The sequence below is a fragment of the Lemur catta genome, chromosome X, assembly GCF_020740605.2.
Source record: "Lemur catta isolate mLemCat1 chromosome X, mLemCat1.pri, whole genome shotgun sequence".
In the NCBI taxonomy this organism is placed as follows: Eukaryota; Metazoa; Chordata; class Mammalia; order Primates; family Lemuridae; genus Lemur; species Lemur catta.
The window spans coordinates 26,682,886-26,971,243 of NC_059155.1; the positions used below are offsets into that span (position 1 = coordinate 26,682,886).

Sequence of the window (288,358 nt, forward strand, 5' to 3'; positions counted from 1 at the left end):
TCATTCTGAGTGTTCTTAATTGAATTCTCAAGTTTAAATGATGTAACAGATTAATGAACATAAACATATAAATTATATTTATTTTGTTTCATGTTATGATGTTATGGATTAAAATAGTTCTGTGGGTTGACTGGTACTACCTTCAAAAGGGAATAAAGCAAATCCATATCCTGAAAGTCTAAAACTTTTAGTATATGTGAATGAATTTTTAAGCAAATTTTGAAGCCCAGCAACCATACATTTAACTTAACGCTACCTCTTTGACAATCTGTTTTAGTTTGATCTAAGCTTAAAATAAAAGATTTTTTACAATTAAGAAAGATAGTCACTTTCTAACTGCTGTTCCCTAAGTATACATACGATAACTTTAGAAAGAAATGAATCATTCTGGATTACCAAGGGCTAATTCAGAAAAATACTACTTTATGATTCTAAAAATATTTCAACTTCCTTGTTAGTATATTCACTGAAGATACAATTCAGTGAGATGTGGAAACATGTCAGATCATATGCATCAGCCTACATGATTGAAATACTAAAAAAATCTAGTTATTGAATGGTTTAACCTAACTGCAGCCATCTTAATTCATTTCAATACCACTTATTTTTAATATCATTTGCCCCACTGACCTATTTACTTGACATTTGTTCCCCATTATGTTGCTGAAAACCTCATTAAATATCTAATATTTTTCTTGAGCCATTTTTTAAATTTCAAAATATTAAGGGGATATAAATGTTATTGATACATGGTTTGAGTCAGGGCTGTAAATATGCCCATCACCAGAATAGTGCTCATTTTACCCACTAGGTAGATTTTTTTTGTCCTTTCCCTCCTTCCCCCTTGCCTTGCTTGATTTCCTATGACTTTTACTTCCATCTGTGCACTTACTTGCCTGTTGATTAGTGCCAATTTATTAGACAGTACATGTGATGTTCTTTTTTTTTTTCATTCTTGAGATACTATTTTAGATTAATGGTCTCCAGTTCCTCCCAAATTGATGCAGCAGGCATTAATTCGCACTTTTTGTGGCTGATAAGTACTCCATTGTATATGTATATCACTTTGTTAATCCACTCATGAATTCATAGGCACTTGGGTTGATTCCACGTCTTTGCAATTGTGAATTGTGCTGCTGTAAACATTCTAGTGCAAATGTCTTTTTGATAAAAAATGATTTCTTTTCTTTTGGGTAGGTATCCAGTAGTGGAACTGCTGGATTAAATAGTAGGTCTACTTTAACTTCTCCATAATGTTTTCCATAGAGGTTGCATTAATTTGCAGTCCCACCGACAGTGTATAAGTGCTCCTTTCTCTCTTTATCCATGCCACCATCTATTGTTTTGGGACTGTAATAAAAGCCATTCTAACTGGGATAAGGTGATATATCATTGTGATTTTAATTTACATTTCCCTGATAATTAGTGATGTTGAGCATTTGTTCATTTGTTTGTTGGCCATCTGTCTATCCTCTTTTGAAAAACTTCTCTTCATGTCTTTTGCTCACTTTTTAATGGGTTTTTTTTTTCATTGATTTATTTGAGTTCTTTGTAGGTTCTGGCTATTACCCCTTTGTCAGATGTGTAGATTATGAATATTTTCTTCCATTCTGTGTGTTGTCTCTTTGCTCTGATGATTGTTTCCTTAGCTGTACAGATACTTTTTAATTTAATCAAATCCCATTTATTTATTTTTGTTGCTGCTGTAATTGCCATTGGGATCTTAGCCATAAAGTCTTTGCCCAGACCAATGTCTAGAAGAGTTTTCTTAATTTTTCTTCTAGGATTCTTGTGGTTTCATGCCCTACATTTCAGTATTTTATCCATCTTGAATTAATTTTTGTGAGTGGTGAGAGATAGGGGTCCTGTTTCGTTCTTCTGCATGTGGCTATCCAATTTTGACAGCGTCACTTATTGAATATCAGGGCTTCTTTTCCCCAGTGTGCATTGTTGTCTGCTTTATCAAAGATCAGTTGGCTGTAGATAGTTTTCTATCTGGGTTCTCTATGCTGTTCCATTGGTTTATGTCTCTATTTTTGTGCCATTACCATGGTGTTTTGGTTACTATAGCCTTGTAGAATAGTTTGAAGTCTGGCAATGTGATGCCTCCAGCTTTGTTCTTTTTGCTTAGGATTGCTTTGGCAATTTGGGCTTTTTTCTGGTTCCAAATGAAGGGTGGAATCATTCTTGTAGATCTGTGAAATATGCCACTGGTATTTTGATGGGGATTGCATTAAACCTGTAAATCATTTTGGATAGTACGGACATTTTATAATGTTGATTCTCCACTCCATGAGCATGATATGTTTCTCCATTTGTCTGTGTCCTCTGCAATTTCTTTCCTCAGTGTTTCATAGTTCCAATATTATGGAAGCTAGGATTTCTAGTATTAAGTTCAATAAATATGGTGAGAGTGGGCACCCTTGTTTGTTGCAGTTCTTAGTGGGAATGATTTCAGCTTAACCCCATTCAGTACGATGTTGTCTGTGGGTTTGTCATAAAAAGCTTTCATAGTTTGAGAGAAGTTCCTTCTATGCCTAGTTTGTTGAGTGTTTTTATCATGAAAGGGTGCTGGATTTTGTCAAACACTTTTTCTGCATCTATTGAGATGATCAAATGATCTTTGTTTTTGCTTCTGTTTATGTGGTGTATCACATTTATTGATTTATATATGTTGAAACTGCCTTGCATCCCTGAGATGAAGCCCACTTGGTCATGGTGGATTTTTTTGGTGATGTGTTCTTGAATTCGGTTCGCTAGTATTATCTTGAGGATACTTGCATCTATATTCATGAGGGATATTTATCTGTGGTTTTGTTTTTCTGTTGTGTCCTTTCCTGGCTTTGGTATCAAAATGACATTGGGTTTGTAGAATGAGTTGAGAATTCCCTCTTTCTCAATGTTATGAAATAATTTCTGCAGTGTGGGTACCAGCTTTTCTTTGTAATCTGGTAGAATTCAACTGTGAATCCATCTGGTCCAGGTCTTTTTTTGTTGTTGCTGGAAGATATTTTATTACTGCTTCAATCTCACTGCTTGTTATTGGTCTGTTCAGGAGTTCTACTTCTTCCAGTTTGAGTCATGGAAGGTTGTGTGTTTACAGGAATTTGTCCATTTCCTCTACATTTTCTAGTTTATGTGCATAGAGATTTTCATAGTATTTATGGATGATGTTTTGTATCTCTGTGCTGTCAGGTGTAATATTTCCTTTTCATTTCTGATTGAGCTTATTTGGGTCCTTTCTCTTCTATTCCTTGTTAATCTTGCAAGAGGTCTATCAATTTTGTTTATCTTTTCAAATAACCAACTTATGGTTTCACTGACCTTTTTTATTTTGTTTTCCATTTCATTTCCTTCTGTTTTGTCATTTGTTATTTGTTTTATTCTGCTGGCTTTGGGTTTGGTTTTCTCTTCCTTTTCTACTTCCTTGAGATGTAGTGTTAGGTTTTTAATTTGTGATCTTTCTGACTTTTTGCTGTGGACATGTAATGCTATGAATTTTCCCCTTAGATATGCTTTTGCTGAGTTCCATAGATTTTGATTGCTTGTGTCCCCATTGTAATTCAGTTCAAGGAATCTTTTGTTTTCCATCTTAATTTCATTATTGACCCAATAACCTTTCAGTAGCAAGTTGTTTATTACAGTTTCCAAGACTTTGTGTAAAATTGAGTGTTACTCTTGGAATTGATTTCTAGTTTTAATCCACTATGGTCTGAGAAGGTCCATGGTATGGTTTTGGTTTTTTAAATTTGTTAAGTCATATTTTGTGTCATAAGATGTGATCAGTCTTAGAGAATGTTCCATGTACTGATGAAAAGAATGTTCAGTAGTTTTTTGGTAGAATATACTGTAAATATCTGTTAGGTCCATTTGTTCCAGGGTTCCAATTAAGTCCAGTGTTTCTTTATTTATTTTCTTCTTTGATGATTTATCCAGCTCTGATAATGAGGTGTTGCTGTCCCCAGCAATGATAATGCTATTATTAATTTTCTTCTTTAGTTCTAGTAGAATTTGTTATATGCATTTGGGAGCTCCTGTGTTAGGTGCACATATGTTTAGGATTGTTATGTCTTCTTTTGAATTTCTCTTTTTACCACTATAAAATGACCATTTCTGTCTTTCTTTACCATTGGTGATTTAAAGTCAATTTTATCTGAGAATGGCTACACCTGCTCTCTTTTGGTTTCTATTGCATGGAATATTTTTTTCCATCCTTTCTCATTGAGCCTGTGTGTGTCCTTGTGGTTTAGATTTATCTCCTGGAGACAACAGATAATTGGGCTATGTTTTTTCATCCATTCAGCCAGCCTGTATCTTTTGAATGGCACGTTCAAACCATTAATATTAAGAGAGAATTGATATGTGGGATGCTGTTCTGTTCATTGTGTTGGGTAGTACCTTATTGTTTTGTTTCCCTTTTTACATTATTGTTTTTTAAGAGTTGTGAGCTTTAGCTTTTTTTCAGTGGTTTTACACTGGTCAGCATGTATTATGCTGATTCATGTATAATGAAGTTCTGAGTATTTCCTGCAGGGCAGGTCTGGTCATGACAAATTCCCTCAGTGTTTGCTTATCTGGAAAATACTTAATTTCTCCATCAATTGTGAAACTTAGTTTTGCAGGATACAAAATTTTAGGCTGGCAATTGTTCTGTTTAAGAAGGTTGAATATAGGCCCCCGTTCCCTTCTGGCTCGTAGGGTTTCTGCTGAGAAGTCTGCTGTTAGCCTGATGGGTTTTCCTTTGTAGATCAGTTGTTTCCTATATGTCTCCCTCCTTGTAGAATTTTCTCCTTCATTTTGACTTTGGCCAGGTTGATTATTATGTGTCTTGGAGATGTTTTATTTGTTATGAATCTTCCTGGAGTTCCATGACCATCTTGTAATATGGATGTCTGTATCTCTGCCAATACCAGGGAAGTTTACCTCAATAATTTCCTAGTATAGATTTTCCATTCTTTTAGCTCATTCTTCTCCCTTATGGATGCATATAAGTCATATGTCAGTTTACTTCTTGAACCTTTTTAAATGTCTCTGATTTAATTAAAATATGGCATTCTATTGACACTGTCACTTTTCTGGCTACATATCCAAAGAAGACTGCTGTTTCTCCTAGAACAAACAGGAAGAATTGACATTCTCCTTCTTTACAATGATACTTTCAGACCATAGTTCTGGACACTTCAGCTTCTTAAAAAGTGATTCCTGCCCTCCTATTCTCCTAAAAGTTCTTCCTGAAATGAGGGAGACAATGATATTGAATGGCCGAATCCTGGCCCATATCCTCCTGATGTCTTTGTAGTACTTAGTATTATTAACTTCCCTCCTCTTTGGCTATTTTCATCCCTTGATTTCCAGGACAGTGCACCCATATGGTTTTCCTTGCCCTCCTTTGATTCCTTCTTTGTCTTAGTCATGGCTTTCTCCATATTCCCTCCCCTTAAAAATATCTTCATCACCACTTCTACCTAAACTAATTTATTTAAGTACTATTTTCTATCTTACTCCTGGTGTATATTTCTCAACTGGTGACTTCTCCATCCTCCCAGTAACTCTGATTCAATATTAGTAACCAACATTTTTATAGAAAGTATCTGAAAAATCAGACATAATAAAAGCACTAAGGAAAACAAAAAAAGCCCCTGCCATTTAAAAAAATATTACAGATTACCACTATAGCTCATTATGCCTTTCCTTATCAAAGATCTTACTAAATTTTCCTGTAATTATTTGTTTAAACATCTTTCTCCCACACCTTACCCTCAGATCTTCAAGGTAGTCACTGAATCATATTCCTTTCTATAATCCAACAACCAGGCTTTTAGATTTTTCATCTATTAAATGCAAACTATATGTACCTCCATTGCATATTCACAGATTCCTGAAAGCAAACCATATAAGAAATAGAAAGTCTCTTTGAAAACTATAGTGCATTTCACATAAAAAAATCACATTTACTGCATTTATCAACATATATTTTGTGGGGACCTACTATGTACAAATTAGTAGGCCAGGGAGGTAGAGTGTCATGACAATTATGAAGACCTTCTCTATAGCCAGAGTGCCTCAATCAAATCCTGTTTATATCAATCAATAGCTATGATACATTGAGCAAGTTTTTTAACTTCTCTCTACTTCAGTTTTGACATTTCTTAAATAGAGCTTATAATATTAACTATCTTATAGGATCATTATGAGGATTAGTAAGTCAATAAATGTATTAATAATTATTATTATCTAGGTTCTTTTTTATTCTTCACTCTCACAACTCAATTCTGACCTGAAGGTAACAGACACACCAAACATAAAGCTCTGTCTCATTCCTCAATCCAGGTGTGCCCTACTACCAAACAAGATATTAATTTTAAATGCAATATCCTTATTGATGCAAAAGGATAAATCTGTTCATTTCAGTTTTATTCCAGGGTGGGTTATGCCGAAAGTGTCCCTCTGAGTAGAAAGAGGCCAGCAATTGTTTATGCACAATGAATGACTAGCTCATACTAACTAAATGGATCATAAAAATAAGGGGAAAAAACAAATCGCTAATTTGTTAATTTATATTTAAAACACTACAGTCTCATCTCAAAGGTCTGACAGCCAATTGCTCCATTAGGTGACTTTGCTTATCTCTATTCTGATCCATTAGGTGCTGATTTTGCAGTTTACCTTTCCAAGGGAACTCTATTTACCTTATCTCCAAATTGTTGAACGGCAATGCATTGTAGCCTCTAAGTATACAAACAACACCCTGTTAGACCTGTTATCAAAAGCATGAATGCATCAGTAAATGTGGTAGAACTCATTTTAATGCAATTGTTATGCAGTTTGGAGCAGCTTTAAACCCTTCTTTCATAAAAATTATAATAGCTGTTTTCTATATATTTTTCTTCATCCTTTCCCTCCTGCCTCCACACAAGTCTAAGGTCATGATAACATTGGAAGGACAAAGTTAAACAACGATGGGGTCAAAGAGAGGGGACTGAGATGGTTGTAATATTTTTCTTTACATATTTCACATAAAATTTTTACTGTGCTAACAGGATTCAAAAATATATGATTTTAATTTTAATCTGGACTCTAGAACCTGTTTTCAAATGACTTCACCTGTCTTCAAATGATTTCTGTCAGAAAAACACAAGAAAAACTAATAAAATTCAAACATTATATTTGCTTCCAATTTGCCTTATAAAGATCTCTTTTTCAGTAAAGCTAATTTCTTATCTTTTGTTAAAACTTTCTTAACATTTAGTTTTGAGCATCCTAAGAAGGTTTAAACAACACTTTAGTACCTGACACAATTGGTTTTAATTACTAGCCTAACTAACTGTAAATTAGAATAGCAATAACCTGAAAATGCTAATTTAAACCTGGACTTGCTTCTGAGCAGGCTTCATGTAATAATGAACAAGCAGCAGATTATCCTCAAAAGGGCAATATACTGTACCCACAAATCACAAGTTGCATTTCCTCCTTTTTTGTGTGTGTGCAAAATGTGATTCAAAAAGATGTTAAGCTATAACACCTTAGTCATTTTCAAGCTCTAGGCATTTAAAATGCTGAATTTTAGATTACTTTTTTATATTCTGCCTGTGCCTAGTTTCCTTACTGTATGTAAAGTTATTAAAGCTGTCTGCTTCAATTTTTTCTCTACTTAGGAAGGTATGACAAAAAGATGAAAGAGACTACCTTTAATTTCAAAAGGCTAGACTCAATGCAAAAATGAAACAGAAAAATACATAAAGACAATAAGAGTACTTTTCCAAAGGTAGTTTACAGTCATTGAGTGGTCACTAAAAGAGCATTAAACTGGAAGTATGTGACAACATAACAATCCTGAGGCTCAATTTCGTCTCCAGATAGTTGATGCTTTTTTTTTAGTATGCTATGTAATTGGAATATCATTTGTCATGCAATGACTTGCTTTATATGGGGCAGGGGAGGATGACATTTGTTCTGTAAACTGCACAGAAAAAATATTAAGGCATGAGTAGCAATTAGATTATGCAATGCCTTTTCAAAAAGTACCCCTAAAGGCTTCCTTAAAACCCAAAGGGAATTTTGCAGCATTGTTTTTTCCATCATAAAACTTTAAAAATGGGCTCAAGGGTCTAATGGAATAATTACCTTTCTAATTTCTAGCCATCCAAATCGGGATGTATTTTTTCAAGGATTTGTGTTAATGTTGCTTTTATACTTTTCAGGATTTATATCATGGACTTCCAACTTCTGAGATTTCTAGAGTTGGAAGCATTTGAAGTCACGTGAATCTGAGATCACAAGTTCTTGCCCTATGTTGAGGCTTTCATTATGAAATTGTATTATCTCTGAAGCCCAGTCTTTCATTAATCTTTTCTGTAATCCTCTCTGATCCATTGTCTGTATACTTACTAAAATTAAAAAAGTGGATTCAGTATTGACACTAAGAACTCTTTTACCTACATCCACCATTCCTGTCAAAAATAACTCCTCTATTAGCTGTAAATATACACATCCCCTTACTCCCCCTTTCCACCTGCCTGACACCCAATGAATGTTACTACTGTATGTGCACTTAAGTGTTGGTCAGTTAAGTAAGTTAATACCAATTTGATGGCAAATACATATGGTGCTTGTTTTTCCATTCTTGTGATGCTTCACTTAGTAGAATGGGCTCCAGATCTATCCAGGATAATACAAGAGGCGCTAATGTATACCATGGAGTTCTACTCAACTCTACCTTTATTTCAAGAAAGCAGAATAGATAACATGTAAAGTCCTAGCCACAGCAGTCAGACAAGGTAAAGAAATCAAGGGCATCCGAATGGAGGCAGAAGAAGTCAAACTATCGCTCTTTGCTGAGGACATGATATTACATCTAGAAAAACCCAAAGATTCTGCCATAAGACAATTGGAATTGATAAACAAAGTCAGCAAACTCTCAGGTTACAAAATCCATAGTACACAAATCAGTAGTATTCATATATGCCAATAGCAGTCAAACTGAGAGCCAAATCAAAGACTCAATATCGTTTACAACAGAAACAAAGAAAATAAAATATCTAGGAATATATATAACTAAGGAGGTGAAAGACCTCTACAAGGAGAACTATGAAACACTCAGGAAGGAAATAGCAGAGGATATAAACAGATGGAAAGTCAAACCATGCTCATGGTTAGGCAGAATCAACATTGTTAAAATGTCTATACTACCCAAAGTGATCACAGATTCAATGCAATCCCTATTAATATACCAATATCATTTTTTTGCAGATCTAGAAAAAATAATTCTATGGTTAAAATGGAACCAGAGAAGACCCCATATAGCAAAAGCAACCTTAAGGAAAAAGAACAAATTGTGAGGCATCAACTTACCTGACTTCAAACTATAATACAAGCTATCATAACTAAAATAGCATGTTTTGCCATTTTTGAGTCACTTCACTTAGGAGAATGGTCTCCAGATCCATCCAGATTGTTGCAAAGGTATTAATTCACTTTTTATAGTGGAGTTTTTCTCCATGGTATGCATATACCACATTTTATTAATCCGCTAATGAATTGATGGGCTCTTGCATAGATTCCACATCTTTGCAATTGTGAATTGTGCTGTAATAAATATTGTAGTGTAGGTGTCTTTTTGGTGACGAGTCTTTTTTTCCCTTCAATAAATACCAAATAGTGTCATTGCTGCATTGAATGGTAGGTCTACTTCTAGTTCTTTGAGGAATCTCCACAATGTTTTCCATAGATGTTGTACTAATTTGCAGTCCCACCAGCAATGTAAGAGTGTTCCTGTCTCTCCACATCCTCACCAGAATTTGTTGTTTTGGGATTTTTTTTTTATAGAGGCCAAAATACTCTTTAATTCTAAGGTAATGCTCAACTGTAACATAGCTGCACTTACAAAAACCACAGAGAGTACAAAATGTGACTATTTCCTATGTACAGAACTAACAGCAATTCCAGAAAAAAATTAGAAATTAAGAGTTTCTAAATTCAAATATAAAACTTAACAAGTAACATTAAATTCCCAATGTTTATATAATAAAAGAATATAAATGAACTATTTTAAAAATATTAATGGTATAATCAGATATTCTTCGTTGAGTAAGACTTTGACCTTTAAAAAAGATTCCAAGGAATGTATTAAATTTTGGCAAATTATATAAAACAAACATTAACAAATCCAAATAGTTTTATTTTGGGAAAATGTTTTCTTAGTACACATAGTTTATTTTTTCACACATTAAAAGTCATATAGAACATATCTTGTACTATCTTAATGACCCATATTTGTTATCCTATCAATATATTTGGGAAGGGGTTAGATTTACAATATATAGTTACTCCAGAAACAAACATTAGTCTACAGGAGAAGGAAAATATTCAAAAAGGAAACGCTTCCAGTTTGTTCAATCTCTTTTGCTGTTCCTCTGAGAGAAGACATAATGGCATTGTAGAGATGCCTTTCAATGTCCTGGTTGGTAGTATTAAAAAAGTGCCTCATTATTTCAAGTGAGAAAAGAAGTAATTCTTCAACATGCAAAGTGACATAAGGATATCTATAATTGTTACTTTTGAAGGGAATGAAAGAAATATTTTTACATCAGAGGTAGTTGAAGCTTCAAGATAGCTTGTGTCAAAAACATTAGGTTACAAGTACCCTATCCAAATCTTTTCTTCATGAGAAAGAACTGAAGCCATATGCACAGAACACTAGTCACCATCAAAACTGAGAAAGACGAAACAAAAATCTAGCATAACACTGTGGAAAAACATGAAGTGCTCTATAATCTAGATAAAGCTATATTAATCTAACATTCCCATTAATATGTGAAGTAGTCTTTGTGAGCAATTGGTATAACTGAATATCACAAACCAATTTTTCTTTAAATTTCAAGTAAAACTTACATAGAAATTTCTATTTGCTATGTACGGTACAACTAATTTCTCAATTCACCATGGTCATAATCAACATGATCCAGAAAGTTTGCTATAACAGTTATTAGGACAATTTGTTTGTTTAATATGATGATTGGTTTCTATTAAATCATTGCTTTAAAATATGTAAGTGTAAAAATTAAAACAAGTTGTTGCAAGTATGTCTTAAGTATTTGAATGAAAATCCATGATAGTGTATTAAACAGGAGAACTGGATTTTCAAAAACACATTTACCCTTTTGAGGTTGACATTGTGTGCAGTAATTATGCTCTCTAAAGAAACACTAAACATAAGAAACAAAAACAAAAAGTACCTCTTGGAGATCACTGGCCAGAGATAGAACACTGAACTAGAGAGATCATTGTCTTAGATGGTGCATTTATTTTAACAATATATACTTATTTAATAAGAATTTAAAAATTAGAATCATCTTAGTTGATTATGCAAAACTTGTGTACATACCCTAAGCCTCTAACATATGGTAGGTGAACAATAAAATTTTCTATATATTAATTAATCATCTATAAAAGAAAAATCTCATACTTATTCTGTAAGGATTTCACTTGCTGAATTCTCTAATGATGAAGCAATTTTCTGGGTCAAAATAGTGTTAAAAATGCCTCCACAAAGCATTTCAAAGCATTTCAACTGTAGTAGCTTTTTTTTTTTCCCTGAGGCAGTGGCTGACTTACTGTAGCAGGTGTTTGGAATTCATGTTTTTAATGTATAAAAGTGAAGACATTTGCTAAGAATTTATGGAAATCAATCAGACCCATTATTATGTTTCTGTTCCAAACAAGTGTCTACTTTAGGCATTAATTTCCACTTAACCTGGGCTTGAGTTAAACATTACACTGCCGGAACCTGGTTTCTCTTTCCATTAACCTACCTGTCTTCAGGGTGGTATAATTTATACCTCTCTGCTACTAATCTTCATACTTCTCAAGTAATTAGAAAGGACCAAGTTTTGTAATCCCTTATCTGACGAAGTTCTTCACTAAAAAAATATGTGACTACTGCAGTACCTGAAAAAATTGAGCAAAGGTGTTCCCAGCACCAGAAAAATTATTCCAAATGCCACCATTGTTCATTGCTATTACTGAAAATTTTGTCATATTATCAGTACTTCACCCTGACTGCCTAAGTGGAAAAATAAATTAGATAGGCTTTGGCATGGAAGAAGCATTGAAAAGAAGGAAATAATAGCTTTGGGAACTGAAAGACACTTTCCTTTTTCTCCTCTACTTTTCACGGTCTCCATAATAAAAAAAATGAATTTGATGCATTTACAATCATGACATAGTTCAGAAAAGTGTCTTTTATTAAATTTTGCATAGACAACCAATGAAGTGGATATCTATTGCTAGAAACTTGGTAGAGAATGGATAGAGTGTGTAAATGCTTCCTGTGTAGGCAATTGGAACTATTTTCTGTGAATAAATATTGCTCACTCCTCTTTCTTTGCTTGAGTCTACTCACTGGGAGATGTTATAACAGCCGATAAAGATAGATCTCAGAATATTTTCTAGAATTATTAAAAATTCAATTTAATAGGTACTCAATAATCATTCAGGTCTTTTGAAATGTTAATTAACTTTATCACATTTTTCTAAGTAAATGCAATATTAACTATAAGCTAAAAACAATACATAGTTCTTAGAAAATATAATCCAAAATTTCTGTTGTTGCTCTTTTGAGAAATATCACCAGCAACTTTGACCATACTGGCTTTTCATCCATACTGTTCACGAGCTTGCTTCATTCTGCTATTCTTTATAATGCAGACTTGTCCCTTCTGTTATATGAACTTATCCTTCATTTCTATTTCCATTTCATTTTTCTCATGTATGTATATGCTATTAATAATTTATATAATTAATTAATAATATATAGCTATTAATTGGTCTTATATGTGATTTTATTAAACTATAGTGCATTCTTTGATATTCCTAAAGGATTATGTTTGTATCAGTATTCAAGATTAATTCACCTTACAGAATTTAAATGATTTGCCTTTATGTTTTCTTTTATATTATCTTAAACTCTCTTCATTATGGGACTATACTGAGAATAATAATGTCAATTCTTTTCTCACCTTTATTTTTAGATTAAATTTTAAAGGATTCCGTTAAAATTAAATAGCTTAAATCCAATTGCAGAAAATGTATTTGGCTAAAATGACAGCTTCACATTTTCACCATGGAGACTCATTATTTTTATTGTAAATTGACAATTTGCAATTGTACAAATTTATGGGTTACAAAGTGCTGTTATAATTTATGAATACAATGTGGAATAATTAAATCAAGGTAGTTAACATATCCATCACTTCAAATACTTAACATTTTTTGTAGTGAGATCATTTAAAATTTATTCTCTTAGCCATTTTGAAATGTACTCTATTATTAACTATATTTACCATGCTGTGCAATAAAACTCAAAAAAAGTACAAAATATATTTCTCTTGTCTATGATTTTGTACCTTTTGACTACAATCTTTCCATCCCCCTACCCCCCTGATTCTTTAACCACCACTTTACTCCCAGCTTCTATGAATTCCATTTTGTTTCTCTCACTCACAACATTTTCCAGGAGTCCTTTTTAAAAGAACTGGACTTGAGCATTGTTTCGTATGTATCTCTCTCCATACAAATTGGAAAGGCAGTATGTAGTGAGTACCTTGGTATATGTTTGCTGGGTTTCATGTAGGTCAGGTTGCCTAATTACTGGAGTATATTTTGATGGTATCTGAAGGTGAGCAATCAGGAAAATTATTTTTGTTCCACCCAATTCACCAATCTATATTTTTCATGATATATAAATTCCGTCCAGTTTCCTTCAGAGTACAGTCACAGGTAGTACAAGCGACAAAAAATAAGGGCTATGAGTTGGGCTGAATAAGCAAACACAAGACTAGCAACATGTGATTGAAGGAAGAAATCACAAATTATCAGCAAGAGGCAGTTGGAACTAGGCTTGAGGTAAACAGAAACACAAACAACATGTCAGCCATGATAAAGAGTGTAAATTTGAACAGATGTCACTTCTAAAGCAGCAGCAGGCAGATTAAACAAAATTGGCTTTGGATAAAATCCAAGGAAGAGGAAGAAAATATGAAGCTTATAGGAGCACTCTGTCCAGCAGCTCTTCCACAGTAATTGTACCTGATCTGGGTAAAAGGAAACAAACACCTGTTGGTTAAAAAGGAAAAACAGCAAGAAAATCCATGCTGATTAAATGAACTAAAAGTGTGGGAGCTTTTTGGAAGACACAAGATCAGCTAGAGTCTTAAAGTAGTAGTATAAATAAATAGAAAGATGTAGGTGAGATGCCCATTTATCAGTCTTCACCATGTTATCATAGCATTGATTCCATTAATAGATGTGCTATTCTTGTGTTATCAGACAGATAATATTATGGGAAAGTCCCATAAATATTTATGGATTTCAAAATTAAACCTAGGATTTTAGATTAGTTTGATAACCATCTTATATCATTTTGTCCACCTAGTTGTGGTTCTGTGGTTCCAGAGTTCTAGAATAGAATGAAATATGATTTTACATTTCAAGTAGCTTACTTTTCAAACATCATCTTTTTGTATTCTTCACTTTCAATCTAATGACATGCCCCAAACTCTACATTCTCTTTTTAAATTAAATTAATTTTAAAAAAATTGACAGATAAAATTGTACATATTTGTCATGCACATGAAGTTTTGAAGCATATATACATTGTGGAATGACTAAATCTAATTAACCTATGCATTACCTCACATTGTCATCATTTTTGAAACTCAAACAACGCAATAGAAAGAAAACAAAAACCTGATTTAAAAATAACCAAAAAACCTAAATAGACATATCTCAAAGGAACATATTTAGTTAATAGTTATATAAAAAAATTCTCAACATCACTAATTGTCAGGGAAATGCAAATTAAAACTACATTCTATTAATTTCAGGTTTCCTATGTGAGTTGAATTGCCCATTTGTGACTAAATTTTCTAGCCTATAAAATATGCATACTATGCCTAACTCAAGGAGTTTTTGTAAGGATTCATTGTAAAAACATAAGGTAAAACAATTAGTAAACTGCAAAGTCCTAGACAAATGGTAGCAATAATTTTTCCAAGAACAAACATGAGGAGGATGAGTAATATTTAAGGGCCTAGTATGTATGCTATGATCAAGATATTAGGTAGTTACCTTTTCTCTCTTTTTTTTTGAGCAATTACAATGTGTTAAGGACTTAGCTAAATTTCTTACATTCATTATCTCATTAGTTTTTAAAACACCTCAAAGAGGTAGGAATTATAGCATTAATTTTTCATTTGTCAAATGAAGGAAAAAAAACATTGAGACTCAGTTGGTTAAATAACTTTTGCAATGGCAAATAGCTGGAGTAGGATTTGTTCACATGTCTATTAGGTTGGTGCAAAAGTAATTGTGGTTTTAGCATTGTTGAAATTTGTCATTTGATATTGGAATACATTCTTAAATAAATGTGGTTATGTTATACATTATTTTAATGCACATCTTTCGCTTTATGTTTTTTTGCTAATGAATTATTATTTGATGTTTATTTTATATTTATTTTAGACTATGGAAATTATGTTAGACAAAAAGCAAATTCGAGCAATTTTCTTATTCAAGTTCAAAATGGATCATAAAGCAGTGAAGACAAAACTCACAACATCAGCAATGCATTTGGCTCATGAACTGGTAACAAACATACAGAGCAGTAGTGGTTCACAAAGTTTTGCAAAAGAGACAAGAGGCTTGAAGATGAGGAGTGCAGTGAACGGCCATCAAAAGTTGACAATGACCAATTGAGAGCAATCATCAAAGCTGATCCTCTTCCACCTACATGAGAAGTTGCTGGAGAAATCAATAATGACCATTCTACAGTTGTTCAGCATTTGAAGCACATTGGAAAGGTGAAAAAGCTCAATAAGTGGGTGCCTCATGAGCTGACCGAAAATAAAAAAAAAATTGTTGTTTTGAAAAGTAGTCTTCTCTTATTGTATGCAACAATGAACCATTTCTGGATCAGATTGTGATGTGTGATGAAAAGTGGATTTATATATATGTGTATACACACACACATATATATATATTTATTTCAGCATATTACAGGGGTACAAATGTTCAGGTCACATATATTGCCTTCGCACCACCTGAGTCAGAGCTACAAGTGTGCCCATTCTCCAGATAGTACGCACAGCTCCCGTGAGGTATGAATATACTCATCCCCTGCTTCCTCCTCCAACCAGCCAGACACCCAGTGAATAATACTTGCATATGTGCATATAAGTGCTGATGAATTCGTACCAATTTGATGTTGAGTGCATGTGGTGCTTGTTTATCTTTTATTTATTTATTTTTTATTTCAGCATATTATGGGGGTAACAAATGTTTAGGTTACATATATTGCCTTTGTGGCAACCCGACTAAGAGCTTCAAGCATGTCCATCCCTCAGACGGTGCCCACCACACCAATTAGGTCTGAATATATCCATCCCTTCCTCCCTCCCACTTGCCTGACATCCTATGAATGTTACTACTATATGTACACATAAGTATTGATCAATTAATACCAATTTGATGGTGAGTACATGTGCTGTTTGTTTTTTCATTCTTGGGATACTTCACTTAGTAGAATGGGCTCCAGCTCTATCCAGGATAATACGAGAGGTGCTAGATCACCATTGTTTCTTGTGGCTGAATAGTACTCCTTAGTATACATATACCACATTTTATTAATACACTCATGTATTGATAGGCACTTGGGCTGTTTCCACATCTTTTCAATTGTGAATTGTGCTGCTATAAACATTTGAGTGCATATATCTTTTTTATAGAATGTCTTTTCTTCCTTTGGGGTAGATGCCCAGTAATGGGATTGCTGGATCAAATGGTAGTTCTACTTGTATCTCTTTGAGGTATCTCCATATTGCTTTCCAAAGAGGTTGTACTAGTTTGCAGTCCCACCAGCAGTGTATGAGTCTTCCTATCTCTCCACATCCATGCCAACATTTATTGTTTTGGGACTTTTTGATAAAAGCCATTCTCACTGGAGTTAAGTAATATCTTATTGTGGTTTTGATTTACATTTTCCTGAGGATTAGAGATGTTGAGCATTTTTTCCTATGTTTATTGGCCATTGGTCTAACTTCTTTTGAAAAGCATCTGTTCATGGCTTTTGCCCACTTTTTAATGGGGTTGATTGGTTTCTTTTTCTTGCTGATTTGCTTGAGTTCTTTGTGGATTCTGGTTATTAGCTCTTTATTTATATATAGCTTGCAAATATTTTCTCCCATTCTGCAGGTCATTTAGTTGCTTTGTTGATTATTTCCTTAGCTGTGCAGAAGTTTTTTAATTTAATCAAGTACCATTTATTTTTGTTGTTGTTGTGACTGCCATTTGGATCTTCTTCATAAATTCTTTGCCTAGCCAATATCTAGAAGAGTTTTTCCAACATTTTCCTCTAGCATTTTATGGTTTCATGTCTTACATTTTAGTCCTTTGTCCATCTTGAATTAATTTTTGTGAGTAGTACAAGATATGGATCTTCTTTCATTCTTCTTTCTGCATGTGGCTAACCAATTCTCCCAGTACCATTTACTGAATACGGCTTCTTTTCCCCAGTGTATACTGCTGTCTGCTTTGTCAAAGATCAGTTGCCTGTAAGAGGATGGTATTATAGTGAGTTCTCTATTCTGTTCCACTGGTGTATATCTCTATTTTTGTGCCATTACCATGCTGTTTTGGTAACTGTAGTATTGTAGTAAAGTTTGAAGTCTGGTAATATGATGCCTCCAGATTTGTTCTTTTTGCTTAATATTGCTTTGGCAATTCGGGCTCTTTTCTGGTTCCAAACAGAGTGTAGAATTATGTTTTTTAGATCTGTGATATATGACATTGGTATTTTGATGAGGATTGCATTGAATCTGTAAAACACTTTGGGTAGCATAAACATTTTAACAATGTTGATTCTACCAATCCATGAGCGTGATATGTTTTCACCAGTTGTTTGTATCATCTGTGATTTCTTTCTTCAATGTTTCCTAGTTATATTTGTAGAGATCTTTCACCTCCTTGGTTAAGTTTATTTCAAAGTATTTTATTTTCTTTGTGGCTATTGTGAATGATACTGAGTCTTTGGAAATATTAGCAAACCAAATTCAACAGCACATTAAAAAAATGTACCATGACCAAGTGGGCTTTATTCCAGGAATAAAATGATGACTCAACTACAGAAATCAATAAATATGATTCATCACATAAACTGAAACAAAAACAAAGACCATATGATTATCTCAATAGATGCAGAAAAATCATTTGACAAAATTAAGCACCTTTTCATGATTAAAAACCCACAACAAATTTGGCATAGAAGGAACATATCACAAAATTAGAAAAGACATATATGACAAACCCACAGCCAACATCATACTGAATGGGGAAACGTTAAAAACATTTCTCCTAAGAACTGGAACAAGACAAGGGTGAGCAGTGTCACCACTTCATTCAACATAGTACTGGAAGTCCTAGCCAGAGCAATCAGGCAAGAGGAAGAAATAAAAGGTATCCAAATTGGGAAAAGGAGGTCAAACTATCACTTTTTGCTGATGATATGATGTTATATCTAGAAAACTTCAAAGACTCCACAGCCTCCTGGAATTGATAAATAAATTCAGCAATGTCTCCAGATAACATAATCAATGTACACAAATTAGTAGCATTCCTATACACCAATAACAGTCAAGCAGAGTCAAATCAAAGATTCAATACCTTGTGACCTTCTAATTGCAATAGATCCACCAGTTCAGAAAGAAAAAAAATATATATATATATATATTCTTGGGGTTCAGTCTTAAAGACTGAGATTTGTTAGGTTAAGTATGTGACCTCACAAAGGCTGCAGTCTTTAGATGATTCCTGTGGCTCTGCTGGCTTGGATCCAGTGGACTTGGGGTACACACGAGTGAGTGAGACACCAGCACCAGTGGCCAAACCAATGCTGGGGTTGTGTCTCCCTCAACTCCAGGCAGTGTAGCTAAGGGAGTCTTCTTCCACTTGGGGAAAAGAAGGGAAGAGTTCAAAAGACTATATTTTGAAACTTCGGTACCAGCTCAGCCACAGTAAAGTACCAAGCATATTCTTGAAGCTTCTGATTCCAGCCCTTAGTTCCTGGATGGCATTTCTAGTCCCACCTGGGGCCAGAAGGAAACATGTTGTCCTGAAGGCAAGGATCCAGTCCTGGCAAGGTTCACTGTCTGCTGACTAAAAAGCCTTTGATCTTTGAATAAGCATCAGAGGTAGCCAGACAAGAGTCACCATGGGCTTTGGGTGTGGCTGGACTGGGCTGTCTTCAGGTGTGACCTGGCACAGTTCCAGCTGTGATAACCATGAGAGAGTGCCCACATCACTCCTCTCCCAACCCCAGTATCCCAGCACAGACAGTGAGGGAAGAGTGAGAGACTTTGCCAGGTAATCCCGGGAATTCTCCCATATCTTACCCAAATCCATTGAGGCAATATCACCAGGAGTCTGCAAATGTCACAGCATTACTGGGCTTCGGGGTACCCCCAGTGTTGATATAGCTGTAGTGACCAAAGACTTAGATCAGCACACTCAATTCCCTTTGACTATCTGGAAAGCCTTCTCAGAAGAATAGGTTCAAAGAAATCCATACTGTGAACATTAAAATAAATGTCTAACTCTTCAATGCCCAAACACTGGTGAACAACCACAAGCACCAAGAACTTCTGGGAAAACATGACCTCACGAAACAAACTAAATAAGGTACCAGTTACCTATCCTGGCGTGATGGAGATATGAGAACTTTCAGACAATTTCAAGACATCACAGACAAAGAATTCAGAAGCCTACCAGAGAAATTTAACAAGGAAATTGACATAAGAAAAAAAATCAAGAAAAAATTTTAGAGCTGAGATATTCAATTGACAACCTGATAAATGCATCAGAGTCTCTCAACAGCAGAATTGATTAATCAGAAGAAAGTATTAGTGAGGTTGAAGAGAGGCTATTTGAAAATATATAGAAGAGATAAAACAAAGGACAAAAAAGAATGAGGCACACCTACAAGATCTAGAAAACAGCCTAAAAAAGGGGAAATCTAAGAGTTATTTTCCTTAAAGAGGAGGTAGAGAGAGAGATTGAGGTAGAAAGATTATTCAAAGAAATAATAACAGAGAACTTTCCAAACCTAGAGGAAGACATCAATATTCATTCCTGTGCAATAAGGTCATAAAACATGGGGCAGATTCAACCCAAACAAGACTGCCTCAAGGTATGTAATAATCAAGCTCCCAAAGGTCACAAATAAAGAAAAAGTCCTTAGAAAAGCAATAAAAAAGAAAAAAAATTAACATAAAAGAGCTCCAATACATCTGGCAGCTGACTTCTTAGTGGAAAACTTGCAGGCCAGGAGAGAGTTGCATGACATATTCAAAGTGCCCAAGGAGAACAAACTTAACCCTAGAATATTATATCCTGCAAAAATATCCTTCAAACATGGAGAGATATTTTCTCAGACAAACAAAAGCTGAGGGATTTCATTAACATCAAACCTATCCCACAAGAAATGCTAAAATATTTTCTTCAATATGAAAGATTGGACGTTAATGAACAATACTATGTAAAGGTGATGTAAATAGTTGTTATACTGTATTGTTTAGGGAATAATGCCAAGAAAACAGTCTGTACAAATTCCAGGTGCAAATTATTTTGAATATTTTTGATTTGCAGCTGGTTGAATCAAGATATGGAGGGCCAACTATATAGACTGCTATGGCTCCGTGGGACCCTATTTCATAAATGAAAAAAATGACTATTTTTTGCATACACACACTCGTAATTCAGTGGTACCAAAAGAGATTGGTTTAAAGGACAAAAGGCACCCTTTCTTCAACAAATAAATTACAAAGAAAAAATTTTAAATGAAGAAAGTCTCTAGAGCAAGAGAGACTTACGGAGAGATGAAACATAACTAGTGCTTAAGCATGAACATTTAGGTGATAAAATTATAAAGAAAATAAAGGAGTGCTTACCATGAAGGTCAGGACTGTGATTACTTTTGAAAAGAGGAAAGGAGTTGTAATTAGGATTTTACTCATGGCAAAGTTCTATTTTTTAACTAGCTGTGGTTACAAGGACGTTTGTTTTGCTTTATAGAATTTCCTATATCTGTTAGATTTTACAATAAAATATATTTCCAAAATGCTAAAAAAAAGAGGTGGAAGTAGTTTCCTGGTTTAAATTTAAAAGTTTGGCCACCCCTCTTTCATCCATTGAGCTTAATAAACTTTCAATTTGTTTGGTAGATCCCTCTATCTTCAGAAAGGTCTGAAGTGGCATCAGTTTAAGTCACTGGGGGATGCATTAATGATGTATTACTGTGTATAATATGTTTAATAGTGGGTGTATCTGTTTAGGAAACACAGTTTTTATGAAGGTCAAATACGCTTATCGATTTTTTTTGACAAAAATCTCTTCAAATGCAAATACTTCCTGTCTGGAAGTAAATAATTTCCAAGACATTTGAGCAACACATAAAAATAAAGCTAACTCTTTTAAACCCCAAATGCCAGCCCAGTGGTAAAAAGGATTCTGTTGAATGTATTTAGAGAGGGAGAAAGTAATTTTTTTTCCTGAGCTATCTTTGCTACTGTGCCACTCTGTATTCTGGGGCTTGCCTCCTGGCAGATTGTTTCATTATCCACCAGTATCATTAATCTTTTTTATTAGCACCTTAAAAATAAACAAACAATGATTCTGTTATGTTTGACACAAGTAGTGCATTTTAATTTTGTAGGCTTGTATTATTGACTTGAAAAAAATCTGCAACAATTCAGATTGAAATACCACACTCAATACTTAACAAAATGAAAACACTATTCAGATGTGTAGAAATATAATGGCATCTGTTATGCATATTAAATGAAGCAAGCTATTTTTGCATCTTCCACATGGAGCTTTGGATTAACTAGGAAAGTTGGTATTAATTACCTATGAAAAATTAAAACTTGTCATTCAATTTTGTACTCTTCATGAAAACTCCCCATGAAACTGAGTCAACACTTCATGAAATGTTCCCAGAATTATTTGATGAAGACTACACAAAAAGAATGCATATGGATCGGTTTAATGATAAGATAAATTTTAAAATGAGTAAGTAAAAAATATCTGCTACCATCACACAATGTATTTTCCATCTTCTTAAGCCTGCGTTTTCCTATTATGTACATTAGGCATCAGTAAATCATTAATTATAAATAAATACAAAAAAGTAAGCATAACAGCAGCAAACGTTAGCTGCGATGTAATATTTGCTTTTATTCAATATATTCATATCTCTCATTTTACACATATGAAAGTTACAGATTTATTTATTTACTCCAATGCACAGTTTCCTAAATTTGCACACATGTGAAAATTCTCTGAGGTTTTTTTTTTTAATAAGTGAATTTTGAGGCCATATTTTGTTTTAAATTTTTTATTTTTAATTATTATGGGTACATAATAATTACATATATTTATAGGGTTCATGTGATGTTTTGATAAAGACATACAATGTGTATTAATCAAATCAGGGTAGTTGGGGTATCCATCACCCTGGGTATTTATCACTTATTTGTGTCAGGAACATTCTAAGTCTATTCTTTTAGTTATTGTAAGCCATATCCTAACTTGTTGATTATAGTCACTTTGTTGTGCTATCAAATATTGTTCATTTTATCTAACTAACTATATTTTTGCATCCATTAACCATCCCTACTTTATGCCTCACTCCCCACTACACTTCCCAGCCTCTGGTAACCATCATTATACTCTCTGTCTCCATGAAATCAATTGTTTTAATATTTAATTACTATATGTGAGTGAGAACATGTGAAATTTGTCTTTCTGTGCTTGGCTTATTTCACTTAACATAATGTTCCCAAGTTCTATCCATGTTGTTGCAAATAACAGGATTTCATTATTCTTTGTAGCTATATAATATTTCATTGTGTATATGTACCACATTTTTTATCCATTCATCTGTTGATGGGCAGTTAGGTTGATTCCAAAACTCTGCTTCAGTAAACATGGGACTGCAGATATGTTTTCATTATCCTGAATTCCCCTCATACACACACACACACACACACACACACACACACACACACACACCCATCAGTGGCTATAGGTAAGTACTTACTACTGCCTTGCTGTTATTTGATTTCTGGTTATTTTGTGGTTCTCTCTTTTCTTCTTTCTTCTTTCCTGTCTTCCTTTGTTAAAAGTGTTTTTCTCTGGTTGTGTGTTTAATTTCTTACTTTTTATTTGCTGAGTATCTATGGGAAATTTTTTTGATTTGAGGTTACCATGAGGCCATGAGGCTTGGAAACAAAACATTTTGTAATCAATTATTTTAAGCATATGCCAACTCTGCTTACAAATAATTAAAGAGAAATCGAAAAGAAATTCTATACTTTAACTCCATCAACCCCCAACTTTTTAACTTTTTATTGTTTCCATATGTATCTTTTTATACTATTTATCTCTCAAAAAGTTGTTGTAGTTATTTTTGATAGGTTTGCATCTTAGTCTTTCTACTCAAGATATAAGTGGTTTACAGCAACAGAGTATTCTGTATTTGTATACTTACTGTTACCAATGAGTTTTATTACTTCAGATGTAATTGAGGTGCTAGGCGGGGTCACAGCCTGGTGGGGGGTGGATCTGGCAGGAGGGAGGACTGGCCCATGCAGCCTACCACTGAGTGGCATGCAGTAAGGGTGACAGAAGGCCTGCCACCACTGCCATCTTGACTGCATGGGAGGGACCAAGGAGGGTGCCCCCTGAACTAACTCTTCAGTCCCATGCCCAGTAAATTGTGACTTGGGGTTCTGAATGGTCTCTTCCGGCAGCAAACTCAATTTGGCCCAGAGGGAAGTCTGTGATCCTTTACCCTTCACTCCCTTTGCTCTAGTGCTTTCTCAGTCTGAATCCTATTAGTCATTTAAGGCTCAGTTTAGATATAACCGCTTCTCAGATGACTTCTTACACCCACAGATGTGCATAAGAAAACCCTCTTGTGTGTTTGTACCAGACATTGTGCTAGGCCCTTCATTTACATGCCCTACATGGAAACATTCAGGTACTGTGGGAGCAGACTTTATTACCTATGTTCTTTATTTGCATAAGTTTCATTCTTCGTAGGTAAGATGACCATGTACTGTATCCTATGTCCTACTCTCTTTGATCATAGCTTACTGGAAATGCACCTCATGCAAAGGCAATAAATCTATGCTTGGAAAGGAACCTGCATGATAGCTTCATGGGAAACTCTTTCCCAAAAGCATGGAGATTAATGAAACTAAGCTGATTATACTATAGAGGGAGAGTTTTTGGTTGGTGGTAGGTTCCAATGAAAAATGACCTTAAATTGAAAGCACTCCACCAATAACATGAAGTGTCAAAAGCTTTGAGTAATGAATATCTTGGAAACTGGGCAGTAACAGGATGATGGTAAATGTGGTAGAAGTGGGGAAAAAAAGAGCTGAGCAACTCTCATGATAGAGGATTAGTTGATTCTTGCTTAGAAGATAACAAAGTAACTGAATCATTAGAGTTAGATGGGAGTCATCTAATTTTTCAACTCTGTTCTAAGTCCAATGACTACATTTAACTGCATGAGTTACTCCTGCATGGATATTTCTGTGAGGCCTGACGATCTGCCTAAGATATTTACACAATAAAACCATTACTAATTGAGATCAACTGAGATTTTATTCCATGTCTTCAAGAGTCAAATTTACAACAACTTTGTGAGAAACGAATTGTCACTGAAAAGTAACTGAGGAGAAGGTAAAATAGTTAATTGGCTATCTAAGAAAAAGCAGAGACAAGATTTGAACTTAGTTCTGAGTCCAAAATGTAGCTTATATTCACATAGTATGACTTCTCTTTACTTATTATGGTTGTAATTTTTATTATAAAATTGTTAAAAATAGAAGTGGCAATAGCCCCCATGAAGTTACCACCTGCTTTTACAAATACTACAACAACAGTGTTATATTTATTTCATGTCTTTTTCTTTTAAAATCATAAATACATCTGAATACCAATTAACAACAATTTCTTTGTCCTTTCTCTACCCTAAATATTGCTTCATCTTGAAGCCAATGTGTTTTATTTTCTTGAATTTATCTATACTTGTCTTAGCTCATTTTCTTCTGCTATAACAGAGTACCACAGACTGGGTAATTTACAAAGAAAAGAGATTTATTTGGCTTCCTAGTTCTAGAGACTGGGAAGTCCAAAAGCAGTGGGGCTGGCATCTGGTGACAGTCACACTGTGGTGCAAGAGCAGAAGGTGGAAGTGAATGTACAAGATAGAAGAAATTGGGCCAAACTCATCCTTTTTATCAGGAACCCACAGCTGTGATAACTAACCCACTCCCATAATGATGGCATTAATTCCTTCATGAGGGCAGAGCCTTTATGGGCTAATCATCTCTTAAAGGTCCCACTTCTTAATAAGCAATTAAGTTTCCAACACATGAACTTTTAGGGGACATATTCAAACCATAGCATTCCTTCCCTGACCACAAAAATTCATACCCTTCTCACATGCAAAATGCATCCATTTCATTCCAATAGCCCCAAAGTGGTAACTCATTTCAGTACCAACTCAAACATCCAAGGTCCAGAGTCTGATCTGATTCAAATATGAGTGAGACTCAGGGCGTGTTTCATTCTAAGGCAAATTTCCTCAAGCTGTGATCCTATGAAAAGATAACAAGTTATCTGCTTCCAAAATACAATGGTGGAACAGGCATAGGATAGACATTCCCATTCCAAATGGAAATCACAGGAAAGAAGAAAGGAAAAACAGATCTCAAGTAGGCCCAAAACCCAACAGGGAAAACAACTTAAAGTCTTAAAGCTAAAGAATAATCTTTGGCTCCATGTCCTAGGTTCTGGGCACAATGTCAGAATTAGGCCCTCAAAGCCTTGGGCAGCCCCACTTTCTTTACTATGCTAAGTTAAAACCACCCAGCAACTCTCATGGGTTGGAGCCTGCAGCTTTTCCAGGCTGGAGTTGGACACTGGTTGCCTCATAGTTATTTGTTCTCAAGGGCTTCCCCACCTACATATCTTTACTAGGCATTGGCCTCATGTGGATTCTCTGGGAGAGCCTCACCTCCACAGCCCCACTAGGCATTGCCCTAGTGGGGAATCAGTGGTAGCTCCACCCCTGTGGCAGGCTTCTGCCCAGGCTCCAAGGCTATCAGTGATGTCCTTTGAAATCTAGGTGGAGATAGTCATGCCCCCACAGCTCTTGCACTCTGCAAGCCCACAGAATTAGCACCACATGGCTGTCACCAAGGTTTATGGCTTATACCTTCTAAAGGGAGGGGTCCAGCTGCACCTGGGCCCACTTGAGCCACAGATGGGGTAGCTGAGGAGTACTGCACCAGAATGTGAGAAGTAGAGATCCCAGGCAGCTCTGGGCAGCAACCCCATCAGTGGCACTTCAGGCCTGTCTCCCAAAACCATTCTGCCCTCCTAGATCTTTGAGTCTGTAATGGTAAGGACAGTCTTGGAGACCTTTGAAATTCCCTCACCTGGCTCCCTTCTAGTCACATTAATCTTTTTAGCAAACAGTTGCTTGGTCATACCCTTAGTATTTTGTCCTGACCCAGATGCTTTATATTTTACATGGCCAGGCTATGATTTCCAAATATTTCTACTCTGCTTTCTTTTTAATGATAAATTCCATCTTTAATCATTCTTTTTATCTTGCATCTCACTGTATATAGTTAAAAGTGGCCACACAGTAGCCTGGATGCTTTTCTGCTTAGGTATTTCCTCTGTCAGATATCCTATTTTGATGCCCTTAAGTCTTGCATTCCATAAAGTCCTAGGACATGGACACAGTTCAGCCAAGTTCTTTGTGAATTTATAACAAGGATGGTCTTTACTCTAGTTTCCAATTTCTTGTTCCTTATTTCCACTTGAGATCTCATGAGAATGGCTTTTACCATCCATATTTTTACTAACATTCTGGTCACAATCACTTAAGTAATCTCTAAGAAGACCCAGACTTTCCCTACAGCTCTTCTCCTCTTCTGAGCCTTTACCACCAAAATTGCCCTTAATTTTCCATTTATGGCAATCTAGGCTTTCCCTAGCCTGTTCCTCCAAATTTTTCTAGCCTCTTCCCATTACCTAGTTCCAAATCTACTTCCACATTTTCAAGTATTAGTTATAAAAAACAACCCTACTTCTGGGGATCAATTTCCTCCCTTAGTCTATTTTCTGCTACTGTAACAGAATATCACAGATTGGTTAATTTATAATGAATAGAAGTTTTTATTTGTTTCATGGTTCTGGAACTGGGTAGTCCAAGACCATAGCACTGCAATCTGGTTAGAGTCATTCCATGGGGGAAGGGAAAAAGGTAGAAGCAAGTGCATGAGACAGAGAGAGGAAATTGGGCCTAACATGCCCAAACTCAACCTGTTTTTCAGGAACCCATTCCTGATACAACTAACCCACTCTTGTGATAACAACATTAACTTTTCACGAGGGCAGATCCCTCATGTCTTTTTAAATGCCTCACTTCTCTATACTGTTACAGTAACAATAGTTTCCAACGCATTAATTTGTGGGGGATACATTCAAACCATAGCAATACTCTTGTAATTATGTATAGAGAAACAAAAAAGGCCCAGAATGCTGAAGTGACTTATCCAATATTAGCTGTTCTCAGACTGTTCCATTTCATGAAGGAGGAACATTTTTAAATAAATGGGTAAATAAATAAATAAATAAATGATACATAGGAGTTGCCAGCTGGTGTGTGTGTGCATGTGCCAAGTGAAACCTTTTATTATAACATCTACTATCACACAAACTACACTCATTGCCATGTACTATCACCCATTTTAATACAATAATTAGGAAACACTCTCAGTAATAAGGATAGGTGTTAAAGTGAAATATTTTTAACTATTTGAATATTCCTTTATTTTTTCTTTACTTGTCACCAGTGAAAATTTTAACAGGGGCTGGTACTCTATTCAGACCATCTATGGGGAGCCGCAGAGACAACTGATGAATGGTAGAGCTAGGACTGGAACTCAGGGTTTATGACTCCCCAGTGCAGTGCTCTTTTCACTACATCATGCTATTATTAGTCACCACTTTCATAGGGTTGACCCAAGGCACAAAATAATCTACTTCATAAGACTACATAATAGTCTTCCATAACCAAATCCTTGAAGTTGGCCATTTGAATTTCCCATTTATTAATAAAAGGTCACTGAACTATGTGGATGTGATAACCAATAAATCATCATACACTTAAAATTAATTTGTCAGATTTTTAGATAAAAGTCACTCTTCATTTTAGGGCTGAAAAGTATATGACCAATGACTTTGAACTTTGAAAACCAGATGGATTAAAGGAAAGCAGAACTCATGCTTTAATAAGTGCCAAGGGATTGTCTAATGATTTCACCTAACGAAGTTCAATAATAAAGCAAACTTTAAGCAGTAAAATATATTTGGAGAAGAAATAGTTTCTTTGAAGGTTTTCTTTCCTCCTCATAAAGTTGGAAGGCTCTAAGGCTCATTTCTTAGACTTTGCTGTATTTACATTAACTCTTTTGGTGAACATATTCACTTTCAGAAGACTTTAAATGCCTTCTGTATACTGATGACTCACAAATGTGTATTCCCAGCCTAGGTCTTTTTCTTTAAAGCCAGATTTGTGTATCCAATTGCCCACTCAATATGTCCACTTAAATGTTTGATAAGCATCTCAAACTTAATATGTCCAAATCTAAACTCTTGATTACCTTCCTCAAATCTATTCTACCTGCAGCTTTTCTTGTGTTCATTGATGGTAACTCAATCTTTCTAGTTACTCAGGCAAAAACTTTGGAGTCATATTTGACTTTTTATTTTATTCATACTCAACATCATCCAATTTGCCATGAAATATTTTGGTTATGTTTTCAAAATACATCTAATATTTTGAAATATATCCCATTGTATCACCACTACCAAATCAAGCCAAGCCACCACCATTTCTCAAGTGAATTATGCAATAGTCTCATAACTGGTCTCCCTGCTTTCTTCTTCACCCTTACTATCTATTCTCAACACACCAGCCCAGATAACCCTTGAAAAGTAGAAATTAGATAATCTATTCTTTGTTTAATACTTTCCAATTGTTCCCCACTTCAAAGTAAAAGACAAAGGTTTTAAAATCACATATGAGGAACTATATAATACACTGCCATGCTCTCCAATAGAAATCTAATGTGAGCAACTTATGTAATTTAAAATATTTGAATAACCACATTAAAGAAGTAAAAAGAGTCAAAATTAATTTTAATAAATTTAAATAAACATACATAAAATAGTATCTCTTTACCCTGTAACTAATATAAAAAATGAAATATTTTACTTTTTCTTTTTCAGACTAAGTTTTCAAACTCTGATGTGTATTTTACACTGATATTTCAATTTGACCTAGTCACATTTCAAATTCTTGACAACCACATGCAACCAGAGGCTAATGTATTGGGCACCCCAGATCTAGCTCCTCATTATTTCTTTGACCTCATGTACTACTATTCTCCCCCTCAGCCACTCAGCTAAATACTATTCTAGTGCTCTCTTACTCAAACACTCTGGGAAGACACCACACTTGCTGTTTGTTCTGCCTAGATGTTCTTTTCCCAGATACCCAAATTATTTATCCCCTCCTTTCCTATAGGTCTTTAGTCAAATGCCACTTTTTCAATAAGGCCATCCCTGGCTACCCTATGTACAAGTGCAATCCTCCCTGAACTGTCAACCCTCCTTTTAGGCTCCATTTGTCTTCATGGAACTTACCAATATTTTAATACATTGTATGATTTAACTTTTTAAGATTGTTTAGCTTCCTAGATTGGTATGTAAATTCCAGAGGGCAGGGATTTTCTGGATGATTTTGTTTGTTGGTGCTTTATCCCCAGTGCTTAGAACAGTACCTGATACATAATAAACAATGAATAATTGCTAAGTAAATACATTTATATATAAGCAAAAGAAACACACAGTTTAAAACTCAATACACAGCAGTGACAACTGATTCTACTGTGACATACTCTGGAGTATCTACCAGTAATCACAATAAATCCCTTATTAAATAAATATTTAATAAATTACTACAGTGTACTAGGTGTTAGAGATACAAGGATAAATCTAAGAGAAATTATATCTGCATTAATGGAGTATGCAGTCTAGTTAGAGAGACAGTCATTAATCAAACAATCACAGAAATGATTAATTACAGACTTTGTAAAGTGCTACAAGGTTTCAAATATTACTCAGCAATAAAAAGGAACCACATTCTCCTATAGTTCCAGTTACATGGGAGGCTGAGGCAGGAAGATTTCTTGAGCACTGGAGTTTGAGGTTGCAGTGAGCTGTGATGACGCCACTGCACTCTAGCCTGTGCAACAGAGTAATACGAGCTTGGCTGAATCTCCAGGGAATTATGCTCAGTGAAAAAAAAAAATCCCCAAATTTACATATTGTATGATTGTATGATTTCATTTGCATAAAATTTTTTGAAATGACAAAATTTTATAAGTGGAAACTGATTTGTCTGCTAGGGGTTAGAGAAATAGTGAGGGTAGGAGGAAAGAGTGTGGAAATAAAAGGGCAACAGGAAGTATCCTTGTGGTGATGGAAATGTCTACCTTGACTATGTCAATGTGAATATCTTTTTTTTGTTGTTGTTGTTGAGACAGAGTCTCGCTCTTTTTGCCCTGGCTAGAGTGCCGTGGCATCAGTCTAGCTCACAGCAACCTCAAACTCCTGGGCTCAAGCAATCCTCCTGCCTCAGCCTCCCGAGTAGCTGGGACTACAGGCGTGTGCCACCATGCCCAGCTAATTTTTTTCTCTCTCTATATATATATATATATTAGCTGTCCAAATCATTTCTTTCTATTTTTAGTAGAGACAGGGTCTTGCTCTTGCTCAGGCTGGTCTTGAACTCCTGACCTCGAGCGATCCGCCTGCCTCGGCCTCCCAGAGTGCTAGGATTACAGGCGTAAGCCACTGTGCCCGGCCAATGTGAATATCTTGATTGCCATGTTGTGCTTTAGTTTTGCAAGATACCATAATTGGGAGAGACTGAGTAAAAAGAACATTAGAACTCATTCATTCATTCAACATATTGAACACTAATTATATTCCAGACTTTGAATATACAGAGGTTAAAAAGATTTGTCTTACCTAAGCTGGGGCTCTAGAGGCCTTTAGGTCTATTATTATTTATTTATTTATTACTTGGTTATTTTTATTTTTTAATTGACAGATAAAATTGTATGTATTTACCATGTATAACATGATGTTTTGAAGTATATATGTACTGTGGCAGACCTAAGTTTAAATTTCTGGCTCTGTGTTTAATATCAGCATTATATTAGATAAATTACCTTATACTCATGTTATTAGTTTCCTCATCTTTAAAAGATAATGATATTACCTACTTTATAGGACTTCCATGTTACTGCATCAAACAAACACATTTCAGTCACTATCAACCTGGCCATCTCTGCTAGTTAAGAGTTGACCTCTTTTTCTTAACACTCCTTGTTTCACTGACTTCTGTGAAACAACTATCTATGGGATCCCGTAATAATTCTTAAAGTTATTTCTCCTGCTTCTTTGTGGATCTACTTCTCCTATTCTTCTGTTAAAAATTAATTTGCCTATAGCTCTGCCCCCAGAAGATTGACTACTTTATTGTATGACATCTCCCCAGGTATTCTCATAGAAGCACATGGTTCCATCAGAGGCATATAGGCTGTGTATATCAAATCTCTACCTCTAACCCCAGTTGCTGTGCTCACACCATATTCAGGTTGAATTAAGGCTTAAGTGTTTACTGGTATTCTCATCGTAGATTCTACAAGGCCCCTCAAGACAAATATAACCAAAACTAAATTCACCATCTTGCTTCTAAACCATGCTTTACTTCATTTATACTCTTGCCTAACGTCATAAACATACCAACCAGTCATCCTAGATAGAGCTATCTTTCAATAACCTTCTCCCAAAACAACTGCTATGAAAAACTTCGGCTATACAGAAAATGTATAATATAAAAACCACTTACATATCTTTCAATCAGCTTTTTCATGACTTTAATATTTGTTATATTTGTTTCAGATCCTTGTTTTTCATAAACAAATTTATGGAGATATATATGTAGAAACACACCTCCAAAATTCCATTCTCCTCTCTCCTTTTCTAGAAGTGACCACTATTACAATTTGGTATTCATGATTTCCAAACATGTTTTATACTTTTGTAACAGATTTATGTATCCACACATGCACAAATATAATGAATATATATATACACACACATGGTTTAAACTTTATATAATTAGAATTGACCTGCACATGTACTTCTACAATTTGATGCTTTTGTTCAACCTTATAATTTTGACATTTATCCCCTTGCTTTGTTTCTGTTTATTTGTTTTTGATTTGTAGTACTCTACTGTACATTTCCTTAAAATTTAAGTTCTTTACTTTTTTTAAACTTTTATTTTAAGTGCTACAATTTTTACTCTAAAAATATCTCCATGTGTCCACATATGGGAGCTTCTCTAAGGCATGACTTGGAGTGCAATTGCTAGGTATGCTCGTTTTTTCCGTTAATAACTATTATCACCTTCCTTTCCAAAGTACTTGTATCCATTGATACACCTACCAGCATTGTGGAAGAGTCTCATTGTCTCCACAACCTTGCAAATACTTTATATTGTGGACTTTTTACTTTTTTCTTATCTGATATATATGAAATGCTGTCTCATTTGTTTTAATGTACAGTTGCCTGATTTTTAGTGTGCTTGAGCACATTTTCATACATACATTAGCAATTCAGATTCTTTCCTTGGTAAATTATCTTTACATACCTTTCCTCTTTCATTTTGAGTTTTTGTTATTCATTTGTGATTTTAAAAATTCTAGATACTAGTCTTTTGTCAGATAGATTCATTGCAAGTAATTCTTCTGATATAAAAGGTGTTTTTCTACATTTTTATACTTCCTTTGTTGTACAGGAGGCTTCATTTTAATATGACTAAATGTATTACTCTTTTCTTAAGATTTAAGTCTTTTTGTGTGTTATATATTCAAAATCTATTCCTATCCTGAAGTCAAAGAAATTATCTTTTTCTTTCTAAAATTTTTCCAGTTTTTTTCATATTTAAATCTTTACTAGATCTGAGATTTGTTTGTTTATAGTATAAAACATGACATGAATAAAAATATTTTTATAATTATAACCAATTGTCCCCATATCATTTATTGAAAAGTCTGTATTTTTCTGTACTTAATTACAGTGCCCTTTTCTTTTATATATTAAAGAATATAAAGCCTATATATAGACAGGCTTGTATTCTGTGCACTGGAGAATGTCTACCCAGTGGTATTCTTTACACAATATTTATAATATTTTGATATATTTTAGGACATGCCTCTTCTTTTTTTAAATTACGTTTTCTATTCTTAATCTCTTGTATATTCACATAAATTTGGGGGTCTATAAGATAATTTTCATTTGTGTCAATTTTCAAAATGTTTTTAGGATTTTGTGGGGAACTGCATTGATTGAATTTATAGATGAATTAAGGAATTATTGTCATATATCAATATTGTCTTCCCTTCAATGACCATAGTACATCACTCCATTTAGTTGTTTATATCTTCGGCTACATGTTTATAATTTATCCCAAAATATTTTACCCAATTTTGTTAGCTTTATTTCCTTGTACCATGTGTTTTGGCTGCTATTAGAAATGGAAACTAAAAAATTAATAAAAACTCAGATTAGTTTTGTATAAAAATTCTTGTATTCTTCAATTTGTTATGTTCTCTAAAATTTCAAATATCTTCTCATTAAGTCTCTTAGACTTTTTTATGTAGACAGTTATTTCATCTGCAAATAATGGCAGTTCTTTCTCCAATCCTTAGATTCATCCTTTCTCCTAGTTGCCACATCAACTAGGATCTCCAGTTCAATGTTGAATCAAAAATGATAGATAATAGGATTTTCTTGTTCTGAGATTTAAAGGGAAATTAATCCATTATTTCCTAGAAAATAAACTCTATCAGTTTAAAGATGTTCCCTTTTTCCATAATGTGCTATGTTTGTGTTTTAAAATAATAAATGTTTTTTGAACTTTTTGTCAATTTCTTTCACATTATTGATCTGGAAATGTGAATTATGAAAGCAGGTCATTAATGTGAAAACATCTTTGGAGTTTCAGATAAATCCAAATTATTCATATATTTGATTGATTAGTTTTGTTATTAGTTTAATAAGAATTTTTAAAATATTTATATTCCAAACTGAATTGGCCTATAATTCTTCATTCACATGTTATCCTTGTTTGGCTGGACATTGAAAGAATGCTAATCTAATAAAATAATTTATAAAGCTTTACTTGTTTTTTTCTGTCCTTTCTTCTGGTTTGCCCCCCCCTTTTTTAGCCACTAACACTTATATCACTATGTCCCTCTTTATTGGTGATCACTTGCTGCCTGATTCTCCAATAATCTGACTTGTGCATAGCCTTTCATTTTTCAGTACCACATGGGCCCAGGGAAAAGATAGAGGGTAAATACTGAAGAGTCAGTCTGGGATTTAGGGCAGGTGACCTCTAGAAATATCATAGTCCACAGGATTACAATATAATGGAAGACAACTTGATTTTTCCTAAAAGAGATTTGCGAAGGTAAAAATACGATACCAGATATAATTGCAAATTGAAAACTTTAACATAAAATTCAAAAGACAGCCATGTTATCACTATATGTTTATATTATAATGAAACCATAAATATCATCGAATTGACTTCATAAATTATATTGGGCTAATTATTGTGTTTGGGGCATTACTGTTCATTAAACAAATATTTACTTAGTGCCAATTATGTACTGAGCACTGTGCTTGATGTTGAAGGTAAAGATTTACCTCTTTATAAATCTGTAAAAATAACTATGACTATTCCAAAAAAAATTCAGAGATGAGGGAACTCTTTCAAAATTTTTCTATGAAATCATTCTTATCTGATGGCAAAACCAGATAAGGACATCATAAAACAGAAAACTACAGACTGATATCTCTCATCAATATAGACACAAAAATTATTAACATAATATTAGTATGGAGCAAAAAACTTCCTTCTACACTCTTAGGTTCTGTGGGTGGCCTAAGAATGAAGTGGCCATAAGACAGATTAACAGGGAAAAAGCATACAAATTTATTTATTATTTTGACATGTACATGGGAGTCTTCATAAAGAAAATTAAGACAGAGAAGAAGACATTAGGCCCAAAAGCTTATATGTTTTTGCACAAAGAACTATAAATTTGGGGGATGTGATAAGACAAAAGGTCTTGGGCTAGGGGCAATAAATTGTGGGACAGTGACTAGGCAACATATGGATGAAACTAATGAAAGATAAGGTTGATTTTACACTGTTTTTTGTACAGGTCTGTTCTGGTGTTGATTCCCAGTTTCCAGTTTTAATAATGTTCTCTTTCTGTTACAGGGAGGGCACCTTTCTTAGGAGAAATTTTTCTGCTGTTTCCCAAGTATATTTGCCTCAATATAATCAATATGTCAACATGGTATATTTTGAGGTGACAGGTTCTGAACCTCTTCACTAACAGCTCAAATCCAACAACATTGAAAAAAAAAGATTATACACTATGACCAAAGAATGTATATATCTATGGAATGTAAGTTTGGTTCAACAACCAAAAATCAATTAATGCAATATATTATATTAACAGAATAAAGAAAAAATCCATATGATTATTTCAATATATGCAGAAAATGTATTTGACATATATCAACACTAATTCATGATAAAAAGAAATTTAATGGACTAGGAGTAGAAAAGAACTTTATCAACCTAATAAAAGGTATCTATTAAAAATAAATACCACAGCAAACATTATACTTAATGGTTAAGAACAGAAAGCTTTCTTTTCCAACCAGGGAATAAAGGAATATACCCATTTTTACTGCATCTATCCTACATTGTACTGGAGGTTTTATGTAGGGCAGTTAGGCAAGAAATAGAAATAAAAGCCATCCACATTGCAGAAGAAGTAAAATTATTTCTGTGACATGGTCTTGTATTTAGAAATTCCTAAGGAGTCAACAACAGCAACAAAAAGCCCTTAGAGCTAGCAAATGAGTTTACCAATGTTCCAAGATACAAGATCAATGTACAAAAATCAAATGTTATACATGACCAATGAACAACAAGAAAATAAAATTAAGAATATAACTTTTATAATAATATCAAAATAATAAAGATAAGATTTAATAAAGAAGTGCAAGACTTGTATACTGAAAACTACAAAGCATCACTGAAAGAAATTGAAGAAGACCTAAATAAACATAAAGACATTCATGTTATAGGATTGGAACATTGACCATTATTAAGATGCTATATTCACCAAATTGATTTAAAAGTTCAAGACAATGTCTACCAAATCCCAGCTACCTTTTTTAAAAAATAAAAAGCTGATTCTAACTCTGCATGGGAATTCAAAGGACCAAAAATAGCCAAATCAATTTTGAAAAAGAAGAACTAAATTGGAGGATTCACACTTCCTGATTTCAAAACTTACTACAAAATTATCATAATCAAAACAGTATGGTCCTGCCTTTAGTATAGACATAAGGCCAATAGAATAGAAATGAGAATCCAGAAATAAACCCATACATCTACGGCCAATTGATTTTCAACAAGGATGTCCCACAGAGTCATACCAGTGGCACAGACAAATTGGCTTTTCCGGCTTTTCCCCACCTCCAAGGGTGGAGTCTGCCACGCCCTGCATGAAAGTCTCTGGGCTGGGGGAGTGGTGTTGCCTGATACCGCTATGCAGTCATGTCTCTGGGCTGGGGACCCCAAAGATGGAGGCCACCCATCTCTAGAGAGCTAGCGTTTGAGGCAACCACTCAAGCATTGGTAGAAACCAGTCTGGCAGGCTGAATCAACAGGCCACCAGCTGTCACATCTGCATCACAGTCCCGCAGACTCTCATCTGCCTAGCAGAGAGCTCTTTTTGTCCTGCCCTGAGCTGGCTGGATCCTGAATGGTTTCCCCTCTTTTCAGGGTTCACCTCCAGTGCTGTGATCCCACTGCCCACCAGAGGCGAAGTATCTGTCTCCAAAGTCCCTCATGTCGTCGTGGGGAAGTAACCACTCAGACCAGTCCCTCCCCCGCCCAGTGCGGTCCCAGCATAGAGCACTGGGAGTTCAAAATATTTCTTGCTATTATCTCTTCTCCACAGAGCCTATTATCCCATGCCATGACTTTGCACCTAATTCAGGCACGTCCCTGTCTGAGTGTGTATGGATGTCTGTGGGGGAGCCAGGCATCCTCTTGTGGGTCAGATTGCACAGCGCCTGACCTGGAGGGCTCAGCCCTCCCACGTTGCAGTTGCACTCTCTTCCCTATCCTATTTCTTGCACTCTCCAGTCTTTGGGAACTTATCTCCCTTTCACCTTTTTTCCTGCACGGCGTGTCTCATGCTGTTTCTCTGTGGATTCACAGCACTGTTCTGGGAGCGGGGACTGATCCACTTGTGTGTAGCCACCCTAGTTCTTCACCTCCTTCTCTGGAAGCAGTGAGCCTGGAGGCCACCACTAATCTGCCATTTTCAAAGATCTCCAAAATTACATTTCATTTGAAGGTAGTTTTTGATAACCATTATATTAGAAGACAATAAAGACAAAAATTCTGCTATGCAGAGCAAACTTAATTCTTTTCTTTATGGACTAATGATACAAAATATGATTGTGTATTTATAATAAAACTCAGTGTATATCAATAGAATCTAAATTTTCTATCAATTCTTGATTATTTGAAGATCAATTAATGAGTGTTTTGGCTATATGTGGCAGTAGTTTATCTCTGGTCTCTGGCTGCCTATCCTTAGGACTCAAAGCTAATCCTGGCACCTCATAAAATAGGCAGGATAGAATAAAACTAATGAAATTTGGCTTTTTGACAGTGTCTTTGGAAATAGTCAATTTGGAGAGGAAGATTCAAAACAGAGCATGATAAGCTACGGACATATAGCTCTCAATTGTGGTGAATACAGATATAGCAGCTCTGCTAAGTCCCAGAGGCTTGGTCAGTTGGGTGTATAGAACAGACAAACGTTCATAGACTATAAGTTATTCTGTGCTGAACTTCTAAATGATTAATGTAATTCAAAACTGTCTCTACCACAAATTATGCCTGTATTCATTATTTATTATTTAGAAATACTATATAGCAGTATAGAGTTACAGGGTATATATTTTGTTTATTTTATTATTTTTTATTTGAAAGTATTATGGGGGTACAAATGCTTTTGGTTACATGGATTGCTTTTGTTATGCTTGAGTGAGGGTTAAAAGTGTGCCTGTCATCCAGTTTTCTCAGCTACAAAATGGGGTTGATATTACTGTTTGACACTGTAAAAGGTTTTGAGTTTGGCTCATCAATTTTCAAAAAAAAAAACCACCTTTTTACATGGTCAAACAGTAATTTCAACCCCATTTTGCAGCTGAGAAAACTGAAGCAAAGGGAAATATACAGTTTTTCACCAGATACATTGGCACAGCCTTTGCTCTCAAATAGCATTTGTCAGATTAAGGCACACAGGAGTCAATCTGATGGCAAATAAAGGATAAAGAATGATCAGGGATTTTGTCAAAGGTTCATAAAACTCAACCTATACATAAATACTCATTTAAATAAAAACTACAAGAGTACCTACTGGCTGAGGGTCAAGTGTTTACTTTTTTGAGGGTTTATTCCTTGCAAAGCTCAGTTCTATATAGGCCAGTACAAAACAGAATGCAGTGTTAGCAAGAGTCCAAGAGCTAGAGAATGAGCCATGACAGCTGTCTTATTTTTCTTTCCCATTAGAAGAATATTAGCTGTAGAGCTCAAACATTAAAATAACACTCAGACATGTATTTACTTTTGGGTAACTAAATAAGAGAAATACATTTTCTAAAATCCTTTATTGGGGAACCTAGCTTTTCAGGCTAAGCTACTACACTACCAGTGTTTTAATTAATCAAGAGATGTTGGGAGCGGTCTCTGATTACGGGTGAGCACATAGCCAATAGAATCATTGCTGGGAGCCTTGTCAGGGCCCTCTACCAATCACTTCCCGCCACGACTACCTGCAATGGTATATAAGCCCACTGTCCTTCCTGTTCGGGGTCTCTCGCCATGTAACTAGACTAGATGCCTCATTAAACTGCTGTTGGAAGAACTCCAGTTTGTTGCGTCGTCCTTGCAGGCGAGTGCGGCGCGACAAGTGGTGCCGAAACCCGGGAACTTCTCGCACCTGCGGAGACGACCTCTTTGGAGGTGAGTTCAGAACCACAGCAGCTGGGGCGGCTTTATTTTGGACCCCTGCCCTCTTCTGACGCCGGCACCGGGTGCTTGTGACCTACCCCATGGGGAACTCTCCTAGTTGTCACCTGTTGCGGGCCCTGCGGGGTCTTCTGGCCGCCCAGGAGCTTCGTATCCCTGACCGTGTCCTGCGCCATTTTGTGCAGGACGTGGACCGGGTGGCCCCATGGTTTCTCCACTCGGGGTCTTTAACGATTCCGAGTTGGGATAAGCTAGAGCAGGACCTTCGCCGTGCCCGAGAGTCTGGTCCCCTTTGGGAGTGTGTTCTCCCTGTGTGGGCACTGGTGCGCTCCTGTTTAGAGGACGACCGTTGCAGCGGTCCGGTCCGGGAAGGTCAGCAAGTACTCAGTGATTATCAAGATAGTATGTCTGAGAGAGGCAAAGTGGGTCCGGCTCGGCCGGGGCGGCCGAGGAAAAGGCCGAAAAAGAAACGTAAGTCTGCGGGTAAACAGGAACGGCGGGGACGCCCGCCGCCTGAAAGGGACATGGAGGAGGTGGCTCTCAAAATGGCCTCCCTCCACATGTCGGCTTCCTCTTCTTCCTCTTCTTCCTCTTCTTCCTCTCGTCCTTCTTCTTCCTGTTCTTCTTCATCGTCTCGCTCTTCTTCCCGTTCGCATTCTCGCGAGGCGGAGGAGGGGCTGTCTCCGCAGGAGAAGGCGGAGCTGGAGGAGGCGGCGGCTAGATATGAGGCGGAGCGTAATCGCCCGCCCCCATACGCTACTGCCCCTCCTTTTCCCGTTGCGGGATCCGCCCCTCTAAATATGGAGGGCGGAACCTCGTTTGTGCCTCCCCGAGCTAGAAAGAAGATACAGAGGGAGTTTGCTTTCCCCGTCTTTGAGGACACTAATCAACATCGCTTTCACGAACACCTAGATTACAAGCAACTAAAAGCTTTGGTTGAAGCTGTCAAGGCTTATGGGTGCAATGCCGCTTACACCCGTGGCCTACTGGAACAGCTAAGTGCGCATGCCATGACCCCCAGTGATTGGGCTGGTACCGCGCGGGCCTGTCTATCCATGGGGCAATATTTAGATTGGAAATCCATATATCAAGAAGCCCGTATTAATCAAGCTCGGCAGAACGCGCAGCAGGGCCAGCCTGCCTGGGATGCCGATATGCTCTTAGGACAGGGTCGTTGGCAGAATAATCAGCTTAATTTTCCCATTCAGGTCTATGGCCAGATTAATCAATTGGCTATAAGAGCCTGGCAACAACTGCCTAATCGCGGGGAAGTTGCAGGTAATTTAACCAAGGTCATCCAAGGCCCTGCAGAACCGTTTTCTGACTTTGTGGCTCGGATGGTGGAATGCGCTGCAAGGATTTTCGGCGATGCCGACTCGTCTATGCCATTAGTGGAACAGTTGGTTTTCGAGCAGTGCACGAGAGAGTGTCGTCATGCTATTGCCCCTTGGAAGGGAAAGGGCCTCAGTGCATGGTTAAAAGCTTGCAGAGAAATTGGAGGCCCTCCCACCAATGCGGGCTTGGCGGCTGCCATCCTCGCCGCTAAGGACACTTCCGAAGTGACTTGTTTTAAGTGTGGCCAACAAGGACACATTCGGAGACAGTGCAAAAGCCAAAATACCCGCTCTATGGGACCTCCACGCTTTCGGTCGGAGTCCCAGCCTTCCATACTGGAAATCTGCCATCGGTGTGGTAAGGGCCGTCATCGAGCCTCCGAGTGTCGGTCAGTCAAGGACCTTCACGGACGCTGGCTGCAGCCTTTAACCTCCACACCTGGTGCTCGTTCTAAAACATTTAACCAGCCAAAAAATGGTAGGAGGGGCCCTCGACCCCAGGGCCCACGAATGTATGGGGTCTTCCAGCAGCCACCGGTCCAACAGCCACTGGTGCCCCCGCAGATGCAGCTGCCGTCCCTGGTGCCCCCAGGGTCCGGAGAGCCACTGCGGGTTCCGCAGGACTGGACCTCTGTGCCACCACCCACTCAGTATTAACCCCCGGGATGGGATGTCAGCCCATCCCTTCTGATTTTCGCGGTCCTCTCCCGTCGGGATCGGTGGGGTTAGTGCTAGGTCGTTCCTCCTCTACACTGCAAGGCTTAGTTATTTACCCAGGAGTTATAGATTCAGATTTCACAGGCACTGTTCAGATTTTAGCCTCGGCCCACAGAGGTGTAGTATCTATCTGCCCTGGTGACAGGATTGCTCAGCTGTTAGTATTACCCAGTCTTCATTCTCATTTTCCCAGTGCTCCCTGTCCTTGAGGGGAGGGGAGCTTTGGTTCCTCGGGGGGTATAGGGGCATATGTGACCCTTGAGTTGGGAGAGAGACCAACACTTACATTACAAGTTCAGGGCAAGTCCTTTTTAGGTATCTTGGATACTGGGGCGGATTCCAGTGTTATGTCCAGTCGATGGTGGCCTTCCTCCTGGCCCACTGTTCCCTCTACACATAGTCTGCAAGGCCTCGGATATGCCTCTGCCCCGGCCATGAGTGCATCCCGTCTCAAATGGCGGGACTCCGAGGGTAATGAGGGTTCATTTCAGCCATATGTTATGCCTATACCTGTCAACCTATGGGGACGGGAAGTGTTAAAGCAAATGTCTTTTCGGTTGACTAATGAGTTCTCTCCACAGAGTCAACAGATGATGCGTGCTATGGGCTGCGTTCCTGGAAAAGGACTGGGCCCCTGGCTACAGGGCCGAGCGGAGCCCGTTATACCTGAGCCGCGACCTCCATGACAAGGGCTGGGTTTTTCTTAGGGGTCACTGAGGAGCAAGCTATACCCATACCGTGGCTAACAGCGGAGCCGGTCTGGGTGCCTCAGTGGCCCCTGCCTTCAGTCAAACTTACTGCCGCTCGAGAGTTAGTCTCTGAGCAGCTCTGCATGGGCCATTTGGAGCCATCTCGCTCTCCCTGGAATACACCAATCTTTGTTGTCAAAAAGAAATCTGGCAAGTGGCGGCTCTTACACGATCTCCGCGCAATCAATCGCCAGATGCAGCTGATGGGGTCAGTGCAGCGCGGCCTCCCGCTTCTGTCCGCTTTGCCTAAGCATTGGCAACTTCTTATTGTTGATATTAAGGACTGTTTCTTTTCCATTCCGCTACACCCCAATGATCGGGAGCGTTTCGCTTTTACGCTTCCATCCCTTAATCATCAGGAGCCTGATCAGCGATACCAGTGGAGGGTCCTGCCTCAGGGGATGGCTAACAATCCTACCATGTGTCAGCTGTATGTGGCGGCAGCAGTTTTCCCTGTGAGGCAGGCCTTTCCCTGTGTCCAGATTCTCCATTATATGGATGATCTTTTGCTTTGCCACTCTGACCCCTCAGTGATGCACAAAGCCTATGCCGCCTTGTGTGACAGCTTATCTTCTTTTGGCCTAACTTTTGCCCCAGAAAAGGTCCAGGAAGGCGATGTAGACACCTTCTTGGGGGCTCGTATCGGTCCCTCTTCTATTCGACCCCAAAAGATTGAAATTCGAAAAGATTCTCTGCACACTCTAAATGATTTTCAAAAATTACTTGGCAACATCAATTGGATTCGCCCCTTCTTACATCTCCCAACCTCTGAGCTGCGCCCTCTGTTTCAAATATTGGAGGGTGACCCTGATATACTGTCCCCCCGTTTGTTCACCTTTGAGGCTCGGCAGGCTCTCGCTAAGGTTGAGGAAGCTCTTCAGCAAGCTCAGTTGGTCCGCATCCAACCGGACCGCCCCTTTTCCTTGTGCCTCTTGCCCTCTCCCGTGGCACCCACGGCAGTACTCTGGCAGGACGGGCCTTTGCTGTGGATTCATTCACATGCTTCTCCGCGGCGTGCTATAGAACATTATCCTACGCAGGTTGCGGATTTGGCCTTATCTGGGCTTTCGTTGTCCCTTTCCCACTTCGGTATTTACCCTACAGTTATTCATTGCCCATACACCAAGTCCCAGACTCAAGTCCTTTGCTCTTCCTTAAATTCTTGGGCAGTACTCTGTTGTATCTTCCCAGGAGACATAGATAACCATTACCCTAAACATCCCCTTCTTCAGTTTGCACTTCGCAATCAGCTTATCTTTCCTCATCTGACTTCCCCTGAGCCTCTAATTGGGGCTACCATTGTTTATACTGACGGGTCATCCACAGGCACCGGTAGCTATGTAATCAATGATCAGGTGTTTACGGCCCGCTTCGCTTACTCTTCTCCCCAGCACGTTGAATGTGCTATCGTTGAATTGGTTCTCCGAACCGTGCCAGAGCCCCTTAATATAATCTCTGATTCTGCTTATGTTGTTCAGGCTGTCCGTCACTTGGAGACAGCCCATTCTCTTAACTCTCGCAGCACGGTGTTCTCCTTATTCTGTGCTATCCGTGCTGCCATCCATTCGCGCCGGTCCCCATTTTTTATAACGCACATTCGGGCCCATTCCCTTTTGCCGGGCCCCATGGCGCGCGGCAATGCCCTGACGGATCATGCCACTCACGCTTATTGGGTTGGCTCTCCGTTGGAGACAGCTCGCCAGTTTCATTCTCTATACCATACTCCTTCACTGACGTTACGTCTCAAATTTGGCCTCTCGCGGGCAGCCGCACGCGATATTGTGCTGCAGTGCGTGGCCTGTGCACCTTTTCGTCCAGCACCTCATGTAGGTGTCAATCCTCGTGGTCTTCGGCCACTCCACTTGTGGCAAATGGACGTCACTCATTACTCCTCCTTGGGCACTCTTTCTTATGTCCATGTTTCTGTTGATACCTGCTCTGGCATAATTCATGCCACTCCCTTGACAGGTGAAAAGGTAAGTCATGTCATCACCCACTGCTTAGAGGCTTGGGCTGCCTGGGGTAAACCTCAGGTTATCAAAACTGACAATGGCCCTGCCTATACCTCACAAGCTTTTCGTCAATTCTGCACACGCCTAGGCGTGGAGCACCGCACGGGCCTTCCCTACAACCCCCAGGCCCAGGGTATCATAGAGCGTACCCATGGCACCTTAAAGGCCTATCTCAAAAAACAAAAGGGGGAGACGGGGACGAGCCCTTTGGGCTTACGTGCCCCTAAGCCTGTGCTCTCTCTCACCTTGTTCACTTTAAATTTTCTTTTGCTGGATGATCAGGGGCGCTCTGCTGCGGACCGCCACGCCAACCCCGGTTCCCCTTTATCAGAGCAGGTCTTGTGGAAGGATGTCCTGCTTAACAAATGGAAAGGCCCGGATCCGGTTGTGAGCCGGTCCAGGGGAGCTGTCTGTGTTTTCCCGCAGGACACTCCTGATCCAGTGTGGGTCCCGGCACGCTTAACGCGGCGAGTGCAGCGGTTGGCGGATGTGGAGGATGCAGATGATGGGGCGTCCGCTGCCGGGGATGCTGCTGCTCCTGACCTTTCTGCTGCTGGCCGCATCGGTGACGACGGACCGGCGCTGGGCCATCCTGTCGGTGTTCCCGAGACCGATGCCGGTGACCCATGATGCCCAGATCTTCCCCCGGCTGTTCGCTACTAATGCCTCTTTGGGCCTTGCCAATCTTACATGGAACTCCTCCTCAACATTTGAGACGTCGGTCCACGCTATTCAGCAGCGTAATCTGTCTTTCCCCTCCACACCTGTTTGCCTCTGGCCCCCTTTTATCTGGATCACTGCTACTTCCTCTGGTCCTGGTGTTCTCAATTGCTCCACGGCAAACTGCTCCTATGCCCGTTGCTGGAATGCCTCCAGCCAGTCCATGGCAATTGTTGCCCGTATGCCTCGGCATATTCCTTGGCCGGTGGAGGCTCCTAGCTTCTTGACCCTTTTCCGACAGCGAAGAGATTTTGGCGTTACTGCAGCTGTAATTTCTACATTGGCAGTGACTGCCGCACTGGCAGCCGCTACGGCTGCAGCGGTAGGCTCTGTTCAGACAGCACAGACGCTGAACAACCTATCGGCATCTGTGGCTACAGCTCTGGACACACAATTCGCCGTCAACGCGCATCTGAAGGGTGGTATCATGATACTGAACCAACGTGTGGACTTGGTCCAGGAGCAAATAGATGCCTTATGGCAGCTGGCACAGCTGGGCTGCGAATGGCGTTTCACAGGACTATGCATTACCGCGGTACCGTTTGATAATGCTTCCGCCGCGGCCAACAAGTCTCGTCAATTATCTGCTATGTTGACAGGACACTGGTCTAGTCAATTTACCGCCTTGACCCGGCAGTTGCAATTGGAGATCACCCACATTAACTCCACACGCCTGGACTTGACAGTGACCAATGGTCTCTTTCCTACATTTCAGTCAATAGTCCGAGGACTTCGGGACTGGGCTGGCCTGGGGTCCCTAGGGTTCATGGGGATCCTGGGAGCAGGTTTCGTGATCTGGGGGTTCCTGCGCGTTCGTGCACAGCGCCGCAGGGACCGAGTGGTGGTTACCCAAGCCCTAGCCGCCCTCGAGTGTGGTCAATCCCCTGGCATCTGGCTACAAATGTTACGCTCCGAAGGTCAAGACCGCCTCCCCTCTCGCACAGCGTGACATGGCCCATGCACTCTGAGGGGTTTCCCCATTGCACCAGATTGTGGCGTGTCACCCCCTTACCAGCCGTTGCACCTCCCAGAGTCTCTGCTCATTGCACGGGAGACGGTGGCCTTTGCACCTGCTTCAGGGACTCCACCCCCTGGATCCGGACCTTGAGGTTGGAGTCCCCAAAGCTTGTGTTGCAAAACAAAAGGGGGAGCTGTTGGGAGCGGTCTCTGATTACGGGTGAGCACATAGCCAATAGAATCATTGCTGGGAGCCTTGTCAGGGCCCTCTACCAATCACTTCCCGCCACGACTACCTGCAATGGTATATAAGCCCACTGTCCTTCCTGTTCGGGGTCTCTCGCCATGTAACTAGACTAGATGCCTCATTAAACTGCTGTTGGAAGAACTCCAGTTTGTTGTGTCGTCCTTGCAGGCGAGTGCGGCGCGACAAAGAGAGCCCTGTAATCCCCTTGCATTTTCTCAAGAGATTTTACACACACACACACACACACACACACACACACAGACAAATACACACATACACATGTTTCAAATCTTAACTGTAGCATGTTTATGCCAGGAGCCAAGAAGCCTGGAGAGCGAGTGGTAGTGAATTTGCGAAAGGCGTTTTCCACACCTTGTTGAGAATTGAATATTTTTCCTTGCAAGAAGTGGTCCAAAGACTGAAAGAAATGGTAGTCAGTTGGTGCAAGGTCCAGTAAATATAATGCATGACAGAGAGTTTCCAAGTCTAGCTTCTGTAGGTTGAGCAGCATTGTTTGTGTGACATGTGGTCGAGCATTGCCTTCCAAGAGAACTGGGCTGTCTCTATTGCCTAATCTCACTGCTTAATTGCAACCATCCTCATCATTTCATCCAATTGGTTGCAGTGGATATCCGCTGTAATCCACTGACCAGGTTTCATGAAGTTATAGTGGATAATACCAGCTTTTGACCACCAACAGATACCATTAGCTTTTTTTGATGAATATTTGGTTTGGAATTCTGTTTTGGCACTTCCTCTTTATCCAAACCTTGTGTCAAATACTTGTGATTGTCAGAAAGAATCAATTTGTTATCATAGGCAACAATATGGTGTAGAAATTGTACGCCTTTATGTTGTGACAGCAAAGAAAGGCAAGCTTCAAGACGATTGCTCTTCTGATGCTCATTTAATTCATGTGGAACCCATCTACCCAGCTTTTTATATTGCCAATTTGTTTCAAATGGTCCAACATTGTTTGAATAGTAACATCAAACCTTGCTGTTAATTCACATGTAGATTGAGATGGATTTGCTTCCACAGCTGCTTTCAGCTCATCATTATCCACAGTGGTCTCAGGTCACCCGCATGGCTCATTTTTAAGATTAAAATCACTAGAATGGAACTTCTCAAACCGTCGACCTACCATGTGTTCATTAGCCACATCCTTCCCAAACACTATGTTGATATTTTGAGCTGTTTGCGCTGCATTGGTACCATGACAGGACTCATATTCAAAAACAACACGAATTTTTGACTTATCAATGATTTCACAAAAATTTCTCTAAAAGAAATTTGAAAGATAATTCCAAGCCAAAATGTGTGTTTGAAAGACTGAGAATGTGCCTTCATAATAAAAATAAAACAAGAAATGTCAAAATGAAATGTAAGAGATACCAACTGTCAAACATAGTACTTAAGAAAATCGGGCATTTCATATGTAATAACTATATATATATACATATATATATATATATATGCTTTTAGAACTAAGATATGGAAAAAGGAATTGCAATCCATGTCTGGTTGAAACTTTTTAACATCCTTTACTTCTCATGTGCATTAAAAATAATTTAAGAAATGTTCTTAGAGGAAATAATTTTAATTTCTATAAAACCAAAATCTTACATCTATCAGTATGGTATATAGAACACATGCAGAATGTATTATTACATTCTTACATCCAAAGTTTTTAAAAAACATTCTTCATGCTGAATGCAGAGTTATCATGCTACGTATATTAAGCCTTTATCCCAGTTTATGTCCCTTTCTTTGCATACCTAATCAATTTGTTCACAAAGCCTAACTCATCAAAAGACTCAGGGAGCAAAACTCATTCATGTGCAAACAAAAATAAAAAGCTAAACAGTACACTTCCCTTCCTCTCCCCTGAATTATTATTAAATCATTAAAAGTAAACTCACATTTTCCAAGCCAAGTAGTCCACATTGAGCTGCTGATATCATTATAATTTCCATATCTTTTTTACTATATCACTGTCAGGACTTCTTTATAGGGTGTAATAGTGTCAAAAATTCTACTTGCTCATTATCCCTTGGGAACCGTAGCTTATCTTCTTGCTAGGCTCTATTATCCCCTTTATGTCTATGTGGGTGTATCTGTACATTGGTTGTGTGTTTGGAAGATGCTAATTAGTAAGTTTTTGCTTCAGAAACTCAAGGATGTGGCATTCCCACTATGACCCCTAGGAAAACTTTTGCCTTTCCAACAACTAACTACGCCTTCTTATAAGGAAACTTTGTTAATTGTTTGTTAGTTTTGTACTTACCAGGTGCCATATCTACAAAATATTCTTAATAGAATGATTTTAAGCTCTCTTGGTTTTTAAGACAGAGAGATTATATACAATTATTAAAAGCTTAATAAACAAAACCTAACTTGTTTTGATAATAGGAAAGCTCATTTTGAAGCAAATTTATTTTTAATGCTCATCTACAGGTTTCTTAGTACACTCACTCTTTTCCTAACCCGTTCTCCACACTGTTACCAGAATAATCTTCCTGAATCACAGTTATGATGTCATCCCCTAGTTCAAAATCTTTCATGGCTTCCAATTGCATACAATACGAAGTTAACTCATCTTAGAATCAGTTATCGAGAGCTTCCTCTGAGCTAGACACCATAGAGATACAAAGTAAAAAAATCAAAATTACTACCTTCAAGGAATTTGCTACAATTCAGGAAATAGACATTGATGAAAAAGAAATGCTTTAGGTGCCACCATGGAAATATTCTTGTTTACTATGTGACCATGGAGGACAGAGTGTTACTAGAATCTGGGCTAGGTATGGAAGGTATATAAGTTAGGGAAAGGGATAAGGTAGACCTTTATAGAGTTAATGATTCTTTAGCTAAGTCATAATAACTCAGTAGATATTTTCAACACAAATGAGAGAGTTCATTCATTACAGACAGTGGAACTACTCTGTGCAAAATAAGGCATACTTATATTAAAAGGCTTGAGGTACTTGGGGAATGCAGTTGGTTCTGTTGCCTCAGAGGACACAGGATGCAATAAAGAAGTGACTGGTGATAAATCTGGGAAAGTAAGCAAGGACTAGGCCATGAGAGACCAAGGGTTTGAGCAGGGTGCTTTTGTGCATAGATTTGTTTTTCAGATTGATATATCTTACAATGTGAAAAATAGACTAGAAAGCCTGGAGGTGCAAAAACCAGCTAGAAAGCTATTGCAGTGATTTACTTAAGAAAAAAATAAAGTCCTGAACTTTGTAAGTCATGGAATTGAATGAGAAGAGTTAGATTCATCAGAGATTTTGGAAATAAAAAATGAAATGACTTGGGGACTGATTGCAGGCAGGGTGTGAGTGAAAGGAGTCTAAGATGACCTGCTAATTTCTAATTTGGATAATTCTAACTGGGTAAGAGAGAAGGAATAGAGAAGACAGAACACATCTAGAGAAAGAGTACAAGTTGGAATTTGGACATGTGGAGTTTGTAGATGGTCATTTATTTATGTGTATAGGTTCCTCCATGATCTGACTCCCACTCTCCTTTCCAGTCTCATCTCTCACTACATGTTTTCCCAAATACTGTTCTGGCCATATCCACTATTCCCTGAAGAAAACCTGCTGTTTCCCTTATCTATGTTTTTGCTCAGAAATAGTAGTTTTATTTATTAACAATGCCCTCTAATTTATTAATTAATACAGGTATGCATTAGAAATACTTGTTGAGCACCTACTATGTGTCAGGTCTTGTTGTAGATTTTGGGAATATGTCAAGGAACGAAACAAACAAAACTCCTGTTTTTGAATTTCCCTAAATATGTCTATAACCCTCAAAACATCTTCCATGAATATTTCTTAGGTTATATCAGTTAGAATCAATTTAATTATTAAACTTTTACATAGAACTTTGCTCATCCATTAAAACAACTGCCATAGTATATGTTTAATTGTGTGCATACATTCTAGACAAATACTGTCCTATAGAACTTTCTATGATGGAAATAATCTGCACTGCACTGTCCAATATAGTCCACAGTATGACTACTATATTGAGTGGCAATTGAGCTACTATATTGGCTACTGAGCATTTGAAATGTATATGGTGTAACTAAGAAAATAAATTTTAAATTTTGTTAAATTTTAATTAATATAAATTTATATAGTCACACATGGATAGTGGTTACACATTCAACAGCATAGTAGACTACCAACTCTTGGTGGATAGGGACAAAAATTTTCATTTGAGTCAATATATCATACTGATTAACTACATGAGTTTTGCAATCATACATTGCTGAATTTGAATTATGATTTTGCCACTTGTTAGTTGGTGGCCTTAGGCAATTTGCTTAACTTTGATAAACCTGAATTTGCTTAATTATAAAATTAGAACAATAGTCTCAATCTTTGGGTTTGTTGGGAAGTTAAAATAACATTATTGGATTATTTCTGCTTCTGGAAAGATGGAGTACATATACTTTTCCATAGGTTTTGGGCTAAGTACAACTGAAAACCCTGGACATTATATATAAAACAAAAATAAAAAGACTCTGAAAAATGGACAGATGAAGGTAGATTGGCTAGGAAACTATGAGCTTGAGCAGTGACACAGCAATGAGATTTCCTGGTTCTGGAGTGGGGCCCAGAGAAATCAGTGATCCAGAAATGTCAAAAGGCATAGACAAAAACAAAAACAAAAACAAAACATAAAAAAGAAACAAACATGTTCTCTATAGCCAAAGGGCCAGGAAAGGGACAATTTATCAAGACAGAAAACTTTTAGACAGCAATCTCTCTAGTGTAGCCAAACTCTAAAGAAAAAACTATGGAATCAACCCCAGCAACACCAGCAAAGGCCATGGTGATGACCCTAGATTATCACTCTTGCTAAACTGTAACAAAGTTCTTCAATCCTCCCTGCCCTCTTTGTGGTGGTATCAAAGAACTCTGAGTAGGGAGCTGAGACTTTTGCCCTCAACTGGTGGATGCAAGCAACATCCCCACCGATGGTGTCAGTAGAGACTATGTGGGAAGGCTTAACTACTACTTCCACCGAGCAGTACCAAGGTGCCCTTCTCCTCTCCCTACTGGGGTGGTATTAGAGGAGGCCTAAGAAAGAGTCAGGATTTTCATCATTTTGTAGTGACAATGAGGCCACCATTCATTAGTACCAATGGAGGCCATATGAGGAGCAATAAGGGAGGCACTTCCATCCTTTCAATTCAGTGAGGCATCAGTGGAGGCATCTGGGTAGCTGAAACATCCACTCTGCTTGGCAGTAATGAGGATGTTATGCATATAATGTAATTCCTAGAGTAACCTCTAAAAAGATATTTAAAAAGATATACTTAAAAACACAATGAATAAATCAAAATGGAATTTGAAAAAATGTTTTAATAGCACATAGGAGGGCAAGAAAAGACAGAAACGTAAAGTAAAATAAACAGAAAATTTAAAATGACAGATTTAAATTTGTAAGATATCAATAATTACATTAAAAATAAATAGTCTAGATATCTCTTTGATATTTTGATTTCTTTCCTTTTGGATATATGCATAGCAGTGGCATTGCTGGATCATGAGATAGAGCCTTTTTTTTAGTTTTTTGAGGAACCCCCATTCTGCTTTCCCTAGTGGCTCTACTACTTTACATACCCACTAATAGTGTACTTATGTTTCTTTTCCTTTGCATCTTCACCAGCATTTGTTGTTTATTGCATTTTTCATAATAGCCATTTTAACTGTAATGAGATGACATTCCATTGTGGTTTTGATTTGCATTTTCATGATGATTAGTGACGTTGAGCATTTTTACACATACTTGTTTGCCATTTGTATGCCTTGTTTTGTGAAATGTCTATTCAGATCATTTACACATTTTCAATTGGACTATTCAGGTCTTTTGTTATTGAGTTGTTTGAGTTTCTTATAAATTCTAGTAATTAATCTCTTGTCAGATGGATAGTTTGCAAATATGTTTTTACCATTCTGTAGGCTGTTTCTTCACATTTTTTAAATTCTTTTTTCAGCATATTGTTGGGGTACAAAAGTTTAGATTACGTATACTGCCCTTGCCCCCCCCACTTCACATTGTTGATTGTTTGCTTTGAGGAAGCTTTTTAGCTTTATGTAATCTTATACTCCCATTTTTACTGCGACACTATTCATAATAGCCAAGATGTGGAAGACACTTAAGTCTCCATCAATGGATGAATGAAGAAAATGTGGTAAATGCACACAATGGAATATTACTCAGCCATAAAAAGAAGAAATTCTGTCATTTGTAGAAACATGGATGGAACTGGAGAACATCATGTTAAGTGAAATAAACCAGGCTGAGTAAAACAAATACTGCATGATCTCATTCATACGTATGAGCTAGAAAAAGTTGATCTAATGAAGATAGAGAAAATAATGGTTAGCAGAGGCTGAAAAGAATGGGATGGGGAATGAAGAGAGATTGGTTAATCAGTAAAAAAATAAAGTTAGATAGAAGGAGTAATTTATAGTGCTTAATAGCACCATAGGGTGATGATGGTTAACAATAATTTATTTTATATTTTAAAATAGCTAGAAGAGAAGATTTGGAATATTCCCAACACAAATAAATGGTAAATGTTTGAGGTTATGGATATCCTAATTACCCTCATTTGATCGTTACATGTTGTATGCATGCATCAAAATATCACATGTACCCCATAAATATGTGCAACTACTATGTATCAATAAGAAAAGAAAATATACATTAAAATAAACAAATAAATAGTCTAAATACACCAATTAAAAGACAGAGAATGGCAAAGTGGATTAAGAAACACAATCTACCTGTATTCTGTTTCCAAGAGACTTAGTGTAAATATAACAACATAGGCAGGTGAAAGTAATAGGATGCAAAAGGATTTATAATGCATATATTAATCAAAAGAAAACATGAATGGATATATAAATATTAGATGAAGCAAACTTTAGCAAACTAAAGCAAAGAAAATTACCAGAGACAGAAAGGGACATTATATAATTATAAAATTCTCCATCCAAAAAACATAGCAGTCCTAGTTGTGTATACACCAAACAACAAAACAGCTCACTATGTGAAACAAATACTAACAGAATAGAAAGAATAAATAAAAAAATCCACAATTTTAACCGGTGATTTCAATACCTTCTCTTAGCAATTGACAAAAAAACTAGACAGAAAATCTACAAGAATACAGTTGCCCTTCACTTTCTATGGGGTATTGCTTCCAGTACCCTGCACTGGTACCAAAATCTGTGGATGCTCAAATCCTGCAGTTGGCTATACAACCTGTGAATACAAAGAGCCTACTGTATAGAAGAACTAAACGACAGCATCACATAAGCAGATATAATTGATATTTGTAAAACATTCCACTATTCTCAAGGCATAAAACATTCCTTTCAGGTTCCCATGGAGAATAAACCAAGGTAGATCATATCCTGGGCCATAAACAATCCTCAAGAAATTTAAATGAACTATGATAATACAGAGTACGTTTTCTGACCTAAAGGGAATCAAACTAGAAATCAACAAGAGGATACTAGAAAAAATCTCTAAACATTTAGAAAATGATCAACATACTTCAAGATCAAATAGGTCAAATAGGAAGTCTTAAAGGAAATAAAAAATATCAAATTGAATGAAAATGAACATGCATCATATTAAAATTTGTGGTACAGTACTAAAGTTTAGAGGGAAATTTATAGCACTTAATCATAAATTAGAAAATAAAAAAATGTTTCAAAGGAATAAGATGCTCTCTTACCTTAAGAACCTAGAACAAAATGAAGAGCAAAATAAACCCAAGACAAGCAGAAGGGAGAAAATAATCAAGAGCTGAAATTAATAGAATTGAAAATAGAATAAAAACAAAGAAAATCTATAAAAGAAAGAACTATTTCCTTGAAAAGACCAATAAAATTTATAAATATATAGCAAGACTGACAAAAAAGAGAAAACACCAGCATCAAGAATTAAATGGAATATCACTAAGACCCTGCAGATATTAAAAAGAAAATAAGGGTATAATATTAACAACTCTTCAAACACAAATTTGACAGCTTGAACAAAATGGACCAATTACCTGAAAATTACAAACTATCACAATTTGCTCAATGTGAAATACATAATGTGAACATCCTTGTAACTATTAAGGAAATTGCATTTATAAGTTAAATATTCCTACAAAAGAGGTCTTCAGGCTGAGATGATTTCACTGGAGAATTTTACCATATGTTTAAAGAAAAAATAACATCAATTTCATGTAATTTATTTAAAAAATAAGAGAACATTTCATAATTCATTTAATGAAGCTACGGTTACCCTGATACTAAAACTAGACAAAAAGTATTAAAAAAAACTATACACCAGTATCTTTTATAAATAGGGATGCAATTTTTTTCAAAAAATATTAGCTGAAACCAGCAGCATATTAAAAGAATTATACACCATGGCCAAGTGGGATTTATCCCCAGAATAAAAGGGTGGTTTAACATAAGAATAGCAATGTATTTTGTGTATGTATAGTATAGAAATTATTTTCTCCAAGAACTTTTTAAAATGAAAAAATTGATAGACAAATTTATAGAATTAAAAAATAGCTCTCTGAAAGATCCTTTTAAAAAGTGAATGTGCAAGTTATATATTGGGAGAAAATATTTTCCAACCACAGTTCTGACAAATGTGCAAGTTATATATTGGGAGAAAATATTTTCCAACCACAGTTCTGACAAATGTCTAGTATCTAAGTTATATAAAAAATTCTCAAAACTCAAGAGTTAAGTAAAGGAACTAGGCAAAAGACATGAAAAGACAATTTATAAAAGAAAACACACAGATGGCAAATAAGCATATAAAGGTGTTCAACATCATTAGTTATTAGGTAAATGCAAATTAAAACTACAATGAGATATTACCAAACACCTATCAGAATGACTAAAAGAAAAAATAGTGACAATACCAAATGCTGGCAAAAATGTAGGAAAAAAAGGGATTGTTCATTCATTCATTGTGAAATGCAAAGTGATGCAGCAACTCTAGAAAACAGTTTGTCATTTTCTTAAAAAAATAAATATGCAACTACCATATAACTCAACAATTGTATTTCTGGACATTTATCTCAGAGAAATAGAAACTTATGTTCAAGCAAAAATCTGCAAATGAATATTTATAGCAGATTTATTCATAATAGTGATACAGGAAAGTGGACCCTAAAACTGCGGTCCAGCCTGAAGGCCAAGTGGGTTCTTGACTTCACACAGGAAAGAATTCTAGAGCAGGTAAACAGAATAAAGCAACAAATATTAATAAGTTTATTAAACTTACAAAGAAACAGAAGGAAGCCTTGTTTCATTAGCAGAGCCAGGGCTATCTCTCAGAGCAACAAAGAGTAGCACTCTGTAAGTTTCCAGGGTCTTGTTTTATAGCTTCTGTTTAAATTTACGTTAAGCAGGGGGAGGATTATTCATAAGATTTCTGGGAAAGAGCTAGGGAATTCCCAGAAATGAGAGTTCCTCCTCTTTTTAAACCATATAGGGTAACTTCTGGGAATAGTAATGGCATTTGTAAACTGCCATGATGCTGGTGGGAGTCTCCTTTATTATGTTAATGCATTATAAGCAGGGTGTAATGAGCAGTGAGGATAATCTGAGGTGATTTTGCTTGGCCATCTTTGTTCTAGCTGGTTTTGGCCAGCTTCTACACCTCTTTCTGTTTTATCATAGATCTTGGTTTGGGGCTTTTGATTCCTTGTTGAGCAAGGCCTGTAGGTTCCCTATCTCAATAGCAAAAACTGGAAATAACCCAAATGTCTTTCAATGGATGAGTGCTTTTAAAAAAAAACATGGCACATCCACACTATGGAATACTACTCAAAATAAAAAGGAATGGAATATAGATACAAATAAAAACCTGAATGAATCTCCAGAAAATTATGCTTAGCAAAAAGAAAAGTTGATACCAAAACATTATATACTGCATAATTCCATTTATGTAACATTCTTGAAATTATAAAGTTATACAAATGGAGAATTAATTAGTGTTTACCAGAAATTGAGGATAAGACAGAAGATTGGGGAGGGAGGTGAGTGTGGCTATAAAATGGCAAAGTGAGAGATTCCTGTGCTGATGGAAATGTTCTGTATCTTGCTGTGTTCATTTCAGTATCTTGGTTGTGATATTGTACTGTAGTTTTGCTAGATATTACTATTGTGGAAACTGTATAAAGGATACACACAAGATCTCTTTGTATTAGGTCATTAAATCTGAAATGTCCAATTCTTAATTAAAAGTTTAGTTTATTATGTCACAAATAAGAAGCAGTACAATGAATCAATGTATGAGCCTAAACTATCAACAAAGTTTGCCATCTTAACAGTAGCTTATTTATACCAGCAATGAAGAGGTCTGGAGAGCAAGTGGCAAAGAAATTGCAAAAGGTGTTTTCTACATCTTGTTTAGAATTGAATATTTTTCCTTGTAAGAAGTGGTCTAAAGCCTAAAAGAAGTGGTAGTCAGTTGGTGCAAGGTCTCATGAATACTGTGGATGACAGACAGTTTACAAGTCCAGCTTCTGCCATTTGAGCAACGTTTGTGCAATAACGTAGAAGATTGACCAGTCTCTATCAACCAATCATGGCTGCTTAATGGCAAGCATCCTCATAATTTCATCCATTTGTTTGCAGTAGGCATCCGCTGTAATTGATTGCCCAGGTTTCGTGAAGCTGTAGTGGATAATACCAGTGTTGGACCACCAGACACCATTAGATTTTCTTGATGAATATTCAGTTTTGGACTGTGTTTTGGCACTTCATTTTTATCCAACCATTGTGCCGAACTCTTGTGATTGTCAGAAAGAATCCATTTGTCATCACATGTAACAATATGATGTAGAAATGGTCCGCCTTTATGTTGTGACAGCAAAGAAAGGCAAGATTCAAGACGATTTCTCTTCTGACGCTTGTTTAATTCATATGGAATCCATCTATTCAGGTCTTTTATCTTGCCAATTTGTTTCAAATGGTCCAACATTGCTAGAGTAATAACATCAAACCTTGCTGCTAATTCATGTGTAGGTTGAGATGGCTTTGCTTCCACTGCAGCTTTCAGCTCATCATTATCCACCTTGGTCTCAGGTCACCCACATGGTTTATTTTCAAGATTAAAATCACCAGAATGGAACTCTCAAACCATCGACATACTGTGTGTTCTTTATCCACATCCTTCCCAAACACTTTGTTGATATTTCAAGATGTCTGTGCTGCATTGGTTCCAAGATGCAATTCATATTAAAAAATAACATGAATTTTTGACTTATCCATGGTTTCAAAAAAATTGTTCTAAAAAATTGAAAGATAATCGCAAGCCAAAACATGCATTTGAAAGACTGAGCGTGTACCTTCACAATAAAAAAAAAAAACACAACAAGAAGTGTCAACGTGAAATATCAGAGATATCAACTGTCAAACTTAGTACTTGAGGAAATCAGACATTTCATACATAATAATCTAATATATATTTTTTTACACTGCATGTGAATCTATTGGTGTCTCAAGATGCAAAGTTAATTAAAACATATGAATACATGCAGACTGATTAGTACCATGACTTAACAACTAGTAAGTGCTGAATAAGTGGCTTGGAATAGTATTTAACACAGTGCCTATATATATATAAAATGTTCAATATTTATTGCACAGGGAAGACACTAGAATAGTTTAGGATTTACAGTCAGCCACTCCTTTAGGAAAGTCAAAATTTAGATTCTAAGTGTTGCCCTATGAGTATTGCCAGACCAAAGTTTTTTATGGGTGGTAATAAAGAAGGCTTAAAATAGAAAAGGGGGACTCTGCAAAAGGAGGGAGAGGAAAGCAGAGAAGGGAAGCTTTTCGGGAGAAAAATGGTAGAAAGACAAACATGGAAGAGAGAATGAGAAGGAAACAGAAAAGGGAGGGAAAGGAAAAGGGGAAGGATGAAAGAGATTGAGAGTGAAAAGAGGGAGTGATCCATAAGGAAATCTGCCACACAGGCAGAATAAACGTTAGAGTATTTGATGGAAAATGAGTGAAACCATCATAAGCAGCACCACGATTGTATTCAAATACCAGTTTAGAGATTGATTAGAAACTTATTCTATTGAAATAATTAAATTCAAGGACCAGAATAAATATTTTTGGGAAATGTAACAAGTTGCTCATTTCAGTATTTAAACTCGTGTAAAGTCATCTGTCAGTCACTTACAGCATCTAGGTAGAAGGGTCCAGGAGGCAAGTAAATGAGCAAGGAAGGAGAAATTAAAAATTCATAGAATGCTTCTCTTTCTAAATTGAGAACACCTGGCAACTTTAGTCCCCATTTATGTTAGTGTAGGTATTTGGAGATGAGGATGATGTGAAAAGTGGTGCCTACAGGAAGACAGAAAGACAGCAAAGAAACTTGTGAAAATAAATAATGAGAACACATGGGCACAAAGAGATATAAAGGACATTGGAAACCAGAAAGGAGGGAAGGTGGAAGGGGAGATGTAGGTTAAAAACTTACCTATTGGGTACAATGAACACTATTTTGGGGATGGACACACAAAAAGCCCTGACTTAAGCATTATACAAAGTATCCATGTAACAAAAAACATTTGTACCCCTTTAATATTTTGGAACAGAAAAAAAAGAAAAAGAACTATTTATAAAGATTAGGAACACTTTAAATTGGTAAAAAAGTCAATGTTTGTTTGAACCATGTAAAATTGCCATTTTAATAGATCAAAAATGGGTGGATATGAACAATTTCCTACGGTTCCCCCTAGTATATGAGAAAGCACTTTAGAAACTCTAATATTTCTATATAAATATAAGACATTACTATGACACAAATGATGATCCGAAATGAGGAAAAAAAGATTTGGAATCAGGAAACCTCAATTATGGTTCTAGTTCTGCTACCTCTTAGCTGTGTTACCTTGGGCAAGTCACTTCATCACTCTAAATATTTTCTTCTGTAAATGAGAATATAATATTACCCCACTCTGTACTCAACTTCAAAGACCTCTGTGTGAGATCAAAATGAGTTAGTTAATTTAAAAGTGCAATGCAAGGTGTACTATGCTATCTAAATGCAAATGAATCTGGGCAAATGCTGCCCTATTCATATATATTAAAACATATTGTGTTGATTTTAAATATGGGTTTTGTTTTTTGTTTGTTTTATGTTTTAACTTTTACTTTTATATTTTTCTTTTAGAAGAATTTAAGAGATATATCTTAACTATAAGCAGAAGAGTTTTGTTTTTAGGTTGCAGGTTTTTTTGAGGGTTGGGGGAGAAAATAAGCATGATCCCTGCTATATGAGAAAGATGAGTTCAATGTATAAAAATAATGGCATTAATTCCACAGTCCCCTTTACTCCAAGAAAAACATCTTTATTTGTTTTCTGTTTCTTTTAAAGCTTGAAGATTCAACCAGCTTTTCTATGAAGTAAATACTTTTAAACATAAATACCTTTGGGCTTCTTGTCAGGCTGTATCATCATCTCTAACATAGAAGGGTTATTTAGTGTGTCCTTCTATTATTTGGCAAGGAACCAAATTACATGCATGTTTTTTCCACTTTTGATCATTGTCAAGATGTTTTTCTTTATGCTTGTCAAAATTAAAAGAGCCTTAAAAGTACTTAAGTGGATAAGTGAAGTATCTACAACACTTGTAAGTTGTTCTTTATCAATAAGAGTCTGTTGTGAATTTTTTCTTGTCATCTGGGCAGTTTAGAAGAAAACAGTGGCAACCTAGTTCCAGCGTGTCTTTATAATCATTGTGGGCAGAGGACAGTGGGTATCATGGCCGGTACTGCTGTCTTCAGTTAGCTGATAGAGGAATTGATATAGAGGAGCACTGTACCTGTACATAAAGAAGAAAAAAACAAAACAACAAAAGTCAACAATCCTCAAACACCAAAAAGACAGCACATGAAGAGCATCAATTGGTACAGAGTGATAAAGTAGGATTCATAATCAATACACTTAAATAAACATGCTTGTAGTAATATATATTGATCTCTCTCTCTCTCTCTCTCTCTCTCTCTCTCTCTCTCTCTCTCTCACATACACACAAAATCCCATCACATTGTAATGACTGATTTTGCCTTGCTGAAGGCTATTTTGCTGGCCATATATGACAATGACATTAGTGTTGTGTATGGATTGTTTATTTGTATTATGAAGTGAATATTGTCTTTCTAAAAACTAGAAACAAGGCTTTATGATAATTTGTGACCTCCCAGTAAGTGGATAGATTCCTAAGCCAATCTCCACCTCCACATCTAACATGTTCAATTATATTGTGAGATATTGCCATGTAGTATGAATTGCCTTGTTTTGTAGGATCAATATATCAAATATGCATATTATATATATATATATATATATATATATATACTTCAATAGTAAGGAGAAAGATATGGCACCACCTCTAATCCCTCTGATTTGATAGATAAAATGTTGGATAGAAAAAACTGTGTCTAAATTTTTTAGCTTGTCAGAGAGCCAAATATATCACCTTTAAATAAGAAATAGACAATTAACAAAATCCCTGTTATTTGTTGCTCACCACCATGTAGGTTGTATTACTTTAAATCACAGGCCAGCCCATGCACTGCATACAATCTTATTTATTCCTCACACTATTTCACACCAATGTTACTGCTATGTCTTTATTGATCCCAATATTGATTCCATTATTTTTCCACCTGCACCAATATAGCTTCATTTTTACTAACTGCTTATGAAGCACTTCCTTACTTCTTTCAAAATTTGGTTTAAATTTTACTTCTCTAGCATATATTCTTAATTTCAAAATATTAAGAGGGCACAGATGTTTGTGGCTACATGGATCTCTTTTGTATACCAAAATGAGTTCAATCACTCCTTTATTCTACATTTCCTATGAATTGTTTCTTGTTTGCCAAGCAACTGTGTTTAAGCATTCTTAAATGATGGTAAGTATCAGGGGAACTTAGCATAAGTTCCCCCTTTGAAACATTCATTTGCAAGTTAATTCAAGAAAATTCTATATACAAGTCACTTGGCTGTGGACTGTAAAGAGTAAAAAAACATAAATAAATAAAGGATGCAAGCACCATAAAAGCCAGAATTAAACAATCATTAAATAGGCTGCAAAATGCTATGAATGGGTATCAGGAAACAACTTTATTGAACTCACTGGTATAGGTTGTGTTTTCTTGGTAGAGATCTATGATGCATAAATTTTTAATTTTGATGAAATACAATTAATCGATATTTTCTTTTATTGCTTATGCTTTTGGTGTCATATTTAAAAATCCATTGTCCAGACTCAAAGCATGAGAATTTACACTGCTTAAGCTTTTTTTAAAGAATTTAATAGTTTTAACTCTAAAACTTTTAAAATTTATATATTTAATCTACTTTGAGTAATTTTTGTTTTATGGCGTGATGTAGGGAATCAATTTAATTCTTTCTCATGTACATATCCAGTTGTTCCAGCACCATTTGCTGAACAAAATATTCTTTTCCACTAAATAATCTCAGCATCTTTATTAAAAATCAATTGAACATGCATATATGGGTTTATTTCTGGACTCTCAGTTCTATTCCATGGATATGTTAATATATTATCTATTCTTATGCCAATACCAAATTGTTTTGATTACTGTAGTTTCATGGTACATATTGAAATCATTAAGTAAGGGTCCTCCAACTTTGTTCTTCTTCTTCTTCTTTTTTTTTTTTTTTTTGAGACAGAGTCTCACTCTGTTGCCCGGGCTACAGTGAGTGCCATGGCATCATCCTAGCTCACAGCAACCTCAAACTCCTGGACTCAAGCAATCCTTCTGCCTCAGCCTCCCGAGTAGCTGGGACTACAGGCATGTGCCACCATGCCCGGCTAATTTTTTCTATATATATTTTTAACTGTCCATATAATTTCTTTCTATTTTTAGTAGAGACGGGGTCTCACTCTTGCTCAGGCTGGTCTCGATCTCCTGAGCTCAAACAATCTGCACGCCTCGGCCTCCCAGAGTGCTAGGATTACAGGCGTGAGCCACTGCGCCCAGCCCTGTTCTTCTTTTTAAAGATTGTTTTGGCTGAGGTTTCTTGCAGGTCTACATATATTTAAGGATTAGTGTTTCCATATCTGTAAAAAGGGCTGTTGAAATTTTGATAGAGAATACACTGAATCTGTAGCTTGCTTTGGTTAGCAATGCAATCTTTACAATATTAAGTCTTCCTGCCTATGAATACAGGATATCTTTCCACTTATTTAAGTCTTTTTAATTTCTTTCAAAGAATGTTTTGTAGCACTCAGTGTAAAATACTTACATTTCCTTTGTTAAATTGATTCCTAAGTATTTTATTCTTTTTGATATTATAATTAATGAAATTATTTCTTTTTCTGATTGTTCATTGGTATTATATAGAAATACAACTAATTTGTTTATATTTATCTTGTATCTTGAAACTTTGCTGATTTGGTTCATTAGCTCTAACATTTTTTTGTGTAGGGATTTTCTGCATGTAAAATTGTTTCATCTATGAATAGAGAGAGTTTCACTTCTTTTTCTTGAATTTGTTTACTTGTATTTTTTTCTCTTGTCCAACTTCTCTGGCTTGAACTTTCAGTGCAATGTTGACTGTAATCTCTTGACTAGAAACAGCAACTTGTTCACTTGCCTTTCAATGTTTTTGAGTAATACTTTGTGCTAAGCGACTTTTCTGCTCTGAAGACTCCCAAGTTAGGTGACAAAAGGAAAGTGCTCTCTGTCAGTCCTTCAGGAAAACCCCAGACAAGTCATAACAGAGAAATAAAGTTCCCTGGGAACAAGGTCTGCTCTGCTATAACCAGAACAAGTTAACCACACTGGGAACATGGGCTCTTATCTTCAAAATCACTATCATGTTGATAAGAGAAGAGGGGCAAGGCTATGTTAAAATGCTACAAGGCTCTCCAACAGTGTTTAAATGTGTTGAAGTCATCTTTTTTTGATTAAGCATTCACTTGTCTGCTGTAAACTTTTGACTATTACCTGAAGTTCTGACACGCTGATTCTGATAATTTTTCCTCAGTGTTTTTTGATGTTTCTGTGGACGGATGGCCTTTGGTTTTGTCTACTCTATCCTTTTTTGCTTATGTCACTCTCCTTGAGTGTTTTGTTTTTTCTTTAATGAATGCTTTTTTAATTGAGTTTTATAGAAAAGCTACAATGGTAGTATAAAGAATTCCCTTATATTCCTCATCCAGTTTCTCCTAAGGTTAACATTTTATATACCATGGTACATTTTTCAAAACCAAGAAATTCACATTGATACAAGCTTATTAACTAAATGATACACAGTATTTGGGTTTCTCCAATCTTTTCCTACAGTCCTTTTTCTATTACAGTATTCCATCCAGGGTAAAAAATTAAATTTAGCCATCGTGTCTTCTTAGATTTTTCTTAATTGTGACAGTTCCTAAGACTTTTTCTGATTTTTGATGACCTTAACAGTTTTGAAGACTATCAGTCAAGTATTTTGTATAATATCCTCAGTTTGGTTGTGTCTGATATTTTTCTCATAACAATACCAGGGTTATAGATTTGGAGAGGAATACCACAGAAATGAATTGTCCTTCTCATGGCACCGTAAAAGGGTATATGATTTCCCTATGACATCACTGGTATTATTAACCTTGATCTCTTGCATAAAGTGGTGTCCACCAGCCTTCTCTACACCATTCAATGGAAGGAAATCACTAAGTCTAGCACATAGTCAAAGAGGCAGTTAATTTGCATCTCTTTGTAGGAGTTAATACACACATATTATTTGGAATTTTTCTGTAAGGAAGGAAGACTTGTCTTCTCTCTTTCATTTATTTATTTATTCAGTCATTTATTTATGGACTCATGCATACTTGTTTTATATTTTGAATTACAATTCAATATTTGATTACTTAATTTGTTGTTGAAATAGTTCCAGATTTGGAAATTGGGAGCTTTTTCAAGCTGTACTCATCCTTTTGTTTTTTTGCACACTTTCATACTTTCTGGTACTGAATGTTTCTGAAGAGGAAAATTTCATGTATTGATTTGTATTTTAGAAATAAATATCTGCAATTAGTTTAAAGGATAACTTTTAAAAACATCATATTTTAAGACATATTTAGGCAGGATATTAGAGAAAATGAGGAATCTTGATATATGTCACATAGATGATTGAATGAATTTATTGAATATCAGTAGTATTACATAGATTCTAGTCTGGGATTTTCTATTAGTATACATGATGACTTTTGTGAAGTCACTTCCAAGTTCTGGATGTCAGCTTCCTCACTGACAGCTAAAATAATCTTCTCAATTATTCCTACCAAAGAACCCTTAACAGATAAGGAAAATAACTATGACTACTCTGTAGATCTTGGTGTGTTGCAGCAGCCCTCTTCAAATATGATATTTCTCTGAAATTTCTTATTTTATTTGACAAATTAATGTGAATTTGCCACACCAGTTCAGTGTATAATTCTTTATTTTTTAAATTTTTTTATTGATACATAATAATTGTACATATTCATGGAGTACATGTTATTTTTTGATACAAGCATATAACATATAAAGATCAAATCGGGGTAACTGGGACAAGATTCACCTGAAACATTTATAATTGCCTTATGTTGGGAACATTTGAAAACTTCTAGCTATTCTGAAATATAATAAATTATTGTTAACTATAGTTGCCCTATTGCACTATTGAACACTGGAACTTTTTCCTTCTATTTAACAGTATTACCCCTTCACCAACACCTCTTCTTTACCCCTTCCCACCACCCTTACCAATTTCTAGTAGCCACCATTCTATTCACTACCTCCTTGAGATCAATTTTTTTAGATCCCATATATGAGTGTGAAAATGCAATATTTGTCTTACTGTGCCTGGTTTATTTCACTTAAAATAATGTCCTCCAGATCCATCCATGTTTCTGCAAATGACAAAATTTCCTTCTTTTTCATGGCTAAATAATATTCCATTGTGTACATATGCCACATCTTTTTTATCCATTTGTCCTTTGATAAACCCTTAAGCTTATTCCACATTTTAGCCATTGTGAACGATGCTGCAACAAACACAGAAGTGCAAATATCTTCTGGTTACATTTTATGTCTTTGCCTCACCCAAGCGAGGTTTAGAGGCATGCCCTTCACCTCTACAATTCTCACCGTGTCCATTAGTTGTGAGTTGACCCCCCGAACCCCCTAATCCCTGGAGAATATTACTACCTTGTGAGCACCATAGTGTTGAACAGTCAGTACCAATTTGACAGCAAGTACATGTGGAGGCTATTCCTCCGATCTTGTGATACCTCACTGCGGATAATGGGCTCAAGCTCAATCCAGGAAAATATAAGAGGTGCTAGATCACTGTCGTTTCTTATAATTGAGTAATATTCCATTGTATACATATACCAAATTTTAGTGATTCACTCATGAATTGATGGGCATTTGGGTTGTTTCCACATCCTTGCAATAGTGAATTGTGCTACCATAAACATTCGGGTGCAGATGTCTTTATTATAGAATGTCTTTTGCTCTTTATTTTAATATAAAAAATTTTCATGCAGCAATTTTTTAGTATATGCTGCAAAACTATATGGCCCTATTTATCTTATGATTTCCTTTATGCTTTTGGCACATATTTTGGTGGCTGTGTACTCTAATTTGAAAATCAATGAACTCTTTTAGTTTTGACACTATGATTTTAAGAATTGTCTTTAAATATTTCAACTTTCATCATACTAAAGAGGCTAGGCTAGTTCTCTATTGTTCAAAAGGCAAATTCAGGTAGTACTATTAATAAGAAAGGAAGTACAGAGGTAACTTACCGAGTTTGTATAAAAAGTACATTCAATCAACAGCATTTTATTGAGTATATACCATGTTCCAGGCACTACCAGGTGCTGGGGAGCTAGCATTACATTTACAGTTTAGTTTAATCTGTCTGTCAACAGACATCCTTCCCCAAATCACAAAGATATGAACCAACTCATGAGATAGTAAATTCTTTAGCTTTGAGATTATCTGTCAGAGGCTGAATTATCACCCTTAGTGATGCATTAACAAAAAATTGAGCCTATGCAAATTATTCTTCATTCTATGATCCTATCTAATTTTATATGTATGTGCATGCACCCATGTGAATCCACACATTCCAACTGGAAACTAAATTTCATGAAGGCAGGATTAATTTCTCCAATCCAGGTATTCTCCATATAGTGATGGTGGAATGATGGTTTTTGACTGGCATATGATCACAAAAATGGTCATAAATAAAATCATCAAATCATGAAATATAATTAGGAAGTAACCATTGTCCTTATATCAGGTTTGCTTTTTGAAACATTGATAATATATTGGGATAATATTTTTATTGTTGTACTGATATAATCTCTTCTCATATAGAAAGAATCACTTATAACACCATAATACCCCACCCAATACTCTGTTAACCAGGTACAAAATAAGTTTTATTTGAAAATTCAGTGGTGTATGCTCAATGTCCAAGGTTCTAACTTAGCTATATTTATTGCTCAGTGGTAGCATAGAAAAATGGCTAAAGGAATGTTAAAACTGTTAAATAATAGTCATTTATTACACCTTGCTGTCATAAGGATTTTTTACTGGAACAAGGTGGTAATGAGGTTTATAAAAAAGTTTGGAAAAGGAAAGGATATTTTAAAGAAAAATATGGAAAATAAGACAACTTATTTAAAATATATAGTTTGGATTCTTGAGAATCCTCTACAATTTACCCTGAATGATTTTCTAGAACTTGAACAAAGATCCATCACAATCGCAATATTCCAGTTAACTCAAGGGCCCTCCAGTGGGCAATTTAAGAATTTCCAAAGCAACATTGAAAGTAATTTTCAAGGCATTTCTGGAAAAACAACAACATTGTCAAACACAAAGTGGGCTTACCTTGAACAGAAGATGATTCTACAATTTAAGTGCAACCTTAGACAAAACCTTTTATTTACAAGGAGGGAAATTACCCAAGTTTGTCATAGCTTCTGATATTTTATTTTAAGCGTAGTGGTTCTCAGGCTGTAATTAACTTCAGGAACAGGGAAGGGTCTACAGAGGGGAAAATAAAAGTTGAACCTACACATTTCATTATGATGATAATTATGCATTATTTGTGGAGTGCCAAATGTATTTTGTACTAGGAGATTTGAGTTCACCATGCAAAGTTGATTTGCCCATTCTGTTTCTGTTTTAAAGTAAACAGTCTATATATGTTGACTGAGGGAGGAAGACAGTGAAAGGACAGTCCAATTATGAGGAAAACAGAGATGACAAAGCAGATTTTCATCAGAGGCGGGGGAATAATGGTGAAGTAAAATTAGGACACATTTTGTCCTTCTAACTATTTGGACTAAAAATAAAAAAAAAATATAAAAATGAAAACGTCTTCTATTTCTGATCAAATTATAATTCCCTAGTAGTCTATAAATAAGACTCCAAAATACAAGGTCATTTCAGACAAATAATCTTTTTTCCAAGTAGTCAAGCCAGTTGTGTAACATCGTATAGACAAAATAAATTTATTTATGTATTTTTATTTTTTAGCCAGGGATCTTGGCATTAGATTATGAGGCAGACATCTCTGCCTGGACTCATCTACTTCTTATAATTGGTTAGTTATCTGCTGCATATTAGACTTTATTTGCACAGTATGTAAAGTGTGGTGCCACAAGTGTCTAGGCTACAACTTGAAGTCCTGAAACAATGATTTTCTCTCCCTTTGGCTGTTATACTACAGTTTAGCTGAAAGGATTGTACGTTGTATCCTTTGAAACCAAAGCACACATTATTTTTTGAATGTGTGAAATTTTCCCAGTCCTTTTTGTTAAGCATATAGATACGTCATAGTAAATTATTTCAATAGTAGACACCTTGTTTAACATGTTTCTCTTTAAATTCAAATCACCTTTGCTGACTAATGAAGGAATAAAAGGACCTCACTGAAGAAATATTTACAGTAATACCATAATGCTTTTAAACTGTCTTTTTGCAGTGTTAGACATTGAGATTTCTGATTTCCTTAAATATAAGAGGTTTGAAGCCAAGAAATATTCAAACTTGAAATCTTCTATTTAGGGCTAATTTCAGAAGTCACAAACTCAAAAGCATAGGGTTACAAGGATATGTAGTATTTTAATGCAAATGAGAAAAACAGGCTATGTGTAAGAACAAGAGATCAGTGAGGACTATGGCAAACTGAAGCACCATGTTCTGTTTAAAAGTAGAATATCCTCTTCAGCTCCAGTCAATTTCTGTCATGTACGGAAGGGGAGCCAGTGTTTCTAGATCTTTGTATTATAAAAGAGAGCCTCTACAATCTGCAGTTAAAAAATAGTTTCCATTTTAATCTGCTGACAAATAATACAAAACTACTTTAATACTGTGTTGGTTAAACAAACATATTTGTAGCAATATTTGGCCTACAAGGTACTAATTTTCAATGTTGTCCTTAGACAAACCAAGTTGATCTTTGGCATTTCTTATGCTTTCCTTGCATTTAAACACAACATGGAACTCAATGTCTCCTGCAGGTTGGCAGGTATAGAAGAAATAGTACTGAGTTGAGATTCAGATGGCCTGAGTTTAAATCTTATTTCTATTTCTTACTCATTTTATGACTTTGGGTCTTAGTTCTCCTTTTTATAAACTGAAACCATTGGATTGCATGCTCTTTCATAGGCTTCCTCAGCTTTAAAATCCTATGATATTCAACTTCTTCTAAGTCAAATATATCTACACTTTTTTCCTTTATTAGATCATTTATACCTGGAAGATAATAAATTCATCTGGTAAATTCATTCCTAGTAATGTTTACCCTTCCCAAATAGCATACTGGCTTAATTTAATGAAAACACATGAATCCTTCAGGGTTGATGGTTGTGTTGAAAATGTCTAGCACAGTGAGAGTCTAGTCACATGTTTCTTGTTCAGATATTCTTGCAAGTGCTTTCTAACGTAAGATAAATGTTTTGTTCTATTTCAAGAAATCTTGGAGATTTACGAGGGAAAACATCATATACCAGTCAAATGAGAGTTTGATTAATTATCATAGACTGTGAATCCTTGGTGATCAGGTCCTGTGACTTGCAATTTTATCCCTTATCTGATTATATATATTAGGTTCTCAATATATATTTATTAAACTGATTTTCCGTAAGCCATCTCCAAATAAGACCATGCAAATTATTGAGGCTTCTGTTCATTTATCAAATATTTATTGTCCATCTACTATGTGCCAATTGTGACATGCTTCAATTATATCTACAATAGTAGGAACACAGTCAATACTAATATATTGATTTATTTTGTCATTTTCTTTATCACAGTAAAGAAATATAGTTTACTTTCACTATAACATGGACAACATTTTATTTTTACTATTATTTCCTGTTTTTTTTTTTTTGCATTCCAGAGCATATACCTTTTCCAGAACCAAATGAATCAGCTTTTCTCCAACTACCCTCACCTGACTTCTAGGCAGTCTAACAAATTTATACATAATTATATAGAATTGCTCATTTCTACTGAGTTCTTATGTTACTTGAAAAGTGTAGCAAACACATGAAAATGTATTACATCTACCTTTGTGACCCTGTCAGAAAAATAAAGTGCAATAAAGTTCATGGCCTGTATTTTCAAAAAAAGTGAGATGAACTTTTTCACCTCAGTTTCCAAAGCTTCTTTTTACTCTAGCTCTGATGCTTATTTAGTATGCTAGATCCGAGAGGTTAGTGAGAAATCCTGACTGACTTACAACATCAGTTTTTTCTTTCCCTACATCTTCTTAAACTCTAGCCCCCTCCCAAGATAGTGGTGAGAGCATAAACAGTTGGAGTAACTTCTTTCTCTGGGACTTGAAAGAACACAGAGACATTTTCTTTTCTGTCCCTCTTATCGGTCACATAACCACATCAATATTTCTTTAGACATGTCTAAAAGGCAGTAGCGGTTTATCAAGTGACAATTCAAATCACAAAACTCTTAAAAGTGCTCAAAGCTATAGAAGTCAAGGTTCAGAGAGGAGAAAGATAAGAACACTTTGCTTCTATCCAAGTGATCCATTAATTTAGTTACTTGTGGAGTATATGTGCTAGTAAAAACAAGGTTGCTATTATCATTGATTTTGTGTATATGTGAATTGTATTAGAAGAGTATGCATTTTGTGCTGCATTATTTACATAAAAGCACCTTGCTCTTTTCTTTTGTTATTAATCTGCCATTTATTGAGCACTTATTGAATGTGAGGTCCTGTACTAAGTACTTTAATATTAACAGAAAGTCTTTGAGTTAGTTATAATTCCTCCCATTATACAGAGGAGTAGACTGAACCTTGGAAGAGGTAAATAACTTATCTTACACCTAGTTATAGATAATGCCAAAATTTAAATTTCTTTACATTTCAGACAAAGAAGACCTGTTTACTTTTTACCACTGCATAACACTGCCTCACTGTGGTAAAGTTGAGTAAACTCAATTATAGTAAAAAAAATAAACTAGTCAAACTTTCTATTTAATGATAACTTCCCTCGAGTCTAATCATTTTGCAGTATAAAATTTCATTCTAAAGTTACCTGTTTTATATGGTAGTATGAAGCAAGGTTTCTATAAAAAAACAACCTTATTTTTTCTGGAGAAATATTGATATGCTGACCTTTTAAATTAAGACCCAACCTCTACTTTTGTTTGGAGATTCAAAATTGTTGCAATCTTTTGGAGGTGCTCTGTTGCATTCAAATCAATGTAGAAGGAGAAGAAGGACCAAACATGACCCAAGGGATGGGAGAAGTGCCATAAAAATAAAAAGATAAGATTAGTTGATGATAGCTGCATTCCTGTCAAATATAAACATTTAAAAAATAAACACTTTGGCAAACACAAAACTATATCGACACCCTTTTTCGTGGGCAAATTTAGTAGCCCAATAATTTGTTTCATCTTTGGTTTTGGGAAAGAAATTTGTGGGGACCTTATGAAGGTTTGCATAGAAACATATCTAGTCCTATACACGGGCAAAAGAGAAGGGGCCATATCTTGGTATGCTTGCTTTGAAGGGACTATATGAAAAAATACAGCCCTCTCATCTATTTGCCAAAGTGCCTGAAAAATGCCAATCTCTCCTGAGAAGCATAACATTTGAATTCATGCTCATTCCTTATCATATTTGCAAGATTAAGTGAATCTGAGCCATTCATGTAGAAATGACCCAAGTAGGAGAAAGCAAGCTCTCAGAGGAATTGAACTCTATAACTTGGAAACAATCAGAAAGAAAGGTCTGAATAAATTTCAGCTCCTTGCCATTTGAGCTATGATCCAGGACACTGTAGGGGTAGCAGCTTTGCCTACTCTTTTGACAGGAATACTGATTGACTGTGATACATATGATGGATAGAACTTAAAGTTTTGAATAAAGGGTCCTTAGAGAACAGGCTTGGCTCTCCCGACAATGCTGTAAAGTCAATCGACTGATATGCATTTGTAAAGGAGTTCTTCTTGTCCCCATCTAGATATAACTATTAGAAAACGAGCAAGGAAAGTTACCATTTCCAATTTTCTTGTTGAGGTGATGGTAGTTATTAATACCACACTTCTTGTTTATGCATTTCTGATGGGAATCTGACAGAGTCAATTTTTTTGAAGCATACTTTAAAGAGACATGAAAAGAAAGCTCAATGAGATGTAAACAAAGTGGAGATAAATAGGGAGAAGGTCAGAATGAGTACTGTAAGAAAGACCTATGCTGAGAAACAGCTTCTATTCAGTTTCTCCACCCCCCTCACCCTTGGCCGTTGCTTTACCTGGTGCAGAACTTTATATTCAGAAGGAGGAGGATTAGAAGGCTAACTCCAAAGTTACTGCAAGATGTTTTTTGTGGATAGTCTAGGATAGAAAGATGGAATGGTGGTCATTTAAACTCCAAAAATATTTGTATACAAGTGTCATAAAAGTATCTCTTAAAAAAAAACATTGTTGATTGTTTCACCTATACTAAAAATGAACTGCTAAATAGTACCTTTAAGCGTTACATATAAAATTGCAAGACATTGCTCCCTATTTTTCTTTTATAGTAGCCATGATGCCAAAGTTTCTGAATTCCCCATTGCTTCAAGAACATATAGCTCTGAAATATGCTCTTTGCAGTCTGTATTGCAAAATGCACAGTATAAATATGGAATAAAAATAAACCACTTTAATGTCATTTAGCTTTGAATAGCAAGAAATATTTGTTCCTTGATATTTGCATATGCAATTCAAAAGATGCTCTTATCAATTCAACCTTTTGTCAATAGGATGTGTTCAAATGCCTACAAACAGTTACATGGATATCAATATAATTCAACAAATGTCAGGTTATGCCATTCTTTAATGTAAAAATGTATATATGAATGCAAAGACTTATGGAAGCAATTGCCTATTACTCCTACTTTCAGGTGTGAAAATAAAAGACTGAGATATTTTTAAATGGAAGTGCATGCAGAACAAAGGGTAACATATGAGTTTCATTCTTAATAGCTTTTCATTTTCATTAACAAACATACACAGAAATTGGAAAATTCACATAAAAAGAGGTAAGTGCCTGTATTATTTCTGCACATATTCATCAAGTTTCTAGTTTATACCCAGAAATATACTAGTCACTTTAAAGAATGCATTCAAAAACAGACTTAAGTGGAGACAAATAGGTGGAGCAAGAAGGGAGCAAGAGAACAAGTGTTTCGGTAGTAAGTCACTGTGTAACTGCTAAGGGCAGCAGTGATCTGGTAGTGAAAAGAACACAAGCCTGAAACTTAGGTAAGCACTTGTATGTTCTCAGCCTAGTTTTGAACTGGCAAACTAGTAACTTTGGGCAAAACACTAGGCAAAGAATTTAAATTACTTTTAGAAGAGATGACTAGAACGAAGAAATCAAATTTTAAAAACATACTCAAGGAAATTAACCCCAAAAGCTATGATTGATCATCCTCTATAATTTCTATTTTTACATAGAAATCTTTCTGTGATATTCATGAAATACGGCCATTAGTTATTTTCTTGAACAATTGAGAAAAACAACTTGCTATCTAAAAGACAAGCCAAACCATTTGTAAAAATGCTCTGATTATTAGAAAGCAGTCCTTTATATTGAGTCCAAACATAAAATCCTTCAAGTTATTTTCTACACCATTATGTTTTGAAGTTTGCACATGTGTTTGTGTGTGAGTATAAATAGTAATAGAAAACTTTATGTTAATCCCTTATATTAATCTTCTGTTAAGGACAGTTTGAATCACAATTATATTATCTAATAAAATAACTGTGCATTTTGTTTGTGTATTACTGGCAAATTTGATAAGCTTCTATTTATGTCATTATCTAAGTCACCTATAGAATCTTGACTGACATACAAAGGGACATAGCCAAGTGAGATACCACCAGGGAAACCATCCTCCTGGTTGTTCTTTGTTCTGGAGTGGAGCCCATGTAACTGTATGTCTGTCTCTATACTTAATATGTTTTTGCAAAAGTATGCCATACATTTTATCTTCTGCAACTAATTGAACTAGGAGCAGGTTCCATAGCCAGTGGTAATTACCTACAGTAACAATCTCAATTTGGTAACTTGTGGGCCATATATAGTTTCGTTTGCTCTCACATTGGTAAGAAATGAATTAATTGTCAACATGGTGGGCCCTTGATTACCAGGAAGATTAGCAAACTCTAAGTTGGCCTTGCTTAAGGATTCTGCCTAACTGGAGTAATGCATATTCAGTTGTGACTAACCAGCAAAATATGAACATTTCCCTTGAGGCATTTTAAATGTGTGGTATTGGCTGGGACATAGGTAGAGTGAAGAACAGAGAAATGTAAGTAGCCAGAAAAAAATAAGATACAGAGGAGAAAAGTTGAATCATGAGTTCGGTAAAGTCACTAGCATAAATAGCAAGAAATACTCACTTTTCGGGTTAAAAATATGATACAATGCCACTACTATTGCCTGACTATAACTATTTATGCAATCTGAATGATGTTGGGACATTTTTCCAACTCTCCAGAAAGCCCAGTTGCAAAAATTTGATGATACTGACTATGATTTGTTTTCACTTTCCAATTCAAATACATACCCATCAACTGAAATATCCTGATAACTCTGAATCTTATAACCTGAAATGGCCTAACTAATATTAACTAATACTCCATTTGGATGAATGGCATAATTATAGTGAAAATTAATGATGATAATAATAATAATTGCTAGTTCTTAGGCCCTAGCTACGGGCTACACTATGCATTAGGAAGTTTACACTCATTTTATAACTCTAAAACAGTCCGGAAAGATGGGGCCATTCCTCTTTTTACAAAGAAATTGAAGCCCACAGATGGTAAGAAATTTACTAAGGATTACGCATAATTAAGTAAAACTAACACTTGAAATCAGGTCATCTGACCAGAAACTATATACATCTTTGCTGTGTATGTGTGTGTGTGAGTGCGTGCACATGTACGTTTTCTGTAGTTATAATTGCAGAGAACATTCATTGCTGAAAAATGAACAGTACAAAATATCATATAGAACACAAAAAATATCACTGATGATTCCAACATCCATATGGCCTCCTTAAAACAAATTTCTCAAGCTTATTGATTATATTTTTATTTTTATGATGTTTTGTATTGAAAAGGTTTCTATTTCAATGTAATGAAATGTACCATTCTTAATATGTTTAATTCATTAAAGTTTAGAAAATCCTTCCTCATATAGAACTCATACACAAATTAGCCTTTATTTTTTTAAATATGTTCATAGTTCTATTTGAAAATATTATATGTTTTAATCCAAATGTAATTTATTTTGTTGTGCAGTGTGAGGCAAGCTTCTAAATTGATTTTTGTAAAAAGTTAACTGATTTTTTTCAGCATCATTTTTTTCTTTTCATGTCTTAGTGATGCCTCCTGAGTCTGTACAATTACTACTAGGAAATATTACCTTTCAAAAGGAATTATTTTTCATTGAGCATCTTCTACATGCCAAAAAATGATAAGCACTTTACATATGTTATTTAATTTAATCAGCACAACCACTTTATAAGACAGGAATTATTGCCACCAACATATAAATGAGAAAACTGAAAGTAAGAGGGGTGAATTTACAATCCTAGAGTCACATAGCTAGTAAACTTTATTTCCAGTATTCAGTGTTTATTTTTAAATGCCTGAATGATTTATATTATCCCACGCTTTCATTCACATTGGTATCATAATAAGCTTCATTAAACACAGGTAAAAATAAAAATTTACTCTTCTTGACAGACTAATGATGTGATGACAACAATAACATTATAATCATTATAATTAACATCAAAATCATCACCATCATCATCATCTTTATCTTCATCAACATGAAATGAGGTTACTTTTGTGAAAACTAGTGATTTCAGGATGATTTTTCCAGATTACAGCTTTATTATTTTCTTTAGATTTTTAAGTTTTATTCAACTAAATCATAACAGTGACACAATCTCCAGTATTTGGAACAGGATTAGGATGCAGTTAACAGGTGTTGGATAAGTGAAGCAAATGCTCTAATAGTATTTTGAGCATAAGGTATAGAGTGGTGAAATTATTTTGTTTCATTGCAAAATTTTCTCTTTGCAAATGACATGATCTTATATATAGTATATAAAAAGACTGTTAGAACTGATAAACAAATTCAGTAAAGTTGAAGGATACAAAATCAACATACAAAAATCAGTAGGATTTTATACACTAACAATGAGCTGTGCAAAAAGAAATCAAGAAAAATATCCCATTTATTTAATCCTATTTAATTTAATAATGTCCAAAAATCCTTAGGAATAAATTTAATCAAGGAGATAAAAGATCTGTACACTGGAATTTATAAAACATTTGCAAAACAAATTGAAGAAAGCATAAATAAATGTAAAGAAATCTAGTGTTCATGTATTCTAGAATTAATATTGTTAAAATGTCCATACTACTCAAAGAAATCTACAGATTCAATATAATCCCTATCAAAATTCCAATGGGATTTTTTGGAAGAAAGAAACTTGAAATTTTCATAAGCATCATTACTTATTTAATATTCACTGAGCACCTTCTCTGTGCTAAATTTTGGGAAACAAGGTGATATAAAGTGGGGTCTCTTCTATGACAGAACTGAAAATCTGGTTGAACAAACATTTCACATGCACAAAGAGATTAATTTCATGCAAGGAACTATATGATGTGGGCCAAAAAGGGTGATGGACAATAGATGCTATTAAGAATTCAAAGAGGGAATAATTCAGGAAGTCAAAGATGTTTTGTGAATGCTTAATAGAGAAGAAAGGCTAGGATTTCAGTACAAAAAGTGTAAGAAATACTATTTTACATTTAAAAATCCAATTTTTCTGGTATCTATATTTATACAGCTTTTAATTTAACATGTGAAACTATGCTACTACTTCTATCACATTCTTCTTTTTTATTATTTTTTATTTTATTGAGATATAATTCAAAAGGCATAAAATTTATTATTTTAAAGCATATAAATCACTGTTTTAAGTTATTCACAAAGATGTGCAGCTGCCATCAGTACCTATAACATTCCATCCCTCCCACCCCCCCAAAAAAATGCCCCAGATTAGCAGTCACTCCTCACTCTCCCTTTCTGCAGCCTCTGGCAACTATTAATATACTTTTTGTCTCTATAGATTTTCCTATTCTAGACATTTCATAAAAACGGAATCATACAATATGTGGTCTTTTGTGATTGGTTTCTTTCACTTAGCATAATGTCTTTAAGGTTCATTTATGATATAACATGTATAAGAAAGTCATTCTTTTTATGGCTGAATAATATTGCATTGCATGAATATACCCCCTTTTATTTTTCCATTCATTAATTCACGGATGCTTGAGTTGTTTACAGTTTATGATAGTTATGAATAATGCTGTTATGAGCATTCATGAACCAATTTTTATGTGGATATATGTTTTCAGTTCTTTATGCTATATACCTAAAAGTGAGACATAAGGTACCTATATGTCTAACTTTCTGAGGAACTATAAAAATGTTTCTTGTAGATATTGTAAATGGGATTGACTTTTTGATTTGGTTTTTCAGCTTGATCATTATGAGTATATAAAAATGTTACTGATTTTTGTACATTGATTTTGTATCCTGAAACTTTTTTTTTTCTTTTTGAGACAGGGTCTCATTCTGTTGCCCATGCTAGAGTGCCATGGCATCAGCCTAGCTCATAGCAACCTCAAACTCCTGGGCTCAAGCAATTCTACTGCCTCAGCCTCCCAAGTAACTGGGACTACAGGCATACGCCACCGTGCCTGGCTAATTTTTTCTATATATTTTTAGTTGTCCGGTTAATTTCTTTCTATTTTTAGTAGAGACAGGGTCTCGCTCTTGCTCAGGCTGGTCTTGAACTCCTGACCTTGAGCGATCCTCCCACCTCGGCCTTCCAGAGTGCTAGGATTACAGGCCCAAGCCACTGCGCCCAGCCTGTATCCTGAAACTTTACTGAATTGATTTATCAAGTCTAGGAACTTGTTGGAGGAGTCTTTAAGGTTTTCTATGTATGGGGAACATAATATTAGCGAACAGAGATAATCTGACTTCCTCGTTACCAATTTGGATGCATTTTGTTTCTTTCTTTTGTTGATTGCTCTGGATAGGACTTCCAGTATTATGTTGAATAGGAGTGGTGAAAGTGGGCATCCTTGGATTTTTTTTTTTTTCAAATGCTTTTCTTGTGTTTATTGAGATGAGAATGTGTTCTATTAATATGATGCATTATATTGATTTATTTTTGTATGTTGAACAAATCTTACATTTTTGGGATAGATATCTTGTGTTCATGGTATATATTCCTTTTTATGTTGCTGGACTTGGTTTATTAGTATTTTCTGAGGATTGTTGTATCTATATATTCATGAAGGGTATTGGTCTATAACATTTTTTATCTTGTAATATTTTGTCTGATTTTGGTGTCTAAGTAATACTGACCTTATAGAATGAGTTGAGATGTGGTCTCACCCTTTCTATTTTCTGTAAGAATTTAGAAATTACTGGTATTCATTTTTTGCTTAATGTTTAGTAGAATTTACTAGTAAAGCCATCTGGTCCTGGACTATGCTTTTGTGGAAGTTTTTTTTTTTTTTAAATTACTATTTCAGTCTCATTACTTGTTATTTTTCTATTCAAATATTCTTTTTCTTCTTCAGTCAGTTTTGGTAGTTTGTGTTTTCCTAGGAATTTGTCCATCTCATCTAGGTTATCTAACTTCTTGGCAATAATACTTCATAATATTCCTTTATAACACTTTTTATTTACATAAGAACAGTAGAAATTCCATTTCTTTCATTTCTGATTTTATGAACTTGAGTCCTTACTTTTTTTTTCCTTTCAGTGAAGCTAAAGATTTCTCAATTTTGTTGATCTTTTCAAAGAACCATTTTTAGTTTCATTTATTTTTTTCTATTTTTCCTATTATCTAGTCTATTTATTCCTGCTCTAGCCTTTATAATTTCCTTCTTTCTTCTTGCTCTGTGTATCATTTGTTCCCCTTTCTCCAATTAAGGTGGAAGTTTACATTATTGACTTGAGATCTTTCTTCTTTTATAATATAGAAATTTACAGGTTTAAAGTTTCTACCTAACATTTCTTTAGCTGCAATCAATCCATTGGTTGATGTATATTGTTTCATTTCCATTCATCTCAAAGTATTGTCTAATTTTCCTTGTGATTTCTCTTTTGATGTATTGTTACTTAAGATTTTTTAATTTCCATAATTTGTGAATTTTATAAATTTCTCCAGTTATTGATTCTAGTTGTATTCAAGTGTAGTCCTAAAAATACTTTGTATTATTTTAATACTTCAGATTCATTGGAATTTGTTTTATGGTCCAACCTAGAAAGTGTTCCATGGGAACTTGAGAAGCACGAATATATTGCTGTTGCATAATGTACAGGTGTCTGTTAGGTCTAGTTTTTTGTAATGGTTTAAAAGTCTTCTATTTCGTTAGTTAATCTTATGTCTTAGTTGATTTTTCATTATTAAAATTAAGTATTTAAGTATCCAATTATTATTTTTATATGACTATTCTTTCAATTCTGCTAGTTTTTGTTTTGGATATTTTGAGGTTCTGTTGTTGGGTACACATATGGTTATGATTATTATAACTTCTGTATGGATTGACTAGTATTTTTTGTCTTGAAGACTACTGTGTTTGATATTAATATAGTCACTACAGCTTTCTTTAGTGTTTTTGCATGGTGTATTTTTGCATCGTTTTTATTTTTGACTTTGAATCTAATGTATGTCTATTGATGAATATATGTTTGAATCATGTTTTACATTTTTAATGTACTCTGCCTATTTCCAGTTAATCTTTTTACATTTAACATTGTTAATATAATCCTAACTCAAATTGAGCAGATATTGTTTATGTATACAGTAAAATGATAGAGAAACCAAGATGATGCATTGCACTCTCTATACTAAGAAATAAACAAACTGCACAAGAATCTAAACTTAATATTATCACTGGTATACAGACACCTAAAGATAGTGTTGGAATTTAAAGGACACATGAATTCCCAAGAAACACATAAATATAGGGAAGCAGAAAAGTATAGACAGAACATATAACAGTCATGTGTCCTTTAACAGCAGAGATATGTTATGAAAAGTGTGACATTAGGCTATTTTGTCATTGTGCGAACATCATATAGTGCACTTGATGCAAACCTAGATGAAGTAGCCTAATACACACTCAGGCTATATGGTACTGTGTATTTCTCCTAGGCTACAAACCTGTACAGCATTTTACTGTAGTGAATACTGTAGGCAATTGTATCACAATCGTATGTATTTGTATATTTTAAAATATCTAAACACAAAAGATACAATAAAAATATGGTATAAAAGATAAAAAGTGGTACACTTGTATAGGACACTTACCATTAATGGAGCTTGCAGGACTGGAAATTACTCTGGGTGAGTCAGTGAATGAGTGGTAAGTGAATGTGAAGGCCAAGGACATTACTGTACACTACTGCAAACTTTATAAACACTATACACTTAGGGCACACTAAATTTATAAATGAATATTTTTCTTTCTACCATAATAAATTAAACTTATTGTAACTTTATTTTTTACTTTTCAAACATTTTTGTTAAGAAGTAGGAGAGACACACACATTGGCCTAGGCCTATACAGGGTCAAGATCATCAATATCACTGTCTTGTACCTCCATATCTTGTCCACTGAAAGGTCTTCAGGGGCAATAACATGCATGGAGCTGTTATTTCCTATGATAACAATGCTTTCTTCTGTAATATCTGCTGAAGGATCTACCTGAGGCTGATTTACAGTTAACATTTTGTATATAAGTAGAAGGAATACCCTCTAAAAAAGGATAAAAAGTATAGAATAGTAAACACATAAACCAAGAAAATAGTTGTTTATTATAAAGTATTGTGTATTTTACATAGTTTTATATGACTGGCAGTGCAGTAGGCTTGTTTGCACCCGCATCACCACAAAGATGTGAGTATGTGTTGCATTTTGACTATAGCAACAGCTATGACATTACTAGGTGATGGGAATTTTTCAGCTCCATTATAATCTTATGGGATCACTCTTGTATATGTGGTCTGTTGTTGACTGAAACATCATTATGCAATGTATAACTGTACATTTCTTTTTTATGTATCACCCAATTCCCATTAGGCTCATCCTGATCTCTTAATTGATGCATTCCACTGGCATATAGCCTCTCAGTCCATTTCTGTCAGTAATAACCATGGTGTTGCACATACTCTTTAAGTCTTCCAAACATAGGTTTCTATTGCATTCATCTGCCACATCTTATTATCTGACAGTAGATTGATTTAGTGAAGATCTGGCACAGTGTGTGCTGACCAGACATTATTCTTTTTTCAATGCAATTTCCCTAACAGTAGCTATTATTTTATATTCATTCACTCCCAGTGTCTGCCCATGATTTTCTTTTCGTCTCAAAGTCCAAATAACTTTCTATTACCAGAAATTCTCAGTTATTTCCTTGTTTTTTTCAAGTTCTGAAAAGGCATTGAAAGAGGCATCAGAAAGGGAAAAGAGAGAAACTATTTCGGTATCTCCTCTTCCTACACACATTGTGATAATTGATAATTCAATCACAATTCAATTAGGGACAGATGGATCATGGTCACTATTCTACTGCAAATGCTGTGTCTTAAATATCATAGAAACTGTACCCTATATTATAGACTTTTAAATTTTTAAAGGAGTAGACTGAAAGGAGGAAACTGGAAGAGTCCAGTTCCCACACATCTGCCCCTTTGCCCAGAAGAAAAAAAAAGAAAAACAGTGACAGAAACAATTATTTCAGGGAAAAAAAAAGCATAGGTACTATAAGCAAAGGATTCTGGCTTTTGTAAAAGGCCAAATAGTAGGTAGTAATGGAATTTATGGAAAAACAGAATATTTTACACTATTATCTTACACTAGTGATAACATGTTTTTGATTTTTTGGCCTTTATGGTCCAGAATTTAATTTTTTCCTTTTCATTAGTTTTTATTATAAAAGGAACACATGCATTATAGAAAATATGTAATCTACAAAATTATAAAGAAGAAAAAACCTTGTCTGGGAACTTCAGTTTCCAAACCTGCAAAGGAGGGCAGTAATAACACCTCACTGGGCCCTAGGGGAAATAGTGAAATCACTGGTGTATATTGTGGCAAACACTTTAGTATTTCTACCTGGCAGCCACCTTCTTCTGTCTTATAATAAAGCCACTACCCATACAAAAAAAAAAAAAAGTCACCCATGGTTCCACCATTCATAGACAACGATTATCATTTTCATATATTTGCTTTAAGCCTCTTTTCAACCTTTTCTTTGTACATAGATTAGGTTGTGCTGTTTTCACAATTGTACTCATGTTTTGTTGAACCTCATATGCTATTTATGTACTTACACTACTTATATACCACTAACAATAATAAATTTCAAATATGTGCCAGACACTCTGATGATTGCTCTATTTGTGTTATCTTAATTAATTATCTCAATAACACCAAGAATTAGATAGTATTATTAATTATACCTATTATGCAAATGGAAAAATGGGACTTCAAGGATAAGTAAATTTGCTCAAAGCCACATTCCTATCATGTGGTAGACTCAGATTGAGCCTATAATTATTACTAGTCTGCAGTACTGTTTGATGTCATCTAAAATTTTTCATAAGATAATTTTTATTGGTCACATAATTTCCTTTATATCAATGTACCCTGTAACAGGTAACTGTTTCTGTAGCAAAGGACATTTAAGTTGTTTCCATATGAAGCCAAGCCTTTGAAAATACCTGCATAAAAGGGACTGAACCAAATTTTCAGAAGTATTTTAGGGTGGTCAACAGAAGCTTAGATTAGCTTCATATATTTTCAAATTTCTTATCTCCCTTTTCTCCCTTTTATTTTTTTGTTTTATTATCTAAATATTTATTTTATTTTATTTTAGTATATTATGGGAGTACAAATGTTTAGGTTACGTATATTACCCTTGCCCCACCCGAGTCAGAGTTTCAAGCGTGTCTATCCCCCAGACGGTGCACACTGCACCAATTAGGTGTCAAATACCCATCTCTTCCTCCCTCCTCCCACCTGCCCAACACCCGATGAATGTTACTACTATATGTGCACTTAAGTATTGATTAGTTAATACCAATTTGATGGTGAGTACATGTGGTGCTTATTTTTCCATTCTTGGGATACTTCACTTAGTAGAATGGGCTCCAGCTCTATCCAGGATAATACAAGAGGTGCTAGATCACCATTGTTTTTTGTGGCTGACTAGAACTCCATGGTATACATATATCACATTTTATTAACGCACTCATGCATTGATGGGCACTTGGGTTGTTTCCACATCTTTGCAATTGTGAATTGTGCTAAAATAAACATTCAAGTGCAGATGTCTTTTTATAGAATGTCTTTTTTTTTTTCCTTTGAGTAGATGCCCAGTAATGGGATTGCTGGATCAAATGATAGTTCTACTTGTAGCTCTTTGAGGTATCTCCATACTGCTTTCCACCAAGGTTGTACTACTTTGAAGTCCCACCAGAAGTGTATGAGTGTCCCTATCTCTCCACATCCACACCAACATTTTTTGTTTTGGGACTTTTTGATAAAAGCCACTCTCACTGGAGTTAAGTGATATCTCATTGTGGTTTTGATTTGCATTTTCCTGATGGTTAGAGATGTTGAGCATTTTTTCATATGTTTGTTGGCCATTAGTCTGTCTTCTTTTGAAAAGTTTTTGTTCATGTCCCTTGCCCACTTTTTGACAGGGTTGTTTGATTTTTTCTTTCTGATTTTCCTGAGTTCTAAATAGATTCTAGTTATCAGCCCTTTATCGGATGTGTAACATGAGAATATTTTCTCCCACTCTGTAGGCTGTCTGTTTGCTCTCGTGATACTTTCCTTGGCTGTGCAGAGCTTGTTAATTTAATCAGGTCCCATTTATTTATTTTTATTGTTGCTGTGATTGCCTTTGGGGTCTTCTTCATAAATTCTTTGCCTAGGCCAATGTCTATAAGATTTTTCCAACCTCATCTTCTAGAATTCTTATAGTTTCATGCCTTAGATTTAAGTCTGTTATCCAATGTAAGTTGATTTTTGTGAGAGGTGAAAGGTATGGATCCTTATTCAATAAATGGTGCTGGGAAAAGTGGATAGCCACATGTAGAAGATTCCCTTTTATTTTTAATGGAATTATTATCTTAAAAATTGTACACACATAAAGTAATAAACTACACAATATTATAAAATGAAACCTAAAATTCTTCTTCCCAGGCTCTACCCTATTCTCCATAAGTGAACACTTTAATACAATTGGATTTTTAGTTATTCCAGTGATGATATTCTTTATTCTAAATAAAAGACACCTCTACTCCTTATATCTCTACTTCTTAACATACCATTTTTTTCACAAATAAAGGATACCTACACCTGTAATTCTGATACGTCTACTTCTTAATTTACCTAACTTCCACAATTTCTAATATTTGTTTTGTCACTGGTATGAAATAAGAGGAATTTGGAAAAGTGAAAACTGAACTCCTTTTCTCCCCTCATCCTTCTTTCTTCTTTCTTTCCCCCCTTATTCTAAGTGATGCTATATGTGCATATATGAGTGATTGTGTATGTGTATATAACATATATGTGTTTTCATATATAGGCACACACTTATAAGTGTGTTTGTATACACACAAATACATACACATATTTAATCTTTTGGAACCAGGGGGAGAAGACAGAAAATCATATATACAAGTACACACACACACACACACACACACACACACACACGCACACGAAAATTATCCCTTACTCTTGGTAGGAATTTTCAAGTAGAATTATTTTTTTTTTTTAATTTCAGCTCGTCATGGGGGTACAACAGCTCAGGTTATATACATTGTCCATGTCCTGCCCATCCCCCTGAGTCAGAGCCTCAAGCGTGTCCATTCTCCAGACAGTGCGCCTGGCACTCACCATGTAGTCATACCACCATCCCCTCCCCCCACCCCCCACCTCCCCGAGTCAGCACCTTCAAGCATGACCATTCCCCAGACGGTGCCCAACGCACTCATCATGTAGGCATACACCCATCCACTCCCCCCACCCCTTGTCTCAGTCTGATATCCAATTGGTATCTTTCCCCGATGTGCATTTAGGTTATGATCAGGGAAACCAATTTTCTGGTGAGTACATGTGATGCTTGTTTTTCCATTCTTTGGATACTTCACTTAATAGAATGGGTTCCAACTCTCTCCAGGACAACCAAGGGGATGTCATATCACCGTTATTTCTTATAGCTGAGTAATACTCCATGGTATACATATACCACAGTTTACTAATCCATTCATAGATTGATGGGCATTTGGGTTGTTTCCACATCTTTGCAATTGTGAATTGTGCTGCTATAAACATTGAGGTACAGGTGTCTTTGTTATAGAATGACTTTTATTCCTTTGGGTATATGCCCAATAATGGGATTGCTGGATCGAATGGTAAGTCTACTTGAATCTGTTTAAGGTATCTCCATAATGCTTTCCACAGGGGTGGCACTTGTTTGCAGTCCCACCAGCAGGGTATGAGTGTTCCTGTCTCTCTGCATCCACGCCAACATGTGTTGTTTTGGGACTTTTTGATAAAGGCCATTCTCACTGGAGTTAAGTGATATCTCGTGGTTTTGATTTGCATTTCCCTGATGATTAGGGATGTTGAGCATTTTTTCATATGTTTGTTAGCCATTCTTATATCTTCTTTTGAAAAATTTCTATTCATGTTGTTTGCCCATTTTTTGATAGGGTTGTTTAATTTTTTCTTGCTGATTTTCCTGAGTTCTAAATAGATTCTTGTTATCAGTCCTTTATCTGATGTGTAGTATGTGAAAATTTTTTTCCCATTCTGTATGCTGTCTGTTTATTTTTGTGACTGTTTCTTTGGCTGTGTAGAAGCTTTTTAATTTAGTCAGGTCCCATTCATTTATTTTTGTTGTTGCTGTGATTATCTTAGGGGCTTTCTTCAAAAATTCTTTGCCTAGACCAATGTCTGTAAGAGTCTTTACAACATTTTCTTCTAGAATTCTAGTCATTTCCCATTTAAGGTTTAAATCTGTTATCCACCGTGATTTGATTTTTGTGAGAGGTGAAATCAGTGGGCCCTGTTTTAGTCTTCTACATGTGGCTATCCAGTTTTCCCAGCATCATTTATTGAATAAGGATTCTTTTCCCCAGAGTATGTTTTTGTCTATTTTGTCAAAGAATTGATGGCTATATGAGGATGGTATTATATTTGGATTTTCTGTTCTGTTCCACTGGTCTGTGTCCCTGCCCTTGTGCCAATAGCAGGCAGTTTTAAGAACCACAGCCTTGTAGTATAGGTTGAAGTCTGGCAAATTAATATCTCCCATTTTGTTTTTATTGCTTAAAATTGCTTTTGCTATATGGGGTCTTCCCTGATTCCATACAAAGTGTATAATTATTTTTTCTAAATCTGTGAAAAATGATGTTGGTAATTTAATAGGGATTGCATTGAATCTGTAGATTACCTTGGGTAGTATAGACATTTTAACAATGTTGATTCTTCTGATCGACGAGCATGGTATGGTTTTCCACCTATTTACATGTTCTGCAATTTCCTTCCTCAGTGTTTCATAGTTCTCTCTATAGATGTCCTTTACCTCTTTAGTTAAATATATTCCTAGATATTGTATTTTCTTTGTTGCTATTTTGAAAGGTATTGAGTCCTTAATTTGGTTCTCTGATTGAATGTTATTGGCATATATGAATGCCTCTGATTTGTGTGTATTGATTTTGTAACCTGAGACTTTACTGAATTCATTAATTAATTCCAGAAGTCTCTTGGTTGAGTCCTTGGGGTTTTCCAGATATAACATCATATCATCAGCGAAGAGTGAGAGTTTGATCTCTTCTTTCCCTATTTGGACACCCTTGATTCTGCTCTCTTGCCTGATAGCTCTCGCAAGGACTTCCAATACTATGTTGAAAAGTAATGGGGACAGTGGGCAGCCTTGTCTGGTTCCAGTTCTGAGTGGGAATGCTTTCAATTTTTCCCCATTTAGTATGATGTTGGCTGTGGGTTTGTCATATATGGCTTGTATCATTTTTAGGTAGGTCCTGTTTATGCCTATTTTGTTAAGCATTCTTATCATAAAAGAGTGTTGAATTTTGTCAAATGCTTTTTCTGCATCTATTAAGAGGATCATATGGTCTTTATTTTTACTTCTATTTATGTGATGAATTACATTTATACATTTTCGTATGTTGAACCACCCCTGCATCTCTGGGATGAAGCCTACTTGGTCGTGATGAATTATTTTTTTAATAAGCACTTGGATTCGATTTGCTAGGATTTTATTGAGAATTTTTGCATCTATGTTCATGAGAGAAATTAGTGTGTAGTTTTCTTTTTTTGTTGCATCCTTTCCTAGTTTTGGTATCAATGTTATATTGGCTTGGTAAAATGTGTTGGGGAGAATTCCATCCTTCTCGATATTGGAGAATAGTTTATGTAGGATGGGCACCAGTTCATCTTTGTATGTGTGGTAAAATTCGGGTTTAAACCCATGTGGACCAGGGCTTTTCTTTTTGGGAAGGCTTTTAGTTGCTGTTTCAATTTCATTGATTGATATTGGTCTATTCATGAATTCTATTTCTTCCTGATTGAGCTTGGGAAGACTATGTGTTTCTAAGAAATTGTCCATTTCCTCCACATTTTCCAGTTTGTGTGCATAAAGATTTTTGTAGAATTCATAGATGATATTGTGTGTCTCTGTGGCATCGGTTGTGATTTCTCCTTTCATGTTCCTGATGGAAGTTATTAGAGATTTTTCTTTTCTGCTCTTAGTTAGTCTAGCCAGTGGTGTGTCTATTTTGTTTATCTTTTCAAAGAACCAACTTTTTGTTTTATTAATTTCCCTTATGGTATTTTTGTTGTCCTTTTCATTTAATTCTGATTTGATCTTAATAATTTCTCGCCTTCTGCTGGGTTTGGGGTCAGTCTGTTCTTCTTTCTCCAGCTCTTTGAGTCTATTCATTAAGTTGTCTATTTGTAAGTTTTCTGTCTTTTTGAAATAGGCATTTATGGAAATGAATTTTCCTCTTAGGACTGCTTTAGCTGTGTCCCATAGATTTTGATAAGTTGTGTCTCCTTTGTCATTTAATTCAAATAATCTTTTTATTTCTGACTTGATTTCTTCCTTTATAAAATAATCATTCAGGAGAAGGTTGTTTAGCTTCCATGACTTTGAGTAGGAATGAGATTTTCTGTTAGGGTTCATTATTAGTTTTATTCCACTGTGATCTGAGAAGATTCATGGTATGATTTCTATATGTCAATAATATGCTCATTTCACTTTTTAGGAGATAATATCTAAATGCAATGCATGATTCAGGATCAAGAAAAAATTGCTGTAAGAATAGTATTGGATAATTAGAAAATCTCGAATGTGGACTGCATATTAAACAATACTATTGTGTCAATGATAACTGTCCTGAATGTAACAATTTGCCATAAGTTTGTCATCATGTAAGAGGATGATCTTTTCTTAGAAAATACATGCTGAAGTCTTTAGGGGTGAAGAGTCATAATATCTGCATGTATTTTCGTCTCAAATGGTTCAGAGAAATGTATATGTATAATTATATAGACGAAGATATAACAAACAGGGCAAAATGTTAGTAATTAGTGAAGCTAGGCAAAGGGTTACGAGAGTTGACCATATTGTTTTTGCAACTTTTGTGTAGGTTTGACATGTTTTTAAAATAAAATATTAAAAACTTAACAGCAAATTGGTTTCCCTGATCATCACCTAAATGCACATTTGGGAATGACACCAATTGGGTATCAGACTGAGGTGGGGGTATAACTACATGATGAGTGCTATGTGCACTGTCTGGGGAATGGACACGCTTGAAGCTCTGACTCGGGGGGGATGGACGGTACATGGGCAATATATATAACCTGAAATTTTGTACCCCCATAATAAGCTGAAATTAAAAAAAAAAAGATTTCTTTGTATATTTTGGATACAAGTCGTTTTTTGCAAATAATTGCAAACATTTTCTGTCAGCTTGTGGCTTGTCTTTCCATGATGTTAACAGTGACTTTGATACAACAGGCATTTTTCATGAAGTCTAACTTATAATTTTTTGTTTCATGGATCATGATTTTGGTATTATCTCTAAACACTCATCAAAGCTATGATTACCTAGATTTTCTCCTAAGTTATCTATATAAATTTTATAGTTTGGTGTTTTAGATTTAGGTGTGTGATCTATTTTTATTTAATTTTTGTGAAGGGTATAAAATTAACATCTAGATTCATTTTATTGCATATGAATATCTGCTTCTTCTAGCACCATTAGTTGAAAAGGCTCTCCTTTCTCAATTGAATTGCCTTTTTCTTTTGTCAAAATCAGTTGACTATATTTATGTGGTTCTCTTTCTGGGGTCTCTATTCTGTTACATTAATATATTTGTCAATTCTTTTGTTACCAATACCAACCATGCCATCTTGATGACTGTAGCTTTATAGGAAGTTTTTAAGTTGGACAGAGTCAGTCCTCCACCTTCATTCTTCTTTAATAATGTGTTGATAATTCCAGGTTTTTTGTCTTTCCATTTAAACTTTAGAATAAGTTTGTTGATATCCACAAAGTCAGTTGCTGGCATTTTGGTTGGAATGGAATTGGATCTATAGATCGATTTCGGAAGAATGTTAACTTAAACATTCAGTCTTCAATTCCATGAAATACAATATCTTTCTCAAGACTAATGTTTCTTTCATACGTTCTGATCTCATTTGTTGTATAGAAAAATGTGCTTTAACTTTCTTTGTGTGTGTATTAAATGCATGTTATTCTTATGAACATCTCTTTTTCTCTACTTCTATGTTTAATAAACACCACTTGGAGTTACTTTTGGCCTGCTCTTGCAGGGGAATTTTGGTATTGAAAGGAAACTCCTGGAGCTGGAAGCCTGGAAGCTCTGGGTTTTGTCCCTGCTCTGCTAGGGCTGTGCATGCATGGGAAAGCTGCTGGCCTCTATGAGCCTCAGCTTTTCAGCAAGGACCTGAGGATTATATCACCTCCTTAGCACACTCCTTTTAGTATCTGGCTCATCAGAGAAGTCTGGCTTGGCTGGCCTCATGATGTATGAGAGTTAGCAATGTCACAGTATGTTCATCTCAAAAGAACCTGTGTTTACTCAAAGTCCAGAGCCCTAACCCTGTCCTACGTTCACAGGCCTTCCCCATATCTGGTTACCACCCTATCCAGTAACCACAACAGCTCTCGTTCCATCATAAACAGCTCTTATATTACAGATAACCAGACACTTGCTTTTTTCCAAGGCACACATAGCTACAATATTATATTTTGATTATTCACTATATACAGTGAATTCAATGACAGTGCTGAGAAAAAGCAATGACGATATATTATTGTGATTTGTTCTGGCTTAGTACCTACATAAAACCATGGCTTAGTTTGATAATTCATGAATATTAATGCCATGTAAGCATCCATTGCAGATTCACTGTGCAACATTATTGTTTTTTACTATGTGATATGTTTAACCAAAGCGCATCAAACCAGAATAGACTGAGAACTGTTTTCTTTGTCATCCAGGAAGATGGTTTAGTTCTAGTTATTTAGCTGTTTATTTTGAAAGAGAGAGTGTTAAACATTGTATTTTTCATTTGTGAAATGTATAACTCTTGTAATACCTTGACTCCCAGAGCACACTAGGGATACTTAATAAATATTAAGTACTTTAGTGATAACAAAAGCCTTTGTTGTGTTGTATATCCAGAGCTTATTGGTATTCTTACGGAGCTACTAGTCACATCATATCTACACTTTTGGTAGCATAGTAAGGCTGATTGTGGGAAAGGCAGAGTAGATTTTGATGGCCCAAGATTAGTGAGATCATTTAATAGAGAAACATTCCTTGAATCACTGATACCGGCACAGAAAATTTGACACATATTCCCAGAGCATGACTTACTTCTACTCCCTAGAATACAGACTGAGGAAAGTATGTGGCTTTCCAGTTTTCAAACCCTGCCTGTTTAATTTGGAGAATGAAAATTAATTAATGATATTTCCTGCTATTTAGAAGATATAGAAGGTCAAGGTCAGAATTGTGGAGGTTTAAGTGTCCATTAACTAAAATCAAGTAGTTTTTATTATTTTCATGTGCTCATAAAAATTGCCTGGCTGAATGTGTAAATACTCTTAGAAACATGGTGAAATAATTTGTCATTTCCAGGATTTCAGTAATGTGGTCATATATTTTTGTGTTGTCATCATGTTTCTGATCTTTTGAAATAGGAATATATTTGGAAATTTTGTAACTGAACATAAAAGGTGTTAACTGAACATAATATTGTGGTATTTAGGTATATGCATAGGAGATTAGAAGACTCTGCCCAAAATATCTCAACTCTCTATTTCTCTCAGTAACTAAAATCTAGTTATTCAGCAATCACATTAGAGTCCCAGTTACAATGGGTCCTTGGTAGAATCAATGTGCATAGCATATATCAAACTCCAAGAGGAAATCTCTATCATATACTAGTCAGTTCACCTGTCTAATGAAATCACTTGAGAACTGTGAGCATAAGATTTAAATTAAGAGAATAAATTTTGTCCCTGTTTTAGCAGTTGTGCAGAAGTATGACAACAGCCAGCAATTCACTGACTATTAATGAAGTTTTTAATAATCCACTTGCTGAGCTCTCCTTTTAACTAGCAAAATCTGACCTTTAAGTGGGTACTATCCTTTTAAATTGTTTTACCTTGTATTTTTACAACACCGTTTTTCTTTCTTGGCACACAAAGTACTTTCTTAGTTTTGAAAAGCACATATGCATTTCCTGGAAGATAAGCATTGACATTAAAAGTAGAAATATACAATTAATTTTAGTTCTATAAACCAAAAGAGATACAGACCATAGTCATTAAAGAATGATCTTGTTTGCTGGATTTATTATCTTTTGCTCCAAGCTCATTAAGAAAGAGTCCAGCAAAGGGCTAAGGTCTCAATTAATTTTAATGGTCACAACCAAGGTTTAATAGAGTGTGTGTTTTAATTGCCTTGAGATTAGGTTAAATAGTAGTCTTAGTTTGCTATTAGAAATGAGATTTTGATCAGGACGTACAAAATAGTTTTCCAAGAAAAATTGATAAACCTGGTTACCAATGTAACAGAGCATTGTTTTGCCTAGAAATTGTATTTATTAATGTAATCTTCTAAAATAAATGAATAAAACTGGCCACACACCAAATATTATAGAATTGGTTTGCAAATGCAGATGCTGATCCAGATATAGCAGGTGGTGGATGCAAAAACCCATCTGCCATCACATTGTTCATGACTATATAGGTAAACCATCCAAGGCTCAGAATATCTGTGTTATGGATGACAAGCAGTATAATTTAAAAACTGTCCAAAATGCCTTTCTTGTGGCCTTCAATCATCAAACTAGCCTATCAAACATTGGGGTAAGACACGGGTGTTTCTTTTCCAAAGTAGCATTGGGTAAAATGATCTTTAATTATAAGAGGTTTGCAATATGGTTCAAGTAGTTTTGGCCAGTTGCCAATGAAATGAATGCTGTAATGAACAAGTTCATCTTCAGTGCTATTAGCTAAGCAAAACTGCTAAGCATTTTAGACATTTGGGAAAGCTCAACCTCCGTGAATAAGAGAAAAAGAAAACAACCTACCCACAGGAATCCTACTTCATTCTCAGTAGATAACCATATTAAAGGTAATATAATTATTTTAAGTGAAAGAAAGAGCACATCTATCATGAAGACACTAAGGAAAGTTTTATACTTCTTTCTAATAATTCATGAATTTTCATTTCTAAAAGTTAATAATTTAAAAATTTATTTAAATATCAAATATGATTAGCTCATTTGTTTAGAACACAATGATAATGAAGCCAGTGTTGCTAGTGCTGTGTGCATGTGTGTGTATGTGTGTGTGTGTGTGTGTGTGTGTGTGTGTGTGTGGAGTGGGGAGGTAATGGGTTATTTTATTGTAGATAGGTTATGGTTCCCAGGTATTTGGTCAAACACTTGTCTAGATGTTGTCGTAAGGGTATTTTTATAAGTGGTTAAATTTACAATCAGTTGACTTTACAGTAGATTACCTTCCATAATATGGTTTGACCTTATCCAATCAGTTGAAGGCCTTAAGAGCAAAGGTTTGGCTTCTCAAAGAAGAAAGTCTGCCTTAACACTACAGAATAAAAATCATGTCTGAGTTTCTACCCTGATGGCCTGCCCTACAGATTTCAGATTTGCCAGCCTCTACAACCATGTGATCAAGTGAGCAAATACATTAAAATAAATCAATCACAATAAATAGATAAATGATAGCTACATATAGATACAGATGATATAGATTTAAATATGGATATAGATATATCTTCTTATTGGTTCTCTTTCTCCAGAGAACACTGTCTGATACATGGGTTATGCTGCCTTTGCCCTAGACAAATATCTCATAGAGATAGGCAATTGATCCAAAGGAGTAGTATGTAAGTGGGTGTGGTACCGTAGTATAAACCAACAACCACTGAAAAAATCTCCTCAGTGATTTTGTTCTCCTTACAGAGGGTGGGAGATGGGGAAAAAAGAGAACAATAGAAAAACAAAAGATTTAAAAAATAACCTCAAACTCCAATGTAAATGAGATTTTTTTCCTAATCATTTATTATGTCAACAATAGCTTAACATTAAACATAGATGACTGATAGGGGACTAGAAAATGAGACAGCAAAATTTGGTAAATATCAGGCATACCTGTAACTGACACTCACAAAATGAAGGAAACTTCTGGCTTGGGTTATCTTAACTACTTGTTATGTCTTCCACAATGTCTGGGGCTTATTTTGTATTGAAATCCATATCCAACTTGGCTTGGCAAACAAACCAGTACAAAGATTAATTAGTTCTCAGGCATTTTATATTCTGGGTCTGTGACTTTTCCAGCTAACGACATAGTTAGTCCACAGGACTTGGATTACTTTGCACTAACTGTGACAATGTGAAATGTGTGTGTTTATATGTTGGTGCGTGTTCATTTTTTCGTGCTCAGGCAGAGCTCGGTAATGACTAGGGAATCAACACAGCTAGTTGTAAATGATGTATGAAATTAAAAAATCTCTGGCCAATGCACTCAGAGAATGCAGAGTAGAGAAGAAATGCTGTGCAGAGCTGCTCTGGAGTTTAGTTCATGCATGTCTCTATGTGATCAAGAAGGGGGAGACTGAAACTCAGCAAATTTGGAAGCTCTAAACTTTATTATTCCAGTCTTTCATATTTTTGTTTGGCTCATTTTTATACCTATATAAAAATATCTAATAAATGATTTCATTATAAAATTTAGATAATAAGAAATATGTATGCTTAAATCTCTAGAAATAAGAAGAGGAAAGAATACTTGGGATTTTTTTGTCAGATGCAGTTTAGCTCCTCTCAGAGATGTCTTTCTCACAATCACCTAGTTAAATAACCTGAATAGTATATGTCTATTGGTTCATATACCTTTAATTATCTTATCCTTCATTCCTTTATCTTTCTATGTATGATCAATACTAATGAAAAATATGTTAATGTGATATCTGTTGATTTGGTACATTGAGTGAAATAAGTGTTCAGTTTGTGGAGGGAAGAAGAGTGTCAAACAGTTATTTCATTAAATCACTGATTTTCTTAGTCAAGAGTCAGGCCAGTATCTTTTGGTAGATTCTGCTTTCTGATACCTCAGAATACCATAACTGTTAATAGTTCAAAAACTGAAGTCAGACTGACAGGGTTTGAATTCTTGCTCCCACACTTACTAACTACATGTCCTTGAAAAAAAATCATTCACACTTTCTGTGCTTTGCTTTCCTAATCCATAAATTATTATATATTAGTACTTACACCTTTATTGTGAAGATTATTATTATATTTTGAAGTATAAATGAGGTGATATGTGTAACATCCTTTAGATAATGCCTGCTGTCGAAAGAGAGCCAAGTAATAGGTGGCATTATTATTATTATCCTCTTCTACTAGAACTTTGTGAAGTATCACTCATAGTAAAGAAAGAAGACACATGAAATGAGAAGCACATTTGAAACTTGGACAATGCTTGCCTCTTCACATATTTTTAGTTCTACTTTAAAATGTTATATAGTTACAATAGGCATATTAGTCACAGGTTGGTCACATTTGGTAATTTACTTTGTTTCTCAATTAAAGAGAATGTGATTATAATTTAGATATTGCTGTGGATTGTTATATTTAATTTTTTGTGGCTTTGCTTCAAAGACATATGGTAGAAGCTTATACTGGATATGGCTGAAATCTATAAAAATTGCAAAGGCTATGGACTAGGCAAAAGTGAACTGGTTTATCAAATCCTTGAACTTCAAAATTAAGTGGAATACTTTGGAAAACTCAAGAGTTGTTCTATTTCATATAGCAAGTATTTTAATAAACTCATATAACTTGTTATCCAAAGAGATTTCACAGTATAAAAACATATTTATTGTAAAATGTTTAGTAAATATATAGATTATAAAGACAAAATGATACCTTAAGAAAAACTAGAATTAAATAAGAGGAACATATGCTTTTCCCTAACATTTATTGCCAGAGCATTTAGGTCAAGGATTTTCTGAACAATGATGAAGACACAGTATAGCCACAGCAAATATCATGTTTTCATAAACTCACAATTTTTTGGAATTTTCTGATTTATTAGAATACTTTTGGTAAAATGACAAATAGCTCCTTTGCAAATAGATACACGGATACATATTTAAATGCTGCCAAAGTCTTTCATTTTTATCATAGATGGGATAAGCTGAACATAATTTGAAAAGATGTAAATCTTTAAAAAGTGTTCTGAGAATGTAGAAGGAACTAGAGAATGAATATGTTAACTGACACAAATCACTTTTAAATGACAAGACTATTTTCAAATAAAAATTTCAAGAAATTCTTCTTAAAATAGTAGAGAATTTGATACAAAATTTCAGACATTCTTGCTTCAAAATGACAGAAGCATTTTCACATTATTAAAAATTATTTTTAAAGATGATTTAATTTCTTCAAAAACTGTATCATATAACTCTATCATAATTTAAAGAATTGTTGCTCATATAGATTATGTCTGATTTTACCACTATAAATAGTGCTTATATTAATACAGCTATGCATCATTTGACAGGGATATGTTCTAAGAAATGTGTCATTAGGTGATTTCGTCATTGTGCAAACATCATAGAGTGCATTTACACAATTCTAGATGGTATAGCCTACTACACACATAAGCTGTATTGTATAGCTTATTGCTCCTAGACTACAAACCTATACAGCATGTTACTGAACTGAATATAGAAGGCAATTGTATGACAATATTAAGTCACTACTATTGTCAAGTAATTGACTATTGTCAGGTAAACATATCCAAACCTAGAAAAGTCCCCAAACAGTACATGTTGGCGTGGATGCGGAAAGACAGGAACACTCATACACTGCTGGTGGGATTGTAAACTAGTGCAACCCCTATGGAAAACAATATGGAGATACCTTAAACAGATTCAAGTAGACCTACCATTCGATCCAGCAATCCCATTATTGGACATCTACCCAGAACTACAAAAGTCATTCTATAAAAAAGACAACTGCACCCGAATGTTTATAGCAGCACAATTCACAATTGCAAAGATGTGGAAACAACCCAAATGCCCATCAATTCATGAATGGATTAGCAAAATGTGGTATATGTATACCATGGAATATTACTCAGCTATGAGAAATAACGGTGATATGGCATCTCTTTGGTTCTCCTGGAGAGAGTTGGAACCCATTCTGTTAAGTGAAGTATCCCAAGAATGGAAAAATAAGCACCACATGTACTCACCAGCAAATTGGTTTCCCTGATCATCACCTAAGTGCACATTTGGGAATAACACCAATTGGGTATCGGACAGAGGTGGGGGCTGGGGGGAAGGGATGGGTGTATACCTACTTGATGAATGCGATGTGCACTGACTGGGGAATGGACACGCTTGAAGTTCTGACTGGGGGGGATGGGGGGGAGGGGATGGGTGCATACCTACATGATGAGTGTGATGAGCACTGTCTAGGGAATAGACACACTTGAAGCTCAGACTTGGGGGGATAGGGGAGCATGGGCAATATATATAACCTGAACTTTTGTACCCCCATAATGAGCTGAAATAAAAAACCTAAAATAAAAAAATAAAAAAATATATGGAATTATAATCTTATCCAACCACCTTTGTGTATGTGGTCCATTTGACTAAAACATCATTCTGTGGCACATGGCTATATCCTTGTTTAATATCTTGTGAATTTTGGATCTGTTTTCTTATAATAGATTCCCAGAAGCATTATCATTGGATGAATAAATATATGTTTTGAATTACTAAAATGTCATATCTCATAAATGTTCTTTGACAAAGTCTCTCTCCATGCTCTCACTATGACCAGCATTGAATTTTATTTTTTGAAAGCTCGATGAAAGACATAGCAGATCTAAGACTCAACATTTTCTGTAATATCCAACATGTCTAATTCTAAGAGTTCAAGATCAAATAGAAGAAGAATCAGAAATCATTATAACATGGTATATAGCTTAGGATTCTTTTGGTTGCAGTTAACCAACTTGAATTAGCTTACAGAAGGAAACTGGAAAGGAACTAGAACTAAAAAAATGCTATCAGGGTTTTATTTTTCATTTTCATTCTTTTAGACTGTATTCTGTGTGCTTTCTTCATTTTTCTCTTTCTCTGCGGAACAACTTTCTTTGATTCTCCAGTTCATATGACAGAGTTTACATGTAACAAGTACAGAATCCTGGAGAGAAACTGATATCATTTCTTTCATTTGCAATTATAAATTTCTGGAGAAGGGTCTCTAATTAGTCTAGCTGACATCAGATACCCATCCATCCTCGAGTCAACTGTGGTAGGATCACACTATAAATTCTTCCAAAAGTCTCCCCACTCTAAAAATAATATTCTCAGAAAATTAGTGGATGGCTAAATAGTTCAATGGGATTCCAATGCAAAAAATATATATATATCAATGATTGGGAACCTAGTATCATGAGATGTGCCAGTTATCCTTAAAAGCTATTCATGGTCTCAAAATCTAACATTTCTTCTTCAGCAATGAGTAAGGAAGATTTTGTCTTTAGTCTAAAACCTTCCATTAACTGGAGAGTCTTCTTTTCCCAACTATGCTGAGTGTGATGTGGTTATAATTTCTGCAAACTACGTACTCAAGCATCACATTAAATCTATGACTTGAGTTCCAACTTTGAATTTCACAGTGAAATCACATGATGTTATAGTTGTTAAATCATTCATAGAAACTTTTGTGGAAATAAAGTGAATCATAGATACATCTTTGTAGCAGATATTGAAATAATATTCTCGGATTTTTTTATATGAAAAGAACTTTTTTCTCTATCTATCTCCCCCCTTCAATATCCAAAAACTCTAATTTTACAGAAAAGAAAATTGAGATACAAAGATATTAATGAAATCCTCAAGATCCCATATATATTTAGAAGCAGTGTCAGGACTGATTGCCTGATGTTATGCCACTGTTTTTTTCAACAAATAATAAAATTTATTTTTATGTTCTTAGTATGAGAAAGTGTCATTTATATATCAGACATATTTTAATTAAATGTTTGAATAATTAATTGGGGCACATACACAATATTCAAATCTACAAAAAGCATCAGTTGAAAGGAAATGCAAGGTCAGAGCATTCGCATGTTGAATGATTACAATCCTGGATGTCTTCCTCTATTGGGATTCTAGAACACTGGCAGCCAGAACTTTACCCTCCAACATGGACAGGAAAAACCTCTGAGCAATCTGAACAATTCAAGAGGAAAAGAAATAGAAAACAATTTTAAAGAATAAGAGTGTCTTAGATAGAGTTCCCCAGAAACAGAGTTTGAGATGAGATTCTTATGAAAGTAATGATTGTGGTGGTGCTTGCAAAGCAAAGAAGATTGAAGTTTTGGACTGGGGAAAAAGCGAAGAAAGCCTTTGGTCTTAGCTGGAGATTATATAAAGCCTAGTCCCATGAGTACCAATGAGGCATAAATGTACCATACATTTAGGCTTGTTAGGGGCCTCCGAGTGGAGTTTTTTCCAGGTTCTTGGTGATAGGATAAAAGAATTTCAAGATGCAACATATAAACAAAACAAGCAGCTTTTTATTGAAAGATTGAAAATGAAATGACACTCTTAAAAGAAGAGAGTGGGCAGGCTCCTAAAGAGCAGCTACACCAGGGAGAAGTGGTTTTTGGTCTTTTGAAGTTTTACTAATTGAGGGTAGGAATATTCAAAGCTATGGTGGTGGCTTTTACTAAGAATTTGGATAGTAATTCCTGTATTTTGTTTCCTCCCATTTTCAAAATTTATATATATATATTTTTTTTTTGGAACTGTCATGATGAGTTCAAGGGTGGAGAAATTTTAAAACCACAATATAAATGATATTTCAATTAGCCAAAATTCATGTAAGGTGGTAGAAATCGCTGACAAGCCAATTGAAGCGTTGTTCTTGCCTGCCTAGTTAGTTTCTGCCTAAGGGTTCTTTAACACCTGCACCCAATCTTCAAGCGCCTGCATCTGGTCTCAGTCCTGTCTCCTAGTCTCCCACACTAATAGTTTCACCTTGGGAAAAGGTGAAGTGCTTTTTGTATCTCCTGTATTAGTCAATCATTGGAAACTGGCTGGTTGCTTGGAAGAGACTATAACATTTTGGAAAGGCTGCTCCATGAAGGCAATTTTGACGGGACACATCTCTTATATTGTCCTAGATAGAGCTTGAGCTCATCCTCCGAAGTGAGGTATCACAAGAATGGAACAATAAGCACCACATGTACTTGCCATCAAATTGGCACTAACTGATCAACACTAAGGTGCTCACATGGTGGTACTATTCATTGGGGGTTGGGGGGTGGGAATGGGTAAACTCACAACAAATGGATGCGGTGAGCATTGTATAGGGGAAGGGCACACCTCTAATCCTGGCTGGGGTGAGGCAAAATCATAACATGTAAACAGAATGTTTGTACCCCCATAATGCTCTGAAATAAAAATTAAAAAAGAAAGGAGAAAAAAACTCTCAAAAATTATCATTATAGCCTTATAAAAATGTTTGCATTCATTGCATTAATTAAAATTCTCTGTATAGCATGCATTGAAACTGTAATAGCATTTTTTCTTTTTTCTCATCTTAAGTGAAACATTTTCAGTATTACTCCATGGAGATTGATGTTTGCTGAAGGTCTTTTTGTTATTTATTCTTTTGAATAAACTTTTTGTCATTCCTTTTTATTTCTCATCTGCTAACAGTGTATTTTTAATTAATTTGTTTTATATTTATGTCAAATATCTTTTCTGTACCTATTATTAGGTCATTTTATTTTCTTCCTTTTTTGTTAAGGTGAATTACATTGTTTTGTAGTTGTGATGTAATATCACTTCCATATATCACTGGATTGAATTTTATATTACTCTATTAAGGATTTTCTGTTATATTTATATGAAAGTGGTCTGTAATTTTCAGACATGTAAATTACTTGACAGATTTTGCAATCAGTTATTTGGACTCATAAAAGGGTTACTAGTTTCAGAAAGAAAGGAAGCATGAGCAGAGTAAACTATTAATAAAATGTCTCATATGCAATAAATGGAAGTTAATAGATAGCAAAAATAAATAAACACAGTTATAGAAAATATAAAATAGTCATATTTATTAAATAAATTGAATTTATTATTTGAAATCTTCCCACATAAAAAAATCCTCGAACTCAGATGGCAAAGCTGTAAACTCTTCCAAGAAGGAATAACCCCAATTGCATATAAAGTCTTCCAAAGAATAGAACAGTAAATAATTTATAGCTCACAAGGGGAATCCTAAGTAATGAATAAGGTAAGAAAAGGAAAGACAAGACATAGAGATTTGAAAGAAATATATAAAATTTTTATTTGCAGATGTTATGGTTATATATGTACAAAATTCAAAAGATTCTTCAATTCTGTACTACTAATCAGTTAATTTAACAAGGTTTCTTGGTAAACACTTAAAACATAAAATCAAAAAATAGAAATAAAAGTTTTAAAAGTATAGCATTTGAAATAGAATCACAATAAAATATTTAGGAATATTTTTTTTTTCCTTTTCAGTACACTTTATTTCCTAGGACAGGAACACCAAGATGTTGATGACAGTTGCTTAATAATCACAGATTATGGACCCTGTGTGTTCCTGTGTGAATATGTTGAACAACATATGTGTAAGACTGCCACACTAAAAGCTATAAAAAATATTGAGGAAAATTAAAGAAGACTGATATAATGGAGGTATATATAATGTTTATGGAGTAGAAGACAGTATTGAACAATGTTGATTGTTCCCAAATCAATCTATAGATTCAACATAATTCCAGTTGAAATCCTGAAAAAGGACCCACAATAGCCAAGGTGATCTTGAAGAAGATAAAAGCTGGAGAACATACATTACTGGATTTTAAAAGCTAATATAGGCCGGGAGCGGTGGCTCACGCCTGTAATCCTAGCCCTCTGGGAGGCCGAGGCGGGTGGATCGCTCCAGGTCAGGAGTTCAAGACCAGCCTGAGCGAGACCCTGTCTCTACTAAAAATAGAAATAAATTCTCTGGACAACTAAAAATATATATAGAAAAAATTAGCCGGGCATGGTGGCGCATGCCTGTAGTCCCAGCTATTCAGGAGGCTGAGGCAGTAGGATGGCTTAAGCCCAGGAGTTTGAGGTTGCTGTGAGCTAGGCTGACGCCATGGCACTCACTCTAGCCCGGGCAACAGAGTGAGACTCTGTCTCAAAAATAAACAAATAAATAAAAAAAAATAAAAAAGCTAATATAAAGTTACAGTAATTAGAACAGAGTGGTCGTGGGGCAAAGATAGACAAACTGAATAATGGAACAAAATAGATTTCAGAAACAGACCAATGCACTTATAGAGACCTGATTCTCTATAAAGGCAACATTAAAGAGCAGTAGGAGATGGACTGTCTTTTTAATAAATGGTGCTTGGGTTAATAGAATATCCATCTGAAATAAAGTACATTTTAAACATTAATTCATACCATATACAAAAATCAATTTCAGAACAATTGCACATCTTAATGTTAGAAGTAAAAAAACAAAACTTTCATTAAAAAGCTGGAGAATATATTGATGAACTTATAGTAAACAATGATTTCTTAAACAGGACAGAAAACATACTAACCATAAAAGAAAAAAATATACATTTAATTATATTAGAATTATAAATCAATATATAGCTACCATTAAGAAAATTAAATAATAACTCTCATAGTGGTAAAAGATATGCATTCAACTGCCAAAAAATTTAGAGCAAGGATATATTAAGAACTCACATAAATCCAAAAAACATACATTCTATTAGGAAAATGGACAAGAGACTTAAACACTTTGCAAAAGAGGATAACCAAATGGCCAAGAAACAAATAAAAAGGAGCTCCATTTAATTATCCTTAAGGGGAAAGCAGATTAAGTCCTTGAGGTGATCCATATCCTAATTACCCTGATTTGGTCATTAAACATGCTTGTATCAATATTTCCCATGTACCATATAAATATGTACAAATATTATGTATCTATAAAAATTAAAATGTAAATATTAAAAAAATTAAATGCAAAATGTAATATCACTATACACCCACCAGAATGGCAATTATACAAAAAGAAAATATCAAGTTGTGGCTTTTCATTTATGATCCATTCCAGTCTGCCTCTCTAATATTACATACCGTTTCTATCCTCACTACTTATACTTTTTTTTTCCACTTTCTTTTTATTGGCCTTATTTTTGTTCTTCAGATATCCTCTTCTTGGAATTCACATCTGGATCTTCACATGGCTATGTCTTACTCATCGTTTATATTTCAGTGTATGTGTCACCTCCTAAAAAGAGACTATTGCCTCACTGATTTATTTTCTATGTTTGATGACTCCTTCTCTCAATTTATCTTATCTCTTTAGTTATATATTTCTTTCTTGCCCTACTAGAATGTAAACTGCGTAAGATGAGGACTTCATCCTTCCTGTTTACTACTGTGTTTCAATCACCGAATGGGTGGCACAGAAATATTAAACAGTTTTTAAGTGAAATAATAAATTTGGAAATATAATGTCTACCTCTGCTATGGTTTGAATGTTTGTCCCCTCCAAAACTCATGTGTTGGAAACTTCATTCCCAATGCAGTGGTGTTGGGAGGTGGGGCTTAATGGGAGGTTTTTAGGTCATGAGGGCTCTACCCCCATAAATAGATTAATGCTGCAATATAAAGGGCTTCTGGAAGTGAGTTTGCCTCCTTCTGCTCTTCTGCCATATAAAGAACAGTGTTCCTCCCCTGTGGAGGGTGGAGCTTCCACATGGCATCTTTGAAGCAGAGACCCAGTCCTTACTAGATGCTAAATCTGGTGTCAGTCAGGTGGGAAGGGGAGGGAGGGATGGGTATATACATATCTAATGGGTGCCGTATGCACTGTCTTGGGGATGGACACCCTTGAAGCTCTGACTCAGGTGGTATTGAACAATATATGTAACCTAAACAATATATGTAACCTAAACATTTGTCCCCCCATAGTATGTTGAAATAAAAAAATAAATTAAAAAGTTCAAAAAGAAAAAACAACAAATCTGCTGGCACTTTGATCTTGGACTTCCCAGCCTCCAGAACTGTGAGAAATAAATTTCCATTCTTTACAAATTACCCAGTCTCAGGTCTTCTCTTACAGCAGCACAAAACAAACTATGATAACCCCCAACATAAGTTCTTATATTAGCTCTACAGCAATATAAGCAATTGTCTATTTGTTATTTCTACCTGGATATCACAAAAGCATGTTAAAATTAACATACTTAAAAGCAATTCCAAGTTTGGTGTTATTGAATTTTTCCTCCTTAAATCAATACAGCCATTATGCTCCAGTTTTTCCAGTATTGAGGTTAGTTTTGACACTAACCTGCCTGTCCTTCAATGCTTCTCCCATCTAATTAATCACCAAGTCCTATAAATTTTATGTTCCAAATATCTCTGGAATTTATCCAATTTTCTCCATCCTTATAATCACAACAACTTTAATGCAAACCACCCTCATCTCTAGCATTAATTATTACAAGAATCTACTAACTTACTCCCACGCCACCTCAATCCCATCTGGTCTTGTCCCTCACCAATCCATTCTCCATTTTGTAGTCAAAGGGTCTTGAAATGAAGATTGAGTTGTATCATTCCTAACTGCACCACTTTACAAAAAATCTTAAAATACTTCAATTGCATATTATTGTTCTAAGGATAAAAAAAAATCATCCATGGGGTGGTCTTCACCTGACCTCCAGCCTCTTTCATCATGAAATCCCTCCTCCAACCACACTGGGTTTCCTTTATTTCTTCCAACATTCCTTGTTCTCTTCTGCCTAGAAGACTTTGGCTAGTTACTTTTTCCTAGAATTCACCCTCAGTCCCTTCCTACTTATGTCTCCTTTTTCCAGGTATCCAGTAAAGTACCAGTTTCTTGGATACGTCAGATCTCCATATTACAGCCTTGTCTTCAAAGATCTTATTATATTTAATATTTGTGATTATATACTTATTTGAATGTTTACAAATGTAATTTGTATCCCCTTTACAATACTTTAAAGTCACTGTCAGGTCCATCTCTTTTCTTTAGCCCCTAACCATTGTATCCCCAACTCTTATAGCACTTGACATGTAGCAAGAGTTCAGTAACTATGTCTCAGTTAAAGAGTTCATATTGCTTTCTACAGAAAGTGATTCAAGTATTATTTAAATGCTACACTAAATATTTCAAATAAAAATAATTTTGTAAAGCAAATTACCTTCCCCAAATATATTTTTAATATATCAAAATGTGTACATATTGTTTTGTTTAGAGAATGTTTCATCTACATTTATGGATTACTTTTTTATATTTGACTCCTTTTATATCTAGAGCTCCAGAAATTTTTGTGGGAAAGGTCTGTAATAGGAAGACTTATAGAGGTTACGTAAGAACAGGTTGTAGAGAAAGGAAAATAATATTATAATTGCAGATGTGGTAAATTAATAATTTTTACTATAAAACTAAGCACACAAAGCTTTCATATAGGTTCAACAAGCCCAGTTGGCAAAAGCAGAATGATAATTTACTCCTAGAAAACCCATTCACGTATTTTAGAATAAGGATATCTTTCCAATCAAATTTAGGTATTTGCATGCATTGAATCTGAAAATAAAGTCAGAAAAAAATGGAATAGAAAAATGAAGAAGTAGCTACAATATTTCAATATGACACATTTTGAACATAGGAAGATGAAAATGACATGCCTGACCTTAAAATGCAATGGTCCTTTTTATAGATAATTCTGTTTGTGTTAGGAATGTCAATCAAGTATTTCATGAATATATTTCAGCAGCTGTGAAATTTGATTAAAATTTAATATAGCCTCACTTCTTCCCTAAGTCAGAATGAATTTAGATGGTCAACTATCTGTGAAATTATGGGTTTTACTTGTTAATTGTTCATGATCTTTAAAAGGAGGGAAGTTACTTTTACTTTTTTCTAAAACCCATGGATATTATATTAACTTGATCACAATTTTATTATTTAGATATTCCAAATACAGTGTCTAATAAGAAAAAAGTTATTAATTATATTTTCTTCATGAAGACCACAGTGTACACTCACGTGTGTGCTCACACACTTGTGTACACATACACACAGACTTGAAAATTCATTGTTTGAGAATTCCTAGGAAAAATGAGACTAAGAAAAATGAAAAGGGATATTATAGAAATTAATGAACATCTGTAATTTTTGAGATATCAAGACCTGAAAAAAAACAAAATAACATTTTGCATTATTTACTATAGGTAGATGTCTAAGGAAACCAAGTCAAAAAACAATTACTAATGATGAATACAAAATGCTTGTCTTTCCGCATAGGTTACGAGCAAAGGTAATTACTCAGATAAAAAGAGGAAATGTATCTTACATCATATGTGATTTGAGCTTAAAATACGTATCACCTTCCTCAAATAGGACTTTTTACCCCATTTATATTATTCTAGGCCTGTTATATTTTTTAGAAGAAAAAGTATGTAAACTAGTTCACTGTAGCATTATGTATCAGTAAAAGTTGAATAGCAAAGTAACTTGTGACAAATCAATCATATCAGTGCAGTATTATGCAGTGAATGAGATAATTTTTAAGACTGTGCGTCAACATAAAATGTGTACTATATAATATTAGGTGATTAAAGAATACAAAATTATATCTTCATGTACACATATTGACAATAGCTAGTAGGGCATGTGGAAAACTGGGAATCATTTTTTATGAGTGTAGCATTATGAGCAGCTTCTTTTTAACCATTTAATCATTTATTCAACAAATATGGTGAGTGGCCACTAACCATGACTGTACATATATAGCTAAAACAAAAATATCACCATTCTCAAGGAACTTAAAATCTAGCAGAAATGCAAATATCAATCAAAATAATTTTTATAATGAACAAAATTCTCAAATACATAAGCAGTACAATATGCAGTTGGAGTAGAAACAGAACTTGTTTTCAATTCTTTTTCTCTATTTGAAATACTTACATTTCTGATTCAAAAAGTAGTATATACTCATTTTAGAAAAGAAAAATAATATATATTTTTATAGAGATAACTTTAGCTGATTTTGGAGGAAAATTAGACTTTATTAAGTTGACTCTGAGAACAGCGAGACCATTGTGGGTCCCTATTTATGCATGGCATTAAATTTTTATACAGAACAATACAACACTTTAAACCATTGCACAGTATTACTAAGCTTTATATACTATAACTCTGGCATGTTGCAAAACAGACCTCATATTCATGGCTTCTGTTTTCTGGTTATTTATAACCTGATAGTACTGACTTGAGTGAAAATTATGTGAGGCATAGCTTATAGAAAATTCAGTCTTTGGGAACCAAAACATGTATCACAAATGGATGTGTGTGTGTGTGTGTGCGTGTTCTCTCTCTCTCTGTTAAATTTATCCTTTGATTAAACCTAACCCTTGAACTATGGCTTCAATAAAGAAGATATCCCAAGAATAAGTTGATTCTGGAAGTATTAAGATAGAAGGCAAAGTAGGATTCTGTAGCTTGTATTGTAGCTGTTTGTATACATCTTCTGTTATTTCACTCCTTTCTGCTTATTAAACTACTTGAGGAAATGGGCTACCTTGAATTTATGTCCTTATTCTCTACATAGTATTTGCACTATGCCTTATACATAAATTACATTAAATAAATATTTTATAAAAATCTTATACTAAAAATAGAAAATATGCTTCTAGAAAAAAAATGAAGTGGAAAGAATCTTTTTTATTGTTGAGTTCACTTCAAAATGTGACCAAAAATATTTGGAACCATTTTAACCTCTATCATCATCTCACCAGATTCTTTCTTCTTCCCTCTCTACCTATGTCTCCATTTTATACTACAGTCAAATGACTTATTTGCAAACTGTACAAATGCAGAGAGAATAAAAAGAATTTAGTATTGCTGACACTGAAAGGAGCAATGAGGGTATGTGTGAAATAAATCCAAACTTAAAATATTCTTAAACCAATTCAATATGTATTTTAGGGCTGTTTAAAGGGAAAATTCAACCCTAGATATTTATGCATTTGTAAAGCAACAATTGCTTTGGTGGAAGAATTATTTTTTAAAAGCCATTCTAGTTTAAGAACAGAGGCTCAACCATTTGGCTCCAAGGTTCAAAAATAAGCCTAGCCTTTTTAACATATCTCACAAATGATTTAGTTTAAGCTCAACATTGATAGATAAGTATAGTAAATTTCTTCTTGACAATAAGTGATATACAACTATCAATTAACAAATATTTACTAATCCTTAGTATGTACCAGGTTTGGGGTTAGATCCTGTGGTTGAAATGATGAGATAGATGTAGTCCCTATCATCATGGAGCTTACAATTTAGCAATCATAACTAGGCTAATATTTGTCTTTGGTCATTAACAGTCAATAAAATACTACCCTTTACCTAACAAACTTACCATAGAATAAAACATAAATAACAGTTAATGGAAAAAAGTAAAGAGGGGTGGTTCAACTGAAAGTCATATTTGGAATAGTTTTTCTGCTAATTGTAATAATAATAACAGCTAATATTTAATTATTGCCTACCAGTTGCCACAGAGTGCTCTAAACCACTGATAGGCATTGAATTATTTAATCCTCACAACAACTCTTAGAGGTGTGTAGTATAATTATCTGCATTTTACAAATGAGAAAACTGAGTCTTATAGATCTTAATAAGTTATCCATGGTCATCTAGCTAGAAAGCAAATAATCTACTGAAACTCAAGTACTACAACTCCAGAGTCAGTACTTTCAATCATACTTCAGCTCTCTGGGTTTCTAGGACACCCACAGATTCACACAGAGGGCAATTTGAAGTTGATTTTCCAAATGCATGAAGTAATGTTTAAGTACACTTTAATTTTAGGAGAAAATAAATTCAAGTGTATGTGTATGAGTATGTGTGTGAAGACTTAGAAGAAGCTATTATGACTTAAATAAATTCAATTTTTATTATTGAGATTTATGCACATTCATTGCAAATAACAACACCAATTAATATCATTACTCTGGTTAAAAATAAATTTCTTGGAATGTTGCAATGATCCAATCATTAGTTGTGTATCTACATACATATTTCTAAATCATTCCACAGACCTGTGTGTTTGAATGTACTATATACCAGATACTGGAAATATAAGAGGCTTAGAGGCTAGGGGAGTAAGCAGGGAATCACAATGCATTTCAGTGAGTGCTAATGAGAGCCATGTAGCTGTTCTGTTGGAGCATAAACTCTTCAACATTGCTATTGCTTTCCAGTAAACTTTTAATTTTAGAACTGTTTTAAATTTACAGACTCATTGCAAAGATAGTACAGAGATTTCCAGTATACCCACACCCAGTTTGAGCTATTATTAACATTGTATATTGGTAGGGTACATTTGTCACAATTAATGAGCCAATAATGCATTATTATTATGTAAACTATATAGTTTATTCAAAATTCCTCAGTTATTTTCCCAATGTGATTTTCTGGTCCAGGATGCCATCCAAGATACCACATTACATTTAAAATTCAAGTTTCCTTAGGTTCCTCTTAGCTCAGAGTTTCTCAGACTTTGGTTGTTTTTGATGACCTCGACAGTTTTGAGGACTACTGATCAAGTATTTTGTAAAATGTCCCTCAATTGAGATTTTTATGTTACTTTTCTTATGACTCTATGGCCATTATTGGTTTTGGGGAAAATCACAGAGGTAAAGTGCCATTCTTATCACATCCTATCAAGTGTACATGCTATTCACATGACATCACAGTTAATATTAACCTTGATCACTTGGTTGAGGTAGTGTTTGCAAGGTTTTTCTACTGTAAGGTTACTCTTTTTCTCCCTTTCCACACTATAGTCTTTGGAAGGAAGTCACATTGAACAGCTCAACTTAAGGAGTGGGGAGTTATGTGCCACCTCCTTGAGAGTTAAGTATCTACATAAATTAATTGAAACTCTTCTGCAGAGGAGATTTGTCTTTCCCTCTCCCCCAGAGTTTATTTATTTATTTAATTAATTATTTGTATTGGTAAAATAAATATCAAATGATGGATATTTATTTTATCCTTTAGGTTGTGCTTTGATATTTCTTTTTATTTTTATCTAATGTTTATTTTGTTGCCGAATTATTCCAGCTCTGGCCATCTTGAATTTTTTCAGTTGGTTCTCACATCCCTTTGACATACTCCAATTATTTTTAAGCACATTATTTCTCTCTGTCACTACAAGGAAGCACAATTTCTTAGGCCTGAAAAGTCTTCAAAGTGAAATGGAATTTTGGCCTAACCTTAAAAGATTAGTGGAATTTTATGGGGTTCAAGAAGTTGCTCCATGCAAAGGAGGAAGCACATTTATAGTCACTGAAGTGTGAAAAGAATACTGTATCCTTAGAAAAACAATAATTCTGTGTAGCTGGTTGGAAAAGTGAGTGGGATCAGAAGAATGGCTAGAAACATAAATTGAAACTGCCTTTTATGAAGAGCCTTCTAATTAAGTCTTCCTCTTGGAATCTCTCAGAATTAAAAAATGAAAATGTAAACAGATTCAATTGACAGAAATGAATATGCAACAGTTTCAAGTTAGCTAATGGACAGCACTATAACAAGGAAAACATATCTTTGTAATGAAATTTCTCTTTTTGCAGCTGAGGCCTAACACTGTCACCTTCTGGTAACCTATCAAAACTGTAAGACAAATGGCTGAGGGGCTGGGAGTTCATAACTGGATTGTTCTAATGATACAAAACAAAGTGTCCCAAGATGACAGCTTTGTGACAGCTACTATACAGAGTGGATAATGATCAGGATTTACCATTACAAGTAGTGATAATCTCATAAACCCTCTAGATACATATAAACCTTTTGCAATAAACATACTTGATAAAACCTGATAAGGCATTTCAATAGGCATTCTAATAGGTCTCATATTAGTCTTATCAGGCTCCTGTAACAAAACACCGTAGACTGGGTGGCTTAAACAACAGACATTTATTTGTCACAATTCTGGAGGCTGGGAAGTCTAAGATCAAGGTGTCAGCCTATTCTGTTTCAGGTAAGGGCCCTCTTCCTGGCTTGCAATTGGCAACCTCCCTGCTATGTCCTCAGATATTTGAGAAAGAGTGATGGCGCTCTCTCTCTCGCTCTTGCTCTTCTTATAAATCTACTAATCCTATCATGAAGGTCCCTTCATAATTAGGGTGAAACCTCATCTCACCCTAATTATATCCCAAAGGCCTCATATCCAAATGCCACCACATTGGGGGTTAGCATTTCAACATATGAATTTTAGGGGGATATAATTCTATACATAGCAGGACTTTATTACATATTTTAATATAAATCAGCATTCTTGCAAAGTTGAATTTCACCATCTTAGCTACTCGATAACACATAGTAAAGCTTATTTAAAATATGTTCACTTAAATCATTTCAAGATTGATATATGTGCATTATCTGTTCAACTTGGTTTCAAATAAAATACAATATGGTTCCACAAATAAACAACAATGATCTCAACACTCACTACAGGCTAAGTAAATTATATTCTAGCAAGAGGGTAGCAGCTGTCCAAATATAGCTTGCAAACATTTTTAAATGCCACTTGCTTTACCAGGGTCACTGTGAAAAATATATTTGTCAAGCTTTCAAAACAAAATCTTTGATAATAGAACTGAAAACTGACTTATTTAGAAACTCATTTAATACAGGTGTATATTATTTGCAATTACATTAATAGGTGTTATTATATTAACACATTTAGTGTGTATGGATGTTCTAATATTTCATGAGGGTGCTTGACAGTCCCATATGCCAATGGGTGCCAAACACAAAAAATTTGAAGGGACACAGTTGTCTTTGATTTCACTGTAAGCACATCATCACCCTCAAATCATGCAACCTAATAGTATCTGCTTATTATTAGTTTTCTTTTTTAAAAAAAACATCATACTGGAGAATATACTTTATTCATTACATTTGCATAGAATATTCCTGACTGGCAACAGACAACTCTACACGACCACAGTAATTTCCCATAACTCGTGTGCTTCCTACTCTGTGCAATTTACAAGTGTTCTCCTTCTTGAACAGGATTAAAGTCATATATCATGGGTGATTACATAGCCCCTTTGTACCTTGAGGTTCACGGAATGAATGGGAGCAATTTTCCCTTCAGTAGACAATGGTGAATAAGTAGTCAATACACAAACTTACTTTAAAAAGTCACCCAAAATTAGCCCATGTGGCTGAGGCAGTGTCTTTACATATATACAAAAAAGTGAACTAGATTAAGGATACTTATTATTTCTTATTATGATATTTTCTTCTCGATTATAATATTAGGTCTCTGGAATTTTCAAAGAAAATAGAGATTTCAAAAGTTAAAAATAAGGCTTATGTTAAAAATAGCAAACTCCCTCACCCCTATGCATCCAATATCCAGATTTATGTTTAAAGGTGTTCTATTTCTCTTCTAATGTATACCATAGGTTTTGAAAGTAGTTGCACTTGTTTGACATAGTCTCTGCTCTGACTGAATCTCATACATGATAAAGATAAATAAAATAGTTTTCAGTTAAATAGCAGTTAATCTAATGAGCTTTGAAAAGGTCAAAAATCATGAGTCTATGCTTCAGCTATCATGGCCCTTGGACTATTTTATTTCTTTATTATCTATAATACTATGTATGATTGCTCTTAGGTGTAGTAAAGATACAATCATTCAGAGAAAGAAAGAATACAAAATAATCTAGCTATTTTTATTATCAAACCAAGATCTTTGAAAACAAATAAAACCTCTAGATAGTTTTTGACATATCCAGAAACAAGTTTACCTTGTCAATATATTATTTGGGACGACATTGCTTCCTTCATTTAGTACCCAAGAGAAGAGTTGCATCTCTATTTTAGTAATATGCAACCCACATAGCAGGAAGAAGGCAGTTCATGTACTTTTGAATTAGATTATACACTTTGAAAAAATATGCATTTATCTGGATTGATGGTACATTTGTGTGTATATTATCTTTGCCTGTGTACTCAAATGGGGCATTTGTCATTAATATGACAGTATATCTCATGAACATACAAATTGAGCAAGTTTCAGATGCAAGGTAATCAAGTTCTCTCTGACAACCTCAGCAATCTTTCTGTTTTCGGTGGGGTGACATATTCATCCTCCTTGATCAATCCATAATGAATGGATGAGAATTCTAACATCTTTCATCCTTTGTATCTAAGCAGAGATAATTTTTAGGAGAGAGGAGATAGTGTGTGCCACATTAGGGCTTGTTTTGTTCATTCTTTAGACAATTAAGAAAAGACAAGTGAATATGAAGTATGAGAATACTGATATTTATTTTCAGACATAATGTTTTTATCTGAAAGCCTCACTTTGGTGTGGGAGTTTCTTGCCAACTCATTTACATATCATATTTCTACTTAAATGAATGTTTGTAGTATACTGTGTGATCTTTGAGGCATCTTTTCCAACAAGATAATCTCTAACTGTTTAAGCACCACTTCTCTTTCAAAAAGAGTCAAATGGACAACTATTTTAACTTAGGTAATCAAAAGAACTTAGTCTGTTTTATGCTGCTATAACAGTATCCCTGACATTGTGTAATTTATAATAAATAGAAATTTATTGGCTCATGGTTATAGAGGCTGAGAAGTCCAAGATTGAGGGGTTGGCATCTTGGGGGGAATTCTTACTGTGTCATGCCAAGAGAAAAGGGCAAAGAGAGGGTGAGAGAGTGAGAGCTAGGGGGGAGAATTCATCCTTTTATAAGGAACCACTACCACGATAACAGCACTAATACATTTATGGGGATGGCGTCCCATGACCCAAACACCTCCTATTAGGCCACATCTCCCAACAACATTGCATTGGGAGTCATACTTCCAACATATAAAATTTTGGGGACACATTCAAATGATAACAGTAATATAAAAACCTACTGTAGACTGGGAATTCCTTTTAAGAGCTGCTGCAGTCAATGTGTTGAAAGACAACAATATTTTGGGATGTATTAAGGGTTTTTATTTTGCTTATTGTTAAATAGAAGCTACATTAATATTATATCCATTGTGGAATTGAAAATGTGTTAATTACCCTCTCTTTTTCTATTTTCCTTGTGGATTATTGTCTTCTACTATTATGTCCCAATTCCACAAGATGGAATTTTGCATCAAAGTTGTTTCCCTTTGCATAAAACTTTTAAGATTTGACCATTTCCCCCCTTCTCTTTATTGAGGAATACTTGACAAGTAAAAATTCTGTATATTTAAGATGTACAATGTGATGTTTTAATATATGTAAATATATTGTGAAATAATTATCACCATCAAGCTAATTAGCATATCCGTTACCTCTCATACTAACCACTTTGTGTGTGTGTGTGCATAGAACACTTAGTATCTCCTCTCTTATCAAGTTTCAAGTATACATTATTTTAACTATAATCACCATGCTGTACATTAGATTTCCAGAACTTATTCAGTTTATAACTAAACATTTATACCCTCTGATCAAATTCTCCCCATTTTCCCCACCCTCCAGCCCCTGGAACCTACCATTGTACTCTGTTTCTATGAGTTTGACTTCTTCAAATTCCACATGTAAGTGAGATTGTGCTGCATTTGTCTTTCTGTGTTTGGTCTGTTTAACTTAGAATAATGTCCTGTAGGCTCATTCATGTTATTGCAAATGGCAGGGTTTCCTTCTTTATTAAGGCCAGATAATATTTCAGAGAGAGTGTGTGTGTGTGTGTGTGTGTGTGTGTGTGTGTATCACATTCTCTTTATCCTTCATCTGACAATGGACACTTTGATGGTTTCCCTATCTTGGGTAGTATGAATAATGCTGAAATAAACATGGGAGTGCAGATGTGTGTTTGAGATACCAATTTCATTTCCTTTAGATATATATCCAGAAGTGAGATTGCTAGATCATAAAGTAGTTTTATCTTTAGTGTTTTGAGGAAACTCCACACTATTTTCCAAATGATTTACATATTTATAATCCCTCCAACAGTGTACAAGGGTTCCCTTCTTCTTCCAAATTCTTGCCAATGCTTATTATCATTTAACATTTTGATAATAGCCATCCTAACAGGTATGAGGTAACATCTCATTGTGGTTTTGATTTGCATTTCCCTGATGATTAGTGATGTTGAACACTTTTTTATATACCTGTTGGCCATTTGTATGTCTTCTTTGGGAAATTTTCTACTATTCAGGTACTTTGTATATTTAATTATTTGTTATTTTCTTTTGCTGAGTTGTATGATTTTCCTATATATTTTGGATAGTAGCCTCCTATCAGACATACGGCATGCAAATATTTTCTTCCATTCCATAGGTTTCCTTTTTATGTTGCTGTTTTCTTCATTGCACAGAAATTTTTAGTTTGATGTAGTCACATCTGTTTGTTTTTACCTTTATTATGTTATTAAATATGAAATGTCCAATTTCAAATCAAAAATGTAGCTTATATCTCAAACTAGAAGCAGTACAATTAATCAACGTATGTGCCTAAACTATTGACACAGTTTGGCCATCTTATTGGTAGCATGTTTATGCCAGCAGCGAAGAAGCTTGGAGAGCTAGTGGCAATGAAATCATAAAAGGTGTTTTCCACACCTTGTTGAAAATTGAATATTTTTCCGTGCAAGAAGTGGTCCAAAACCTGGAAGAAGTGGTAGTGAGTTGGTGCGAGGTCTAGCGAATACAATGGATGACAAAGAGCTTCCAAGTCCAGCCTCTGTAGGTTGAGCATTGCTGTTTGAGCAACATGTGATCAAGCGTTGTCTTGCAAGAGGATCGGCCTGTCTCTATTGACCAGTATCAGCTGCTTAATTTCAAGCATCCTCATCATTTTATACAATTGGTTGCAGTAGATATCTGCTATGATTGAATCACCAGGTTTCATGAAGCTATAGTGGATAATAAAAGCGCTGGACTACCAAACAGAGACCATTAGCTTTTCATTTCAATGAATATTCAGTTTTGGACTGTATTTTGGAACTTCATCTTTATCCAACCATTGCACAAAATGCTTGCAATTGTCAAAAAGAGTCAATTTTTCATCACATATAGCAATTGGTGTAGAAATTGTTCACCTTTTTGTTGTGAAAGCAAAGAAAGGCAAGCTTCAAGACAATTTCTCTTCTGACACTTGTTTAATTCATGCAGAACCCATCTATCCAGCTTCTTTACCTTGCTGATTTGTTTCAAATGGTCCAATATTGTTGGAGTAACGTTAAACCTTGCTGCTAATTCACATGTAGGTTGAGATGGATTTGCTTCCACTACAGCTTTCAGTTCATCATTATCCACCTTGGTCTCAGGTCACTCACATCGCTCATTTTCAAGATTAAAATCACCAGAATGGAACTTCTCAAACCATCCACATGCTGTGCATTCCTTAGCCACATCTTTCCCAAACACTTCGTTGCTATTTCGATCTGTCTGAGCTGCATTGAGTTCACAATGGATCTCATATTCGAAAATAACATGAATTTTTGACTTACCCATGGTTTCACAAAAATTGCCCCCCAAAATTTGAAGGATAATCACAATCCAAAACATGCATTAGAAAGACTGAGGATATACCTTCACAATAAAAATAAAACAAAAAGTGTCAAAATGAAATGTCAGAGATATCAACTGTCAAACTTAGTATTTAAGGAAATCAAATATATCATACTTAATAAACTAATATTACCTGTGCTTTTGTTGTCATGTCCAAAAATCATTGTCAATATCAATGTCAAGGATATTTTATCCTATGTTTCCTTATAAGATTTTTAAGGTTTCATGTATTAGGTTTAAGTCATTATTTTCAACTGATTTTTTGTGAATTTTGTAAGATAAGGGTCCATTTTACTGTTGAGGTTTGAAGGCAGACATTTTATTTCCAGAAAAATTCTCAGTTATATAGTTGCTTAGCCCAAATATTTCATATGAAAATATACTCTCCTTAAAGTGATTGTGGACCACAATTACCAGTAAGTAATATTTGTTAAAGTGATATCGAATTTAAAAAATATGAACCATTGATAATTCAGTCTTCACCAAAGGCCTGAGATTTGAAAGAGAACAAACAAACATTATTTGTCTGATAAACATCAAAACCTTCTGATATCTTCAGCCTTTACTACTCAGTAAGTTGATTAATCAGCACTATTTGGAATAAAATAAGAACTTGCTCTCCCTAAGTCATCAAAATTTTGAATAAGTTGCTCCATTCAACACCTTGAATCTTCTTTTAGACTATTCAGGCAATAAAATGGGTTTCATATATCTGTGTTTAATACAATGAAGCTTTCATAATAAGCCTCATTTTCCTGGAAGTGTTTTGAATAAACAATTAAAATGCTCAAAGTAGATGCAAATTTTAGCAAATATTCTGTCTGAAGTAGCCCAATAATGAAGATTTTATTTGCAGCAATATCATTTATTGCATTGTTTCAATTATTTTACGTTATATACAGGGCTATAGCCAAAGGCCTTTTAGCATTCAAAGAAATGAGAAAAAAGATGTGCCTTTTGAAGTTAGGTAGGTGGAAAACTGATAGTTTAGCATTTTATATTCTCTCTGTGTGAATCTTACATCTGCATTAAAAATTCACTTGTCTTGGATAGGTGATAGGAAATCTAATTCACACTTGAGTCAATTAGAAGGTATTAAAATTAATGAAGTTTACTCTTTTTCAAAATACATTTTCAGGTAAATGCCGTAACTCCAAGGTCAGATTAAATTGAGCTTCAGATGTGAAGTTAAAAGACTTTGGGCTTTGATTTTCACTCCAGCAATTCCCCAATCTTTCCTGTACTTCAAAATGACCTCAGAGCTTTGAAAATACAGATTACAATACTCCAATCCATAGTCATAACTGTGAATAGCCAACATAGTCATTCAATTTTTGCTTTGTTTTATTTTTACAGTAACATGATGGAATTGGCAAATGTTTCAGGGAATAATTTTAGACGAAATGTACAGAATGGACTGAAATGAAGATAGAATGGAGAGGGAGGAGTTTCTTGAGAGGCAGTGGAAACACGTATTCCAGGTAAGAGACTTTTTGAGTTGGTCTTAGGTATGAGAGTGAGTGCCAAGATTAGTATAGTTGCAAAGGTGATAGAAAAGTATTCTAATAATGTCAGACATTTCCACAAGTCTGTTTCTCGTAGCTATTTTTGGTTTAGTTTGGTCTTGCTCTGATGTAGTCTTCCTTTAAAGGCCAGATAATGTTAAATTTACATCTGTATAGAGTAAACCACCAGAAATTCAGTTAGAAATGTCATCCTATCAGCCTGGGTTCTGCTTTGAAGATACTTTCAGACAAAAGAAAAGCTTGGACTTCCCCTGAGATTATATTTGATCCTCAAATCTTACTGTTCCTATCAAGAAGAAAGAAGTTAAAAAAGAGAAAAATTCTCAACCAATGCTTTCTGCGAATTGCCAGTACCCAAACAGAGGGGAGAAGGTAAGTAAGGTCAAGTAAGAAAAGTCTGAGATAAGAGCACCCATTTGTGTACAAAATAATTTTACATATCATTCTTGGAGCTGTAGATGTATTAGCTGAAAGCACTTTATTTCATCAAAACAAGTAGCCCTACACCACTCATGGAGTTCCTCTATGCATGTTGATATTAAGTGGCAACTTGCTATTATCTGTAATCAATCAGATATGCTCGGCAGATGTTCTTTTTATCCAGTCCAATCCTGAACAATCTTGTCCCCAAATCAACTAAGTAGATATTTAGATATGCAAAAAACATATTATCTTCCAAAAAGTAAATGGAATTCATAGTGTGATGACAGCAATGATGCATCACAATCCCAAGTTGTTTTTGTTTTGTTTTCCGCAAAACTCACTATTTGGTATTATTGATATTATTATTAATACCACTCTACTGTTTTCGAATGACTACCTATACTCCCTGGTATGTTCAGAACAAATACCCAGGTGATAGTTAACTATGCATGTCCATTTGGGAAAGGATATCTAGAATACTGCTCACCAAGAGCAAAATTAAAACATCTTTCATGATTTGGGAAGAAAAGTTATAAAATATTAATCTCAACATTTGTGTCATTGTACATTGGATTTTCTCGCACATTTGTTCTTTATATTTTTATTTTTTTTCATTTTTTAAGAACTAGTGCCTTGCTGTGTCCCGCAGGCTGTAGTACAGTTGAGTGATCAGAACTAACTGCATCCTGGAACTCTTGGGCTCAAGTGATGGATCTTCCTGCCTTAGCCTCCTGAGTAGGTGGGACTACAAGCATGCGCTATCATACCAGGCTTATTTATTTTATTTATTTATTTTTTTGAGACTGGGTCTCTGTATGTTGTTGAGGCTGGTCTTGAACTTCTGGCCTCAATTCTAACTCAGTCTCCCAAGTTGCTGGGATCATGTGTATGAACCACCGTGCCCAGCTCCACATTTTTTCCTGTGTTGTGAGAGTCACCACAGGAATTAAATTCATGAATCAGCTGCAGTAATTATTAATAATAGTAAAAACAATGATAATAGCAATGGTAGCAGTGACAGGTTATTGAGAACCTGAAAACCTATTTTATGCCAGCTATCTTTAGTATTCCCATAAACTGTAGGAGATCAGGGAGTTTTGTCTCATTACTGCTGTATTCTCAGTGCCTAGAACCCTGCCTGAGGTCACAGTATGGGTTCCACAAAGAGTGATTGAATAAATAACTATCTACTATTTGTCAGGCACTTTGCGAAGTGCTGGGGATACACAAGTAAACAAGACAAAGTATCTGCCTTCATGGGATATACAGTCTAGTAAATTGTTTCCCCCTTGAATATATATAGATAACTGAGAACTATCATGTATAGGTATGGTTATAATACTGGTGTAATTTTTCTTTTCTTAAATATTATTCATTGTGTGTTTCTCCCCATTAGAATATCAGTTCCATGTGGACTGGGCCCTTGTCTGTTTTATTCACCATGTTCCTTTATGACTAGAACAGTATCCTGTATATGATATCCAATAAATAAACCGTTGAATGAATGACCCAAACTTTTGATAATTCTACCTAAAATAAGTTTAAGGTTCATTTTCTGATCATTTATTAGCTTGGGAAAGGGGTAAATTATATCGAACCTACAGTGCTTTAGTCAAAAGTTCTCTGAGTAAAAATCACAAAAAGGGCTGAAAGGAGGGAGGGGAATCCAATAGAGATCAGTTTTAGAAAGTAACTGGAAATGACAAAATTATAGAATAGAGAACAGATTAGAGGTTTCTGGGGGTAGGGGCAAGGTAGGAGTGGAAGAAAAGTGAGTATAGGTATAACAAGGCAACTCATGGGATTCTTGTGGCAATGGAATTGTTCTGCATCTTCACTATAACAATGTCAATATCCTGGTTATGACATTGTACTATAGTTTCAGATGTTACCATTGAAATAAACTGATTAAAGGGTACATGTGCTCTCCCTGTATTATTTCATACCATTGCAAATGAGCCTACAATTTTCTCAAATTATATTATTAAAAGTCACTGAAAATGAGGTAGAAACGATCTAAATTTTAAAAAATAAGACAAAAGTTTCCTCACCCTTGGAATGCTTCACTTCTAACTTTATTTTCAAAGGATTGATAGAGACACCTCAGAAACCCAAGCTACCAATTACTGACATAAGATAAAGCAGTGTGGTATATAAATGTGTGTACTTTACCCATCTCTATTGCTGTGAAAAAAATCTCTGAAATTCAAAATGTCATGTTTTCAAGTTATTCTCAAAGCTGATGGTGGTTGTAGCTGCTTGTAATATTGATTCTCAGTCTGTAATATGTGCTGAACAACTTGAACATGGTTCTAGAAGTTGGCGTGTAAGTCTGTTCGCTCTTTTCAATAATTTTGGATGACATCCAAACAAATGCATAAACGTAATATTCAGAACATACTCCTTCCCCCCTCCAGTCTTCTTTCAAAACATAAGTCAATTTCATGGGTGTGTATCTGGATTATTCCCAGCTCTCCTCATTTTCTTTCTTTCTTTCTTTTTCTTTTTTTATTGATACATAATAATTGTACATATTCCAAGAGTAAAAAAAATGCATGTCCTCTGGATCAACATATATGAAAATTCTATGGAAAAGGAATATAGATTTTTAAACAGCAGCCTAGTATATAGGTCTTCCAGAATTGCAGTGCTTAACTCCAAAGCAATAGCATTTGTGTTTGTTTGGTATCATAAGTTAATAGTACTTACATAAATATAATTATCTGTAAATTCTTGTACCAATGTTTAGTCCAAACTGGCTACTCTCTTGAAATCTTATATAAAGGTTGTAAACTAACTTCTCAAGACTCTGTTCTTTTGCATGAGATCAACTCACATAAATAACAACATGATTATACATACAATGTGGTCACTGTAAATAGAGAGTGTGTGAAAAATGTTTGATTTTATAAAACTTTTACAAAACTGTCACATTTGTAAATATTTAAATCTAATCCTACGTTTCTTAAAAGATTCTATTTATAAACTGATTTTACATGCATATAAAACAGGTGAATGTCAATGATTGTTAAGCTACTTCAACTTCATTAAATTCAGAATTCTCTTCCAGTGGATACCTAATATAGCATATTTCCTAATTTTATAAACCATTATAGCACTTGAAGTACAAATTATCCCCTTGATAGTTATGTTTTTCTTCTCAGCCCAGTGTCTTTCTTTTTATATAGCTGTCTGGCAACCGTTATTTCTTTTAAAGCTCATTTTATAAATATAAACCTAATATATATTCAATGTAAAAATCTGTAAATCATACAAAAAGGGAACAAAAGGCAAAATCACAGATAGTCCCATTAAACAGGTATAGCTATTTTGCTTTTTAATTACTGCTGTATACATTTATATACATATGTTTTTGGTATTAAATTTATTTTATTTTACATTTTTTGCATTGTGGTGATCATTTCAAATATATAGGAAAATGTCTGCATTTTTTTTCTCTTCTTTTTTTTTTTATTTCAGCATACTACTGTGGTACAAATGTTTAGGTTACGTATATTGCCTTTGCCCCACCCAAGTCAGAACTACAAGCATGTCCATCCTCCAGATGGTGCTCTCCACACCCATTAGTTGTGCATATATCCATCTCCTCTTCAACCCTCCCACCTGCCCAATACCCAATTAATGTTACTACTCCATGTGCACATAAGCATTTTAATTAAATATAGTAGATTCATTTATTGGTTTGCCATTCACTTCCTAACTGTGCGACTTATGGATAATACACTTAACTTCTCTGAGCTTTATTTTTCTCACCTGAAAAATCAAGTTTATATCATTTACCTCTCCATATTATTATAAAGATTGAGTATAATAATCCATGAAACATTCTTTTCACTGCACCTGTCTTTTAGTAATAACTCAGTGAATACTTACCTGATGTTACTACTACTGATACTAATAACACCACCACCACCACCACCACCACTCTGTACTTTCGTGTCCTGCAATCCTTTTCTTTAAACGTATGCAGCAAGCATTTCCCCAGGATATTAGGAAACTCTGCATAGATATAATTTGAGGGATATATATAGATGTATTTAAGTCACTTTGCCTTTCCTGATTTTATGTTTATAAACAACACCTTGATGAACATCTTTGGAAATAAAACATTTTAAACTATGTATTTCTTCTTTTGAAAATAACCCATAATGCATTCCAAGTACTTTATTTCATTGCTGAGTTACATAGGTTCTATGAATTTTTATTATCTGACATTGGAAAGCTATAATATATTTCTACAGTATAAGTAATTCTATATTCCTACTAAAGTAAACAAATCCCTTAGAACCCAATTATTTCATAAATTGGAAATTGCAAATGGTTATGAGTTTGATATTTGTTTTCATGTTTGCATGTACATGCATATCATTCTATTTATCTAGATCAATGGATCTAGATATCGTTCCACATATCTATTTATCTATATACATATCTATATCTATATTCAAACATGCATCTTCACAGTCTTATAGCTGAGCCACTCCATAAAGAGCTACTAGCAGTTGGATTACATCTAATGTATTAAAGAAAAATCTTTAATCTGTTAAAAATCTATCTCACTATCCCAAAGCTGTTTTATGTTGTCAGATGACATTTTGGAACTAGGCCACAGCTGGAAGCAGTGATAGAAAGAAACAATGAGAAGAGAAAGCAATTGATAAATCTGCTAATTAACTGATTTGACACAGTGTTTAGCACACAGAGTTCATTATAAACCTGTAGATGGCAGATATTTAATAGTTCTGTGTGACAGTATTAAGAAGGAAACTAAAGCAGCATTTGTGGTTGATATTACAAAAGTCATCTACAATGTTGAGAAGGTCATTTATAATTCACAAAACTACATACCTCTTAATGGACCAAAGATACATAGCTAAGCTTGAGTAAGTTAGAAGGTTAAAAATATAACTAAAATTCTTAGAAGAGGGAAACATATTTGACAAAAGGTTTATACCATGTTAAATATAAGAACATTAACGTAATCAATAAACTGAATTTAAATTAGTTATTCAATATTTATTATTATAGATACATGAAGAGACAGATAGCAATTACTTTTAAAATGTAAAGGGTGAATTAAAAAATCCAAAAAAAACCTTAGCATAAAACAAAGAGTGTTAATGACGAGGTCTTTAACAAGAAAACACAAATATGGAATATTATGACAAAATTAAGACAAAACCTATTAACAAGTGTAAATATGGTAAATTAATTAAAAGAATAAAAAGCATTCAAATTAGACCACAAACCAAACGCAGCTATATGCTGTAAAACAGTGATACATGGAAAATTAAGTGACTAATAAAGGTTGAAAATAAAAGCTGAAAGTGCTACAGACATTTATAATAGAAAAATTCTAAATATATTCCTATTTGACTTAGAAACATTTCAAAGATGTCAACTTTTTTATTTTTTTTTCCTTGTTATGACCAGACTAAAAAGGCAAGATATAAGAGGTAAATTGGAAAGAAGAGGAATATTAGTGTTATTTATAGATGATATACCAATGCAAATGGGAAACTTAAGGGAATCAACTGAAGAATATTTACATAACATTACAGCAGAGCTTCTGAACAATGTCAATATTGACATTCTAGGGCCAGATAATTATTTGCTGATGTGTGGTGGTGGCTTTTTTGTGCATTGTTGGATACTTGGTTTTGTCCCTAGCCTCTGTCCACTAAATGCTACTATCACCCCCACAAGTGTCATACCACAATCAAAAATGTCTCCAGACATTGTCAAATATCACTTGAGAGGAAATTATGATTGAAAGCCACTGAATCAAATAATAAAGATTGCTTTCTAAAAAGTATTATAAAAATATTAATCTTTATATGCACACACAAGATAAAATGGTCAATTTACAATAGAAACAATGATAAGCTACCTAGCAGTACATTAGGAAAAATATGGAAGATTTATACAAAGCCAACTTTAAAACACTAATGAGATGTTAGTGAAAATAACAGATTAAGAAAATCCTAAAGTCCAGCCCTCCATGAAAACAATGAGAAAACTGAAACAAAAAACTGTAAGAAGTCACCTTTTCAGGAGTCTGGAAACCAATAAAAAGTTTACAGTGAGCAAAGAAAATTAATCAAGAAAAAATAGCTAAATATTTGTAAGGAAAGAGAGCTCTGAGAGTGGCAGTTAACTTACTCTGATTTCTTTTCCCACGTCACAGGTTTGAAGTCACCTTGAAGATAATAGCAGGTATTTTTGATACAGGTGCCAGTGTTGGAGGGAACACACTAGACATCATTTATAAAGAATTGTGTTTGATTATTTCTACTTGTTCTATGGCTCCCTGGAGAAACAGCTCAAGAGGCTTAACTTTTTTTTTATATAACCTGAACCTCTCCGAGTGCTAAGTTGGCTACTATGAAGGTGTTTTTCAAAAATATTTATAGGCAAATATATTAGTATCAATAGCTGCTGCCTTGAGTAATGGATAACAGGGCAAGAAATAAACTAACCAGAAAGCTTGGGAGGGAAGTTTGGGGAATGAGATGTGATGGGGAATGATGCTTTTGAAAACTTCTAACATGTTCTTGGAAAAGTAAAAAGCCAAGCACATGTCCATGAATTGGAAAGAGCTCAGAAAAGACATGGGAAAGATCTGAGCTCTCACCTCTGGCTGACTTCCAGTCTGTACACAAGCAGGAAATGAAAGCTAAGGCAGAGTTGTAAAGTTCAAGGCTGAGCATTGAAGGTGTACTCCAACACACACATAGAGCACCTCAATCAAGACTGAAGTATTTTTATTTGTGGGAAAGTTCCAGGTATTTAAACATATCTCTGTCAAATCACAAACTGACCACTAAGTAAAAGGACCAAGGATTTTAGTGACCAAACATGTCAAAGAATACAGATTATTTTTTATTTCAGAATATTACAGGGGTACAAGTGCTTTGGTCACATAAATTGAGCTTGCACAGCTCAAGTTAAAGTTAAAAGCATGTCCATACCCCAGATGTTTCACACCCCACCCATTAGGTGTGAAATTACCCATCCCCTCCTCCACTCTTTCACCTGCCCAACCACGATGAATGTTACTTACATATGTGCACATACACATTGGTCGATTAGAACCAATTAAATGGTGAGTACATGTGGTGCTTGTTTTCCATTCTTGTGATACTTCATTTAGAAGATTAGGCTTCAGCTCCACCCAGGATAATACAAGAGATGTTAGTTCCTCATTTTTTATGGCTGAGTAGTACTCCATGATATACATATACCATATTTTATTAATCCATTCATGTATTGATGGGTACTTGGGTTGTTTCCACATCTTTGAAATTGTGAAATGTGCTACTATAAAAATTCAAGTGCATATGTCTTTTTTATAGAATGCATTTTTCCTTTGGGTTAATACTCAGTAGTGGGATTGCTGGATCAAATGGTAGGTCTACTTTTAGTTCTTTGAGGTATCTCCATACTACTTTTCATATATGTTGTACTAGTTTGCAGTCCCACCAGCCGTGTATGAGTGTTCCTTGCTTCACACTATTCTGTTGTTTCATTCATGTTTTGAATAGATGGAAGGAGCACAGCATACCAGATTGTCTGCCAGGAATTTCCCATTAGTGAGAGTAGTCCTTTCAGAAGCATATACAGCTATTCAGCAGCTGTTTTCTCTGATGTTTCAGGTAACAGGTCTGGTAAAAGGAAGCAAGACTCACACTGGCTTTGAAGTCTTAAGCCTTACCAGACATTAAATCTCTTATAATAACTTACAAGTACAATTTGGTTTCCAATGTCCCTTTAAAAGAGACTTGCCTAGTCAAGATACAATTTACCAATCAGGAGTCATTTTTATCATAGGCAACGTTGCCTAGTAATGAAACTAATGACTCTTTTTAGCAGGTTACCAAGAATATCAGAACCATAAATAAGGTTGCTTATGAACACAGTTGGCAACACCTCAAAACATGTGGGATGCAACTAAACTGTATTTATAGGAATATTTTCAGCCTTAAATGCATATATTAGAAAAGAGAATTGTCTTAATATCAATGGTCTGAGCATCCATCCAAAAGCCAATGGGCTTATTCTGGAAATACATGGTGGGTTTTGCTTTTGAAAATTAGTGTAGTTTCAGAACAAAAAGGAAAAATTACATAACTATTTTTATAGAGTGTTCATTCCTGAAACAATAGAATAATAGATCAATTAAACATAGCGAAGAATTCAGAAATAAACCCATATGTTTATGGACACTTGATTAATAACAAAGTTAATATGATGGAACAATGGGGTAGGATGTTATTTTTCATAAAATCATGCAGGTTCAACCATAAGGAAAATTTTTATGAAGAGTAAAATACTTGCACTTTACCTCACACCACACACATACACACAGGCATGCACACACACATGCATACATGCACATACACACCCCATGTGAATTATAGATCTCAGAGCTAAAGGCAAATAATAAAATATTGTAAGGTAATTTGAGAGATATCTTCATCATAGGGAGGAGAAACACTAGTCATAATGAAAAATATTGTAAATTATAACTATATTAATATTGAAAACTCTTTATTAATTACCATTAAGACAATGTCAATACATACCAGAGTGAAATACTATACACAATATACTGATGGAGAACTTATATTCAAAGTCTACTAATATAAGAGGGCAGAAAACCAAGTAGAAAAAATAGGACATTTTCCAAAAAGATAGGCAAGTCAACAATAGGCTAAGAAAAGATACTAAATCTCAGGAATAATCAGCAAAATAACTGCAACTCAAATGTTTATGGCAGCACAATTCACAATTGCAAAGATGTGGAAACAACCCAAGTGCCCATCAAGACATGAGTGGATTAATAAAATGTAGTATATGTATACCATGGAATACTACTCAACTACAAAAAACAATGGTGGTCTAGCACGTTTTGCATTATCCTGGATAGAGATTGACCCCATCCTTTGAAGTGAGGCATCACAAGGATGGAAAAATATGCACCACATGTACTCACCATCAAATTGGTACTAACTGACCAACACTATGGTGTTCACATAGTAATACTGGGTTCACGTAGTAATACTGGGTGTCGGTCGGGGGGGTTGTGTGGGGTAAACCCACAACTAATGGAAACAGAACTCACTGTATGGGGGAGGGACATGTTTATAACCCTGGCTTGGGTGGGGCAAATGCATTACATGCAACCAAAATGTTTGTACCCCCATAACATCCTGAATAAAAAAATTACAATTAGATACTACACATACCCATCAGAATAGCCAAAAATAGAATAATTGACAATTTCAAGTGTTGTGAAGATGTAGATGAATTGCCTTACAGTGGCAGTATAAACTGGAAAGACCTCTCTGGAAAATAATGTGTCTTTATATACAAAAGTTACATAAACATAATGCCCTATGTCTCAGCACATATATTTCTAAGGCTATATCCTATACATATGCTCACACAGATGTAAAATATCCAATGACATTCACTAAAGCATCTTTATAGCAGCAGAAGAATGAAAAAAATGTTTATCAGTAGGAATCAATCAAATAAATTCTGGCACTTCTATACAATGCAAACTATATAGTTATTGAAAAAATGAAGTAGTCCTATATCTACCAATATAAAACCATATGCATGATATATAAAATAAAAAAGCAATATGCAAAACAGTGCGTATTTCTTAAAAGTGAGTTATCTATAGATATATTTCTTCCTGTAAAATTATTTTATAAAAATAATCAGTGAATGTAGCCTCTGGAGAAGGAAACTGGTGGTAAAAGACTTTGTATCTTTTGAATTCTGTAACATATGCATATTTTACTTGTTTGAAAATAACTTTTAAAAGAGCTAGAGAAAAGATAGGAAGTGATACCTGATGATATGTTACTCTGATAATAGTATTAATAGAATCCTCAGAAACATGGCAAATGTAGATACTACATAGAGTGTAACATTAGAAAGAAGAAGAGTCTTTGACATTCACAATTATCTATGAGATCCTTAATAAGTGTTGTTTGGATTTTAGTATTGCTGCCAAAATAGTTACTTTTTATATTAATACATTTGTTAACATATTTGCTCAAATGAGATGGTGGGGTGAAGTAGAGTGGAGTAAAGGAAATTGGAAAGTTTAGATTGAGATCATAATAGTTGTACTACCTTGACCAGAGGAATAGAATAGTTTGTTAAAGTGGTAATGGTGATATTTTGTGAAGGTTTGAGTCCAATCTATATATTCATTTTCTGCAGTCCAGTTTCAAACTGTGTAATAGTTGCACCTGCTATTCTTAAAACACAGCTAAAGATTGAATGGTGAAGTGAATAGCCACTTGATTTTGCTATTGGGTCCAGTGACTGCAGGTGTAACGAATTTTTCAGTCTATATTCTTTTCTCCAGTTCACTACCAAAAACACATCTTTTAAAACTCTAGATTTCTGATGTAAGTAGGTAGGAACATATGACTTTTGAGTAGCAACCAGAAATTTGATTTTCAAAATGGATATGACATCCTATGTTTAAAGACTTAGGTGAAAAAGCACGATTTTCATACCTAATGACAGTTGAAAGAACTACTTTCCATTCTTTAATTATACATTTTTAAATGTCTGAGAATAACCACAACTATTAATACATCTTCTAAGGTAGCATATCAGAGTTTACTGCCAACAGTTTCTATGTAGGGGATCTTAATTAACAAGTATAGGTGGGACTTATATTTGCAATGAGTCTTTCCCTGAAGAATTGCGCATATCCTGAAATTTGAAGAATTAAATTATATTGTATATTCATTAGGGGAGTTTTCTATTTAAGGACAATCTTTTATTTGTCATTTGAGTTTATCAGGCTTGCTTAATTAAATTTAGCATAGTAGAGATAAAATTACCCAGTACTTGGCATTGTTTCCCACTACTCAAACCAACATTTAATTTAATTATAAGAAAAAACTCTTATAGATGATTGAATGTATCAACTTATTCTATGAAATTGGTTAAGTAGACATTTGAGGACAAACTTTGGATATGGAACAAAGTAGCAGAGTCTATGGGGTAATACAGAGGCTATGCTCTTGGAAAGCTTACACTGTAGATTTGGGAAAATAATAAACACCTTTACTCAAAATATACCAAACAAAATATTTAGCAAGCAATATTCAGGGAAAATGATAAATGCAAAGTTATATATTCCACAGAACAGTGTCAAAAACATAGAGCAAGGAAGTGAAAACATGTATAAGTTTAGTATGAGGCATTCAGCAAGAAAAGTTTATCTGTTAACTAAGCAATGGTACTACGTAACTAGTATCAACATTTCTACTCTCCTCTTCTTCCCCCTCCTTCTTACTAACATCTCTCTCTCTGTCTTTCTCTGTCTCTCTCTCTCTCTCACACACACACACACACACAGTTTTTATTCCCCAGTACCAATAAATACAACTGCAAAGATTATTTTCTTTCCTGATGAAACCTCCAAGTTTAAACTGAGTCTGTGCTCAAGACCTTTAAGAGCTTGGAAGCATTTTCATATTTCGTTCTCTGGTGCCTTTGATCTAATTTGTGGAAACTAGTTGAAAATCTCAGGTGTCTGAATGCAAATTTTATCCTTACAGTTCATTAATAGCTCTATAAAAGTTAAATATATGAGATGCTGCAAATTGAAACAGCTAACCTATTTGCTTAACGGATACATAGCCTGGATACCATAGTACTAAGAAGAATATAGGGTCACAGTGTCAATTTCACTTGCCCATTTATTTTTTTTTCTTTAATTATTCCTTATTCTATGAGTTAAGGATGCAAATTTCTATTACATATATTTGACATAAAATAAAATAAAATAAATAAACACTGTGTGCTCAAGCTCTAATTTGAGAAAATAGATAATATTCATTTAATATGGGATCTGCTATTGTGTAAATACTTTATGTATGTTATTGCATTTAAAACAAATCACAATACGTTAATTATTATTACAATTTTAGAGATAAAAACAAACAGAAAAAGCTTCAACAACTTGTCCAAGATCACACAGCTAAGAAGCAATAAATCTAATTCCAAAACCTAGCTTATTCAATCTTTTTCACAGTAACTTGCAGTCAGATCACTAAAGTTCTTGCCTTATCTGTGCACTGAACTATGTGACCATGGGAAAGGCAGGTACCATCTCTGTGCCTCATTTTTCCCATTTGTAATACAGGGATAATAATAAGACTTACCTTGAGGATGTTCTATAAAATAAATGAGTTGATACATATACAGTACTTAGAACAGTGCCTGGGTATAATAAGTATAGAATAAGTGTTAGCTATTATATTGACATTGTTACTGTTATTATCATTATTATTTGACTATTTAGGGGGAAAGGAGATGAATCATCCCATTTTTATTTTCTGAAAGAGCTTGATGTGACCACATCATCTTGGTGATCCATCATAGTTGGAGAATGAGATGTTCTGGTTAACTCACTATTCTGTTTGATAGTGTTATACAATTCATCTGATTCAAATAATAGATTAACAAATAATTTTAAGACACTACATATAATATACTAAGCTTATACTGAGAAAATTTTATCACTCAAATGGATCAGAAAATGCTTCAGTGCATTTCTGGGCTTTAATCTCATAAATAATAAATGCACTAACCATTGGTATTTCAGTAGTGCAATATAATAAAGGAGTTTAATGGGATACAGGACAGAAAATAGAGTTTACTCTTGAAAAAACTATTTTTGATGCTTTGAATTTAGTCAAGGGATTTTTTTTTGAAAGTTGGTTTTTATGTCAGGTATTGTACTTGCTGATGGAGAAAAATTAAAACATGTCATTTCCGGTGTAAAAAATACATAATAACCATGAATGTAGGCAAATTTCCAGATAATGCATAAGGTACAGTGTGTCAGTTCCATCTGCTTTGGCTTGTCATCACATCTAATTCAGAGCTTGCATTTCAAAGAAGAATCTCTCTAGCTAGCCTCCTATGGAGCAAACAAAGAGGGCTGTGCAAAAGGGTATATTAAGTTTAATTTATTAAGCATTGCTTAAATTGTCTCTATGATACAGAAACAAATAGCTATTTTGCATGATTAATCCACAAGTCATTTCAATTAATAGAAATCATTAAAGTGCAAGTTCCATTTTCTACAAAAGTCTGGATAGCACTTTAAATAAGTAGTCCTTTTTTCAAAGATTTGCATGAGAATTTATTTGTGTGACTTCATTTAAAATTAATAAGGTTCAGACATGAAAACTTCCACTTCAGGACAGGATGGAGTAACAGAAACTGAAATTACCACCACCCCATCTTCCCAAAACACAAGAAGGAATGAAACAAAAATAAAAACCAAACACATAAAATGATGGTTTATAAGACAATACATAGCAGACAAGTGAGGACAGTGATTCATGAGAGAAAAACAAACAAACAGAAAAGTAAGTCCTATGATTGCTCCACCTTGCTGCCATGAGAGATTTTTCACTCTATGTTCTAGATAGGGGGAACTTAGGGTGAATCTTGCAAACTCCCTGATTTTGGGAGATGGAGCTGAGAGTCTGAGGACACTAAAGTGATTAGAATTTTCAGATAAGAGAGGATGCATAGAGAGAGAATGTCAGAAATCTATAAATAATTACCCTTGAACATTTAGCAGAGTACTGATTGATGTGTGCTTGTAAGGAAACTACCTGAAGCCAAGAAAGAGGCAACTAAGAATTAGAGAGAACAGTGGTTAGCAATCACATAGGACAGGGAATAGTGCCTGTTCTAACAAGCTGGAGTGGAAAAGCCTCTGAGAGGTTTTCTCTCAGAACAACCAATTCTCTAATTCTCTGACACCAACTGGGTGTCTTGTAGTTTAATTCATTCTGATGCTATCTGAAGGTCACCCAGAATCCACAGGTTAGAGGCTCAGTCTCACAAGACTGCTCTTACTTCAGAGGCCAGATACAAATTACTCACATTCATGCCCAGCTGACTATAAAAATTTGAAGGTTTGCAAGATCCCCCTCAGGTTTGATAATTTTCTACAATGACCCATAGAAAATCAGGAAAGTGTTTTGCTTGCTATTACCAGTTTATTATAAAAGGATACAACTCAGGAACAGCAAAAGGAAGAGATACATAGGGCAAGATACGGATTTCAAGGAGTAGTGTTGAATTTCCATGGCCTCTCTGGATGCACCACCTTCCCAGCACCTAGTGCATTTACCAAACTGGGATCTCCAAACCCCATCGTTTAGGGTTTTTTATGGAGATTTAATTATGTAGACATGACTGACTAAATCATTGATCACTGGTAATTGACTCAATCTCCAGCTCCTCTCCCTTCCAGGATGTTTGGGGGTGGGGTTTAAAGTTCCATGCTTCTAATCAAGACTTGGTCATTCTGGCAACCAGCCCCAATTCTGAAGCTATAGTCATGGCCCCAACCTGGAAGTTATTGAGGGGCATACCAACAGTCACCCCATTAGAAAAAAAGAGGTTCCTATCACTCTTATCTCTAAGGAAACCCCAACGATTTTAGGACCCCTGTGGTAGGAACTATAAATAATGACCAAACATCTGTTTTAGATACCACAACCTCATAATTTGTGGGTCACTGAGTAGAGAACTCAGAAGGGTCATGTCTCAGTATTGGGAGTATCTAGACTTGAACTATTTGGATCTGGCAAACTAATCTCAACAGCAAGACACAAAAGAATAAAACTATTTCCAAATGGTTTAAATGCATCCTGGAACAAAGTACAGGGCTATTTATAGGAAGACAAAAATATAAAGCATCTAATGAAGTAAAAATTGCAATACTTGGCATCCAATAAAAAATTACCAGGTATAAAAATAAGCAGGAAAATATGATCTCTAATGACAAAAATCAAGCAATTAAAACCAACCTACAACTGACACAGATGTTGAAATTAGCAGGCAAGAACTTATGAGTGTTTATTATAACTCTATTTCAGATATTTAGAAAGTTGAGACATAGAAAATATTTTTAAAGGCTCAAATCAAACTTTTGGAGGTGAAAATTACATTTAGATATATTTTTATATTCTATAGCTATTTTTTGTGGTTACCATGGGGATTACATCTAACATCCTAATGTTAAAATGCTCTAATTTGAATTTATACCAAATTAATTTCAAAAACATACAAAAAAGTATGTTCTTATACAGTTCTGTCTTACCTCTTTGAGGTGTTGTCACCAAATTATATGTCTATACGTCATGCATTTAAAACCACAGACTGATAACTTTTAATGTATTAGTCTCTTAAATCATATAAGAATAAAATGTGTAATTACAAACCAGAGTTATAGTAATTTCAGTTTTTATTATTAGACACCATTTCCTGGGATGCAGGACTCTTTTTCAACTAAGGCACTGGGAAGGCATGACTGCTCTGAGAACCCAGAGAACTGTTTTCCTAGGAGGCTGTGTATTGTTTCAGCTACAGCCTGGGGAGTAGGAGGTGGGCCGAGCAACTCTACCTTCACCTAGCCCCACTAGGATGAATGTAACGGCTGCTCATAGCTTAGCTTAGGAATGTCAGGCCACCAGGCTGGAGTAGTTTGGCAGCAGCTTAGCCTCAGGGATGAAGGGTTGTGGAACAAGACACACTCCAACCTTAGTTCCAAATCCAAGATGGCATAGCAAAGTGACCACATGGGCCACAGTGGGGAAGGGCAGAGTGTCAGCTCTATTTCTGGGAAAACAAAGTTATAAGGACTCCAGGTAGCTCCCTCAGCTGGGCTGAGTGTCTATGAGAACTTCATGAAACTCCAGTGGTGAGGTCTGTAGGTGTCTAAGGTGTTGATGGGGGTTGCTGGGATCCTCTTGCTTACCTCCCCAATGTAGGGAGAAGATTCTCCTGGTTCCCAGGTGATTGTAGCTGGAGGATGGGGTGGTGGAGGTGTTTCCTTACATTCTGTATGTTGCCATCATGAGTTTCTGTGCTCAAAAATGTTTCTGTTAGTCACTTCTCTGAGGCACACTGGCACTCTCCTTCAGTTATTTTCATTAAAATGCAGTTGTTTATTTATCGTTCTGGCTGTCTTTGTGAGGAGAACAAGCACTAGGGCTTTCCAGTTGGACATGTTGCTGACGTCATCTGCCCATGTATTTTGTTTAACAAGATCTTTATTTCTTTATAAAGCTTTCAGTTATTGTCTAATGTTCTTTCATTTCAAACTGGATGAGACCCTTTAGCATTTATTGCAGGATAGGTCTAATGAAACAAACTCCTACAGCTTTTATTTATCAGGAATGTTTTAATTTGTCTTTCTCTTTTAAAGGATAATTTTTCCAGATATAGGATTCTTGGTTGATAGTTTTTTTTTTTTCTTTCAGTGCTTTAAATATATTTTCCCATTACCTTCTGGTCTCCAAAGTTTCTGATGAGAAATGTGTTAATGATTTTATTGAAGATCCCCTGTATATGATGAACCATTTCTGCCTTGTTGTTTTCAAGATTATCTGTACATCTTTGTCATTTGATAGTTTAATTATACTTGCCTGTTAGTATAGGTTTCTTTGCGTTCATCTTACTTGGAGATTTGTGAGCTTGTTTGATGTTTATAGTTATCTATTTCATCAAATTTTATACATTTCCAGCCATTGTTTCTTCAAATAGTCTGTCTGCTCCTTTCTTTCTCTCTTTTCCTTTTGGAACTCCCACAATGCATATGTTGGCTAGATTGGGGGTGTCCCATAGGTACCTTAGGCTCTGCTCACTTTTATTTAATCTTCTCCCTCTCTTTTATTAGACTCAATGATTTCAATTATCCTATCTTCAAATTCACTAATTCTTTTGTCTGCTCAAATATTTTGAATCCCTCTAGTGGATTTTTCATTCCAGTTTTTGTACTTTTGAGCTCTAGAATTTTTTTTTATGTTTTCCATCTCTTTATTGATTTTACATTTTGTTCATTCATTGTTTTCTTGATTTTCTCTGTCTTCATTTAGTTCATTGATGATCTTAAAGACAGGTATTTAAAGCATGTGTTTAGTGAGTCAGTTCTCATGTATTTCTCAGCAAGAGTTTTGGGTTTGTTTGTTTTGTCCTTTGAATGGGCCACACTTTCCTGTTTCTTTGTATGCCTTGTGATTTTTGTCTAAATTGTCCATTTGAATCTTACGATATGGTAACTGTGGAAATCAAAGTTTACCCCTTCCCCAGGATTTTATTTCTTTCTATCCTTTTGTAATTTTTGTAGGCTTTATATGTCTTGGAGATCAACCTGATGTGTCAACTTAAGGTCTTTTCAGGTCTTTTTCTGATCCTGTGCGTTTCCCTGGGCATATACAGTAACTTTCTAAATTTTTCCATATAAATGGTTGTTTTTGAATGTCCTATTCCTTAAATGTCTGGTTACTAAAAGAGAGAAAAGAGAGAAATGAAGGGGATAAGTGTACTGGACACATACTCTCAGTGCCACTACACACAACTGAGGAAATAAATTATTTTTCATAGTGGTATATATTTTCTAATTTGTACAGAGATGATCTTTGATTTTATTCCAGGCTTGTGCATTATTTACTACATCTATCCTAAACTTACATTTTTCCCATACTTTAAATTTGCTTTTATCCATCTATCTTTTTTCATGCAGTACAACCTTTAACCAGAATTTCTCAACCTCAGCTGTATTGGAATTTTAGGCTGAATAATTTTTTGTTGTTGTGGAGGGATTTTCTGTGCATTGTTGAATATTTAGCAATATCCTCTAGCCTCTACCAAGTATACACATGTAGCATCCACTTGCTGAGTTTGACAACCAAAAAATGTCTCCAGACATTATCAAATCTCCCTTGGGAGGTTGCAAAAGGATCCCCAGTTGAGAACCATTGACATGAACTGATTATCATTGATATTTTTGTTCATAAAAATTAGAAAAGTTCCTTCTTTGATAACTTTTTAACACATACTGAATAAATAATTTTGAAAAGACTACTAGAGTTAGAGGAGAATATTGGGGACTGGTATACAGAACACACTAAACTCCCATAGTTATTGGAGTCATGGCAATGACTTCTTCAGTAAACCCAACTAAATATTTGATATAGTCAGTCTTGGTTGACTTGTTTAAAAACCAAAGAGCATTAATCGGTTAGGTATGATAAAAATAATTACATTATCAGTAATAGAGGTAGAGTTCTGTTATTGACATTGAAAAAGAGAAAATTAAAACCCATGAGAAAACAGAATATAGATTTTTAGATCCTAGCATTATCTTGTAAATTGTATGGATTCTAGAATGGTTCCATTATTTTGTAGATGAATAAAAGGAAAAAGAAAGGAAATGTTATACTCAAGGTCACTCACTAATTTTTCACTATTTCAAGGCCTTCTGGAACTTATAATTTTATTACAAGTGATACAATAATACAATCAGTTTAGAGCCCCGATATAATGACTTGGTGGTAGTGGAGGCCAAGAGGGTATCAGTCTAATTTCTTTCTGGATCAGCTTTTTTTGGATTAGAGAAATTTTGAATTTTTTCAATCTGAAGTGACTAGGAAATTATTGGGAAAGAAAATGGGGATGGCTGGGGAAAAATGTATCTACGATTATAATTCATCCTGAATAACCATCTACAAAAATGGTCTCTTTTCTAGGACTCTACAGTGAACTGCAAGATTGCAAAGCAGCCTTATGTTTAAAACATTCCATTTATTGTTGTAATGCTTCTTGCACACAGAAATGTGTAATGCCAGACAGACACAGAAGATTATATAGTCAAGCATCTCCCTTTAAAAATCTTTTTTGCTATAATTATAGAGGAATAGGAGAAGTTTTAGAGAAGAAATGTGTATACACAATATGGAAGAGAATATAAAAGAAGAAGAGCAAAAATATGGGAATTTTGAATCATATGGCAGTTTTATTTTTAATTTTTTGAGGAACCTCTATACTGCTCTCAATAATGGCTATGCTAATTTACATTCTCACCGACAGTGTATAAAAATTTCCCTTTATCCACAACCTTGCCACTATGTTATTTTTGTCTTTTTCGTAAGAGCCGTTTTTACTGGGATAAGGTGATAACTCATTGTGATTTGATTTTCATTTCCCTAATGATTAGTGAGGATGGACATTTTTTCATAAACCTATTGATCATTTATATGTCTTCTATTGAGACATGTTTATTCAGATCCATATTTTTTGCCTACTTAAAAAATCCAATTATTTGGGGTTTTTTTGCTATTAAGTTATTTAAATTCCCTATAGATTCTGGATATTAACACTAGATGCATAGTTTGAAAATATTTTCTCCCATTCTATAGGTTGTCTCTTCAGTCTGTTGATCGTTTCCTTTGCTGTGCAGAAGGTTTTTGGTTTGATTTAATCCCATTTGTCTATTTTTGCTTTTGTTGCCTATGCTTTCAATGTCTTATTTAAAAAAAAAAAAATCTTTGTCTTGACCAAAATACTGAAGTGTTTCCCCTATATTTTCTTCTAGTGTGTTCATAGTTTCAGAGCTTACATTTAATTATTTAATCCATTTTGAGGTGAGTTTTGTATATAGTGAGAGAAACGGGTCTAGTTACATTCTTTTGCATGTGGATATCCAGTTTTCCCACCACCATTTATTGAAAAGACTGTCTTTTCTCCATTGTGTGTTCTTCACACCTTTGTTAAAAACCAGTTGGCTATAAATGTGTGGATTTATTTCTGGGCTCTCTTTTTTGTTCCATTGGTCTATGTGTCTATTTATATGCCAGTACCATGCTACTTTGGTTATTATAGCTTTGTACTATATTTTGAAGTCAGATAGTGTGATGCCTCCTCCTTTGTTCTTTTTGCTCTGGATGGTTTTGGCTATTCAGGGTCTTTTGTGGTTCTATATAAATTTTAGAATTTTTTGTCTATTTGTGTGAAAAAATGGCACTGGCATGTTGACAGTGATTGTATTGAAACTGTAGTTCATTTTAGAAAAGATGGACATGTTAATGATATTAATCCTTCAAATCCATGAAGATGAGATCTCTTTTCTGTTATTTGTGTCCCCTTTAATATCTTTCATTGATGTTTTATCCGAAGTAAATGAAATCAATAGGTGGAAGAGATATCTGCACTTCCATGTTTACTGTAGCAGTATTCACTGTAGCCAAGATATTAATACAATGTAAGTGTCCTTCAACAGAACAATAAACTTTTAAAAATGTGGTATATATACCCAATGGAATGCTCTTACATCATAAAAAGAATGAAATTCTGTCATATTCAACAACATGGATGAACCTAGAGGACATTATATTAAGTGAAATAACTGAAGCACAGAAAGACAAATGTCAATAATGTTTCTCATGTGTAGAATCTAAAATAGTTGGTCTCAAACAAAGTAGAGAGTAGAATAGTGGTTACCAGAAGAAGGGAAAGGTTGGGAGGAGGGAGAGATGGGGAGAGGTTGGTGGATAGGTACAAAGTTACAATTAGGAGGAATAAGCTCTTTTGTTCTACTGCACAACAGGGTGACTATTGTTAACAATAAGATGCTGCATATTTCAAAATATCTAGAGGAGAGGATTTTGAATATTCTCATTACAAAGAAATGACAAGTCTTTGAGGTGATGGATATGCTAATTACCCTGATTTGATCATTACACAATGTATACAAATATCAAAGCATCACACTGTAACCCATAAACAAGTACAATTTTGTGTTAATTAAAAACAAAACAAAACTTTAAAAAGTAGTAGTTTTAAGAAACATTTTTATTTAAAATACTTTATAGAAGTTCAGCATGAAAGCTGAAGGAAAAAGCTAGAAAGATTATTTTAACAGAAGTATTTTTTTATATCCTTAATATCCCTTGCTAATGGGTGCTTCTCCTAAGCACAAGTATTTGATTAAAAGGAAGGAAGGGGAGGATATTTCAGGATCTCAAACATCTGCCCACCCAGCTGTGCAGGAGATCTTCCAGCAATGTCAATGTATTCTTGATTTGCAATTAAAAACTGGTAGTTATAAAAAAATAGGAAAGAAAACGAATGAACAAAACAATAAAATTTGTATTTCATGAAAACTCTCAGTTTAATGTTCTTGTATTGAACAGAGAACATTCAAAATGAGAAGACCCAATAACCACCACATTATCTAATCATTTTGAGTATTGTGGGAGGAGGCAGACAGCTCAGTAAGTAAGTAGATTCTGTCATTTCCACAAAGGAAACAAACAGGGGCAGATTCCAAAACTAAAATGGTAGGTAGGAGATTGCTTACTAGACAGGGTGGGCCTCGAGAGACAATTCAATTTCATTTTCATGTTTTCCATTCCTACCGTTTAGAAATGCAATTAACCTTGTATATTGACTTCATATCCTACAAATTCACTGAACTCAGTTTTAAGATTTTTATGTATTCTTTAGAATATTCCATATATAAGATGATGTTATCTGCAAATAAAGATAGAATTTCTTTTTAATTTCTAATCTTCATGACTTTATTTCTTTTATTTGCCTACTTAGCCTGGTTAAAAAGCCCAATACAATGTTCAATAAAAGTGGCAAGAGCAGATATCCTTGTCTTCTTCCCAATTGTAGAAGAAATGCATTCGATCTTTCACCAGTAAACATGATGTTAGATGTGTTTTTTTCATAGATGGCTCTTGGCTTTTTCTTATTTATGAATAGACTGTGATCTACTGATTTGAAAATGTGTATTATAAGAGTATTTACCTCTAATGACTAAGAAAAATATAATGCATCCATAATAACTATCATAGTGAAACACATTAAATGCTAAATAAATGATGTAAATGTTTAATTATTATAAGTCATGCTATTAATCATATTACGAGCTGATTCTCTAAAATACACCCAAACTAACAGTTAACCATGACCTAAAATTCATTGATCTGTCCTTAATCCCCTTGATATCTTCTCTTTCCTTATAATATTAAACACCTTGGTTCATTATTTTAATAATTCATTTTTATTCACACTTCCACTTCAAATCAAATCCAACTATCTGTTTATTGAATATCAGCACTCATGCAGCTGAATGTTACTAGAGAAAAACACACAACTTTAAATATTGGTTTCCCTGTACATTTAAAACCACAGATTTCAAATGGGTCCTTAATCCTACCATGTAATCACAACTCTCCTTTCTCCTAGACAATTATTTCATACCTTCTCTCTCCTCAATCCCAATATCTCTTTCTCTGTCTTCACTCTTAGTTAATGATCATTCATTCTATTTCAATAATGAACTTGGAGTGATCAGAAGAGAACTATTATTTTAATGTGAACTCAATTAAAAAAATCATGAGCTTGACAAATGATTATGAAGTTCATTTGAAATAATGAATCAGAAAGAATAGCATAAAAAATTGTAATAAAGAAGATCAATGAGGTTGGGATAACCCTAATAAACCTTTAAACATACTGTAAAAACTTCTTTTAAAATAATATGGTATTGGTGGTGCTTGAATGGACAGATTAATAAAGAAGAATTTTTTAAATTCTCCAGTTGGCACAACCTCACATGAAAATTCAATAAATGATCAAGACAAAATCTCCAACTTGTAAAGAAAAAAGGGACAATTTAACAGATGATATTTAAAAAAACTAGATAGTCATATTCTTCAGATAATTTACCAATATGAATTCCAACTAGACCAGAGATCTAAAAGTAAAATGTAATAACATATAAGTATTAGGAGAAAACATGGGTCAATTCCTGTGTAATTGGGAGGTGTGGTAATCTTTCAAAATATGACCCCCAAATGCAGAAATAATAAAGGAAAATATTGATATATTTATCTATAAACAATTTTTTGAAAGGTTGCATGGTGAAAATATCATAAGCAATTATAAAAAACAAATGAAAGGAAGGTGAACTTATTGACAATTTTGATATTAGAGACAAAGTGCTAAAATTCTTAAAGATAAAGATCTCCCCAAAATTGAAATTATCAACATCCTGATAGAAAAATTGACAAAAGATATGAATAGACAGATAAAAGAAAAAGAAAAATAGCCCTAAAACGTGAAAAATGCTAAGCATCATTCCTAATATGAGAAAGGCAAATAAAAACTGCACTGATTACAATTTGTTAGCATCTATCAGATTACCAAAAATACTAATATTTGGCAATATACTCTATTAGACATATAGACTCCTGTATATCACTGTTAGGAATGTGAAATGGTGTAAACTTCTGTGGAGAAAAACTTGGCACTAACTAACGAAATGCATATGCTTTGTCATTTAACACAACAATTCCACTTCTAGAAATCCTCCCCAAAGTTCCTCTTGCAGAAAACACTAAATGACATAGGAACAAGCATATTGATTGCAGCACTATTTTCAATGGCAAAAGCATGGAAATAATTCATTCGTTCCTGAATAAGGATAAGGTTACATAAATTATAATAAATCCACACAATGAAATACCTTGAAGATTTAAAATGGCAAATGAAGAAGGTCTTTACATATTACTATGGAATGATATTTAGGTTATAAAATTTTTAAAAAATCAAATGATAAACATTGTTTACTAAGAAATAATGGAATGATTAAACCATAGTAATAAATGACTTTTTATGGGGAAGAAAAAACATAAACATAAAATGAATATAGCTTCTTTGTAATTTTGATGTTGGGATTCTGTAAAGGTTTTACACAATTGAAATCACAATTAAATCAGAGAGAAAAAAAGAAAACTTTAAGAATTGATAACAAAGTGAAACAAATTATTCTAACTGTATACCAAGATGTTTATACAACCATATAGAGAAGAATTATTTAAAGTGCTTTAAATCATGCCATTTTTTCTATATATTCTGGTGCCTTATAGTCTAAAAATGGCAAGGAAAGCTTAGGTACATTTTGTAACCTTGTTAGTATACATATCAGTATTGTTATTTTGAATCTGTTATCAATATATTGTACAATAAATCACATAATTAGTTATGCTAATTGGCAATTAAAAACTGGCAGTTATAAGAAATAAGAAAGAAAACAAATTAGCAAAACAATAAAATTTGTATTTCATCAGAACTCTCAGTTTAATGCTCTAGCATTAAACAAAGAACACCTTCGTCATCAAGACAAGTGAACCCAATAACCACCATACTATCTTATCATTTTGAGTGTTACGGGGGGAGGCAGGCAACCCAATTAAGTCAGTAAATTCTGTCAAGTCCACAAAGGAAACAAACAGAAGAAATTTATTTTCTGTGTAAGAGAAAAAAATAAAGATATAACATCAAGGAAGAGAAACAAACCTCATAATATTAATTGTTAAGAGGAAATAGCAGAAGAATTCACAATTTTCATTTTAATTTTTAAAAAATTATAGGATATTCTAGCTGTGTTGAATGAGATAGACTAAAGGAAATAAGAACCTAATAATAATGGACGTTTTTTGATCAGAATATGATTTCTAAATGTCATTTTTCACTAAAGGAAACTAGAGTGCCTTGGAAAAATTGCTAATTTCATGTCTGAAGCAGGAAAATCACATGATGAGTCTGGGTAATATTGTTGCACCAGGAAGCAAAGAAACTATCAAGTAGATCATTCCACAAGTATACATGTATGGAAATATCACACTATACCCCATGAATATATATAATTATTATTTGTTAATTTAAGATAAAACTTAAAAAAACAGTAGAAGCTAATTAGAGAGGACTCTCATTGCCAAAAGATGAGACAATTTGAGCATGACAAAAATATCACTAAAATGGGTTGAAGCACATAAATTTTATTTTAAAATTCTAAGATTTTATAACGATTCTTAAAACAAAAATCTCTTATGTAATCATTAGAGGATGCTAAGTACCAACTCATTTCTCTGCAAAATTGATAAGGAGAAATACTCAAGTATTTGTTTTGTCTTTACTGTATGCAAGGTAATTAGATAGTTAATTAGAGAAAGTTATTTCATATAGAAGAATTCCAGCTGACAAATATAGAAAGAATATCAGAATTAGAAAAATAGCCATTTTGCAACCTCTAATGAAATAATAGATCCAGGCAATGAGTATTAGTGGGAGCTAGTCCATTAGGTGAAAGGTTGATGATATTTATCATGAAAGGATCAGGTTGACAATTAACCAACTTTAGAATCAATAAAAATGGGACAAGAAAACATTATGGTTAATTCAATAGAAAGGACATAATAAAACCTATTCAGCATTCTTTATAAATAAAGAGAACAGGATCTGAATCAATCAACTACTAGTATAAGGAAAACATGTGAGCAAGAGCAACATATTGAACGGTACCACAAGAATGGAAATGGGCAAATCCAGAATATGGAAAATCTTAGAGTATGAATGGCCTAAGTTCTTCAACAAATAACTGGTGTGAAAAAAAAATATGCTACACATTTAGATTAAAGAAATATATTAACCAAATGAAACATATGGACCTTGTTTGGATCATTATTTATACAATCAAATGTAAATAGACAGTTTTAAGACAATTGGTAAAATGTGAACATGGAATTGGAACTAGATGATATTATGGGGTTATTTTTAAATTTGTTATTATGAAAATGATATAATAGTTATATTCAAAGAAAAAGTCATGCTGGAAATAAGTACTGAAAAATTTATGAGTGGAATGATATGAAGTCTGGTATTTACATTATAATGGTCCAGCAAGAAATGTTCTTGATGAAACAAGATTGGCATAATACCACTATCTTTTTGCTACTTGTTTTTTGAAAATTTCTATTAAAAATGTTTAAATAAAAACAAACTTCCACAGACTCCCACTACCATATGCATCTATCCTGTTTTCACAGATGAACTATCCATGTGCCTATTTAAATCCAAACTCTCCATATATGCACTAGATTTCCTTTTTGCTTTACTACTAAAAGGTAATGCTCCAACAATTCTACCCTTTTGACTTCATCATCGATGTTTTTTTTTTTTTTTCCTGCTGAATTCTCACTGGAATACAAGCAAGCATACTCTTACTCCTCCTATCTTAACGACAAACAAAAAGCTACTTCTGGCTCCTGCTACCTACTGCCTCATTTCTTTGCTCCCCACTTGCAGCAACATTTCTTGAAACAGTACACCATATGTAATGCCTCAAATTACTCTTTTCTCATTCTCCCTTTGATCCACTGCCACTGTGTTTTCATTCCTTTTACTCCACCAGACATTTGTCTGTTGCTAAATTCAGTAATCACTTCTCAACAATAATCTTATTTGATCACTCCTGACTCCTCATAAACATTTCCACTTAACTTCTAGAACACCAAACGCATCCAATTTTGTTCCTGGCCAATCTTTCTAAGTCTCTTGCTGATTTCTCCTCTCTTTATGACATATTAACATTGGAGTTACCCATGGCTCAGATATCGGTCTTCTTCCCTTCTTTAGCTACAATCACTATCCTCTTGTGATATTTTCCAGCTAGCCTCATGACATTAAATTCCTCTTCTATGGTGATGACTCCCAAATTTATATTTCCAGATAAAACCATTCTCTAGAGTGCCATGTCCAACTTCTTACTATGCATCTCCACTTGGATGTCTAACAGACATTTCAAAGGCAATATGTCCAAAAATGAAGTCTACAAACCTGATTCCCCTGGGACCCTCCTCATTCAGTTGATGGTGAATCTAAATTTCCTATTGCTCAGATCCAGAATCTTGAATTAATCCATGACTCCCTTATTATTTTTATACTCTTTATTCAATCTGTCAACCAGTCTTGTCTTATCAACCTTTAAAATACACTGGGAATCTGACCATTTCTTGCCACCTCCAGTGCTACCACCATAGTCCAAAACCATTAATATCTCTTGCTCTAAATGGGCTTTCCTTCTTCTGTCCTTACCTTTCTATAATGTATAGTCAACACCATAGTAAAAAATATTATTTTATAATATGTCAGAATCCTGTTGTATCTCCCTAATTTACTTAGAGAGTTAAAAGTCAAAGTCATGTCATTGACTGGCAAGCCTTACATGATCTGCCCCCGAAGTTCATGTTACTTGTTACTTCTCTGGCCTCATATTCTTCTGCTCTTATGTCATTTATTCTGCTTCAGCCTCACTGGCCTCCTCAAATTTTCTCCAAAATATTAGGTACATTCAAACCTTAGGGCCTTTGCATTAGCCGTTTCCTCTGACTAGAATGCTCTTTCTCAAATATGATTAACTTCCTTGCCTCCCTAAAGACTTTGCCCAAATTTTACTGCCCTAATGAGGTATATCTAGTATGACCTTGTTATTTAGAATTGAAACTCCATCCTCATCCCCAAAATATCCCATTTCTTTTCTTCTGCTTTACAATTTTTCTCATTGCTTCTTTCTCCTTTCAACATACTATAGAATTAATTTATTTATTATGATTATTGTTTATCTCCCTATGCCTTACTAGAATATCATCCCTATGAGTACAGAAACTTTGTTTTTCTTTTTTTTTAATGATGTATCCTGAGCACCTAGAAGAGTACAGAGCATATAGTAGGGCCTCAACAAATATATGATACATAAGTACATTATTTCCTTGTTTGCCCCTGAAAGCTAAATATTCATATACATGTTGTGCCTTCCTTTCTATGGTGAACAAGTTTCTGTTATTTTTTCGAAGAATTCCCCTTATTCCAGAGTTGTTTTCACTTTCATTCAGACAGATTGGTAATGGCAATGATTTCTGGGGTAGGTGGCACAACAAGATAGTACTTTTTCATAGACCAAAACTATAAAATCCCAGGGAACAGGATTCTTTACAGTGAATTTGTTCATTTGATTATCGTTAGTGGTAAAAAAAATAAAACAGTATTAAAATGTCCTAATGATAGCTATTACTAATACACTGCTAAAAAATAAGCATCAACAAAAGCTACCTTTACCCTTATCACAACTTGTATTTCTCCAAAATAAAAATCTCATTGTGCTAATATTTGCTTAAAATATTTCTATGGCTCCCTTTTGCCCATTAAATAATATCTAACTCACTAATAATAAGAATTATGATAATAATAGTGAACATAAGATTTGTAGAGTACTGAATATGTTCTAGTCATTGTGGCTAAATTTTATATAATGTGAACTTTTTATTCAGTGATCACAATAACCCTACAACATAGGTATTATTATTATTCCTATTATTCCATGAGAAACATGGTTTATCAAAGTTAACATACTTAACAAAGAATTTTTGAATTTGTAAAATGTTTGACTTATATTTAAATCCAGATAACTTTCATATTCTCAAAATTCAACACAGTTTAGGTGACACATTATAGTTATATTGTGAAGAAATGACAAAGGAGTTAAAATTTTTCTACCATTTCTATTCTTCATCCTTATTCACATTTGATACATCAATTTTTATCATCTGATCCTTCCTCTCCTACCTCCAAGCTCAAGCTCATTATTTGTCTAATTCACACATTTTGTAGTGGTTTTGTGAGGTCACTGGATACTTTAATTCAAATGTACCTTGACTAGAAGCTAAGTCTGAATATAGGAGGAAATCTTAAATCTCTCCTTTCTTCTCCTATCTTGGAATAGGATTTGAGAGAAATAGTAAAACAAATAAAATAAAATAAAATAAACTAGAGAATATAATGTCAATTTGCTCCAGGCTTAAATTCCTTGGGAAAAGTCATATGAATAACTGCAAAATGAATAATTCACCTGGAGAAAATTGAGAAGAGACTTTATCTGTAAAGAGGTATAATTATGAGAAATAGCTATATCCATGGGTAACATTCTTGACTGGAGCTTCTTGAGCTGGGATCCACAGACCCTCAAGAGGCCCATGAATAGATTTCGGGTATTTCATGGCCTTTTCTTCCTTGTGAATATAAGCAACAAACCACAGTATCACTGGCAGTACCTGTGATTTTGTAACCAACAGAAATAATCTCTATTTTCCTCTCACACTTCAGTTTTAAAATATAATTTATGCTCATTATTACCTTAAAATTATAGTTGTTATTAGATCTGCCATGAAACTGTTCACTGGTCTGAGTCCCACAGTATTGCAATTTAGCACAGTAATGTGGACTGGAAGAGACCAAGATGGTTTGTGGACAGAACACAGGAAAAAATTAGAAGTGGTTCCTTACTCAAGTGTTGTGATACGGTTTTGAAGCAGGTCGTCAAGGAATTGGCATCTTCAACATTTGCATTTATTATGTAATTACATAAAACTATAGACATCTTTCAATGTAGCCAACAGCTTGTTTTTGTTCCTGATGTGCATACTGATACCTTCAAAAAAAGAAATGGTATTGTGTGAGTCCCTATTGGATAATGCAAAGGCTGTTGATGTTTGGAAATAGTAAAAAATTGTCTTGCCAAATAAATATTTGACTGGAAAAAAAAGTTTCGTACTCTTTGCACAGATGGAGCTTCTGCAATGACTGGTAATACATCTGCTTTTGCTCCTTTAGTGAAAAAAGAAATGTCCTTATGTCATTGTCGCACACTGCCTTTTACTGAGACAAACACTGGCAACCAAGACTTTTGCAACAAGCCTGAAAGTTTTATCAAGAGCCAAAACTATTATCAATAAAATCAGATGCCGATCTCTGAATCACCTCATTTTAATTTTTTTTCAAAAAATTGAAGTAGAATATTATGTTCTACTCTACCACACAGGAGTTCATTGGCTTTCAAGACAAGTATGGAAGTTCTGGTTTAAAGTACAGACAGAAGTTTCATTATTTCTGAAATAAAATCACTCTTGGAACACTTTGAAAGAAAGCATTTTATGTATTGGTTGATTTGTTTGACAGGTATTTTTAACCATATGAATGAGATAAATCTTTCAAAATCCTGAAGTCACCATATGGACATTCTGAAAAATTCCAGGCTTTCTTAGCTAAGCTGCCAAAAAGGAAGAAAAGAGTCTAACATTCTTGCAAACTTTTAATTCTGGGGGAAATGCTTTAGCATAATTGAGTGGAAATATAAAATTCTCTGTCAATTTATTTGAAAATGGAAATTTGAAAATACCTGAAAACACATCAGGACATTTTAAAAAGGTATTTCTACATTGATAACATTATTTCTTCTTATATAAACTGTATCAAAGATGTTGAGCTAGCCAAAGATGAACTCACAGATGTTAGAAACAAAGAACTTACTACAATTGGAGTCTAACTCAAACAGCCCTGGACAATCCTAGTGTTCATTGTGAGAAACCAATCCTTGCATTTTAAAGGGAGCTATGAAAGCTTTAACTTCATGTTCAATGACATATCGTTGCAAGTAGATATTTTATGTTCTTATAACCATGAAAGTAAAAATATAAATTTAAAAAAATTGATTGGAAGTTCAACATAAAGTTTGTTGCTTCACAGGTTAATGGCCTTATTCAAACTAAGTAGCAACTACCTTCACAGTAAAATGTTAAAAAGTAATTTTAACTTGATTATGTTATGTGTGTATGTGTATGTGTGTATATATATATAAAATGTTATTATTGAGGCACTAATAAACATATATTTACTATATAGTGAATCAGTTTTTAATGTTTTATAAGTAATTTAATGTAATTTTCTTTGAAATACTATTTCATTTTATCTATTAAAAATATAAGTCTGAAAAAGGAATTCATACACTTTACTAGATTGTCATGGCTCAAAAATGGTTAAGAAGTCCTGTCCTAGATACTATTTGTTCTATTTTCTATATTCCTTTAAAAAATTTTCCAGTCTCTAACCAATAGGTTATATAGTCTACTGATTTAATTTTAAAAACCTACATACTAGTCTTCTGGACACTGAACGAAGACATACATAACTCCCTGCATTGAAATTACAGTTTTTCCGTCCATACTTCAATGCATTTATAGAAATTAATGAGATACAGATGTATGCTTATTTATAAAATATATCCATACCACAATTTATCCCCAGCAACTGGCATTAGAATTGTCCAGAGTTAATAGTCATTCTTGTATTGTCTGTCCGGTAGAGGGTTTTAATATTGATTCTTTGTCTGCATCTTTTTAGTTCTTTTCCAAATGGGTTCTGTGGCTTGACCTTGAAAAAAAATTTAATCGTATGTCCGCAGGTTTATTCTAATTGTTTTTGTTCCTCTTGGACTCCAGCACACTAACCTGCCACTCATCAAGTCCATTTGTCTATGAGCTGACTTAATTAAACAGCTCACATCCAATTTACTTGATCCTTCTATCATTAAGGGGGAAAAGAATCCCTGTCTGTCACTTAAAATGAGGTTAGTTAAAAACAGTAAGAATAAAAAAAAGTAATGGAACAAAAAAAGGAAACAGAGGTTTACTTAAGGATTTCAGTGTTATTGCTCTCTATTGCTAAAAGTAAGATACGCAGAATGCAAAACAAAAAGAGTACTTAAAAAGCTATATAAAATAGCTTCACTCTGAATGCATCATTCTGTTTCTGATAAAGTGAAAGAAAAGTTAAAGGAAATAGGGAGCCTTACTTCATTATCTCAACTCCAGTCATGCCTATGATAAAATCTAAAAATTCCATCTATGTCTCTCTTTTGTCTTTCACATCAAACTTGTAATTGACCATTATGTTTCTGACAATATACCTGTTCTCCTTTCAATTCCTTTGGTCAATTTAAAATTTACTAGACTCCTTTGTTCTCCTTAGCCACTATTCCCTGAGCAGTCATTAATGTGTAGTTCCTGGAATTAAAGCAGCACCATTACCTAGGAACTATTTATTTATTTACTTATTTATTTATTTATTTATTTATTTATTTATTTATTTATTTCAGCATACTATGGGGGTACAAAAGTTTAGGTTATGTATATTGCCCAAGCTCCCTCACCCCCCCCTCCAAGTCAGAGCTTCAAGCGTGTCCATACCCCAGACAGTGCACATCACACTCAATATGTAGGTACTATTTACACATGCAAACTCTTGGGCCTCTCCCAAATCTTACTCAAAAATGATGGGAATAGATCCTAGCAGCCTCTGTTTTAACAATTTCTGTTTTACCTAGATAATGCTGATGCATGGTAAAGTTGGGGCATTACTGGTAGATTAATGAAATCTAGTTTTAATGTTGGAGTTTCATTCAAACCATTCAGCACCTGTGTGACCATTCGCAAGTTTTAATATCTCTCTAGTTTCAGGTCATCACTTGTAAATTGAAAATTAAAATACCTACTACAAAAAGTGTCTGAGAGCTTTGAAGGTTGATAAAACTTTTTCCTCACCTTTCTGACTCCCGGTTTTCTCAGATAATACAATTAAGATAATGTCACCTATCTCCAAGAGTTGCAAAGATTAATAAATAATGCTAATAGTAATACTAATAATGCAGCTTCTATCACTGTGTGGCAAATATTAAATGGAAAATAAATGTTAATTTCATGCCTTTTCACAAAGTAGATAATGGATGCAGATTGATTAATTTTAATTGATTTTTTTGAATTATCAGTTGTCTTAAATAGAAAATTCTGCTCTAGATTTCCCTGGGATGCCCGTTTTGTTTCTTTTTTTTAATTCAGCCAATATCTGCCTGTTGTAGAAGTGTATTTTTCTTCATTTAGCCTAATGATTGAAAAATTTTCTACTTTTTTTAACTTTAAGAAAAGTGATTACTTTTGAAAAAGCACATTTGGAGTTGCCACTTAGAATCTCCTTAAAATGGCCATTTTTTATATCTACTGTTTTGTGTTCACAACACAATCACTGATTATGTTGAACTCATTGGGAAATATTTTTATGTCGCTGTATCTTATAATTTCTTTATAATTTTTCATTAATGAACACCTCCTATGTAAGGTTCAAGGTTACTCATATAGTTTAGAAAATTCAAGTCATAACAATAGCTCAGTAGAAAGTCTTAGGTATAAAGCCTTTCCTTTTTCCCCAGGTGCTTCATAAAATATAAAACAAATTCAGATTTTCTTCAGAATTTGTATACGGGTCTATATAACACTTGACAGCTTTTTTTCTTAAAGTCAAATACTTCCATACTTCTTTAAATAAATCCTCTTCAAGTTGTTCATCCACAATTTTTCCAAAGCCTTGTTTAGGGTTGTGGTAAAGATTGAAACAATGTGACATTTTGTGAAATGAACTGGGTAGTTTTCAGATTACCGTAATAAGACTTGAATGAAATATAAACTGCCAGTTTCTTGGACCATATAGTGAAAAGAACACTGGCCATATAATCAAGAAGCACATGAGCTCTGACAGCGAATGTATTTGTAAGCTTGGGCAAGTTTCTTAACCAATTTCAAAGCTTCTTACCTGTAAAATGGGTGACTCTGAGGATAAGATCATGTAATGTGAATATAAAAACTATATAAATATATCATTTTGTTTCAGGTGTTTTTTGACTTACATTAAATCATAATTCCAGAAATCTGGTAAATATACTCATATTTTCCTGAAAGTATATGAACATAAAAAAAACTCAATATTTCTGTCAAAATTTATTATTAAAAGAGATTCCAAGTAGAATGGCTAATTAAGACACTTCCATTTTTATTTGATACTATAAAATTAAGACAGAAACTACAAAAAGAAGTGTATACAATTTATTATATGATAAATTATAGTGTATGAAATCTAATCATTTGTAATAGGTTCAATATTTTTTGCATTATGATTTGAATATATGACAATACATAGTGAAACATATATTATGGTTGCATACTTGCATTTTCAAGTTTTTAAGTGTTTTAGTTTTTCATAATTGTCTTTCAATAGGGATATTCAAATTATCTGCAACTCCATAATTATATTTGAACTCCTTAGCTTCATGTCAAAATCTGGATGTATTTTACAGGGGAAGGGCATGCCTCTAAACCTCAGTTGGGTGAGACAAAGACATAAAATGTAACCAAAATGTTTGTACCCTCATAATATCTTGAAATAAAATAAAATAAAATTAAATTAAAAAAACCAAAATCTGGATGTAAAACAAACAAACAAAAACACATACTAGGCTTGAATGTATTTCCCATGGGAAACCAAATAGGAAGATTTAAGTCAACAAACACAGCTTTTACAAAAAATTATTAGGGATGAAATTAATAAAAAAATGAGATGGGCCTATATAAGATAAAACTTGAGGGTATGTATAAAAATTTGTATATAGAGAGAAATAAAACTTGTACTTGGCTAGGAAGAGTCAATAGTTTAATACCAACTATGCCTAAATTACTAGTAAAATATACCTAACCTGGTAGGCTGTCCATATTTACAAGTAAAACACTAAAAATATGACAGGAATCTCTTTTTTGTAGGTGATATTTGGGACTGGTAGGAATTGCTATAGAATAATCAAGTAGGTATCCAGCCATTTTTTGTGAGATCCATAGATATTTGTGCCTGACACATGGTGTATGAGGATATATTTAGGTATAAGGATGTTCATCATAGTAATACAGTAGCGAAAAATTAAAATTGACAGAAATGCCCAATAATAAGGGATAGATTAGATACAGTAGGTTACACTCACATGAGCATTGTATAGCTTTGAAAATAATATAGCATAAAATTGTAACATGGTAATGCTGTCATACTAGTACTGACAATTTACACTTATCCAGAGCTTTTTACATTCCAGGGGCTGTTAGAAGTACTTCACGTGTGTTGACTAATTTAATCCTCATGAAAACTCTGTGAGATAGATATGGCCACTATTCCTCCCATTTTGTAGATGAAGAAACTGAGACACATAGAGGTTATTATATGGCATGATCAAGTTCATATAACTATTAAGTGGAGGAGGCTGGTAATCTAGGTCCAAAGCCTTATATTTTAAGGTATATAAGAGTCTTATAATATTTTAAAGTATATGAGTCTTATATTAAGATATATAGAAGTCTTCTATTTTAAGATATATAAAAGGACATTTCAAAATAACACTTTATGTACAGTGTGATTCTAAATTTGTAAAGCAATTAGGTGAGTACACATACAGAATTATGTACATAAATATATTTAGATAAAAAGATTAACAAATACAAACCAATATTTTAAGAGAGATTATGAACTGTTTTTAAAGAATTTCTTTGGGAGCTTTTTTATTTTCCAAATTTCCTATAGTCAACTTATACTTACTGGGAAGTAATTTTTTGAAAGACTAATACATTGTGAATAGAACAATACCCTAATAACATGGTGCTTGGCACCAAGTAAACCATTGTATGATATGTCATCCCAATAGGAAACCTTCAGCAAGGGTTTATGGGCATCTGATAGCATTCAGTGAAATCTCTATAATATTTGTTAATGTGTGAGTGAGAGGAAGGAAAAAATGGACATGCTGTAAAAATCCCAAAGAATAGCATCCTTGACATATAAAAGTGATATGGGGCAGGCACAAAGAATTTACTAGAGAAAAATTTTTTAGAAGAGAGAGAAAATTCCTGATTTTTTATATCATTTGAGTTGAGAAGCTTAAATTTAATCATTGGCTTAAAGACAAAAATATTAATAAACTAAATTTTGAAATGAAATTTTTGTCACTCTATGTAAGAGATTTACCTCAGAACTAATTTTAATTTCTACATGTTTATCACATTTTCATTTTTCTTTTAGTTTTGTTGAACTCCATTTAATCATTTCTGGATTTGTGGAACATAGTGCCGTTACCATAAAAAAAAGTCAACAAAATGAAATTTGACTAGGATAGTTACAAAATTCAATATTTTGTTTCAAAATACTACCTACATATGTTGTTATACAAAGGATTCCTATGCTATGAGGCAATTGGACTAGATGATCTTGAGGGGCCATCCAAGTTGGAAACACCATAATTATAACTGCAAGCAAGGAAAGAAGAAAGAATACTGTAATAACATTAGTATTAATAATAATACTGATAGTGAATTAAAACTAACACTAATACCAATAATAATATCAATCCTAACAGTAATACAAAATTCATATTAAATCCAATATCAATTATAATTAATAGTAATATTAAGCAAGCATCAATAATGCATGGTGTTAAGATTTTTATAAGCATTTTCATTAAATCCTCACAGCAACCTTATAAAGAAGATGTTATTATCTTTACTTTATAAATAAGAAAACTGAAGGTCTGTATAATTAAGTAACTTGTCTTATGTCTCACAGTCAGAAAATGATTGCATCAGGATTACAAACCAGGTCTGTCTATTTTCAGAAGTTATGCATCCCCAGCCAAATATTCTTTTGGTTTTGAGTCTTCTTTAGACACAGAATCACTGCAACCCTTTATGCTATCTGAAATTACAACTTACCTTGTTTTATACTAAAAATGACATCTCTATCAAATTTTATGGAAATAATTTTAATTTTCTTTTACTGCTTTCATTAGAGTTATGAGTTTTCCCCCCAGATTGTTCCTATAATTTCCTATTAGTAATTTGAAAAGCAGATAAAGAAAATGAAAAAAATATTTGGAATAAAGCATTTCTTTGGCTCAAGGGAAATACTAAAAGTTAGCTTTCTACTAACACTGTGGCAGATACAATGAACTCTCGATGTTCAATGGCATTTCACTAATATGGTTATGACTCCAGACTTTCTGCTTCTTCACTAGTAATTACTATTTTTTCTTATTCCATAATTTCTCTTATTTTTATTGTGCTATTCTTACTGAAGTCCTTCCTAGTGTTAATGCATTTGAAAATACTACCATAGAATTTTATATGATAATAGTAATAAAAAATATTGATCTACTACTTAATTATAATCAATTAAGTAAGTAAGTGGCCTGAGCATGTCTATCTCCCAAGTCAAAGATCAGGCTCCATTGTTCTTTAATTGCTTTTGAAAATTCATTTCAATTTCTCAGATGAATAGAGATCAATGTGTGTAGCAAACAAGGGCCACACATCACCCTTTATGACTTTAACTCCAGGATTTATTCAGCACATTTTAAAATAAATTTTTTAAGATGGCCTTATGCATAGGTATTTGCTGTCTTCACTACAACCAGTTGATATTTTTGAAATAACAATCAGTGAGAAAGAACTATCTTGATTCAAGGGGACTGGGTGGCACAAAGTAGGGTACATTATCTTCCCTGCTCACAGCCCCATGTGATCAATAACAGCTATTTGAGGAGACAGCCTTTCAGTATTCTGTGAGCAGATTTTGTCATGGAGAGAACAAATCTAACTAACCCATTTAGGAACCAACGAAGCATTAGTATCAGATGGAGAAACTGAGTTAATTTGCCACAGACTAAAAGCAGTTTTCTGTTCCTCTTAGAGGGAGTATGCATATGTATGGCCTTTTAAGTCTCTTTGGTTTTCTTTGATTTGAGACAAATAACTAAACACTTTCTCACATTCAGAAACTACATATTTTATATTCTTAATTCTTACTACCTTCAAATCTAATTTGGTATGAGAAAATTGCCAGTCAACAGTGTATTTCTGACATAATTACTGCTCCACATTAAGAACATTCAAACAATTTAAAAATAGAAAAAATTAAAAATATATAAAATTTAAAACAACACAGAAAACTACAATCCAGAACCTTCCCACTCCACAAATACTAAAACCTCTCTGACTTTTGTTTTTCAAATCTTCTTGAACCAAGGACTGACATAGACTCTGTATAAGTTGGCATACCTGACAAGGTTGAATTGCCTGCTAAAATTTAAATAAAAACATCTCAGTCCAAGCCCCACTTTGAATTAACCTATGAACTCAATCAGGACAATTAACCTCTCTGAACTGACATTTTCTTATCTGTGAAATGGGGATGATAATAGTTATTTGGTACATGGAATTATTGTGAGAAATTACCTCAAAGTACTTGGAAAAATATGAAGCTTTATACAAATTATTATTAATTATAATAATCACATAGGATACATGTGAGTATCCTATGAATAAAATCATATGTTCAGAAATGTTGTAAGTAAATTATTGAGAAAGTCTACTGAAAATGTGTCTTGGTTGACTAAACAGAGCCAAATTAGCTTTTTAGTAAAAGTTATAGATCAATAGATATAGCCATGAGTTAAATGGAAAGTTTTATTTAAAAATGGTAGGAATGCAAGACTGCACCAAATGAGAAAGGCAAACCTAAATTTTCCCACCACTGTGAATTATATTGATGTAATGTTTTTCAAACAGCTCTGATAATTGCATTAATTACTACAACTTTCTCTGTAGTCAGTGCATCATTGTGCTGTGCTCTGATTCTGGAACAAAAAAAAAGTCAGTAAAAAATGCAAAGAATCCTACAAATATTTCTACCTTTCTTTACTCATAAGTAATAGGCATACTTTGTCACTATTGACATTTTGGGTTAGATAACTTTTTGTTGTGGGGAACCATCCTGTGTATTGTAAGCTATTTAGTAGCATCCCTGAACTCCACTTATTAGATGCCAGAAGCATTGTCTCCCCAGTTGTGACAACAAAAATCTCTCCACACATTGCCAAATGTCCTATGCAGGAAAAATTGCCCTTGATTGAGAACCAGTCTTAAATCAGTGATCCTTAACCCTAATTTCTTGGGCGATGGTCAAGAAACAAAATATTTTTTATGTTTGATCAGGGGATTGGGGAAAGGTCATAAGAGGTTTTGCAAAGCACTACTTACATGGTAAGCAAAGTTACAACTTGTGATTACGGGCCATGATTAGGTCTTTACTTATGAGCCCCATTCCTTTCTATTATATTAATAGCTTTAGTGAATCTTCTTTCCTTTCCCCTATTCACCAAATGAATCAAACTACCAGAAGTTCTGTGACTGTCAGTAACTGAGTTGTTGGAGGAGACAGAGCTATCTGTTCCATCCTGAAAACAGCTCTTTAGACTCCATGCCTTATTCTCATGGATATGCAATCAGCCAGTAGCCTACTTGCCACCATTATCAACAAGATGACCCTCCTTTTCCCATCAGTGTTACTGAGAGGATGGGTTGGGAAACAGGGATTTAAACCAGGTCACACATCTATGGATGGTCCTGAGTCCTGTAGCTCACTGTGGAGACTGTAGAAGAACATCATATAAGAAAAAATAAGTATCTTCTAAGCATCTGCATAGGTCATGTAGCATGAACTGTTTCATTTTCAGTGTCTCAGCATGCTTGTAATTATGAAGCACTGGTATATAAATTGAAGTGAATTAATCTCACTGCCAGCACCTGTCTTTTGCTATTTTAATAAGATTAGATTTCATGATGCCCAAACAAACAAACAACTCTGGAGTGAATCCATTCACTTTTGTGAACTGCAATCAAAATACCAATGTATTTCAAAAACCACTGGATTAATAATAAAAAGGGAGCAATTGTTCTCTCTGTTACAAAGGCCAAGTGTCAGTTTTCATTGTCATTATACATGCTTATAGTTTTTTTGTAACAGCTTTATTGAAGTAAATTTCACATTCCATAAAATTCACCCTTTTAAAGGATATAATTCAGTAATTTTTAGTATATTAACAAAGTTGTGCACCAATCATCACTATCTAACTCCAGAATATTTCTATTACCCCGCAATAAACCTCACATACTTTAGCAGTCATTCCTCCATTTCTCCCCCTCCCCAGCTACTGGCAACCACTAATATATTTTCTGTTTGTATAGATTTTCGTGTCCTGAACATTTCATATAAATCAAATCATACACTATATAGCCTTTTATATCTGGCTTCTTTCACTTAGCATAATGTTTTTAAGATTCATTCATGTTGTGGCATGTATCAGCATTTCTTTTATTTCTACTGATAAATAATAGTTCCTTGTATAAGTATACCTCATTTTGTCTTGTTCATCAGTTCATGGGCATTTGGGTTGTATATACTTTTTGACTATTGTAAATAATGTTACTATGAATATTCATATGAAAGTTTTTATATTGACATATGTTATCATTTCTCCTATGTATATACTTATGAGTGGAATTGCTGGGTCATATGGCAACTCTAAGTTTAACTTTTGAGGAACTGACAAACTGTTTTCCACAATAGTTTATAGTACTTTACTTTCTCAAAAGAAATGCATGAGGATTCCAGTTTATCCACATCATTTCTGACCCTTTTTGTGTTTTTCTTTTTTTAAAATTATACCTATACTAATAGGTATAAAATGATATCTCATTGTGGTTTTGATTTGCATTTCTCTATTGCATAATGATGTTGAGCATCTTTTCATGTCCCTACTGGTTATTTGTATATGTTCTCTATAGAAACGTCCATTCAGATTCTTTGCCCATTTTTAGTAGGCTGATATATATGTATATTTTGCTATTGATTTGCAGAATTCTTTATATATTTTGAATAATAGATCTTTTTCAGATATATGATTTGAAAATATCTTTTCTATTCTGTGAGTTGCCTTTTCATTTCCTTGATGGTGTCCACTGGAGAAAAATTGTTTTAAACATTTTCATTATGCTCAATCTGTTTTTTGTTATTGCTGCTTGTGTTTTAGGTGTATTAAATTATATAAGCAGGAGGCCATTGGACCAAGGCTGTCCTTGTCCTTTGAATAGCTATGTAACAAACTGCAACCTAACTTAGTATGTAAATAAATAGAAACCTAATTTAGGAGTCTAATTTTGTAAACTATACCTGCAATCACAAGCAGCCAAGCTACAGCCAATCATAGGCAGCCAACTAATCAGACATCATACAAAAAAGGCAAATAGATTCGTTTTAACCAATCAAGCTAATTCTATACTTCATTTCCCTATTCTGACCATAAATATTCACAGCCCATATTGCAGAGAAGAGCTCTCTCTCTGAACCTCTTGGTTTTTTAAACTTTGTTAAATTTGTTGAAAGCTTTTCTTTTAACAATTGTTATGCTTAAGAAACCATTGCCTAGTCCAAGGTCATAAAGATTTACTCCTATGTTTTCTTGTAAGATAACTTTATCTCATAGATCAATTTTGAACTAATTTTTGAATATGGTGGGAAGTTCCAATTTCATTCTTCTGTATGTGCCTACCCAGTTGTCCAAGAATTATATGTTGAAAAGACTATTATTTTCTCATTTTATTGTCTTGGTCAAAAACTAATTTATCACAAATTAATTCTATTTTTATGCCAGTACTACACTGTCTTGATTTCTGTAGCTCTGTAATACAGTAAATAGGGACATGTGAATCCCCCAATTTTGTTCTTCTTTTCCAAGATTGTTTTAGCTGTTCTTGGCCCTTTGTATTTCAGTGTAAATTTAAAAATCAGTTTTTCAATTTATGTTAAAAATTTTCTTGGTATTTTATTATAAATTGTATTAAATCTACAACTCAATATGGGGAACAATGCCATATTGATAATATTGAGTCTTCCAATCTATAAACATGCAATGTTTCTTCATTTATGAGATATTTAATTTCTTTTAGCACTGGTTTATAATTATCATTGTATAAGTATTGCACTACTTTAAATATTTTATTTTTTGACACGATGGTAAATGGAATTGTTATAATAATTTTATTTTAGATTGTTCATTGTGAGTATATCAAAATATGGTTGAATTTTATATATTGATCTTTTATCCTGTGACTTGCATGTTACTTCCAGTAGCATTTTTGTTTATCCATCAGGATTTTCTGTATGCAGTATCATAGTGTCTTATAGGTTGTTTTAATAATGAAAAGTGAAATAATGCTTACATTCTTCTCTAGCAAAACAGGGGGAGAAAACTAGAGTCATGTATTTCAAGAAAAAATGGAGGGACTTACTGCTTTTCAGAAATGAGAGCATTCTTAGTTGTTTTGTATATGCAAAATGTTTGTACTTTTTAAAATCAAGTTAATTTGACTACTCTGATTCATTTATATCATCTGTCTGGCCCCTCACTTGTATTTGTGATTAATTGTTGCCCTATAGAGATATTGCCCTATAGAGACATATAAGATTTTAGGAGTTTTGCAGGGCTTTGCCCAGAAGGAACATGTGAACATGTTAGTTCACATATTAAAAGCTGCCTCACCTCAGGAGGGCATCTCACCGATCATTAGTGCTTTCCATGGTGATGCTGTCTCAGACCGTTGGCTTGTGCCTGACGCTTCTGTATGACAAAGCTCAGTATGGGGCCACAGGTTGAGAACTGATCAAAGAGGGCCCGCCCAACAGACACCTGCAGCTAAAAGCAATTAGCCTGAGACAGTTCCTGCTTCACTCCTGACAATCTGTCTCAATCAACAAAAAACTAGATAAAGAAATATAGAGCCACTATATTTCTGTTTAGCCTTCCTGCTAAGTGATAATTTTATCTTAGAACTTAGAAGTTTGTTTTAGAAAGATTTTGTAACCATTTGCTCATGTAGATAGAGTTAATTAAGCGATTTCTAGAAGCTTTTTGGGAGACTTTAAACCTAAACGAACTACCTGTTATTATGTAAATCTGTTATCCCTGGCAACCGATCGCTGTACCAATAAATACTGATGCGAGACTTCACTTGTGGCCTCACAGCTCATGGGAATGCTGGAGGTCCCCTGGCTCCCCATCATTATAAAAATTGTACTTTCATCTCTGTGTATTCTTTTATTTCTATGTTCTCTATTTTCTATTTCTATATTTCCTTATCCCTTGCAATGAACCCTGCCACAGGGACCCGATTTTTTGCTGGGAGCGTAGCTAACTTCTCACAATTAATATGTGAATTTAGAGTTAGATAACCTGAGTTCAAGTCTTGGCTCTACTATATAAATAGCTATTCAATTTTTAAAAGCTATTAAGTTATTAATATTCCTTTTTCAACCTCAGTATCCTTGCCTATAAAATGGGAAGATTAATACTATACATCAGAGTTATTGTCAGAACAAAATAAGATGAAATGTATATCAAAATGCTTTGTAAATTACTAAGAATTATGAAAATCTTCATTGTTACCTTAAAACTGTTGGTCATTCAATCTTAGAGCTCATGACCATAAGACAAAATTCCAATTCATTAGCCCATTATTTCTAGTGTCCACCCTGGAAATAGGACTGCACACTGAATGAGCCACTTATTCTAAATGTATACGTGCAACTTTGTGAATCCAGTGTAAGCCTTTTTATCTTTTGTAGAATAAAAATATTATCATCCTAATTAATTACAGTCTATGTCCATTGATAACAAAATAATTAGAGGGTAAACGTAAATGTGCTATCAACAGTATGAGCACTAGACCCATGAAAGCTGTATGACTTTTGGCTTCATGATGAACATTTATTAAGCTTGAATTCTCTTATTCACACCCTATAGCTTCCCTTTGCAAAACTTTCAGATTTTGATTCAATTTCTTATGCAGTCCAGAAATTAGTAGATTTCTAAATGACTGTTACTTGATGACTTTCAATATTATAACACACTTCCAAATATATGATACAATTAAAGAGATGTAAATATGTGAATAAAACATGCCAGTTACTCAACTGTGCAACTTCTTGTAAGTCAGACTGTTCTGTTTATTTTTTAGAATGAAAATATTCTACGTGTTATGAAATAAAATATAGCAAGAATGTGATCAAATAGTCTTATAATAGTGCTTGCTTTGTGCTATAGACTACATCTTTTAAATATAACTTCAAAGTCAAAACGTAATGCTTTCTGGTTCTGATAAACTCAAACTGAAAATAGAAGTTGACCTCTGCACAAATGGTGAATTCTCCTTCAAAAAATATAAAAATAACATCAATAACTTCTCATCTTTCTCCATCATACAATAAAGATCAACAGCAACATACCTTTAGGTATGACACAGGTTTACAAATCTTTAATGAAACACTGTGCTTCTACTTGAAAGATGTTGATATATGTGTCCTTTATGTGTAAAAAAGAAACTTAACAGAAAAGCAGCTACAAAATAATTTCACCACTTACAAATAGTGGGTAAAATATTTTCCAATATCTGGAAATAAAAAGTCAACCTCTATGACACATAGTCTAACATTTAGATTCACATCTTTGGCCTCTCTATATACATAGCTTATTATTTATAAAAATCTCTCTAAATTTGGTTTCACTAATTTTTGTGTGGTTTACACATCAGGGTGGAATTCTACGTACAGGCCATAAAGCAGTATTTTGTGCCAAGTTATGTTTTGGGAAAAAAAGTTTTATTGCAAAGACAAAAAAAAATAGATAATCCACAGATTTTATTCATACTATGTATATTCAAGTAACTCCTGTACTTACAAGAATTCCAGAGTTTATTTAGAAGGTTAGGGACAGCAGACACAGAATTATAAAAGGGAAATTTTTACAAGGATTGCCCAATACAGACCAGACATTGTTTCCACAGCTTCTAAATTCCTAAAACAATGAATATTTTCAGATACTTCCTCAGGTAAATGTTTAGAACACAGTGGTCTTGGTTAATGACCAGGCAGACATCTTAGAATCCATAGCTCTGAAGATTTTTAAGGCAAAAATCTACATGTATTGAAATACTAAACACAGATATTACACCTTGATCCACATTTATGTAAACTTGAACAAGAATAAATGGCAATGTAATGGGTAAGAAATCTAACAAGCAATATTGCTCGCCAAGAATAAGATCTCATCTGAAATCCATCAGTAAGGGTTACCCAAATAGGGCTCTAAGGGAGGAGCTGATTGCAGTTGTTGACAATTTTTCATTAAAATACCTAAAAGACCAGCTAAGTCACTATTCTGTGATTTCAAATGCATTTAAAATGAAATGATGCCTTGGAATGAACTATAGATTTACAAGTATGCTTGCACGTTTATGTGTATATGTACATGTGTCACACATTTATACATATATATTCATGTCTATATAAACATATATATATATATATATAAGTATATAAACGTATAGACACACATATATTTGACTATATATATGCACAGAGAGAGAGAGAGAGAGAGGCTTACTAGAGCTGATAAAATAATCATACTCAAATCTCAACATTTCTCTATATATTTGTGCTAAGTTATGTCTTTAAGGTATATTCATCATCACTGCATTTCTATGGTTCCAATCACTTCTACTCCTATATTTTAATTATACATATCTATGAACTATGGTCAATTCAACTTTTCACCAAAGCAAATACCTTTTACTAATACTTTCTGCCAAAATGATTTTTATATAATATTGCTAAAAATTCCTTTCAAGCTATAGTGAGAGGGAGTATTAAAGATATGCCTACTTAGGGAACGAAAAATTTTTAAACATTTCTATTTAAATATTATGTATGAAAGTCTTCAACTCACTCAAAAGATCAAGATTCCATGATTGCTTCTTACGTACCAGTTTTAGACACTTTCTGAAACAAAATAGCTAGGGTTAAAAGTCTGTTATTTGCTTTTGTTGAGTTTTAATGTTTAATAATTTAACTTACTGTATATAGGCTACACTTATACTCCATAAGAGAATTATAATTGCCTCCCTGGGTTAGTCCAATGATCTATAAAGCTCAGTATTCTATTTTGGACAGTAACAGCTTTTTTAATTGCTGTAAATTTTATAAGGCTCAAGAATTACTGGCACCCAAATACCTGAACTTAACACCTATTTAATTTTTTAAGGCTTTCTGCTTGAATTTGTGACTGTAATTTTCTACTTGGCTAGTATGTTTCTTCATTTTTATTTGAAGATCTATGTTACTGGCATCCCTGTAAAGTTATAGGTCAATAACAAACATAGGTCTTTTTTAAAAATTTACAAAAACACAATGCATATATGTATTATAATATATACAAGCAAATTATCTATGGTATGCTTGATTGTAATTTGGGCCCAATATAGGTCATGATGATGAGAAAAGCCTTTACTTTTCATTCTTGCTTATAGCACCTCTCAAATTTACACAACTATGAAATAAAACAAAAATAAAAAGTAAAAAGAACCCATAACATCCCAAACCTAAAATTAAATCCCCTATATACCCCCCAAAAAAATCTCCTACAAAAAACAGGCAAACAAACTAAAATCATAGAAGCCAAAAAACAAAACAAATCAAAAATTAATTTTTATACTCTAGAAGGAATTTTCACTAACTGTATGTCAGGAAGAGCAGGAGTGACAACAGCAATATTGATATATTATTCATGTTTTACCACATGAAATAGAGAAGAGCTTGAAACTTGTTAGAAAGGACACAATTTGACCCATAAGAAGGGAGGGGTGTGTACTATCTACCCTGAGTTGGTATCAACTGGAAAATTGAACAGTGATTTCTTTATTGTAAATGTATTGTTTTGAAGAAACCAGTTACTTTGCTTTGTCCTCATATCTGCATTCATTAAAAAAAATCAACATCAAAGAAAACAAGACAAAAAAAAGGAGATGGAAGTGTAGAGGTGAAGGGAAAGAAAGGGATGGTGACAATCATAGCACATTGTTTTTTAGGAGATGTAGTAATAATGAATAATAAAATTTAGAGGGGATGAGACAAATAAAGACTTTTGTTGTCTGTTTATGTTAGGTATTATATTTCTTGTATTGTTTATAAGTTGAGACTATAATTAAAGAAGGTATCATAGGTAAAATAATATGCCCCTAGTGTACTATAGAGCTTCACTGGATGAACTCTGGCCAAAGAATAAAAACTGGCCTAAGAAATGAGCATACCAATTGGCTTTTGGGCCAAAGATCTGATAAGGTACTCAATAAGCCTCTCAGTGAATTGACTCAAGGGAAATTCTTGCACCTTCTGTAAAAAGGTGCAACAAAATACTCTGTAGAACTCTTTCTATCAAAAGTTTGATAAGCAGATATAAAAACAAAGGATCTACCTAACAAAAAACAAGAATAACAATAACAAAAACATTCCTCAACACAAATGGATCTATGAAAACAAATACAGCAGACGAATGGAAAGAATATTTTCAGGGTGATTCACAGAAATTTCTGGAGAAAAAAAGTATACACCTTAATCCCTGAAATATGCATGTATGTTAGGTTATATGGCAAAGGGGATTTAAGATTGTGAATCAATTTACTTTAAAATGGGAGACTATCCTGTATTATCCTGGTGGGCTCAATGTAATCAAAATAGTCCTGAAACGTTAGAGTGAGAGGCAGATGAAGAGTCAGTGTTGGAGAGATGCAATGTGACAAAGACTTGACCCAGCCATTAGTGGCTTTGAAGATGGAAGATCAGGAGTAGAGAAATTTGAGCAGCGTCTAGAAAATCAAAAAATGCAAGGAAACAAATTCTCCCTGACAGTCTCCAGAAGAAATGCAGTCCTGACTTACACCTTGATTTTAACCCAGTAAGAGTCATTTCAGTCTTCTCACTCTCGTAACTATAAAAATAAATTTACATTATGTTAAGCCACTCAGTTTTTGGCAATTTGTTACCGTAGCAGTAGAAAGCTATTGCTAATATGCCATGTATTTTGGTGGGAAGGGAATTTAAGACTGGTCTTTATATTAATATATGTGCTTAGTAAACTAAAGATGAATTAAATGTTTTACTATTATAAGAATTGGAGTAAATATGTTTTAATATTAATAATAAATAGAGAAAATATAAGAGATGAATTAATATTTAACTGATCTTGCAATAGGTAAGAAATTTTTAAGTATGAAATCAGCTTTTAATATATTAAATTAAATACCTTTGTAGTAAAATTACTTTGAACTAAGTCAAAAAGCAAATAGTGAGCTAGAAAAACTACTTGAAACGTGAGAAAAGGGGTCAATATAAAGATTTATATTAAATCAAAACAAACTCTATACTCTCAAAAGAAAAATATGTGAAGAATATGAATTGACAACTAAAAGAAGAAAATAAAATGATAAACATTAAATAAAGTTCCATTTAAAAAATGGTGAAAGCAGAACATATGGAAGTGATTTAGAGCTTGAGTTCTGGAATCAGACTTTGTGTGATCTAGCATAGCTTACCTAACCTTTCTGTTCTTCAAATTCTTCACTTGTAGCCTAAATGTAAACAATAATATTTTCACGGTGTTTGTGTGAAGACTGAATGAGTGAATGTGTGCAAAGAGTTTATCAAAGTGTGTGGTACACTTAAACAATTAAAAAAACTCTAGGTATTAGGTGATATTAATCAAATAGATTCATTAAGATGATATAGAAAAAGTACACAGTTCTGGAAGGGGAATGAGAGATACATTCTTATTTACCAGTTATTGGAATTTAATTGACCCAGTTCTTTATGCAAATTGTCAATATGCATCAAATGTTTTAAAAAGCGAAAAATTAAATAAATTGTGTCTCAACTCAGTCATAAATATCATGTTTTCCTCAGTGCATGAATGGATGAAAAAAAAAAACAGTGGTATACCCACATAATTAAATGTTACTTAGCATTTTAAAAAAAGAAACTTAATAATATGGAACAATATAGGTGGATCTCAAAATAATTAAAATGAGCACAATAAAGCAGTCACAAATATTACAATCTGTGTGATTCTATATATATGAAATTCTGGTCATATGTCATTCCACTTATATGAAAAGGCAAACCATAAAGATAGGTAATAGATCAGTTTTTCCCAAGGCTTGAGGTTAGGGGAGGCTCTGCCACAAGGAAGCAATATGAGAGAACACTTTAGGGTATGAAAATTGCCTGTAACCAGTTTGTGGTGAGGATTACCCGAATATATATAAGCATTAAGTTTATAAAGCTTGTATACCAAATAAATAATTCTACTATCTTTAAATTTTAAAAATAATTAAATAATGTTTTCTGAAACTAATAGCATGGGAAATGCTCATGATATAACATTAGGTGATAAAGCAAGACATAAAATTGTTCTTACAGTTAAATTCTATGTTGTATTCATAAAATAAAATATGAACTAGTTATTTATAATGTATTAGACACTACTCACTTTACATGTATATTCCATTCAATCCTTATTACGGTATTATACAATGGGAAAAAATGAGATGGAATATCAAAAGCACTATCTTTGGAATCAGAGAGGTCAGGTTCAAATCACAGCTTTACCACTTACTGGAAAACTCAAAAGTGTACTCTTAGTTTCTTCATCTGTAAAATGGGAATACTAAGACAGTTTACCTAAATCATTTTTTGTTATCTCAAATAAAACATGCATGTACAGTGTTAAAAACTTTGCCTGACACATAGACAGCCTGCAATAAATATTAGTTATTAGTAAGTCAAAAATTCCAGGGAAAGCAATGTGTAGAAGGTTCAAGGATAGAGATAATAATAATAATTTATTGTTCCATCACATTCGATTTTATGTACTTAGCATAATTTATTTATCCAATCTATCATTGATAAACAGTTAAATTGTTTTCAGCTTTTGTGTATTACAAATAATGCAGCTATATACATTATCATACATTCATCTTGGTGGAAATATACACGCAATTCTTAAGAGTGTAATAACTGGACCACAATTTCTTTGTATCTTCACCATTAACAAGCAGTGTCAAAGTGTTTTCCAAAATGGCTATATAAATTTACATTCCTACCAGCAATGTATGAGAGTTCCAATTGCTCCACATCTTGGTTTCTTGATTTTTAGTCTTTTATATTTTATACCATTTTGATAGGTGTGTAATGGGATTCATTATGATTTTAATTTGCATTTTTCTCATTGCTAATATTTTGAGTACTTTTTCATATATACATTGGCCACTTGAACATTCTTCATTTTAAAGTGCCTATTCAAACTACTCAGCCATAAAAGCAAATGAAATAATGTCTTTTGCAGCAACTTAGGTAAAGCAGGAGGCCATTATCCTAAGTGAATTAACGCAGGAATGGAAAACCAAATACCACATGTTCTCACTTTTAAGTGGTAGCTAAGCTACAGGTACACAGAGCCATACAGGGTGGTATAATGGGCATTGGAGACTTAGAATGGGAGAGGGTGGGAAGCCCATGAGGGAAGAAAAACTACCTGTTGGGTACAATGTACACTATTTGGGTAACAGATATGCTAAAATCCTATATATCACCACTATACAATTCATCCCTGTAACCAAAAGCCACTTGTACCTCTAAATCTATCATAATTTTACAAAAAGGAGAAAAAAGAAAAAAATAAAGCATCTATTCAAGTTTCTTGCCCATATTTTTTATTATTGGAGGATTTTTTCTTATTAATTTGTAGGAGTTCTTTACATGTTCCACATATATACCTTTGCTGCTTATATTTTCCTCCATTCTGTGATTTTTCTTTTCATTATCCCAGTGATGTCTTTTGAGGAAAAGAAATTCTTACTTTAATATATAGTTCATTTATCAATTTATTCTCCTATGGCTGTTGCTTTCTGTGCCATATTTAAGGGATTTTATAGAAAATCATGAAGATATACACATATATTATATTCCAGAAATTTTTATTGGCATTCTTTTTATCTATAGATCTAATATCATTCAAAATCCTAAGTGTGACTCAGGATATTTTGTGTTTTTTTTTCAAATGTAGATGTCATGTTTCTTATTTTATTTTTACTTTATTTAATTTTTTATTTATAATTGACATCATAATTTTACACATTTATGAGGTACAATGTGATGGTTCAAAGTACACATACATGGGATAATAAACAAATTGGACTAGAAGATTTTTAATGGTGCCACTGCAAAGAAATGATATTTTTATTTAAAATGTCTTTATTTTATAATCATTTGTTTTTTAAGGGTATTAAGAGAAGAAAATGACTTGTATAACATATCATCTATAATGACACTGTATCTAGGGCTTTTTATTCCTTTTTGTTTATCTGAATTCAACTTCTTCAACTATCTTTTCAGCTTCAAGAACCTCCTTTGTATTTCTTCTAGCATAGGTCTACAGATACCAACTTCTTTCAGGTTTTAATAATTGATAAAATGTCTTTATTTCATGCTTATCTTAAAGAATATTTTTAATGAATATAAAATTCTGGGTTGACAGGTTTTTGGTTTTTATTTCTTTTCTATAAAGATGCTATTGCATTGTATTCTAGCCTCCATTGTTTCTGATAAGAAATTTGGCACCATTTGTATTCCTATTCCCTTGTATGACATATTGATTTCCTTGTAAAACAAATGGCTCTTAAAGAAAAAATAATATTACTGTAAAGTGGGGTTTATACCAAATATAGAATTAAAATTTATGATACCAGAAAGGATAAGGAGTGATAATGGAATTATACTCTTTTACAGCTCTTCTACTTGTGAAGTGTGAAAGATAAAGCACAAAGTGGTGCAATTTTATTCTAAGTAGATTATGATAAGTAAGAATGCATTTTGTAATCTCAAAAGCATCAACTAAAACTAATACAAAAATGTATACTATAAAGACAACACAGGAAATAACATGGAATAATAGAGACAAAAAGTAGACTGACCCAGAAGAAAACAGGTATAGAGTAACAAAGGAAAATAACAGATGAGACAAGAAATAGCAAAATGGTAGACCTAAAACCAACCAAGTCATTTACAGTAGTCTCCCCCAGCCCTTATCCACAGTTTCACTTTCTGTGGTTTCAGTTTCCTAAGGTCAACAGTGATCCAGAAATATTAAAGGGAAACTTCAAGAAATAAACAATTCATAAGTTTTAAGTTGCATGTCATTCTACTTGGTGTCATTAAATCTGATACCTTCCCATTCCATCCTGCCTAGGACTTGAATCCTCCCTTTTTCCAGTGTCTCAATGTTGTCTACGCTACTTGTCTGATAGTGCCTTACTAGCTGTCTCAGTTATCACATCAACTGTCATGGTATCACATTGTTGGTGTTCAAGTAACCCATTTTTTATCAATAATGGCCTCAAACCTCAAGAGTAGTGATGATGGCAATGTGGATATGCCAAAGAGAAGCTATAAAGTGCTTCCTTTAAGTGAAAAGGTGACAGTTCTTGACTAAATAAGGAAATAAAAAAATATTGTATGCTGAGGTTGCTAAGATTTACAGTAAGAATGATTCTTCTGTCCACAAAACACTGAACAGCATATTGTTATAATTATTCTATTTTATTATTAATTGTTATTGTTAATCTCTTATTGTGCCTAATTTATAAATTAAATTTTATTGTGGGTATGTATGTGTAGGAAAAAACATAGTTTTTATAGAGTTTGGTATCATCCATGGCTTCAGGCATCCACTGAGGGTCTTTGAACATATCCCCCATGGATAAAACGGGACTACAGTATTATGTTAAATATAAATGGATCAAATACACTAAGTAAGGCAGATATTTTTATATTGGATAAACACAGTCTAAAGCAAGACAATTACATGCTGTTTAGAGGACAATAACTTTAAATATAAAAATAGAGGTATTAATAGATTGAAAGTGAAATATGGGTGGATATGGTGGCTTACGCCTATAATATTAGCACTTTGAAAGGCTGAGATGGGAGGATCGCTTGAGTCCAAAAATTCGAGACCAGCCTGAGTAACGTAACGAGATCCTGTATCTCAAAAAAAAAAAAAAAAAAAAGAAATAAAAGAAAGAAAGGAAAGAAAAGAAAAATAAGAAAAATTAGCCAGGTGTGGTGGTGCATGCCTATAGTCTCAGCTCCTCAGGAGGCTGAGATAGGAAGATCGCTTGAGCCCAGGAGTTTGAGGTTGTAGTGACCTGTGATGATGACCTCACTGTACTCTAGCCTAGGCAATAGAGGGAGACCCTGTCTCAAAAAAAAAAAAAGTGAAATAGTGTGAAAATGTATATCGTGTTAATGGTAAATGTTAGAAAGCTTCCATAGCTATATTAATAATACCAGATAAAGAAGATTTCAAGACAAGGAGTATTACTAGAAATGAACAGAAAAATTCACAGTGATAAAAGACTTAATTCAATAGAAAGATATAAACATCCTAAATGTGTTTTTGGCTATCAAAGAGCTTCAAAATACATTAAGCATAAACTAATAGAACTAAAGGGAAAAATAGAAAACTTCATGTTCATAGTTGCAGATTGTATCACCTCTCTCGGTAATTGATAGAACAGATAGATATAAACTTAGCAAGTGTAGGGAAGAGTTGAATAACACTATCAACCAATTTGACTTAATTGGCATTTATAGAAGACTATATTTAAAAATAGAATATATACTCTTTCAGAATACACAGAGCATTCACCAACATAGATCATATGCTGGGCCATAAAATAAGTCTTAATAAATTTTGTTTTTTTGTTTTTTTTTTTTTTTTTTGAGACAGAGTCTCACTTTTGTTGCCCGGGCTAGAGTGAGTGCCGTGGCATCAGCCTAGCTCACAGCAACCTCAGACTCCTGGGCTTAAGCGATCCTACTGCCTCAGCCTCTCGAGTAGCTGGGACTACAGGCATGAGCCACCATGCCCGGCTAATTTTTTTGTATATATATTTTTAGTTGGCCAGATAATTTCTTTCTATTTTTGGTAGAGACGGGGTCTCACTCTTGCTCAGGCTGGTCTCGAACTCCTGACCTCGAGCGATCCACCCGCCTCGGCCTCCCAGAGCTAGGATTACAGGCGTGAGCCACCGCGCCCGGCCAAATTTTGAAAGACTGAAATGTTATAAAAGATGTTCTCTTACTAAAACTGAACTGATTCAAACTAAATAACAATAAAATATAGAGAAAATTCCTAAATATTTGGAAGGCAATACACAAAGTATTCTCAATAACTAATTGATAAAAACACATTCACAAGCAAATGAGAAATTAGAATTTTTTTTCAAATGAATAGTAATTAAAATACAATGTATCAACATTTGTATATGCATCTAAAGCACTGCTTTTAGGGAATTTATAGCTTTAAGTACTTTTAATAGTGCAGAAGAAAGGCTTGAAATCAATAATCTTAATTTTCATTTTAAGGATCTAAAAAAAGCAGAAAAAAATACTTTGAACATAAATGGAAGAAAAAGGTACAAAAGAAAAGAATATAAATCAAAAGGATGATAAGGTCCAATTAAGAATAACTTTATATAAATAAATTTGTAAAATCAAATGGCATGGACAAATTATTTGAAAAACACAACTTTAAAAACTGACATGAGAAAAAGTAGAAAATATTGATGGCTCTATTTCCATTTTTAAAGAAATAAAATTTATAGTCAAACACATAGATTTTTGTTTTTTTGAGACAGAGTCTCACTCTGTTGCCCAGGCTAGACTGAGTGCTGTGGTGTCAGCCTCGCTCACAGCAACCTCAAACTCCTGGGCTCAAGCAATCCTTCTGCCTCAGCCTCCCGAGTAGCTGAGACTACAGGCATGCGCCACCATGCCCGGCTAATTTTTTCTATATATTTTTAGTTGTCCAACTAATTTCTTTCTATTTTTTCAGTAGAGACGGGGTCTTGCTCTTGCTCAGGCTGATCTCGAGCTCCTGAGCTCAAACGATCCACCCACCTTGGCCTCCCAGAGTGTTAGGATTACAGGCGTGATCCATGGCGCTCAGCTCTCAAACACATAGACATATAAGGAAAACTACAGACCCAGATATTTATGCTGATGAATTCTATCAATCACTTATGCAAGAAATAAAAATAATCTTATACAAACTGTTTCAGAAAATACAGGATGAAGAAATGCTTCACAACAGATCTTATGAAGCGAACAAAATCATCATACCAAAACCAGACAAAGACATCACAAGAAAATAATATTACAATTCTATGTCACCTATGAGCCTAGAGGCCAATAAAACATATGAATTGCAAAATATGAGAAAATTAAGTAAATAATATACGTTTAAAGATTCATATAACATGATCAAGTAGATTTTATCCCGGGAATGCAAGGTTTTTTCAATATTGTAAGAAATAATCAATTCTACTAATAATATTAACAAAATAAAGGAGAAAATTATATTTTCATATTACATACACAAAAATCATTTGACAAAATCAGTATCTATTCAAAATAACACCTCTCAACAATAAACCACGAATAGCAGGGGATTTCCTGACAATCATATAAAGGGCAACTAAAAGAAAACATCAAAAATCTCTTACATCTGACATTGTGGTAAATAGTGTCATGTTACACACTTTCCCCCTAAGACTGGAAAAAAGACAAGAATCTTTGTTCTCACCATATTTGTATTTAATATTGTACTTGAGATCTGAAAAAGTGCAACACAGCAAGAAAAACAAATAAGATGCATACAGGCTGGAAATGTGAAAGTAAATATGTCACAGTAAATTTATTTAGAGAGGATTTAATTACATACATTTAAGAAACTAAAGAATCTTAAGAAAAAACACTAATAGCATAAATAAATTAAGCAAATTTATGCAGATAAAATACAAAAATGATTGTGTTTCTGTTTACTAACAATTATCAAGTGAAATTTAAAATTTTTATTTAGAAGTATAAAAGACCAACACTAATGTGTTCACATGGTAGTAATACTCATTGGGTGCCGGTCAGGTGGAGGGGTGGGGGCGGTTACCCACAACTAATGGAAGCAGAGGACACTCTATGGGGGAAGGACACACTTGTAGCCCTGGCTTGGGCAAGGCAAACACATTACATGTAACCAAAATGTTTGTACCCCCATAGTATCCTGAATTAAAAATAAATAAATAAATAAACAAAAAATATTTTGAAATATATTTTACAAAAGGGGTGTATGACCTATGCACTTAAATCTACAATACATTGTGTAGAGAAGCAATGAAAGACCTAAATGAATGAAGAGATATATTGTATTCACGTGTTGGAAGACACAATATTGCTATGATTTGAGTTCTCCCCAAAATAGTCTATAGATTCACTGCAATCTCAATCAAAATTCCAGCACATATAAGATAAAATTGACAATATGAGTATAAAGGGTATATTGGAATTGGAATTCAAATTACTTGGAATAGCCAAATCAATTTTGAAAAAGAAGAAATAAATTGGAAGGCACATACCACCTGATTTCACGGCTTACTATAAAGCTATAGCAATCAAGACAGTGTGGTGTTGGCATAAGGATAGACAAACAGATCAATGGAACAAAATTAAGAGTCTAAATGTAAACCTACCTATCTATGATCAATTGATTTTGGACAAAGCTATCAAGGCAATTCAATAGATAAAGGAAAACCTCAATAATGATGCTAGAATAACTGCATATTTGCATGGAGAAAAGGAAGATTAACTCCTACTGAGCATTATACACACAAACGAAAATTCAAAATGGATTATAGACTTAATAGAAAAAAATAAATTTATAAAATTTCTGTAACAGGAAAAAAACTCTTTGGCCATGTTTCCATAAATGAAAAAGTGGAGAAATTTGACTTCATCATTATTAGAAACTTCTGCTATTTAAAAAATGTCAGTTAAAAAATGACAAGTCAAGCCATTAACTAGAAGAATACATGTGCATTATATATGTCTGACAAAGGTCTTTCCTGGAGAATACATAAACAACTTTTAACACAATAATACTAACATAAAAAAAACAAATAAAAGGTATGCAAAGACTTCAACATTACAAAAGAAGATACAGGAATGACAAGTACATGAAACAATGATCACAACCTAAATCCTCATTTTCTCTTTTCAGACATCAATAGATTATTCCTAAAACTGGACAATTCTGATTATTCCCCAGATACTCTTCTGCCAAAAAGGGGAGATGAAGGCATTAGAAATGTTTAGCAAAGATCAGTCTTTATGTCTGCAGGAATTGCAGGACTGGAACATTGTCTTCCATCCTACCATTTCTGTCAATGTGTCATGGTAGAGTGGAAACAGTATGAGATTTGTTGTCAGACCTATGTAGGCTAGAATCCTGGGCCCACCAATTACTAACTGATATTAAACCATTAAACTTGACCTCCTTGAGCCTCAGTTTTCTCATTTGCAAAATGGAGATAAATATAAAGATTAGATTTAATATATATTAAATGTTTAACAGAGAATAGGTCTTAAATAAAAGGAATGCAAACATTTCCTCCTGTGTGGCACACCTTTTATTTTAGGGATTATAAATGAGGAAGACAAACTGTAGTTGCTAGCAAAGATTAGCCTTTCACATTTTAACATCAGTTGCCAAAATGTTAGTCATTCCCAGTAAGTATTCAGAGACTCACAGCGTAGTCTTTTATAAAGTGGAACCCCCAGTGACTAATTCTTGTTAGGCCTCACTTATCAAATGTTATCTTTTGAGCCCTGCAGGCTAGATCCAGCTGTGTTGATGGTTAGATTTTTCTGTGACTCAGTGATACTTAAATTTGAGTCACATCACATCTTTTAATATGAATCAGCTCAGGCTTTATGTCCAAAATACAAGATAACTTCCTCGGAATTCTAATCCAATTATTATTCACCTCAGGTGGTGTGAATAAACATTGCGTTGCATGAGGTTTAGAAGGAAATAACGTGAGACCTGACAATAACTGGATTCCCTTCCCCAGGCACCTATATATTGTGATACATTGTAGCAAAGGAATTACATTTGGCAAGTGTTTGTGTTCTGGGAAATGTTGGAGCTTGACTAGAAGAAGACCATCAAAGTTTTAAATCCCACAGTAAGCCCTTTGCCAACACTGCTTGATCACTTGTACTTCCACCTCATAATTAGGTGGCTTTAGGAACAATTAGATATAAGAGAACTCCTTGAGATCAGAGACTATATCTTAATTGCCTTTGTATCCTTGGCAACTAAGACAGAGCCAGGAACAGGGAAAGCATTAACATATGTTTGTTAAAAGGTGAAAAGATCAGAATTACAAGGACATCATATTACTATGAGGGAGGCAGACAGAGCTCCTCCCCTCCACAGTTTTGCTATTCACATTGACTATAACAATTAATACCAATATCTAGAAATAATGGGGGAGGTTCCAAGGTCTGAATTACTCCACAATATCTTTGGTAGATTTATTACAGTCGACATTATCCTATGAATGGCTGAGGCTGCATTTGGGCAGAAAAATGCATTGCAAATAAATGCCACATACGTGAACAATGGGTTAATCTCACCACTTGGTCCCTTTTGCCTTTTTTGTTGTAGGAGTATGGCATTATCACCTATCTATTTCTGTTCATGTTTAACAGGATGCTTCAATTGCAAATAAATTTTGGAAACGTGACATTTTCAGAGAATTTTTGTCTTATGAAAGGAGGCACTTTATACTGTATATAGATATTTTAGAAAAAGACCAACCTTATGGGTAGGAGCCAGTAGAAAAGTTTATTTTCTAAAGATAAGCAACTTGACATATTTAAATCATATACACAGTGTAGATTTCTTGGCAAGTGATTCCTGATTTTAGCTCATATGCATAACCTACTTTTACTGTCACTGAAATTGCTAGCCAAATGTAATAGGAAATGAAGACAGAAAGGAAAACTTCCTTCTACGCAGTATCACATGATTCATTATATTAGTCTTTTTATAGCAGAATGAACAATTCAGAGATGTAACTTCAACTTTTTGATTGCTTTAAACATATGGCCAAAAATAAGCCGGTATGCATCAGTGTCTGGCTTTAGCATAATTTAGTTTTCTAAAGACCAAGATGTCTTTGAACTGGAGGGGACAAACTTTTTAAAACTGGCAAATGTGATATCTGTCAACAAGGATAAACATAGTATTAATGACAGTGTATGTTAATGCATTAAACTAGTAGGATATCAGCAGGATATCAGTTTCATTGCCAGCTGATTTTTAGACATGATCCACCATTTGAATTAGTGTTAGTGATAAATTATTTCCCAGTAGTATTAATCATACTCACGGGGAAATTAAAATGTCATAAAATGATAAAGTGTTAAAGAAATAGTATCTCACATCTACACCTGCATATGCATCACAATATCACCAGAATGTTTTCTCAAAAACAGTCAAAAGAGATCCTATTTTTAACATGGTATGGAGTAATGTCAGTGATTTAACATTCTACTCATTTTTTTAGTATGGCTTAATAAAATTAAACACTTTCTATAGGTGAATATAGTATTAACATATACTATATTATGATCACTGTTTATTAAAAAATAACATAACTGAAATGAAAGAAGGTCCTTCATTTTTTCCCATTGATTTATTTTGGTAGGTATTCTTTTGTTTTGTTTTGTTTTTACTTGTCACCCCAAAAAGTTTCCTTGTTCTTTGCAAACAATCTCCTTCCCCTCCCTCCCTGGCAACCATTGAACTGCTTTCTGTCCCCATAGTTTCACCTTTTAGGAAAATCATAGAAATGAAATTATTAAATATGTTGTCTTTTGTGCCTGGATCCCTTCACTTAGCATAATGTGTTTGAGATGCTTCATGTTGTTGCTTAGCCTATGAAAACATAGGTCCACACAAAGACTTCTACTCAAATCTTCATAGCAACTTTACTCTTATTGGCCCAAAACTGGAAACAACTCAGATATATAATAACAAGAAAAAGGGTAAACAAATTGTGGCAAATGTGTAATTCTGTGACTGCAAAGATTTTGATTGAACAGGGCCTAGAATTCATTCTACAAATGAATTCATCTTTCCATAGTCTGCTTTCAAGTGAATTGTGGATTATTGCAAAGCTATTAAATAAGGTATAGGTATACTCTTCCACAACAAAAATTTGTGGTCTTTGGAATTTAATAGGGAAAATAAGTAAAATGCAGGTTTAATTTCAAGAGTATTCTTTATTCCTTTTTCTATATTATTACATTTTAGAATATTAGTACAATTTCAATTCAATGTTGTATACATCTATAGTATATTAAGACTCCAGTTTTAAATTTACAGATATCTGACTCAAAATTGGAAGATAATTCAAGTTTCAAAAAATAGGAAAACATTCTAAAATGCTTCACAGCTCTCCTGATTCAATAACTCAACAGAAGGATCTCCGCTCTAATGTTTTAAATATATTACAAATAATGAATGGAAAACATTTCAATGACTCAAAATGCCTACTGTGAATTATACAGATAAAAGGAGAGGCAGGTGAATTACGCAGATTAGTAGTTATGCCAGGGAAATAAAAAATATATAAATATTAAATAAAATTTTGAATAAAATAGAAAAAAATGGTAGTTTTATTCCTATCTGTCTTTCCCTAAGCTAACCTGGTTCACAAGAAATAGTCACTTCGAAACAAATGAATTCTAACTAATAGCTCAAAAGTTATGGTGATATTCAAATCATACTTGGTTCAGGTTCTTCTGACAACCCTAGTCAAGACATAAATTCTACCTTAATTTAACCTTCCCAAAGCCTCATTTCTAGAACTAAGCAGTCTTCACTTTATTAACATATGGCTAAATAGCTTTTACCATGACGTACCATTTAGATCAGAGAATTAATGATCATTGAGAAGAGGTTTCCTGGAGGAATGTGAAGTTTAATATTTATAGGTGTGAGGTTATTGTTTCTATAACATATTCTTTCATGAAAATGTAGAATGTACTAAACATTGAGTTTTTCAAACAAAAATTGCTCTCATCTTATTTACACACAGATCATTACTTTTAAGTCCTTCTTAACTAGGAAAACAAACTAAAAACAAATAACAAACTAACAAAAACCTTTACTTAGCGTAATTACATATTCTAGAAATGTCTCTTCATTTCTCTGGTCTAAATTCTCTAATATTTAATCTCTATCCTCTGTCCTTCATTTTTCTCACTAATCACACTGTATTGTATTCCCTGAATTTAGTTTAGAATCCCATAAATCTGTTGCAAACTACTGTCTACAAGGTCACTAAATCCAGCAGCCTTTTTTCTGCACAGTATCTAATCAGCTTTGATAGTTCGAAGAATTTGATATTCTTGTCTTCCTTGGCTTTCCTGACTCTATCTTTATGAGTAGGTTTACCCACTTTATATTTTGGTATAAAAATTATCTCCTATTTAAAATGTGTCGGAAATATATTTTATGGGGCTATCAGGCCTTTCAGAAAAGAGTTTTGTAATAAAATTAAGCTTTAGTAACAATAAAGTTTAATATCCTATCTTCTGAATGCTTGTATTAATACATCTTTTATTCTCTCTGATGAGAGCTGTACTCCAGTTTTTGTACTTCCTTGTACCCATATCAAGGAGTATCTGTCATCTGTTGGACTATATGTTTCTTTAAAGGCCTCTGCCTGGTCTGCCTTGTCTATCATTGTCTCTTCAGAGTCTAGCAGACTGCTTGACACATTGTATGTACTCAATAAATATTTATTGAATAAATAAATCTGTTTTATAAAAATCATATTATATTGGGTAGAGAATTAGCTATCTCATCAAATTTGAGAGCCAATGGAATTTTTCAATAACTTGGAAGGTTTATGATATAGCAAAGAGTTTAAAAATATCAAATTAAGCTTTGTCAAAAAAGGCTGCTGGAGCATTGCTAAGAAACTCATTATATTTTATTTGAAATTATGCCTACTTTATTTTTTTATAGCTTTCATAAAAATTTTTAATTTTCATATTTCAAACAGTTTTTTATTTTCCCCACCTTTTTTTTTACTTCACCTCATCATGGGGGTACATAAGTTCAGGTTATATACATTGTCTATGTCCCGCCCATCCCCCTGAGTCAGAGCCTCAAGCATGTCCATTCTCCAAACAGTGCGCCTGGCACTCACCATGTAGTCATACCTCCATCCCCTCCCCCTACCCCCCACCTTCCCGAGTCAGCACCTTCAAACATGACCATTCCCCAGACGGTGCCCAACGCACTCATCATGTAGGCATACACCCATCCCTCCCCCCACCCCCCGTCTCAGTCTGATATCCAATTGGTATCCTTCCCCGATGTGCATTTAGGTGATGATCAGGGAAACCAATTTTCTGGGGAGTATATGTGATGCTTGTTTTTCCATTCTTTGGATACTTCACTTAATAGAATGGGTTCCAACTCTCTCCAGGAGAACCAAAGAGATGTCGTATCATCGTTATTTCTTATAGCTGAGTAGTACTCCATGGTATACATATACCACAGTTTACTAATCCATTCATGGATTAATGGGCACTTGGGTTGTTTCCACATCTTTGCGATTGTGAATTGTGCTGCTATAAACATTCGGGTACAGGTGTCTTTGTTATAGAATGACTTTTGTTCTTCTGGGTAGATGCCCAATAATGGGATTGCTGGATCGAATGGTAGGTCTACTTGAATCTGTTTAAGGTATCTCCATAATGCTTTCCACGGGGGTTGCACGAGTTTGCAGTCCCACCAGCAGGGTATGAATGTTCCTGTCTCTCCGCATCCATGCCAACCTGTGTTGTTTTGGGACTTTTTGATAAAGACCATTCTCACTGGAGTTAAGTGATATCTCATTGTGGTTTTGATTTGCATTTCCCTGATGATTAGGGATGTTGAGCATTTTTTCATATGTTTGTTAGCCATTCTTATATCTTCTTTTGAAAAATTTCTATTCATGTCCTTTGCCCACTTTTTGATAGGGTTGTTTGATTTTTTCTTGCTGATTTTCCTGAGTTCTAAATAGATTCTTGTTATCAGTCCTTTATCTGATGTGTAGTATAGGAAAACTTTTTCCCATTCTGTAGGCTGTCTGTTTATTTTCGTGATTGTTTCTTTGGCTGTGCAAAAGCTTTTTAATTTAATCAGGTCCCATTCATTTATTTTTGTTGTTGCTGTGATTGCCTTAGGGGTTTTCTTCATGAATTCTTTGCCTAGACCAATGTCCGTAAGAGTCTTTCCTACATTTTCTTCTAGAATTCTAATGGTTTCCCACCTAAGATTTAAGTCTGTTATCCACCATGATTTGATTTTTGTGAGAGGTGAAAGCTGTGGGTCCTGTCTAAGCCTTCTACATGTGGCTATCCAGTTTTCCCAGCACCATTTATTAAATAAGGAATCTTTTCCCCAGAGTTTGTTTTTGTCTGCTTTGTCAAAGATTAGATGGCTATATGAGGATGGTTTTATATTTGGATTTTCTGTTCTGTTCCACTGGTCTGTGTCCCTGCACTTGTGCCAATACCAAGCAGTTTTAATAATCACAGCTTTGTAGTATAGTTTGAAGTCTGACAAATTAATACTTCCCATTTTGTTTTTGTTGCTTAAAATTGCTTTTGCTAAACGGGGTGTTCTCTGGTTCCACACAAATTGTAAAATTATTCTTTCTATATCTGTGAAAAATGACGTTGGTAATTTAATAGGGATTGCATTGAATCTGTAGATTATTTGGGGTAGTATAGACATTTTAACAATGTTGATTCTTCCAATCCACGAGCATGGTATAGTTTTCCACCTATTTACCTGTTCTGCGATTTCCTTCCTCAGTGTTTCGTAGTTCTCCCTATAGAGGTCCTTTACCTCCTTAGTTAAATGTATTCCTAGGTATTTTATTTTCTTTGTTGCTATTTTGAAGGGTATTGAGTCTTTAATTTGGTTCTCCGTTTGACTGTTATGGGCATATATGAATGCCTCTGATTTGTGTGTATTGATTTTGTATCTCGAGACTTTACTGAATTCATTGATCAATTCCAGGAGTCTCTCGGTTGAATCCTTGGGGTTTTCTAGATATAAAATCATATCATCAGCAAAGAGTGAGAGTTTGATCTCTTCTTTCCCTATTTGGAATCCCTTGATTCTGCTCTCTTGCCTGATAGCTCTCACAGGGACTTCCAAAACTATGTTGAACAGTAATGGGGACAGTGGGCAGCCTTGTCTGGTTCCAGTTCGAAGGGGGAATGCTTTCCATTTTTCCCCATTCAGTATGATGGTGGCTGTGGGTTTGTCATATATGGCTTGTATCATTTTTAGAAAGGCCCCGTCTATCCCTATTTTGTTAAGTGTTCTTACCATAAAAGGGTGTTGAATTTTGTCAAATGCTTTTTCTGCATCTATTGAGAGGATCATATGATCTTTATTTTTGCTTCTATTTATGTGGTCAATGACATTTATAGATTTGTGTATGTTAAACCATCCCTGCATCTCTGGGATGAAGCCCACTTGGTCGTGATGGATTATTTTTTTGATAAGCACTTGGATTCGATTTGGTAGGATTTTATTGAGAATATTTGCATCTATATTCATAAGGGATATTGGTCTGTAGTTTTCTCTTTTTGTTGCATCCTTTCCTGGTTTTGGTATTAAAATTATGTTGGCTTGGTAAAAAGTGTTGCGGAGAATTCCATCCTTCTAGATATTGGAGAATAGTTTATGTAGGATGGGCACCAGTTCTTCTTTGTAGGTATGGCAAAATTCAGGTGTGAACCCATCTGGTCCAGGGCTTTTCTTTTTGGGAAGGTTTTTTATTGCTGTTTCGATTTCAGATCTAGATATTGGTCTATTCAGAAATTCTTTTTCTTCCTGGTTGAACCTGGGAAGGCTGTGTGTTTCTAAAAATTTGTCTATTTTTTCCTCATTTTCCAATTTGTGTGCATAAAGATTTTTGTAAAATTCATAGATGATGTCATGTATCTCTGTGACATCAGTCGTGATTTCTCCTTTCATGTTCCTGATGGAGGTTATTAGAGTTTTTTCTTTTCTGCTCTTGGTTAGCCTAGCCAGAGGTGTGTGAATCTTGTTTATGTTTTCAAAGAACCAACTTTTTGTTTTATTAATCTTACTTATGGTTTGTTTGTTGTCTTTTTCATTCAGTTCTGATTTGATCTTAATAATTTCTCTCCTTCTGCTGGGTTTGGGGTCGGTCTGTTCTTCCTTCTCCAGCTCTTTGAGTCTATTGATTAGATTGTCTATTTGTAAGTTTTCTGTCTTTTTGATATAGGCATTTATGGAAATAAATTTTCCTCTCAGGACTGCGTTTGCTGTGTCCCACAGATTTTGACAAGTTGTGTCTCCATCGTCATTTAATTCAAAGAATCTTTTGATTTCCATCTTGATTTCTTCATTTATAAAATAATCATTCAGGAGAAAGTTGTTTAGCTTCCATGATTTTGAGTAGGAATGAGAATTTCTGTTACGGTTCATTATTACTTTTATTTTGTTGTGATCTGAGAAGATGCATGGTATAATTTCTATTTTTTTAAATTTTTTAAGACATGCTTTATGTCCTAGGATATGGTCAATCTTGGAGAATATCCCATGGGCTGGTTAGAAGAAAGTATATTCATTGGATTTTGGGTAGAATGTCCTGTAGATGTCAGTTAGGCCCATTTGTTCTAGCATTCTATTTAAGTCCATTATTTCTTTGTTTATTTTTTGTTTGGAGGACCTGTCCTCTACTGTCAGAGGTGTGTTAAAGTCTCCGACTATCAATGTGCTGTTATCTATCATTTTGTTCAAATCAAGTATGGTTTGCTTTATGAATCTGGGTGCACCTAAGTTTGGTGTATATATATTAAGAATAGTTATGTCTTCTTGTTGAATTGTACCCTTCACCAATATATAGTAACCATCTTTGTCTTTCATTACTTTTATTGATTTAAAAACTAAGTTATCGGAGATTATAACCGCCACACCAGCTTTCTTTTGGCTTCCATTTGCTTGAAATATCGATTTCCACCCTTTTATTTTCAGTCTAAATGCATCCTTGCAGGTTAGATGAGTTTTCTGAAGACAACAGATACTTGGCTTGTATTTTTTTAACCATTGGGCCAGTCTATGTCTCTTGAGTGGGGAATTCAATCCATTCACATTTAATGAGAGAACTGATAAGTGAGACTGATTTCTGGTCCTCATGTTGGCTTGAATTTCATTATTCTGTTTTCTCACTTGAGCCATTGTGATAACTGGGTTTTTATCTTCTCTTGAGTAGTTTTATATTCGTGGTTCTTTCTTGTGCTGGTCCGTGTGTAACTCTGTTTTGAGTACTTCTTGGAGAGCTGGTCTTGTCTTGGTGAATTCTCTGAGTTTTTGTTTATCTGAAAATGTCTTAATTTCACCTGCATATATAAAGCTGAGCTTAGCTGGGTATAAGATTCTAGGCTGGGCATTATTTTGTTTCAGAAGAGTGAGAATGGGGCCCCAGTCTCTTCTTGCTTGTAAGGTTTCAGTTGAGAAATCTGGCGTAATTCGGATGGATTTCCCTTTGTATGTAACTTGCTTCTTTCTCCTAACAGCTTGTAGAATGGCCTCTTTATTGGAAATTTTCATCAGTCTGATAACGGCATGAAGTGATGTCTTCCTATTTGGTATGAATCTCCCAGGGGTTCTTTGAGCTTCTTGAACCTGTATATCTAGAGTTTTGTCAAGGCCTGGGAAATTTTCCTCAATTATGTCTTCAAATATCTTATCTAACCCTTGCTTATTGTCTTCTTCACCCTCAGGAATGCCGATAACTCTCACATTAGGCTTCTTCACATAATCCCACATTTCTTGTAGACTCTGGTCTTTACTCTTATTTCTTTGCTCCATCTCTGACTGACTTATTTAATTGGAAAGTATTATCTTTGATTTCTGAGATTCTTTCTTCAGTTTGATCTACCCTGCTCTTGAGACTTTCCACTGTGTTTTGTAGCTCCCTGAATAAATTCTTCATTTCCAGGAGTTCAGTTTGACTCTTCTTCAATATTTTGATTTCTTGACTGAATTTTTCTTCCAAGTCCTGGATCTTTTTTGTGGTATCTTTGTGTTGGTTATCCATTTTTTCTTGCATAATATTCAGCTTGTTTATGATCCATGATTGAAATTCTTCCTGTGACATATTGCTATTTCGAGTTTGGTTTGTGTCAATTGGTGGAGAATTAGTAATCTTCTTCAAAGGCAAGGTTTCAGCTTGATTCTTTATACTCCCAGAGTTCTTTCGCTGAGGACTTCCCATCTGGATCAATCCTTAGGTCCCTTCTTTCAGCTTTAGGCTGGACAGAGGCACTCTGTGTGTGCTGATCTTGGGCTGTGCAGCAGCCCAGGTAAGCTGCCTCCTCTGTCACTAGGGGGAGCCCTTCACGTGTTGTTCAGGATTTTGCTACCTCAGCTGGGGGGCTGCTCCTGTTGGGTCCAGCCCCAGAGAATTAATTTGGCCGGAAACCGGTTTGAGAGTCCTGTCACTGGGTTGATTTTATTGCAGACAGAAAGCGACTTTTCCCTGCTTCTTCCTCTCCCGAGGTGGTTTCTGCCTCTCTCTGCGCGAAAGACAGTGACTAGGGGGAGGGGGGGTGCCCGTTCGCCCAGCACCCCGGCTGCTGCAGCTCCCAGGGGTGATGTCCCGCTGGCCCCAATGTCCATAAGGTCCACGCTCCACTCCCTCATGACCAGGGAAGCACTCAGTGTTCATGCAAAGGTGGAGCTCCTAGTGGGGGGTCACGGACTAGGGGAGGGAGCCTCCAGGTTCCCAATCGCTCTGCAGCGGCTAGGCTGTGGACCCCGACAGTGGCAGCTGCCCGTGCGCTGGTCGCTGGCACCGGGGGTGAAAGTTCAGGGTCCGGCAGGGGCCGGAGGAGCCGGGATTGAGGGAGCCCAGCCGCCCACATAAATGGACAGTTTGGCGTCCCCCAGGTGTCTTTCGCTGCAGCCCAGCGCAAACCCTCTCCCGCCAGTTGCAGTCCGCCCACAGGGCTCCGGGGTCCAAAATGCCCCCCGCTATTGTCTCCTCTCCACAGAGCCCCACGTCTCCCATGGTGATTCCGCACCGGCTTCAGGGAGATCCCTAATTGAGTGGGTGTGGGGGTCAGTGGGGAAACAGGCCGCTTTCCTGTGGGCTGAACCCCCCTCACTCGCTGGTGAGGCGGGTACAGCCGTCCCATGCTCCCCTCTCTATTTTCCTTCCCGCCCTCTCCAGATTTTCACAATCTGATTTCCCGTTCACTTCAGTCTTTTGTTGCTCTCTGTGTCCCACGCTGATTCTCTGTTGATTCACACCACTGTTCTGGTGGGGGAGTGATCCTCTAGCGTTGTGGCAGACTGAGATCCATGCCTTCCTCTCCGGGAGCAGGAATCCAGGAGGTCACCACCACTCCACCATCTTTTGAATCAGATTTTCTGGAAATTTGACCTGAGAAAATCATAAGCAGGATGATCTGAGTGGCTTTTTCTCTGGAGAGGCTCTCAGGGAGAATTTGGTGCTGTGAAGGTGCTGGGATCCTGCCTGATGCCAGAACACATGAATCACCATGTATGCACTTGCAAACAGCATAAATCCTCTCTTATCTCATGTTAGGCGCTCTGGTTCTGGGCGCAGCAGCAGCACCATGCGACAGCCGCGTGCCTGTCCCTCGGGCCCCTAATACTGCTCACGCACCTGTAGCTGCCTGCCAGCAGCCTGGTCATCTCAGGGACTGCCAGGTGTATCCTTTATCTCTGGTAATTGGAAATGACTAAAAAAAAAAACCTTGCTGCTATAACGACAATAGTTATCATTCTATGCTTCTAACAATGCTCCAGTATGTTTATAGAGCAGAGGCAGTATAATGTTTAAATAACATCATTTGATTAATTAAACACACAATAAAATAGCCCCACATTCAACTTGATGTTTTGCAAATCTTTGTATAATATGTTTGCTTGTTTTTACCAAAGAAGTGATGCTTTTATCTTTGGCATGTCATTCAATGTGAACGACAGCCTATGAGAGGAACAGGTACTAAAATATGTAAGCTTAGAGTTAAGTAGAAAAGCAACTCTGAAAGCATTGTGTTTTAACAGTGTTTATCTCTGGCATGTGGGTGTTTGTAATATACTTTTGCTCAGCCATTGCTAGCCTAGAACTCCAAGGGTATGACTATGAGAGACAAAAACTATGCTTTCAACTTAACTTTTGCAATTAATCATAGTTCTTAAAGAACTCCAGAATTTAGAATTCTAAGTGCATGAAAATCAAGTGTATCAATTTCCCATCAAGACATAAAATAGTTAACCTTTCTTTATGGATGGAGAAATCCAAAAGCCCTTCAGTTTGTAGTTTCTCAAAAAATTAATACTAAGAACCTGAACAGGCACAAAGTATTTTTTCTGTGGCCCTCTTACCACAAATTCTTCACTTCACTGTTCCTCAGTTCCTTCCTAAGGCTCTCTTATGCTCTCCACTCTCTGCTTTCTTCCATTTTCAAGTTTTTTAACCAGCATGATCACTCTATTTTTTTGATACATCCAGAGTTTCAGTGGGACACAATGCACTGGAAATGTTCCTACATTTTCCCCTCACAATATGTGCATGTTCTATTCAATTAATCAATTTATCAATTAGAATATTCCTATCATGCATACATTATCCAAAAAAATCAGTGAATATCAACACTCTATGAGGCTATGAACTAAACATTGGGGATGTAGCAGATGACAAAAACACTATTCATTGGCCCTGAGGAGTTCAGGATAATGGAAAGAATGAAAACTAGGAAGTTATGCAATATACCAAGTGTTATACTTGAGATTTTACAAAATGCCATGACAGAATAGAAGATGCAGTGACCAAGTTTACCTAAGAGATTGGGAAAGGTCTCAGAGAAAATTTTGTATTTGAGTGAAGCCTTGAGGGATGAGCAGACATTCAGTAAGCAATGGAAAAGATAAATTGGCATTCCTGGAAAGGTGATAGTATGTATATAGCCACAGAGTTATGGAAGAACAAGGAATTTTGGAGGAATGATAAGTAGTTTGATCAAGAGCACAGGAATTAAGGTTTGAGAGGTAGGTTCAAATCAGCCTATAAAAGTTTGTGGAATCCCATCAAAGGAGTTTTTTTTCTTATCCATTGGCAATAAGGAATCATTAAACGGCACTATGTAAGGTGACTTGCTCAATTTTGAGGTAAGGAGATTAGGTAGGGTTTTCATAAAGTAAACTAACCCCTATAGAATCCTTCCTAACCTATAGAATCCTTCCACAATACATATAGAAACTCCTTTCTACATCAAGGTCAAATGTACATGTGTCCAGGAATTTCCAAAGATGTAAACAATATGATGAGAACCCCATGAATTGAAGCAAGGCCAGATGAGGTGTTTGAGGGAAAATTTTTGATCTTCTAGTATTAATATGAACGGGATATAACTATTAGCTATTGCATAGGGCCAATGCTCCAATGGCTCCTGTTTTTGTTTACTTTTCTTGATTGATTTTAAGAGTACAAAATCATAGATTCCCTAGATGGAAGGAGTATTGGAGATTTTCTGGTCCAATCTGCTCTCAATATGTGAATTCCCTGTATATCTGACTACTATGAGGAAATTAGGCCTCTCATTAAATAGATTCAGCATGTACAGTCAATACCTTCTGTGCAAAGTCAATCTATTTTTTGGCAACTAACACCAGTGAAAACATTGAATCAACATAGCTCTGGTTTACCTGTGACCTACTGATTATAAATCTGCCACTGAGAAAATAACAAAATGTAATTCTTTCCTACATAACAATATTTAAATACTTGAAGGTACCTATCATACCTCTTTTTCACTGTCACCCTACTGTGATGATAAAATTTAGGTGTTGACTTGACTGAATTAAGGGATACCCGGGTAGCTGGTAAAGCATCACTTCTGGGTATGTCTGTGAGAGTATTTCTAGATGAAATTGACATTTAAATCAGTGGGCTAAGTAAGTAATAACGATCTGCTCTCACCCTGCATAGGTGAGCAAGATGCTATTAACTGAGGGCCTTAATAGAAGAAATGGGCAGAGGAAAGGCTAATTTACTCTTTCTTTTGGAGCTGGGACATCTTTCTCTGCTTCCTTTTGGACATCAGAACTCCAATTTCTCTGACCTTTGGACATTGGGACTTGTACAAGCGGTCCCTGCAGTTTCTCAAGCCTTCAGTCTTGGACTGAGACTTATACCATTGGATTCCCTCGTTCTCAGGCCTTTGGACCTGGACTGAGTCACTCTACTGGCTTCCCTGCTTCCCCAGCCTGAAGATAGTCTATTGTGGGACTTCTCAGCCTTCATAATTACATGAATCAATTCTAATAAATCCCCTCTCATCTATGTATCTATCTATCTAGCTAGCTATCTTCTATTGGTTCTGTCTCTCTGCAGAACCCTGATACTTCTACTATATTTAATCACATATAACCTGCTATAGTTCGTTAAAATTAATAAATCAGAGTTGGGTTGTTTATCATATTTGTCTAGGCCAGGAGACAAAAAGTATTTCCTTGATGAATATTTTTTTATTGAATACTAATTTTATTTATTTATTTTTAAAATTCAGGATATTATGGGAATGCATTTGCCTTGCTCAAGCCAGGGATACAAGCATGTCCTTCCCCCATACAGTGTGATCCGTTTCCATTAGCTGGGGTTTACTCCCCCATCGCCCTTACCGCCCCCTACCTGACCAGCACCCAGTGAGTATTACTACCATGTGAGCACCTTAGTGTTGATCAGTTAATACCAATTTGATGGCGAGTGCACGTGGTGCATGTTTTTCCATCCTTGTGATACCTCACTTCGAAGGATGGGCTCAATCTCTATTCAGGATAATATAAGAGGTACTAGATCACCATTGTTTCTTTAGTTTTTTTTGCTATCATCCTAGAGTGGATAATTAGGAAACAATTGTATAAGATGAGCCATCTTATGCACGAATTCAAAACTTAATATCAGCAGGGTGAAAGGAAAGCATATTTTTTTAGTTGTTCATATTTGATGTCCCATGCAGAGCAGGATATCTAAATGTTACACATATCTGCAGGGGTTTGATTATTCTTCTGTATAAATTAACTTCCATTTAAATTTTATAAAAATAAGACATGAGGCATGTATTTTTGTGCTTTCAAAACAATTACATTAAAACACTTAAACAATATGGCATCATGTGTTGTTTCTAAATATTTAAATTGGAAATCTACAGATGACAAAACTAGTAAATAGAATTAAACTCTTATAGAGAGAATGATCCAGATGGACTATTAAGCCATTAGGAAGCTATGTAAGAATGAAAGTGAGGGGAGAATTCATTAGAACAACCCTTCCCCATAACGTAACAAATTAAAATGCTAATAACAGTTCAGGCAACTTTTGGCCAAACTCTCTTAAATCCATTTAAATTTCATATATGTTTGCTAGGATACAGAGATAGACTGACACCAAGGTGAACCACAGAAATGGCAAGAGAAGCTCTATTTGAAACAAATGGAACTGTCTTAATTATAATTCCAAAAGTAAATGATGCACAAATTGTATTTTAAATGTTAGAAGATATTGGACAGATGATGTCCTTTATTTCATCAACTCAGCTCCTATTGACATGAATACAGCCTACTTAACTATATACTATATAAGGAGGATGGAGAGTCTTGACAGAACATAAATATAAATCAAACAATGCCAACTTTATTGTTAACTGGATTATTTCTCCTTTCGCAAACTAAAAGTCTTGGCATAATATTTATTTAGTTGCTTGGGTTGATTCCTTTGAGTTATAGCAACAATCAAACCACCATTAAGCCCTGTCTCTGTAATGAGACACTGACAAAAAGAGCTTAAGGGAGAGTTTAAGGCCAAACTTGACAGCTATTGGTTCAGCTGTTCTTCCAAACAAGTTGGTATCATTGACCTATGGCTCCATCAATTAGATGTATTCTTACAATCAAACTTGGTAATGAAGGTTACAAGAATAATACTCTCCAAGTAATTCAGAGAACATTGTTCATGTGTATTCCAATAACTTCCCTGAAGCATGCATAAAGCAGAAGTAGAGAAAGAGGCAGAGAAGTATCATAGAGAACACATCCACAAAGAAAGTAGAGCATATTTAAGGGTACAAAGAGAAATACACCCCCCAATATTTTGCATATAGAAGGTGCTGAATAAATATTTGTTAAATTATTCAATTATGCTAAATTAAGCAGATTTAAAGTAATTTTTTTAAAGAATGACTTGTTTTATTTTATTTCAAAATATTAAATGGGTAGAAATGTTTTAGATTACATGGATCACTTTTGTAAAGCTTGAGTCCTGGCTATAGGTGTACCTGTCATCCAAACAGTGTTCATAGTACCCATTAGGTATATTTTTTCCCCCTCTCTTCCCCTCCTCCCCCCTGATTGATTTCCATTGAGTTTTGCTTCCCTCTGTGTACATGTGTGCTCATTGGTTAGTTCCAATTTAATAGTGAGTACATGTGATGTTTGTTTTTCCATTCTTGAGATATTTCACCTAGGAGAATGGTCTCCAGTTCCATCCAGATTGTTGCAAAAGGTATTAATTCATATTTTTATGGCATCAAAATTCACAATTGCAAAGATGTGGAATCAACCCAAGTGCCCATCAATTTATGAGTGGATTAATAAAATATGGTATAGGTTTAGCATAGAGCACTACTCAACCTTAAAATAATAAAATTTTAACAGCACTTTAGTGGAGCCAAGGCAATCAAGGAACTGTCTGTGCCTCCATTTTCACTACCAAGGCCACTATCCATGGAGCTTGCCATGGAGGCAGAACCCTCGTTATGTCCTCAGAGCACCACCCTAATGGGAACTGGGCTGATAAAATACAAGATGAGTATTTCTCACAGTTGATGACATTAGAAAGTGCTCATCAAGGATATTTTAATTTAAATAGACAAAAATAAATATTGAAATGCTTGAGGTAGGGGGAGGCAAATTCTGAGCACTGAAATGATTTAAAATTACAGTTCATAATTGTCTCTGACATACTAGTCGTTGATTCTTCTCAGTGAAAACGACTATGGCCTTTTATTGGACACAAAAAATAAAAATTCAAAAGAAAAGCTTGAAGTTCTACTTTGAAAAAAAGCCTAAACTTAAAATAAACATAAAAATGTTTTCATTTTTTTGTTTAAAACAGAGAAATACATTATTTTAGAAAAGTAGGTCATAACTCATATTGAGAAGAAAAAGGATTTTCAAAATGATAATGTCTGAAAACTATTTTGAGGTGGTGTTTTGCCCGTCCAAAATTTGTGACAGTGAAAATGTGCTATATTTCAAGAAACATCTTTTCTAGAGAGAGCTTTTGTCTTATTTATTCAATTTCTCACTCAAAATTTTAATACAACTTATTAGTTAAAAATATTTAATTGAGTTATACAGCATCACTTATAACATATTCATAACAAAAATGTTAACTTAACTTTAATCAAATCTTTAGATCCAACTTTTAGTTAACAGGAAATGGAAGAGATAGAGGACCAAGTTAAATGTACCACATAGAAAAAGTCAAATCCAGAATGTGGGACAATTTATAAGACAATTTCTCTGGCTTCAATATTATAAAAGCAATCATGAGAAAAGTTCAATATCATGAAAAATATTTGGGGACCTACCTTAGATTATAGTAGTAAGGAGACTTAAAAACCAAATGCAGTATATGAATAATGTTTTTTTCAAAACAATATTTTAAGGCTGTTTGGGGGATATTTGGATATGGATTGGATAGTAAATAATATTAGAGAATTATTGTCAATTTTATTAGGAGAAATATGAAATTGTAGCTCTTTATATGCATATAAAGTAATTAGGGAAAGACTATAAAGATGTAGGCAGCTCATATTCAAATGGTTCAATAATGTACATGTACACAGATGGAAAGGTAAATAAAGCAACTGTGGCAAAATGTTCACAATTGATGACTTTAGATAGTAAGTTTAAGGACGTTCATTGTATTATTTTGTGTTTAAAAATATTCAAAGTAATAAAAAGTTGAAAAATAACAAATAATTAATTTAATTAGGACAAAACATAGCTATCAATATCAATCTATGCACACAAATATGCACACACACATGCATACATATACATATACATTTTGTATTCCTACCTTGTGCCAGATGCTGCTTTATATACTGGAGATACCCTGAAGGACAAGATATTTATAGTCTCTGTCTTCAAGTGTGTTCATTGAGAAATAGTGTCAAAGGCCCAGGAGCAAGTGAAAAAATGTTTTAAATAGATTTATTAAAATGATTTTTACACCATAACAGTCACATGTTTTAAGAGTAAAATTCAATATGTTTTAGTACATTTGCAGGGTTTTGCATTTTTCAGTACAATTCAATTTTAGAACATTTTCATCACACTGGAAAAAATCCCTCATGCCCAGGTGCAATTAATCTCTGTTCCCATCCCCAACCCAAGGCAACACTAATCTGCTTTCTGTCTCTACAGATTTGCCTTTGCTGGACATTTCAAAGAAAAGGAATGATACAATATGTAAAATTTTGTATCTGGTTTCTTGCTATATTTTTGAGGCCTAACCATATTGTAGCACGCATCAGTACTTCATTTCTTCCTATGACTAAATAATATTTCACTGTGTGAATATATCATATTTTGCTTATACATTCACCAGTTGAGACACTTGGGTAGTTTCAATTTTAGGACTATTGTGAATAGTGCAGTTATTAACTTTCATGTTCCATATCTTTGTATGATGCATTTTCATTTTTCTAGGGAAGATAACTAAAGTAGAATTGTTTAATGTGATGTTTAATTTTACTTGTCATTGTCCAATGGGCTCATGAACAAAGTGGCCATGGTGACAGGGATAGAGGCTATGTAGGGTCTCAGCAACGTGGACTTCTACTCACCAGGGCTGACCTGGGTATGGCCACTGCTCAGTATCCACTCTGTCAGCAGCAGAAACTAACACTGTGTTCTAAATATGGCACCATTTCCCAGAGTTATTAGCCAGCTACCTGGTGTCAGGTTACTTACATTAGACTGCTTCCATAACAGAAAAGGCTCTGTTTTGTTCATATTGGAATAGACTCTTCCTCTGGATAAGAATTTGCCTTCCCTGAATGTAATGCTTCTACCAAAATTACCATGCACAGACTTATACAAAATGTCTTATCTGCCATTGTGGTATTTTACATAACATTGCTTCTGATTAAGGAACTCACTTCAGAGCAAAAGAAGGGTGGCAATGGATTCATGCTCATAGAATTCACTGGTCTTACCATGTTCCCCATCATCTGGAAGCAGCTGGTTTGATAGAATGGTGGAATAACCTCTTGAAAACTCAGTTACAGCACCAGCTAAGCTGCAACATCTTGCAGGGTTGGAACAATGTTGTTCAGGAGGCTGTGTATGCTCTGAATCAGGGTCCAATATATGGTGCTATTTCTCTGATTGATAGAATTCATGTATCTATAAATCAAGGAGGGGAATTAAGGAGTGGAGACCAAGGTGCACCACACACTATTACCCCTAGCAACCCACTAGCAAAATTTTTGGTTCCTGGTCCCATGACTTTATGCCCTGCTGGCCAAGAAGTCTTAATTCTAAAGGGAAGATCCTTCTACCAGGAAACACAACAATAATTTCATTGAACTGGAACTTAAGGCTGCTGCCTGATGACTTTGGACATCTCATGCTTCTAAAATCAATACGCAAAGAAAGAAGTTACTGCACTGGCTTGGGTGATTGATCCTGACAATGAAGGGGAAATTAGATTACTGCTCCACAATGAAGGCAAGGAAGAGTATGTCAAGAATACAGGAGCTCCATTAGGGTGTCTATTAGTATTACCATGATCTGTGATTAAGATAAATGGCAAACTGGACCACAAACCCGCTAAGAGGGAGAGGTCCAGCTTGGGGTGGCGGATAAGGTGTCCTGGCACTCTGAGTACAAGGACAGCGCCCGGATCTTCCTGGGAGGGCTTCCTTATGAACTGACTGAAGGGGACATCATCTGTGTTTTCTCACAGTATGGGGAGATTGTTAATATTAGTCTCTTGCAGGACAAGAAGACCGCGAAATCCAAAGGATTCTGTTTCCTCTGCTATGAAGACCAGAGGAGCACAATTCCGGCCACCAACAATTTTAATGGGATCAAGATTAAAGGGCAAACTATCTGAGTGGATTGAGTATCTAACTATCTGGTATCTAACCATCGGGCTCCTAAGGACTCAGAAGAACTAGATGATGTGAAGAAAGAGTTCCAAGAGAAGGGCTGTGAGGCTCGTACCTCCTCACCGAGTTTGTCTGAGGGCTCTGAAGATTACACACCCACAAAAAAACGCAAAAAAGGAAAAAAAGAAAAGAAAGAAAGAAAAGGAGAAGCCTGCCCGGGGAGTACAGGCAGAGCAGCCGCCCTCCTCTTCATCACCCGGAAGCAAGGCAATAAAGGAGAAGGATGACCCTGGCCCTAAGAAGCACAGCAGCAAGCAGTCTGAGAGAGTTCAGAAGCCAGAGTCCAGGGAGGGCCGTAAGGGCTACTCGGGCTCCCCTCAGGCCAGGACCGCCTGCCGTGGTGGAGCAGGGGACCTGGACAGGGAGTCGAAGAAGGAGAACCCCAGACATGAGCACAAATCCTCAAGCAGGAGGGAGGCAAGAGAAGAAAAGAACAGGGATAGGGACAGAGGGCGAAGCTCAGACACACATTCTAGCCGGCACAATGGGCGTTCTGAAGGGCGTAGTCATAGAGGTAGAAGTAGGAGCCCTGACAAATCCCACAGGCATAAGAGGGCCCGGCGCTCCCGGGAGCGGGACTCCTCCAATCCCAGGGACCGCAGGCATCACTGAAGCCTGTTGAGCTGCTCAGTAGATTTGGAAATGAAGTGTGTTTCTAAAGTGCAGTCTAATTCAGTTATATTGTTGCTAGTTCTCTTTTAATCCCTTGAATGTTAGAGTCATTGGGAGGGCTGTAGTTTCAGCAGCCACATATCCACAGTTCATTGTCCCTGAGAATATACTTGGTACTTATCAGAACACGTGTCCTGAATTTTGGTTCATGTAGACCCTTGGACCCACAGACCCCAATTTAAGATGAACTTGCCAGGAAAGGGAAAATACCAGACAACTCTAGAAGCCTAGTCTTCCTGCTGTTAAGAGATGTTGAAGAACCAGCATCGTAGGACCTTTCCGGTTGGCAGATAGAAGTGTACAGTGAGAAGTGTGGTCTACTAGGTTTAGACAGCTCTCTGTGATTGTGAAAGGATTCTTAAAATCAGCCAGCTCCCTCTCTAACCCCTGTGTTAAAATCTGTTTAAATGTCTTTCTCGTTTTTAAAAATCGTTTTTGGTTGATATGTCTCTTTCCACATTTTTCTTTGCAATTTATTCCTTTATTTGTGTTGAGGAAAAATTCACATAACGTAAAAGTAACCATTTTAAAGGGGACAGCACACTGGCATTTGGTACATTCACAGTGTTGTGTAACCGTCACCTCTGTCTAGTTCCCAAACCTTTTCCTCATCCCCAAATGAAACCCTGGACCCATTAAGCAGTAACTTAACTCTCCATCTGGCCCCACTCCCCAGCCTCCTCTCCCGGTCCCCTGTCCCTGGCAACCACCAGTCTGCTTTATGTTTGTGGATTTGCCTATTCTGGGAATTTCAAGTGAGTGGCATCATACAGTCATGGCCTTTTGTGTCTAGCTTCTTTAACTTAGTGTAATTTTTTTAAATTTCAAAGTATTATGGGGGTAGAAATGTTTCTGGTTACAGGGATCACATTTGTAATGCTTGAGTCATTGTTAGAAGTGTGCCTGTCACCCAGATAGTGTTCATTGTACCTGTTAGGTAGGTTTTCAGCTATCCCCTCCTCCTCCCTCCCCCGCTTTGATTTCCATTGAGTTATACTTCCCTCTATGCACATGTGTGCTCATCAGTTAGTTCCAATTTAATAGTGAGCACGTGTGGTGTTTGGTTTTCCATTCTTTAGATACTTTACTTAGGATATTGGTCTCCAGTTCCGCCCATATTGTTGCAAAAGGCATTAAGTCATCCTTCTTCATGACTGGGTAGTACTCCATGGTATACATATACCACGTTTTGTTAATCCACTCATGAATTGATGGGCATTTGGGTTGATTCCACATCTTTGCAATTGCGAATTGTGTTGCAGTAAACATTTGGGTGCAGGTATTTTTTTGATAAAATGACTTCCTTTGGGTTAAATACCCAGTAGTGGGATTGCTGGATCAAATGATAAGTCTACTTTTAGTTCTTTGAGGAATCTCCATACTGTTTCCATAGAGGTTGTATTAATTTGCAGTCCCACCAACAGTGTATAAGCAGCCCTTTCTCTCTGCATCCATGCCAGCATCTATTGTTTTTGGACTTTTTAATAAAAGCCATTCTAAGTGGGGTAAAAAAAAAAAAAGGTAAATGGAAAACTACAACAACCCAATCCAGTCAGGACTACTAATAGCCCAGACCCTTCCACAATGAAAGTTTGGATCACCTCCTCAGGTGAAGAACCATGAGCAGCTGAGGTGCTTAGTGAAGGCAAAGGGCATATAGAATGGGTAAAGGAAGAACATAATTATAAATATCAACCCATGAATATATGACCAGTTATAGAAACAAGGACTGTAATAATCATGAGTATTTCCTCTTTATTTTAATGTGATTATGTCTGTGTGTATGTGTATATATATATAAATATATGTATATATGACAAATATTTTTGTTTTCTTCCTTCTCATATTCCCTTATCATGTAAAATAAGATATATTGACTTTATACCATAGTTTTTAAGTATTGTTAATTTTACATCATAATATTTAAGTTATGGGATATCAAATTGAAGAGTAAACTTCACTCATGGACTTTATCACCTTTTCTGGAGAAGGCATTAGTCCATTTGTGGTAGTACATAGGATAGATATATAATGTGTGCAGACGTTATCATCCTACTATCATCATTATTTAGAAATAAAGTATAGCTTAGGATATGCTTATGGGTGTCAAGTTGACAATGGGTTGACTTGTGATGGTTAATTTTATGTGTCAATATTACTGGGCCACAAGGTTATCGGATATGTGGTCACAAATTATTCTGGGTGTGTTTATGAGCTGAGTGTGTTTCTGGATGCAATTAACATTTGGATTGGTAAAATGAGTACAGCATATGACTTATTTTATTTCAGACTATTACAGGGGTACAAACACTTTAGTCAAATAAACTGACTTTGAACTGCCCCAGTCAGAGCTACAAGAGTGCCTATCTACCAAATGGCATGAACCACATCCATTAGGTGTAAATTTACCTATCCCTACCTCTCGCCTGCCACCTTCTTGATCCCCAATCAATATTACTTCTATATGTGTACATAAGTGTTAATTGATTACTACCAATTTAATGGTGAGTACATGTGGCGTTTGTTTTTCCATTCTTGTGATACTTCACTTAGAAGAATGGGCTGTAGCTCCATCCAGGATAATACGAGAGGTATTAAGTTCACCATTCTTTATGGCTGAGTAATACTCCATGGCATACACATACCACATTTGATTAACCCACTTGGGTTGTTTTCACATCTTTGCAATTGGGAATTTTGCTGCCATAAACATTCAAGAGCAGATGTCTTTTTTATAGAATGTTTTTTTCCCCCTTTGGGTAAATACCCAATACTGGGATTTCTGGATCAAATGGTAGTTCCTACCTGTAGTTCTTTGAGGTATCTTCATACAACTTTCCATAGAGGCTGTACTAGTTTGAAGTCCCGCCAGCAGTGTGTGACTGTTTCTATCTCTCTGCATCCACACCAACATTTGTTGTTTTGGGACTTTTTGATAAAAGCCATTCTCACTGGACTTAAGTGATATCTCATTTTGGTTTTGGTTTCCATTTCCCTGATGATTAGAGATGTTGAGCATTTTTTCATATGCTTCTCCATTAATATGTCTTCTTTTGAAAAGTTTCTGTTCATGTCCTTTGCCCACGCTTTAATGAGGTTCTTTGATTTTTTCTTGCTGATTTGCCTGAATTCTATATAGATTCTAGTTATCAGCCCTTTGTCAGATATATAGCATACAGATATTTTCTCCCATTCTGTAGGTTCACCCTAATAATTGTTTCCTTGGCTGTACACAAGCTTTTTAATTTGATCAGGTCCCATTTATTTATCTTTGTTTTTTCTGTGATTGCTTTTGGGGTCTTCTTCATAAATTCTTTGCCTAGGATTATGTATATAAGAGTTTTTACATCATTTTCTTCCAGAATTCTTATGGTTTCGTGTCTTAGGCTTAAGTCTCTTATCCATCTTGAGTTGATTTTTGTGAGTGGTGAGAGATACGGATCCTGTTTCAACCTTCTACATGTGGCTATCCAATTTTCCCAGTTCCATTCATCGAACAGGGATTCTTCTCCTCAGTGTATGTTTTTGTATGCTTTGTCAAAGATCAGATGGCAACATGAGGATGGTTTTATATGTGGGTTCTCTGTCCTAATCCATTGGTCTATGTCTCTGTTCTTGTGCCAGTACCATCTTGTTTTGGTTACTATATCCTTGTAGTATAGTTGAAAGTCTGGTAAAGTAATGCCTCCAGATTTGTTCCTTTTGCTTAAGGTTGCTTTGGCTATTTGGGCTCTCATCTGGTTCAAAACAAAGCATAAAGGATCACAAATCAACAACCTAATGAGTCAGCGGGCAGGGAGCTCACAGTCAAAACACCCCTCGGTCCACTGCAGGACCCCCAAAAGAAAAATCTGAGCCCTGCTCCCAGTGGAAGCCTCTATGTGGCAGCTTAATTGTCTCTCTCATCAGCTGCAGGTGGGTGAGGGGAAGGGGAGAAAAAGAGTCTGGGCAGAGGAAAGTCCACATTCTGGTTGTCTCTAATTCTCTGTCTGGGAGGCAGTCTGCCCAAAATGACTGAGCTCTTGAGTGTTGCAGATCATCCAGGACCCACTGGACCCCTGTGGTTCCTACAGTCTGGGCTGGAGTTTGGAATTGTCTGTGTGGGGACAAGCAAGGCAGGACCTCAGGGGTTGAAGCACCCTGGGGAAGACAAAGGCACATGATGGGTAGAAAAGCAATATGGTGCCTTACATTGGCTTGGATCTGTGGCACAGGAGGTGCCCCAGGGGAGCTGGGACCCTGGTGCCTGTCCATAAGAAGCTCCTATCTTACCGGTGGCAATAGTCTCTGAGCTCATGTGGGCAGAAGGTCTCTTCAGCAGATTGGGAGCTCACCAGGAGTCCGATATGTGAGGGAGGGAGAAAATAACCACTTCATCTACCCTTCTCACTGGTCTCCAAGCCTTTTAGTGGTAATCTCCACCAATGCCTTTCTCCTCCCAGTTCTGCTTTGTCACTTCTTCTCATGGAGTCTCCTGTAGCTTCTGGCATCCTTCCTTCAGATCCCCATCCAATCTATGTTTGTCTGTTTGTTTTTTCTCTTTCATCTAAAACTTCTTCTTCTTATCGAGTGGCTCTGGCTGGTGGAGTCTCTGGACTGCCATCTTGCTCCCATTCCTCTCTATCCAGATTGCCGTTTTTAATGTGGGTGGCTCTATACAATCAGTGGAAGTCCTGAATAGAGCAAAAAGGCTGACCCTCCCATAAGTAAGATGGAACTCCTCCTGCTTTGATGCCTTTGATCTGAGACATCAGTCTTTTTCTTGCTTTGGGCCTTGAATGAAAACATTGGTTTTTCCTGGGTCTTAAGTCTACCAGACTGTAACTACACCATCATCTCTCCTGGTTCTCAGACTTTCTTACTTGAACTAGAAATATGCCACTGGCTTTACTGGTTTTCAAGTTTGTAGACAACAACAGCACATGGGACTTTTGAACATCCATAATTATGTGAGCCAATTCCTTATAAGGCAGTATATAATAGCATTTAAGAGCAAGGCCTTTGGAGTCCTGTTTAATTCATTTGCTATTTTTTCTACTTTTAATCTGTGTAAACTTTGACAAGTTACCTTACTATTCTGTGCCATATTTTTCTTATTTGTAAAATTGGAATATAAAAATGAACGTGACATACTGAGCACAGATCAAATGCTCAGTAAATAGTAGTCACCATAATTATTAACATTTGTCTTATTTCTCCTTTCTTGTTTACTTCTTTTGATCAAATGGGAACTGTATATATTTGTAGATTAAACTTCTCAGGGGAATTTAATGACCTGCTCTCAATCTAAGATGGTCCATTTCCTCTTTTGTAAATCTGACTCCAATCCAAACCCAAACCAATCCATTAAAATGAAGACATTTTCCCCTAAGCTCAAGGATCACCAATTTATACATTGAATTGTCATATCTATGCTGTTATCACTTTACAACACAAGATATTCCTCCACATGCTCTGTTATTGAAATGAGAGTAGAGGAGAACAGAAGAGAAAGAAAATAATCAATCAATTGGTACTCTTTGTAGGCCCCACCCCCATTATTCAATGCCAAATTCAAAAGAAATCAAAAAACAGCATGGATGATATTTCCCTCACACCTAACATTAAAAAAGGAATAAAATTAAATCCAAAAACAAATGCTTTAAATTAATTAGATGTTTGACATCAGATAAATGACTGAGCTAAGTGAGTATAAGTTAAACTTTGTAACATATAAACTTTGATAGGCTTTCTTTACTACATTTGGGTAATAGACTTTTTACTATAGTGAAAGGTAAACTAAGCCTGCTTCTCACCAAATTCCTAGTTTTTATAACTTTCATTCAATAATGATTACCAGAGAGGTGTAGTTTAAATTTGTTGAAACAATATTTTTTATCTTGTTTTTACTGCTGTATATTATAATGTTGAGAATAAATATCCTCCATAAATCTTCACACAAGATTTTGAAACTTGCCTTTCTTTAGGTATTATTCCAAATCTTGATGTAATTTTATTCAGATTGAGAAAGAATGTTTCTTCCCAAAGCCTAAAGATAAAAATACTTGCATTTTACTTAAATTTGATATGCATTAGATCTATTTTATCTTACTTTGGTATTGAAACCCTCTTAGAACAAAATCCTTGGGCTTGGAGAAAAAATAGTTTTAAAATGGAGTTTTGCATTATGAAAATTGCTTTGAAGCATATAGAAGTACCAACAGAAGTCTTAGTATGATTTTACCATATAGAGGTAAGTGTATTTCGCTGTGCCCCAATGTCCCCTTAGGTCATTAATTTTTGCAAAGTTTAAAATTAAAGGTAAAGAAAATAGTAGGATGATGAGGTCATGGTCTGACATAGCAGTGGCGAAGAGAAGGTTGGGACTAAAACATTTTAGGCAAATGAACATTTTGGACAGCCTTTATGACCTTATGAAAAAAAAGAAGTGGAGGAGAATGGACTTCAAATTTTTCAATATGCATATAAGTAAAAAAAGTTCCATACTTTATAATTACAAAAAACACAGTGTAGGTTTTCTGGAATTATAACATCATTTGGAATCTAGGACTCAGTAGCTTGTTTATATAAGATGCATGTAAACATATATATTTACATAATCTACATATGTAGAGTATTTAGAGGTTATGTGGCAAATTCATCTAACTGGGGAAAAAACAAGATTTCAGATAGAAAGGCAGATTTCACTTCTAAATCATAAGAGTAATACCAATAAGTTGCCAAATTTCATATAATAAATCCCATACAATGTATTCACAGCACTGTTTTACAAAAAATTTACTATTTTGGTCTACATGCAAATCTAAAATACTTACTTATCTTCTTTCTTAGACTGTCACATTTAGAAGGAATAAGCTGCAGCTAAATGCAGGCACATTGGGAAAAACACAAAGTGTTATCTGACAGCAAAATAAGAGGCAACAACACTATTTGAGTTGCCTATACTGTATTAATTCAAGAAAATCACCTATCAGGAGCTATATAGCTTAGGCATAAATGGTTCTACCCAAAGTAGTAGCCTTTGAGGAAATGATGTATATTACAAGCACAGTCTTGACTGTTTACAATGAAGGTTAAATCATGCCCAGAAAAATGTGTTTTAAATGGTTAAAAAAAATCATACAACTACATTTCCACAAAGAAATATTTAAAAGCATTTAAATAAGTACATTCACATTTGGGGGAAAATTAATTTATGGGAAGCACTGAATTCACTAAAACCGTCATACTGTGCACACATGTATTTGACAACTCTCTTCCTGCTCACCTGCTGCATCAATTGGTACAGAAAAGCCATCATGATTTGTTCAACTCACAAAATTGCCTCTTTAGCCTCTCTTTCTCTTCACGAAGTTATGTCCTCCTTAGCAGTGTGTCAATAAAGCCAAGGGCCACCTGTGCCACTGCATTATAAAGGAGAATTTAATTTGTAAAAACTCATTGATTTGCTCCCAGTCAATAGGGTATACTGAGCTGACACAGCAGGACACGCTCTCACCCCTTCCCACCTTCCACTCAAAACACATGGAAATGCTTGATAAAAGACAACAAAATAATTTGGGGATATATAACTGAGTTTGACATAAAGAAAAGGAAATTTCAGGATGTCAAAAATGAATAAAGAAATAAAAGAGAGAAGTAACAGAATCCAAAGCTAAATTTCATATCATAATCAGATATATACCATAATGCTTGGAGTACTGAGAATCTGTCATGCTTTCAACAAAGGATACTCAGTCAGACTATGGGCTCCATTCCTACACAGAGCTGGAGCTAGACTTCAGTTGGCAAAATAGTTGTCTTTCCTCCAGAAATTGGAGCCCCACATGTGACATACTTGGTTGTGGGATCTGATGTCACATGACCCATAAGGCACAGGACACTGAAAATGAGAAATGCATTTTTAAAAAATTATTCATGAGAAGTAAAAACCTGAATGTAAACAGAAAAGGCAAACACGAACTGCTTTGTGGAAGTATGTGCACAGAGCAGAGCACATGAAATTTTCACAGAAGGCATCCTAAAGATGAGTGTGTTTCATAACTCAGCAATGCAATTGCACTTATTAATATAAACTCTTAGAAAACTTGCACATGTACTCCAGAAGATATAGATGAGGAAGTTTATTACAACATTTTAAAAGCAAAAACCTGTAAAAATATAAATATTTATCCTTGGAGGAATAAATAAATAAGTTGTAGAATATTCAAACAATTATATGTCATTTATAAGTTAATATGCACATACATACTTTTTGTGCATATTTCTCTATGTTTATTTCAACTATAAAGTTAATTATAATATTGAGCAAGCTAGATTTTTCTGCATTGATACTGATAAATCTTGAAAACACTAATGAGTGAAAAAATTATGAAATAGTGATATAATTTAGTTAATTTTAAAACGTGATCTAAGAAGGAATAGTATATACTATGTATGAGTATATATATTTATATATTCATGTATATTCATATGTATACATTCTAGAATGATATGCACCTAGTCCTGACATTGGTTACCATGAGGAGACAGTACAAAGAGAAATGTGAGGAACTTTCAACTTGCTGTGTAGTAGTCTACTGTTTTAATAACAGAGAGTGTCTGAAGCAAAATGAAAAATGTTAGCATTCATCTATTTGGGCTGGTAAATGGGACTTTGCTATTTTATTCTGTGTACTATTCTAATTTTTAAACCTTTTAAAAATTAAAATTATCTCATAATTCAGACATTCTCCTTCCAACTTCAGAATTTGTAATAAGGCCACCAAGTTCAGCCCTACAACTCAGTCAATCTGCACCTTCGCTAGTATACATGGCTATGCTATACTTTTAGGAGAAAGAAGCATATCAGATCAAACCAAGCTGATATCTGGAAATTACTTAAAATGAAATCAGAAGCCTTCCAAAAGAATGTGTTTTATACTCAGACAACATTCTGCCCATTTTCATACATCATATCTCCATTTTTGAATCTCAGTGAATTCTGTAATAATAGCTCACAGATTTATAGATTCAAATAGTATACCAAAACTTTACACATATAGTAAGGAAAATGAACTGTACTGAAGCATTTTCAATACCAGGATAAATAAAAAATGAATTTAGAATTCTCTCAGTTCATTAGAAATTTCAGTTAACCATAATACCTTGTACTACATTATTATCTTAAATGTAGATTTAACAGTTGAACATAACTCTGCAGGGGGTGTATGTTTAAGCTGGTGCAAGCATTCCAAGGACACTCATTTCCATATGAATAATTAATATGCCAATTATACATCAGTCATTTATGCACAGAAGTCAGATCAACAGTTCCTCTACTTGGTAACAATTTGCTAGTTGTGAGTTTAAAGTTCTTTAATATACTGGAAAGTAATAAAATTCTATTTCATTAAGAATTGTACTTAATTCACAGTTTGCACAAACCCAGCTGTTCTTTTAACTCACGTGATTTGCATGCGTGTTTTTGAGACAGAGTCTCACTCTGTTGCCCGGGCTAGAGTGAGTGCCATGGCATCATCCTAGCTCACAGCAACCTCAAACTCCTGGACTCAAGCAATTCTTCTGCCTCAGCCTCCCGAGTAGCTGGGACTACAGACATGCGCCACCATGCCCAGCTAATTTTTTCTATATAATTTTAGTTGTCCAGCTAATTTCTTTCTATTTTTTCGGTAGAGACAGGGTCTCACTCTTTCTCAAGCTGGTCTCGAACTCCTGAGCTCAAACGATCCACCCGCCTCGGCCTCTCACAGTGTTAGGATTACAGGCGTGAGCCACCGCGCCCAGCCTCAAATACAGGTATTGATATAGACCCTACTCTATATTAGTGAGGTTCCAAAGATAACTAAGTCACACAACATTGAAATGGAGAAATATATTTCATTTTCATCTTAAATTGTCTACGCCAATGGCACCTAGGCTTTTAGATTCCACAGGGCTATAAATTTATTTTTTAAAGATACAAAAAGGAGGGCCAACGCTAGGTTGTCCTTTCTCTTGGTCATGACCAGTCACTTTCTTTTTTTTTTTTTTTTTGCATTTTTTACCAAATTTATTCTGAAAATTTTACATAATGGATATTGCATCCATTTAGAGCACATACTTTAATGAGTATTGGTAATTGTATTCACCCATTAAATCACCACCCACAATCAAGATACAGAACATTTCCACTACCCAGAAAAACTGGGTGTCCCTTTATAGTCCTTCCTGCCTCTGTTCCTTGCCTCAAGAAATCACTAATCTGCTTTTGGTTATTATATATTAGTTTGCATCTTGTAGAATTTTATATAAATGAAATTGTATGTATTATTTGGTTTCAAGCTTCTTTTGCTGAGAATAAGGGTTTTGAGATTGATCACTTGGGGTTGAGTTCTTCTTACCACTGGGTTCTATCCCATTACATAGATGTACCACATTTTGTTTATTCATTCACTGGTCCATGAACATGGATTTTCCAGCGTGGAACTGTTGTAAATAAAATATTTACACAAATATTCTTTTATGAATATTTGTGTACTAGTTTTTTTGTGGACACGTTTTAACTTGGAGGGGGTAAATAGTGGGATAGCTGGGTTCATATGATAAGTGTTTGTTAATGTTTTTAAAAAACTGTCATACTGATTGCTAAAGTGCTTGTTCCATATTATATTCCCTAGATGAAATGCACCAGGAGTGTTTGACAGTTCCAGTTGTTTTACATTTTCACCAATTGTTAATATTGTCAGTTATTTTTTAGCTTTTTAGATATGTTTGTAGTAGTATACTGCTATGGCTTTATTTTTTATTTTTTTTTATTTCAGCTTATTATGGGGGTACAAAAGCTCAGGTTATATATATTGGCCATGTCCCGCCCATCCCCCTGAGTCAGAGCTTCAAGTGTGTCCATTCCCCAGACAGTGCGCCTGGCACTCACCATGTAGTCATACCTCCATCCCCTTCCCCCACCCCCCATGTATGCTATATATGTTATTCTATGTATCAAACATTTTATAATAAAAATAACCATAATCATAGATTAAAAAACAACTAAGAACCTTAAAGAAACATATTGGCTGTCATTATCACTTCACAAAAGAAAGGATATTTTAACATCCAAAGAATAGGAAAGATATAACCTCAGGGAAAAAATCAAAATACCTTAAACTAAATAATTTTAACTTTATGTAAAACATATTACATTATCCTTGGTCTTCTGATTTCACTTCCAACCAGTGAAAAATTCTTCATTTTCATGTAGTAGACCATATGGTTTATGCGTTCATCCTGGCATCTAAGAAATTAAGGCCTGTGTTAGTCAACAACTTGTATGTATAGGTTCCACTTTTCATCCTTCCCTCTTACATTGCTGCATCTGAAATGTTTTTAGAAAGTGAAAAGACTGGAAGTAAATAGTTCACCATGATTAAATCTCAATGAGTGTGGTGATAAGAAGAGATGTTGTAGCTGATCCAGAAAGGATATGCTCATTATAAAATAACTACAGGTCAATATTTCTATTGTCTTCCTTGTTCCTTCTTAGGAACGTGACAGCTAGCTTTCTTTGTTAATTATCTATTCTCAGGTACATCCAAATTCAAATTAAAAGCCTGAAAAAGCTAAGCACCCACCTTAAAGTAAGCCTCAAAGTTAATATGAGTGCAAATATTTGTTACCCATACACTATGAATGGCAAATTTACGAAATGCACAATATTGTTCCTTTTCTAGATAACTACTGATTACATGCTGAATTTTTATTCCATACTGAATTTTAATTCCATTCAGAATGAGGTGATTTAGTTAACCAAGTACTTTCAGAGGTTTCCTTGCATCTAAGAAATCTGTGTTTAAGCCCAACCATTGTCTCTTTTTTTTTATTCCCCTGGAACTAGAAAACAAACAAACAAACAAATAGGCAAGCACCACATGTCGGTGTCCCTGGAATTTTGTGAACCATCTTGAAAACTCCTAATTTATTTGTGCCCCAGAATGAAAATTGCCAAGTAGCTTTTGAAATCAAAGTACAGCTTGTGTGTATTCTAAAAGATCACAAATTTATTTGGAATTTGACTTAGGTGGCCCTAAATATTAATCCAAAAAATTCATTAAGGATCCAGTTAAATGATCTCAAAACTGCCCCTCTCTTTTTCCTTAACAACATTAGGCTGCCTAGTCCAGGATTCTTCCTTTATCGAGTACACAAATATATATTAAAGAAAGTGATGATTATCTTTCATGATGTCAAGGGCTAGAAGATGCCCCACAATAATTCCTAGTTTTCCTGAATAGCTACCATCAAAGAATTTACTTAAACCTAAGTAGAATCAATTGATCTTTCTAACTGTTCCTACAAGTAAGGGTAATGAGCGCTATACGTTTTCTAGTCCATGTCAAGAAAGAAGTACTCTATTTGAATTGTTTCAAATTTATATATATATATATTAAGCATCATAAAACTTATTATAGTTGTAGTAATACCTGATATGTACTTCTTTTCCATTTACTTAGTTTCCAAACAATGCTTTAGGCACTTTATATTTTCTGTCTTTAATCCTCGCAATGATTATGATAATACTGTGGGGAGTTTTATTGAATAACTACAAGTGTTTTACATGAATCTTATTTAATACTCTTACTGATACTCTGAAGTGGCTATTACTGTAATTCCCACTGTAACTACTTATGAGGGAACTGAGTCTCAGAGAAGTTAAAACTTGCTCAGCATCACACAGCTACTAAGTAGAGGAGGCAAGATTAGAATCCAGATATGAACCTTAAGCATGAGACTTCCCGCTACTTTACAATTATGTGATACACTAAAAAGAAGGATTGGGTTGGAAGATCAATGTCACGGTTTGTGCCCAAGCATCCCACTTAAGACTGGCATAATCTGTGGCTTGTCATTTAACTTCTCTGAACTTAATCTGTTTCTTTTTAAAACTGAAGCAGGCTATTGAATCAAATGAGATTATGAAAGCAAAGCACAGAACTTTAAAGTATTATATAACAATAAAGGAAATTAATAATGCTAAAATAGAGACTATGGTCAGCACAATGTCTGACACATATTAGATGTTCAATATATGTTGGTAATGAAGGAAAAAGAGTGGGAAAAGGCAAATATAAAGTTAAGCGACTTAGGCTTTGGTATGAAATATGCGGGGAGTTAGCTATGCTCCCCACAAAGAGGTTTTTTCTTCCGATCGGGTCTCTCAGGCAGGGGTCATCGCAAAGGATGAAAAAATAGTAGAAAACAGAAATAATAATAATAATAATACACAGAGCCAAAGATATAGTTTATAAAGTAAAGGTTTATGAAAATAGATAAAAGGGGGCTATCCGGATGGGTATATTTCTTCCCACCAAAAATATATCCCCGCTGAAACTCCACACAGGTATTACATAGGGTAGATACAAGCTCCCGTTGCCAAGGGCAACGGGATTTACATACTAACAGGCAGTTTGCTTTAGGGTCACAGTCTTCTAAAAGGCTACTACAGATCCTTTAACTAACTCTAACTAGGGGAACAATGAGTTGTAAAATCTTCTTGGGGCAAACTTCTAAGTTTTCTGACAAGGCTATTACTTTAGCAAAAAACAGAGACATCTTGGCTCCGGTGATTGTGTTCTTGGAGACAGAGATGATCTCAGAAGTCAACATGAGCTGTGCTTTGTGTTAATTACTTTAACCGCATGGCTCCTTCTGGGCCTGGCTTGGGCATTAGCATATCTCTCTGATCAGCTCTCATCTGGGGGCGGGGGTCCTTGTCAGCTCCAGCAACCCATGGCTCTAGGAAGAGGCCTGCCTTGTCTTTTAAAACAGGTGAGAACCATAGGCCCAGTTTACAGCTGACTCTTTGAAGTGCAGCTATTACTGACCAAGGAGACGCCCTCCTGAGACACAGCTTTTGAACTAACACATTTCTTTTTTCTTTAAGGCAAAGCCTTATTTGACTTCTGAAATCAAATCTTGTCTCCAGAAATACAGGGGGCATTACTATAACTCAGTATTCTTAGGCTCAACAGAAATAGAACTGGATTCAAATGTGGCAGTCAGTTATTAGCTCTGTGACATTGAGAAGATTGCTTAATTAATCAGAATTTTTTTCTCACATACAAGACCATATAATGCCTTATGATTATTAGAGAGAATGTATGTAAGGCACTTAGCATGGTACTTGACCTGCATTAAGAGGTCATTAAATAATGGTGATAAACTAACGTTGCATATGACCTGCTGATATAAAAAGTTATCTTATTATTCCAACCTTTAGGTGGTGACGCTTAGTTTATGAATATGGCATGATTTGACATTGCCAATATTATTATTATTATTCATTAATTCACCATTCATTAAGCCCTTACTCTAGTGTGAACACTGTACGAGGTATTAAGTATTCAAAGACAGTAAAACAAGGTCCTTGATGCTGAAATGCTTAGAGGTGATTACTAATATTCCTGGGAAAAAAATAGAATCTGGAAACAAGCATGTTAGAATATAAAATTTATATGTCAAATAAATAATCTTAATTTATAGAAAATTAAGCTAGATTTTGTAAGTGGAATGTCTTCTCTCTTTCTTCTGCCCCTATGACCCAAAGTAAATCCACCTGTCTTCACTTCAGCCCCTGTCATTTTCTCCTGCTTTTGATCTATCAGAGATTATAAAATATTATGGTTTCCTATGCCATCAGTGATATTTGATTCTGAAAGGAAAGGAATGAAAAGGAAAAAGGAAAGGAAAGGAAAAACAAAAGTCTCATGCCTTAGATGAATTTCTAAGCATGTCTTGAGTGATCTTACAGGCCTATAGGATGACATTTCACTTGACTGGGAACCAAAATTCTAGTATTCTAAGACATAACAAGAACATAATTTGAGTGACATGATTATACATATAACTTACTTTGTGTCCTTGCTGAAATTCATTAATGCTATGTTTTCCTTTTAATATATTACAGGAACAGTACTAAGCACATTACTTTTGTTATCACATTTAATCTTTATAATAATCCTACAAAATAGATTCCATTATTGTTCTTTTTCTACAGATAAAGAAAATTGAGGCTCAAGGTAATATCAAGAAGTATACCAGTATAGGAGAAGGCATTAAATAAGAGTACTAAGACCAAAACTCAAGTCTTAACCCTTACTTACTATTTGAACTTAGACAAGTTATAATCCCACTTTAACTTTCATATTTGTAAAATGAACCAGATTGTCTTTATTTTTTCTTCCAACCCTACAATTACAATTTATTTTTATATTTTCACTGGAATTGGCAGAAATAAAATAATTTACATGGTATTTTTGTCAATTAATTCCATTTTAAATTAGTATATAAAAACTATTTTTGCAAAAGTTCAATTAAATTCTCTATTTAGAAATGAGTATGAACATAGTCTCCATGAAGAGAGTTATAAACTACAAAACTCAGATATCATTTATGCTTAGTAGACTGCAGCTATGTTTAACACTTATAACCCATGTACCAATATTAACTGCAAACAGCCCAAGATTTAAATGTACACATTGCCCTAGAGCAATAGTTTCCAATTATTTTTGTTAAAGAGGAAAATGGCTACTCAGAACCACTCACCACCCACAATGACATACTCTTTCCAGGCAATTATTTAACAATAACAAAAATATATATTGCTTTTTAAGCAATATCAGTGACAATTACAACTACACAAACTTCATCCATGTCCTAAAAATATAGTTGTTATTATATAAAATACTAGTTTTTCATGAGACCAATCAGCTAGATCAATGCTTCTCAAACTTAAATGTGTATAAGAATCCCTTGGAGATCTTGTTAAAAGGCAAGTTTTCATTCAGTAGGTAGATCTGGGGGGGTGCTGATGTTCTGCTTTTAAAACAAGCTCTCAGATGGTATTAATGCTGCTGTTCCACAGACAACACTTCACTTATAGTTTCATGGAGCTAAGATGGGTTTTGTGAGCAACACTGAAAAGCTACTTTACTGGAGTGAAATCTTGGTCTTTGTAAAAATAAGAATAGAGGAAATTACCTTAATCCCTCCTCTACCTAACATTTCAACAACACTTTTACACTTTCAAGTATCTGAAATATGTTGATCAAGGTATCAAGGAGCCAACCTCCATGCAGCACCAGTTTTGGGTCAGGTCACCCTAACCTATGCCCACCTCCCCCTTTTTTTCAACAGATGCAGGGTAATAATGCCAACTTTTGACCACATCCAGAGCAGACCAAAAGTATTCCCATTTTAATATTTTGTAAAAAATGAATTTTTTTGTAACTTTCCTGGCACTTGTTAATTTTTCTTCTTGTAAAGCATCAGGGCACCTATGGCATTTTAAAATATTATACTAAAAATTAGTCGTCTATGAAAGTACGTTGCCCTCCTCATAATGGATTCCATTGTCTACAAGTGTTGCATTAAATTAATCCGCTTAAATAGAAATACAAAAAATATAAAACAGAAATTTCAAATTATGTGTTTATTTATACTAAGCTCTAGTTTTAGGCATAATTGTGTTAAAGTTCACTAGCAAAATATTATCTAATTTTTCTAAGCAAATTTGCTTTCAACTTTACATATAATGTTCAAAGTATAACATTAGTTAAAAGTTACTGTAAAAACAAAGACTTTCCTCATTTGCCTGGATTTTATGCAAATTGTCTGATATTAAGGAGATTCATAACCTCAAGACCCCAAATAACAGTATTTCCTTCAGGTCAAAAATTTTGCTCTAAGTTGTAGAGCAAACCCTAACACACATTACTGAGGAAATTTTAAGACATTTAATTAGTCATTATGCTTCCTTAAAGTTATAGAACACTGAACTGAACCTATCATGTCAGAGGTCTCCTAGTTGGTTCAATAACCCTGGAGAATATGTTAGTTGAAGAAGAAAATAATTAACACTTTTGAAGCGTAATGAAAAAGACTGAAACAAAGAAAAATGCACACAAGACAACTGATAACAAAAACATATATGGTACAGGGAAAGAGATCAGCCATGGGGAATAATTTGCAGTTTTATTCCAGCTAGGTCAACTACATACAACACAGGTCTTGATTATTTGTGGATATATAAGCTTACAGTTATGAAGTTTCCTCTTGTTGCAAACACAATCACACATGAAGGATGTTAATAGTGTTCTTTGCTAAAGAGAAGTCATGATCTCTTCTAATTTTGTTGCTTAAAAGCTTCCAACCTAAATTTGATGATACATGTGTTTGGAGGTATTCATTGCCCCATATTTAAAATCACAATAGATGATTGTTTTTACAAAGCTTTGTGAGTAAATAAATAAAATGATACCTAAATGAAGTTGATAAGCAGCCACATTCTCATCATTTTTGTATAAATTGATGACATTTGAAAGGAAATTAATTGAAGCATTGATTCCTATATATGTTTCACAAGGTAAAACACACAAGGCAACATACTTTCAACCAGTGGGAAGTTTAGTACAGATTTAGACACAAGTAGATTGTGCTACATTTATTAAGGAAATAACTTGTTTTGTCATAAAGGTCAAGGAAAGTGGGGAGAATAGTGTCTTTATTCTGATCTTTTTTGAGAACTATTTGAAAGTTATCGAAGAGCTTGATATATTTTCAAGATATCAGCAAACAGTATGCTCCAGAATGATCACTTGAAATCTAACTTGTCGTACACATATACAGAAAAAATTTAGATCTCTATTTAAATATCCACATAACTACGAGTCTAAAAAACAAATGTAAATATTCCACATGTAGCCTTTTCACTCTAAAACAAATTTTCAGCACTTTTGACAAGAAAATAACATAAAGTATTAGCCTAAATCATATATTACAGAAAAATTCTGAACAGGATGCATAAGAAAAGTAGTTCTTAAAGAGAAATCAGAACATGTTCCAACTCTGCAGGCTCACTTGAATATTCTGGGAGAAGTTAGATCCACAGCAAAATTATATGATTGGCACATTTACCAGGTGAGGACATATTTGTGCCTTGAACATGCACTTGCCCGTTCAGGCCAGATTTCAATGTGATCTTGATGCAGTTGTTGATAATAGCAGACAAACCATTCTGAATGATTCCACAGGATGTCCTGATGCTGAGGAAAGATCTACACACATGTGCATGATATTCATTTCTTGATAAAAAAAAAATGACTGTTCTCAAAACTAAAAATATTATTTATCTCAACTATCATTTCACACTATCTTGTGAAGAATTCATAGCTCACTATCTCATCTACATATATGGTACAAAACCAAATCTCCATCTAAAGATTAACAATAACAATTGAATCACCATTATAATATTTCCTTAAACGTTCCTTGAATTTCAGGTTCATATTTAAATATGCATCAGTCATTATTCAAATGACTAATGTCACCTGTTAAAGTATAATTCTGAAATTACTAACGAAAAATAACCCATGCAATTTTGGCAATGTAATGGGTTCTCAATTTACTCTTACTTTTCACCAAAGACCATGTTGGCTACTTTCAAGACTGTTCAAATATAAATGATAACCACCTGGCTTTTTAGTATGCACATAATTGATTGCTGGCAAGAAAATATGAATAAAGAAAGCTTTTAAATTGAAGGTAGAACATTACTGAAGAATTCTGAAATTTGGCAGGAGCTTTACTAGCCTGTAAGGTATATTTGAATAGCAAACAGCATGTTGGGAGGACAAATGTATTTCTGGTCTATCGTGTTTAAAACAAAAATATCAACAGCAATAAACCATAATAAATGAAAGATTAAAGATAGATAACAAAGTATATCCAAAGCAGTCAACAATAAGAAATGTCCTTTTTTTCTCCCTTAGAAATTGAGGGACTTTTATACTATTAACTGATGATAATGAATAAAAATTTGCATATATATGATTATAATTAGGCACTATTATGGCAAGAAAATTCAATACTATTCTCATGTAGAACCCTGTTTCTCATTAAAATAATAGATTTGAAATATTTCCTGGTAAAGAAATGATTAATATTTTATACGTAAGGCTTTAGTACAATGATGCAGCCCTGATACGCAATACTGCCAACATTTTGGTGTCATTATTTTTTTTTTATCTTATTGTACCAATAATCCATTAATCTGGGTTTAATCTTCTAAACCAGCACATTGAGGATGATTAAGCACAGTGGACCACACTAAGGCAAAAGCTTATGTAGAGAAGAAAGGGAGAAGAGAGCTCAGAGAGAAAGGCAGAGACATCAGAGAATCAGAAATAATCACTGGCAGGATTACATTACTAGAGCTATAATAGAAAAAGAAAGTAATACCAAAGAGTTTTGCTATCTAGTAATCTGTGCACACTACTTTCACTAACTAGATTATTAAATTATTTTCATTCAAGAAAATAGTTTATTTTTGTTCCTTAACATTTTATTTGAAGAGTAGCTCATGATATATAGTACTTATAACTGTACTTTAGTTGGGTGCTATGACATGTACCTGTCCGTTACTCAGCAGGCTAAGATGGGAGGATCACTTGAGCCCAGCAGTTCGAGAGTTCCATGTTCTAAGTCAGCCTGGGCAACATAGCAAGGTCCCATCTCAATAAAACAAGGAATAGAAAGGAGAGAGGTTAAGATAGCTGACTAGAGACACTGGTCACCAGATCAACTCAAAAAGAAGAAAAAGTTTCAGGTCAAAAAGGTGAAATACTGAGGGAAAGCTGCCAGAACTTACCCTTACTGGAGAGCCCACGGGAAATAGTTGTAGAGCAAAACAGGAAGGAGCAAGATTTTGGCAGAGACCAATCCCCAAGGGAGTCAGAGTCCAGCAGAAGCTAAAGGTAAGTGCGTTTACTTTCTCCCCCCTCACACCTGTAGCAAGCTGCCAGCTCCTGATCTGTTGGAGAGCCCTTCTACTCTGACCAATTCAAATGCTGCTGCCATTGGTAGAGCGAGAGCTGCTTAGGACCAGAGCATCAGGCTATGGGCCTGTGTAGGTTCACTTCCCCCCACACGAGACCCGAGCTGAGATGGCAGGTGGCACATTGCCTACACAGCTGCTGGGTGCTTCTATCCTGCCAGGTAAGTCACAAATCCTAAGTTCCTCTGTTATTGTATCCCATATGATCTTTCGCCACCAACAGCTTAGACTGTGACAATCCCAAAGGAACAGGGAAACAGAGGAGAGCAGCAGTATTCCCGGAGTTCTGACCCATAGTTTTTAACAGGAGGGATAGTCTGAAAAGGGGTGTAAAATGTTTTCAGCCTCTCTAAAACCTCCTCCACTCCTTTTGGGAATTAAAACCTGTATCCCTGCCTCAGGCCAGTAGTAGGGAGGCGAAGGGCAGGGAAGTGTCCTTTTGGGAAATAAACCTGCATCCCTGCCTTAGGCAAGTAATTGGGAAGGGCAGGAGAGTGTCCTTTGTTCTTTGTACCAAAGGAGAGGGCTCAAGGGAATTATCCAGGTGGAGGTCATGAGATTGTCTTAGCCGAAGATGGGATGAATCCAAACCATCAACTGTAGTTGAACAGCAATAACTTGAAGCTGAAACCCTTCCCTTTAAAAGCTCTGGGCCGGGCGCGGTGGCTCACGCCTGTGGTCCTAGCTCTGGGAGGCCGAGGCGGGTGGATCGCTCGAGGTCAGGAGTTCGAGACCAGCCTGAGCAAGAGTGAGACCCCGTCTCTACTAAAAATAGAAAGAAATTATCTGGCCAACTAAAAATATATATACAAAAAAAATTAGCCGGGCATGGTGGCTCATGCCTGTAGTCCCAGCTACTCGGGAGGCTGAGACAGTAGGATCGCTTAAGCCCAGGAGTCTGAGGTTGCTGTGAGCTAGGCTGATGCCACGGCACTCACTCTAGCCGGGGCAACAAAGTGAGACTCTGTCTCAAAAAAAAAAAAAAATAAATAAAAAAATAAAAGCTCTGTATTCCTACTCAGAGATAGGACGTTGGTACTGCCAACCTCCTCATTTGCTGGCAAATTAAATTTTTTTTCTTTCTCTTGAAACCACTTGTCCTTGTTCTTCTGATGCAGCCTTGGGGACAAGTGCCAAGCTTTCGGTAACAATAAGGCAGACTGCCCTAAGGGGACTGGGAAGTGCCACAAGTGCTATTTAAGGCAGAGGAAGATGGAATGCACACTCCCCTACACAAGAGAGCCCCTGGCTCATGATCCAAAGTTATCTTCACCCCTTCCAGTGGAGATGTATGTACCGAGAGGAGTCTGTAAGGTAGGAGAGTGTCCCCACTCTAGAGCAGAAGCATCACTAGAGCCTGGGAAAGAACATGGAGATGGGGACCTCCCCTATTCCAGTGACCCAAAGTTGCAAACATAGCCCTCTCTGCTCCAAAGCACAGGCTTTTGGCACATATGTGCTGTGGGATATCCAGGTCCAGGCTTGCAAGGGGGGTATACCCCTAATAGTACTCTGCTCACTGGACCTGGGTGTGGCTCCTTTCCCTCCCTTAACAGGCAAGCAGTGTTTTTGAAATTGTCCTGACCTGGAAATCTCAGCCTGTGGGGCTCTACATCTTTGAATCCACAGCCAATGCTCCTCAACACCTACTCAGAATCCAGCAGCCTTGGGGGACCAGTAGGTCTCCCAGAATTTTTTCATTAAGGGAGAGCTGCTTCCAGCTGAGAGGAGAATGCAGCATGCCAGAGGGTTCCTTAGGAAAAAGAGGACCAGGGTGTCAGTTCATCCTTCACTATCTCCTTTTCTTCCCCTCTCCCACTCATTGCTGCCAAGGGAGCCATGACTGTTTCCACTGGGAATCAGTGAGGGTTCAACAGGGGATACTTAAACTAGAGCAACTGTCCTGCCTCTAACAGAGGTCCTATCACAACCAGGCTTCCACAGAGTGTGGGTCTCACTTCTTTCCCTCTAAAAAGCCATAGAAAGTGCTTTCCTGTGCCCAAAGGACAAAAGCTAGCACTGCTCCTGAGGGAATATGAAGCTATATGTCCTCTCCCTGAGTTGCCTATATCTTCTGGGAGGATCCTATCCCCCTTGGAGGTCAAGTCCCTGGCACAACCAGACCTTGCCTGCTGGAGCATTTTAGTCACAGCCCACAGCTAGTCTGGTAGCCCTGCACACAGCAGATTGAGTTACCTCCACCAACTCTGCTTCAGCCAGAGTACGATGGCAGCTGGGAATCTGGGTGCTTTTGTGACTCTGAAGGGCAGAGACCACTGTCATTGCCAAAACAGAGAGATGTGAGCAGCTTGTTTCCAACAGGTGCCTGCCTCTGCTAATCTCATCAAGAGGCCCCTACCCCTCCTGTTGCAGGATCATAGTACATCTGCCCTTCTCCTACCTGAGCATTATTCTGGAGCAGGAGAGCGTCTTATCTCTCACTGTCACAGAAAACACGTGACCTCAAGAAGTCTTGAGAGCAAGTTTACCAGCCCTGTCAAGGTCTGATGCCCTAGAACTCAAGCACACCATCCAGGGGCCTGGGAACTGGGTACTGCCTAACCTAGTCCACCACTGCTGGGACCTGAACACTCTCCCAGAGGTCTGAGGTCCAACTAACCCAAATTGCCAGCAACACCACCGTGGGTACCTACCTGCACAAGCTGAAAGGCAGCATACCTCTCACCCTCTATACTGAGTAGCAGAGTTCTCAGCAGAGCAGAACAGGTGAACAACAGATCTATGTTTTGAGCTGAGGGAAGATGTTGCATATGAGAAGAAACCACCATAAGAACTCTGGAAATATTTTTTAAAAAACAGGCTGTTTTTTAAAGGATCACACTAACTCTCCAAAAGTGGACCCCAATAAAAAGGAAATTTTTGAAATTTCAGGTATGAAATTCATAATATGGATCACAAGTAAGCTCAATGGGATTGATGATAAAGTTAAAAACCTCCACAAAGTAATAAAAATAATTCAGGACCTGAATGAAAAATTCACTAAAGAAATAGATATCTCAAAATAATAATATAATTTCTGAAAATGAAAGAGTCATTTACATAATTTCAAAATACCGAGGAAAGTTTTAACAACTGATTAGACCAAGTAGAAGAAAGAATTTCAGATCTTGAAGACAAAGCTTTCAAATTAACACAGTCAGTCAAAAATAAAGAAAAAAGAATAAGAATAAAGAGAAATAAACAAAGTCTCAGAGAAATATGAGATTATGTAAAACTCTCAAATATAAGAATCATAGGTAATCCCTGAAGGAAAAGAAGAAAAATAAAAAAGTATGGAAAACCTGTTTGAGAAAATAATGGAAGAAAATTTCCCTGGTCTTGATAGAGATTTAGGCATCTGGAGACAGGAAGCTCATCAAAGTCCTGGAAGATTCATTGCAAATATTAATACTACATCTTCAAGGCACACAGTCAACAGTCTGGCCAAAGTCAAAGGGAAGAAGAAAGCCCTCCAAGCTCTGAGATGAAAGCATCAAGTAAATTACAAAGGAAAACACATCAGACCAACAGCAGGCTTCTCAGCAGAAACCTTACAGCCAGAAAGAATTGTGGTCCCATCTTTAGTCTTCTTAAACAGAATAATTGTTAGAGAGAATTTTGTATCCTATGAAACTGCATTTAATAAATGAAGGAGAAATAAGATCTTTCCCAGACATGCAAACACTAAGAAAATCTGTCACCACTAGACATACTTTAAAAAATGCCCAAAAGTGCTCTAAACACTGAAAAGAACAGTCAATACTCACCAGTGTAAAACACTGAAGAGTAAAAACTCACAGCTCATATAAAACAGTAACACAAGGAAGAATACAAAGCAACTAGGAAACAATCAATGTGATGACTGGAACAGTATCTCACTTATTAATATTAACATTGAATATAAATAGTCTAAATGCCCACTTAAAAGATACAGATTGATGGTATGGATTAAAAAACACAATCCAAATATCTGCCCAAGAAAGCCATATAACTCATAAAAAGTTTCATAGACTCAAAGTGAAAAGATGAAAAAATATATTTCATGCAAATCAAAAGCAAAATGAGCAGGAGGAGCTATTCTCATATCTGATAAAATAGACTTTAAGTCACAATAGTAAAAACAACACAAAGATGGTCCTTATATAATGATAAAGGGATCAATGCAATAAGAAGATACAACAATCCTAAATATACATGCACATATCAGTGCAGCTCATGGAGTCATACTAGAAATACTACTAGACCTAAGAAATGAAATAAGCAGGAACATAATATTAGGGGGACTTCAACATTCCAGTGGCAGAACTAGAAAGATCACTGAGGCAGAAGATCAATAAATAAATAGTGAAATTAAATGACACTGTAGGATAAATAGACCCAATGACAATTACAGAACATTCTATGCCAAAAACTGCAGAACATACCTTCTTCTCATCATCAAACAATACATTTTCCAACATACACCATATGTTCTCCTACAAAACAAGTCTGGCATTTTTTTTTTTTAAATGAATAGAATTGGAAAACACAATCCAAAATTTCATACAGAAAAAGAAACAAACCAGGGGGAAATGACGGATTAGTGGTGGCCTCCCAGCTCACTGCTCCCAGGGAATGAGGTGAAGAGCATGGATAGCTGCCTACGCTTGGATCACTCACTCTGAAAACAGCATTGTGAATTTGCAGAGAAGTGGCATGGGACACTCAGTGCCGGAAAAAAGGTGACAGGTAGATACACTAACAAAGATTGGAGAGTATGAGGTATACAAGTAGACCTATCATTTGATCCAGCAATCCCACTATTGAATATCTACCCAAATGAAAAGAAGTCATTATATGAAAAAGATACATGCTCTCGGGTTTATCACAGCACAATTCACAATTGCAAAGACATGGAATTAACCTAAGTGCACATTAAAGTGAGGAATGGCTAAAGAAAATGTGATATGTATACACACACACGATGCAATACTACTCAGCCATAAAAAGAAATGACGTGTCTTTTGCAGCAACTTGCGTGGAAATAGAAGCCATTATTCTATGTGAAGTAGCTCACCAATGGAAAAGCAAATTCTGCATGTGTTGACTTATTAGTGGGAGCTGAATGATGTATATACATGGTCATACAGAGCAGTATAATGGACTTTGGAGACTTAAAATGGGAGAGGTCAAAGGGGGTCTAGGATTCAACAATTACCTACTGGGTACAATGTACACTATATGGGTGATGGGTACACTAAAAGCCCTGACATCACTACTATACAATTCATCCATGTAACAAAAAACCACATGTACCCCCTCAATCTACTCAAATAAAAGATAAAAATGGGAAAACAAGCAAAAATAAAAACAAACCAAAAAAAAAAAAAAAAAAAAAAAAAACCTGGTTTCTTATATGTACTAGAAGCTCAGATATTTCTTGATTTGCAGAATGATTCAATCAGCCAGAACTCTTCAGTGCAACTTACAGGCATCTTATAAGTACAAGATTATGTGGTGTTAATTCATTATAATGCCATTTTTTTCCAAAATAGTTTTCGTTTGTGTGTGTGTTATTGTGTGCATTTGTGTGTATGTGTTTCATGAGTGTGAATTCACTCATGTGGGAAATGACTAATATGGATCTGAGGGATACAGCTGTGAACAACCCAGACAAAAATCTTACCCTTCACTGGGAAAAGCATACAATAAATAATAAATAAGAGACACACATGGGATGTTAAATGGTGGTAAACTCTGTAAAGAAAAATAAAGCAGGAAAATAGTAGAATGTGCTAATATTTTAAATGAAATAGTCAGAACAACCCCCAATAAGGTGTCATTTGAGAAAATATTTGAAACTTGAGAGAGCTAGACAGACAATTATAGGCAGGAAGAAACTTATAGGCAGGGGAAACAGAAGGTTATCAATAACAAGATGAGATTAGAGGTATTTTAAAACCATGCAGTTGATGTGATTGCCTAGGAATTGAGAGAAAAAGAGGATTCAGGACTGAGGCTCCAAGAACACCAAAGTTTAAAAGCCTAAGAGATCAATTATACCTGTTCAGGGGCAAGTTTCTGTCTCTCTTTCTCTCCCTCTCATGTTCTCTCTCTAATTCCCTGAGTGCTCTCATTTACATTCAGGAATGAGAGCCAGTGCAACCTACTATAAACTGTGTTCTCCTCGTCATTAAATGTTAAAAAGAGCATACTGCCAAGATCACTCTCACTATCCTGAGTTGAGTGGTCTTCCATGTGCATTATTTACTCCACTGTGGCCTTTCTCCCATTTATTTTGGACTCTGACCAATGGTGTTGATAAAATTTTAAACTAATAGTATCAGAACTGTCACAAGAGGAAAAAAAATACCAAACTGGCTCTTAACATGTAAGTTATATGGTGGCTAGTGGTACCTGTAGGCAAGTGCTAAGGAAAAAGGGTAAAAAGCATCAAGTAAACAAGGTTTCGGAAAGCCCTTTGACATTATGAAATGCATCACAAACTAAATTGGGAGCACTGACAAAAATGATATGAATAGTAGTTGAAAGAGACTATGGGCAGATACATTTCATGACAACAGGGGATTTGGAGTGATTGTTAATGTTATATTCCTGGACACTTTCCCACAGGGACTGTGATGAAAAGGCTCTGATACATTTAGTGCTCCCATTTCTGGAAATTCAGTCCATAGGTATACCCATAATGTTTTCTTCTTTCTGTTGATTGGCCATAAAGCAATATTTTCAATGGAAGTGTTCCTAGTTTTTAAAGAATATCCTCTTTTCAAGTCTGAGCTCATTATGTCTTTTGGGGTAGAATTTACTTGAAATTCACCTCAAAGATGGTTAAGATCTTGAAGACTATTTAGTCCAAACCTCCTGTTTTACAGATAATGAAACTGAAGTCTAGAGAGGAACAATAACTTCTTTAAGGTCATTATATCAATCAAGTGACAGATGTAGCACTTTAACTTGTGTCTCCATTCTTCCTCTGCATGTGGAAAATTAGAAATAAGTAAATGCAAAGCAAATAAGCCTATAAAGTTCTTTCTCCTTTACCCATTAAACTCATAACATGTCTTTCTCTTTTAGAATATTCAAGTGTGTATTTTATACCAAGAATTATGCAACATTTCCTAGTTTTTTATTTATCTGTTTACCACAGTAAACACTAGTATACCCTTTGCAGAAAGAAATTGTATCTTACCTTTCTATACTGCTATGACACTTAATGTTTCACATACATTAGTTCCTACTAACACTTGACGGAGTGAAATGAATCACTTCTTGAAACATTATACACAAATGAATCACAAAATATGAATCTTATGGTTTACTTTCCATTGAGTAACAACTACTACTATTTATCTTATGTCAAATAATGTGCTAAGAGACTCACATGCATATTTCATTTTATCTTCAGGACAACACTATGAGGTAGGTATTATTACTATCCCCATTTTATAGATGAGGAAATCAAGGTTTAAGCAAAATTATATAAATTGCTATGTTTCTATAGCTAGAAAGATGTATGAAGCAGGGACTAGAACTTCGGCATGACTGATGGCAAATCTTGGGCTTTTTAGATATCACACTGTATTGTCTCCTAATTAATGAAGACTAAAAACAATACTCAGAGATACACTGAATAGAAAACAAAAGACTGAAAAGTATCTTGGCTTCTACCAAAACCTACATGGGACAGCAGCAGAATGTGATTTTCTGTATGAGACTTCTCACTCAACATTTTTCAATGCTTCTGGATTTTTGAAATGAACACATGATTTAGGCTAAAGATAAAAGGAAGCATAGGAGTCTTACTCAAACAATGATTCCACCAGTAGTTATAAAAGTGAACAGAGTAAATCTGTTGGCACACTAATGGTAGTAAATGAAATCCTGGGGAATGATTTCAATGAAGCATTTGACAACAGATATCTGAACATTCATCAAGGTATACCACCAAAAATATATACATTAAATCAATTTACTGATTTATATGTTATATAGCAGCATATTTTACTATTAAATTTCTCTTAATGAGACCTACTTTTCTGTAGAGCTACACTTAATAATGACCGCTAATAACAACCTAGTCTGTTTAAAATTTAGTCCTCATAGCAGGCATGCAAGAATGTGTTAGAATCTTCATTTTACAGAAACATAAGTGTCATAAAATTCTTATCAGTCCAAGAGGATACGAAATAGGCAGAATTTTTGTTTCTGGCCCTTTCCAAAGATTTCACACAAAAGTGGGGAAAGGGTAATTATAAATACTTAGACTAGGATTATTTTTCATACCTTGTTTGTAACGATGTGTTATCCAATTACTTCAGCAAATATGTCCTTAATCAGTGTGCTTCTAAAAATTGATTTGGGGATCCTAGTCAAATAAATTACTTTGTAAATTGTACCTCCACAGTTTTCTAGACATGTGTCCACTTGTTTTTACATAATTTATATTGGCATTTTCAGAAAACTGTATTCTTCTGAGATATCCATTGCTTTCATATGCTATTGGTGCATTAAAAGTGAGGGACTGACATTCCCTTCAAAAATTCTTGCAGGAGCAGATGGTGGGTACAGAGACATATCTATCACTTTGTTCTATCAACGGAGTCCAAGGCACCACACATTGAGGATGCAAATTCCTTGGGGAGCACTCCACAAGTGAATAATAATGCAAAGCTTTGTAACTGTCAGTGAAAGTAGCACCTGTATGAATAAAAGAAAATTAGATTTCTGTAGTGTGTCAGCCACATGAAATTCAAATGATCAAACACATACTGTTGACCCTCTCAATACTTTATTACTCTTCTTCCCTCCACACCACCCTCCCCCAAACAAATGGACATATCAAACAACACTATTTGGTCTTAAATCCTGTCTAAATTTCATAAAATCTTTACTGCAGATGTAAGTACTTCCTGTAGTATTCTTATTGTCAACCAGAAAACATACTTGAAGAAAACAGGCCCTGATAAGAGATATTACTGTGTTGTTTTTCTCTATCTAAACAACCTCACTGATAGCTTAGAAAAAATCTTCTAGAATGATTTAAAATCTTCCACTGGCTCTTGCTCTCTTGCTCTTGCTCTTGCTCTCTTTCTCACTCTTGCTCTCATTTTTGCTCTTTCCTTTTTCTTGAGGAGCTCAATTTTTTAATCACCGATTAGTGTGGCAAGCAGCCATCTGAGATCTAAGTATCTTTGATGGGAAATTAATGAGAAAAAATGTTCTCATGAATTTCAAGTGGAGTTTTACCAACACATTAACTATTTTACACTCAGGTCGTAATGGAAAGAAGGTTTTGTTTTAAATATTAGAGGGCCTCAACTGGGATTCTGGCTCTGCAATTTACAAGTCCTATTGTCCTTCACAGCTCTTCCTGATCCTCATTTCCTTATCTGTAGAATCACAGAAAATATTTAATTGCCCATAGTCCTGGATTTCTGTAAATATCATATAAAATTCAAGGTGTAAAAATGTATTTTAAACTGTCAAGTAATATACCAGGGTAAGGAAACATCATTTTATTGAATTAGAGGAAAATTAATATGCAATAGTGAAAGTTATAAAATTTAAACAATTTTAAAGCAATACAGTTTGATTATTTTCAAAAGTATGAATTAATTCCCACTAGATTTATGCCTTACTGACTGAATTAATGAATAGTTAAGAATGATTTATAATTAACATCTCACTTTTAAAGGGAAATGTTTAAGGTCATTGGACTATTTCTTCTGTTAAATAATCTAAATTTGAGCTGCCCAACACAATGTCCACTTGCCACATGTGGTTATCTATATTAAAATTAATTAAACTTGAAAATAAAATTCAGTTATTTGGTTGGCTTAGCCACATTTCTGGTCCTCAATAGCCACAAGCTACCATATTTTACAGTACAAAATAGAGAATTTGTCACAAAGTTTGCTGTCACAAAGTTCTATTTGGCAGGCCTACTATACAGAGAGAAGGTATCATTTGATTTGGAACTTGAAAAATGGATGAGAGTTTACCAGCCAAAGAAAACATGCACGTGTGAGAGTGCAAGGATGTGTGTGTGTGTGTGTGTGTGTGTGTGTGTGTGTGTGTGTGTTTGGAGGAGGGTGTTCTATTGGACAGCACAAGTCCAAATAGTCTTAGTCCCCTAAAAACCTTGTTCATAATTTAACTTTAGCAAAATTTTTATTCATAGATATCACAATGTTAAAACCTAACCCAGGTCTATTCCAGTTATGTTTTAAAGAAAATGGTGTATTAAATAGTAAGCTTTAATGACAACATATAAACAAATAGTACATTTCAAATTTTTTATTCTTTCATACTTTTTAAACTTAAATGGAAGCTAAACCACGGTCCATAAGGGTTTCACAGAACATTAGTGATCACTAATCCAAAACCTCTATTCTGCAAAAGAAGAAACTAAGGCTCAAAAAGGAGGAAGGTCTTGTCAACAAAATTTGGATTTTAAATGACAAACACTGTTGTTATATTACTAATAAGAAAAGAAATGGAAATATTTGAGTTTCATTCCTGATTTTTATATAAATTAGTGAGTCTCTTATTAGTCTTATGTTTTTCCCCATATGAAACCAAACACATATTTTGTTATTAGATGCATAGTAAATATGTTTTTATTTTTGTTATTAGATGCATATTAAATACATTGCCCCTTATGTGCTGATGATAAAGCCTCTAGGCTTTTTATTAAAAGAACCATTTTTAATACTCTCTGGATATTTAAATAGACTGAAAATTTTGAAAAGATATAATGAAATTAAACAGCAATTTGAAAATTTAACCATTTCATTTTTGTTTGAAAATTTAGAATGATTGAGATAGAAAAAACAATTGAGACATCTATCTATTCCCTATTTCTACAAGTAGAAAAGGCACTGATTCTTCAAGACCAAGACAAAATCCAACCTTCAACATCATTAACACATTAAATAGATTTTTAAGGTCTATGATATATTAGGCACAATGCTACATTCAAGCTACACATACCTAGAGTATAATTTGATTATAGTCTATTGGATTATTAGATATGCAAAGAGATCGATGAAATGGTCAATAAGAAACATACATTTACCAACAAAATACTATCTGTAAGACCTTGTAATACAATGTGGTAACTGCCATATTGGAGGAGTGGGCAAGCTTCAGTGGAAACCTAGGGGAAAAAAATCACTTAATTAATAGTTCTTGTTCTGTGCTCCTATAAATGCCATTTATGACTTTATTATGTCACTTATATTTTTATACTCTTCACTGTTCAGTGGTGATTTGTTTATGTATTTATTTCCTTTAATAACTCATACACAACTGAAGGACTAGGGCATTGTGTTATACAAGGAGCCTAGTATCCTCTGATGTACATAGTACCTTCTTCATAAATGTTATCTGAAATCTGTTTAATAGAGAGTAAAAATAAGCTAGGCAAAGTGCAATACACTTTTGACTATAAAGGGACTTTCATTGGCTTATGTGGATTTTTTAAAATAAAGAAACATTACAAAAATATTGCACACCAACATTTTGTTGTTTTTTCTTTTTAGAAAAAAATAGCAATTTTCATCAGTCCATTGGAATATTTGATTAGAGCTGCCTCTGGTTTTGAGTACCTTACTTCTCTGAGAGAGAGTGATGACCCCGTACATAGGTTTTAGGCTTCTTGAAGTAAGACTGTTACCCAACCATATGTTTCTCTTTCTTTCTTGTCAGTAGTGATACAGTTGCCATGGCAACTGAGTTATGTCGAATCTTACAGAACAATATTTGTTGACAGTTTCCAGTCAGATTACTGCCCAGTGAGGTTCTTTTTCAAAAACCTGCATATTATATTTTGATAGTTTAAAAAATGCTCTCCTTGGTCTAAGTCAAACATATTCTCCATCCAAGATGTCTTTGCTATAGCAATCCACGTATACGTTTGGGGGGGACATTTATAGATGTGCTCATCTCCTAAGGGGTGGTTTCTTTCCATAATTGATGCAACATGATATGCAAAGCCTTAATTATGGTGAAGAGCCTTAAAAAAGTGACTTTTGAATTATTTTTCTCATTTGAACAAGTACTTTGTTTAGAAGGTGTTTTATGGGTAAGAAGAAGGGCAGAAAGGGCAATTATAATCATGTCTCCGTCATTGTTCTCACAAATATTTTTTTAAAATAATTTCAAAGTAAGTGACATTAGAAAATTTATTTCATTTGCTGTTTCCTATATTTTATTTCTGACTAAAATTAAATGCATTGTCCCATGGATAAAGAGAGAGAGAAAAAACAAATTCTACTTCAGCTGCTCTTGAAATTTCCTTTTTGTAGACCAAAGTGGGCCAGAAGATCATCTGAGTTATGTTTAATGATATCTGTCTGTGTATTTCAAAAACTGAGGAGCCAGCTAGAACTTATTTGCCCTGAAAGGCAAAGAAGAATATAAGCTGAAGACACAGTCCCCAATCTAAGATACCTTTTCACATAAATAGCTTTGCAGTCCAGGCTATGAAAAAGATAGACAGGCCCAGATAAGGAAGATAAAATGTGGGGATAAGATTGCAAAAGCCATAAAGGGAAAATCAAGCAAAGCCAACTTATTAAAGAAAACAGTGATGCTAGTGGTTCCAAAACTCTTCCTTGTCTAGCTAGTTGGGCTCCAGATACACTATAAGAAGACCCAGTGAGAACACTACAAGCAAAAATCTCATCAGTCATTTGACATTTGCAATGTTGGGTACAGATCTACTCACTCTTTCCTAAATAGGTATGCATTAACCTACCCAGTTTCTCCTCTAAATCTCACCAACTCCTTCTAGTGTTAGCTTCCTATGGTGATCTGCTTGAAAGATTTCAGGAAGGACCTCTAAAGCAAAATTTCTTAAAAGTCCTTGAACTTTGATGAAAAATTAGATTTTTAGTTTCACTAACCTTTCATGGAAATTTAGCACTTCCTTCAATTAATGAATGTTGTTAACATTCCAAAGTGGTATTACCAGAACCTCAAATTGGTCACCAATAGAAAATATATATAGGCTGGGCACGGTGGCTTGCCCCTGTAATCCTGGCACTCAGGGAGGCTGAGGCAGGAGTGTTGCTTGAGGTCAGGATTTCAAGACCAGCCTGATCCAGACCCTGTCTCTACTAAAAATATACAAAATTAGCTGGGCAACTACAAATAGAAAAAATTATCCGAGAGTGTTGGTGCCTGCTGTAATCCCAGCTACTCGGGAGGATCGCTTGAGCCCAGGAGTTTGAGGTTGCTGTGAGCTAGGCTGACGCCACGGCACTCTAGCCCAGGCAATAGAGTGAGACTCTGTCTCAAAAAAATATCATATATATTATTATAAAACATTACAGTTTTTGCCAATATCACTAAAATGATTATGCTTAGCATTACTTTTAAATTGTGGTAGTTATTAGACCCACTATTAGATGTTTTTATTTAATGTATTAATAATGAAGTGTATATATTACTATAACACACATTGTTTATAAAATATTTTAATAAATGCACTTCACTATAATTTGTTTTCTTTGTAATCCTTTGTATTTTATTTAATGTGCTTTAAAATATTGTTCTATGAAGGGGCCTGTAAACTTCACCAAACCACCAAAGGGATGAGTGGCATGACAAGAAGTTAAGGAATTCTGCTGTAGAGGGAGAGGAAGAAGTCAGTAACTGTTTTCACAGAGCTTATGTATTCACTCACTGCTTAGGGTACGGGAAATACTTTACTCTTCAGATAAACTAAAATTTTCTTTGTGCTTAAGAACTTGTCTGAAGGAAAGAAACACTTAAAGCACTTCTTAAAAAATACAGACTCTTGGGCCCATCCCTACACTTACTGAATCATGGTGGTGGGGTCCAGTGATATGTCCTTTAAAACAGCCCACCAGATGATTCTGACTCAGGCTTATATTTGAGAACCAATAAACTTAATAATGAATTTTGTACTATTCTAAAATGTTTGACCTTTCTCCAGTATGTCAGTAGTTTTTAAATTGTTTTGACATTAACCTACAATAGGAAATTCATATTATGTTGTTACTTAGTACACATGTACATACCAACATCTCTAATGCATGTATAAGTATATATATGCATGTGTGTATGTGTATATATATATAATTAAGAGAAATGTTTCTCAATAAAATGTTTATCCCTAATATGTATAAACATGCTTAAATATTCTGTGTTATTGTTCAAATTTGTGGCTGGGACCCACTAAATTGAATTCACTATGCCTTAATGGGACAAAGTGCCAGTTTGGAATCCATTACTGTAGGTAATGAAGAATCACTGAAAGGTATTGTTAGTGTAGGTAAGAAAATAAAACATGAACACAGGAAGTACAGAATGGGCCATGTAAATAAACAAGATACTGAATAAGAAAACAATGCAAGATAAGAGTAGCTTTAAGTGTCACACAATGTTAGCATAAAAAAAAGTGAGACATGAACAGAGAAAACATGAAAGCAAGAATGTAAATAAATGGGATGCTAAGTAAGAGAACATACTGTAACAATAACAAGAAAAAGAGTAACCAAAACTATCACAAGAAACATAACAGAAACAACACAAGGTATATTATGCATTACAGTTTGCCCCCAACCCAATAATGGGCTTTGGAAACCACAACACATGTGTGCCTAACCATATAAGGTGGAAAACTCCCCCACCCAACAGCAGGAAGGAGGAAACATCCCCATTGCTCAATAAAAAAGGAGAAGAGACAATGTCACAAAGGAGGAGAGGCCAGACAAGAGAAAAAGGGATGACATACAGACCCCAGTGCCACTGTCCATTGGGATGTGTGCCCACTCCTACCCCCATTCTGGAGTGTCCTATCACTTGCTAATCTTTCTTAGAAGCCAATCTCCATGTCTGGAGGTGTACTTGCTTAATAAACTTTTTTCACTTTGTTTTACTGCTTTGGTGTTTAGTTTCAATTTTTTGTCTCTGAACTCCAAGAACCAAGGACAATCACCTACTGGTAGCAGTATTAGACAGAAAAGTAAAAGGACTAGAGTTGCACTTAAAAAACTATCGTCTGTGACAAGCATAGATTGAGTGTGGGGGTGGGGGCAAAATTTAGAAGCAAGAAATTCAATTAAGAGCCTGTTGCAGAAATTACAGGGTGAGATAGATGGTGGTCTGACTATGATAGTGACAGTGGGAATGGAGAGAAATGTACAAGTTTGAGAAATATTTAGTAGATCAGGCAGATGTTTTTTCACCCCTTGTGATCCCATGGTAATAGAAGGGAGCAGAGAAAAATGTCTCTGAGTTATCCATTGGCCATCATAAAATGGGTACATAATGATTATTCACTTCATCTCTTTCATTCCATCCCAAAGGATCAGAACTCCAGAAAAGATTCATCAATGCCTGGAGATTTGCCAAACTTGTCAGGGAATAGTTTTCTAGATCTTCATGTCTCTTTTCTTCTCTCCTCATGGGTGAAGAAAGTCCTAATGTTTATTCACAGTTAATTGTTTATTTCTCTGATTTTCCATCTTCTGAGCTCAATTTTCTTTTTCTAACACGACTAGAAATGGGATGATCTTATAGTTATGTCAACTTCTTTTGAGAGTATGCAACCTTTTTTTGAGAGGCATTCATGACAACTACAAAACTATATATGAATGCCATGTTTTGGCCTTCAAGGCACTCTACAACCTAAACTTATGCTGCTTATTTAGCTTTTTAATTTATTTCTTTACTTATTTTTATTGCTGCTTAGTGTAAAACCTTAATTCCAGAGAGGCTTTTATCTTCATGCTCTCTGGAAGAAATTATACTCATTCACATAGCTCTGCCATTTTTGTTGCAAGAATTTCTTTATAATTCCTTCCATATTCATCCAAGGCACAGCTCAAGGCCCATATTATCTAGGGAGTCCACAGTGATCTCACCCTTCTTTGCAGGGATAAAACATCTATTGTGGACATTACCCACTTTCAGTCTTTAGTAATCCACCAACTTGTATGGGCATTTAACTTTTTGATTTCACTGGAAGCCATGAGAGTGGGTTTCTTGCATGGCTCTTTCATAGGATGCTTGCATGATCTAGGTAAGTCACAAGCCCACATTTAGACTCATTTTCCCTGTGTAAAACATATTAGACTAGATAATATCTAAAGCCATTTTTGCTTTACATTTTTATAATTATTTATTTATATTTCTATAATGTTCCAGAAATGGTACATGTTGGTCTGTAAAAATATACATGGAGAGATATAGATACATACTCATACACACATAATAGCAAACAAGTCAATCACAAAAGATAAGTATATAGGTAAAGGAAGAGTGTGAAAATAAAATATAGATAGGAATGAGGCTAATAATAAAATATAGAACACAAAGGATTCTATATGTTTATTACAAGTAGACTAACAACTTAGCTTTAACACTTCCTAGCAACAAAAGTGAACAGAGAAATTTGATCAAATACACAGTACACAGAAATGAAACCAATAGCTCAGGAAAGGGAAAACTTCCCAATACTAAAATCAAGATGAAATTTCTCCAGAGGGTCTTCATAATTTACGGAGTGTCATCAGTAACATCCTTATAATAAATAGTGTGATGAGTTTCATAAGGACTTTTTTATAGTGCTACTCAGAATAGACAGATGGAATCACAAGGAAGAACACTTTAGAACAAGCAATGTAGTCACTTGTGGGCAGAGAAGGAGAGAGGGTGCAGAATAAAGAGAGTCTAGAAAAATAGCTCTCCTTGTATAATATCTAGGGCTGGATTTTAGATTACCCAGACCCGAAAAGGAATGGATTGCATACATGTTTTCAGCAGACACTTCTAGATAAGTAGTTTACACAGTTAAACATTTGGTAGATAATCATGACTGTAAATGTGAAATTTTATTTATTCCCTAGTGTATCAGTCAAGGTTATCTGGAGAAACAGAACCAACAGGACCACACACACACACACACACACACACACACACACACGTACATATATTTAGATATAGGTGAATTTTTCTATTTCTGTAAAAATGTCATTGGGATTTTGATAGAGATTATGTTGAATCTGTAGATTGCTTTGGATAGCATGGACATCCTTTTTACTTTTGAAGTATATCTTTCTATACAATTTTTATTTGTCAATTAAAAATAAATAAAATAAAATAAAAAATGAAGACTAAGAGGACATGAAAACCTACCCCAGTTTCCCTGTCACCATCAGAAACCCTGTTCTCTATGTTCTAGGAGCATTCATGCTCCCACACATACCTTGAAAGAAGTTTTACTTCCCTCTGTGCATATGTGTGCTCACTGGTTAGTTCCAATTTAATAGTAAGTACATGTGGTGTTTGTTTCTCCATTCTTGTCATACTTCACTTAGGAGAATGGTCTCCATTTCCATATGGATTGTTGCAAAAGTTATTAATTCATCTTTTATTATGGCTGGGTAATACTTCACTGTATACATATACCACATTTTACTAATCAGCTCATGAATTGATGGGCACTGGGTTGATTCCATATCTTTGCAATTGTAAATTCTGTTGTAATAAACATTCAAATGCTGGTATCTTTTGACAAAATGTTTTTTTTTCTTTGAGTAAATATCCAATAGTGGGATTGCTGGATTGAATGGTAGGTCTTTTAGTTCTTTGAGAAATCTCCATAATGTTTTCCATAGAGGTTGTACTAATTTGCAGTCCCACCAGGAGCATATAATTTTTCCTTTCTCTCTGGTCCATGCCATTATCTATTGTTTCTGAACTTCTTTGATAAATGGCATTTTAACTGGGTAAGATGATATCTCACTGTGGTTTTAATTTGCATTTCCTTGATGGTTAGTGGCATGGAGCATTTTTTTGTATGGTAATTGGCTATTTGTCTTTCTTCTTTTGAGAAGCTTCTGTTCATGTTTTTTGTCCACTTTTTAATAGGGTTTGTTTTTTCTTGGTGATTTGCTTGAGTTCTTTGTAAATTCTGGTTATTAGCTCTTTATGTGCTATGTAGTTTGCAAATATTTTCTCCCATTCTATAGGTTGTCTGGTTGCTCTCTTGATTGTTTCCTTAGCTGTGCAGAGGCTTTTTAATTTAGTCAAATCCCATTTATTATTTTTTATTGTTGCCATGATTGCCTTTGGGGTCTTTTTCATAAATTCTTTGCCTAGGCCTAAACCTAGAAGAGTTTTGCCTATGTTTTCCTCTAGAATTCTTATAGTTTCATGATTTACATCTAAGTTGTTTATCTATCTTGAATTAAATTTTGTGAGTGGTGAAACGTAGAGGTCCTGTTTCATTCTTCTGCATGTGGCTATTCAATTTTCCCAGCACCATTTCTTGAATAACGCTTATTTTCCCCAGTGTATATTGTTGCCTGCTTTTTCAAGGATCAGTTGGCTGTATGTGGATGATTTTATATCTGGGTTCTCTCTTCTGTTCCACAGGTCTATGTCTCTATGTTTATACAAATACCATGCTGTTTTGGTTACTATAGCCTTCTAGTATAGTTTCAGTCTGGTAACGTGATGCCCCCAATTTTGTTCTTTTTGCTTAAGATTGCTTTGTCTATTTGGGTTCTTTTCTGGTTCTAAACGAAGTATAGAATTATTTTTTCTAGATCTGTAAAGTGTGACCTTGGAAATTTGATGAGGATTGCATTGAATTTGTAAATCACTTTGGGTAGTATGGACATTTTAACAATGTTTATTCTACCTATCCATGAGCATGATATGCTTTTCCATTTGTTTATATCCTCTGCAATTTTTTCCTCAGAGTTTCATAGTTCTCCTTATACAGATCTTTCACCTCCATGGTTAAATATATTCCTAGGTATATTGTTTTCTTTGTAGCTATTGAGAATGGTATTGAGTCTTTGATTTGACTCTCAGTGTAACTATTATTAGTATGTAGAAATGCTACTGATATATGACAAAACCATATTTGCATTTGGTTTTGTATCCTGAGACTTTGCTGAATTTATTTATTCATTCCAGGAGACTCTTGGTGTTATCCACGGGGTTTTGTAGATACAAGATGATATCGCTAGTGAAGAATAATAGTTTGACCTCTTCTTTCCTGATTTGGATACCCTTAATATTCTTCTCTTCTCTGATTGCTCTGGCTAGGATTTCCAGCAATATTTTGAATAGAAGTGGGGACAGTGGGCATCCTTGTCTTGATCCAATTCCTAGAGGGAATGCTTTCAACTCTTCCCCATTTAGTGTGGTAATGCTGTGGGTTTTACCTACATGGCTTTTATTATTCTGATATATATTCCTTCTATGCTTCATTTTTGAGGTTCTTTTTTCATAAAAGTGTGCAATATTTTGTTGAATGCTTTTTCTGCATTGATTAAGATGATCATATGCTCTTGTCTTTCTTTTTGCTTTTGTTTATGTGAAGAATGACATTTATTGATTTCTGTATGTTGAACCACTCTTGTATCCCTGAGATAAAGGCCACTTGGTCCTGGTGTATTATTTTTTGATGTGCTGTTAAATTCTGTTTGCTAGTATTTTATTGAGAATTGTTGTATCTATATTTATGAGGGATATTGGTCTGTAGTTTTCTTTTTTTGTTGTGTCCTTTCCTGGCTTTGGTATCAAGATGATACTGGCTTCATAGAATGAGTTGGCAAGGATTCCATACCTCTCAATATTATGGAATAATTTCTGTATTTTGGGTACCAGGTTTTGTTTATAGGCCTGACAGAATTCAGCAGTGAATCCATCTGGTCCAGGTCCAGGGATTTTTTTTGTTGGGAGGTTTTTTATTACTATTTCTAGCTTCATGTCCATTATTGGTCAGTTCAAGAGTTCTATTTCTTCCTGGTTGTGTCCTCGGAGGTTGTGTGTTTCCAGGAACTTATACATTTCCCATACATTCTTTAGTTTATGAATGTAGAGATGTGTGTAGTATTTGTGGATGATGTTTTGTATTTATGTGGTATCAGTCGTAATGTCACCATTTTCATTTCTCATTGAGCATTCTGGGTCCTTTCTCTTCTGTTCTTGGTTATTCTAGCAAGAAGTCTATTGATTTTATTTATCTTTTCAAATAATCAACTTTTTGTTTTGTTAATATTTTCTATTTGTTTTCCAATTCATTTAGCTCTTCTCTGACATTCATTATTTCTTTTCCTCTGCTGGCTTTGGCTTTGGTTTTTCCTTCATTTTCTAGTTCCTTGAGATGTGAAAATAGAATGTTAATTTGTGATCTTTCTGTCTGTTTGATGTAGACATTTAAGGCTATGTATTTTCCCATGAGGAATGCTTTTGCTGTGTCCCAAATATTTTGATAGCTGTGCTGCTTTGTCATTCAGATCAAATAATTTTTTTATTTCCATCTTATTTTCATTATTGACTCAGTAATTGTTCACCAGCAGGTTGTTTAATTTCTATGACTTTGTGTAGGTTTGAGTGTTTCTCTTGTAATTGATGTCTAGTTTTATTCTGCTGTGGTCTGAGAAGGGGCATGATATGATTTCAATTTTTTAAAATTTGTTCAGATCTGTTTTGTGGCCTAAGATATGATCAGTCTTGGAGACTGTCCCATGTGCTGCTTAGAAGAATATGTATACTGTAGTTTTTGTGTATGTCTGTTAGGTTCATTTGATTTAGAGTTCGGTTTAAGTCCATTGTTTCCATATTTACTTTCTGCTTTGATGATTTGTCAAGCATTGACAGTGGGGTGTTGAGGTCCTTGGTAATTTTGATGATATTTACTTCTTTGCTTAGCTCTAGTAAAATTTGCTTTATGTATCTGGGAGCGCCTTTCTTGAGCACATATATATTTAGGATTGTTATGTCTTCTTGTGGGATATCTTCCTCTACCATTACAAAATGACCCTCTTTGTATTTCTTTACCTTTGTTGGTAAAGTCAATTTTATCTGATATGAGAGTAGCTACTCCTACACTCTTTTGATTTCCATTTGTATGGAATATTATTTTCCATTTTTTCACATTGTGTCTCTGTGCATCCTTGTGTTTTAGGTGTGTTTCCTGGAGACAGAAGATACTTGAGATATGTTTTTTCATGCATTCAGCCAACCTGTCTTTTGAGAGGTACATTCAATCCAGTAACATCGATTGGTAGCATTGATATGTGTGATGTTGGTCTGTTCATTCTGTTGGGTGGTCCCATATGGCTTTGTTTTACCTCTTGTTCTATTGTTTCATAGGAGTTGTGAATTTGTGAGATTTTTTTGGTGAAATTACACTGGTGGGGATCTGTTGTGTTGATTTATGTATAGTGCTGTTCTGAGTATTAAGTGCAGTGCAGGTATGGTCATGGAAAATTCCCTCAGTGTTTGCTTGTCTAGAAAATTTAATTTCTCTGTCTATTGTGAATCTTGGTTTTGCAGGATACAAAACTCTAGGCTGACAGTTGTTCTGTTTAAGTCAATTGAGGATGGGGCCCCAATCCCTTTTGGCTTATAAAGTTTCTACTAAGAAATCTGCAGTTAGTCTGATGGGTTTTTCTTTAGGTTACTTGATGGTTTCTTCTTTCTTCTTATAGAATTTTCTCCTTCATTTTACTTTGGCCAAGTTGATTACTATGTGTCTTAGAGATGATCTATTTCCTGTGAATCTTTCCAGGGTTTGATGTTAATCTTCTATCTGTATATCTGAATTTCTGGTGATACTATGGAACTTTTCCCCAATAATTTCCTCAAATAGTTTTCCTATGCTTTTAGTTCTTTTTTATTCTCCCTGAGAGATACCTATAATTTCAATGTTCATTCACTTCACATAATCCCTTATCTCTTTGAGTGATTTCTGAGATTCTTTTATACTCTTCTCTGCCTCTTTGAATGCCTGTGTTATCTTGAGAGCCTTGTCTTCAAGCTCTGAGATTCCTTCTTCTCCTTGGTTTAGTCTGTTGTTAAAGCCATCTGCTGCCTTTTGAAGTGCACTAAATGTTAAGTTCTATTATATCCTTTTTTATGTTGTCTAGCTCTCTAGTGACTTTTTCATTTTTTCACTCATTTCCTGCAATAATTTTTTGGCTACTTTTTGTTTGTTTTCAACTTTCTTTTCAATTCTATTCATCTTATTTAATATCCATATTCTGAATTCTATTTCTGTTACTTTGGCAATTTGCTTATGGGGGGGGGTCCACTACTGTAGCTCTGTTTTGTTCCCTTGGGAGTGTCAAAATCCTTTATTTTTTCATGTTGCCTGGGTTCTTTTGCAGGTTTCTTCTTATCTGGGTTAATAGTATTGCAGGGCACCTGTTCTGCTTTGGTGGGGATTTTCTCAAATAATGTCCAGGAGTGACAGCTGCTCAGGGCTGGAGGGTCTTGTATGAAATGTTGGACCTCATGGGAGTTCTGCTGGCCCAGCAGCAATGTTGAGGACTCAGTAGTGGGGTCTTGGGGGCCAAGCACAATTCAGGAGTCTCAGGATAGATCCATAGAACTGGTGGTGGCCCTTAAGCTACAGGGGCAAAGCCTCAGACTCAGGCACTGTGACTGTTTCAGAGCTGGCTCTGGGGAATTTGAGGCCAGAGCCACCCTTATGGAGGGGTGTTCCACCAGCATGGGGACTGCTAAAGCCCAGCTGCAGAGACAGGAAATTCTCTCTGTGGCCCAGGTTCTGTGTAGGTGGGCCAAGGGTGCTGATAAGCCAAATTCTCCTCCATACCTAAGACTCACTGATGTAGTTTCCCCAGATTTCCCAAGTGGTGCCTGTGGTATCTGGGGCCCCTCTCTGTTCGGCTCCCACAACAGGGAGGGAGTGTGCTCAGTCCCCAATCACAAGGCACTACACAGGGGGGTATCTATTCCTTCCACAGCTAGGTGGGGGTGATGCAAAGTGTATTTTGGGGAGGCTGGGAAACGTGCAGACCTGGCTCCATACACTAGAATAATAAGGATGGCATCAGTTGCAGAAACCTGGGATTGGCAGGTGCCAGATCTCTGCTGCACTTGCTTTCCTGTGGAATGTCTCTGCACAGACTGTGAGCAGCTCCCTGATCAGCCTAGAGGTCTGCAGTGGAAGACAGAGACCCCTTACAGATCAAGCTGCCTGTAACTTTTTTTTTCTCCTAAAAAGCAGTGTCCCCTTTGGTTGTTTCTATGCTGCTGTCTCCTCCTCTTCATAGCGGAATTGTGAATTGTATTGGGACTCCCAGCTTTATCTCCGAGATGGTGGGTGATGCTTGTGAGTAAGAATCAGCCACATCCAGCTTGACTGAGTTGCAATGGGCTTCAATGGGCTATAGAATTGTTATCTCTGTCAGTTGTCAATGTTTGCAGGAGAGTGCCAACTGCAGAGAAGTTCTTTTGTGCCTGGCAAAAGTTCTGGTCTTGCAGATGGAGCCCGTCAATGTCCTAGGCTTTTTGGGTAGGAGACATGTAGCTCCTAGGGGGTTGCTTGATCTCTCCCACAACAGAGGTGGGTGGAGGATTGAGGGTGGGTGCGGTTAGATTGTGTGAGTCTGGAAGTCTTTGCAAAACCTGGACAGGGCTCAAAGGTTGTCTTCCCGGCCACTAGGGGGAGCTGCTGGGAGGATGGTTGAGGCTGGCTCTCCAAGCCCAAAAAGCTGCCTGTGAGGGAGGAGCCACACTTCTCAGACTGCCTGTGGTGAGTGAGCTCCCTCCCTCTTGCGTTGCCCTTGCCCTCAGGTCCGAAGCACACTGCACTTGGTTGCTAAGGTGCCACAGGCTAGGATCTTCCCCACTGGAGCACATGCTGCACTCAGTTTCTATGGCACTGTGGGCTGGGTTCTTCCCCACCACAGGACCTGCCCTAGTCTGACAGCATGGCTTTCCTGTGGTAGGGATTGGTGCTTCCCCAGTTCACCACATCTTGGACCCCCCACAGTTTTCTACCATTTGTTCCACACATGTGGGTTCCCTCACCTCCCAAGTCCAGCTCCTAAACCTCCCACTCTACTCATGTCCACCACCAAGCCTCTCAAGTCCTGGGGGCACAGGTTTCAGCCTGAGTTTCTGACCTGATAGCATGCATGTCTGTAAAACGCCAGCAGTAGGGAACTCCTAGATTGGTTGTCCCTGGTCCCCTGCAGGTTCCCAGTGAGAGAGGTGTGGGCCCTAGTCTCTGTGGAAACTTCAGACTGCAGGATGCACCAGCTGGGAGGACAGGGGCCACTCACCAAATTCTCAGATCAAACTACTCTCCCAGTTTCAATGGGTGGGAGAGAGGCTGGGAGAGATAAGAATCCAAACGGAAGAAAATCTGCTCTTCATCCTCTCAGGTCACTCTCCTTGGCATGGAACCCTGCATGGAGTATCTAAGCTCTGGAATCACGCAAGTTCTCCTCACAATTCCATGGTTGCTGCAGTGCTTGTGTCTGTGATGGTGGAAAAGTTTCTCACGAACCTGGTAGCCCCTGATCACCGAAAGATTATGAAAGGGAGAAAGGCATCCCCCCCTTTACCCCTTCCCTGGGCTCTGACCCTCCCTGGGTTTGATATCTTTTTTTTTTCTTTTATTGTTTTCCTTCTCTGCTTTGCAGTTTTCCTCTGTGATGTCTCTGGCACTTCTCTCACTGAAATTCATCTGCGCTGCATCCCCTCTCTCTTCTCCTCTATCCAAAACCCTTCCTTCTCTCTGGGGTAGTCTGACAAGTGATGTCTCTAGTCAGCCATCTTGCCTCATCTCTTGGACATCTTAACATTACTAAATCTCCTTATCCTGAACAGGGGATGTCTTTCCTTTTGTTTGTCTTCTTTATTTTCTTTCATCAATGCTTTGTAGTTTCCAATATACAAATCTTTGCCCACTTTCACTTGTTTCACTCGTATTTTATTATTTTTAATGGTATTGTAAATGGAATAGTTTTCTTAACTTACATTTTCAGTTGTTCATTGATACTGTATGGAATTACAGCTGATTTTGCATGTTGACATTGTATGGTGCATCTCTTCTGAAATTGTTTTTCAGTTCTAACAGGTTTTTGTAGAATTGTAAGGTTTTCCACATATAATATCATAACCTTGAATAGAAATAATTTTAGTTCTTCCTTTCTAATTTGGATGCCTTTTAATTATTTGTCTTGCCCAATTGCTCTGGCTAGGACTTCCAATACTATGTTGAATAGACATGGTCAAAGTAGACATCCTTGCCTTTACCTTAATTGTACAGAAAAACTTTAGTCTCCCATCATTGAGTATGACACAACTCTGATCTTTTTATCAATGGCCTTTATTATGTTGATATAGTTACTGTATATTCCTAGTAAGTTGGGTGATTTTAATCATGAAACAGTGTTGAATCTTTTCAAGTGCTTTTTCTGCATCAATTGAGAAGACCCTGTGGTTTTCATCCTTCATTATGTTAATGTGGTATATTACATTGGTTAAATTTCATATGTTGAACCATCCTTACATTCCAGGAATAAGTCCCACTTGGTCATAGTGTATAATCTTAGTAAAGTGCTGCTGGATTCATTTTGTTATTATTTTATTGAGTTTTTTGGTGTGTGTCAATATTCACATGGGATATTGGTCTATGATTTGTTCAGGTTTTTTGTTACTTCATAATTCAATCTTTGAAGGTTGTCCATTTCTTCTAGGTTATCCAATTTGTTAGCATACAGTTGTTAATAGTATGCTCTTATATTCCTTTTAATTTTTGTGGCATTAGTTGTAATGTTTCCTCTTTCATTTCTGATTTTAGTTATTTGAGACTTCTCTGTTCTTAATCTAGCTAAAGTTTTGTTTATTTTTTCACTAAATTAAGTCTTAGTTTCGTTGATATTTTTCTACTGCTTTTTTATGTTCTCTATTTCTTTTATCTCTACTCTAATATTTATTATGTCTTTCCTTCTGCTACCATTGTTTCTAATTTAGTTTTCTTTTTCTAGTCCTTGGGATAGAAAAGTTATGTTTTTAATTTGAGATTTTTTCTTTTTTAATGTACTCCTTTATATCTATATACTTCCCTCTAAACACTGTGTTTACTGCATACCCTAAGTATTTTTAAAATGTTTAATTGACTAATAAAATTGTATATGTTTATCATGTACGACATATTTTGAAATATGTATATCTTGTGAAATGGCTCAATCAAGCTAATTAACATAGGTATCACCATTTGGGGAGATGTTAGTTATAGGAGTTTCAGTTGGATAGGAGGAATAAATTCAATAAAATGATTGAACAACATGCTGACTATATTTAGTAACATTCTATGGTATTTGAAAATTGCTGTGTTGCGTCTCATACATTTTGATATGTTATATTTTTATTTTTGTTTGTCTCAAAGTATTTTCTCATTTTTTGTGACTTCTTTGACCTATGGTTTGTTTCATATTGTGTTGTTTATAACATTTTTGTGTGTTTTCCAGTTTTCATTTTTATTACTTCAATGTTCTTGAATTTGGTAAGACTTGTTTTGTTGACTAACATGTATTCTACCCTTTAGAACATTCCAGGTACATGTAAGAAGACTGTATATTCTGCTGTTGTTGGGTGGCATGTTCTGAATATATCCGTTAAGTCTAATTGGTCTATAATGCTAAGTCCTCTATTTCCTTATTCATCTTCTGTCTGGTTGGTTTATCCATTATTTTAAATAGAATATCAAAGTCTCCTACTATTTTTCTGATGCAATTTCTTACATTAATTATGTCAAAGTTTTCTTCATAAGAGCTCTAAATTTTAATGCATAAATATTTATAATTGCTATATTTTTTGTAAATTGGCCCTTTCATCATTATGTAGTGTCCTTCTTTACCTCTTATAACAATTTTTGCTTTAAAGTCTAAGATGTCTGATATAATTACAGCCACTCCTGCTTTTTTTAGAGGGGGTTGCCATTGGCATGGAATGTCTTTTCCATTATTTTGCTTTCAGCCTATGTGGTTTTTAGATTTAAAGTGAGTCTCTTTCTCTTGTAGACAGCATACAGTTGGATCTTGTTTGTTTAATTGATTCAGTCAATCTATATCTTTTGACTGGGAAGTTTAATCCATTTACATTTAAGGTAATTACTGATAGGGAGGGACTTGCTATTTGTTCACTGTTTTCTGTATGTCTGCCTTATAGCTGTTTTGTTCCTAATTTCCTCTGTTATTGCCTTCTTTTTCTTCTGTTCATTTTTTATAGTGATGTAATGATGTGTTCTGAATGCCGTGTCATTTCCCTTTGTGTATATTCTATAGAAATTGTTCTTGTGATTATCATTGCAATTACATATAACATCTTAGTTATAGCATTCTATTTTAAAATGATAACAACTTAAGTTCAATTATGTACAAAATTTTTACTTCTTTTCAGCTCCAGATTCTACACTTTATGTTGTTGATATCACAAAATGTATCTATAATTTGTATACACATCAACAATGATTTTTATGATCTTATCATTTAAATTCTATATACCAAAATCACAATAGCACAGGATATATTTGCCTGTGCATTTACCTTTAATAGAGAGCTTTATATTTTTGGACATTTTTGTGTTGCTGCCTATTGCCCTTTTGTTTCAACATGAAGGACTCCCTCTAGCATTTATTATAGAGCAGGTCTAGTGGTAATGAACTCCCTTGGCTTCTGTTTATTTGGGAAAGCCAAGGAGTAAAGTTTGGAACAAGTTCTTCCCTTACAGCTCTCAGAAAGAATCAACACTCCTGACACTTTGATTTCAGACTTCTAGCCTCCAGAACTGTGAGAAAATAAGTTACCTCATTTAAGTCACTCAGTTTGTGGTACTTTGTTTTTGCGGCCCTATCAAACTAATACATCCAGTAACCTAAATACTGTAATGTAAAGTTAACTATTATTGATGCATTTTATGTGATAAGATAAGGGAAGGAGGGAAGTAAACAAAATTACATATATAAACAAATTAATAACAAAATGATGGATATACATATATATATATAGATATACATATATGTTTGTACGAGGAGTTGAAGCCATAGTTATTGGTGCCACTTCGTTATATAATTTATTTGTGCTTTCAGGGTCTGCTCAATCCTGTTCTTGTGTGCCACTTCCATTTGATGATGGAAAGTTGCTGTATTTGCTCAACTTTATAGCTTGGTGGGTCAGAAAACATCCAGTTCATGATGGGCAACTCAGTTCACATGGTTACTTGGTGGCCTATGGTCAATCATTTATTCTTTACTAAGGCCCAGTAGCAAACCAAAAGCTGTTTATCAAAAAGAAAGTAGTTATTCACAAGATGTGGAAATGTTTTTCTTCTATATCCTAAGGATCTGCACTGTGATTTAACCATAACAGCCTGGCAAACCTTCAGAAAGCATCTCTGTCTGCAACAGACACTTAAATTACTATTGGATCTGCTGGATTATACAGTTCAAGTGAGAGAGCAGCTTGTACAGCAACCTGGACTGGCTGGTGAGCCTTCTCTTTTGATGGACCTCATTCAAAATTAGTAGCTTTTCATGTCACTTGGAAAATATGCTGGAGTAGCACACCCAATGAGGGATATGGTGCCTTGAAAATCCAAATAGGTTCACAAGATGTGCCTTTTTATTTTTGGTTGTACAAGAAGATGGATGCAACCATCTATCCTTCCCCTCGGAAAGGATACCTCAATATGCCTCACAACACTGGATTTCTAAAAATTCCTATGATGGGGAGGTCTCTGGATTTTTGTCAGAGTTATTGCATCAAATTTTGGCACAAGAAAATATTTTACCAATAAGCCTAGAGTAATTGCTACTTCTTGCTCACTAGGTCCAATAAGCAATATGTCATCAATTTAATGGACCGGTGTGATGTCTTATGAAAGAAAAAAGCAATCAAGTGTCCCTCATCTCTATGATGACATAGGGCTTCCTTGTTGATTTACCCTTGAGGTAGGGCAATGAAGGTGTGTGGCCTTGTCAACTGAAGCAATTACTGATAGGGAATTCTGTAAAGACCAGTGGACACATTTCTAGAAAACTGTGGAGGCACAATTTACAAAGTAGTTTATTTGACTAGGATCCACAAATCCATTTTCAGAAGCACACAGATTAAGAACTTATTTGCTGAAGTAACTGAATAAGAAATGATTACAAACAAGGCATGAAAAATAATCCTAGTCTCTAAGTCACTGGTATTTATAATTACCCTTTCCCCACTTTTGTCTGAAATCTTTGGAAACTGCCAGAAACATAAATTCTGCCTGTTCCATATCTTCTTGGACTGATAAGAATTTTATGACACTTATATTTCTGTAAAATGAAGATTCTAATACATTCTTGCATGCCTGCTATGAGGACTAAATGCTAAATATATTGTACGTTGTTTTTAGTGGTCATTATTAAGTGTAGCTCTACAGAGAAGTAGATATCATTAAGAAAAATTTAATAGTAAAATATGCTGCTATATAACATATAAATCAGTAAATTAATTTAATGTATATTTTTAGTGATATACTTTGATGAATGTTCAGATATCTGTTGTCACATGCTTCACTGAAATCATTCTCCAAGATTTCATTTACTACCATTAGTGTACCAACAGATTTACTCTGTTCACTTTTATAACTACTGGCAGAATCATTGGAATCATTGCTTGAGTAAGACTCCTATGCTTCCTTTTATCTTTAGCCTTATCATGTGTTCATTTCAAAAATCCAGAAGCATTGAAAAATGTTGAGGAGAAGTCCCAGTAAACCATACAGAAAATCACATTCTGCTGCTGTCCCATGTAGATTTTGGTAGAAGCCAGGATACTTCTCAGTCTTTTTGTTTTCTATTCAGAGTATCCCTCAGTATTATTTTTATTTTAGTCTTTATTAATTAGGGGACAATACAGTGTGATATCTAAAAAGCCCAAGATTTGGCATTAGTCAGGCCGAAGTTCTAGTCTCTGCTTCATACATCTTTCTAGCTATAGAACCATAGAAAGTTATATAATTTTGTCATTCAATTACAGCTGTCCCCGCTAAAATTTCTGATCTGTGGAGAAGAACAACTACAGAGTTCGTCAACAATGCTGCAGTTTCTCTTCAAAATTTATTTCTCAGGGTTGTGGTGAAAACTGTGTTCTTTGGAACCTCCTGGGATGGGTAATCAGGTTTTACATAATGAATACACTTTAATTTTAAAATACCCCTGAGCCTTTAGAAACCTCCCTCTACAGTATACAAAGGAAGTTCTGGCATTTTATCTTTATTTAGTGTGAGAACCTTTTGGTCCATATTTCAACCAATCAACCTAACAAATTGTTAGAGACTTCTAACTTCTCAAGCTGCAAAATTGAATATCCTTTGCTTAGGAGGCCCACATCAATTAATGCAACCTCATCCAACTTACTTTCCTTTCACCATTATCCCACATTCTTAATATCTATTCCCATACCTATTCTCTAGATTTTTGTGTGTATAAATTTGAAAAAAAATCATGCAGTTCCTTTGGAGTATAGTGTACTCCCTCATGGGCACCACAGTTTACCTCACCCTTTGGTGCCTGCTGGGATTGTATCTAATTGTAGGTCTAAAAGCAAAGAAGGCATTAGAGGTAGGTCCTAAGGAGAATCTGAAATGCTTTTCAAGGCACCTATCTTAGAGAAAACCATTAAAATTTCCTCAAGTAAAGCCAAATGATCCTCCTCAGATGGGGTAGAAGAGCTGCTCCTACTGGCAAAGAAGACTAATCAACATTTAGAGGTTCAATGTCCCCAGCTTCATAAGGATCTGTCCATTTTTACCCAATCCAATTTAAGAATCTCAATTCTTCCCAACTCATGCCCGTACTTTAACAGAGATATTTTACAAGATTTGGGAATTCAAATCACAGTATAATTTATTCACTTGCAGGATGAGTTTTTGGGTTTTGTTTTCAACAATCTCAGCCTGTGGCTATAGCAGATAAGAATTTCTTTCAGGGCATACATAAAAAATTTCAGGTAATTTATGTGGAATTTTAACTGGGAATTAGAAGCCCTGAGCTCATGTTTTCCCCTCCCACACTTTTTACAGTATAGCTACCAGTGAATCACATTATCCACATTAGTTTGACAAAAATGTTCTAAGGCATCAAATGCATGGTTACCCAGAACTTTGCAATACCTGGATTATTGAGTAAATAACTGGGGACTATTGTAGGGAGCAAGGCTCTTGCCTCACTAAGGTTTGCTGAAAAAACACTGACATGAGGCAGAATGATTAATAGGAGGAAAAAGATACAAACGTATTTAACATATACACATGGGAAATGGGAACCCTCATGATGAAGATTCATCTCTTTGATGAGGTACAGGGGTTTTTAAAGAATGGGGGCATGAAAATAGCAAAATAGGTTTGGGGAGGAAGAGATAAAGAGGTTTATTTAGCTTGCAAAGGTAGTCTTGTTATGTAAATGAAATCTTATAGGTGGCAGCCTTCAGAGAAAATAGATGTTAAATGTTTCTTTTCAAACCTTTAAAGGTGTGAGACTCTCAGTTAATCATTCCTAGCTTAAGTAAGGAAAGATCTGGTTGCATTAAATGAGATTCTCTACAAATGTAAATTGTCCCCCACAAAAGATAGCTTTGCAGCATTACATTCATTTGTCAGATGGTAGCTATCTAAAAATATGTGAAAGAAATATATTCTGGGATAAAATGTTTCTAATTTCCTTCACTATCTTCTAGCTAAATTAACACATAAAGCTAATCATCACAGCAAGCATCTACCTAAAATATTGCTATTTTTGTTAAAAATTGTATTTTTATAGTATAAAACTTTACATTATAAAATATATATTTTAGAATATGCTTATTATATAATATTTTAATATAATTATATTAAAATTACATTTAGATTTTTGAAGATTAGATGTTGGTCCAAAGTACTTAATATAAATTATCTTCATAAATGGATTTATTGTTCTGAATCAATTGAGAATAAGTTGGGGATCAGTGACATAAAGTAGTATTTGGTTAAAATGTCCCCAATGCCTCAGATTATGACTTTATTTGTAGATAAGATCTTTACAGAGACAATCAAGTTAATGTGGGATTATTACAATGAGGCATAATCCAAAATAAATGATGAATTTATGTAAGGGGAAAATCTAGACAGGGACACATACAGGTAGAATGCCTTGTGAAAAGACACAGGGAGAAGTTAATCATCTATAATTCAAACAGAGAGACCTGGACTAGATCTTTCTCTCACAGCTTCAGAGGAACAAACCCTAATGACACCTTGATTTTGGATTTCTAGCCTGTAGAACTGTGAGACAATGCATTTCTATTGCTTAAGCCACCGACCTTGTGGTCCTTTGCTTATGGCAGCCCTAACAGACATAAACGGTACTCTGCATACCTAAATATTTCAGTGCATGTTTCCTAAAAAATAAAAATAAAATATTCTGTAACATAGCCAGAGTGTAGTTACCAAAATCCATACATTTAATACTGATACAATACTATTATCTAATCCACAGTCCATAAATAAATTTCCGCAGTTGTTGAAAGAATGTTCATTAAAGCTATAAATTATCCTATCCAAGACCCAATACAGGAGCATGCATTACACTTAGTTCCCATGTCTCCGTAGTATCTTTTAATTTTAATGAGTTTCTCATCTTCTTTACATAATTTTTGACATGTTATGAAGTGTACAATCTTCTTATTTTGAAACATATTCCTATAATAAATAACATTTCCTCATGATTATGTTTAGTTTACACATTTTTAACAGGAATAACAGAAAAGTGATATAACCTTTTTAAGGTATAGTAATAGAAAACAAGTGATATTATTAATAGTTTCTTCCAATAATGGTAATTTTAACATTGATTGCTTAGATAAGGTGATGTCCTCCAGGTTTCTCCACTATAATGATACTATTGTTCCCATTTTAGTTAACAGGTAATTTTTTAGGAGATACTCTAAGACTATATAGACATTCTGTTCTTTATCAAACTGTCAACCACAAGCTTTAAATTTCCATGATTATTTTCTAATTCTATCAGTCCTTTTACTAGTTGACATTCTACTCTAAGAAGCGTTTTCTTCTCCCCCATTTACTTATCACTATGGATTTATGGATTCTTATTTTATTCAACAAGTTATAATCTGTTACTATTAGTATTTATTTTGATGTTCAAATATTGTCTCAATTAGCTCAGTGTAGGATCTTTCAAGCTGACTCTGTGTCCTTTTCACGTATTCCCATGATTTTTTGAGCACTTCCTTACTTTTTAGCATAAGAAGATATCTCAGGATCATCTTACACATTTTTTGTCCTATTCCCTGGGGAGCATGCAAAAACTTGAAATTATTTTTTAATTCTTGAGAGGTGCTTTATATAAGAAGGCCATTCAAGCTCAGTGGTAAAAGAATCTATAAATAGGACTTACATTCTCCTTAAGAAATAATTTTAAAACCCATCTAACATAAAAGATCTGAGGCCTCCACATCCTGTTTTATATAGCATGGATTAAGTAATCTTCACCTAGAAAATATTTAAGGCATTTTTAAGCAATATCCGCATTAACCATAAAAGGAAAGCCAACAAAATAGACATTAATAATTTTTAACATATGGGTGTATATTGTCTTCAAGTGAATTTCCTCTGGTTAGAAGACAAAACCATTGCTCTCACATTTTGTGTACCTCATAATGCCTAAAACAGTTTTGAGCATATCATAAATGAACTGAATTATTTATAAGCAGTGTGTCTGCAAGATGTTTAAACAGGCCTGGTGGCACAGGATTGATACCCCTTACTGATTCTTAATGTCTATTTTATTGGAATTCTTTTTGTGGTTAATGTAGGTATTGGTTACACATGCCTTAAATATTTTCAAGGTGAAGATTATTTAATCCATGCTATAAAGCATCCCTCATGTCATGTATAATAATTTTAAGTCTATATATCTATGTATCTATATATCTGTATATATAATGAAATCATCCCCGTAGAAGGGAGGGAAGAAAGGAAAATTTAAAGGATGACAGGAATAGTTTTATTGGGATTCTTAATAGTAATAGCTTCCTGAACCAATTGAAACAGTTTTATTCTTTGAGTGTGTGCTAAATCCCCAAACTCATCAAGACCATCATACCACTTTTCCTATGCCAAGGCAGAAGGCTCAACAGTGAAGCTGTGCAGGCGGCATGGGGTTTCCTGTCAGAGCAGGCAATTTTCAGCTCCCAAAAAGCAAATATTTTGCAGAAGTGCAGGTGTGTCTGTATTTTCCCCATGAGCCCAGCCAGTTATTTGCATTGTTACTTGAATCTCTTATACTATAAGCCCTAGTTGCTGATCTGTACTATCAACTCAGTCCTCTAGGAAAGGGCAACTCCACAAGTTCAGAGGTTTCAACATTTGTTGAATGTAAGATGTTTCAAATTGCATTGTATTTAAAATTGCTTGGGAACTGTTATCACTGTAAATGGATAATAGAACAGCTTTGTGCTTAGCAGCTTCCCTTCATATATTGTCAACTCCATATTGTGGATTATTTGGGCACATCTGGTGTTTAAGTTCCTTCCTAGTCACAGAATTACAAATATATCAGGTGTTGATATCTCAGCTTTCGTACTGCCTCACTGGGAGAAATTTTGAAAATAGCCTTCCTTCCCTCTCATGTGGATTGTCTAAGTTCACTTACTACTCCCCTTGAGAAACAATTAGAATGAAGACTAGGACTAAAAATGGTTTCCAGAAGTGTTTTAATAGATCCATTCATAATATACAGTGGTTAGTTCAAAATATTGAGATGTTTGGGGGACCCTCACTTATAAGATAAATATTATATCCTTACACAGAAACATTATTTAGCTCCCAATTATTAGTGAGAAGATGTAGTGTTTATTTTTCCATTCCTGAGATACTTCACTTAGGAAAATTGTCTCCAGTTCCATCCAAGTTGCTGGAAAAGACATTATTTCAGTCCTTTCTATGGATGAGTAGTACTCCATAGTACATATATATACTACATTTTCTTCATCCACTCATGAATGATGGGCACTTAGGTTGATTTCACATCTTTGCAATTGTGAATTGTGCTTCAATAAATATTTGAGTGCTGGTGTCTTTTTGATAAATTGACTTCTTTTCCTTTGAGTAGATACCCACTAATGGGATTGCTGGATCCTAGAAGAAAATATAGGGAAAATGCTTCTAGACACTGGCTGAGGCAAAGTATTTATGAATAAGACCCCTGATATTACACTTAGTGAACAGTGGTGTCTAATAGTGCAAAACTTATTATTTATATATACACAGAGATATTTACTTTGAAATATTTAACAAATTTATAAGTTGAACTATATGTACTAGATTATTTCCTCTAGGCCAGAGAAAATGTCACTGCCAGATGAATATATTCAGTCATATTCACACAATCTCACAGAAATGTCTTAATGCTCTAAATAGAGAAAAAAATAATTCAGTAGCTAAGAATATTTTGAATAGCATTGTTACCTGTTGCTTTCTTTATTTCAAAGTACTCCAAATAGCTAGAGTACTCACCCTAGCTCACTCAAACCAGCCCAACCCAGCCTCACTTCCCCACCCACCTCAGCTGTGGCAGAAAATAAGAACACACCTGGAAGGTCCAGGGCCCCACCCACCACCTGGGACATTCAAGTGTTCCACCTGAGTAACTAGACCCAGTCACAGGTCTCAAAAACAACACTGTAGTGTGTTCCTTTTGACAAGTGCCACCTACTGATAGGGAGGTCAATTTGCACAGCCCTTTACAGAGCATTTACTGACTCAATCATATGGGGTAAGAGTGATTCTCACTCACAAGTGCCACCTATTGTCTCAGAGATTAAACTGGATGTGCCAATATAATTCACATGGCTAAGAAGTCCACAGTGCTGGGGAAAGAAAAAGGATTTCAAAGACCTCCATCCTCTCTCATCAAGGTGAGACAGGGACTATGCCCACACACATAGCTCACCACTGCTACAGAATAGAAATAACTAGAAACTGAGAAAACCACCGCACTAAGGGTATCTATAACCAAGGCATCTGTCCAGAACCAAGAATGCCATTAAAGCACTCACAAAAAAAGCTAAAGGTTCTTACCCAACATATGCTACAAATACACCCATACAAGTAGGAGGGTAAAGTCCCATCTAAACAAAAGAAAATCTAAAAATAAGAAACAACAGGAGTCTTTGTTATAGAATGACTTTTGTTCCTTTGGGTAGATGCCCAATAATGGGATTCCTGGATTGAATGGTAGGTCTACTTGAATCTGTTTAAGGTATCTCAATGATGCTTTCCACAGAGGTTGCACTAGTTTGCAGTCCCACCAGCAGTGTATGAGTGTTTCCGTCTCTCCGCATCCACGGCAACATGTGTTGTTTTGGGACTTTTTGATAAAGGCCATTCTCACTGGAGTTAAGTGATATCTCATTGTGGTTTTGATTTGCATTTCCCTGATGATTAGGGATGTTGAGCATTTTTTCATATGTTTGTTAGCTATTCTTATATCTTCTTTTGAAAAATTTCTATTCATGTCCTTTTCCCACTTTTTGATAGGGTTGTTTGATTTTTTTCTTGCTGATTTTCCTGAATTCTAAATAGATTCTTGTTATCAGTCCTTTATCTGATGTGTAGTATGCAAAATTTTTTCCCATTCTGTAGGCTGCCTGTTTATTTTCTTAACTTTTTCTTTGACTGTGCAGAAACTTTTAATTTAATCAGGTCCCATTTGTTTATTTTTGTTGTTGCTGTGATGAATGTTTATAGCAGCACAATTCACAATTGCAAAGATGTGGAAACAACCCAAATGCGCATCAATCCATGAATGGATTAGTAAACTGTGGTATATGTATACCATGGAGTATTACTCAGCTATAAGAAATAACGGTGATACGACATCTCTTTGGTTCTCCTGGAGAGAGTTGGAACCCATTTTATTAAGTGAAGTATCCAAAGAATGGAAAAGCAAGCATCACATGTACTCACCAGATAATTGGTTTCCCTGGTCATCACCTAAATGCACATCAGGGAAGGATACCAATTGGATATCAGACTGAGACGGGGGGTGGGGGGGAGGGGATGGGGGTATGCCTACATGATGAGTGCATTGTGCACCATCTGGGGAATGGTCATGCTTGAAGGTGCTGATTCGGGGAGGTGGAGGGTGGGGGGAGGGGATGGAGGTATGACTACATGGTGAGTGCCAGGTGCACTGTCTGGAGAATGGACACACTTGAGGCTCTGACTCAGGCGGATGGGGAGGACATGGACAATGTATATAATCTGAGCTTTTGTACCCCCATGATGAGCTGAAATAAAAAAAAAAAAAGAAACAACAGCTGCTCTAGATGAGCAGGAATCAGCAAAAGCACTCCAGAAGTATGAGAAAGCAGAGTGAAAGGACACTCCCAAAAAGAAACACCAGCTCTCTAGCAGTGGATACCAACCAAAATGAAAATATTGAAATGGCAGGTAAAGAATTCCAAATATGGATTGTAAGGAAGTTCAATGAAATCCAAGAGAAAATGGAAAAGCAACTCAAAGAAATCAGAAAAACAATTCAGGAAATGAATGAAAAATTTACTAAAGAGATATACATATTTAAAAAAAAACAAATAGAACTTCTGTAAATGAAAAATTCATTTAAGGAAATACAAAACACAGTGGAAAAATTTAAGAATAGACTAGACCAGGCTGAAGAAAGAATATTAGAACTTGAAGGCAACTCTTTCAAATTAACTAATTCAGTCAAAAATAATGAACAGAGAATTAGGAGGAATAAGCAAAGCCTACAAGAAGTATGGGATTATGTAAAACAGCCACATGTAAGAATCATAGGCATCCCTGAGGGTGAAAAAGAAAGCACACAAGGGCTGGCAAACCTATTTGAGGGAATAATCAAGGAAAACTTCCCTGTTCCTACTAGAGATTTAGATATCCAGATACAAGAAGCTCAACCAACACCAAGGAGACTCATCACAAACAGGCAATCACCAAGATACAGAGTCATCAGACTTGCCAAAGTCAACATGAAGGAGGAATTCCTGTGAGAACACATCAAGTAACTTACAAAGGAAAACCCATCAGGCTAACTACAGACTTCTCAACTGAGACCTTACAAGCCAGAAGGTATTGGGGCCCCATCTTCAGTCTTCTTAAGCATAACAACTGTCAGCCTAGAATTTTGTATACTGCAAAATTAAGTTTCATAAATGAAGGAGAAATAAAGACTTTTTCAGACAAGCAAACACTGAGGGAATTCGTCAAGACCAGATCTTCCCTGAACGAAATACTCAGAATTGCATTATACATGGATCAGTACAATGGTTGCTCACCAGTGTAAAACAACCCAAAAGCTAAAGCTCATAGCTCATATAAAACAACAGTACAAGAGGTACAACAAAGCAACAAGGTACTACCCAACTAGATGAACAGAACAGCATCCCACATATCAACTCTATCAATCACTGTGAATGGTTTGAATTCCCCACTCAAGAGACATAGCCTAGCTGAATGGATAAAAAAAAAGTACAAGCCAAGTGTCTGCCATCTCCAGGAAACACATCTAACATACCTGTTACTTTTGAATAGCACCTTTATATTAAGGCACTTAGCAATGTTAAGAAAGGCAACACAATGGAGTGACAAATCATATCTATTTTACCATGATGTCTAGCCACTTGGGTAGTAAATATAGATCAATATTCTACCTGCCCATGTGTTGAAAATTACATTTGGATTTCATATCTGCAATGATAATATGCCAGTTATTCCCCTAGTGATCTTATTAGTTCTCTGCTGCATGTCTAGATAATAATATGCCAAGGGATTCGTAGGTTGTAAATATGCCCTTATGTTCAAACCTGTAAGTATTGAAAAATAGCTTACTTCTTGGAGATATGGAAGTCCACTAATTTCTACTGGTAAGTCAGGATACACTGTGAACAATTTGGTTTAAATATCTATAATTAGGACAAATTATAAGCTGTAATATCTCATACTATGGCTAAGGCTATTATTAAGAGCTTTTGGATGTTTATTCCAAGTTTATTATTATTAATAGAAAAAATGGAAATTTCCAAGGTCATGAGAATTATTTATGCAGTATTTAATGTGTGAAACAGATAGTAAGGCAGCAGGTCTTGTATATATAGTTGGGGATGAGTACAGGCATACCTCTGAGATATTGAAGGTTCTGTTCCAGACCATCCCAATAAAGTGACTGTTGCAATAAAGTGAGTCACAAGAATTTTGTGGTTTCCCAGTGCATACAAAAGTTATATTTACACTGTACTATAGTCCATTAAGAATGCAGTAGCATTATGTCTACAAAAAACAATGTAAACACCTTAATTTTATATTGCTAAAAATCCTAACAATCATCTGAGCCTTTAGAAGTCAATCTTTTTACTGGTGGAGGGTTTTGCCTCAGTGTGGATGGTTGCTGACTGATAGGGGTGGTGGTTGCTGAAGGTTGGGGTAGCTGTGGCAATTTATTAAAATAAGACAACAATGAAGTTTGCCACATCAATGGACTCTTCCTTTCATGAAAGATTCCTCTGTAGCATACAATATTGTTTGATAGCATTTTTCACACAGTAGAATTTCTTTAGAAATTGAAGTCAATCCTCTCAAATCCTGTTGCTACTTTATCAACTAAGTTTGTATAACATGTAAAATCCCATTGTCATTTTAACAATGATCATAGCATCTTCATCAGGAGTAAATTTCATATTAAGAAACCACTGTCTTTGCTCATCCACAAGAAGCAAATACTCATCTGTTCAAGTTTTATGAGATTGCAGCAATTCAATCACATCTTCAGGCTCCACTTCTAATTATAGTTCTCTTGCTATTTCTACCATATCTGCAGTTACTTCCTCCACTGGAGTTTTGAAGTCCTCAAACTCCATCCATGAGAGTTGAAATCAAATTCTTCCGAATTCCTGTTAATGTTGATATTTTAATCTCCTTCCATGAATCATGGATGTTCTTAATGACATCTAAAATGGTAAATCCTTTTCACAAGGCTTTAACTTTACTTTCAAGATCCTTCAGAGGAATACTATCTATGGCAGCTGTAGCCTTATGAAATGTATTTCTTAAATATTAATACTTGAAACTCAAAATTACTACTTGAATCAGGCTGCAGAATGGATGTTACGTTAACAGACAAGAAAAGAACATTTATCTCTTTGTATATTTCCATTGGAACTCTTGAGCAGATATATTGCCAATAAGCAATAATATTTTTAAAGGGATCTTTTTTTCTGAGCAGTAAGTCTCAACAGTGGGCTTAAAGTATTCAGTTAACCATGCTATAAACAGAAATTCTGTCATCAGGCTTTGTTGTTCCATTTATAGAGCACAAGCAGAGTAGATTTAGTATAATTCTTAAGGGCTTTAGAATTTTTGGAATGACAAATGAGCATTGGCTTCCATTGAAAGTCACCAGCGGCTGGGCGTGGTGGCTCACACCTGTAATCCTAGCACTCTGGGAGGCCGAGACGGGCAGATTGTTTGAGCTCAGGAGTTTGAGACCAGCCTGAGAAAGAGCAAGACCCCGTCTCTACTAAAAATAGAAAGAAATCATATGGGCAGCTAAAAATATATATAGAAAAATCAGCTGGACATGGTGGCACATGCCTGTAGTCCTAGCTACTCGGAGCCTGAGGCAGGAGGATTGCTTGAGCCCAGGAGTTTGAAGTTCCTGTGAGCTAGGCTGACACCACGGCACTCTAGCCCAGGCAACAGAGTGAGACTCTGTCTCAAAAAAAAAAAAAAAAAAAGAAAAAAAAGAAAGTCACCAGCTACATTAGCCCCTAACAAGAGTCAGCCTGTCCTTTGAAGCTTTGGAGCCAGACATTGACTTCTCCTCTCTCGCTATGAAGTTCTTAGATGGTATCTTCTTCCAGTATAAGGCTGTTTTGTCTACACTGAAAAGCTGTTTTATATATCTACCTTCATCAATGGCTAGATCTTTTGGATAACTTGCTATAATTTCTACATCAGCACTTGCTGCTTTACCTTTCAGTTTTATGTTATGAATATAGCTGTTTTTCTTCCTCTTTTCAAAATTTTCTTCTTCAGCTTCTACACCTCTCTCAGATTTACTCTAGATTAGAATTAGGCTTTGGTTTAAAGGAATTGTGTAGCTGGGTTGACCTTCTATCCAGACCGCTAAAACTCTCTTCATATCAATAATAAAGCTGTTTTGCTTTATTCTAATCATTCATGTGTTCATTGGAGTAGCAATGTTAATTTCCTTCTAGAATTTTCCTTTGCATTTGCAACCCAAGTAATTTTTTGATACAATTGGCCTAGCATTTAGCCTATCTTGACTTTTGACATGCCTTCATTACTAAGTCTAATAATTTTTACCTTTTGATTTAAAGTGAGAGACATGTGACTCTTACTTGAACACTTAGAGGCCACTGCAGCATTATCAATTGTTCTAATTTCAGTATTGTTTTTTCTTGGGGAATAGGGAGTCCTGGGGAGGGGAAGAGAGATGAGAGAATGGCTGGCTGGTGGAGCAGTCAGAACACACAAAATGTATCAATTACATTATAGGCATGGTTTGTGGTGCCCCAAAACAATAAAAATAGTAACATTGAAGATCACTGATCATAGATCACCATAACAAATATAATAATAATGAAAAAGTTTAAAATATTGTGATAATTACCAATATGTGACAGAGACACAAAGTAAGCACCTGCAGTTGAAGAAATGGTACCGATAGACTTGCACAATGCAGGGCTGCCACAAATCTTAAATTTGTAAAAAACCACAATATTTATAAAGCATAATAAAATAAATGCAATAAAATAAAGCATGCCTATATATGTGATTGATATAAAATACATCCTCAAGTAATATACAGTCTAAATGTATAAATCTAGCATGTAGAATAAAAGCAGTTGTATAAACTTACTAGAAATGTCCTTCATACATAAGGCCAAAAAAAAAAAAAGCATATAATGCCATACAAAGACAAATAATTATCACATAGAATACTCAGAAAAGGTTAGGTTGAGTCTTGTCAAAATGGGTGACTGACTAAACTATTACCAAACAGAAAACCACAGCTATTATAAATACTGAACCATCAAAAGAGGAGTAATTTTTCCTAATAACTTCAATGTCAACATAATGCTCAAGATTATAAAGATACAGATGATATAGATATAAATGTATAGTGCCTAAATATTCCTTAAGTGATAAATAATAAAAGCTTTCTGAATTCCAGATGTCACAGAGTATGATTCACAATGTCTAGTTAGGCTTTACTTTCAATCAATTCAGACAGGTTTCCCAAGTAATTCTCACGTTGGGTTTGGATGTGTACATGTACATTATAATAACATAGAGAAATTTGATTTATTTTAACTACATCTGTGATCTGTGATACATGATATAGTATCAAATAATATATTTGTTAAAATATGACAATAAAACACAATGTAAGAGGTTGGCATCTCCTAATCTGAGATCAGTATAGTAAAGTTCTTTACAAAGCAGAAATTTCTTACCTATGGAAATGTAGAGGCAATGATCATTTGCTAGTAATAATTCAAAACTCTTTAAGGCAAAGTTTGCCAGCAATTTAAAAATTGATAAATATTATTGCAAATTTGACCTTCCAGATAATGAAGACAATTCAGGATAATTTTCTATTTGTGCTATGAGGTTAGAACTAATATTTGTTATTTCTTTAATCAGTTCTTTACTTATTTATTTCTCTGTGCTTTTAACCTTAACTGGAAATATGCAACCTCTCCAAATACATAGCATCACTTTAGCAAACAGACATAATATGTACCAAAAAGTAATTTCAGATTGAGAAATATACAGTTTAGTTAAAATTCATGTATTTTCTATATGGGGTACAAAGACTGAATCTTCAGTATTGGGACTAGGACTCCCTAGTCTCCAAAGGGTTATTTGCTTAAAAAAAAAGTTCTTGCTTGTGTTTCTATTTAGAATATTTTTTTTTATTTCAGCTCATTATGGGGGTACAAAAGTTCACGTTATATATATTGCCCATGCCCCGCCATCCCCCCGAGTCTGAGCTTCAAGCGTGTCCATTAGATAAGAACTAATTTTTGATTGATTTAACATGTTGACAGGCAAATCCATGTCTAAACATTAAAATGGGTCAGGACAATTGTGTTATTCACTGTTGTTGCCTGTTAGGAACCAGAACACACAGCAGGAAGTGAGTGGCAGATGAGCAAGCGAAGCTCCATTTGTATTTACAGCTGTTCTCCATCGCTCACATCACTGCATAAGCTCTGCCTCCTATCAGATCAGTGGGAGCATTAGATTCTCATAGGAACACAAACCCTACATAAACTGTGCATGTGAGGGATCTAGGTTGCACACTCCTTATGAGAATAGCATTAGCAGAGAGGTTTGACTACACAATAAATATAATGAGCTTGAATCATCTCAAAACCATCCCCTTCCCCTGGTCCGTGGAAAAACTGTCTTCCATGGAACCAGTTCCTGATGCCAAAAAGGTTGGGGACCACTGATATAGGATTATATTTAGGAAAATAAAATATCATTTACAAAAGGGATTAAAGGATTTTTTTAAAAACTAGAACTAGGAGATTTTATAGGGGCATCACCTTTCTCTAGGCACGTATCATTTGATACAGAGCTATGTGGGAGTATTGAGAATCATAAAGAAAGATAAATTATGAGTTCATTATTTTTCTTACAAAAATTAGTATAGAATGTATTTAAATAGCCAATTTCCTCATTACAAAAACCATAATGCACTTTACAAAAATATTGCAACTTCATTACAGGAGAAAATAAGCTACTAATGGATGGCATCAAAACAACAGTGGCATTTAATTTACTTTTTGTGGCATTTAATTTAGAAAAAAAAATTATCTCTAATAGCTGTGAACTGAGCCACATAGATTAGGAGAGAAGTGATGCTCTAAAAAAATAATATTTAAATAATCTAAATATGTGCATACCAGAAGACTTAGAGAGTAAAACTAATCAATAAAGAAGAAATTAGCTCTAATTTTTAAAAAAGGCAGAAGCATTGTCTTAATAATGGAAGAAAAAGGACGTAACTGCCATGGTTAAAAAAAATAGTGTTTTTAAAATTACAAATGTCATATATATGTATTTGTAATAATTTAAAAAAGTATATGCATTTTAAAAATTTAGTTTTCAATCATTCCCCCCCCCCATCTTCCTACCGAATTTCTCCCTGAGGTAAGCGACATTAACAGCCTAGTGGTTATCTTTCTCCTTATTCATACAACTGTATGAGAGAGAGAGAGAGAGAGGGAGAGAGAGAGAGAGAGAGAGAGAGAGAGAGAGAGAGAGAGAGAGAGAGAAACAGAGAGTTTTGTTTGCTCATTTGTTTTTTAGAAACAAAGCATGCTGTACATTTTACTCTCCAACTTTCTCTTTCCACCTATCAATATATCTTGTTCATCCCTACAGGTCAATAGATACAATTCTATCATGTTTTCTAATGTTTTAATGTGCACACATATTCTCTTTTATATAATTTTGTATAAATGGAGTTACATTATTCTTGGGTGCAATCATTTTATTTTGCGTGTATTTCACAGCTTCCTCATTTCCAAACCCCAAACATCACTTTATGCTGTGGAAAGATGATTCACGAGTATTGAAATAGAGGGGTATTATTTCTTTCCTCACTGTTTTATATATCACTAAATAAACAATGTATTTGTGGGAAGGAATTCTTGAGACATCTTATTGAATGCATATGTGTGCATGATACTTTGTCCTTGTTTTATTCTAATCTTAATTTCCTTATTCAACAACTTGTGGAAATTGTTCCATCTCAACTGGTATAGTTCTTATTCATTATCTTAGTGGTAATATAACATTAGAAGTTGTAGATGCACCATAACTAATTAATTATTTAACAAATAGCACAAATATGAGCATTGAGAGATTTTCCTACTCTTTGTTGCTACAGACAATGCTATACAGATATAGCTATATATGTTTGCTATACAAGCAAACATGCTGTACCTATATTCTTTCACAGTGGTGTTTTTGTTGCCATGCAACTAAATTTGTAGTAGTGGGGCTGTGACCTTGGAAGATAAGTATATTCTAAAATTTATTAGACTTATCAAATAACTTTTTCGAAGAGTTCTAATAAATCAAATTTCAATTACTACATTGTATGAAAACAGTATTTTCTTCCATATTCTTCCCATTGTAGGAAAGTTTTTCTTTTTCTTTTTTGGAAATAAAAAATAATGTATGAAATTAATATCACATTGTTATACATATTTCACCATTAGTGATTTTAGCATCTTTTCAAATATGTATTGGCCATTTGAATTTTCTCTTTATAAATTGAATTTGTGTACTCATTTCAATCTTTCCCATGAAGATGATTATCTTTCTTTTGACAAATTCCTCAGAGCATCAGTATTAGCATCACCTGTGTGCTGGATGGAAGCACCACACATATGATTTACAATCTACTCTATCAGAATATGTATCTTAACATGATACCTAGGTAATACTCCTTAAATTTTGAGAGTCATTTGTGTTAGTCCTTTTTGTGCTGCTATAACAGAATATCCAAGACTGGGTAATTTGTAAAGAGGAGACATATATTTCTCACAGTTTTGTAGGCTGTCAAGTCCAAGATAAGGCAACAGTGGGTTGGTCCCTGGTCTATTGGCTTCCAAAATGGTGCCTTAAATGCTGTATCTTACAGAAGGGTGTACACTATGCCATTACATGGCAGAAGAGCAGAAGAGAGAATTCACTCCCATAATCCTTCTTATAGCAGCATTAATTTAGTCATGAGGATGGAGCCCTTATGATCCAAACACCTCACAAAAGGCCCCACTTTCCAACACTGCTTTTCACTGAAGATCAAGTTTCCAACACATGAATTCTGGGAGACACAGTCAAACTACAGCAATATTGGCATAGATATTGGACTTTTTTAGTTATATATTTTGTTATTTCCAAGTAAATTGTTTATGTATTGCCTTTGTTTAATGCATCTTTTGCTTTAGCAGAGTTGTTGATTTCTATGAATTGAAGTGTTTGTTTTATTTTCTTTTAAAGGTATTAAGTTTCCTGTCTTGGTGAAGAACTTCTTTTCTAACTTTAGATCATACATTTAGTCTTGTACATATTTTAAGATTTTTGGTCTATTTTACATTGTTTTTAACCCATGTTTTTATTTTGGTATTTGAGGAGTACTGTTCTGATTTATTTTCTTAGAGATGAATAGCCAGTGTTGCTTATACCATATATTAAATAAACCACTCTTTTACTACTTAATTGAAAAACCACCTTTGTACTATATGAAATTCTCATATGTCCTAGGATCTATTTCTGAATTCTTTACTTTGTTCCAGTAGTATATTTCTTCATTTCTATGCCAATATCATATTGATTTTATTACAATAGCTTTATAGAATATTCTAATATCTAGTAAGTAAGTGATCTTTACTTTTTTTTTTTTTGAGACAGAGTCTCACTCTGTTGCCCTGAGTAGAGTGCCTTGGCATCAGCCTAGCTCACAGCAACTTCAAACTCCTGAGCTCAACTGATCCTCCTGCATCAGCCTCCCGTGTAGCTGGGACTACAGGTGTGCACCATCATGCCCAGCTAATTTTTCTGTTTTTAGTAGAGACGGGGTCTCCCTCTCACTCAGGCTGGTCTTGAACTTCTGAACTCAAGCAATCCTCCTACCTTGGCCTCCCAGAGTGCTAGGATTATAGGTGTGAGCCACCTCACCTGGCAGATTCTTAGTTATTCTTTTTATAATTTTCTTAGTTACTTTTGTCATTCATTTTTCCAAATGAACTTTAAGTAATGTTTTTTTCTAAAAATAAACAAACTTACTAACACATAACTCTATAGATTATAAATGGAATAGCATTAAATATATCAATTAATTTTAGGATAATTTGCATTTTATAATATAAAGTCTTCCTATATAATAGCAAGATATCTCTTTCCAGTATTTTCACTAAGTGTTGACATAGAACATTATTTTTCAAATGATTATATTTTCTACTAAAACCCTGTGACTTAAATATAAGCTAATGAACATTGTATAAAACAACAATGAACAAAGAAATGGGTCAACAGAACCAGTAGGACATAACTATGAGAATAACATAGGCTTTGGAATTTGATTTGATTTTGATTCTCTTGAGCTAACACTATTTAGTTAATCTGACAGAGTCTTAGATTCATCATCTGTAACAAGTGGGTAATACAGATTTGTGAAGACTATATTATGTTACTCAGAAAAGTGCCAATTATATGATAAGCACATAAGAAATATTAGTCATAAAATCCCCTTCATGATGCAATCTTGAATTTTGGCAATCTTCAGTTGATTTGAATACTATTCTATTCATGAATTTTAGATACCCTGAAGCATTTTTGCTGAGTCTGAGTCCCTATTGAAAAATAACATGTGTGTTTATACTTAAGGATTTTGAAATATATATTTCTTACCCCTGGGGATTATGTATGTTAATTAAATATCAAGTAGAACTTATTACACAAATTACACTGATGATCACTGCCTTAATTTGCTATTTCTCCTTGCTGCTTTCATATATAGGGTACTTTTTAACCTGAAATATACACATAGAAAAAAAGCCCCTTGGAAAAAAAAGGCCCTCTATAAATTAAATAGAGCTAATTTTCTCAGTGCTCTTTTCTCTATCTCATTCATTCATTCAATATTTACTGTATATTTAGTATATGCTAGGCAATGTGATAGGAAATAAAAGGATAAGCATAAATAAGTGGCCTCTGACCTCATGTAGCTCATGTTATAGTATGAAGACAGTCTAACAAATAATTAAGTATAAATTATGAAATTATAATTTTGGTGAGTGATATGAATTTAGGAAGGCTATAGGAGCATTTAAGCAGTGAGGGAAGGAGTATTAAAGTTGAAACCTTAAGAATAGATAGGTGTTAATTAGGCGAAGGAGGCATAAGGCCAGTATGGCTGGAGAATAGAGCAGAAAAGGAATGCAAAGTTTGGAAAGAGAGGAAAGAGGCAGAATTTCTGGCCTTTTCTCACAAACAATGGGAAGTTACTGTTGGATTTTAAATGAGAGTTATATGATCAAATCTATTTTTTTTAAAGAAAAAATATCACTGCAGACTGGAAATGAAGAAAACAATAGAGTATATGAAAAGACCATTTTTTTAAATTTCAAAATATTAATTAAGGGGATACAAGTGTTTTTGTTCCATGGATACTTTGTATAATGCTTAAATCAGAGCTTTTGGTGTGCCCATAACCAGAATAGTGTTTATTGTACCCAATAGATACGGTTTTCTCCTACACCTCCACTCCCAACCTCTCCATTTCTTGGTTTCTCATGTCCTTTATATCATTGTGTGCCTGTGTGTAATCATGACTTAGCTCCCACATATTAGTGAGAATATATGGTGTTTGTTTTTACATTCCTGAGATACTTCACTTAGGATAATGGTCTTCGATACCATCTATGTTGCTGCAAATGGCATTATTTCATTCCTTTTTTATGGATGAGTAGTACTCCATTTTGTATGTGTGTGTGTGTGTGTGTGTGTGTGTGTGTGTGTGTGTGTGTATACACAACATTTTCTTTATACACTCATGAATTCATGGGCAATTAGGCTGATTCCACATCATTTAAATTGAGAATTGTGCTGTGATAAACATTTGAGTGCAGGTGTCTTTCTCATAAAATAAATTAATTTCCTTTGGGTACATACCCAGCAGTTATCTGTATTTCTGGATTGAATGGTAGGTCTACATTTCTTTCTCTGAGGAATCTTCACACTGTTTTGCATAGAGGTTATACTAATTTTCAGTCCCACCAACAGTATATAAGCATTCTACTCTCTCTGCATCCATGCCAGCATCTATTGTTTTTTTTATTTTTTAATAATAGCCATTCTGAAAGGGATAAGATAGTATATCATTATAGTTTTAATTTACATTTCCTTGATAATTAGTGATGTTGAGCATTTTTCATATGTTTGTTGGCCATTTGTATATCTTCATTGGAAAACTTCTGTTCATGTCTTTTGCCCATATTTTGATGGAGTTGATTATTTCTTTTTTGCTGCTGATTTGAGTTCTTTGTAGATTATGGACTTTAGACTTTTGTAAGATATATAGTTTCTGAATATTTTATCCCATCCTGTATGTTGTCTCTTTGTTCTGTTGACTATTTCTTTTGCTGTGCAGAAGGTTTTTAATGTAATTAAGTCATGTTTATTTATTTCTGTTGTTGCTGTACTTGCCCATGAGATCTTAGTCATAAATTCTTTACCTAGGTCAATGTTGAGATGAATTTTTCCTGTTTTTTTCCTAGAATGTTTATGGTTTCATGCCTTACATTTAATTTTTATCCAACTTTAATTGATTTTTGCATATGTTAAGAGATGGCAGTCCTGTTTCATTCTTCTGCATGCGGCTACCCAATTTTCCCATCACCATTTATTGAATAGCGCTTCATTTCCCTAGTGTTTATCATTGTCTGCTTTGTTGAATACTAGTTAGTTGTAGGCAGATGGTTTTATTTCTGGGTTCTCTACTCTGTTCCATTAGTCTATGTCTCTACCTTTATACCAGTACCATGCTGTTTTGGTTACTATATCCTTGTAGTATAATTTGAAGTCAGGCAATGTGATGTCTCCAGAACTTTTCTTTTTGCTTATGATTGCTTTGGCTATTTGGAATCTTTTTTGGTTTCAAAAGAAGCACAGAATTATTTTTTCTAGATGTGGGATATATGATGCTGGTACTTTGGTGGGGATTGCATTGAATCTGTAAATCACTCTGGGCTGTTTGGAGATTTCAATGATGTTGGCTTTACCAATCCATCAGCAGGGAGTGTTTTTCCATTTGTTTGTGTGATTGGCAATTTCTTTCATCAGTGTTTTATAGTTCCCCTTGTAGAGATCTTTCACCTTCTTGGTTAAGTATATTCCTAGGTGTTTTATTTTCTTTGTAGCTATTGTGAATGGTATTGATTCCTTGATTTAACTCCCAGCTTGACTGTTATTAGTATATAGAAATGCTACTTATTTGTGTACATTGATTATGTAATCTGAGACTTTGCTGAATTTATTTATCAATTCCAGGAGTTTTTTGGTGGATTCTTTAGGGTGTTTTAAATACAAGATCATGTCATCAGCAAACAGGGCTGGTTTGACTTCCTATTCCACAATGTGGATGACATTTGTTTCTTTCTTTTGCTCTATTGCTCTGGCTAGGAGTTCCAATACTATGTTGAATAGAAGTGGTGCCAGTGGGCACCCATGTCTTGCTCCAGTGCTTAGAGTGAATGATTTCAACTCATCCCCACTCAGTATGATGTTGGCTGCAGCTTTTATTGTTTTAAGGTATGTTCCTTTGATGCCCAGTTTGCTGAGAGTTTTTTTTTTTATTTCAGCTTATTATGGGGGTACAAAAGTTCAGGTTATATATATTGCCCATGTCCCGCTCATCCCCCCGAGTCAGAGCTCCAAGCGTGACCATTCCCCAGACAGTGCGCATTGCACTCATTATGTAGTTATACCCCATCCCCTCCCCCCACCACTCATCCCCCCGAGTCAGAACATTCAAGCGTGACCATTCCCCAGACAGTGCGCAATCCACTCATCATGTAGTTATACCCCACAACAGAAAACTTTATTGCAACTATTCCAATATCCTAGTAGTACTGGTGGGTATCTTGGCTGTGTGTGGCATTTATCCACCAAGGATAGGGCTCAGTACTTGAAACTGTATAATCCATAGGGCAAATATATCGCTTTGTGATGAAATAGCAAACATTTACTAAAGCCTTCTGACGCAGTGTGGTAAATCCAAACTAAAAGGACTATTCTGGTTCCAAATCTTTAGTTTACATTCTTCATTCTTCTCCAATATGGATAATTTAAATTGTTCTCAGTTGTGCTCAAAAGGAGATATCTAAGTATTGACATCAGTTTATATAGAACTAAGAATGAAACTTATGGGTTAACAGAAATATAACGTCCTTCTACAAAGAACTGATTAATGTGGCTGATTCAACTGATTATAAACTTCAATATGGCATGAGAGTCATTTAGAAATTTCCCAACATGGTTGTTTACAAGGAGTTAGGGAGTTCTTTACTATCAGTCACTTTGCACCAATATCCTGATCAACCAAAATATATTTAATGCATTCAATGATGGAACATTTGTCATGAAGATATAATCACACTTCTTTTTAAGAAAAAAAAAAAAAAACTATGGAAACACAAGAAAATATGCATTTTGATAATGAAGATTTTCCTCTCTCCGGGAAACAAGCTATTTAATTCCTAAGATCGCTCTGAGGCAGTGTGTTTATGTTGTTGAGCAGATTTATGTAGTGCCTGTATTGAGCAACTGAGTATGCCAACTGGAAATTATTATACTTACCACACATATGAATTTAAAATATTTTTCCAAAGCCTGTTGAGAGTTTTTATCAGAAAAGTGTGATGATTTTTATCGAATTCTTTTTCTGTATCTATTCAGATGATACAATGGCCTTTGCTTTTGTTTTTCTTTATGTGATGGATCATGATTATTGATTTGCTTATGTTAAGCCATCCTTGCATCCCTGGGACAAAACCCACTTGGTCATGGTGGATTATTTTTTTGATGTGGTGTTGAATTCAGTTTGCTAGTATTTTGTTGAGAAATTTTGCGTCTATCTATTTACATGTTCATAAGGGTTATTGGTCTGTAGTTTTCTTTTTTATTGTGTCCTTTCTTGTCTTTGGTATCAGGGTGATATTGGCTTCATCTAATGCATTACAGAAGAATGCTAACTCATACTAGATTTATGGAATAGGTTCTATAGGTTGGGTACCAGTTCTTCTTTGTAGATCTGTAAGAATTAGGCTATGAATCCCTCTGGTCTGTTTTTTTTAATGATTTTTTTATGTCTATTTCTATCTTGCTGCTCATTATTGATCTGTTCAGGATTTCTATTTATTCCTGATTCAGGCTTGGGAAGTTGTTTATTTCCAGAAATTTGTCCATTTCCTCCAGAGTTTCTAGTTTGTTTGTGTAGAGGTTTTTGTAGTATTTATGGATGATATTTTGTATCTCTATGGTATCAGTTTTAATGTCTCTTTTTCCATTTCTGTTTGAGGTTATTTGAATCCTTTCTCTTCTGTTTCTTATTAATCTGGATAGTGGTATATCAGTTTTATTTACCTTTTGAAAATAGCCACCATTTGTTTTATTGATCTTTTACATTATTCTTTTCGTTTCCATTTCATTTAGTTCTCCTGTGGGCATTGTTATTTCTTTTCTTTTCCTGGCATTGGTTTTGGTGTGTTCTTCTTTTTCTATTTCCTGGAAATGTGACATTAGGTTGTAAGTTTGTTATTTTTCTGTGTTTTTCATGTAGGCATTTAAGGTTATGAATTTTCTTATTAGAATTGCTTTTGTGTATCCTACTAATTTTTAATGCTCATTTCCCCTTCGTTGTTCAGCTTGAGGACTCTTTTTGATTTCCATCTTGATTTCATTGTTGACCCAATGATCATTCAGCAGCAGGTTGTTTACTTTTCACCACCTTGTATAGTTTTGAGTGTTTCTCTTTGAATTGATTCCTAGTTTTATTCCACTGTGATCTGAGAAGATATGTGGTATGATTTTTATTTTTTTAATTTGCTGAGACTTTTTTGTGGCCTAAGATATGATCAATCCTGGACAATGTCCTATGTGCTGATGAAAAAAATGTGTATTCAGTAGTTTGGGGGGAGAATATTCTGTAAATGTGCTAGGTCCATTTATTCTAGAGTCCTGTTAAATCCAGTATTTCTTTCTTTATTTTCTGCTTCTGCTTCAATGATCTGTCTAGTTCTGCCAGTGAGGTGTTGATGTCTCTGGCAATTAAAATGTTACTGTTTATTTCTTTGCTTGGATCTGGAAGAATTCACTTTATGAAGCTGGGAGCTCCTGGGTAGGTGCATATATATTTAGGATTACTATGTCTTTTTGTTGAATTCCTCCCTTTACCATTATATAACAACCATCATTATCTTTTTTTAATCATTATTGATTTAAAGGCTGCTTCATCTGACATGAGAATGGTGATACCAGTTTGCTTTTGTTTTCCATTTGTGTGGAATATTTTTTTCCATCTTTTAACCTTGAGTCTGTGTGATTCCTTGTGGTTTAGATGTGTTTCTTGGAGACAGCAAATATTTGGGTTATGTTTTTTCATCCATTCAGCCAGTCTGTGTCTTTTGAGGGGGGCAATCATATCATTTATGTTGAGTATTAATATTCATAAGTGAGATGCTGTTCTCTTCATCATGTTGGATAAGACCTTATTGTTTTGTTTTCCTTGTTGTGCTATTGCTTTATAAGAGGAGTGCTATGTAACTTTTGTGTGTTTTAACACTGGTAGGTATCTATTGTGCTTTTGCATGCATAATGCGCTTTCAGCATTTCCTATAGTGCAGCTATAGTAGTGACAAATTCCCATAGTGTTTGCTTGTCATGAAATGGCTTTATTTCTCTATCATTTATGAAACTTAGTTTTGCAGATTACACAATTCTTTGCTAGCAGTTGTTCTGTTTAAGAAGACTAGAAATGGGTTCCAAATCCCTTCTGGATTGTAAGGTCACAGTGAGAAGTCTGCTATTAGCCTGATGGGATTTTCTTTGTAGGTTAGTTGTTCATTTCTCTTGTGATTTGTAGAATTTTCTTTCTCATTTTGACTTTGGCTAGGTTGGTGACTTTGTACCTTGTTGATATCCTATTTGCTGTAAATATTCCTAGTATTGGATGACCATCTTATATCTGGACATGTGAATCTCTGTTGATACCATGGAATTTCTCCTCAATTATTCCCTTGATTAGGTTTTCCATGATTTTGCTTTTTTTTCTCCCTCTAGCATACCTATAATGTGTATTTTGGCTCATTTCATGTAATCCCATATTTCTCTAAGTGATTCTTCATTCTTCTTTATTCTTTTTTCTTGCATCTTTGACTGACTGGGTTAGTTCAAAAGCCTTGTTTTCAAGCTCTCAGATTATTTATTCTGCTAGGCCTAGCCTATTGTTGAAGATGTTTTACTATATTTTGTAATTCTATAAATAACTCTAAAATGATTATTCACTGGAATTGCAAGTGCTAACACTTCAAGAAAAATACATGGAAAAATATTTTATACAAATAAAATACTATTAATTAACCTGATTTTTCTATTGATTAGGATTGTATCACTGTTATTTGATTGGGAAAGGGACACAGAGGTCCTATTTTCAGGTTACTAGAATTTTATGGGATTACACTTCGAGAACTTCCAGCATGGAGGCTGAAAGTGAATATAAACAGGTAACTTTTGGATATCTTAAGTGTACTTACTGTGTTCTTACATAATTATTAATTAGTGAGACACATTTTATTTTTATAATTATAGATTGATGTTTAGATTGATAGCTTATATCTTGAAATGGCCTGAAAAGATTATTTGGAAAGACAATAGACTTCATCATCAGACAGACCTGTTTGAATTGTAACACTTTTACTTCATGGCTCAGTGATCATCAGCACATTATACAATCTCAGTGAGCCTTGGTTTCCTTGCCTGCAAAATGGAGATACACCTTTTTAGATGCTTATCTTACAGTTTTTTTTAACAGAGATCTAATTTAATCAATGTGTGTATGTTGCTAAGAACACTGCAATTACTCAGAGAATTGTAATTGATAGAAAGACAATAAGCATGATAATAGAAATAGTTATGTTATTATTTTAATCACTGCCACACTGGATAAAAGAAAATTCTTCTTTCCAATGCCTCTCAAGAAAGGACATTAGAGAGAAAGAATCCTTGATGGTAGAAAAGTGAATGCATAGTGCCTTAATAAGCTTTCATCAGAGCTGAGCCATTAGAAGATCAAACAAGGGAAAAACTACTCCTAACCTATGACATGCAGAGAAATTCTCCCTTCACTAAGTAGAAAATCTAGTTTTCTAAGAACAGGAATGTGAGAAGAAATGTTCAAAGAGAAAAGGAGAGGCAGAACTGCTTATAATCAATCCAGTTATAAGAAAAAAAGAATAAAAGGGTATATTTCTCATTATTCATGTCCATTTACAGAGTAATTCTACCCATTTTGCTTTAGTTCATAAAGCATTTATAATATTACATACTGCATGCAATGATGATCCTCATTGGTTATTTCTCCAGAGAAAACCTGTCAGATACAAGAATATTATTTGTTCCCTTTTTAAACATGAATAAAGTATGTCACACAATTACTTAGGAAAGCTCCTAAAATTATAAAATTTGTGGATGACATGTCTTCAACCAGTAAAATTGAATCTCAGTCAAAATTTTAATTCTCATCTCACTGAACATTGTTAAAACATACACTGCATAAAACATAAAGAATGACTCTAATAACACCTTGCATACAGTATCCAGAGTTTCTTCAGAGACCACAACTATTACTAATTGCCATCATTTACAAGCAGTATAATAAAGCCCTACTTCTCAGACAACTTATTAGCATACACCAAAAGAGAAAGGAAATGAAAATGATCTCTGAGAATCAAAATATATAGTGCAAATTAATACATGCATTCTCCATTTATTCAATATTTGTTACATAGCAGTACTATAAAAAGTGCTTACATTTAAAGGGAAGATAAGGAAGGAATTATGTTTCTTGAGATCTTACAATCTTCCCTTTTCCTCATCATCCTTCCTGCCCCTCTTCAAACATGTTTACCATTCCTGAGTTTTATCCATTCAACATCTAAAATATATCCCAGATCCTTTTGGTCTTTCTCCATATCTACTAGTAGTACTACTTTAACCCAAGCCACCGTTATCTCTCTCCTTTAATTTAAATTACTGCAGTAGCCTTCCATTTGGCAACCCTCGTTAACTATTGCTCTACTTCAATCCATTCTCTGTTCAGCAATCTCAGTAACCCTTCAAAAACAGAATATATTTCCTTTTGCTTGATGCAACCTAAAAGGCTCTGCATTATCTGGTTCCTGTAGACCTCTCCAGCTCATGATACTTTCTTCTTTGCTCATATGAGCATCCTAGACTACTTCCTTCTATTGTTCAGGTCCCACTCAATTATGACCCCCTCTGAATGACCTTCCTTGAACGTGCTTTATAAGGAAGCTTTCTCACCTGCCCTGTCTAGTTATAATCTCACATTACCTTGTTTTGGTTTCTCCATAACTCTTGTCACATTCTATATCACCTTATATATTAGTTAACTTATACATTGTCTATAGTCTTCCACTCCCAATACTCTATTCACTGAAACATAAGCTTTGTGAAGGTAGGGATATAGCTTCTCTTCCTGTTCTTTGTTGTATTTACATATCCCAAAACAATAACTTGATATAGGAGGCATACATTAAATATTTGTTTAATAAACCAATAAATATTTTAAAACTATCTTTCTTAATATAAATAATACATTATTAGGTTATGGTCCAGAGATGAGCAAGCTTTACATATCTGATTTATTTTAATGGGAGAGGTCTTTCTCTAATGTGTTCAGCTTGTCTATTTGATACTAATAATACTTAAAGTACATAATTGTGTGAGATGCTATGATAAAAATATATAAGCATATTTTATACTAGATCTCCAGGAGCTTATAGTATGCTATGAGCAAGACCAATATGGAATATTTTGAAGACATATAAAAATATAATTATTATATTGACCAAAACTGAATAACTCACAAAAATAGCAAAAGCCATCTGTAATACTAATTGTTGGATATAGAATGACGAGTCATGCTATAAGCTATTATATCGGGCTTTTTGAGACAGATTAGCTGCAAATCTTATGACATAAGTTTTTATTTTCTGTTTAACTGAGAGATAACCTGAAAACTTCTATTTTAGTTCTTATCATCAAGAACTTTTATAAGATATATAAATTAATTCTGTAGCCTTAGTAAACAAAGTATACTGCATATAACAAAATCTTTCTTTAGCAATTCAGAATCTTCCAGTACTTTAGGGTCCTCACTTAAATATTAATTGTTACAATCCTAATTATTTCATATCAAAAATATGATTGTAGCTATTATGATGGAGAACAGAAGAAAAGGGCAATTACCATGTTTTGATCATATTAAAGGGCCTGTACCAGATGTTTCTATACTTGATTCCATCTATTTTTCACAGCAGTTCTGGAAAGTAGATATGATTATTCTTAATTTTAGGAAATTTACTTGTAAGTTGGTGATTTACTTAAGATGGCATGACCAGTAAGTTGCAAAACCAGAATTTCAACTAAGACTTTTTGACTCCAAAATCTATATTCATCCTTCTGTGACACATTGCTTTTCTCTCTGAAATGATCTCAAGACTGGGAGGATACTTAAGTATGGCCTCCACTAGACTGAAAAAGAAAAAAATCAAGCAGCTGATATTTTTCTACTCCTACCAGTGATGACACAGAAACTGGAGGCTCAACGGACATACCCATAAAAAGAAAATTATGAAAAGCAGAGAAAATAAAAGAGAACCTAGCTCTATAACAGCAAGCACATATTCTGAGCCATTATATGTGCTATTATTATATTATATTATAATACCATTTCATGGAATTGCAAATGTTTAGAATAGAAGAGATTTGGAGAGCATAAAAACTGTTTTTAGACATTTGAAGAGATACATCACAGACGAAGAAGCCCATCTGATTTTTAAGACAGCAGAGACATGAACAAGGATCAATTAGTGAATGATGCAGAGTGACCAACACTTACTCAAAGTAAAGAAGAATTTTCAAAGAATTTGATAAAAAAAAGATAGTGAGTTTCCACTTACAGGAGGTGATTAAGCAGAGGATGGGTGGCCATTGTGCTGTAGTGGAGATTGAAACATCAAATTAAGTGTTTGTGGTAGATAGACTTTTAAGTTATTTATGATGTGAATATCCTCTGATCTTAAAACTCTCTAGAACTGAAGATATGGAAGTTCTAGGAGGCAAGGCTGAATGTATACTAATCCAACCTGGAGGTGTTGGGTGCGAAACTTATGCAAGTTTCAGTCCATCTTTATGAGTTTCAGTTAATCCTTGAAGTTTTCAGTTTATTTCCAACCCCACTACACTTTTATCTTCCTTCCCCTGCTGACTTCAAGTTCTAGCATGAGATATGGAAGCAACATAAGCTATTTAGCTTCTACAGTTGCATAAGGGCAAATTCCTTTAATTTTTTAATTAAGTATACATACATTATATCATATTTTATATATAATATATAATCTCTTTTCTGTAAAATCTTAAATAACACAATCAGGAACAATTTGAGTTAATGGAGAGTTCTTGTTACTTTATTTCTGATTAATTGATGATGTACCCTGAATTAAAATATGGATATTATTTGATTTGAAGTATATCAAAATGCACATTTTAATGAACTCTTTATAAAGCTAAGAGCTTATATATTATTGTGTGTAGAATAGAAGGAGACATTACATATGAAGTCAGGGTAATGTATTTATTACTGAATAGCAGATATTTATTTTTCTTTATATTTTCTATGGCTTTTCTGGTACACATACATTCACTTCCTAAAACAACAATGAACATATGGTTCAAATTATACAATTGACTCCAATCTAGATACATATAAATGGTAATCTTATTTTGAGTATTTTTATGGAAATAACAACAAAAACTTTGATTACATGTGGCATAAAGTTCCTGCTAATTGTATGGGTTGGTGGTTCAGCAGGAAGGGTAGCTTTTTAGCTGTCAAAATGAAAAATACACACAGCTGCACACATGTACATACACACACACACACACACACACACACACACACACACACACACAAACCCCTTACAATGCAAGTTACCAACATCAGGTTCTTCTAGCTAGCTAAAACAGAAATGAGCGTGCTTAAGCATGCTGGAAACCCTGGGTCACTTTATCCTCTCCTTTATCTTGCCCCCCAATAAAAGATAGATTGTCTCTGCCCCATTCCCATGCCAAGTGATTCAGTTTCTTCCTCACCAGTAGACTAACATCTGCTCAAGTCCAACCTGTGATATGTCATCTTGGCCCAAGTTGCTAGAACAGGTAACAGAATTAATTGTTGTGGAGTTATTCAAGGAATTTGATTTTACCAGTGAAGTCAATCACAGTTTCAGCAGGATACCCATTGAACAGAGGCCATGGTGACGTCTCAGCAGCAGATGATTCTTAAAATAAAGTTTGGCAGACAGAAGGCTTAGTTCTCTGCATCACTTCTTTATATCTGCTCTATTACTATATTATACTAGTTCATATTTCATTTGGCTTTCCCTGTGGGTATGTGCTTTATGCCCACTTTCTTACAACTTATGACTCTTGCTATGAAACATTTATCTTCATGAAACCTTCCAGAGTCTTTAATTTTAATAATACTTAAAGCTGGCAATATGAAGATTAACTCTTCCGTAACTGTCAGTATGGCCACAGTTTAATAAGTGTAACAGATGAACTGATTTTGTTTTGCCTGTACTAATCACCTTATTTCTAAAAGATTTGGTGATAGGATTTTCACGTAGAATTTCTCCGTAGGTATACTCAATTTTTATCAGTTTATTCATTCTCTTCCATCTTGTTTAGTCATTTATAAGTCATCATGCCTCAGATATACAGATTTCTTTTCTCTTTATTAGCATTACCTTCCCAGGTAATCATTCAATAGAAAATAAGAAAAACATTTGTAAAATCTATCCCTTCTAGTGCCCTCTCTGCTTTTGGTCTTTAATGTGGTTATTTGCCCACTGATTCTTACTGGCATATGATTTTCCTGAAACATCTACACACTCAGTGTGTAACTTGGTAATCTCCGTCAAGTTTCTGAGAGGTGGAATACACATTTTGGTCATGTTTGGCTTTCAGTGGCTTTATGGTATGTACCATAAAGTAAGCAATTTATCAATGTTGAAGGGAGCTGAGCTGAAATGAATTTACAGCTTCAGGATTAAATGGTTACATATTCTCACTGTCTTCATTTAAACAAAATGTTGTTTCTCTCATCACTAAATATAAGTACATCATAGTAGCTAGTATAAGATGCTTGGTAAAATAATTTTCTAGGGATGGTGCTTTTGCATGAGGTGGTGAGTATAATTGGAGAAATCTACATAAGGGCAAAAAAGTATTCATACTTTCATAAAGTACAAAGATTCCAGGAGCACCTTTTTCAACTTAACAGTGACTTTCCATCCCTCCCTTGTTTTCCATGCTCCAGGTACTTACTCACCAATGGAACTCTTTTATTTTCTCACTCCAATTTCTCCTAGTAATGAATGTTGTTTGTTTTGGGAAAAAAATGATGAAACGATGTCTGAGTAAATCCAATTCTTAACTTTCACCAACCACCTCTGTGGCACCAGTTATGGTACCTGCACTAGATGCTTTTGTGAATTATTGAGAATGTTAGATACATAACATCTGCCCTAAATTAAAATAGAATTGACCAAGTATATTTAATCAATTACAATGGCAGACTGAATAATTACATCTTGAATGTGTATATAGCTACATATATTCCAAAGGGTTTTTACAGTAATTGTCTCATCTGAACTTCACAACAAATCTGAGAGAAAGGTTGGAAAGATATTGTGAATTTCTACAGTCTTTAGATGAAGAAATTGATAGACACATGGGTTTAATGGCATACTGAGAGATACTTGGTAACTTTCTATCAGAAACAAAACCCTGGAACTCACATATCTGGCATATAAATGAGTCTACCTCTATCATACAACACTAAATTTAATAATTTTTCAAGGTGTTTCTCATTTTATACCAAAAATATATACATACTTTAAAATTTGATTGATTTCTATACATGAATTTAATTTGACTGCACTGTGGTGCCAAAATTTCAGTGTAGAAATAAGTATTATTGGATGTAATTCCACATCAGTGTATCTGAGAGAAAGTGGAAAAGTGATTTTTCAGTGAAAATAAATAAATGAAATAATTGTTTGGAATATAATAGTAATAAATTGCTGAAAGCCTTATAATTTCTATTTTCACTTATTTAATAACCAATCAACAGAACTTCATAGTTTAATGTGGCAAGAGTAGAAATAGCTTAAAAAATTAAAGGCACTACTAAGAAAATTAAGTCTAAGGTAGAAGTTAGGGAGTAATATTAATATGCTTGTATCAACATAAATCAGGATTCTTCAATAGTAACTCTGAACTTCCAAAGACTTCTTTGAACACTGGCCTTTATTTTTTCTTAACATTGAGACTGAAATATCACAATTAAGGATAAAACCCCACTTCTAAAACAGAGAATGAAAAATTTGAACATAATAGTAAATGAAGTAAAAGTCATCGGATTCAGATTTCAGAAAAATCAAATAATTTCACAAAAATTAATGTGTGTGATTATGTGCCAGTGTGGGTGTAATGCGCACACACACACACACACACACACACACACACACATATATATATATATTTGTCTATTTTAATTTCACTAATACTGGACGTATGACACTGCAATGAACTGATTGCATGTGATCTCCCAAAACTGATGTTTTGAAACCTTATTCCCAATGTATTAAGAGGTGGGGTATTCGGGAGGTGATTAGGTCACTAGGATGGAGCCCTTAAAAAGGATCCTAGAAAGCTCTTCCTGCTATGTGAGAATACAGTAAGAAGTCAGCAGTCTGCAACCTGGAAGAAGACCCTCACCAGATAATAAATGTGCAGTGCCTTGATTTTGGATGTCTAAGTCTCCAGAACTGTGAGAAACAAATATTTGTTGTTTATGACACCTAGTCTATGATATTTTTGTTATAGCAGCATAAAGGGATTATGACAACACCATGGACCAGATTGAAAAACAGCACGTGATAATTGAATGTTATCACCACAAAGGGAAGATAATCGAATTTATGTTTTTAAAATGCAGATAGTAGGATCTGCAACACAATCTTTAACTATAGAAAACAAATACTTATTTGATGTAAAGATTTGTTTACTACACCTGAATTGGGGATCCTAGAAAAGACAGTCTCACAGTTATGATGATTTCTAACGGAAGATTCCTAGAGAAAATGCTCCTTAATGTAACTATTGTTATTTTCAAGGGTTCTCATCCCTTCTACAAAAATAACATTATAATCCATAATAACTAAACAAGAATTCATTGTCCCAATATTATTTTCTCATGGGTTGATGAAATTTTCTCAATGCTTCTCTTAAAATAAATGTAATAAGCTTACTTTAGGAGGTGGTTATGCCCTAATAATCCTCAGAATTTTATTCTGAAGAAAAGAAGTAATGGCACTACTTTGCTGAATTATCATATCCTTATAAATAAGAAAAAAAGAATTCAGTTGATTCTTTTTATATTACTGATTTAAGGAAAATAATAACATTTGTATTATAAGATCAATGAGTTTCTTTAAGTTTTAATTTATGGGGATCTTCATGGGAGAAAAATGATTTTGACCTGGGTATTGTTTATACATGCTTAAAATAGAAGCCCCTCCTTGAGAACTGGGCCTACACTTTCTATTTGTTATAAATATCTCAGTGCTTCAAAAATATTGCTGGATTCACAGCAAAAATTCTTTTTAAAAACTTGTTAAACTGAAATGAATATATATGACTATATAAAAATCAGCTAAGATAATTGACTATATTCTCTGAGTTTAAGTTAGCTTAGTGAAACATCTGCTGCTTATGTTCAGGTTGACTTATTTATAATATATTTCATCATCTTTGGTGTGAGATTTAAGGTAGAGGTGGTTGAAGAGAAAATTTTCATAGGGTGAGTGTAGAAGCAGAGCAAACAAACTATTGGTTAAAGTTTGAGCAATTGCTTTATTTGAACTATACTGGTGGGAAGTTCCAGGCAATACAACCTGTACCCACAACTAATACTCAGCCACCTGTGATCGGCTGAGCTTAGGTTTTGTGTTTTTTTTCAAATTAGCTGCTTACAGGAAATGAGTCTGAGTTAGATTTTGTGTGCTTATGTAGGAACCCAAGTTATTAGAGTCACCTCATTCTAATGGCCTCTCTCATATAATTATTTTAACATACTCAATGGCCTGGCCTCTCTGTGGTTTTAAAATTATGTTCACCATATGCAAACCTCCCCTATTTGAGAGTCATAATCGAATGAAAAATTTATGATATAAAATGCATTTGAAATATTTGGAAAAATAAATAAGAGACTCATCTTAAAATGCCAATTATTAATTTGACTTCTGTCATTGATACCTATTCAGATGTGACCTCCATTTACCCTATGTAGTAACTCTTTACCTATGTTGCATTTGTAATAAGCTATTATGAAACTGTGCTACCCTGCTTCAGGAAAGTATTTGCATAAAATGGTACTAAAAATAAACTGGGAGTAGGAGGAAAGAGAGGGGAAAACATCTATCTTTATGCTACCTTTAGATCTAATTGTCTTTGTTTCCAGTATTAACAGGTTTATTTTTATCTTAAAAGAACTACAAATTCAGCTAGATATTGTTCAAACAAAATTTTTTACTTCTGCCTGTTATTTTATTATATTCAACATCTCTCAGTAGATCTGGTCTATAAAATACACATCCTTCTTCTGTAAAGTACTTATTTGTCCACACTGGGGTAGCCAAAGAAAAGTACAGGGATGAAATGATGATAACGCCTTCTCCGTCAACCCATCATATTTTATTTAACAACTCTTGTGTGATAAAAAGGAACCCTGGAGATACCAGATCTGGCAGAAAAAAAAAAGGAAGGCATAGGAGTTATTCCAACTTGGCAGGTCAGGTTGCCACAGGAAAGCGACTCACAATGCTGGGAGCCACTTGAAGTCCAAGTAGTCCTTGGCTTCATGCAAGAAAGAATTCAGGAACATGCTGACAGTATAACATGAAAATGAGTTTTATTTAGAAAATATAGAAAACCTACTCCAAAGACAGAGTAGAAGCTTGTTCTTCCTACAGAGGAGAATCAGTCCCATGCTTCCTTTAGCTCCTCTATTTAAGCAACAGCTTAATTATAGGCTAAACAAGGGGAGGAATATTCATGTTATTTCTTATAAAGGGGCAGCATTTTCCTGCAGTTAGGGTGACAGCCTCCTTTTTACTAAATATGGTCAATCAGGAAGTGTCATGTTGTTAGGTGCATGATGGGAGTGTGAGGTTTTCTTAGAAACTTTTATGGTAATGAAGTGTACAATGATGCTGTAAGATCAAGGGGTCATCAATTTCTCCACCATATTGGTTCTAACCTGTTGGAGATTGTCCTGCCTCCATCTTGTTTTGATCAGGGTAGCTCAAAACAAAGACTCCCTCACTCAGTTAAACAATACCTGAACAATTAAGTAATGCTTGAAGTGATGCCTAAAGCAATGTCTAAAGTAGTGCCTGTCTTTTCCCTGACTCAAGGTTACTATACGATTTGCATTGTGCTACTTTCACTTTAGGTCTATCAAAGCTATCTTGTATAAATTGTGAAATATAAAGCCTAGAGTTAGTAGTTTCATTTTACAGATGGATAAATAAGATTGAAATAGTTATGGACTATACCAAAGGTCACATAACTAATTAATGATGAAATGAAGACAGTAAGTATTTAAACTTCTGTGTTCTCTTCAGATCATGCCATAATCACACAGCCTGAAGTATCTGACAGAAAAATTCACTGATGACTCTTTCTCTTTTTCAAATTATTTTTTATAGATTTTTGCAGATTTGTTACATGGAAATATTGCATAACAGTGAAGTGTGGGCTATACCACCCTGAAGGTGCCCGATCTCATCTGTACTTTTTTATGTGAAAATTGTGTAATCCTAAATCCTCAGCTGTTATATTGGAATCTTCCTCTTTAATCAGGGATGCTTTGTGCCTTACCCATGGCCACAATTAAATTTCATGTAAACTGTGTCCCACTGTGATGTGCTGGGGATCCAGTGTCCACAATATCTCCTTGTCCTCCTATACATGCAAAGAGACCACATGTCCCAGTCCTTTTGCATCAAGGTAGTGGCATGTAACTAGTTCTGGAATGTGGAAAGTGGGCAGTGATGGATGTCACTTCCAGACTGGGCTGCTAAAAATCCTCATAGTCTTTGATGATCTCTCTCTTTCTCTCTCTCTCTCTCTGCCCCCCTCTCAACTGTTGGTAAATGTGCATTATCTTTTCTAGTGCAGTGGTCTAAGAAAGCCGCTGACATGGGCACAGCCACTAAATATAAGGAAGCTGCATCTCTGAGTCACTGCTTAGGGTAAAGCTGTACAAGAGAAATGTCCATCTAGAAGCACCTGCTTTTTCATGAGCCACGAAGATTTTCGCATATTGTATTTCAACAGTGAGCATTAATTACATAAGTAAAGCAGGCTTTTTCGTCCTGGTCCCTATGATTGAGGAAGCATGCATTAGAAATATAAATTCAGTGTTCACTGCTTACTGGAAAGCACTCTTGTCTGCAAGAGAAATGTCATCCTTTTCAATGCCAATTGCAATTAGACAGTGACTATAGTAGTGTAAATATTAAATTATGCACATTGGCCTTTTCTTTTTGCCTTCAAATCATACCTACAGTGCTTTCTCAAGAAAAACATCTCTTTACTTCACTTAGAACTATAATTCCCTGCAGATACGGGTGCTGCTGCCACAGTTACTCTTGTCTTAACACCACAGTCTCTGAATGAATTCTAATTGCAGGATTTTAATAAACACGGAATAGGCCATGGAAGTGCCCCAGAAGCTGATGGTGTGATTGTAATGTAATTATAAACACCTACCGCATTTGCACGTGCTGTAATCTCTGTCCAGAAGTCCCTAATCATTAAATCTGCCTGCTAGTCTCCCACATGTCCTTTAGTACCTTGCTTGAATAGTAGCCATGCCTGGAAATATACACCTTTTCCCTAGAAATTTCCTATTTCTTGATGTGTAGCATAAATGAAGCTTTGGGTTTCTAAAACACTCATTTTCTTATTTTACATATGAGATGACTCACATCTGAAAAGCAAACCATACAACAACAACAAAACACTTGAATATGTGGAGAATTCACTGCCCAACCTCTGATTTCCTGGCAAAGTTTTTCCAGCCATGTCCACCAAGTTTTTGCAAATACAAAGCCAAGGATGACTTGCATTTCAATTACTTAAATAATTGAAATGTTCTATATGCTTAACTCTACATGAAAATATTTCTCATATACTTTCTCTATAATTCACTGATCTCTTTAAAGGTTGTTTTCAAATAAAATTGCTTCAAAAGTATAAAGATATGAGTCCAAGTAATGTAGTAGGTTATTAAACATCTTTTAAATATGTGTAGGGAAAACCACTGATTCACCAATTCTTGATTTGTAGTTTGTCTTAGAATCATATGGACTGATAATTAATGATCAGTTGATCCTACCTGAGTCTTCTCATAATCTATTCAATTCCCTGATATTCATTCCACCCTGCAATGGTTTGACAGCTGGTCCTCTTCCTTTCCCTGTATTCTCTGTATTGCCATTCTCTATGCTAGAAGTGTTGGTGTTGATCTGTGACTATGTTGTCTGTTGATTTCCACTGCACAATATTTCTCACACCTTCTTTTTCTCTTCATCCATTCTGCCCTAATTCAAACCTTTATTTTATGCTTGGGGGCTGTTTTAATATTCCTTTTGCCTCCAATTCTGTTGGTTCTAAACCGTTACATTCCTACCACACTGATCTTCCTAAATTCCAAAATTGATCATGACATTCACTTTCTCTAAAACTGCCTATTGCCTTTTGAATGATATCTAAATTATTCATGGTATTCAAAATTCCCATCATCTTTCTCAACCTTCCTCTTCAGCCTGGATTCTGATCATCCTCTTCTCTACGCCAAGCACTTTAAACTGCACTTGTTTAGTTCTTTGCTTTTATTCATGCTGATCCCTCTCCCTGGAATGACCTCAGCCCCATCTCTGACTGTCAAAGTCATATCTATCTTTCAAAGAGCAGTTCCAAAGTCATGCTCTCCTTTAAGCCATCTCCCTTGATTTTAATTGCTTTATTTTTTGGTCTCACCTTATGCTTTGTCTGGATTTCTGTGATGTTACTCTTTCTATTCTGTTTTCTAGTAATTACTTGCTAGAGTCTGCATTTGGCCTATATCTCTGTGTCCTCTCCTACACTCTGAAAAACTTCAGTGCATAATAATTTTATACTCTCATATATGTTTCCTAAAATATCAGATATTCATTATATATTTTTAATAACTTAATTTTATCATTGACCCTTATGGCTTTGTTTCTATGTGGAACCCCAAGGGTAAGCTACTATTAAGGCATGCATGATGTAGAACAGTCATGCCCAGTCTTTGATCCAGTTCTTCTCATAACTAAACACTAAACTACTTTGCCCTTATGCATATCCACCAAACACAAAAGATCTTTTTGTTTCTTGTCATTAAGGGCCTGAGTGGCAGATTACTCACTGTTGTGTATGCCAATTTTCATGCACAATAAAGAGAAATGAAGCTAATGTTTGCTTTTATCTGATGTAAGCCTACCATTTGCCCCTGAAAGTTTAGTAAAATCAAACAAGCAAGCATCTCTGAAATAAATGGCAATTTAGAAGCACTTTTCATAAATGAACCTGAGAAGTACATGGACAATACAGAGATTGCTAAGGGAAGAATAGGAATAGCAGAGACTGAATGTAGTCAGAAGTATTTGCCTTGGCTTTACTCTATCGAAAGTCCTTTACTAACTACATTCACAAAGTTTAACATCCCAACTTTTGTTCACTGTGTTTATGATATTTCCTTTTTAAACTCCAAATAACATATTGCATAAAACATTAAGTTTATACTGAGTGCGTATTAGCATGAGCTAGGGGGAAGAAAAATAACTTAAGTGAAAATTTTAGCAGTATTTTTAAGGGCAAAGATAGTTACAATCAATCAATTGAACATTAATTAAACTGTCTCTAAGAACGTGATACTGTTTAGGGTACTAAGGAGTTATCCAAGAGGTGAAAGGCATAATCCCTGACCTAAACAAGCTCAAAATCTATTAATTGTAAGCTATCTTTTTGTACTGCAACACATTTATATGTAGATTCTTTTGTATGTTGTTTCTTTCATGTAAATCTTTCAAACTTTAAAAACTCTTATATAGGTACTTTCATTATCTTATGTTTTACATAGACCACATATTCAACTTTATCCCCAGAAATACGATTCCTTACAGTAATATAGAATAATACAATAATATGACAAGTTCCTATTGAGGACTGTGCCTGCAATGTACCAGTCTCTGTACCACATGATATGTGCACTATTGTGATAAAATTGTCATGAATCCCACTGTTGAGCAGCCCAGAGTCTGATGGAAGAAACAGATAAATATAGACATAAAGGAAAGAAAGTCAGCATTTATTAAAATCTACTGTTTTCTAGCTAGTGTGCTAGGCATTTTATATATGCAGTCTGTAACTGAAACATGATATGCTGTGTCATACTGGCCATGATCCCATCCAAGAGCTACTAAATCAAGATCACTGTCTCAAGTCAAGCTTTGCATTTAAAAGAAGAAGAAAATATCTAAGAGTAGAATGGTAGTTGTGCATTTAACTTTTAAGAAAATACCAAACTATTTTCCGAGGTAGTTCTACATTCCTACCTGCAATGTATGAGGAATACTACACAGCAATCAGAAGACATGAACTTCATACATACGACTGTGGGTGAAACAAAAATAAATATTCTGAGTGAAAGAAGCCAGATTTTTTTAAAAAGGCAGAAAAACCTATATAGTAAAGACTGATTAATCTTACAGCCTACATGTACATAAAAGATAAATGTCAGGCCGGGCACGGTGGCTCACACCTGTAATCCTAGCCCTCTGGGAGGCCGAGGCGGGTGGATCACTCGAGGTCAGGAGTTCAAGACCAGCCTGAGCGAGACGCGGTCTCTACTAAAAATAGAAATAAAAATTATCTGGACAACTAAAAATATATATAGAAAACATTACCCGGGCATGGTGGCGCATGCCTGTAGTCCCAACTACTCGGGAGGCTGAGGCAGGAGGATTGCTTAAGCCCAGGAATTTGAGGTTGCTGTGAGCTAGGCTGACGCCAGGGCACTCACTCTAGCCCGGGCAACAAAGTGAGACTCTGTCTCAAAAAAAAAAAAAAAAAAAAAAAAGATAAATGTCAGTTGACATTGGTGGGAAAAATCCTTAATTTTATTTTAAGATCTTACCCATCTAGATGTGAGGTCTGTATGAATGTAAAGTCAGGTAAATCTAACACTTCTAGATTTTCCCCAATGTATCAAAATTGGATCTGTTTTTCAGGAAAAGACCATTAACAGGGGTTTTAGTGGTTGTATCAAGATAAAAAATAATAATAAAACAAAAAATATAAGGTTTGTGGATCCCTTTAGATTCCACTTAAACTAATTTATCTTACTAATGTGTGAGTAGTAAGCTTTGTTCTCTTACACTTTGTCCCAGACCCATTTCTCTCTGCAATAAGCTAACATTATAAAAATAAACTTCTCAGGGATCCAAGAGATTCTAATTTTCATTTCTATATTTTCAAATAAATGTGCTTGTCTGTATCTGATCAAATGGATCTGAATGGGTAAACTAAGATGGAAAGTAAAATTTTATCTTGAGATTGTGACTACATAATGTAAAATATAGTTACTCATATTTCACATTTTGCTATTTATTTTGTATACTCAATGTTGTGGTAATATATCACAGGCTAATTAATCATGTATGACTGAGCTAGAAGCCAGATGATCTGATGTGACTTGGAAAAGTCATTGCATCTCTCTGGACCTTAGTTTAATTCTATGGAAAATGAAAGGATTGCTTCTTTCTAAGGTCCCCTTTTAGTTCTAAAAGGCTTTGTTTATCTCCATATTAAAGATGACTTCATCTACACAAGAACACAGAAACATATATGTAAATAACTTTTCAAATACTATTTAATTGTTTATTCAAGGACAAAATCTATTTCTTTTTGTAAATTCCATATTGTTCTCAATCTCTATCAAAACTTGAAGGCTGCAACATGGTTACCTATATTAAATGTTCCAGGATTTCACTAATCTTCATTTTAAAAGAGCATGTATTAATAAAAGAAAGCCTAAGATTTCTGCACTTTGAAACCAGTATGCCAACTCTTCCAGAGGTCTCTGAAAACAAGACATACTTTTTGTCACCATAGTCTGCAAGAATGAATTCTAATTCATGGTGATTTCTGTAATTTCCCTGATTTATGCTGATATAGACAGATTTATCTGTCTTCACTATTAAAATATCGGTTGTCAAACACTGTACCATAATAACAGCCTCATATATTTAAGAGCACAATTATTAATTATAAGTCTGTATATAAAATACACAATCCTATAGGGAAATATGTAACCATTGGAAACTAGATCAAGGCTAAATGAGACTTCTCTGTATGATTGCTGCAACTTCCTGCGAATCTATGAGTATTTCAAAATGAAAAAAATTGAAAGAATCATACAGAGAAAGTAGTGAGATTATGTTTAGCCAAGGGAATTTAATAATCTAGTCACAGATATTAATAATAAGAACAATAAATAATGATATAAATATTTCCAAAGAGCTTAACTAAATATAAATGTAACTTAGAAGGTGATCAAAAGTCTATCTTTATATTTAACATGAATTGCTATTAGGATTATTTTATTAGTTAAGACAATAAAAGTCCTACTAAAATACATATATCATTCTTGTCAGGGAAACATTTTAGCAATTATCATAATAATATAGACTAATTTATCAGAGAAATGAGTCTGAAGAAATTGGCTGTTGGAGGTCCCTCAGTGAAACCCTCCCATCAGGATCACAACAATGAGCAAAGAAGAATACCAATCAACAAGCTCCAACAATGTACATAGCCCTTCAAATAAACAAATACATACACACACACATAGACTGGTGAGATATGTATATCTATACACACACACGCACACACACACACATACAGAGGATAAAGTTGAAGTACTCCTTCACAATGTAGAAAGAAGGAATGAAGGGAGGGAGGATAAGAGGGAGGGAGGAAAAAAGAAAGAAAGAAAAAAATCAGATTATTTGCTATTTGAATGTATTGAAATGAGTCTTACATTATTGGAAGTGTAGTTATGGACTATATATAGGTTCAGAGATAATCAAGGAAATAAAACAAACCAAAAAAGGGCCACTTTTAATTCCAGGGAAAATAAAATATGTCATAACAATTTGAATAATGAATGCTTCCTTAATGAAAAATACTATGATATAAGTGTAATGGAAGCAGACAAGGAAGATTACTTGACTTTTATTGGAGGTGGAGAATATAAAGCTAAACTCTCATCTTCTAAATTAGGAAGTCAACAGGTAATGTAAAAATAGAAAAAAATGATTACTCCTAGAATAAGCATACTATTTAGAACTGTGGGAATAATAGCTAAGAGTTGGAAATCTGTTTCTAGAGAAGAGGAATCAGTTATGAAGAGGGCTGGGGACTTATCAATTCATTTTCCATTATTACCATGTGGAATAATTTGACTTTTCAAACTCCATGCATGTGTAATTTTGAGAAAAAATAAATTAAATTTAAGGCAAAACTACGGATTGCACAATTTTTCTAATGGCTATTCTGTTCATTCATTTTCTGAGTGGCTGTATGCAACTCATTTTTTAGCTATTATTCTTTATGTGGCTTATATTTTTGTTTTATTTGTTTTTAAGCAGTAGTCATTCCATTAGAAAAATAAATTTGTTGATAGCTTCCCACAGTGAACTTGGTCCATAAAAATATAGTGTATATTACCTAATTCATTAATAATAATCATGTTCATAATTCTGTTAGCAATGAATCCCTCTCCCCAGATCCACTGTCTCATTGCCAGGAAGTTATTTCAGGCCTTCATTATCTGTTGCCTACATAATCACAATAAGCTCCTGAGTGATCTTGCTTTTACATTCTTTGAGTTTATAATGGGCTTTTAAAATCAGACATGTACACATTAAATAGCAGTTGTTCAACCAACAGTGTTTTGTTGGTATTTTATGAACATAGACCCACTTCATGTAATATATTCTCAGAATGACTTGCTTTAACTAGGTACCAAGAGTTAATTAACCTAACTAATGATTATTAGTTCATAGTAGAACTATAAATAGAACACTAATTATTAATAAGCAAGCTAATACCTGCTTCCTATTTCTAGACACTAGTCCCAGGTGTTTTTCAACCACTTATATATGGCTTGGTGTAATTATAGGATATAATAGTTAAGACTGGAAATAGTACCAATAAATACTTTACATAGTTATGTTTCATTCCCTGGCCACATAAAACATTGTTTTAAGCACCAAATTTTTGTAGCCTGTATTATATACTGTGCAAAGAGATTTTTTATAATGATACTACCTTTACTGTTTAAATTCTTTTCAATGTATTTTTCACTATTAAAGATAGTTTGAAAAGTTAAATTACTAAGGCTCACTCTAGCTCACCACTGCCAACATATTCACACACAGACAAACACACACTTATGCACATTCACCTTACAAATATTTCTGATGTACGTAAAGAAAAACATTTTTACCTTTTGCTGTTTTCTCTAACTTAATTTTTATAACATATCATCCCCAAATTGCCCAGATTGAGTCATTTCTTCATTTTCTTATCTTTCAACTTTAAAATATGTTTTGAAAAATCCATGTCTATTTAGATATCTCAGGGTGACACCTCATTGTGTGATACATCATGTCTGATTACATCAGTCACATCACATTAGGCTGTGTCCGTAATGAACACAATGTGACTGAAGTAACTGGGCATGACACATCACAGCACTTGGTTTGCTGGTCTGTGAAATCTAATGTATATTTCTGAAGTGAAAAAGAAGGAAGAGGCAGTAAGTTAAGGTGTAATGACTAATTTCAAAAGATTGAGTTTCCCCATATCTCTTATAGCAGGGAAGAACCAGACGGAGTTACCAAATAGAGCTGCTCTAGTTATCAGAAATGTAAAGGAATCAACATTTTGTCCAGAGTCTGTACATAGACTCTGTCACTGTGCATCTGTTCTAATGAGCAAATTTATAGCCATTATATAGAGAAGCATTTTTCATATGATTTTCATCCTTAGTTTGTTGGATAGTGATATAACATGTAAAAATAGATTACAAGCCCTTTTATACTCTTCTACATGCAAGCTTTCTGCAACCAAGCCTAATGAAAACTGCAAGTTGGTCCAGGAAACACATCTCTAAAATATATTTCTATTCTTCAAAGGGCACAATAACCTTGTGAAGCACACAGGAACCTAAAGTTTAGGAAAATTCTGAAAGGCCAGGCTTTCGTATGCTACCAAACTAGAAAATCCATCACTGTGATTATTTTCTTTTTACA

The 288,358-nt window shown here is 34.9% G+C and overlaps 1 protein-coding gene across 1 annotated transcript; it reads left to right on the forward strand.

Annotated features, from left to right (window-relative positions):
* Positions 1 to 42,301: 42,301 nt before the first annotated feature.
* Positions 42,302 to 195,192, forward strand: LOC123628180. The gene is given in 4 exon segments (XM_045537826.1): positions 42,302 to 43,043; positions 185,890 to 186,032; positions 194,218 to 194,660; positions 194,662 to 195,192. Coding segments are annotated over 4 exon segments (1,830 nt in total). The 3' UTR covers positions 195,164 to 195,192.
* Positions 195,193 to 288,358: the final 93,166 nt, after the last annotated feature.